Source organism: Oryctolagus cuniculus, chromosome 20 (assembly GCF_964237555.1).
Source record: "Oryctolagus cuniculus chromosome 20, mOryCun1.1, whole genome shotgun sequence".
In the NCBI taxonomy this organism is placed as follows: Eukaryota; Metazoa; Chordata; class Mammalia; order Lagomorpha; family Leporidae; genus Oryctolagus; species Oryctolagus cuniculus.
Genome location: NC_091451.1, coordinates 46,836,570 through 47,088,516, shown reverse-complemented (window position 1 = coordinate 47,088,516; position 251,947 = coordinate 46,836,570). Strand labels below are relative to the sequence as shown.

Here is a 251,947-nt window from a genome sequence, read left to right as displayed (position 1 = left end):
CTCCCTCTCATCTCCCCTCCCTCCCTCTCTCTCCCCTCCCTCTCTCCCTCTCTCTCTCTCTCCCTCCCTCTCTCTCCCTCCCTCCTCTCCCTCTCTCCCTCCCTCCCTCTCTGTCCCTCCCTCTCTCCCTCTCTCTCTCTCTCCCTCCCTCTCTCTCCCTCCCTCCCTCTCCCTCTGTCTCTCTCTCTGCCCTCCTTCTCTCTCCCTCTCTCCCTGTCTCTCCCTCCCTCCCTCTCTCTCTCTCTCTCTCTCTCTCCCTCCTTTCTCCCCCCCTCCTTCTCTCTCTCCGTCTCTCCCTCTCTCTCCCTTTCTCTCTCTCTCTCTTCTCTGTTATTATGCCTTAAGTAATCAGAGCTGTAGCTATGGACGCACAGAAACAGCTGCAGACAGAACACCGTTGGAGGGAGGCCGTCCTCAGGGCAGGCCAGGACACCCCGCACAGCCCCTTCCCTGGCTGCCGGGCTGGGTCAGGGATGGCGCTCCTGCTCCACAGCCAGAGTGGCCCCACCACGGCCCACAGGCTGGCTGGCCTTGTGGAGACCCACATCCACCAATGTTCTTGCGGGACGCTAGGGTTGGCCTTCATGGGTCAAGAGTAGCGGCTGCAGAAGGTTCCAGTAGCCAGCATGGATGTGGTGGTCACTGAGCTTGCTGGGCCACACAGCCCAGGACCGGAAGCCTCTTTCAAGATGAGGTTTAGGCCAGCGCCGCGGCTCACCAGGCTAATCCTCCACCTAGCGGCGCCGGCACACCGGGTTCTAGTCCCGGTCGGGGCGCTGGATTCTGTCCCGGTTGCCCCTCTTCCAGGCCAGCCCTCTGCTGTGGCCAGGGAGTGCAGTGGAGGATGCCCAGGTGCTTGGGCCCTGCACCCCATGGGAGACCAGGATAAGTACCTGGCTCCTGCCATCAGATCAGCGCGATGCGCCGGCCGCAGCACGGCGGCCATTGGAGGGTGAACCAACGGCAAAGGAAGACCTTTCTCTCTGTCTCTCTCTCACTGTCCACTCTGCCTGTCAAAAAAAAAAAAAAAAAAAGAGATGAGGTTTAAGTCCCGCCCCGGGCGCTCAGGATGCTGCATCCCAGGTGGGTGTGCCTGGGCTGAGGGCTCCACTCCCGGTTCCAGCCCTAGCTGTTTCAAGCGTCTCTCTCTCTCTTCTCTCTCTCTCTCTCTCTCTCTCTCTCTCTCTCAGGCCTTTCCAATAAGTAAACTAAACCTTTATTGTAAAAAATGTCTAATAGTGTGCTTGTTTGTAAGGTGGAGCGATCTCCCATCCACTGCTCTCACCAAGTGGCTGCACCGGGCCAGGCGTGGCTCCATCCAGGCCAGCACGTGGGCGCAGGGCCCCGCACTCCGGCTGTCCTCTGCTGCTTTCCCAGGCCACTAGCGGGGAGCCGGATGGGACGTGGAGCAGCCGGGACTCGGCTTGGCCCACAGCCCCTAGAAATGTGCAAGACGGCTTCGTCCCTTCGTTCCAGCGGCTGACGCTCAGTCCCTGTGGCGAGTCCAGCGGCCGACAACGTGTGCGTGGGCATCCCGGAGCCCACGGAAGGAGACGACCTCTGACCCAGCTGCTGTGAGCTGTGGTCAGGAGGCCCCGCCCGACCCCTGCTCCACGGCCGGCTCCTGGTGCTGTTTTGGTTTCCGAACCTCCCGCACAGCTGCCCCGCCCTCTCCTTACTTCTGTATTTGAAGGGCAGAGCTGCGGAGAGAGAGGCAGAGAGAGAGGGACGGGGAGAGACTTCCCTCTGCTGGCTCACTCCCAGGCGGCCAGGCTGGTGCCAGGACTCCACTCCCCTCCCCTGTAACAGTCCTTTACGCTGGTTTGTTGGGTGGAAAATGCGTGGTTTGGGCCCATCTCTCTCCCCAAAATACCAGCTGCTGGACCCGCAGAGTCTCCCTCCCTGACTGCTGTGTCCTTTCCTCTGGCAGCTGTCGTCTGGTGGACAGGATGTCCGGCGGCCAGCAGGGGCTAAGCCTCTGCCTGCAACGCCAGCTTCCCGTGTGGATGCCGGTTCACGTCCCGGCTGCTCCACTTCTGACCCAGCTCTCTGTTAATGAGCCCGGGAAAGCAGTAGAAGATGGCCCAAGTGCTTGGGCCCCTGCACCCACATGGAGACCTGGAGGAAGCTCCTGGCTCCTGGCTTCAGCCTGGCCCAGCTCCAGCCACTGTGGCCATCTGGGGAGTGAACCAGTGGATGGAAGACCTCTCTCTCTCTCTGTAACTCTCACTTTCAAATAAATAAATATTTTAAAATTTTAAAAATATTTATTTATTTACCTGAAAACTGAGTTACAGAGAGGCAGAGGCAGAGAGGGAGAGAGAGAGAGAGAGGTCTTCCATCTGCTGGTTCACTCCCCAAATGGCCGCAATGACCGGAGCTGGGCGGATCAGAAGCCAGGAGTTCCTGTCCAGTGCTGTGAAGCCGCAGATGGACTCATGTGGCCTCCTGTGTTCTTCCGGAGGCACTGGGTGTGGGGGCCTCAGAACCACGGACACTTGTTCTGAGCTCCAGTCCAAAACCAAGGTGTGTGCAGGGCCCTGCCTCCGCCTACGGCTCTGGGGGCTCCTGGCTGGCGACCGTGGCTGAGACAGCCCGGGACTCTGCCAGCAAGAACATCCCCCGTGCAGCCTCCGCCCTCGGACCAGAACCCCCCATGAAGCTCCCTGACCCGGACCAGAACCCACCATACAGCCCCCCGACCTCAGACCAGAACCCACCATACAGCCCCCCGACCTCAGACCAGAGCCCCCCCATGCAGCCCCCTGCTCTGGACCAGAACCCCCCATGCAGCCTCCAACCTCAGACCAGAACACCCCATGCAGCCCCCTGCCCTCGGACCAGACCCCCCAAGCAGCCCCCCGACCTCAGACCCCCCATACAGCCCCCGACCTTAGACCAGACCCCCCATGCAGCCCCAGCCCTCGGACCAGACCCCCCATGCAGCCCCAGCCCTCGGACCAGACCCCCCATGCAGCCCCCAGCCCTCGGACCAGACCCCCCATGCAGCCCCCGCCGCAGACCCCAGCCAGCTTCTGTCCAGTACGAGCCCGCTGCCTGGTCCCTCACCGCAGTGGCACCGGGCAGATACCAGCATCAGCAGCCACCATCTGCCCCCAGCTTGGTGAGGACCCGAACTCACCAGAGTCACTGAGTGGTGCCCCCGGGGATGTGGCAGGAAGGGCCCAGGGGGCACAGCCACCACAGGGGATGCTGACGCGGCACAGCCGGCACCTGCAGGAGCCCTGCCGCTTCCTGCCCCCGCCTGTCCCCACTTCCCCAGGAGGTGCAGCCGCAAAGTGTGGGGGCTCCCCGCCCCCGGAGGGCGCGTCCTGCCCTCTCGGCCTCAGCGGATGGGCAGCAGCTCTCGCTCCCTGGCCGAGGGGCCTGACCAAGTCCCTGGGTGCCACCGGCCTCAGTTCCCCCTTACGCCATTGGCCTCCACGTGAGGCTGCTGGGGGTGGGAGGGACCCGAGGCCCTGGCCAGCCCGGGCCCTGCCCGGTCCACCAGCAGGTGGTCAAGACCGACGGCCCAGCCCCAGGGCACTGAGAAGCCAGGGGACGAGTGCAGAACCGGCCCAGGCCCCGGCCCCCTGAGGCCTTGCAGCTCCCCACTGCCGGCCCCCAAACGTGGGAACTTCCGATGCCCACACCCCGCGCTCCGGCCTCGACTGCTGCCGCGGTGTCAGGGGGTGACCCCGGCCCCTCGTGCAGCCAGGGAGCCACGTGCCACCCTGGCACCAGGGCCACTGCCGACCCCTGAGCTCACGGGCTCCACACCCACCTCCTGAGCCCCGCTGTGCCCCTGCCTGGGCTGTGCAGCACCAGCGCAGGGCCCCCGAGCTGCAGGGGCCACGGCTTCACCCCCGGTGCCCCTGTCTGCAGTGTGGCAGGCCCGGGCAGGCGCCGCACAGCTGAAGCTCGGGGGCGGGAGCGGGGCGGGTGAGTGAGTGCCCCCCACTGTGTCCCGGGGCCCCCTCCCCGCCCACCCTTGGCTCCTGGCGACTTCCTCCCTGCAGGGTCCCGGCTGCCCTCCCTGGGGTTGCCGTCTAGGACCCTGCAGGGAGGGGGCCCTAGGGTGGGGGGTGGCCCCCATGGGAGGCCTGGGTCTAATGCTGCCCCACGAACCCCAGAACTGGCAAAGACCCTGACGTGTCCGTCCATCAGGGTCCGGGTGCTCCCGACACCCAGGACCTTCCCACGAGAACCCTCCCCCAATGCCCTCTCCTGGGTGGCCAGCTGCCTCTGTGGCCGGGGTGGGGCCGGTCCTGTTGGGAGTGGGCACCACGGTTTGCAGCCTCACAGTTCTGGGCCCTGGTCCCCGGCCCCTCACTCGGACACGTCCCCCTGCCCCTGCGTCCTCTCCGTCCAGGCCTTGCCCACCCCAGCCGGACACTCGCTGCAGTACTGCGGTCCAGGACCCAGCGCCAGCAAGGACCAGCTGGAACCGGCGAGAACCAGCTGAAACTGGCGTCCGGCGCCAGCCCAGGACTCAGGAAGGGCCGGGGCGGTGGGGACCCACAGGAGGAGGCCTGTCCACGCAGCTTCTGCTGAGGGCCGGTCCACCTGGGGCCCAGCTCTGCGGCAGACCCCCGAGGCCCTCCACGGCCGCCACCAGCCTTCCTGCTCCTCCCAGGGGCCCCCCGTCTCTCAGCAGCTTCCAGGAACCACCTGTGTTTTCCCCTCATGGGCCACCCCAGACCTCGGGCGGGACCACAGGGCCGTCTGCTCCCGCCCCCTCGCACAGGCCAGGCTGTCACTCAGCGTGGGCGCTGCTCTGGTGCCTGGAGTTCCCAGTGTCTCCCGCCGGCGGCAGGTGGAGGGTTGTTTTTTTTTTTTTTTTTAAAGATTTATTTATTTATTTGATGGCAGAGTTACAGAGGCAGAGAGAGAGAGAGAGAGAGAGAGAGAGAGAGAGGTCTTCCATCCGCTGGTCACTCCCCAAATGGGTGCAAGGGCTGAACCCAGGAGCCAGAAGCCTCCTCCGGGTCTCCCACACGGGTGCAGGGCCCAAGGACTTGGGCATCGTCCACTGCTCTCCCAGGCCACAGCAGAGCTGGACAGGAAGTGGAGCGGCCGGGACCAGAGCCGGCGCCCACGTGGGCTGCTGGCGCCACAGGCAGCAGTTCACCCACTAGGTCGCAGCACTGGCCCCCAGATTGTGGATTAAAATTGGCCCCTCCCTCCTCCAGGGGTCTGCACCTGCCCACCTTGCCCAGTGGGGGGCGATACGCCCACCACCAAGGGGACCCCCTGGGGTCCCTGGGGACATTTCTGGGGTTCACCATCAGAGGCGAGGGGCACTCCTGGCATCAACTGGGTACAGCCTCCAGCGTCCACAGTGCCGGACACAAGGCCCCGGTGGGTTGGGGGTGCCAGGCCTGGCTCCAGGAGGATCGCTGTGGCGGCCCCATGTGTGGGGCAGCTGGACAGGCAAGGGCTGGAAACCACACGGCGGAGGGCGTGGCCACCCACAGGGCTGCCCCAGGCCGCTCGGCTCACTGGCCCGGGGAAGCCTGACTCTGTGGGGTGTAAGCTGGCACGGGGGACCAGTGTGGGGTGCCCCACAACCCGGGGAAAGCCCAGGGCAGGGCCATCCCAGGGGTGGGTCTGGGACGGAGTGACCCTCCCCGTGCCCCCACCCCCAGCAGAACTGACCCCGGCCCCAGAACCACCCCAGGAACCGCCCTGAGCTGACCCCGCCCCCGACTTGACCCCGCCCCCGGCACCGCCCCTGAGCAGTCCCACGTGGAAGTGCCCGGCTTTCGTTTGAGCAGAAAGGGGTTCCAGGCTGCAGCACCCCACCTCATGGGCCTGTCACTGGCCAACTGTGCCCTGGGCAGGCTGCGAGGTGCGGGGTCTCCGCCCTCCAGGGCCCTAGGTGCGCAGACTGCACCCCGAGCAAAAAGGGCAGAGGTCAGGGGGACAGAGAGGGGGCAAAGGACAGAGCTGGAGGGTGGACGGCAGGGAGGCGGCAGAAGGAGGCGGGGCCGGTGGGCCTGGTGGCTTCCCTACAGCGTCCAGCTGTCCCATCCCCCCAGCTCCCTGCTGATGCCTGGGGGCCCAGCCGGGTTCCTGGGCCCCTGCACCCACGTGGAGACCGGAGGAAGCTCCTGGCTCCTGGCTTCAGCCTGAGTCCCCCATCCGTGTGGCCATTTGAGGGGTGACCCAGCGGATAGATCAATCTCTCTCTTTCTGGAACTCTGCCTTTCAAGTAAGTCAGTAAGTCTTTAATAAATAAACATGAGAGGCATGGAGAGGGGGGGTGGCAGAGCAGGCGTAGGGGCCTGGAGCCTGGGCAGGGGCCTGGAACCGTGGCCAGCTCTGCTACGCGGGTCTGACAGCCTCGCCCCCAGCCCTCACGATTGGTCCACACCCCTGGCTGTGCCAGCGGCTGGGTCCAGGCTTCTCTCCTGGCTGGAGGGACCCAGCATGCCCACGCCAGGCCTGCCACGCCTACCACGCCAGGCCTGCCACCCCACTCCTGCCACCCCACTCCTGTCACCCCACTCCTGCCACCCCACTCCTGCCACCCCACCCCTGCCACCCCACTCCTGCCACCCCACCCCTGCCACCCCACTCCTGCCACCCCACTCCTGCCACCCCATGCCTGCTACGCCCTCTCAGCCACCCCACTCCACCTTCCCCACCTGCATGCACACGCATCCGCCCAGGACACGCGCATGTGCCCGGCTGTCTCTCTGGGCACAGGCAGGGTGCTCAGCAGTGGGTGGGGGCCCTCGGCTGCCCTGCCACACCCAGTGCCACAGCGTGGATGAGCCTCTGTCCCGGGACGGCTGAGCGTGCTCACTTCCTCTGCCCGCCCGTGTTGGTTCCTGGTCGTTTGCCCCATTTTGCCTTGAACCCTGCAGGGCACAGAATTCTCATGATCTTCCTGGAATTGCTATTTTGCAGCTTTTTAATTTTTAAATTCATGAGGCTCCCATCCAGGAGTGAGGCAAGAGGAGAAACACGGGGTGCTGCTCCCAGGCACCCAGCTCCTCAGCCCAGAGCAGGACGTGGGCCCCTGCCCCGCCGCGGGCTCCACCGCCAGCTGGCTCAGCCAAACCAGAGGCCTCCTCCCCTGGCCGGGGAGACAGGAGCAGGGTCCGGGGCTCTGGGAAGGGTCTTCCAAGGGGAGGGGCTGCGCTCGTGCTCTTCCTGCCCCACGTCTGGGACGCAGGTGTGAAGGTGGGAGCTGTCTGTGACCACAGGAGCGGACACTGGGGTTTCCTGGGCAGCCCCAGAACGAGAGAACCCTGTGGGCAGGCCTGGTGATGGGGGGCAGCCTGTCCTGGCCCCGACCGGGACAACCACACTTTGTTGAGACCACAACTCCTGCCTCACACTCAGGGCCCCCACAAAGGAGTTTCAGAACCTTCAGTCCCCTGTGACGTTTCTCAAAAACCCCCTCCTCGGGGCCCCCTCCCCCCTCCAGGGCGGGAGAAGCTGGGGAGATACAGGGGGGGCTGGGGGAGAGGCAGGGGAGGCAAGGGAGGTGGGGGAGGCAGGGGAGAGGCGGGGGAGGCGGGGAGAGGCTGGGGAGGCAGGGGAGAGTCAGGGGAGGTGGGGGAGAGGCTGGGGAGGTGGGGGAGAGTCAGGGGAGGTGGGGGAGAGGCAGGGGAAGCAGGGGAGGTGGGGGAGAGTCTGGGGAGGCAGGGGAGAGTCAGGGGAGGTGGGGGAGAGGCAGGGGAGAGGCAGGGGAGGCGGGGGAGAGGCAGGGAAGAGGCAGGGGAGGCGGGGAGAGGCTGGGGAGGCAGGGGAGGTGGGGGAGAGGCAGAGGAGGCAGGGGAGGTGGGGGAGAGGCTGGGGAGGCTGGGGAGGCAGGGGAGAGTCAGGGGAGGTGGGGGAGAGGCAGGGGAGAGGCAAGGGAAGTGGGGGAGAGGCAGGGGAGAGGCAGGGGAGGCGGGGGAGAGGCTGGGGAGGCAGGGGAGGTGGGGGAGAGGCAGAGGAGGCAGGGGAGGTGGGGGAGAGGCTGGGGAGGCTGGGGAGGCAGGGGAGAGTCAGGGGAGGTGGGGGAGAGGCAGGGGAAGCAGGGGAGGTGGGAGAGAGGCAGGGGAGAGGCAGGGGAGGTGGGGGAGAGGCAGGGGAGAGGCAGGGGAGGTGGGGGAGAGGCAGGGGAGAGGCAGGGGAAGCAGGGGAGGTGGGGGAGAGGCTGGGGAGGTGGGGGAGAGGCAGAGGAGGAAGGGGAGGTGGGGAGAGGCTGGGGAGGCAGGGGAGAGGCAGGGGGGCAGGGGAGGTGGGGGAGAGGCTGGGGAGGCAGGGGAGAGGCAGGGGGGCAGGGGAGGTGAGGGAGAGGCTGGGGAGGTGAGGGAGAGGCAGGGGAGGTGGGGGAGAGACAGGGAAGCCAGGAAAGGCAGGGGAGGCAGGGGAGAGGCGGGGGATGCCCAGAGCCCCGTGTGGCTCAGCTCAGCCCCAGCGGCAGAGCGAGTAACTCCAGTTTCCTCCAACCTCACTGAGGACTGGAAAGCCAGAGGATCCGGCCCATTCTGCATTCCAGCCGCCCAGCTGTGCCCGCGCCGGCCTGCAGGTGTGGCGCTGGGGGAACCACTGCTGGCACAGAAGGCAGATCCCACCCAGGACGTGGCGGGGGGGGGGCCTGGAATCAGGGTGATGAGGGGCGGGAATCCCCACGCCTCCGTAGGACACTTGACCCCGAGGCCCAGCCTGCACCAGGGCCTGTGGCGCTTGGCACAGCCGGCCGGGGACCTCCTTACAGAGGAGAGCGTGGAGGGGGGCTCCCAGGACACACGTGGGCCCCTGGTGCCCTGCCTGCCCAGCCTTGTTGCTCTGGGGGCCGCCAGGCATGGTGGATGTGGCCAGTGCTGCAGCCTCCTCCCCCAGCCCTGAGACCGGCTCAGCCCAGGACAAGCTCTCCTGATGGACACCCAGCAGCCGGGTGGGGTGGGGTGGGGGCACAGGAATCTGGCAGAGGAGGGGCCGTGTCCCTCACACCCGTGTCATGGAGCAGGCGCGGGCATGGGGGCTGTTGAATGAAGCCGAGAGCAGGCGGCTGACACGCTGGGTGGCCCCCCACCCCCGTCATGCGCTAAGTGAGGAAGTCCCTCCAGGGGCACCTGCCGGGCGAAGGTCGGGGACCTCGGCACAAGTGGTCCTCTTCTTGGGGCCCTGCACCCAGCCTGGGTCCCCAGCGCACGACGCTCCTGGCCGGGCCCGCCAGCGTCTGCAGGCCTGGAAGTCTCCCTACAAAGCCCCGTCCTGCTCGGACGGTGGCGCACAGGAGGTATCCAGTGCCCTCCCCTGGCCCATGACCCTGAGGTCCGCCCCTGGAGCCTGCTCCGGGCCAGCTCTGCCCAGCGGCTGCTGCCTTCCTGGGTGCCTTGACCCCGGACAGGAGCCCGGTGGGGGAGGGGTGAGAGCCAGCTCTCTAGCGCCCCCAGCCGCCCAGCAAGGCGGTGCACACGGCTGCTCAACTTGGGAGGCCTGGCGCCAGGGTGGACCGGTAGACAGGAAGTGAGAGTGGCTCAGTGTCCTGGGGCTGGACACACCCAGGGTTCAGGTCCCAGACCTGCGCCCCGCCCAGAAACCCAGGAGCAGCCCCTCGGGCAGGGGGTGGTTGGTGGGGGCAGCAAACTGGCTGTGAGCTTAGAGCAGAGATCTTTCCCAGGGGAGGCGCAGGCTGCGGGCTGCGGGCTCGGGCTGTGTCAGGCTCAGGCTGTAGCCGGGTGTGTTCCTCCCTGGCTCCTGCAGGCCTGGTGTTGTCACCGCTCAGAGAAGTGGGTCTGGAGGTTTCCTGCCATCCCTGCCCCCAGGAAGCTGACATCACTGGGAGATAAGAGCCCGCCCTGGGCCAACCCGGCTCAGCTCTGCTGTGGTTAGGGGCGTTCCAGACCCCTGCTACTTCCTCAAACCTGGTGCTGGTGTCGGCGGGATGGGCCTGGGTAAGTCAGGGCGGCCAGGCCGGGCTGGGCAGGACCATCCACATCTGCGGGCACAGCTGGGGCTCTCAACCTCAGTCCTCCAAGAGAGACCTGGGGCGCGGGGGCCCCAGACACAAGGGGCAGAGGCTTGAGGGAGGGGCCCACAGCTCCCGGCCGCTTCGGTTGTCCTGCTGGTCCAGAGGCCCGAGGCTCGGCCAGGACCACACCATGGCCGGAGGCGCCTCCAGCTTCCCAGGCTCTGGGGAACTTCCTGGGTGTGATGCGGGGGAGGGGCACGAGGGGCCTGGCTGCTGCCCAGATGGAAAGGCACGTGGGGACAGGAGGGACCTGCAGGGCAGCGGGGGCTCTGCAGGGTGGGCGGTGGCCAGCCCGCACAGGTGGTGAGACCGCAGGGCCGGGCGGCACCCGGGCGTCTTGCGCTGTGCGTGCCGGTGCCTAGAGGACGGGCATGCTGTGGGTGTTGTCCCGGCTGCAGCCAGGCTGGAGCTGCACACGGGGGCCAGTGGGGACCAGGAGCCGACCTGAAGCTGTGCGCCCACTGGGGCTAGGGGCTGGGAGAGCCCGGTGACCCGGCGGCCGCGTGCTGGGCTGCTCTTTGCACAGGTCCGCTGCGGCTGGTGCCCAGAGCTCGGTGGCCACGCAGCCCTGCTCTGGCTGAGCAGGTGGCCCCCGGCCCTCACCCCTGGGACGTGGTTGTGAAAGGTCCACCCTGCCCACAGCTGGGGCCGGCGTGGGGGAGGGCGGCTGCCACTTCCTCTTGCAGGGCAGAGCGGTGCCTGCTCTCTGCTCCCCAGGGTCACGGTGGGAGGGGGCGCCCTCCCAGGCTGGCTCTCAAGGAATCCCCTGTCCAGTCAGGGGAAGCTGGGGGTGCCCGGGACCCCTCAGCCGGGTCCCCTGCTCTGGTGGCCATCTGGACCCACCCTGGGGGGCCTGGCCCTCAGCCTGGGGACCCTCTCCTCTGCCTCCTTAGCCGGCTGGGGTGCTTCCTGGAGGCCAGAGCCTGCGGGGGCGGCAGGGGAGGGGCGCCGCCCTGCGGGCCGACACTGGGGACTCGCAGGCTTCAAGTCTTTTCAAGGTACTGCTTTGGGGTTCTTGGCACAGCCGTGCGCATCCTGCAAATCCAGGTAAACAACTCACTTCCTGTCTCCACGACAGGGAACGGAGGGCGGAGGCCCAGGAGGCGGAGCGGGCGTGATGGCCGCGAGGCGCCTGCACCCCTGGGGCCGCCTGACCACTTGGGTGCAGGCGTGGGTGGCTGGGGCAGCCGGGGCAGCTGGAGCCTCGTTGGCCCCGCTCTGCCCCTCTGGCTGCTAGACCAAGGAACGCGCCGGGTCCAGAGGCCTGGGCTGCCCCGGCTGGGGGCTCTGGGCGCATTGTCCACAGCTCGGAGCGGTCAGCTCCCTCAGACTCTCCTGGGTCGGTCAGGAAGGGGTCTTGGCTCCGGAGCAGCCCTGTTAGGGAGGGAAGCAGAGAGGCCCTGGGTGCCCCCTGCGCTGCCCCCGCTCCGGCCGAGGCCCCTTCACTGCAGCGCGGCAGCTCCTGGCCGGTCATCTCGCCTGGACACTTCCACGCTCAGGACGTGGGGAGCACTCCGAAGACGGGGCTCAGCGCACAGCCCGGGGCGCCCGGCTCCTCACTCTCCAGCGCCAAGCCCAGGTTCCGACAGTCGGAGCAGAGACCGCCAGTGTCCAAGCGTCAGTCCCTCCTGTGTCAGCTTCACACGCTCCTTTGAAAGGTGGAGACAGACAGACGCAGATCTTCGTCTGCCCAGACGCTCGTGAGAGCCAGGGCTGGCCCAGGCTGCAGCCGCGAGGCCGGCGCTCAACCGGGTCTCCCTCGAGGTTGGCAGGGACTTCCAGGCCGCACATGGGGAGTCGAAGCCAGGACTGGCACCGGGCAGCGGGACGCGGGTGCAGGGGTGGCGGCCGTGCCCGGGCGGCGTCTCTAAGTGGAGCAGGCGACCCCACGGCCTTCGGGGAAGCGCGTGGCCACGGCGCCCTCTCCGCTCCAGCTTGCGCAGCCGTGGTTGACGGTGAGCCCAGGGCCGGGAGCAGGTGACACCAGGCTGGCTGATGGGGACGGTCCCACCAGGTCGTCTTGTTGACGGGAGGGGTTCTGCACCTCACTACCAGGTCTGAGGCGTGCTCTCCAAAGCGGTCACCTGCTGTCCCTTCAGGTCCTTTCAAGCTGTCTGAGTGACGCCAGCAGGACGGGGAAGGAGGCACCATCAAGCTTGCCCTGAGCCCCGAGCCTGGAGCCCGGAGCCTGGAGCCTGGAGCCCAGCCATGCCAGGTGAGACGCTGCCTCTCCGTGGACGCAGACATGTGCACACACAGGCTGCTTGTCACGAACGGGACTCAGACCTTTCCCAGTACTTCTAGAAAGTGCTGGGGCCGGCGCCACGGCTCACTAGGCTAATCCTCAGCCTAGGGGCGCCGGCACACCGGGTTCTAGTCCCGGTCGGGGCACCGGATTCTGTCCCGGTTGCCCCTCTTCCAGGCCAGCTCTCTGCTGTGGCCAGGGAGTACAGTGGAGGATGGCCCAAGTGCTTGGGCCCTGCACCCCATGGGAGACCAGGAGAAGCACCTGGCTCCTGCCTTCGGATCAGCGCGGTGCGCCAGCTGCAGCGCGCTGGCCGTGGCGGCCATTGGAGGGTGAACCAACAGAAGGAAGACCTTTCTCTCTCTCTGTCTCTCTCTCTCACTGTCCACTCTGCCTATCAAAAAAAGAAAGAAAGGAAGAAAGAAAGAGTCGCGGCCGGCGCCGCGGCTCACTAGGCTAATCCTCCGCCTAGCGGCGCTGGCACACCGGGTTCTAGTCCCGGTCGGGGCGCCGGATTCTGTCCCGGTTGCCCCTCTTCCAGGCCAGCCCTCTGCTGTGGCCAGGGAGTGCAGTGGAGGATGGCCCAGGTGCTTGGGCCCTGCACCCCATGGGAGACCAGGAAAAGCACCTGGCTCCTGGCTCCTGCCATCGGATCAGCGCGGTGCGCCGGCCGCAGCGCGCCGGCCGCGGCGGCCATTGGAGGGTGAACCAACGGCAAAGGAAGACCTTTCTCTCTGTCTCTCTCTCTCTCACTGTCCACTCTGCCTGTCAAAAAAATAAAAAAAAAATAATAATAATAAAAAAAAAGAAAGAGTCGGGAAAAGCCAGGAACAGAAAAAAGACAGGCGATGGCTCTCCAGGGTCTGCTGGCTGCAGGGGCTGGGGGTGGGGTGCAGACCAGAGACACCCCTAGGGCAGGCTGTGGCGGGCTGGTGCCTGGATGGTGCACAGGGCAGTGCCCGGGAGCCACGCCCGCGGTTGCACAGGGTGGGCGCGGGCGCATGCCCTCCAGGGCCATGCGATGGTGGCTCCTGCAGCTCGGAGCAGGGCTGCCAGCTGGGGACCAGTCTGTGCTAAGGCACCGCCCCCACCGCCCCCTCCACCCACCCTGAGCCTCTGTCTGCAGAGCAGGGAGCACGGGGCGCCCCTGGGAGAGTGGCCGTCACCAGAGCACAGCCGGTGTCGGTGAGCAGGGGCTGGGAGTGTGCGCTGCCACGGCCACGTGGGGAGCAGCGTGGACGTCCTCAGACCCAGAACCCAGCGGGCGTCCCACAGCAGCACTGCGGCCACGGCCCGGGCAGGCAGGGGCGGTCCATGGAGGGACGCTCTGGCGTGGCCTGGACACGGCGCCACGGGGAGTCCTTGGGCTCAAGAGGGCGAACGCGCCAGCACCCTCGCAGGACAGAGCGGTCAGAGCAGAGGCGGAAGCGGAAGGGGCGGAGGGCTGGGCAGTCGGTGCTCCCTCGGGCAGACGGTGGCGCTGGCTGCACCCCAGCCCCACTGACCGGGACACTGGAGATGGTCACCTTCAACAGCGGGGACTCAGGAGCCGGGGGTCGGGGGGCAGGAGGCCGGGCACGGGGACGGCCGCTCCCCATTCCTCCCTGACCCACCAGTGGTCACTGTCACTTCTGCCCCATGACCCCAGGCCCTGGCAGCGGAGGGCCCCGGAGTGGGCAGGGGTGAGGAGGCCCTCAAGTCCAGGAGGGAGGCCAAGGGTCAGACATCGACCTTGGCAGGTCCCTGGCGCCCTGGGCCCGTGCCAGTACCCTGGCCAGGGAGGCAGGTGGGGGCTGAGGGCCTCACAGGGTCACAGCAGCTGGGTGCCAGAGGCCTAGGCGTCTCTCAGAAACCCCCTCGGGAAGCCAACACCGGGCGTGTCCGGTCTGGAGTTCCTGTGCCCTCCGACCCTTCCTTGGCGCCAGGAACCTTCCACGCGGTTCCCCCGGCCTCCCGGCCTCACTCCGGTCTCATCCCACAGGAAACGCCACCCCGGTGGCCACCTCCGTCCCTCAGATCGCCTCGGGCCACTCGGCCGAGATCTGCAACGTGTCCTTCGAGGAGAGCAGAGTGACCCTGGTGGCGGTGTACAGCGTGGTGTGCGCGCTGGGGCTGCCGGCCAACTGCGTGACCGCGTGGCTCACCCTGCTGCAGGCGCTGCAAGGCAACGTGCTGGCCGTGTACCTGCTGTGCCTGGCGCTCTGCGAGCTGCTCTACGCCAGCACGCTGCCACTCTGGGTGGTCTACATCCAGAACCAGCACCGCTGGACGCTGGGCCTGCCGGCCTGCAGGGTGACCGCCTACATCTTCTTCTGCAACATCTACGTCAGCATCCTCTTCCTGTGCTGCATCTCCTGCGAGCGCTTCGTGGCCGTGGTGTACGCGCTGGAGAGCCGCGGCCGCCGGCACCAGAGGACGGCCGTGCTCGTGTCCCTGTGCGTCTTCCTGCTGGTCGGGCTCCTGCACTACCCCGTGTTCCAGATGGAGGAGGAGGAGGCCGGCACCTGCTTTGAGCAGCTGTGCATGAGCAGCCGCATCGCCGCCTTCCACTACGCGCGCTTCGCCGCGGGCTTCGCCGGGCCCCTCGTGGTCATCGTGTTCACCAACCACCGCATCCTGAGGAGCGTCCGGCTGAGCGCGGGCCTCAGCGCCGCCCAGAAGGCCAAGGTGCGGCACTCGGCCGTGGCCGTGGTGCTCATCTTCCTGGTCTGCTTCGCGCCCTACCACCTGGTGCTGCTGCTCAAGGCCGCCGCCTTCTCCTACTACCGCGGGGACGAGGCGGCCGTGTGCGCCTTCGAGGCCAGCCTGTACACGGCCTCCGTGGTGTTCCTGTGCCTGTGCACGGTGAACAGCGTGGCCGACCCCATCATCTACGTGCTGGCCACGGAGCACTCTCGGCAGGAAGTGTCCAGAATCCGCCGGGGCTGGAAGAAGTGGTCGGCAAAGGTGGACGCCACGAAGCTCAGCAGCTCCCCGGATTCGGAGGAGCTGCGCTTGCCCGCCAAGGACTTCCTGCGGCCCGGGCCCCCGCCAGGGTCAGAGCCGGGCCCCGGGGGCCTCCCACACACCCTGCAGAGGCTGGTGGAGGGGTCCGGCTGAGCCCACGGTGCCGAGCGCAGGACTGCAGTGCCGGAGGTGCCAGAGCCGCCCCTGGAGGACCCCGCTGGTATCTCGCCCCAGGTCCTGGGCCCCCAGACCCCCCGTGAGGAAGGGGGGTGCTTGCTGCTCCACTCGCGGCTGGGCCTGGCTCCCTCCCCGACCGCCAGTGCGCCGCCACAGCGGGCTACAGGCAGGGTGCGGACGGCTGCTGGGTGTGCCAGAGTTCAGGTGTGGGGCACGGCCCGGGGCCCCCAGGAGGGGGGCCTGGCCTTGGTTCTGTGCTGGGCTGACCCAGCTCCAGATGGCACAGCCCACGTGTCTGCCATTGGGAACCCCGGAGACTGGATGTGCTGGGTGCCCAGGCGTGGACAGGCTGCAAGGCGAGGGCCCGTGTGGGACCGCTTTGCAGTGAGATGCCCGCCCCGCGGCCCCCAGTGCCCACCTTGGCTGCGGCAGAGACGGGGCACCGCGCTACCCACCGACGGCAGCTCCCCGGAAACTCAGCCAGATGGGCCTCAGCTAGGCCAGGTCATCCCGCTGCCTCAGTCTCCCCACTTGTACAATGGGGCTGACGACACCTCCCTCCCTCTGCCCGGCGGGGACTCAGCGTCCTGCCTGCAGGCGGCTCCGTGGGGGAAGCACCCCAGAAACACGATCAGAAGCGGCACAACGTGTGCGTGGCCCCCGCTTCCTCTTCTCGCGAGCAGGTTTCCCCGTGGGTAAGCACTTTGCTGTGGGGACCCCGGGAGCAGGCCAGAGACCGGCAGCCAGCGGGAGACAGCAGGAGGGGCAGTGCAGCCGGGTTCCAGGGGTCCGCTGGGTCCACTGTGACCCCAAAGTCTCAGCAAAGCCCTCCGGTCCCGGGCTGGACACGGAGCCCAGGCGCAGCAGAGGGGCAGGGGCGGGGGCAGGGCCTGGCCTGCGTCACCCAGGCTCCTCCCGCGTCACCACAGGTTCCGGGGGCCTGGGTGGGGGGCGCCCCTCTCTCCGCCCGTGACTTCGGGCCTTGAACGCCCAGGGACCCACCCTGCCTCACCCTGCCTTCCGGGTGTGGTCAGGGTCTCTGGCTAGTTGGGGGCGGGGCGGCCGGGTGGGCGTGGCCAGAGCATACCCCTGGGTTCTGAGCTTCTGGGGCAGGGTGCGCTCAGCACCACTGGCGGATTGGCCAGCCGGTCAGGTTGAAGGGGGTGAAGGGGGAGGGGAGGACTGGGATGGGGCCTGCTCTGGAGCGCCACGCCCTCGCCCCTCCTCCGCCAGGCCCCAGGCCAGACCAGCAGGCAGAGACGCCGCAGGGAGCCGCGGGGGGGCCCTCAGGGGCTGCCTGGGAGGGGACATGGAGAAAACGGACACTGCTGGCTCAGGGACGAATCGTGGGCCACAGCACCAGGCAGGCGCACCCCAGCTGCCTTCCCCATGGCGGGGCCCAGGCTGGGGTGGCTGTCCTCCCGCAAACGCCCCCAGGAAGGGAGGCCCCGCCTGTCCCTGGGACTGGGACCCTCAGGGGCAGTGTGGGGAGGCAGCCGGGGTGGTGATGTCCAGGGGCCACAGCGTCCTCTGACCTCAGCCAGTGGCCACCAAGCACCTGTGCCTCTGTCTTTCGGAACCACCCATGTCAGCCCAGGGCCACAGGGCCCACGGCTCCCCCAGGTCAGCCCAGGGCCACGGGGCCAGGCTCCCCCAGGTCAGCCCAGGGCCACGGGGCCCACGGCTCCCCCAGGTCAGCCCAGGGCACGGGGCCAGGCTCCCCCAGGTCAGCCCAGGGCCACGGGGCCCACGGCTCCCCCAGGTCAGCCCAGGGCCACGGGGCCAGGCTCCCCCAGGTCAGCCCAGGGCCACGGGGCCCACGGCTCCCCCAGGTCAGCCCAGGGCCACGGGGCCAGGCTCCCCCAGGTCAGCCCAGGGCCACGGGGCCCACGGCTCCCCCAGGTCAGCCCAGGGCCACGGGGCCCACGGCTCCCCCAGGTCAGCCCAGGGCCACGGGGCCAGGCTCCCCCAGGTCAGCCCAGGGCCACGGGGCCCACGGCTCCCCCAGGTCAGCCCAGGGCCACGGGGCCAGGCTCCCCCAGGTCAGCCCAGGGCCACGGGGCCAGGCTCCCCCAGGTCAGCCCAGGGCCACGGGGCCCACGGCTCCCCCAGGTCAGCCCAGGGCCACGGGGCCAGGCTTCCCCAGGTCAGCCCAGGGCCACAGGGCCAGGCTCGCACAGGCCGCACCCCGCCTCCCCCTCGGTTCACCGCGCTCTGTGCGGTCACCACAGCCCCGGGTGGGCATCCAGGAGCCCCGGGCCCTTCAGGCACTGCACTCCCTGCAGACTCCCTCAGAGTCTGCTCAGCCCAGGGCAGCCCTCAGAGTGGCCACACTGAGTCACCCCCACCTGGGGGCCCTGAACACCAGCCCCGCCCTGCCCCTCTGCACTGCTAGGGCTGGGCACACAGGTGGACTCGGTAGCCTGGAGCTGCCCTCGGGACACAGCCCCAGGAGGCCACGTCCCCTTGGCCACGCGAGGCCAGCCCAGGGCCCGGGAGCCACACTTGGCACAGCCTGCAATGACGGCCTTGTGTGTGGAGTGGGCGCTTCCCAGGCCTGCCCTGCTCCCGGGGTCGTGCTGTCCAGACGCCCCAGGGCCGGCTGGCTTTGCGCAAGTTCCCGCCCCCTTGTCCTGATTTGGGAGCAGGGGCTCTGCGTTAGACCTGGAGAGAGGGACCTCACGTCAGCAGCGCGGGAGCTGGGAAGCCAGCTGGACGCTGACGCGGGCTCCCCGCCGTCCCTCCGCCCTGCCCAGTCCACTAGCACCAGGCCTTTCCCCGGATGGAGCCCACGAGGTGCCCTCCGCTCCGCTGTCACGCAAGCACCACCGCGCGGCCACCAGGGGGCAGCACCGCCAAGCCAGAGTCAGGTCAGCAGGTGGGCCAGGCGCCGTATTTTTTGAAATTTTATTATTTGGGGGCGGGCGCCTGGCGCAGTAGGTTAATCCTCCAAATGCGGCGCCGGCATCCCATATGGGCGCCGGTTCGAGTCCCAGCTGCTCCTCTTCCAATCCGGCTCTCTGCTGTGGCCTGAGAGAGCAGTGGAAGATGACCCAAGTCCTTGGGCCCCTGCACCCGCGTGGGAGGCCCAGGGAAGCTCCTGGCTCCTGGCCTCGGATCGGCCCAGCTCCAGCCGTTGCGGCCATCTGGGGAGTGAACCAGTGGATGGAGGACCTTTCTCTGTCTCTCCCTCTCACCGTCTGTAACTCTACCTCTCAAATACATAAAATCTTATAAGTTTTTATCTATTTGTAATTCGGAGAGGCAGGCCTCCCATCCGCTGGTTCAAGAAGGCCACAGCGGCCGGGCCGAGCCAGGCGCCTCTTGCGGGTCTCCGGCGCGGCGGCGGCCCCGCTCCTGGGGCTTCCTCGGCTGCTTTCCAGGCGCTCTGCCGTGGGTGCCGGGGTCGCGAAGAGAGAATGTGGGGAGATGCGGACGGCGCCCCGGAGAGCGGGATCACGGGAGACGGCGGGGCGGGCCCACGCCCTCGGCGCCCCGGTACCCATGCGGCCCCGACACCGGGGACAGGACCCAGAGGCCCAGAGCCCGGCTGCGCGGCCCGGAGGAGGCCGCCCCCCACGCCCCGACTGTCCCAGCTCCAGCGGAGCGGCCGCCCAGGTGCACGGCGCCGCTTCGCCTCCCGGAGCCGGGGGTGGGCGACCCAGGCCCACACGCACGGGGCGCGGAAGCCGCGGGCCCGAGGCCGCCGCCAGCCGCCGCGCCCCGGCCCCCAGGTCATGCATTTGGCTCCCAGGCCCGAGGGCCCGAGCCCTTGGGCATCGCCGAAGGACCAGCCCGGGCGGGGGCGCCCCGGGAGCTGCACCTGCAGGGCACGGACGCGGAAGCCTCACAGCCCCGCCCGCCCCCTGGAAATCCCCAGCGCAGGCGCACTCAGGGACGCGCGCGAGGAGACTTGGGAGTCAGGGGCGTGGCCAGGCGCGAGGACCCCGCCCTCTGGGAGCCTGGGGGCGGGGCCGGGCCCGAGGAATCCTGGGAGCCGCTCACGGCATCTGGCGGGAGGGGCGGGGCCGCCGAGGGCACGTGAGGCGCCCAACGGCCGCCGCCGCCGCGCGGGAACGGGCGCAGCCTGGCCCCGCCCCAAGCAGGTTTGAACCCGAGGCTCCGCCCCCGTGCTCGGCCAATCGGCGAGGGCGGCGCGCGGCGGCCGCCATGGCGACCCTTTGTGGGCGCTGAGTGGCGCCGCGCCGCGCCCCGCCCCGCCCCGCCCCGCGCCGGCCGGGCCCTCCCTCGTCGGCGGGACGCGGCGGTGGCGGCGCGGGCTCGGTCCCCGCGCAGGTGAGCGTCCGGAGCGGGCTGGGGGGGCGGCCGGGTGCAGCCGGCGCGGGCGCTGCGGGAGGGCGCGGGGCGCGGCCAGGCCGCCCGGCTTCGAGCGGGGAGGCCCGGCCGGCGCGGGCGGGCGGGCGGGCGCCGGGGGCGCAGGCCTTTGTCCCCGGAAGGGCCGGCGGCGTCGGGCCGGGGTCACGTGCTGGGCGGGGCGGCCCGGCCGGCTTGGGGCCGCGGCTTCTCGGCGGCCGGCTTCCGCCCGTGGGTCCTCGGCGCGTGTCGGGCCGGTGAGCCGGGCGTCCTGCGGGGCCCTGGCCGGGTGCGGGAGGGCGCTGTCCCCGCGGGCCGCGGCGCTTCGTCCGCGCTCAGGGAGAGGTGGGCCTCGCTCTGCGGGGCGCGGCGGACCGGTGCGGCCCCGGGCTCGCTCTTTGCAGGTGGGGTTGGGGGTCGGTGTCCGGGGTCGGCCCGCACCTGCGGGGGCGCTGCAGGACGGGGGGCGGGGTGGAGCTGGGGGCAGCCTTTGCCTCGAGTTCCTAAAAATGTCCTTTCTCCGCAGGACAGCCGGGCAGGGAGGAGAGCGGGGCGGCGTGGACGCGGGGCCAGCATGGAGCTGCCGGCGGGGACGGTGAGCTTGGCCGCGGGCGGCCCGGGAGCTGGGGGCGCGGGCGGAGAGGCCCCTCCGTGTGCTGGGCGCCGGGCCTGGGACAAAGGCCCGAAGCTGGGAGTTCGTCCAGTGCCGGCCGCCGGGCCGGGGTTTCCGGAAGTCACTGGGTGGTCGCGGCCAGCAGGTCCGCCTGGGGCAGCCGCGGCCCTGTCCAGAGCTCCGTCCTCTGCGCGTGTGCCTGTGTGTGCGTGTATGTGAGGGACGTGTGCCTGCGTGGGACCTGTGCGTGTGCCGGGGAGCTGCGTGTGTGCGGGGGGCGTGTGTTTGTGTGAGGGACGTGTGCGTGTGTGTGAGTGCAGGGGACCTGTGTGTGCAAGAGATGTGTGTCTGTGCATGTGTGTGAGGGACATGTGTGTGTGTGTGAGGGACGTGTGCCTGCGTGTGTGTGAGAGGGACCTGTGCCTGTGTGTGTGCGTGCGGGGGGACTGTGGGGGGGCATGTGCCTGCGTGTGTGTGTGTGTGTGTGTGTGTGTGAGAGAGAGAGAGAGAGAGGGACGTGTGCCTGTGGGGGGGGGCGTGTGCCTCTGTGTGTGTGTCTGTGTGTGTATGAGGGACGTGTGCCTGCGTGTGTGTGTGTGCGTGCGGGGGGACTGTGTGTGCAAGAGATGTGTGTCCATGTGTGAGGGACATGTGTGTGTGTGTGAGGGACATGTGCCTGCGTGTGTGTGAGAGGGACCTGTGCCTGTGTGTGTGTGCGTGTGCAGGGGTCTGTGTGTGTATGAGGGACCTGTGCCTGTGTGTGTGTGTGTGTGTGTGCGTGTGCGGGGGACGTGTGCCTGCGTGTGTGTGTGCGCCTGTGCCTCCCGGTGCGGTGAGCGGCGCCTGGTTCCCAGGAGGCTGCGTCTGGCCCCAGGCCCGTGGGAAGCAGGCTGTGGCGGGGGTCAGGTGCCCAGCGCGCCCCTGCCGGGCCTCGGTTGTGTTCTCTTTCCTCTGGCGAGCGGCCCCCACCGGACAGACGGCCTGCGGTACAGGGGTTTGGCCGTGCCGAGTCGGCGTTTTAGCTCCGGTGGGGGGTCAGCACAGGGAACCCAGCCCGGGGCCTCCGATGCTCGCCGTACTTGGCGGTTTTAAGCCATTGACTTGTAGGTTTATTTATTTATTTGGAGGCAGAGTGGGAGGGAGGGAGGGAGGTCTAGCATCCAGATGGCTGCGACAGCCAGGGCCGGGCCGTCCTCTGCTGCTGTCCCAGGCCGTTAGCAGGGAGCTGGGTCAGGAGTGGAGCAGCCGGACCCTTCCCCGACGTGCCGGCCCTGCAGGCTGTGGCCCGAGCCAGGACTCTGGACGTGGGGTTGTGTTCGGGGCAGCAGGGGTGACTGGGTCTCCACTTTCTGCTGGCGAGGCAGGGAGGCCGCAGCAGCAGGAAGCTGGACTGCACACAGAGCTGAGACTCGAACCCAGGGCCCCGTTAGGGTGTGGCCTCTTGGCCACTGATCTCCTTGTGTGTTTCGGTGTTGATGGCTTCCGTTTCGAGACAGTGGGGGAGCGGCCGTGAGCAGGTGCCGTGGTGGGGGGAGCGCCTGCCTGCTGTCCCGGGGGAGTAGGCCGTGGTCCCACACTCCCACCGTTGTGCTGTGACGTGTGTGGACACACAGGCAGCTGCGGAGTGCTGGGCCGTCCTGGCTCTTGTACCCAGAGCCCACATCTGGTGAGGTCGCGGTTTGGCCTGCGTCCTGGCGGCTGCACCGGCGTCAGACGGGTGCTGGAACTCCTGGACCAGCGGCAGCTCGAGCCCCTCCCCTAGAGGCCACAGCTTTCCTCCAGGGTGTGGCTCCGCCCCCTGAGCATGGCCCCTCCCACAGGGAATGCTCGGGGCCCTTCACCTGGCCACTTCCTGTGATGAGTGTTGAAGTGTGCAGGGTGCTTGGGAGGACGGGACCTCTGTTGTCGGGTGCACCCTCGGGGGCTCCTGAGAGGGGTGTTGGTGGCGCCGGTTCTGCCCTGCACACCTCTGAGGAGGGACCGCCCTCATGCTCCTGCTCCCCCGGGGCTCCGTGGCCCGGCCTGTGCCCAGAACTGGGCCCGAGGGGTGACACAGAATTGGGCCTGGCAGGGCCTGTGGGTGGGCAGCTGCCTGACCCTGGACCACCCTGAGGATGCCGAGTGGACCCAGCAGCCGGGACCTCCGCAGGCAGTGGGTTTCAGCAAGTTGGCGCTACTGGACGCCGACCCCTGCCCCGTCCCGCGCCCGTGTTCCTGCCGGCTCGTGGCGGGCAGGCGTGCACCTCACTCCACCGCGAGGGCTCCCACGCTTGGACTTGTGGTGTGCGTTTTCAGCCTAGCTGTTGAGGGTGCGCTCGCGGAGGGCTGCTGTGCTGAGCTTTGCCCGCCGTGGCCTCCCCTGCCCGCTGTGCTCACGGCGTCTTGTCGGTTTCCCTGTAGGGCGCCATGTTTGCACGAGGCCTGAAGAGGAAATGCGTGGACCCCGAGGAGGCCGTGGAAGGCGCCCTGGCCGGCTTCAGGGCCGTCCCCTCCTACAGCCTGCAGCGGCAGTCGCTGCTGGACATGTCCCTGGTCAAGCTGCAGCTCTGCCACATGCTGGTGGAGCCCAACCTGTGCCGCTCGGTCCTCATCGCCAACACCGTGCGGCAGATTCAGGAGGAGATGAGCCGGGACGGCGCGTGGCACGGGCCTGCGCCCCCATGCACGGGGCGGGCCCCGCTGGACCACCTGGTCTCCACGGAGATCCTGTGCCGCGCCGGCCCCGAGCCGCCCAGGGACTCGGCGAGCAGCCCCCCGGGGCACAGGGGCTTCCAGAGGTCGCTGGAGCAGGTGCTGGAGACTCTGGAGGGCAGGGGCCCCGGCGGCGTGGAGGAGCTGTTCTCGGACGTGGGCGCCAGGGGCGGCAGGGCCGGCCACCGCGACGGGCTCGAGGGCCTGGCCCCGGGCCCCCCGCCCCCCGGCCCCAGCTGCAAGCCTGACCTGGGCGAGCTGGACCACGTGGTGGAGATCCTGGTGGAGACCTGAGGCGCTGCCGCCCCGCACGCGACAGCGCTGGCTGCCTTGGCCGGCAGGCGGCCCCGCGGGCTCAGGTGGGGGCTGTGGCCGTGTGCCGGGACAGCGCTCGCTGCGCCCCCGGTCGGGAGGGCAGGACGGAGGCCGTGTCCGCGGGGAAGGCTCCTGAGGCCCAGCCACAGGGCGCCGCCGCGGGCTGCGTCCAGCCTCGCTGAAATTGGGATAGGTGACTTTTACATTAAGTTTTATATGTTCGGGCCAATATTTTGTCTTAAAGTATATTTTTTGCAATTTTTATACTTTCATCTTTTAGATCGACCTTTTCAGCTATTTTTTAAAAAGTGTATTTTTCTATGGATATCCTGTGCTGCTACGGTAGACGCTCTGGGGGCCCACACACCCACCGTCGGTGCACTCATCCGCTAGGGCGGGTGAGGGGCTCTGCTGCCCATCGCCGTGGATGGCCCCGGTTGCCGCTGTGAGTCCCCGCGTGGCCGGGCTCCAGCCTGGACCCCAGCCCGCTGGGGAGGCCCGCTGCGGCGCCTGCTTGCTCCGGGTGCTGCGGCGCTCTGAACCGCGTTGTTTGTGCCGCTCCCTCCGTGCGAGTCTGCCTTGGGAGCCTCCCTTGGCCACAGCTGCGTTCTGTGTGTGCATGTGACCATTTGGTGTCAGCGACATAACCTTCATTAAACGTATCGAGCAGACGAAATGGAAATGTCCGTTCATTTGAAATTATCCACCTGCCTGAGACGTACCGGCTCAGCCCCCAGACGGCCGCAGCTCCTGAGCCGGGAACTCGGCCAGGCCTCCTGGGAGCCCGAGCACCCTGCTGCCTCGCTGCCCCCTGCCCGAGGTGGCGGACAGCCTCCGAGGTGATGGATGGCTTGGGTTTCCCCGGCCACGCAGGGCTCAAAGCAGAGGCCCCCCGCCTGCTCAGCTCTGGGTCCCAGCGTTGTCGGCTGCCTTCCTCTCGAAGCGAAGCAGCGCTTGGTGTCTTTGCAGCACTTCCGTCCTTTAAACCATCTGTGGATTCGGCAGTGGCTGTGGCCTCGGTAGCTTTGGACAGGAGAATGCAGACCTGCGAGTCCTGGCCTTCTGAGGCCATGGGGGGCACCCACGGCTCGCTGGGCAGCTGCTGCCCCCAGGGCAGACTTGGGACCGGGCGCAGTCCTGGCTCTGCCGTAGTCCACAGTGGGCCATCAGTGTTCTGTTCTGGTGTTTTGTTTTTTTAAAATTTGAGAGGCAGAGTTACAGAGAGCGAGGTGTTCCATCCGCTGGTTCACTCCCCAAATGGCTGCAACGGCCGGAGCTGAGCCGATCAGGAGCCCCCTCCGGGTCTCCCACGTGGGTGCAGGGCCCAGCACTTGGACCGTCCTGCACTGCTCTGCAGGCCATCAGCGGGGAGCTGGATTGGAAGAGGAGCCGCCGGGATTCAAACCTGTGCCCGTATGGGTGCCGGCGCCTCAGGTGGAGGCGTTGGCCACTGTGTCACAGCGCCAACCTCAGTCTTGTTTTCCTAAAACTTTCCACCAAGTTTGTGTGCATCTGTGTGACCTTGAGGACAGGTGATGGGGATAAGGGCAGGGCCCCCAGGAGGCCCTCAAGGGTGGACTGTGAGAAGCCATCTCCAAGCCCCACGCTCCTGTGGGCCCCAGACCTCTGGCTCCATGTCGGGCACCACAGCTGCTCTGCGCGGCCAAGAGCCAGGCGGCCTTGTACGGTGACTGCCATGTCCTCGTGACAGCAGCCGCAGCCCATGCCCGGGTCCCCACGGCACCAGCCTGGTGGCCAGCGATGCTGTCTGCTGGACGAGTTGCCTGTGGCGTGGCCCTGGCCCTTCCCATGCTCAGCACGGCTTCAGCCAGGGCCTGGGGTCATCCAGGCCCTGCCCTGCGGCTGCCCACCCACCTGCCGCAGGGCCTCCTGGTGCAGCCCGGGATTGGGGACCCTCGGAGTCCCAGCCAGACACAACCTGGTGCAGCTGGCCAGTTCTGCACTCTGGGGGGGCCCTCAGACCCGGCTGGAATCCCCAAAGCCTTAAGTCGCCCCCAGGTGCTGCTCTGCTACACCGGGGACCACGGGCCTGCTGGCACAGATCGGCGCCCGTGGGGCGGGCGTGCTGTCTGTCCCGTCCCGAACACAGCTTCACCCCTCCGCGCAGATCCTCCTCCGGACGGGGGCCTGGGACCCCGCAACCCAGCCCCTGCCAGCCCTGCCTCGTGTGCAGGGTGGGGCTGTGGGGGTGTGAGGACAGACTGCCCTTGACCATGTAGTGCCCAGTGCCTGCCCTGGCACGGCCACTCCGGGCCCCCTGCTGCCACCCAGGCTGCCTGCGGCTGGCGGTGGCATCCTGTTGCCTGCAAACCTCTGTCAGCCGGGGCGGGGGAGTGGCCCTGGCCCAGCCTCCCCCCACCCTGCCACACAGGGACCCACCCTGGAGGTGCATGAGGTGCGGGAGGGGAACGGATCCCCCACGGGAGGGCCTGAAAGGTGGCCTGGGCAGCACACTCCATCTGTGCCAGGGTTTTAGGGTCCCCTGGTCCCTGCACCCGCTCTTGCCGCCACGCTGCCTCCCCAGCCAACTGCGGAGGCCCGATCGCCCAGGAACGCCGCCTCTTGTGTCCGCGTGGTATGTTGTGGCCATGGGCGTGGCCAGCTTGACCTGCCCCCACCGTGCTGAGCATTCCCCACACCCCCACCCCGCCTGGAGGAGGTGACACGACCCCAGCCCCGCCCCACCCAGCTGGGCGGTCCGCTCTGGAGGACAGGGGCCTGAGACCCCGCAGCCCCTGGCAGCCCTGTCTCCTGTGCAGGGAGGAGAGGGTGAGGACAGACTGCCCCTTGGGCCGTGTAGCACCCAGTCCCCTCCCTGGCACGGCCACTTGGGGTTTCCTGCTGCCACCTGCCCGAGGTGAGGGGTCCTGATGGGCCAGCTCCCAGCCCAGGCTGGCTGCCCCACCCCCAGGCTCCTGTGGTCAGCCTTGCAGAGTGAGCTGGCTCCTGCCCCCTGCCCTCCCGTAGTGGGGCCCCTGGGGAGCCCTGGTCCACACAGCCCCAGCTGACCCCGTGCTCTGACCTGCTCGGGCCCTGTCCTGCAGGACACTACTGAACCGTGTTAGAATGACTGCATCCTGGACCATGGACAGCCTGTCCCGGGCTGGAGCTGGCTGGCCTCCCGGCTGTGCAGGCCCTGCCCACGCTGGCGTCAGCCGCTCCCATCCCAGGCGCACCGCTGTCCATCCGCACTGCTTGGCCCCCTCAGCCACTGCCCTGCCAGCCTCAAGGTTCTGGTTGGGGAGGGGGGACCTGGGCCCGAGTGGGAATCAGAACAAGGGCTGGACGTGGAGAGGGAGGGAGCGCTGTGGGGGGGGGGGGGCAGGCCCAAGGCTGGGTTACTGCAGTACCGCCGAGCCCCCCAGGGTGCGCACGCCCTCCTCCCTGGAGACCAGCAAACTTGCGGGTGAACACAACTCTCCCACCGGGAGCAAGCTAAGGCCGGGCCAGTGCTGTGGCACAGCGGGTTAGGATGGCACCTGTGACGCCAGCATCCCATATGGGCACCAGTTCCAGTCCCTGGGGAAGAGGTGGGAGGTGGCCCAGGTACTTGGACCCCTGCCACCCATGGAGCAGATGCAGATGGAGCTCCCGATTGGCCCAGCTCTGGCTGTTGTGGCCCTCTGGGCAGGTGCCACGGGGGCACATGCTGAGCGCCAGGCCTCAGCTGCCCAGGTCTAACTGGTGCCACCCACAGGCCATGAGCAACGCAGGGGGTCAGTGGTCAGGAGGAGCCTTCATGGCCCCCAGGTCTCTCAAGTCGCTGAGCATCACTGACCAGCAAGGACTGGCCGGGGGAGGGGTGCTGGCCCCCGGGGTCCCGGGTGACGGCCTAACCCTAACCCTAACTCTAACCCTAACCCTAACCTAACCCTAACCTAACCCTAACTCTAACCCTAACCCTAACCCTAACCCTAACCCTAACCCTAACCTAACCCTAACCTAACCCTAACCTAACCCTAACCCTAACCCTAACCCTAACCCTAACCTAACCCTAACCCTAACCCTAACTCTAACCTAACCCTAACCTAACCCTAACCTAACCCTAACCCTAACCCTAACCCTAACCCTAACCCCTGGCTGCCGTGTCCCCCCAGGGCAGGGGAGGCACAGGGTGCTGGACAGAGACCTCCTGGAGTGGCATGCCACCAGCCCGCTGACCGCCCGCGCTGCCCTATGTCCTGGAACAGGCTCTCGGCTGCGCAAGGGTGGGGCGCCTGGCTGGGCAAGTGTCCTGCTCTCAGAGGCCCCGCCCTCTCCGTGCCGAGGCCCCGCTGCCCCCACGACCGCGGTGTGAGCCGGGAGGGAGGGACAGGGGAGGAGTTTGCACTGCTGCGGCTGCTGGGGGGCATACGTCATTGATGCCCTGGGCGCCCCAGCCCGCACTCGGCCAGGGCCTCCACCCCTCCTGGGGCCCAGGGAGACGGCTGCTCAGGGCTGCACAGCCCGGGGTGATAGGCAGGAGGGGGGCCCACGCGTGCTGCAGGTGTCCCCGCCAAGCTGCAGCCCAAGCACTGGGGGCAGAGCAGAGCTGGACGGCTGCCCGGGGACGCCCCAGAGTGGGCAGGGGAGGGGCCTGCACGGGATGGAGTCCACTCCCCGGCTGGGGGGACAGGGCTGTCCCCGAGCCCAAGGGCGGGAGCCCCGTGGAAGGCAGTGGGCAGGCCTAGGAGATGGAGCTCCAGGGGGTCCTGGCCACTGCAGGCTGGGGGCTCAGGCTCAGTACCCACCAGGACGGCCCGGAGGGGACAGAGGGCGGGGGGCACTCAGGGAGCCCCCAGTGGCTCTGGGAGGCAGCCCCTCCTCCCCGTCCAGCTCCTGCCACCCCACCCCTGGCCAGAGCCAGGATGCGTCACAGGGCGTGGGGGCACTTCCTCTGGACAGGGCCCAGGGGGCTGCGGCAGGGGGCAGGGCAGGCAGATCTGTGCTGTAAGGCCCCCGAGTCCACAAGACCACCCCACGGGCTCCCACGGCCAGACTCCCCGGCGCACGGCGGCTGAGCTGGGCAGGCTGGAGCAGACGCACGGACACGCCCGGGCCCTGCGCAGGGCAGTGTGCCCACCTGAGAGGCAGGGCTGTGCCCGCGGTGCTGTGGGCGGGGCTGCCGGGGCCTCTTCCCGGCAGTGCTCCCGTCCGCCTGACCTGCAGTTGGCCGGCTGCCTGGTGCCGCAGCGCCGGACGGGAGCTGCCCAGTGGCGGCCATCCATGGCTGGTCCCCCGAGCCCCGTGCCTGCTCCCCGCCCTGTGTGTGCGCCCTGCCGTGCGCATGTGTGCCTGTGGGGCTGCGTGCATGTGCGTGACCTTGCAGGTGTGTCTGTGTGTGTGCATCTCTGTGTACCTCAGTGTCTGTGTGAGTCTGTGAATGCGTGTGTGTGTGCGTCTCTGTGCATCTCAGTGTCTCTGTGAGTCTCTGCGTGTGTGTCTGAGTGTGTGTGAGTCTGTGAATTTGTGTGTGTGTCTGTGTGAATCTGTGAATGCGTGTGTGTGTGCGTCTCTGTGTGTCTCAGTGTGTCTGAGTCTCTGTGAACGTGTGTCTGTGTGTGAGTGCAAGCGTCTCTGTGCGTCTCAGTGTCTCTGTGCGTCTCTGTGTCTCTGTGAGTCTCTGAATGCGTGTGTGTGTGCATCTCTGTGTGTCTCAGTGTCTGTCTCTGTGAATGCGTGTGTGTCTGAGTGTGTGTGTCTCTCTGTGAGGCTTTGTGAATGCGTGTGTGTGTCTGTGAGTGTGTATATCTGTGCACGGGGCTCCACATGCCCCATCCTGCAGGCCTCACCCCATGCCCCCACCAGCTTCTGGAATATTCTGGGACCCTTCAATTCCCTCCACACCTCACTGCCCTGGTCCAGCTGTCCCCCCTGCCCCCACGGCCAGCTTGGAGTCCAGCCTGCAGCCTCTCAGCCCTGCCCCCAGGGCCCCAGCCCCCTGGCCTGCCCTCTGCACCGTGCCCGGGTCACCCCTCACCCCATCTTTGCAGGCTCCGCCTTCACAGCCCCGGGCACGCACAGTGGGGTCCTGGCCACAGCGCCCCAGCCCCCAGGCTCCTGGCGTGAATGGGTGGGAAGGACGGGCTGGACGTCCCGGTGCCAGTCCCCACCTCACAACCTGTCCAGCCACCCTGCCCAGGGCATCCTTGGGCACTAGGAGCTCCGGCCCCACCTATGCCCCCAGTTCTGTCCCGCCCCACCCAGGGAGCCCCACGCCCGCCAGTGGAGGGGGCAGCAAAGCAGCGCAGGGCCGGGAGCCGGTGCGGGGGCTGGGCCCTCCCTGGCGCGGCTCAGGTCCACCCAGGCCTGGTGGGGGAGGCGCCAAGCGAGGTCTGGGCGGGGCTGGCTGCAGGCGGCAGCCAATGGGCTGCCTGGGCCGGGCGGTCCGGCGGGCGCGGCCGGTCCGCAGTGTTCAGCGGCTGCAGCGCGGACAGCAGAGACAGCGCGGGGCGCGCCGGAGCCTGGACAGCTTCTGGACGCGCCGGGTCGCGGCGCCAACGCCGAGATGTGCGACTGCTTCCACGCCGTGCTGCCCTGGCCCGGGGCCCCCGGCAGCGGTGCGCCTCCCTGCCTGCAGCCCGCTCCGGGGCGGGTGGGCCCGCCAGGGCGGCCGCATGGGGACCCGCGGCCCGCGCTGCTCTCCCTGCCTCCCTCCCCGCTGCGGGCTCCCCATCCCCATCCCTGCCTCCCGCTGCTCTCGTCCTGTCCCTGTCCCTGCTGCTTTGCTTGTCTCCTGGTCGCTGCGGGGTGGTCTCTGTCACCCGCTCTGGCTCTCCACCCCCCCCCCCCCGTCGCTGTCCCCTGCTGTGGTCCTGACAGGTGGCTGCCTGCTGGGAGCAGGCTGCGTGGTTGGGTGGGAACAAGGGCCATGGACCACGAGGACCCTGGGGACTGGCTGCCAGGCTTGACCGCTGGGCTGTTTTGGGGACAGCAGCCTGGCCGGACCAGGAGTTAGGGCTGCTGTGTGGTGTGTGGTGGGGTCACTGGTTTGGGGCTGGCTGCGGCAGAGCTAGGCTTGGCAAAGCGCCCGAGTGGGGCCAGAGACCAGGCCATAGGGTTGGCCAGCACTGGGTGAGGTCAGGCAGGGGTTGTCCATGGGGGTGACTCTCAGGGTGGTCAGTGCCCTTTTTTGAGCCCCTGGCTGCAGAGTGGACCCTGGGGCGGGCAGTTGTGCAGCAGCCAGGCCACACCCAGGGCACCTGGCCAGCATGGCGAGGGGCTGGGCTGCACTGCAGTCCTGGGCGCAGGTCACTGCTGCTGCGGCCACCGCCCATGTCTACAGGGGCTCGGTCTGGGCGTGGCCCTGCAGCCCGCAGGACTTCCTCCCCCCCTCGGGTCCATCTTGTCCAACCGAGGCTGGGGTGCAAGATTGGCCTGAAGGGCTGGGCCCCTCCCAGCACTGCTCAGAGTCCCAGGAGACCTCCTGCTTGGGTCTCCCCAGCCCAGAGGGCGCCGAGGCCACGGACACGCCCTGAAGGTGGCAGAATGATGGCCCCGGGCCTGCTTTCCTCGGGGTCCCCAGCATCTCCAGGAAAGGGGTCCCCAGCAGCCAGCTCCGTGCATGGCGTCTCCCTCACTCCCAGGTGCCGGAGACCCCCGGCTTTGGGTGCCTCCATCCTGCCCGTCCTCCTGCCTCCGGAGAGGCTGAGCCTGGTGTCCTGCCCTGGCTTCACGGAGCCCCTCTGGGGCAGCCCCTGTGCTGTGCTCTCAGGGAGTGGGGCCTCCTGGAGGACCCCAGTGGGTTCACAGCCCCGGAGCTCTCCACAGCTGTCTGATTCCCTGACCCTCCCCACTGTCCCCACGGCCTGGGAACAGGCATTCCTGACAAGGAATGGGTCTCCCCCAGCAGACCAGAGATAGGCAGGCCCTCCCGTGCTCCCATCTCCCCGCCTGGTCCCACCAGCCTCACCGGGTCCCCTGACGCCCCCTCTCGAGGCAGAGTCTCGGAAGCCACGGCTGGCGATGGCACCCGCGTGGACCCCGGGGGTGCACGAGCTGGGCTGTTCCCCTGTGCCCGCTGCCCAACTCGGGGATCTGACCCACGTGCTGGTGCTGCCCCCTGGTGGCTGCACTGCGGGCACGCTGCCCTGGGAGCCGCCCACCTCACTGCCTCTCTCCCCTGGTGAGGTCCAGACCAGCGCTGAGTGTGGGAAGGCAGCTGTGCCCGGTGCACCAGCTCCACCCAGGGCTCCCGGCTGTAGCAGCACCAAGTTCACCCCATGGGCTGTGTCCCCAGGTCCCGGGGAGGCAGAGCTGGGTTCTGGGCTCTCTAAGTGGCAGGGACCGCCCCCCTCCAGCCCTGGTCCTTCCCCATCTTGCACTGCAACCCCCTGGCTCGGCCAGAGCGCCGCCCCCAACTACACCCAAAGAAATCCCCCTCTGGGCCAGGGAGACCCCAGGGGACATCGCACGGTCTCTGTAGGGGGAGGGGCCCAGCATGGCTGAGGCAGCCTCCGCGTGGCCCTGGGGCTGCGGAGCTGCATGAGCAGGAGTGACCCCGGCTGCCGAGTCATGGCCATGCAGCCAGGGAGGCCGAAGGCTGGCACCAGCGTGCCCACCCACGCAGGCGGCTCCCCGGGGCCGTGTCCCCATTCTGCAGATGCAGGAGGGAGCAGAGCCCTGGCCACGGTGGAGCTTGTCTGGGCTGTCAGGTGACAGGTGCTGGCTACCTGTGCAGCCAGCTACCTGTGCAGCCAGCAGTGCCGCGGGCCGGGAGGAGCAGCAGAGGCGTCCTGCCTCCCCGGGCCCCAGTGAGGCAGTCTCAGAAGCCACGGCTGGCGATGGCACCTGCGTGGCCCCCGGGGGTGCACGAGCTGGGCTGCTTCTTGGACCCCGGCTTTGCCCACCTGGTGCCGCTCCAGCAGAGGGTGGCGTGGGCCGGGGAGGGCTGAGCCGGCGGGGCCGGGAGGACAGGAGGGGAGGGTCGAGCTGGCGGGGCCGGGAGGTAGGAGGGGAGGGCCGAGTCGGCGGGGCCGGGAGGTAGGAGGGGAGGGCCGGTGTGGGCCGGGAGGACAGGAGGGGAGGGCTGACGGGGCCGGGAGGACAGGAGGGCTGAGCCGGTGGGGCCCAGGCAGCTGTGTGTCCAGTGTCAGGCCCGTGGCACGGAAGCCACCCCGCTTCCTTTCAGGCCAGCCCTTCCCTCCTGTGCCCAGCTGGGCGCTGCCTCCTCCAGGAAGCCCTGGGTTGCTGTGTTTGCCCCCATTGCCCCTCAGGTCTATACCCTGTGTCCCAGGCTCTGCCTGACCTGTCTAGGGGGTGGGAAAGTGTGGGTGCCGGGCAGAGAGCCCCTGACTCTGGTGGGGCTGGACACAGGCTGTGGGGCCCCTTTCCCTCTAGATGTGGGGAGCCAGGGTCTCCCCAGCTTGTTCTTCTGTGCACAAGGGGGGTGTGAGGTGTGAGGACGCCTGCCGGTCCGCCTGCCTGTCCATCTGTCCATCTGGGTCTGGCGCCCCCTAGAGCCCGTGTGTGCCAGGGTTCGCTCAGCCGGTGCCATTCAGGCACTGTGTGATGCGTGCAGCCTCAGGGGCAGAGGCGTAATGGAGGGCTTCCTGGAGGAAGAGGCAGCCTGATGCAGAGCGTGCAGCGTGCCTGCGGAGCTGCATGGGTGGGTGTGTGCCAGCGGGGGCACGCGGGGAGCCCTGCTGGCTCCCCTGGCCTCCTCTGCTCCCCACCCCTCAAGGCAGCCAGGACCCTGGTCAAACCGTGAGCCTCGAGGGTGAGCCCCGGGGTGTCTCGGCTCTGCCTCCAGGTTTCTCTTGGTTTTTCTGTTTTTGGAAGCCACAGAGCAGCCACGGCCAAGGCCTGCCTCGCTAGGATAAATATTTAATCGTCAGAAGCAGTTTCTAAAATGGAAAACAGAGCAGGGCCCAGGAGGCCAGGGAGGGGCAGGGCAGGACAGGAGGCTGTGCACCCCCACACCCCCAGGTGCTGATACCGCCCCGCCTGCTGCAGGGGCCCAGGAAGGGGTCCCCGGCCACCTTCCTGTCTGGGCATGGCGTCCGGTGTGTGTCTGCTGCCAAGGGGACAGTGAGGCAGACAGGAGAGGCAGGGATAGCGCTGGGGCCTGTGTCAGCACAGGAGGCCACTGAGCCCCACCGCGGGAAGGTGGCGCCCGTGCCTGGCCAGCCAGGCAGGCAGGGCTCTGGGCTCCGGGTGCCTGCCCTTCCGGGCCTCCCTTGGGCTCTGGCTGGCCCTTGTTCCCGAGGGCTGGCAGGCTTCAGGGCCCCTCTGCGGGCAGGAAGAGAATGGCCCTGCTGCGGGCTCAGCTCCCAGGGCTCCTCCTTGACACGGCCCCTGGAGCGCTGCTCCGTGCCCCGTCCCAGCGCGGAGCCCCGTGGGGCGGGGGCTGGGCCCGGGTCCAGTCTCAGCCAGGACCGCCTGTGCGGTGTCAGCGGCACGTGGGCTTCCTGGCAGTGGAGACGGGTGGGCAAGGGCTTGTCCAGTGTGCAGCCGCGGGGTCAGGTGTGCGCCACCCCTACTGGCGGGGCAGTGCCCTCCCTGGTGGCGCAGGTCCTGAGCCGCCTGGGGCCCCGGGAGGGCGGGGCAGAGCCTGTGCTGCCCGGGGTGTGCCCCGAGGGAGCTCTGGCCCTCTGGGCTAGGGGGACGACACTGCTAGTGGGCAGAAACCGCGCCCCGCCCCCACAGCTGCCATAGACAGAGGCCACGGGCGCGGGTCCGGCCCCTGGTGCTGGGGCCTGGGAGCCAGGGGGAGGTGGCCGGAACCGGGAGGCCCTCCCCATGGCCTCGGAGGACAGGGGTGCTCGAGTGTTCTGGGGGCAGGGGACCCAGGCCCAGGAGAGAAGGCGGAGGGCAGCGTCTGTTCTCTAGCATCTCTCCTGTGTCACCCGGCGGCTGCTGGGTGCCGGCTGCCTTCCCAGGGGAGAGCCGGGGGTGGGCCCAAGGCAAGGCTGCAGGCACCCCGCCCGCTTCCCCGGTGAGGTTCCCTTCGGGCTGTGGGGGAGACCGCTGGGGTGGGGGCTCGCCTTCCAGGACCAAGGATGGCCCAGGCCTCTCAGCCCCGCGGCTCCTCGCCCTGAGCCCTGCCTCCCCCCACCCAAGCCCTCTGAGCTGCCTGGGGGCAGTCCCTCGCCCACTCCATTTCTTCCTGGTGGAGGCCTTGATGCAGCTGCTGCCTGGGGCCTGGCGTGGCCAGCAGGCTGTGGGTGCAAGCTGTCCCCACGGCTCCTGGGGCTGAGCTGACCCCCGCTGCCCAGGAACCCCAGCTGTGGGGCCTGCCCCGGCCTGCCTGTGGGGTGTGGGCGGCTGGCACCACAGGGGTGCAGGCAGTGGGCTGCGGGGCCCTGCCTGGGCCTGCTGGCCTCCCAGAGCCGAGGGGGCCGGAGGCTGGGAGTCCTGGGGACAGCAGGGGGGCAGCAGGCCAGGCGGCCTGGACACTTGGGGAGCCTGGCAGGGGGTGCATGCCTCAGCCTCCGCTTGGCCCAGTCGACAGCCGGGGTACCTGTTAGTTACCACGGCAGCTCCCAGCTCACCAGGCGCCTTTGTTCCTGGGAGCTTGGAGAGGTGAGGGCTGGGGTGGGGGATGGGGTCAGGCACAGGCAGGGGGCGTCCCCCAAGGGCGTGGGCGATGCCCCCCTTCCCTTCCTTGCCCCCCCACCCTGGGCCGCTCTGGAGGTCAGCTCTGGCATCTTCAGGGAAACTGAGGCGCAACAGCCCGGGGCCAGCTCACCGCTGCCCTCACCGTCTGTCCACACGGCAGGACGGGCCGCGGGCCCTGTGCTGCCTGGCCCAGGGTGGTGACTCAGACGGTTTCTCCCCGCGGACAGCTGCTCCGGCCGGGAAGGGCCTGGGGTGTGGGCCCAGCTCCAGGAGCTGCGCACTGAGGGCCAGCCTGGCTCCTGCTCTGTGGGGGCCCCGGCCCCTCCCTCTGCGGGGCGTGGGGGTCTGGGCAGGGCGCTGAGCTGCGGGAGGAGGAGGCCAGGAGGGAGGGGGTGGTGGCGGGGCGGCAGGAGGCTGGTGCTCTCCCAGCTGGGTCGGAGAGCAGGGAGCGTCTGGCTGTTTCCTGAGCCCACCCAGCACCCCAGCCCCCTGCCCGCCTCGCCACTCAGCAGGTGGGTGGGGCCACAGGGGTTGAGATGGCGGGCATGTCCCTGCCCACCCTGGCCCGGCCCCTGGCTGCAGCTGATACACACGAAGGTTCCAGCTGCGTGTGCCAGGGCCAGCCAGGCGGGGCAGGACGACAGGGAGCCAGGGCGGAGGCTGGGGCCTTTCCCAAGCAACGTGGGCTCCTGGGCCCCGGTGCCGCGGTGTGGTCAGGACAAGGTGGCCTGGCCAGGTGGGGACAGTCTGGAGGGGGCCGTGGGGGTGATGGTGCCGGCGGTACATACAAGTCCCGAGGGCTGGGGCTGGGCAGCCTGGGAGGGGTCTCAGGTGGCAGCTGCTGTCCTGGTTTGGTGCCTGTGGGGGGTGGTCCAGGGAAGCCCAGACTGTTCCTGGAGCTGCCCCCGGGCTGGGGGCTGGGGCTGGAGGACCCGCTCCCTGTGGCTGCTGCATCGCACGGGCTGGGGGCTGGTGGGCTTCACTGTGCCTGTTTCTCCTGCTGTGGAAGGAGAGGGACTAGGCCCCCTGCTGCCCCTCCCAGCTCCGGCCCGGCCTGTACCCGGGAATGGGCGGCGCCCGCGTCCTCCCAGGAGCTCTGGCAGCTCCCTCCCTTCCTCTCCCCACGCACTCCTGCACGAGGATTTGTCACGGCGCAACCGACCCTGTCCTGGGCCCCAAGTGCTTGGTGAGCAGAAGTGTTCTGGGGACGCGGGAGCAGGCAGCCAGGCTCGGCCTGTGTTTGTGCGGTGGAGAGAGCGAAGTCTGGAGCTGGGAGAGAGCCGGCCCGGCAGGAGACCGGGCGGGGCCTTCGCAGGGCACCAGGGGACCAGGGCTGGCTGCCTAGGGAGGGAGCCTGGTGGCCGCCGCTGCTTGCGGTGGGAGTGGCTGAGGGGGCCGGGCCGAGAGGAGCAGGTGGCGTCCGCAGGAGCCCTGCAGCTGGGAGGCAGAGGAGGAGCTGGGCCAGCTTGCAGAGCCGGCTGGGAGCTCGCCCAGAGAACTTCCTGGGGAAGCATCAGCGGCGTGGGCAGGCGTCGCTTTGGGAGGTCTGAAGTCTCAGGATAGGCAGCAAGCCCAGCGCCCCTCAGCGAGTTCTGGGCAGGGGTGAGGCTGAGCCCCAGGACGCCTCCCGGATGCCCGCCCTGCAGCTGCAGAGCCCGTGGCTGTGTGTGCCCTGGCTCCCGTGTGCCCGTGGCTGTGTGTGCCCTTGCTCCTGTATGCCCTTGCTCCTGTGTGCCCTGGCTCCCGTGTGCCCTGGCTCCTGTGGGCCCATGGCTGTGTGTGTCCGTGGTTCCTGTGGACCCGTGGCTGTGTGTGCCCTGGCTCCTGTGGGCCCTGGCTCCTGTGGGCCCGTGGCTCCCATGTGCCGTGGCTCCTGTGGGCCCGTGGCTCTGAGACAGAGGGTGAGGACCCTCCTCCCCAGCGAGAGCCTGGCTCTGACCGCCAGCGCCTCACTCAGGGCTTCTCAGGTTCTCCCAGGGTGGGGAGGGCCAGGGCAGGCGCCTGTGCCCACACAGGTCCCCCACAGAGCCTGCAGGACTGCATCCAGGTGTGCACACACACAAACCTGGAGCGAGGTGCGCTGCCTCCCGGGCTGCCCGCTCAGCACCTGCAGGGCCCAGAGCCCCTGCAGGGCCCCCCGGCCCTGCACTGGTCAGTTTTGATGTGGACCTGGACTTGTTTCCGTGCCTCGCCCTGGCCGTGGCCCTGCTGGGGGCCTCTCGGAGCCGCCCCACACCCTCCCTCCCACAGCTCCACCTGCCCAGTTCCTGGGAGTGACGCCTTCTGGGCCAGGGGCAGGTCTCTGCCAGGAGCTCCAGCATGCTGTCCCCCCACACCCTGGAGCGTGAGGAATGGGGTGCTGATGGGGCGCAGGGAGGACCCAGTGCCAGCAGCCAGACCTGCTGGGCCAGCAGCCGCGCTCGTCCGAGCTCCCCCGGTGACCAGCAGTAACCTGCGTGGTCCCAGTGACTGCAGGGCTGGGCCCGCCGGCAGAGCAGGGCTGAGCGCTCTGGGCAGGCACGGGACAGCCCCTCCCCTGGGCTCCGGGCCGGGGCGGGGGGGCACGCGCTCTGCGGAGGTGGACACTTGGGGCCTGGGCTTCGTCCTCCCTGTCCCCCGGTGCAGGGTGAGGCTGGCAAGGCCGGCAGGGCGGCCCCATCCTGCCGTGGACAGGACGCCCCTGCCTGATGTGTCCCCAGCCCCCGACCCTCTGCCCCTCGTCGGTGTTGGGGAGGCACAGGGCCCAGGGCAGGGCCGCGCCTGCCTCTTCCCCTCCCTGCCCCAGTTCCCTGTGCAGAGGGGGCTCACGCCTCCCGCACGCTGCCAGGGCCTCACCCACAGGATGCCACGAGGCAGGGCCGGGCCGGGCCTGTGCCCCACAGTGCCCACCCTTCTGGGCTCAGGTCCCGTGGGAAAGCCCCGGCGCTCAGCTCCGGCTTTGACTGGGGAGGGTCTCAGGAGGGGGAGGGGCGGGGGCCCTTCTGCTGGGCCCAGCTGTGGGCCAGGTGGCCCGGGGACCTCCTCTGCCCGCAGCCAAGCGCCGGGTCGGGGTGGGGAGGGGGTGTCGCTGTGAACAGCTGGAGGCGCTGGCTCTGTTCGGCTGGCGAGCCCCCCGTTTCTGTGTGACCCCCGAGACACCTACTGTAGGGATCGAGGGGGAGGGTCTTGGCAGAGCGAAAGGGACACTGAGGCCGAGAGAGGAGGCTGGAGTCACGAAGGGAGGGGCTTCATGCTCGGTGGGCTCTGGCCCTCCCCTCCCCTCTGCTGCCCCCGGTGGGCTCTGCCCCCCTCCCCTCCCCTCTGCTGCCCCCGGTGGGCTCTGCCCCCCTCCCCTCCCCTCTGCTGCCCCCTGGTGGGCTCTGCTCCCCTCCTCTCACCCCTGCTGCCCCCCTGTGGGCTCTGGCCCTCCCCTCCCCTCCCCTCTGCTGCCCCCGGTGGGCTCTGCCCCCCTCACTCCTGCTGCCTCCTGGGGGGCTCTGGCCCCCCACCTCTGCTACCCCATGGGGCTGTCTGGGGCCTCAGTGGGTGGTGCACTGTCCAGACACCAAGGCTGGGGGCCAGGCAGGGCCTGGGGCTCTTGGGGACGTGCGGCACAGGGAGCAGCCTCCGCCCATGGCCAGGGTGGGAGAAGGGACCCCAGGGGGCAGTCAGGGGGTCTGACTCTTGGACTGAAACCTCCCCAAGGCTGCTTGTGGGTGGCCTCCTGGAGGCTGACTTTCCTCAGGGGACCAGGGGGCCAGGGGTCTGGGCTCGGGCAGGAAGGAGGGGCAGGAGGTGAAGGCAGAGTGGCCCAGCTCTGCCTCCCCAGGAGACCCCAACCTCGGCCAGGCCAGAGCGGAGCTCTCTGCAGAAGCCGAGCAGTGGCAGGTGCTGGGGCAGGCCCTCTGGGCGGGCAGATATTGCTGCGGCCCCACCCACGCAGACAGGGGCCATCACAGCTCCGACAGGCCACAGGCTGCTCCGGGCGCCACAGCATGGTGGCTGCCCCACCTCCTTCCCAGGATGGTCCCCAAGGCAGGACCCCTGCCCTCGGGACAGCGGGAGCCCCGGAAAGGCCCCGGGAGGAAGTCCTGTCTGTCTGGGCCCGGCTCCGCGCCCGCGCGTTTGTTTCGTCCTCCTGACTCCTTACGCCCCGCGCCCGCCAGGCCGCGCAGCCCGGCCTTGCTCCTTGCCGGACACCAGGCCCGGGTCTACTCAGGCTTCCGTGGGTGCGCGTCCGTGCTGCTCCAAGCAGGACCAGGACGGGCAGCGCCCTGGCTTCGGGAGCCACGGGTCGCGGCCGGCCAGCCCAAGCCCCCGCGGCACCGGCCTTCCGGTTCCCGAGCTTCCGGCAGCTTGGCCCGTCTCCTCGGGGCTGTGTCTTCGGCTTTGCATTCCCTGGCTAAGGGCGTGAACTGTAGAGGAACGGCTCTTATGGTTCCTGGAAGCTTTGCCGAGGCGCCCCCCCGGCCCCGCCGTGGGCAGTGGGCACAGGGTCTCCCCTCCCCTCAGGCCCCGTGGCTCACTGGGTCGCCGCCTCACCCAGGGAGGCTACGTCTCTCCGCACGGCCTCTCGCGGTGCCACTCACTGTCTGCCCCGGGCTGTTGGTCGCCTGAGGTGGAAATGCATCCAGGCCACCGCCAGCCCCCGAGGCTGCCGGCCCTCGGCCGCCCGCCGTGCAGTGGCCGCGTTTGCCTTGCGTTTGCCGACCCCAAGTTCTCTTCTGAAGATCTGTTCATCTGAAAGGCGGGGTGGGGGATCTCCCACCGCCGGTTCACTCCCCAGATGGCCGCAGTGCCGAGGGCTGGGCAGGCCAAAGCCAGGAGGCCCACGCTCTGCCCGCGGCTCCCGTGCCATCACCGCTGCCTCCCAGCGGGCGTGCACGGAGCCAGGGTCCGGGGCCGCGTTCACGTGCGTTTCCCGAGTGACCCAGCACCGCGTTGGTGGCTTTGCAGTGTGCACAGTCCAGCGGCTGGGGCCGGCAGCCCGTCCGGGCACCACTGGGTGCTGTCCGCTCCGCTTCTGATCCAGCTCCCTGCTGATGGCCTGGGAAGAGCTGCAGCAGTTGGCGCAGGGACATGGGAGACCCGGATGGAGCTCCTGGCTCCAGCCTGGCCCAGCCCGGCCGAGGCAGCCATCAGGAGCGCGAGTCCGTGGAGGGAAGGCCTCTCTGTCGTGCTCTGTAGCTCTGAGTTTCTTTCTAAAACCCAATGCCTGTGCACGCTCAGACGCTCTTTCTGGGAGCCGCTCCGCTCTGGTCCGGCTTCTCTGCGTGGCCGTGGCTCTCGGGGACGCTGTGGCGGGCAGGAGTCCGTCCCTGGGGCGGTTACCGTTGGGTATTTGTCACTGACCGTCTGGGACCACACCTGTGAAGTCTGGCACCCAAGCTGTTGGCACAGTCCCCCTGCCCAGCAGCAGGCGGCCTAGCACAGGGCCGGCCGCCTCCCGAGGGCGTGCGCGCTCCCCTGGGCCCCCCCTCCCCCCCACCACAGGGCCGCCGCTGGGCGGCTCCGGCTCCACTGACACCACTCTCTCCGCAGTGTCTGGCCAACAGCTGGAGCCCCAGGAGCCAGAAACGGAAGAGGAGCACTCGGTAAGCAGCACCCGGGGGGTCCCCCTGCCCTGCCCTCCTGCCTCCTGGGCCTTGGAAGAGCCGGAGTGACTGGAGCTAACACGAGCCTCTCCCCCTCCCAGGTGACTGCGGGGCCTGTGGATGAGGTCATCCGGCCCCGGCCACAGGGGTCCTCACCTGTCTACGAATGCAGGACTGAGGGCACCAGCTTCGGGCTCCAAGTAAGCCTGCCTGGCAGCACCCCCAGCTGAGGGAGGGCCCCCCTGGGGGTCCCAGGCACGCGTGTCTGCGAGCCACACCGAGCTGCCTGCCCCCACGGGGCCGCGGCCCTGCCCGGTGAGCCTTCGTGTCCCCCGGCACCCTTCCCACCGCACAAGCAGGGGTGCCCTCCTGAGCACCTGCGGATGATGGGGGGCCTCATGCTTGTGTGTGGGCTGGGACACACCTGTGCACACACACACCTGTGCACACACCCACCTGAGCACACACACACCTGTGTGATGCGCCCTGTGTGCCCCACACCACCTGTGCCAGACGGCGGCCCCTGCAGCCAGGTCTGGAGCTGGGGGGTGGAGAGCGAGGGTAGAGTATCACAGGGTCGGGTCTCTCCAGGCCTTCTCTCTCCCCACGCGAAGCTCTCGCCGTCACTGGACTTCCCACGGGAGCTGAGGGCTGCGGGCAGGGCCCTCCTGGCGGCGGGGACCAGAGCGCGTCAGCCCCGAGACCCACACTGGAGCCTTCTGGCCCGTGTCTGCCGCCCTGGCCCTCCCTGCCCCTGGGCCGGGGCAGCTGGGTCACCCCTTACTCTGGGCTGCAGGAAGACGCCCCGGGCAGGCGAGGCGCCTCCGGGAGACGGAGGTCCTGGTGGAAGCGGGACTCCAGGGACTCGCAGACGCTCTCCAGGATGAGCCGTCCCGAGGTGGGTGCTGCTGCGCTGTGGGCGGGGCTTCCGCTGTGGGGCTGGGGCCAGAGCCTGGCGCGGGCCATGCAGCCCTAGCCCTGGTGACAGCGTAGCCACAAGCCCTGGGTCCGTTCCCCCTGTCAGGCCTGAGGAGGGGCCAGGGCCTGCAGGAGGCAGGGGTCTGGGCCAGACGTTCCCCCCACCCGGCAATGAAGAGACAAACAGCTGGCCAGGGGGGTGCAGACCTCAGGGCCCTTGTGTGCACAGTGGGGGGCGGGGCACGGGCCACCAGGGCTGCGTGCACTGTGGCTGCCTGGCACCGATGGCCCCGTCAGAGTGTCGGGGTCTCAAGTCCGAGGCTGGCCCTGACCAGCAGGGGCAGTACAGGCACTCCCCCACAAGGCGAAGGGGAGGGGTAGGGTCGACGGGTCGGAACCCACCGCAAGCACCGTGGGTTCTGTCGAAGCAGGAACCGCTTTGAGGACGTGTGCAGGCTTGCAAGGCTTACGAAGGACATGCGCAGCAGGGGCCAGTCAGAAGAGGCCACGCAGGCGCGGGTGGACCACGTGCAGGGGCACCTTAAGCGAGGTATAGGGATCACGCACTGTCCACGTGTCCGGAACCAAAGCGGACCTATCCCTGCCGGTGGTCTGATCTTACGTAGCTTAACCGCGGCAGCCGCGGACACGCCCCTCGGACATCCGCCCGGCGCCATGTTGTAGTGGAGGTTTTAGGCGGTGCCCAACATCAGACGGCTCCAGCAGTGATGCGGGCGGTAGGAGCCTTGGCCGTGACGCGCAGGGAGGCCGTCCCCGATGCCGTGGACGGGCTGCTTCTGGTTTTGGCGGGCTGGGGTGGGGACAGCTGGCTCCCTCTGAAGGTGCACTGCCCTTGGCCCACCTGGCTGCCGTGCCCCCTGCCCAGGGCTGCCCAGGGGCCTCCTCTGGAGACAGTCGGCCGCGGCGGCACCGGTGCACGCTCCCCATGGCACTGATGTGCTTTGTGCAGGAGGCGACAGAGGTGACCCTGGAGACGGAGGTGGAGGCAGGAGCCAGTGGCTACAGCGTCACTGGCGGCGGGCACCAGGGCATCTTCGTCAAGCAAGTGCTCAGAGACTCCTCGGCTGCCAAGCTCTTCAACTTACAAGCAGGTGCCGGGACGGAGGGGCCTGGGGGCGGCGGGAGGGCCACACCGGTCACCGGTGGCCCGAGGGAGGACTGAGGCCAGGGCTGCTCTTCGTTGCCCAGGGGATCAGCTGCTCAGCGCCACCGTATTCTTTGACGAAATCAAGTATGAAGATGCTCTCAAAATCCTGCAGTACTCAGAGCCCTACCGCGTTCAGTTCAAGCTCCGGCGGAGACTGCCTGCTGCAGACGCCGGGGGGCGGGGCTCCAGCGGCAGTCAGCGCCTCCCCGCGGGCGAGGAGAAGCAGGTGAGGCCCTGCGCCCCAGGAGAGCAGCGTGGGCGGGCCCAGGCCCTGGGCCTGAGGCTCGAGCCCCGGCTCCTCACCGCCCAGTGCCTTCTCTTTGCATTTCAGGATAAAGACATTGCTGATGTGTGTCCAGAGACCCCGACAAAGACTCTGGAGGGGGACGGAGACCAGGAGCGGCTCATCTCCCAGGCCCGGGAGGGCAGGGGCAGGCGGCCCCAGAAAGAGAGGCGCTCCTGGCCCAAGTTCCAGGCGCTGAAGAGCACGCGGGGAACGGGGCCCCGGAGGTCCCACAGCTCCTCAGAGGCCTCCGAGCGCAGGGACGCCCCTGACGTGTCCCCTGGCAGCACGGACACGGAGGCCCAGGCCCCAGCGGAGCACCTGCGGCAAAAGGCAGGCCCGGGGCCCCAGGAGACGAGGGAGTTTCTGAGCCTGAGGCTGAGGATGGGCTTGGGGCAGGAGCCGCCGGGCAGAGGGGACACGGGGGCTGCTGCAGGCGGCGGAGGGGAGAGGGGGGTGACGCTGGCACCGGGAGCCAGGCCTGTGCTGAGCACGCCGCGGCCCACAGAGCCTGGCCTCCCAAGCCTTGCGGAGGGGGAGGGGTCTCAGAGTGAGGGCCCAGGCGTGGGACCCAAACCACAGAGCGGGGCGGGGGCGGTGGAGACCCAGCAGGAGGCCAGGACGCAGGCTGAGGGGAAGGGAGAGGCGGTGCAGGGCCTGGTAAGCGGGACGGTCAGGGGGCCCCTGCAGGGCACAGCTCAGGGAGGGGGCGCCCAGAGCCACCCGCCAGAAATCCATGTCCGAATACCCCATTTGAAAATGCCCAAATTTGGGTTTCGCCAGGAAAAGGAGCTGGAGAGAGACAGAGGCGCTCCTGCCCTGCAGCTGGCATGGGGACCGAGCCCTGCGGCGTGTGGGGAGGGGGCCGGAGAGGCTGGCGTGTGCCCTCCAGGACAGGACCAGGGGGGACCAGGCCCCGCCCGGGCAGAGCCAGGCGGAGGAGAAGACCTGGGAGGGGGAAAAGGCGCGGTGCGAACGCCCGAGGGAAAAGCCCCTCCGGGCAGAGAGCGAGAGGGAGAGAGTGGGCTCACGGGAGTGACAGGCAGGACAGAAGTAGCCCCGGAGGGGGAGGGGAGGAGACACAGAACAGAGGACGAGCCTCGGTCGGTTTCTGGGACAGAAGGAAGAGCGGCCGCTGAGAGTCTGGCCCTGGCCCTGGGAGACAGGGACGTGGCCCCCCAGGGCGAGCTCCAGGTGCCCCCCTTCAGGCTGTCTGCGCCCGGAAAGACAGGGCAGGCCTTGGTGGGTCCAAGGCTGAGCGCAGACGTGACCCTCCCCGTGTTCCAGGGGCACCTCGAGACCAGGCACCTCAGCATCCAGCTCCCTTCTGCCGACTTGGATGTCCAGCAAGGCCAGGTGGACGTGACGCGCCCAGAGAGACAGAGGCCTGAGGCAGAGCTGCGCGAACCACAGGCCTCTGCAGCTGGCCTGAGGGGGCGCCTGCCCCAGATACAGATGCCCGGCGTCAAGATGCCCAGAGTGGAGCCCCAGGGCCCCCAGGCGGACATTAAGGGACCCAAGGTGGATGTGACAGGTGCAGAGGGGGACATGGAGGTGTCACAGCCAAGCAAGGACGTGGACATTCAGGCTTGTGGTGGCAAACTGGAGACAGACCTGGTCCTGGGAGACAAGGACCTGGCCAGCAAAGGTAGCAAGTTCAAGATGCCCAAGTTCAAGATGCCCTCCTTTGGGACGTCCACACCGAGGAAGACGGTGGAAGTCTCAGTGGACAAGACGATGCCGGTGGTGGGGGCAGACGTGACCCTCCCCTCGTTCCAGGGGGACCTCGAGAGCGGGGATCTCAGCACCCAGCTCCCATCTGCAGATCTGGACATTCAGTCTGTCCAGGGGGACACGAGCCACCCAGAGGACCAGCTGTCTGGGGTGGAGGTGTCAGAAGCCCAGGTTGCTGGAACCAGACTCAAGGGACACCTGCCCAGGGTACAGACGCCCAGCATCAAAATGCCCAAAGTGGGCCTCAGAGGCCCCCAGGTGGACATCAAGGGTCCCGACATGGACGTGAAAAGCACCAAGGGGACAGTGAGCACCACTGCCGTGGAGGTGTCACTGCCCAGCATAGACGCAGACGCCCAGGCTCCTGGTGCCAAGGTGGGGCCTGGCTTGGCCATGGGAGACAAGGAGGTGACCGTGAAAGACTCGAAGTTCAGGATGCCCAAGTTCAAGATGCCCTCCTTTGGGGCCTCCACACCGAGGAAGACTGTGCAGGCCTCGGTAGATGTGCCCACATCCACAGTGGAGGCAGCCGTGACCCTCGTCTCTTTCCAGGGAGACCTGAAGACCACTGGCCTCAGCATCCAGCTTCCCCCTGAGCCGGGAGTCCAGCCAGCCCAGGGGGACGTGAGGCTCCCAGAGGCTCAGCTGCCGCACATGGAGGTGAGTGTACCACAGGCCTCTGCTGCTGGCCCGAGGGGACACCTGCCCAAGGTGCCCATGCCCAGCATCAGGATGCCCAAGGTGGGGTTCCAGGGCCCCCAGGTGGACATTGGGGCTCCCAAAGTGGATGTCAAGGGATCCATGGGAGAAGTGAGCACCCCAGATCTGGGAGAGTCACTGCCGAGCGTGGACGTGGACATGCAGGCTCCCAGTGCCCAGCTGGAGGCTGATCTGGACCTTGGAGAGAAGGCCGTGGCTGCCAAAGACAGCAAGTTCAGACTGCCCAGGTTCAGAATGCCCTCCTTTGGGACATCCACCACCGGCAAGACCACAGAGGCCCCTCTGGACGTGACCACACCTAAGGTGGAGGCCGACCTGACGCTCCCCTCTTTCCAAGGGGATGTCAAGACCCCTGACCTCAGCGTGCAGCTGCCTTCTGCTGATGTGAAAGTGCAGCCTGTCCAGCTGGGCGGGAAAGTCCCAGAGGGCCAGCAGCCTGAGGCAGAGCTGCCCACGCCACAGGCCTCTGCTGCTGGCCCAAGGGGACAGCTGCCCAAGGTGCCCATGCCCAGCATCAGGATGCCCAAGGTGGGGCTCCAGGGCCCCCAGGTGGACATCGGGGCTCCCAAAGTGGACGTCAAGGGATCCATGGGAGAAGTGAGCGCCCCAGATCTGGGAGAGTCGCTGCCGAGTGTGGACGTGGACATGCAGGCTCCTGGTGCCCAGCTGGAGATGGACCTCTCCTTGGGAGACAAGGACGTGGCCATCAAAGACGGAAAATTCAAGTTGCCCAAGCTCAAGATGCCCTCCTTTGGGGCCTCCACACCCGGGAAGACTGTGCAGGCCGCGGTGGGTGTGGCTGCACCAAAGGTGGAGGGAGACGTGACCCTCGGCTCTTTGCACGGGGAACTGGAGACCACTGACCTCAGCATTAGGGTCCCCTCTTCTGAGCTGGGAGTACAGCCTGCCCAGGGGGACGTGAGGCTCCCAGAGGCTCAGCTGCCAGACATGGAGGTGAGTGTACCACAGGCCTCTGCAGCTGACCCGAGGGGACACCTGCCCAAGGTGCCCATGCCCAGCATCAGGATGCCCAAGGTGGGGCTCCAGGGCCCCCAGGTGGACATCAGGGCTCCCAAAGTGGACGTCAAGGGATCCATGGGAGAAGTGAGCGCCCCAGATCTGGGAGTGTCGCTGCCGAGTGTGGACGTGGACATGCAGGCTCCCAGTGCCCAGCTGGAGGCTGATCTGGACGTTGGAGAGAAGGCCGTGGCTGCCAAAGACAGCAAGTTCAGACTGCCCAGGTTCAGAATGCCCTCCTTTGGGACATCCACCACCGGCAAGACCACAGAGGCCCCTCTGGACGTGACCACACCTAAGGTGGAGGCCGACCTGACGCTCCCCTCTTTCCAAGGGGATGTCAAGACCCCTGACCTCAGCGTGCAGCTGCCTTCTGCTGATGTGAAAGTGCAGCCTGTCCAGCTGGGCGGGAAAGTCCCAGAGGGCCAGCAGCCTGAGGCAGAGCTGCCCACGCCACAGGCCTCTGCTGCTGGCCCAAGGGGACAGCTGCCCAAGGTGCCCATGCCCAGCATCAGGATGCCCAAGGTGGGGCTCCAGGGCCCCCAGGTGGACATCGGGGCTCCCAAAGTGGACGTCAAGGGATCCATGGGAGAAGTGAGCGCCCCAGATCTGGGAGAGTCGCTGCCGAGTGTGGACGTGGACATGCAGGCTCCTGGTGCCCAGCTGGAGATGGACCTCTCCTTGGGAGACAAGGACGTGACCATCAAAGACGGAAAATTCAAGTTGCCCAAGCTCAAGATGCCCTCCTTTGGGGCCTCCACACCCGGGAAGACTGTGCAGGCCGCGGTGGGTGTGGCTGCACCAAAGGTGGAGGGAGACGTGACCCTCGGCTCTTTGCACGGGGAACTGGAGACCACTGACCTCAGCATTAGGGTCCCCTCTTCTGAGCTGGGAGTACAGCCTGCCCAGGGGGACGTGAGGCTCCCAGAGGCTCAGCTGCCAGACATGGAGGTGAGTGTACCACAGGCCTCTGCAGCTGACCCGAGGGGACACCTGCCCAAGGTGCCCATGCCCAGCATCAGGATGCCCAAGGTGGGGCTCCAGGGCCCCCAGGTGGACATCAGGGCTCCCAAAGTGGACGTCAAGGGATCCATGGGAGAAGTGAGTGCCCCAGATCTGGGAGAGTCACTGCCGAGTGTGGACGTGGACATGCAGGCTCCTGATGTCAAGATGGAGGCTGATCTGGACGTTGGAGAGAAGGCCGTGACTGCCAAAGACAGCAAGTTCAAGCTGCCCAGGTTCAGAATGCCCTCCTTTGGGGTGCCCGACCCTGGCAAGATCAAAGAGGCCTCGGTGGACATGACCACAGCAAAGGTCGAGACAGACGTGACCCTCGCCTCTTTCCAGGGAGACCTGAAGACCACTGGCCTCAGCATCCAGCTTCCCCCTGAGCCGGGAGTCCAGCCAGCCCAGGGGGACGTGAGGCTCCCAGAGGCTCAGCTGCCGGACATGGAGCTGAGTGTACCACAGGCCTCTGCTGCTGGCCCGAGGGGACACCTGCCCAAGGTGCCCATGCCCAGCATCAGGATGCCCAAGGTGGGGCTCCAGGGCCCCCAGGTGGACATTGGGGCTCCCAAAGTGGACGTCAAGGGATCCATGGGAGAAGTGAGCACCCCAGATTTGGATTTGTCGCTGCCGAGCGTGGACGTGGACATGCAGGCTCCCAGTGCCCAGCTGGAGGCTGATCTGGACCTTGGAGAGAAGGCCGTGGCTGCCAAAGACAGCAAGTTCAGACTGCCCAGGTTCAGAATGCCCTCCTTTGGGACATCCACCACCGGCAAGACCACAGAGGCCCCTCTGGACGTGACCACACCTAAGGTGGAGGCCGACCTGACGCTCCCCTCTTTCCAAGGGGATGTCAAGACCCCTGACCTCAGCGTGCAGCTGCCTTCTGCTGATGTGAAAGTGCAGCCTGTCCAGCTGGGCGGGAAAGTCCCAGAGGGCCAGCAGCCTGAGGCAGAGCTGCCCACGCCACAGGCCTCTGCTGCTGGCCCAAGGGGACAGCTGCCCAAGGTGCCCATGCCCAGCATCAGGATGCCCAAGGTGGGGCTCCAGGGCCCCCAGGTGGACATCGGGGCTCCCAAAGTGGACGTCAAGGGATCCATGGGAGAAGTGAGCACCCCAGATCTGGGAGTGTCGCTGCCGAGTGTGGACGTGGACATGCAGGCTCCTGATGTCAAGCTGGAGGCTGATCTGGACCTTGGAGAGAAGGCCGTGACTGCCAAAGACAGCAAGTTCAGACTGCCCAGGTTCAGAATGCCCTCCTTTGGGGTGCCCGACCCTGGCAAGATCAAAGAGGCCTCGGTGGACATGACCACAGCAAAGGTCGAGACAGACGTGACCCTCGCCTCTTTCCAGGGAGACCTGAAGACCACTGGCCTCAGCATCCAGCTTCCCCCTGAGCCGGGAGTCCAGCCAGCCCAGGGGGACGTGAGGCTCCCAGAGGCTCAGCTGCCGGACATGGAGCTGAGTGTACCACAGGCCTCTGCTGCTGGCCCGAGGGGACACCTGCCCAAGGTGCCCATGCCCAGCATCAGGATGCCCAAGGTGGGGCTCCAGGGCCCCCAGGTGGACATCAGGGCTCCCAAAGTGGACGTCAAGGGATCCATGGGAGAAGTGAGCACCCCAGATCTGGGAGTGTCGCTGCCGAGTGTGGACGTGGACATGCAGGCTCCTGGTGCCCAGCTGGAGATGGACCTCTCCTTGGGAGACAAGGACGTGGCCATCAAAGACGGAAAATTCAAGTTGCCCAAGCTCAAGATGCCCTCCTTTGGGGCCTCCACACCCGGGAAGACTGTGCAGGCCGCGGTGGGTGTGGCTGCACCAAAGGTGGAGGGAGACGTGACCCTCGGCTCTTTGCACGGGGAACTGGAGACCACTGACCTCAGCATTAGGGTCCCCTCTTCTGAGCTGGGAGTCCAGCCTGCCCAGGGGGACGTGAGGCTCCCAGAGGCTCAGCTGCCAGACATGGAGGTGAGCGTACCACAGGCCTCTGCAGCTGACCCGAGGGGACACCTGCCCAAGGTGCCCATGCCCAGCATCAGGATGCCCAAGGTGGGGCTCCAGGGCCCCCAGGTGGACATCAGGGCTCCCAAAGTGGACGTCAAGGGATCCATGGGAGAAGTGAGCGCCCCAGATCTGGGAGAGTCACTGCCGAGTGTGGACGTGGACATGCAGGCTCCTGGTGCCCAGCTGGAGGCTGATCTGGACCTTGGAGAGAAGGCCGTGGCTGCCAAAGACAGCAAGTTCAGACTGCCCAGGTTCAGAATGCCCTCCTTTGGGACATCCACCACCGGCAAGACCACAGAGGCCCCTCTGGACGTGACCACACCTAAGGTGGAGGCCGACCTGACGCTCCCCTCTTTCCAAGGGGATGTCAAGACCCCTGACCTCAGCGTGCAGCTGCCTTCTGCTGATGTGAAAGTGCAGCCTGTCCAGCTGGGCGGGAAAGTCCCAGAGGGCCAGCAGCCTGAGGCAGAGCTGCCCACGCCACAGGCCTCTGCTGCTGGCCCGAGGGGACAGCTGCCCAAGGTGCCCATGCCCAGCATCAGGATGCCCAAGGTGGGGCTCCAGGGCCCCCAGGTGGACATCGGGGCTCCTAAAGTGGATGTGAAGGGATCCATGGGAGAAGTGAGCACCCCAGATCTGGGAGTGTCGCTGCCGAGTGTGGACGTGGACATGCAGGCTCCTGGTGCCCAGCTGGAGATGGACCCTTCCCTGGGACACCAGGACGTGTCCATCAAGGACAACAAGTTCAAAATGCCCTCCTTCGGGACGTCCGCTCCTGGGAAGACTGTAGAAGCATTGCTGGACAAGACTGTGCTAATGGTGGAGGCCGACCTGACGCGCCCCTCTCTCCAGGGGGACCTCGAAACCACTGACCTCAGCATCCAGCGCCCTTCCTCTCACCCGGAGGTCCAGCCTGGCCAAGTGAGTGTGAGGCTCCCAGAGGGCCCACAGCCCGAGACAGGGCTGCCCCCGCCACAGGCCTCGGAGGCTGGCCTGAAAGGGCACCTGCCCAACGCGCCCAGCATCACGGGTGCCCAGGTGGACATCAGGAGCCCCAGTGAGGTAGCCCGGTGTGCCAAGGCTGAGGTGGGTGCTCCCGGAATGCTAGTTTCACTGCCATGCACAGACCTGGGCATCCGCGCTCCTGGTGTCGAGGGCACATCGTTGGGAGACAAGGAGGTGACCGTGAAAGACTCGAAGTTCAGGACGCCCAAGCTCCAGATGCCCTCCTCTGGGGCGTCCACACCCCGGAGGACGGAGGAGGTCTCGGTGGGTGTGCCCACATCCGCGGCGGAGACAGCCGTGGCCCTGCCCCCTCACTGCGGGGACCTCAGGTCCATTGAGCTCGGCAGCCGTCTGCCTTCTGCTGACCAGGAGGTCCAGCCTGGCCAGCTGTGTGTGCAGCCCCCAGAGGGCCAGCCTCCTGGGACAGAGTTGTCTGAACCACAACCACAGGCCTCTGGTCTGAGGGGACACCTGCCTGGGGCACAGATGCCCAGCATCAAGGTGCCCAGAGTGGACCTCAAGGGCCCCCAGGTGGCCATCACGGGCCTGGAGGTGGACATGAAAGGTGCCAAGGAGGAGGTGAGCACCCCTGATCTGGAGGCATCCCTGCCCAGTGCGGACGTGGCCATCCAGGCTCCTGGGGTCAAGGTGGAGACAGACCTGGCCCTGGGCCGCCCGTCCCCTCCTCCGCCGTCCTCCAGCCGTGGACCTGTTTCCTCGTCCACTCTGGAAGGAAGCCTGGAGCACATAGCTGCGGCTCCCTCCGCCGCCAGGAGCCCTGGGGCCGGGGCCGCCCTCCCCGAGGCCCGCGTTCCAGTGCAGGCTGAGACCCAGGCGCTGGGGAGCGCTGCCCAGGACAGCTCCGAGCGCCTCCCGGGCCCTGGCGACAGTCCCTTCCCTCTTGTCCCACCCAGCGCCTTGGCCACCTCCTCCATTGTCCGCACTGCCCAGGCTCCCGGGCAGGTGCCCCAGGTGGCACTGCCCAGTGCTCCTTCAGCCAGTGTCGATGTCACTGGTGGCCACGTCTCCACTTCCCGTGGGCACGTCAGACTCACAGAACACCAGGTGGCCCTCCCCCCAGCCACCCTGGCCCCCCCACCTCCTCAAGATGCCGCTTTTGGGTCACAGGTCAGTGCCCCCCCTTCCAGCGTAGGAAGTTCTGCTGCCCCCCAGTGCCCAGGACGCGTCCCCACGTCCCAGACTGCTGGCCCGCTGCCCGCAGCGCACGGTCGGGTGACTTTTCCTAAATTCCATAAACCGAAGTTTGGGTTTTCAAGCCCCAAAGCCACAGTCCCCGAGGTGGACCTGCGTGCAGAGGTGCGTGCCCCAGCCTTGCCTGCTGGGGACCCCACGGGGGCCGTGGGCGGCGTGGCTGGGGAGGGCGGGCCGTCTTCTCCGCCAGGCTCTGAGCTGCGGTCCTCGGGCGTCTCCGCAAGGGCCCCCAAGGGAGCCCCATCCGAGGCCCCTGACCAGGAAGGCAAAGGGAGCCCCTTCAGAGCTCCCGGGTGGACGCTTCCGTCGCAGAGCCGGGCTCTGGAGCAGGACCGGGGGCCCACGGGGGACCCTGAGGGCAGCTGGGAGGACTCGGACGCAGAACACACGGACGCTCAGCCCAAGGGTCCGGGTTCCCACGCGGACACGCATGGGCATCGGCCTCCAGAGGCGCAAGGCGAGAAGAGCAGGCGTGGGCTTCCCACAGCCAGGGCTTCGGAGGGGCAGGCCGCTGCGGCCCTGCCGAGCCCTGCAGCCAAGGGTGGCGTTGGCGCCACGGAAAGGGCCAGCAGCGCGGGTGGGGGCAGCAGCTCTGGCGCCTCGGGGGGAGGGGCTGTGAGCCGCCGTCTGCCCCAGGCCCGCTTTCCCAGTCTGGGCTTTGTCAAACTGGACCGCAGGTCCTCCAAGGCCACGGCGGAGGTGAGCCGGGCTGAAGCCAAGCCGCGTCTGCCCGCACACACTGCCGCTGCTGGAAGTGGCAGTGGAGGGCCTGGGCCCACTGAGGAGGGGACAGCCCCCCCAGGGGAGGACCTGCCCCAGCCACCCTGTGGGAAACCAGGTGCAGGCCTCCCTGGGGAGGACGCGCCCGCGGAAGCCACGCCGGTCAGTGCGCAGGAGAGCCGGTTCAAAATGCCCAAGCTCCACGTGCCGGGCTTCAGGCGCACCCGGTCCAAGGACAGAGGCGAGGCTGCAGAGCAGGAGGCACCTGGGGGGGCGGGGAGCCCCCTCTCCGGGCCTGAGGCGCAGGCAGGCGCAGCCCCGCAGCCCCCGGACACCAAGGCCGGGGCAGCCGCGGCATCCGAGGGCGTGTCCTCCGTGGGTGTCCCGCAGTGCCCGCCTCAAAGCACAGGTGTGATGCTGTCCGAGATCAGCACCCAGCCTGCCGAAGGCTCCCCGCCCCTCCAGGGGCTGGGCACGAGGCCGTCGGGAAGACAGGCAGAGGCCCCGGTGGAGAGCTGGCCGTCCCCGCCCCAGGGCCCCGTGAGACTGACGGCATCGAGGACGGATGTGCCGGCCCAGGTCTCCGTGGTGAGCACCCATCAGCTCTGGCAAGATTCCGTGCTGACCGTCAAGTTCCCTACATGGAAGGGCCCGAGGTTCGCGTTCCCTGCCCCTGGCTCGGAGGCCGACGTGTTCGTCCCCGCGGTGCGGCAGGTGCGGGGCTCCGTGGCCGGGGCGGGCGAGGCCCTCTCTGAGGGGCGCGCCGGGCTCTGGGCGGCCAGCATCCTGCCGGCAGCCACCGAGGTTTTCGGGGAGCAGCCTGTGTGCCTTGACCCCTCCTCGGGACCGCCCCCGATTTCTCAGGTCAGGGTGCACTTCCAGAGGGCTCCAGCTGAGAGCCAGGGCATGGTCCTCCGCAGTGGGGCGTCCCCAGCGCCTGCTGACCCCGTGGAGACTGAGGCCATTTCCACTGAGATTGTGCGTGAGTCAGAGATCCCCACGTCCCGGGTTCAGACACCTTCCTACGGGTTCTCCTTGTTAAAGGTGAAAATCCCAGAGCGCCGCGCGCGGGCCGTGTGCACGGTGCCCGGAGGCTCCGAGGCCCCCGCTGCGGGAGGCTCTGTCTCCGGGCCCGTCCCGCCCGACTCCGCAGAACCCTTTGAGGCGGTGCCGTCCGGTGGCCACCCGCTGGGGCCGGCCGAGGATGAGGAGCCGGCCGCTGAGGAGGACCGAGAGGCGGCCGAAGCCGGCGCGGCACCGCAGAAGCCTGGAAGTCAGAAATCGGGCCTGTGGTTCTGGCTTCCACACGTCGGCTTTTCCTCTTCTGTCGACGAGACGAGCGCCGCCCCCGGAGACCCCAGCCAGAGCCCGGCTCCCGTCCAGACGCAGCCCGAGGCCCGGCCAGCCGCGCAGCCGCCGGGCAGGCAGGAGAAGGCCAGCTGGTTCCGGTTTCCCAAACTAGGGTTCTCCGCCCCGCCCGCCAAGAGCAGCCCCGGCGTGGGCGCGGAAGGCGGGGCGGGCCCCTCCGAGCCCACGGGCCAGGACGAAACCGTTGCCTTTTTTGACGCCAGAGAAAGTCTCTCCCCTGAAGAGAAGGAAGGGGGTGACCCAGCCGAGGCTGCTGGCGCCGGCCAGAAGGAGCCCACCAAGAACGCTGGCCGGGAGCCCGCACCCCCGGCCCAGCGAGGGCCGGAGAAGGGAGAGGCCTGAGAGAGCTCTGCCCCGCTCCCCGTCCCCCTCCAGGCCGGGCCAGCACGTGCCCAGCTCCTCACAGCCAAGCCCCGCAGGACGTGGCTTCCACCACCAAGGCCGCGCTCAAACCCTGCTGTGCCCCTGAGGAGGGGCCGGGCGGCACGGGGAGGGTGGCTCTGGGCCTCGGCTGACCGTCCTGCGGGGGAGCTCCCTGCCAGCCACGGCGCCGTGGGCGGGATGAGCCAGCAGAGGTGTCCGCCCCTGTGTCCACCATCAGGTGCCCTATGCATGTGTCCATTGCAGCCCAGTGTCTGACAGGCCGCTCGTTCCCCGGAGGCTCCCGACGCTGTGGCAGGTCCCTTGGTGTGCAATAAAGCCCGCGCTGTGTCCCGAGGGGTGCTGCTGGGGGCTTTTGTTCCAGGTCGGAGCTCGTCACTGTCCCCCGAGCTGACCTAAGTCAGGCCAGGGTGATCCTCAGCCTGCGCGTCCCCGACCTCGTCCCCAACCCTCCCTGTGAGGCCCTGGGTCACAGCTGGAGGGGACAGGGGGGCCCTTGGCCGTGGCGAGGGGCCTGTCCTCACACGTCCTTGGCCGCAGTGGTCTCCTCGGGCCACAGCAAGCAAATCCACGTGGGGGAGTGGAGTGCGCCAAGGTGTCTCAGGGCTTCTCAGCTGCCCAGATGCCCCCGACCCCTCCTGACCCCCTCTGACCCTCTCCGACGCCCCCCCAACACCCTCTGATGTCCCGTGACCCTGCTGGTCACAGTCGGGGACTGTGGGCCAGGGAGAAGGACCGGGCATGCCCTTCCCTGTGGCTGCCACCCATGTGAGGGGACACGGGAGCCTATGGACAGTGCGTGCCGGTGGCCATGCCCCAGGGAGCACTTGAGGCTGGGCGGGGAGCAGAGCCGTGCGGGCCTGCCTGGCCCCACAGAACTGTGTCCCCTCTGCTCCTGGGGTCCCGGCAGGGGGCCTCAGTGCTGGAGACCCCGGCCCCCTGCAGTTAGGATCCCACCACTTCACCTCTGTGGGCGCGGCGCGGAGGTGCGGCTCTCACCACCGCAGCGCCTGCTGGGTCTCCAAGCCTTGTCCCCCGGGCCTCTTTGGAGGGCTCCGCTTTAGCGCAGGCCTTTGAGGCCACACTGAGGTCCTGGTCCCCGTCACAGCCCAGAGGATGGGACTTTCTGGAAGGCGTTGTCAGGTGTGAACAGCAGGGGAGTGCCGGGTGCAGGAGCCAGAGAACAGAGCCCCACAGGCGAGAAGCAGAGCTGGGGGGCACTGGGCGTGTCCTGGCTGGTGCGGCCCACACTGGGCTCCAGGCTGGACTCGCTGCCCAGAAACTGCTTCCTGTCCCAGGAAAGCGTCTCCACACCCTTCCCAGGGGGCCCCCACAGCTGGGGAGGGTGCCGAGGAGTTGCTGCCGCTACAGACCAGTGCCCGGGGGCAAGCGTCTGTCCTCCCATAGGACAGCGCCCGCCATGAGCCGCCCCAGCGGCACCTGCCAGGGGCTGTGGGCTGCAAGTCGGTGGACATCCTGGCCGTGTGTCCTGGCCATTGGGACACTGGTGGCCCGGCCTGGGAGATGTGCCTGTGCCGCAGCGTCTGCCGCAGGAGCTGTCCCTGCGAGCCAGGCCAGCCCTCTGTCTGAGCCTCTGCAGGGACCCTGGCCCCCTCAGGAGGCCACCCTGATGGCCTGCAGCCTAGAGCTGGGCTGAGATCCTGGACGACCCCTTTCTGGGAACCAGACCCCACACAGGCACTGCCAGAGGCCCTCCCCCAGCCCCACAGGAAGGGCCTGACCCCTGCTCCCCCTTCCCCAAGGAGCTGGGTGCCCAGCTCTGGGTGGGGCATAGGAGTGGCTGACGCTGTCTGGCCCGGTGAGGAACCGGTAGCATGAGGCTCTTGGGCACTGTCCCGGGCTGGGTTCAGCCTGCAGGCAGCAGGTCTTGGGGGACTGTGTCCGTGAGGACGAGCCTGGGGAGGCCAGGCAGGCCCTAGCGTGGGAGCAGTGGCCCTGCTGGTGGCTGCCACCCCTCCCTGCTGCCCCAGGCTCCACCCTCATTCCCCAGGCACACTTGCCCCTGAAGCTGAGCCCGGCAGCCAAGGTCGGGGCTCCGGGACCCCAACAGCAGGGCTGGGAGATCCTTGCAGGGCTGCCTGGCCGGACTGAAACCACATCCCTGGGACCTGGGGGCACCTGCGTGGGGTGTACCTGGCTCCAAGTGAGAGGAGGGGCACTTGCCACACGAGGCAGGTGAGTTCTGAAGCCACGCCCAGCACCTGAAGGTAGGCAGGTGCTCTCCACGCGGGGCAGCTGGAAGGGGCCGTGGAGAGGCAGAGGCAAGGGGCGGGGTCTGCGTCCTGCAGGGGCTCGGCCCCCTGCCACCTGCAGCATGGTGACCATGCCGCGACGCTGTCCCCAGGCCCCTGCCCAGGGTCGTGGGCCCGCCAGGCCGGGCTTTCCCCACCCTACAGCTGGGGTCCCCGCCCCCAGTCTCTCCCTGGCTGGTTCTGTGCTCTGGAGGCTGGCCCAGGCCCCTGGGAGGCTGCCCCGTCCTCCGGCCCCAGGCCACATGGCAGCTTCTGTCTCCCGGGCTGTGGGGCTGCGAGGAGTAGCTCAGCCCCCTGGAACTGCCTGCCCTCAGTGCCCAGGCAGCTGGGCGTGCAGACCCCTCGGGGGTCCCCACAGGCACCTGCCAGAGCCCCCGGAAGCCGCTCACCCGCCCAGGTCACACCTGTGCTGGGTCGTCCTGCAGGCCCAGGGGGCTGAGCCGGCGTCTCCCTCTGCGTCCCCGCGTCGGGGAGCGACTGCCAGCCAGGCCGTGTGTGGAAGTGGGAGCCGCAGGCCAGAGCAGGCAGCTGGGACACCCGGCAGGGAAGCGGGGGGAAGGGCCCGCACTGCCGTCCTGGGCGGGAACCCTGACCCTGCAGAAGGGACTTTGTATCCAGCTGGGCGCAGAGGCGCCGCCCCGCCCTGGCTGCCAGAGCCCTAGGCATCCCCTGGTGCTGAACTTGGGGTCCAGGCCAGGCCGTGCCCGTGCCTGGGGCGCCGTGGCCACCAGCCCCTGAGCAGGTCTCGCTCGGCCAGCGGTGGGCAGGGGGCTCTGCTGTATGGGGTCTGGGGTCCTGTGTGTGACCGGGTGCTGGGCCACGGGCAGCCAGTTGGCCCTGGCCTCTCGGTCATTCCTGGGCGGTCCTCCCCTGAGCTGAGCCAGGGCCTGTGTGGGACAGTGGCCCGGGACGGCCAGGTCCCTGGTGGTGCCGGCCCTGGAGACCACAGCGAAAGGCTCAGTGTGGAGGTGCGGCACTCACCCACCGGGGAGCCCACCCCAGAGCTGAGCTGAGCTCAGGCAAGCCGAGAATGGCCGTGCCCCTGAAGCCCCCCGTGCCCACGGAGGGACCCCAGGATCCCGCCCCCAGCGGGGCAGCAGTGTGAGGGCTGGGCTGGGCCCAGGGATGCCCTTGAAAGGCGACCTCTGCCCCCCGCAGCAGCGGCCGGCAGGGCAGGGCACAGGGTGGCCACGCCCACCCCACCAGGCACCCCTGCAGCCAAGGACTCCCAGGCCCGGCACCACCTCTTGGCCCCCAGGGTTTGCTGGGGGCTCAGAGCAGGGAGAGACGGGGAGCTTCCACCCACAGGCTCACTCCCCACAGGGCTGCGACCGCCAGGGCTGGGCCAGGCCTAAGCCGGTCTCCCACGTGAGTGCAGGGGCACGAGCACCTGGGCCGTCCTCGGCCAGGCCACAGCAGGGAGCAGCCGGGCGCGGAGCCTGCTCTGACACGGGCGCTGACCCTCTGCAGCTCAATGCATCCCTGCCACGCAGGCCCCAGTCCAGCGCCGGCCCTGCAACACTTGAACGGAAAGCCTGGAAGAGCCCCAGCCGTGGGGCTCGAGCCCTGACCCCTGCAGAGTGTCCAGCATCGCCAGTCTGGGCCTGTGCCGGGACCCCCGCTGCCTGAGCGCCTCTGAGCCCCGCCCTCCTTTGTCCCGCTTGGGCTCTCCATCGCCACCTGCTGTCCGGGTCCGAGAACGGCAGGTTCCGGCCCAGCGCCTGTGCCTGCACCACGCCTGCCTGGCTGCCTGCACCTGGCTCCAGGTCGCCTGGAGCTGCGTGCCGGCCATCTTCACGCTGGGGTTGTGTTGCGGGCAGAATTAAAGTGAACTTTTTCTCTGGCATAATTTGAATTTCAGCCATTTTGGGGGGAATTTTTTTCTGAGAAATTCCCTGGGAAAGCTGTTCATTTTCGTGTGGGCATGGTTCTTCCCGGGGGGCAGCCCCCCAGCGACTCACCCAGGCCTGTGCTGCCCTGCCTCTGGGGCGCTTGGCCAGAGGCCTCGGGGCTCTCCTCTGCCCGCCCCCAGCACCAGGCTGGTCCTGGCTCCTCCTCCTCCCCCGATCTGCTAAGGAGGGGAAAACCCACACCCTCAGGGGTCCTCCTGCACCCAGCTCTGCCACACCTCCACCTGCCACACCTCCACCTGGCCTCACACCACCTGGCCTCACACCACCTCCCGGCCTCACACCACCACCCGGCCTCACACCACCACCCGGCCTCACACCACCTCCCGGCCTCACACCACCTCCCGGCCTCACACCACCACCCGGCCTCACACCACCTCCCGGCCTCACACCACCTCCCGGCCTCACACCACCTGGCCTCACACCACCACCCGGCCTCACACCACCTCCCGGCCTCACACCACCACCCGGCCTCACACCACCTCCCGGCCTCACACCACCTCCCGGCCTCACACCACCACCCGGCCTCACACCACCTCCCGGCCTCACACCACCACCCGGCCTCACACCACCTCCCGGCCTCACACCACCTCCCGGCCTCGCAGGCAGGCTCTGGGGTGTTTGTTCTGAGTGACTTTCAGGGTCCTGGGGAGCACTTCCTGGCCGAGGCTCTGTGGCCCAGATGGGTCTCTCTCTCCAGCCTCACCCACCTCCCTCCATGAAGGAGGCAGGTGAGGGTGTCTGTCCCAGGTGCAGCCCAAGGGCTGGGGCTCAGATGCCAAGTCCAGAGCTGGGAGGGCCCAGGAGGTGCCCACTGCCTTCCCGCACCCCCCTCAGGTGCTCCCCTAGGGGCCGCTGGCATCAGCAGTGTCACAGCAGGTGGCTGCCACGTGCCCGCCTGCCCGTGGATGTGTCCATCCTCCATGGCACAGGAGTAGCCACACCCACCTGGCCCGGCCTCAGTGCTACCAGGCAGACAGTATACATCCTTTTTCTTCTTCAAAAGATTCATTTATTTGAAAGCCAGAGAGAGAGAGCGAGCGACAGAGAGAGAGAGAGAGAGAGAGAGCTCCCGTTCCCAAATGGCCACAATGACAGAGGCTGGGCCAAGCTTCAGCCAAGGGCCTGGAGCTCCATCTGGGGCTCCCATAGGGGTGCAGGGCCCAAGCACCTGGGCCGTCTCCCACTGCCCTCCCAGGCCACGGCAGAGCTGGATCCGAGGCAGAGCAGCCGGGACTGGAACCAGTGCTCGGCCACGGACGCTGGCCCCCACGCCCTGCTTTTCCTGCTGTCTAGCCTTGGGCAAGGGGTGTAGGAGTCCCCAGCCCACGGCCTGAGACTACAGGCCCAGCAGCAGCCAGGACCCTCAGCTGCCCCCAGCCCGCCCGTGGGGCTGCCCGGCCTGTCTCCGGGCTCCTGATTGGCCGGCCAGCCTGGACAAGAGAAGGACAGTTGGGATCAGGCCACTGCAGGCCCTGCAGGCTGAGGCCGATGTCACTCACTCGGTCTGACTCGCCCACGTGTGCCCAGGGTACTCGATGCAGTCTCCAGGGGGGCAGGTGCTGGGGGAGAAAGAACAGGGGCACCCGGGGGGCAGGTACTGGGAGAGAAAGAACAGGGGCACCCAGGGGGGCAGGTGCCGGGGGAGAAAGAACAGGGGCACCCAGGGGGGCAGGTGCCAGGGGAGAAAGAACAGGGGCACCCAGGGGGGCAGGTGCCGGGGGAGAAAGAACAGGGGCACCCAGGGGGGCAGGTGCCGGGGGAGAAAGAACAGGGGCACCCAGGGGGGCAGGTTCCAGGGGAGAAAGAACAGGGGCACCCAGGGGGGCAGGTACTGGGAGAGAAAGAACAGGGGCACCCAGGGCCCCCTCTGCCTGCTGTTGCACAGTATGCGGGCACTTTAAGGACGGCACCTGGGCACCTCTGACTGCGGCCCCGCAGGACACTGCCTGGCCGAGTGCGCCCCCTGGCGGCAATGTTTGAGCTGTTTGGCCTTGGTGGGGGTCAAACTGGGAGGCCCCGGGCGCTCCCCACCCCAGCCACAGGAGAGAAGCAAGGCCACGGCGAGGGAGGTGGGCGTGCTGCCGTGAGACAGAGAATGATTTATTAGAACAAACTCCATGACAAATCATATAAAATAACCGTTTTCTGAAAGACGATCACAAGACCACCTGAGAACAAATGTGCGAGGACAGCTCCCAGAAGCCCGCGGGGCGGCAGCCCGGAGCCGGGGTGGGGGCGGAAACTCAACCTGGGGAGTGCGGATTGGTGAAGAGGAGTGAACAGTGGCTCCTGGGGTGGGACGGAATGAACGGCCACGGTGTCGGTGTCGGCGTGGGACATGCAGGGCGGGCCGTGCCAGCGCCTCCTCCGAACGGACAGCAGGCTCCCGGGGGGCCTGGGGGCCCGGGCCACCCACCCCTACACACACACTCACACACGTAAACACAGGCGGCTGGGGCGCAGGCGCACAGGACCCGCACACTGGACTCGATCAGCTCAATGTAAACAGGAGACACGGCGGCCGGGCCTGGACCGGTCCAGCACGCGCGGGGACGCCGGGGGGTGCGAGATCCCCACCCCCGCCACAGCCAGCGGGCTCTTTGGCTTAGCGGCCCTGCCCGGGCCACGCTCTGCTTACCTGGCCCCTCCCCAGCTGAGTCCTGAGACAGTAGAACTGCCCCACCCCCGCCGCGTGCATGGGGGACAGTCGCAGACGTTCACGTAATGCCCACAGTGTCCGGGAGCAAGGGTGATGCCTGAGGGCGGGGGCAGGAATCCAGGCAGGAGGGGGAGCGGCGGTCACTCACCTGGCCACACCCAGGCCTGCAGCCGTGCGCACCTGCGGCTGTGGCCAGGCCCAGACTCCGGACGGCGCTCCTGGGGTGGCCCCAGTCGCGGGGTTGGCAGCTGTGTTGGCACCAAGGGTTTGGAGCAGGGGGGCGTCTGCCCCCAGGTCTCCCTGGCCACTCGCCTGCCCCACTGGGGTGACGAGGGCAAGTGCCCTGCTGTCCCTGACAGCCGCAGGGACACGGCCCAGCCCTCGCCGGCCGGGCTTTGGCACTGAATCACCCTCCAGCCCCGCCCTCCTCTGCACACAGGGCCCCACAGGTGGAGGGTGGCGTCCCAGTCCCCGGGGCCCTGCAATGGCACAATTCCCCGCCCCCCACAGCCGCGGAGGGGAGGCCTGGGGGCGGGCTCAGGCGGTTGGGGCGGTGGCTGGGGCTCAGGGGGCCTGGGTGTGGGAGGCCCTCCCAGAGGACACCTGCAGCCGGGCAGGTGGGCGGGGCGGGGCGGGTGGACAGGCAGGCACAGGACGCACACAGACAAGGAGGCCCCGCCGGGCCGGGGCCTAGATCAGGAATCTCTCGGCGTCCGGGAGGAAGGCGGGGTCCGGGAGGCCGGGCGGCCCGCAGCTGGCCCGCGGCGGGAAGGCCCTGGAGGACAGGCCCGGCAGCACGGTGGCCGCCGAGGACGGCGAAGACGGGCTCTGTGCAGGCGCGCGGCCCCTCCCGAGCCCCAGCTGGGCTGAGCCGCCCGAGCCCCTGCTCCCCGTCAGCAGGTCCAGGTTCCCACTGGGGTCCACGATGGCGTTGATGACTGGGGGGGGAGGCAGGGAGGCTCAGGCAAGCCCGCAGGCGCCCGCCGCGGCCCTCGCCCGCCTGGTCAGGCCACACCCACCTTCCAGCTGCTTCTGCACACGCCGCAGTTCTTTGAGGATGCAGCTGATTTCCTGGAAAGGCAGGGAGGAGGGCGGTGGTGCCCGGGCCGGGCTTGGCCTGGCTCAGGACAGGGTCCAGGGCCGGCCCCAGGCTGCCCCGGCCTCCCAGCCCTCCCCAGCCCTCCCCAGCCCCGCCTGCCCTTCCCCTGCCCTGCCCGTCCCTCCCCTCCCCTGCCTGAGCGCCCACCTTGTTGGAGGTCTTCAGGATGGGCACCTCGTTCTCGGCGTCGATTCTGGCTTCCAGGTCCTCCCACGCCCTGCCCGTGTTCTGAAAGAGGATCCTGGGAGGGGCGGGGGGGACGGGGCCAGGTGTCACTCGTGCCCACCCAGACGAGCCTCTCCCCGCCACCCCTCCCGGGCCCACGGGGCGAGCCGGCGCTCACAGCACAAGAGGGACCGCGGCCGCCCACTCACTTCATCTTTTCAGCGAGGTGCTCCGTGTTCTCGCGGATGGCGTGTGACAGCTGGGACACCGGGTTCAGCATCAGGTTGTCAAAGATCACCTGGAAGGGCCGGGTGTCACCAGGGCCCCCGTCTCCCCAGCAGAGCCCCCCGCTCCCGGCACCGCGGCGGGGGGCCGTGCCTCCTCACGGTTCCGAGGCCGCGGCCTGTTGGCCAGGGCGTCCTCCCGGCTGTCATTCATGTTCTGGTCCAGGTCCCGGGAGTTCGCGCAGCCAGGGGGCACCTTCTGGAAGGTCAGGCTGGCCTCCGGGATTCGCTGCACCAGCTGCGAGGGCGGCGGGGGGCGGGGGGGGGCGTGAGGAGCCAGCGCCTCCCAGGCGGGCGTGAGCACTCCCCGCCCCCTGGCTCGGGGCTCACCTCCTCGCGGGCGGAGATGGTAGAGGCCGGCGTGTTGGGCACGTTGCTGAGAGAGGGGCTGCGGGCAGGCGCGGAGGAGCCCAGGGAGTCTCCATCCGCGGCCACGTCGTGAATCTCCCGGGCCAGGATGGCCACATCCTTCACCAGCGTCTGGCTCAGCCTGCGGCCGGCGGGAGACAGCAGGTCCGTGGGAGCCCCGGCACCGAGGCAGAGGGGCAGGACCTGGGGTCTGGGACCTCCCCCCGCAGTCCGGTCCCGGCCATGTCCACACAGGGGCAACATGGGGACCGGCTGTGGCCCTGCATCAACCCCCTGGTGCCACGAGGGGAGGGGCAGGGGCTGGTGGGGCCGAGGAAGGCGGGCAGAGCCCCAGGCCCCAGGCGGACCACCCCTCCTCCCCCCACCACGGCCGGCGTGGCGTGGACAGGACTCAGTAACAGCAGGTGCGGGCAGGCATGGTCAGGGCCAAGCCGCGGTCATGACAGCAAAAACCCAGGGCTCCTGACTCCAAGGGTCAGAGATGGGCGGACGGTGGGGCAGGTGCACCCAGAGAGGCCAGGAGAGCCCAGATCCCCGCCAGCTGTGCCACGGAGACCACGCCCCCGGGGGAAGGCCACCGGGCCTTCCCCGCCCGGTGCCTGGGGCTCCCTTCGCCTCTCCCAGGTGGTGCAGCGCCCCCCTGCTTCCCCAGCCCGCTCTCCGCACAGGCGGTACCACCTGACCCCCCTCAGGCATCCTGGTGGCTCCCTCCTGGCCCCTTCTCTTCACACCCCATGTCTGCCACGTGACCCCAGCTGCCCTCTTTCTGCTGACAACGCCTTTGCCTCGATGCCCCTGGGCGCCGTCTCTGCGTTCTGGGGCCTCACGGGCTCCAGCTCGGACCCTCAGCAGCAACACCTGCACGCGCCCAGGCCCAGACACTGCAGCGCCAACCCGCTCTCCCGCTCTTCCCTGCGACCCCCACGCACCCCTGGCCTGGAGGCGGCCCGCTGCACCATCAGGGGGCGCCTCTCTGATGAAGACCTCCTCACGCCCAGGGCCCACCAGCTCTGGGGGTGCTTCCATCTGCCCTTAATTCCCAACCACTGACCCCTCCACCCACCCGTCCGCCCACCCACCCACCCATCCGTCCATCCATCACCCACCCATCCGTCCGTCCATCCACGCACCCACCCATCATCCACCCACCCATCCACCCATCTGTCTGTCCGTCTGTCCGTCCGTCTGTCCACCCAGCCAACCAGCCACCATACAAGCACTCGCGGCGTCTGTCTGGGGCCGGGGGAGGAGGGTCCTTGGTGGCCCCTGCCTCCAGGGCGCTCACCTGGCTATCTCGGCGATTTCTGCCGTCTGCATGACAAAGCCGTAGGGGTCCGGCTCCTGCTCGTCATCATCTGTGTCCCGGGGGCCAGGAGCCTGGGCTCGAGCCCGGCTGGAGCTGACGGCCCGCGGGGTCTGCGTGGCTGCCGAGGCGTGGGAGCGTGTGTGTTTGGGGGAGCTGTGGTGGGAGCCGTACTCCTCCTCGGAGGTGGACGTGTGATCCGAGCCCTGCTGCCGGCGGCGCGCGTCTGGCGTGCGTGAGTTGGTTTCAGAAGCAAGAACAGAACAGAGCAGCGCTCAGCACCACGCAGGGGCCCTCCGGGGAGGCCCATGCCGGGGCCAGCTGTGCCGCCGCCACACCCCTGTGCCGGGAGCCCACTGGCAGCAGCACTGCACCGCCGAGGCCGGGGCCAGCGAGGGGCGCGTGCGGGAGGGGCGGCTGGGCCCCCAGGCGGCAACCGCGTCCCCGGGTGGGGCTGGGCTCAATGAGGGGAGGCCGGGGCTGCTGGCCACGGAGAGCGGGCCAGCTCCCCACGGGCCAGCCGAAGCTCAGGCAGGACACATGGGTGGTGGGGACGGGTCCCAGTCCAGCCTCCTGGCCGCCCCTGCTCAGAGCCCCACGGCAGCCTCAAAGCCGTGCTGGGGGGCCGTCGGCGGTGGCACAGTGGGTCTGCCGAGCAGGGCCCTCCCCAATGTCCCTCCTGCTGGGAGCCCACCCTCAGCACCCTTGCTCAGGCCTTGCCCCTCTGGGGCAGACCTGGCCTTGGCCTGCACAGCGCACCCAGTGGGACAATGCTGGAGGCATGGCAGTGGCCAGCAGGGCAGGAGGTGCTCCCACAGCAGGGAGCCGGCCAAGCCCCGTGGCCTCAACCCAGTCCCCTCGGCAGGCGGCGAGGGTAGGCCAGGCCGGGGGCGCCGTGTCGCCACCATGGGTAGGGACGGCCCTGCAGGCCTCTCATGGTATGCAGGGCCCCCAAGTGTTAACGAGGCTCCCAGCAGACAGGGACAGGTGTCCCAGGGCAGGGCGGGGGCCCTCGGCCCATGGGCCTCCCTCACGAGCTGCAGGGGTCCCGGGAGGAGCCCCATGGGGGACAGTGGGCCACCTGGGCCTGAGACACACGCAGGTGCGTCTGGACACGGCTGCCCAGCCTTGGGAGACCGGGTCTCCCCTCCTCCCCAGGGCCCTTGCCCACCCCCCGCCGCCACTCCGGCACTCACTGGATGCGAATCTGGCACTGCCCGGGCGGGCCCTGCTGAAGGGCTGGCGGGGACTGGAGGTGGTCGCGGCGGCGGTGGCGGCGGCCTTCCGGGCAGCGGCCCGCGCCTCGGCCATGGTGGGCTTGCGGCTGGCACGGCCCAGCTCCACGCTGCGGCCTGAGAAGCCGGAGCGGGCGGGCCCGGCCTCCGAGTCGCTGGGCCCCGTGAAGGAGCCCGCCCGCTTCCGGGGCATGGCCAGGAAGTCCAGGCGCGACAGCTTCTTGGTCTGCTCGCCGGCTGGCCGGGCCGCGGGCTCAGGGTTGCCCGCGGCTCCGCGTTCGCTGTCCGCAGCCTCCGTGTCGGAGGCCTCCCCGAGCCGGGCCCGCCTCAGCCGGGAGGCCCGCGTGGGCCGGGGCGTGGACAGGCTGTTGGAGCGGGTCAGCGGCTGCTGTGCCCTCTGGGCACTGGTGGAGCCACGGCTCTGCTCCTCCCGAGCCGCTGCTTTCCGGGGGGCGCCCGGCCGACCTGCCCCAGTGGCTTCGGGGGCCTCGTGGCTGGAGGTGCCCAGGTCTGAGCCGGGCGGCGGGGAGAGGCCAGGACCACGCTCCTCGTCTGGCCAGTCCAGGGATCCCCGGGGCCCGGGGCCGCGCCGCACGGCCAGATGCCGCGCTGGCTCCCCACGGCCAAGGTCCGCGGGGCCTGGGGGACGAGGCTGCTTCTCCACGGGCCGCCCACGAGCACTGGCCCCCGAGTCAGGTGTGGCCGGCAGGGCCAGCGGCTTCTCCTTCTGCGGCCCCAGGGCCGGGGGGGTGGTGGGGCTGGGCCCGTTCTTGCCACTGAGCAGGCTGAGGGTGCTGGCCGTGTCCACGTCCGAGTCTCCGGACAGGGAGTCCTCCGGGGGCCTGGGCGTGGCGCCCACCTCGCCTCCCGCAGACTTGGAGAGCAGCCGGGCCTCCAGGGCGGCCAGCGCCGTCTCGGTCTCCTTGAGGATCAGCTGTGTGTCGTGGCTGTGGAAGTCCATGCGCGAGGCCCGGGTGGCGGCCAGGTCCTGCAGGAGGGGGTGGCTGGAGACGGGAGGGGGCTGGCCGGGGGCCGGCTCCTTGGTGGCTCTCTCCTGCTGGCCCAGGGCGGGGCTGGGGCCGTCGGGTTCCGGGGAGCGCCCGGTGCGCAGCTGGACAACCATCTTGCCGCTGCTGCTGGCGTAGAGGCTGTCCCTGGCCAGGGCGCCCCCCACCTCCCCCGGAGCCACCGGCGGTTTCCTGGGGAAGGTGGCGTCCACGTCCTGGTCCCCAATGAAGAAACTGGTGGGGGCCGGCTCCCTGGGCGCCCGCGGTGAGCGTCGTCCACGGCTCCACCCCGGCCCCTCCTGGGGGCTTCGGCCTCTCTCCTCCCGCGGCTCCCTGCCCAGCTCGGGGCCCCGGCCGCCGTCAGACCCGCTGGCGTCGCTGAGGCTGTCCGGCTCCAGGTCCTCCCGTGCCACGAGGCGACTGGTCTGCTCACCACTCAGCTCGGGCGGCCCAGGCCCGCTCTTCCTGGCGGCCTCGGGACCCACGGGGCTGTCCACCCTGTCGCCGGGCAGCTGAGGGAGCAGCCTCCGCGTGCGCACAGGCGGGGCCCCCTCAGGATCCCCGGCCCTGCGTCCAGGGCCGTCCTCTGCGGAGCACGAGGGCGGACCGTCAGAGGCCCGGGCACACAGGGTGAGGCCAGCTCACGGTCGGCCGCCCCAGGCCCACCCTGCCCCGCCCCACGGCAGCACTGGCTCCACTTACCGGCCAGGCCTGCGTCCGAGTAGCTGTCAGCCAGGCTGGCCCAGCGGGACACCCACTTCTGAGCCCCAGGGGAGCCTGGCACCAGCAGGCCCTGCGGAGAGAGGGCAGGATGTGTCCAGCTAGGGCCCAGGGAGAGCAGTGGTGCTGCGGGATGGGGGCTGCTGGTGTGACACGGCCGCTCTGGGCGCCCAACACCGCCCCTCCCGGGTCCCCGCCCCACCCCCTGACACCACCCCTCCCGGGTCCCCGCCCCACCCCCTGACACCGCCCCTCCAGGGTCCCCGCCCCACCCCCTGACACCACCCCTCCCGGGTCCCCGCCCCACCCCCTGACACCGCCCCTCCAGGGTCCCCGCCCCACCCCCTGACACCGCCCCTCCAGGGTCCCCGCCCCACCCCCTGACACCACCCCTCCCGGGTCCCCGCCCCACCCCCTGACACCGCCCCTCCAGGGTCCCCGCCCCCGACACCGCCCCTCCCGGGTCCCGCCTGCCCCCCCCCCACACCGCGCCTCCAAGGTCCCCGCCCCACCCCCTGACACCGCCCCTCCAGGGTCCCCGCCCCACCCCCTGACACCGCCCCTCCAGGGTCCCCGCCCCCGACACCGCCCCTCCCGGGTCCCCGCCCCCGACACCGCCCCTCCAGGGTCCCCGCCCCCGACACCGCCCCTCCTGGCCCCTCTAGGCCTGCGTGACTCTGGCTCCACCGCCCAGCGGGGCCAGCGCTGCCCAGGCAGCCCCTCAGCCCAGCCTAGCATGTCCCGGCCTCGGACATGCTCAGGCCCCCGCGGGGCAGCCCGCGCATGGCTCAGCTTGCCCACAGTTCCTGACCCCGAGCCCTCCACGCCAGAGCCAGTGAGCGTGCGCCGAGGGAAGGCCCAGCCCAGCCACAGCCGCCCCCCGCCCTGGCCACTCTGGGGGGCCTCTGGACAGTACCTGGTGCTCTGCTGGGGGCGCCATGCCTTGGGACCGAGAGGCGAACTCCTGCAGCACGGCCATGCGCTGGGCCACAGCCCCGTCACCAGGCTCTTCTCGGTCCCCTCTGATAACCGGGCGGAAGGTGGCTGAGGTCACCCTGGAGAGTTCAGGGGACTCAAACACCCCAAAGACCTGTGGCCAAGAGACCAGGGTCACTGGGCCATGGCTGGGACACACAGCCAGGGGTCTGGGCAGCACAGCGGCCAGGGCAGGAGGCGCGGTGTGTGGGAGCCACCGGGAGCAGGCTGGGCCGCGGCCCGGGGCCACCTGGGCACCTGGTCAATCCTCTCGCGGGCCTCCTGCACCTCCCTGTCCTGTGCCTCCGTCTCGATGGTGTAGGTCCCCGCGTCGCTGAGGCTGTCATCCTCTTCCGCCCTGCACGCCCCAGGGGGTGGCTGCGGGGCCGGGGGGGCCACGGGGCTGGGCCCCCGAGGTGTCAGGGCCGGGGGCAGGACCGGGGGGGCCTTGTCAGGGCCGGGCCGGGTGGCCGGGGCGCCGTCTGCCAGACACTGGGCCAGGAAGTCCTGAGCCAGGCGGGAGCGGCGCCCCACGCTGCCGAAGGGGCGGGCAGGGGTCCGGGGGGCAGGCGTGGGGCTCCCCAGCCGCTCCTCCGTCTTCTCCCGCTTGAGGGAGCTGGCCCTCTGCGGTCCTGCGGCGCCCCCTGCCGCCCGGTCCCGATCAGCTGGCCCCGGGCCACGGCGCCTGTCGGCTCTGGGGTCCCCGGGTGGGGTGTGGGTGAAGGACTGGGAGCGCTTCTTGCGGGGCGTGTCCTCGTCAAAGAACTCGATGACGAACGCCTGCTGGTTGCGCAGCAGCTCCTGGGGGTCCCGCCGGATCTGCCGCTGCAGCCGCACCTGCTCCCCGCCGGCCTCAGCTGGGGCCCCAGCCGCCACCGCCGCCACCGCTGCGGCCGCTTTGGCCAGGGGGTCCTCGGAGTCGCTCTGCGTGCCATCCTCATGTTTGTGGCCTGGGGAGGGGCAGCCACCAGCCTGTGGCGTGTGTAGGGGAGGGAGGGGCCCACCCCAGCCCGGCCCCGGCCCTGCGGCCAAGAGCGCAGCGTGAGGACGCTGGCCCCTGCGCCCGGCCAGGCAGGTGGCTCTGGGGAAGCTCGCCGAGAAAGGAAGACCAAGCTGCCCAGGGCCCCTCGCCGGGGCTGAGCGCTGCTGGCCGCCTCCCTGCGCCAGGACGGGCACTCACCCTTGAGGCTGCGGCTGTGGACGGCCAGGTCACTCTTGGTGCTGTGGCGGTCGTCGCCGGGCCCCGCTCGGCGCAGCAGGCTCGGGTCGCTCTGCACCAGCCAGTCGGCTACCTTGGTCTCGGCCGAGACCACCTCCACGGGCGCGGCCTCCCGGCCCGGCGGCCGGCGCTGGCGCAGGGAGAACTTGGTGACATGGTCCTTGATCTTCACCTTGCCCGGGCTGCAGTCGTCAAACTCGATGGTGAAGGAGGCGTGGCTCTGCACCACGGGGGCCACCCCAGCGTCCGCCTCCGGGGACCGCGGCAGCGGCGGGGCCTCCTTCGTGGGGATCTCGAAGTAGCTGGGCTCGCGCCGGAACGAGCAGCTCTGGGGCTCAGCAGGCGCACGGAGGCCGGCCAACGTCCCGTCCGGCTCGGCTTCTGGCTGCGCGGGCTCCTTGGGACGCTCTGTGGAGACAGCGTCCTCAGAACAGCCTCAGGGCCACCGCCCTCCACCTCCCAGCCCTGCCAGGCCGTGCCCAGGGCCACGCCCACCCCGCGGTCCCACGCCCACCTCGGCAGGGCTCCTCCTGGCGCCGGCCCTCGGGCAGTGCACTGCCGTCATCCTCTCCCCACCACGAGGGCTGCCCGTACAAGGGTGTGCGGTAGGTGGCCGACTCTGTGGAGGGCAGAGACCCCCGGTCGCCATGGCCCCCGGTGCGGAACGGTGCCAGGCCCTGGCATCCCCTCCCCACTCAGACCTGCCGCTGCCCAGGATACCAGGAGCGACAGGTGCCTTGAGTCGTGGGGACACTCACCTGCCCCACCCCTGCCTGGGCTCCCCTGGGGAGGCTGTGCTGGGGGCGCTGTCCTGGGGCCCCACAGCCCTCCCTGCCCGGCCCCCTGCCCTGGAACCTGCCCCGCAGAGGCCGGGAGGGAGCAGGAGCCTGCACCAGGGTCCTGCCCTTCCACAGCTCTGAAAATGCTTCAGGCCACAGAGGGGCGACCATGGCTGCCGTGGCCCAAGCGGCCTTTGAACGGTCCGGCTCTTTGCATCGCTGGCAGAAGTTAAAATCACTTTCACGAGGAGCCAGTGTCCGGGCAGGGTGTCGGCTCCGATACCCAAGGCCCCTTCCGGGCCCAAGCCCTCCACCCCTGCTGGGCCCTGTGGCTCCAGGCCACCTGCCCAGGCGCAGGTTTCTGGGTTCATGGAGATTTCCCGAGGGCCTCCCCAGGGACCATGTTCTTGACCCAGTGCCACACCCCAGGGATGCTGGTGGGGGTGGGGTTGCCACTAGGTTGTCCCCCGGCTGCAGGCCCGAAGGCCTACTCCTGCTCCCTCTGCTGGGCCAAAGACCTGGCCTGCCCAGCTGGCGGCACTGCCGCAGGCTTGAAGACAGACAGCAGTCGCCGCTGGGCAGGCCCTGTGGCCGGGGTGCCCACAGGGGACGACTTTCTGCACACCTTCCGGTTCCCAGCTGTCTCCTGCAGGCACCTGCGGGGGGCAGCCCGTGGCTCCGCTCCATGGACACGGGTTCTGAGCGTGGGAACCAGGCTGTGGGCCGGGGGAGCCCTGGGACCTCCCCTGACACGCGTGGGAGAGCCCCTTCTCTCTGGAGCGTGTCACACCTGTGCTCCCCGGCACCCACTCGGCACTGCACCTCCCCCCAGCCCACCCAGACCAGGACCGCTGCCCCCCGGCCTGGCCTCAGCCCACCAGCACCCAGCCCCTAGGCTCCCACGGGCCTCACTGGACACCCGTCCACGGCCAGGGGGTCCTGCATCTGCATCCGTCTGTGACCCGCGGGGACCACGGGGGCAGCCACTAGCTGGAGTCCAGCGCCTGGGGGCACAGGCATGTGTGCAGGGACCAGGTGTGCATGGGCAGGGTGTGTACAGGGCCATGGGACACGGGTGTGCACGGGCAGGGGTGTGTACAGGGACATGGGTGTGCATGGATGGGGGTGTATACAGGGGCATGGGACATGGGTGTGCATGGGCGGGGTGTGTACAGGGACATGGGTGTGCACGGATGGGGGTGTGTACAGGGACACGGGTGTGCATGGGTGGGGTGTGTACAGGGACACGGGTGTGCATGGGCGGGGTGTGACAGGGACACGGGTGTGCATGGGCGGGGTGTGTACAGGGCCATGGGACACGGTGTGCATGGGCGGGGGTGTGTACAGGGCCATGGGACACGGTGTGCATGGATGGGGGTGTGTACAGGGCCATGGGACATGGTGTGCATGGGCGGGGGTGTGTACAGGGACACGGGTGTGCATGGGTGGGGTGTGTACAGGGACACGGTGTGCATGGATGGGGGTGTATACAGGGACACGGGTGTGCATGGGTGGGGTGTGTACAGGGACATGGGTGTGCATGGGTGGAGTGTGTACAGGGACACAGGTGTGCATGGGTGGGGTGCACACAGGACATGGGACACGGGTGTGCATGGGTGGGGGTGTGTACAGGGCCATGGGACACGGTGTGCATGGGTGGGGGTGTGTACAGGGACACGGGTGTGCATGGGCGGGGGTGTGTACAGGGACACGGGTGTGCATGGGTTGAGTGTGTACAGGGACACGGTGTGCATGGATGGGGGTGTGTACAGGGACACGGGTGTGCATGGATGGGGGTGTATACAGGGGCATGGGACACGGGTGTGCACGGGCGGGGTGTGTACAGGGACATGGGTGTGCATGGATGGGGGTGTGTACAGGGCCATAGGACACGGGTGTGCATGGGTGGGTGTGTACAGGGACATGGGTGTGCATGGATGGGGGTGTGTACAGGGACATGGGTGTGCATGGGCGGGGTGTGTGCAGGGACACGGGTGTGCACGGGCGGGGTGTGTACAGGGACACGGTGTGCACGGGCGGGGTGTGTACAGGGACACGGGTGTGCATGGGCGGGGTGTGTACAGGGACACGGGTGTGCATGGGCGGGTTGTGTGCAGGGACACGGGTGTGCACGGGCGGGGTGTGTACAGGGACATGGGTGTGCACGGATGGGGGTGTGTACAGGGACACGGGTGTGCATGGGTGGGGTGTGTACAGGGACACGGGTGTGCATGGGCGGGTTGTGTGCAGGGACACGGGTGTGCACGGGCGGGGTGTGTACAGGGACATGGGTGTGCACGGATGGGGGTGTGTACAGGGACACGGGTGTGCATGGGTGGGGTGTGTACAGGGACACGGGTGTGCATGGATGGGGGTGTGTACAGGGCCATAGGACACGGGTGTGCATGGGTGGGTGTGTACAGGGACATGGGTGTGCATGGATGGGGGTGTGTGCAGGGACACGGGTGTGCACGGGCGGGGTGTGTACAGGGACACGGTGTGCACGGGCGGGGTGTGTACAGGGACACGGGTGTGCATGGGCGGGGTGTGTACAGGGACACGGGTGTGCATGGGCGGGTTGTGTGCAGGGACACGGGTGTGCACGGGCGGGGTGTGTACAGGGACATGGGTGTGCACGGATGGGGGTGTGTACAGGGACACGGGTGTGCATGGGTGGGGTGTGTACAGGGACATGGGTGTGCATGGGCGGGTTGTGTGCAGGGACACGGGTGTGCATGGGCGGGGTGTGTACAGGGACACGGTGTGCACGGGCGGGGTGTGCAGGGGTGTGGGGTGCAGATGGGTGAGGTTAGGTCTGTGGGTTGCTGTGAGCCCGGGAGGTGTGGCAGCCAAGTGAGGGTCCCACGGAGAGGGCAGGGCCTGGGTTCGTGGGGGCTGGGCACAGAGCGGGGGGGAGGGGCACGCGGTGGGTGGGACCCCTGCTTCCCAGTGCCTACCTGCTCCCGGTCTCCGGTCCCCCTTCTCTGGCCTGGGGTTCGAGGACTCGCAGTAGAGCGGCTGCTCGGGCTGTGCCTCGCCCCGCGTGGGCGCCGAGCCCTGGAGGCTCACCTGCAGCTGGCTGCTGTACTTCTCATGCTGCGGGCAGGCAGCCGGGTGAGGGGCGGGCCCTGCGGTGGCTCCGCCCCCACCCTGTGGCTGGACCTCCCCTCCACCCAGCGGGCCTTGTGCGGGCCCCTCACTTGTCCTCGGGTCTCCCACGCGCCCGGGCGCTGCCCTGCACAGGGTCGCACAGCCCGGGTCCACATCCAGGCCTCCGGGGGCCTGGGAGGAGTTGTTGAGCCCTGTCCAGCAGGCCGGCCGGCCTAGAGTCCCACGGCCTGGACAGGCACCCAGAGCCCGAGCAGTCGGCGGGGGGTCCGCGGGGCGGGGCCGGTGGGCACCAACCTTGAGCGCCTCCTCCGGCACGCGGTGCTGCACCCGCTCCAGCACGTACATGTTGGAATGTGGCCGCGTTAAGGAAAGCAGGGGGGTGGCTGGGGGGACACCGGGCCGAGGCTGGCGCTGGCTGGAGTCCACGCCCGCCGCGAGCGCGCTGGCCCCAGGGCCGTGCAGGTGGCTGCTGGAGGGGCCCTGGCGACCCGGAGTGGAGGCCTCCTCCCCCTCCCAGCCCGTGGAAGCCCAGGTCCCCTGCAATCCCGGGTGTGGGCGGAGCCAAGCCCAGGACCACGCCCTGCGTCACGAAGCCCGCCCCGCGCAGGCCCGCGAGGGTATCGTAGCCGAAGCGGACGACATCGTTGAGCTTCAGAGTCACGTACTTCTGGTCCGGGATGCGCACGTCGTTCACAAACGTCTGCGGGGAGACGCGGGCAGTGGGCAGCCCGGACACCCGCCGCGGGGCGCAGGGGCTTAGCCGCGCCCCCGCCCCGGGCAGCTAAGCGTCTGCAGGCCAGACCCCAGGGATGCGGCTGGCTCAGCCCCCGAGGGTCCTGGCCCTGTGGCCCCCAGAACCCGCTCAAGGCCAGGTAGGAGGGGAGGGGGCTGCTTCACCTGCCCGGTCACCCCCAGCTCAGACAAGGAGGCCTCACCCCCAACCCAGACAGGGTCCCCAGCCCCGGGCACACAGGGGAGCAGGCCCTGCACCCAGCCCCAGCCCCGGGCGCACAGGGCAGCAGGCCCTGCGGTCCCCAGCCCCGGACGCACAGGGGAGCAGGCCCTGCGGTCCCCAGCCCCGGACGCACAGGGGAGCAGGCCCTGCGGTCCCCAGCCCCGGGTGCACAGGGGAGCAGGCCCTGCACCAGCCCCAGCCCCGGGCACACAGGGGAGCAGGCCCTGCGGTCCCCAGCCCCGGACGCACAGGGGAGCAGGCCCTGCGGTCCCCAGCCCCAGCCCCGGGCGCACAGGGGAGCAGGCCCTGCGGTCCCCAGCCCCAGCCCCGGGCGCACAGGGGAGCAGGCCCTGCGGTCCCCAGCCCCAGCCCCGGGCGCACAGGGGAGCAGGCCCTGCGGTCCCCAGCCCCAGCCCCGGGCGCACAGGGGAGCAGGCCCTGCGGTCCCCAGCCCTGGGCGCACAGGGGAGCAGGCCCTGCGCCCGGCCCCAGCCCCGGGCGCACAGGGGAGCAGGCCCTGCGCCCAGCCCCAGCCCTGGACGCACAGGGGAGCAGGCCCTGCACCCAGCCCCAGCCCTGGCACACAGGGGAGCAGGCCCTGCACCCAGCCCCAGCCCCGGACGCACAGGGGAGCAGGCCCTGCACCCAGCCCCAGCCCTGGCGCACAGGGGAGCGGGCCCTGAGGTCCCCAGCCCCGGGCACTCACTCCGTTGAGGCTGCCCAGGTCCTTCACCCAGTGCTCGTCCCTGTCCTGGTCGTAGTTGATGACGGCGTGCTGCTTGTCCACGCTGCGGGACTGGAGTCGGACAGCACTTAGAAGCCCATCCCAGAGGACTGGGGCCCAGCCCAGCGACAGAGGCGCCTGCACGCCATGCAGGGGTGAGGGCGCCCCCAGCACCCGCCACACGCAGCACTGGGGCCCTGGTTCAGAGCGCCCGGCCACCAGAGCCGGCACCAGGTTCAGCCGGTGCCAGGGCCACTCTCCCCAGCGCCCCCTCCAGCCCGAGGCGCTCCTGGGTCAGCTGTGGGAGGGACCAGCACGGGGACACGCCGTTCCCTCCCAAGGGCAGGCGGGGGCAGTCAGCGGCTTGGGCATGGCCTGGGGGAGTGGAGGGCAGAAGCTTCCCCCACTCCCGGCCCAGCCCCCACGCCTGCCCCGGCGACACCTCCCGCACCCCTGCCCACCCTCAAGCACCCTTGACACCCACTTGCAGGCACACACGGACTCCCCCCCACCCCACAGCGCACCTACCCCTGGCCATCAGCCTCCCTGGCCTGCCCAGGACCCAGCCCCTCACACCGTGGCTCCCAGGTCGGCCTCGGCTGTCCAGGTGCCGGGCCCGTGGCCTCGCACGGTCTGACGGAAGGCTAAGCTGTCTCCATCAGAGACAGGTCCACCAGCACCGGCCCCGTCCCACGCCCGTCCCACGCCCGTCCCACGTGCGGCCCACGTGCGGCCCACGCCCATCCCATACCCGTCCCATGCCCCGTCCCACGCCCGTCCCACACCCGTCCCACGCCCATCCCATGCCCCGTCCCATGCCCTGTCCCACGCCCGGCCCACGCCCGGCCCACGCCTGGCCCACGCCCGGCCCACGCGCAGCCCACGCCCGTGCCATGCCCCGTCCCATGCCCGTCCCATGCGCGGCCCATGCCCGGCCCACTCACCTGCAGCATGAGCTCACACTCATCCCGCCCCACGAAGATGAGCTCGCGCGGGAGCCGGTGCCGCGTGCCGCTGCTGCTCACCAGGAACCAGGAGGTGACGCTCATCTTGGCGCTGGCCAGGCCGGCCCGGCTCTGGGGGGAAGGGCGGGCACAGTGGGGCTGCCAGCCTGCCCCCGTGCTTCTGGGAACATCAGGCTGCAGCCGCACCAGGCCCCGGGAGCATCCGAGGGCCAGGCAGTGGCCTGCCTTCCCCCCGGCCACCATGGGCACCCACTGCCAAGGCTGCAGGCTGGCTGGGGACCACACACATCCCCGGAGCAGCCCACCCGGGACACAAACCTGGGCCAGGGGATCCATGTTCCCCAGGCAGACGCTGTGGGGCTGAGCCCATGGCAGGGGCCCTGGGGGTGGGGCAGGGACGGGCCTACAGACAGAGGCCCCGAGCCCCTCCGTGCCTACACGTCCCTGGACGGCCCTGCGTGAGACGAGCCGGGGGGTGGGACTTTGGTGCCCGCGCCCCCGGTGACATCACTCAGGCAGGGGTCTGGGTGACGGCTGTGCCAGGGAGCACCGTGGCAGCGTGAGGCACAGTGGGCACAGCCCGAGTGACAGCCAGGGCCGTGTCACAAGGCCACCCAGCCCATGAGCACAGACTGCACGCCATCGCCCTCACAGCCTCGCCGTGCACACATGCTTGCACACGCAGACACGCGTGCTGGGAAGCACAGCAGAGCCAGGAAGGGGCCGGGTGGGGTTGTGGTGCTGGGATGGACTTGGGGAGGGGGAGGGGAGCCCCTGCAGGGCAGGGAGGCCCTGGAGACAGGGAGGGCCTGGGACCACTCCCAGCTCTGCAGGTCACCAGCGGACAGGTCCAGAGGCGAGGGCAACAGCCCAGGGTGGACATGACAGTGGCCAGGCCCCCAGGGGGCAGAGTTGGCGGCGGGGGAGAGTGATGGCCACGGGGGACAGTTTAGACTTGGAAGTCAGGGGGCTTCGGGAAGGACTCCTGGTTCCAGCCGGGTCAGCTGCACAGGTGGGGCCGGGCCGAGCTGGGGACATTGCACAGGCCTGCACACACCTCCGGAAGTGCAACCCCGCCACCAGGCGCGAGGCCACACCCCGTGCACTGCAGCGCCTTCCAGGCGGGCAGTGGTGACCAGCACTGGGCTCTGTGGATCCCCTGGCTCACCCTCCCCCGGGAAGCAGGCAGGAAGCTGGAGGAAAGCCCCCGCCAGGGGGAGGCAGCACCAGGGCCTGTCCCTCCGTGGGGTCTGGCCGGAGAGGTGGTGCCGGACACAGAGGGGGTGGGGCCTCAAAGCCTCTGCAGCCAAGGACGCTGCCCACGGACCCCAGCGGCCTGCACAGCCCCAGGTTCAGGGATCCAGGCTGCGAGGGCGCCATCGTCCTGAAACCCAGCCCTGCCGGGGTCTGGCACTCCGCAGTCACCTGTGCTAGCTGCTGGCGGCCGCAGGCCTGGGAAGTCCCACCCCGCAAGGGCTGGGCTCCGGGCACAGAAAGGCCAGGCCTCAGAGCCGGTCATGCGGCGGAGCCGGCCGGGCCACCGCCTGCCACCGCCAGCCCATCCCGAAAAGGGCTGGGAGCCCGGCTTCCCGCAGCCTGCGGCGGAGCCGGGAGCGCGCCGGTGGCCAGCAGCGAGGATTAACGCCGCACCGCGTCCCCCAGCCCCCCGCCGCCGGAGGGAGCGGCGGAAGCGGCGGTGCGGGAGACAGGGGCGGCGGCAGGACGCAGAGCGAGGAGGCAGGGACGCGGGCAGACGGCGCTGGCGAAGGGAAGCAGGGAGAGGAGGAGGGCCCGGGAGCAGAGGCCTGGGCGGGCGGGCGGGCGGGCGCGCCGGCCGGAGGGGGAGGGAGTGGCGCCTTCTGAATCAGCGCTCGCCGGGGCGGCCATGGCCGTGCGGGTGCCGGGCGCGGACCGGGCTCCCAGGCCCCGCCGCGTAGACGCGCGCCGGGCGGCCCCTCCCGCCTGGCGCAGCCCCCGGGCCGCCTCCGCGCAGGCGGGGACCGGCCTGGCCAGGTGCTCCGGGCGCTCCCCGCCCCCGCGCCTTTGTCGGGACCGGGCCGGGCCGGTTCCCCGGGGGGCCCTCCCCGATCCCAGGGCGGCTCAGGGCGCGCAGGTGCGGGCGATGGCAGGCCGTGGCGAGAGCGGGCCCGGCGTGTCCTACCTGCCGCGCGGCCCCGGCTCCGTCCTCGGCTCCGTCCTGGCTTCTTCCCGGCTCGGCCCGGCCGAGCGCAGCGCGAAGCCGCCGCCTAGGACATGCCCGGCGCGCCCGCACGCTCACGGCAGCCCCGGCCGAGCCCACGGCGGAGCGGCCTCGCGCGGCGGGGCCCTGACGTCTGCAGCGGCCGCCCCGCCCCGCCGCGCACGCCCCGCCCCGCCCCGGCCCGGACACGCCCCCCGCCCCCCGGAAACCAGGTTAGGGCGCGCGGCGGCCGCCAGGTGAGCGCGTCCTCGGCGGCCCCGGCGCGCTGCGCCCCGCCCCCTGCCGACCCGAGACCCCCCCCCTCCCCACCCACTGCGCCCTGGCCAGGGGCCCGAACGCCGGCGCCAGGGCTCCGGGACCTGCCCCGCGCGGGGACGCTCCACCGGCTCTCGCCGCGCCCCGGGCCCCAAGGGGGACGGAGGGTGCCGGAGGTCGGGCGAGTCCCAACGGCCGCCCAGCCCCGGGAGCTCCGGGCCAGGTTGGGGGCGCCCTTCTACCTGGACGCCCGCCGCGGGCCAGGCCTTGCCCGGGGCGGTGGGAGCTGGACCTCCGAGGGGCGCCCGGTGCCCGGGTCAGTTCTCCCGTCAGGGAGCCCAGGGGGAAAGGCAGGCCGGCTTCGCGGACGCCGATGGGGTCCTGGGGGCGGGGCGGCTGGAGGAGGGCGCCAGGCCGGGGAGACTGGGCTTTGTCCTGTGGGCAGCTGGAGCGCCGAGCGCTGGGGGCTGCTACAGTGCCCGCCTGCCCGCCCTGCACCTGGGCCCGCCGGCCACCATCTGTCACCGCCGTCACCAGTCCCAGCCCAAGCTGGCCGGTGAGGGCGTCGAGGGGCTCGCGTGCCCGCACGTGAGTAGAGGCGGCCCGCACCTGCGCTGGGCGGGGGGGCTGGCCGCGTCTGGGGAGCGGAGGCCTGGTGACCAAGGCGTTTGGTCTCCATCCTAAGGACAGCATGGCGCCGCAGGAGGCGAGGCCGGCTGGGCCCTGCCCGAGTGAGGGTTTCCTGGTGAGGGCCCTGGGAGCGCAGGTGTGTGGACGGCAAGAACGCTGGGTGGGGACAGCAGACGTTGGGAGGCAGAGAGGAGGGACCTCGAGGGAGAGTGGGCCGCGGGCTGCGGGCTGGGCGGGCCATCCTGCCTCCACTCCCCTCTCCCGCGGGTCATCCTGCCTCCACTCCCCTCTCCCGCCGGTCATCCTGCCTCCACGCCCTCCACGCGGGGCGAGCGTCCGGGGCCCCATCCCACCTGGCTCTGTGAGTTTAGGGAATTTCAGTGACTCCTCCCTGCTGGCTGTGCCCACCCCTCGGATAGGAGGCTTCTTGGCTTCTTTAAATTGTCTTCACTGCCCGTGCAAGCTGCTCCCAGGACCCTGATTCCCCTCTGGGCGTGGGGAGGGAAGGTGGTGATGTTGCCCCAGGTCCTGCGTCACTGGGCTCTGGGCGCCCGGAGAGATGGAGGCTCCAGCCCATGGTCTGCTCCCCAAGTGCCCACGGCAGCCAGGGCTGGGCCAAGCCAAGAGCCGGAACCTCGACCTGGGCTCTCCCTGGGGCCGTGGCAGGGGCCCAGGCACGAGGGCCGTCACCTGCTGCCTCCCAGGCTGCGCATCAGCTGGGAGCCGGATCGGAGGTGGAGGAGCCCGAACTTGAACCCAGGCTGTCAGACCCAGGGTGCCCCGTGAGCACCTGCACCCAGTCTGAGGACAGAAGGTGCCCAGGCAGTAGCTGGAGGCATGAGTGGACAGGCCTCCCAGGGAGACAGGCAGGGTCCCCAGGCCCATGGAGGCTCAGCCACAGAGCAAGGCGGCGGCCACTCGGCAGGGGCTGGCCCAGCGCTTCTGCGTCCGCAGCATCGCAGGAGCCCCCGTCCACGGGAGGGGAGCGCGCCTGGGCCCTGGGGGGAAGCCAGCAGGTGCCACAGGGCCTCCGCCTCCCTGGGACAGCAGTGCGACCAGAGGTGCTGGGCGGAGCCTGGGTGTGGGAGGAGCAGGTGTCTTGAGGCCGCTGGTGGTGGGGACACTCGGTGTGGACCCCTCACGTGGCTGGAATGGTGAATCCCGGGCGCTGTCTCCACCCTGGGGCCGACCTCGGTGTGGGGGAGCCCACCGGACACTCGGCGCAGAGCCCGCGGCGTGGCCACCTGTGACGCAAGGAGAGGGGCTGGGGCCTGCCGCCGCTCCGAGCGGACTGAGCGTGGGCTGGAGCCGTGAGCGCGGGAACACCGCGCGAGGGTCGTGCTCCTGCGTGGGACGTCCCCAGAGCCGCGCAGCCACGGAGGGGCGCAGCCAGCGGGGCCCTGGACACGCCCCGTCCCGCGGCCGGGCGCGGGTTGGAGTCCCGCTCAGCGATGCGCCTGGGAGGCAGCAGGGGTCGCTGTAGCCCCGGGTGCCCTGCGCTGTTCTCGCCACCTTTGAAGGAACGGAACAAATCAAGATTTAGAAATTGCAGATGGCGGCAGTGTGCGCAGGCAACAGGCTCAGGATGGAGGGGGCCGCCGACGGGAACAGAACCGAACCCCGTGGCCTGCGGGGAGCTGCGTGGCGCTGGAGCGGGCAGGGCGGGGTGGCTGGGCGGAGGGCCGGCCGCTGGGCACTCCTCACGGGAGGGGGCACGGCGGGGGTCGGGCGGTGGGGGTCTGGGGGGCTGCACTCCTGGGCAAGTTACAGAAGCAGCCGGGGGCGCCCACAGGACGGGGGGCCAGGGACCAAGACGCCCCAGGGCGGGCAGGGGCCCGGCGTGCAGCTTGGGCTGGAGGCTCGGGGTGTGGGCGTCCCTTTGGGGTCAGGCAGAGCCCTGGGGTGAGTGGACAAGAGGAGAGTGGGCAGCCGCGGGGCGCAGAGCCTCCCCTCCCCCACAGAGCTGCCCCCTTGAGATCCCCGGACTGTGCAGCCTTCAAGGGGGCCACCTCTGGGGGCAACAGCTCCTGTCCAGCTCTGCTGTCCTGGCCGCCTGGCACATGCGCAGTGTCCTCTGGGAGCCCCTGTGCCCCTCTGGCCGCCGGCCTCAGCACGGGTGAGACCTGGTGTAGCTGCTGCCGGCGGGAGGGGCGGGGCCGGCGGGGCGGGGGCGGGGCCCCGCGGGGCGGGGGTCGAGGGGAATGTGGCCTTGGGCCCGCAGCTAGGGGTCGCCTGGGGCTGCAGGCAGCAGCTGGGTGCGGGGTGGCCTCCCTCGGGGACTCAGGCGCCCGTGGCCCCCGCGCTGAGGCACCGTGAGGGCACCCGTTGGGGAGCAGGAGCCACCTCGCCTGCCCGGCCGCTGCGCGAGACCCGCACCCATGGCGGGCGAGGAGGAGGAGGAGTGCTCCGTCCCGCCTCCAGGGCTGCCCCTATCCTCCCGGAATGGGCCCGAGGCGGGGTGGGCTCGTGACCAGATCAAGGCTGAGATCTCTGGGCGGGGGTGCTTCTGGGAAGGAGAGAGCGGGCGAGGTATGCAAGACATGCTGTGTCTCCACTCACTGCCTCTGCTGGGTGAGGACATGACGCTCGGTGCTGCAGCAGCTATCCTGTGGCCAAGAGGATAAGCCCAGGGGCAGGGTAGAGAGGCCAGTCCAGATCTTGGCTGTAGCCCAGTGCCCACAAACTCGTTCTTCTTGTTGAGTGACATAAGCCACAAAGGATCCTGCCTGTGCAGCTCCCCCAGCCCTGTTCCTGGAAGCCTGGAAGTCAGTGTGTGTGGAAGGAGCCCACTCCCCAGGCAGGGGTCCATGTGTTTTCGCACAGTGGTCGCCCCGCCCCCAGTGGGGGCGGTGGCCTGGAGGAGGCATCCCTGGCGCCCGGCCGGGGTCTCTACAGTGTTGAGCCGTGGCCTGAGACGCCGGCATCCACATCACAGCGCCAGGCTGATCCCCGGCCGCTCCACTTCCCACCCGGCTCCCTGCCGATGCGCCTGGGAGAGCAGCTGCAGCCCCTGCTCCACGTGGAGACCCCCAGGAGGCCCCTGGCCCAGCTCGGCCCTGGCAGGCGTGGGGGGGTGGGCCAGAGCAAGGACGTTCTCCTTGTGTGCGTCTCGCTGCCTTTCAAATAAGACAAATAAGTAAAAGCCGGCCTCCCGTCCCGTCCACTCTCCCGGGGGAAACTTGCCAGTGCGTCGGTGCCGGGCCCAGAGGCCAAGGGGAATTTGGCGGCGCCGACCTTCCGGCGCCCGCGTGGGCCTGGGCACAGGTGCCGGTGCCCGAGCCACGGCCCAGGCTCGGCACTGCCGTCCCGCCGAGGGTGCAGGGCCGACGGGAGAGCAGCCGGGGCTCGGGCAGGGGGGGGCCTGGGGAGAAGCCGACCCCCCGGCAGAGCCTCTGCCGACTGTGCCGCCGTCACGGGGCCCCGGGCGGAGACCACGGGCGACCCAGCGTCGGCCCGGACCTGGGCGCGATGGGCTGGTTCTCGAACCCGGCCTAAGGGAAGGGAGGGCGGGCGGCGGAGCCGCGGGAGCGGGGCTGGGCTCCAGCCAAGGGGGGTTGCAGGCGTGAGGGGCGCGAACCAGCAGACGCCCCCCCCCCCCACCTCTCAGAGGAAACTGAAATTAAGAACTCCTTCAGCTGCTTGCCCCACACTGGGGGATGCAAAAATTCTCTTAAAAGTCAGCAGGTGGGGGCCGGTGCTGCGGGGTAGCGGGTAAAACCCTGGGCGCCGGTTCGAGTCCCGGCTGCTCCACTCCCCATCCCGCTCCCTGCTGTGGCCCGGGAGGGCAGTGGAGGATGGCCAGGTGCTTGGGCCCTGCACCGCGTGGGAGACCTGGGGGAGGCTCCTGGCTTCAGATTGGCACAGCTCCGGCCGTTGTGGCCTTGAGGGGAGTGAACCAGTGGATGGAAGACCTCTCTCTCTCTCTCTCTTTCTCTCTCTCTCTCTCTCTTTCTCTCTCTCTCTCTCTCTGCCTTTCAAATCGGCAAAATAAATCTTAAGAGCCATCAGCAGGTGGTGTGTGGAGCATCTGGGAGGTCCCAGAGGGAGGGGGTGGGGGAGGGAGGGGGAGGGGGAGCGCGGGCGGCCACGGCTCCAGGGCCGACAGGGAACCCACGCAGAGGAGCGGCTCAGCAGGGTCTGAACACCACAGCCCAGGGTCTACACTGCCTGGGGGGACACCACAACCCAGCATCTACACTGGCAGAGGGGGGATACCACAACCCAGCGTCTACACTAGCCAGGGGGACACCACAGCCCAGCGTCTACACTGGCCGGGGAGACACCACAGACTCTGAGAGCGTCTACACTGGTCGGGTGGATACCACACCCCAGTGTCTACACTGGCCAGGGGGACACCACAGCCCAGTGTCTACACTGGCCAGGGGGACACCACAACCCAGCGTCTACACTGGCCAGGAGGAACACCAGAACCCAGCATCTACACTGGCCAGGGGGACACCACAGCCCAGGGTCTACACTGTCTGGGGGGACACCACGACCCAGCATCTACACTGGCGGGGGGGATACCACAACCCAGCGTCTACACTAGCCAGGGGGACACCACAGCCCAGCGTCTACACTGGCCAGGGGGAACACCACAGACTGTGAGTGTCTACACTGGCGGGAGTGGACACCACAGCCCAGCATCTACACTGGCCGGGGGACACCACAGCTCAGCGTCTACACTGCTGGGGGACGGAGGCACTATTCCCAGTGCCGACAGGAGAGCCCACAGGTGGACTTCCCACAGCCTCGCCCCCGCTGGCCCCGGGGGCAGCGACGGCCCGGCCTCCTCACCTCCCGTTCTGTGCTCCTGTCCCAAGCGGCCCCCAAAACACAAACACGCCTGCAGGTGCGCGGGCCCTGGCCTCCGGCTCCGCTGGGCTCCGCGCTCTGCCCACCTCCCCTCCCCTCCCCTCCCCGGGGACCCCACAGGCTGCCCCGCCCCCTCTTGCGCACAGCCAAGGCAGGGAACAGGGGCTGGGAGCAGACGGCCCCGGAGCAGCGGAGGCCTGGACAGGCCGTCAGCCCGCGGCCCACCCACCGCCGGCGCCCCCGGCGCCCCCAGTGCAGCTCTGCCCCGGGAGCGGGCTGGGCAGGTGCTGTGCAGGCAGCCACGTGGCCTCTCTGTGACCGGCCCGGCCCTGACATGAGGAGCCAGAGGTGGCGTGGCCGGTGCTGGGGGCAGGGGCGGGCAGGCCGCCACAGGCCTCTGTCCACCGGGCCAAGCCCCAGGCAGCGGCCAAACCGGCTCCCGGGGAGGGCGGATGGGAGGACTTTGCAGCATGGGGGGCGGTGGTGGGGGCTGCGGCCGGACTGTGCCACGCGGCCCCCTCCCCCGCGCGAGCCCCTCTCCTGAGGTCCAGGGTCCAGGCCGGCGGCCGCTGTCTCAGATCTGAAGAGGCAGCTTCCGGAATCCCAGCAATGCAGCCGCCCTTATCGGCAGCCCAGCCCTGGTCTGGCTCAGAGCTCCTTGCCTGGCCGGGCAGGTGCAGGAGGCCCCCCCGGGGGGGGGGGCACCGAGGCCAGCGCCCCAGGAGCTGAGCTGTGGTTGGGCTGAACCGGCCGCACAGGCAGCTGCCCCTACACCAGGCCCCACTGCCTCGGCACTCGGAGCCCGTGTGTGCCCGACGGTGCCTGAACTCCCCTGTGAACACCACGCAGGATCCATCCGGGCAACTCAGGGCAGCCAGGGGAGGCCAGGCGGGGCCAGGAAGAAGGACCGTGGGGACGGACGGGGCCTTTGGCCAGGCCCACCTCCAGAGGAGGGGAGGGATGAGGGCCAGGGCTCCAGTTTAGCCTCCCTAGGGCGGGGAAGCCTGCGGACAGGGCTGGGCCCCAGGATCCCGGCCCCGGGACGGCGGCGTCCTGCCCAGGCCAGAGACGGGCACTGCCGTGAGTGAGGGCCGCTGTGTACCTGCCCGTGGGTGCCCAGTGTCGTGGCCTGGCTCCTCCACAGGGCCTCCTGGGAGGACTTGGACTCGGGGGCTCACACCCGCTCCAGCCTCCAGGGACCAGTCCGCAAAACCTCCCCTGGGAGGGAGCAGCCAGAGCGGCCAGCAGGGCCCAGCAATGGCAGCCGAGGGCTGGGGCTCTGCTCGCCAGCGCGGCACGGGCAGCTCTGCCTGTCCTGGCCCCTCCTCGTGGGGACGCGGCACGTGGGAGAAGAGGCAGAAACCTCTGGAGAGGGGCTGCACAGGGCTGGAACAGTCTCTCAAAGACGGGGCGACCACAGAGCGCGTTCTTCCCCGGCTTCAGTCCCCCAGTGCCCACAGCAGCCAGGCCCGGCCAGGAGCGCCGTCGGGTCTCCCAGGACCCAAGCACTTGGGCCACCACCACTGTCTCCCGGGGGTGCGCACAGGCAGCAGAGCCGGGACTTGAACCCGGCACTCAGATGTGGGGGCGTCGAAGCGGCAGACGAGAGGAGTTCCCAGCCTCCAGCTGGGCACACGGGGAGAGTGGGGGCGGCTAAAGCCTCCCCCAGGCCGCCACCTGCCTGGAGCCCGGGGGGCAGGGGCTAGGCGGCTGCTTCTTGTCCTGGCCCGCAGGCGTGGGCCAAGCCCCTCCTGGCGTGGACATGGCGTGTCCACCTGAAGCCCAGGGCGGCCTGACCTGCCCGGGCTGGCCCTGCTCCTGCCGCGGTGGCCCTGGAATGTGCCTGCACCTGAGTCACCATAAAGACTTCTCCAGGGCCCCCAGCATCGGCTGGTGACAAAGCCAGTCACACACCAGGTCCTGCCGAGGTCCCCGTCAGGACGCCCAGAGCGGACCAATCCAGGGACCAAGACCCAGGGAGCGGGGCGGTGACAGCTGCGTGGTTCTGGGCACTCCACACACCACCACGTCCTGCCCTTGGCGCTGGACGCTCCCTGCAGGCTGTCACAGGAGCCTGGTGTCCTGGGCGCCCCGCCCACAGGCTCCTCGCGGGGACAGCTGTGGGTTTTCACGCCCAGGAAACACACGGGAAGAACGGCCCGTACCCGGGTCTTCTTCCGACGGACGGACACACGAGGCCGCCCCAGGGCCAGTCGTGGCCATGCAGCCGCGGTCACACCCGCAGGGCTGGGGTCCCACGGACCGGCCGCGCCCCGCGCAGCGAAGCCGGCACGGACGCGGCGGGCAGAAGCCTTTTCTGCAGGGGCCCTCGGCTCTCCCCCACTGCCCGGGCACGCGCCCGGGGCCGTCGTCCCGCGGAATCCGCCGCCGCGTCACAGCGGGTCGGCGCGGGATTCATCGTGCGCTGCCTGGAGCGCGCGCGACGTGAACCCGAGAGGCTGCTTCTGCCTGGAATTTTCCACGCACCGTTTTGTGTAGTGACCCGCGCGTATAGCCACGGGCACCTCGGCCACCCGCAGCCCCTCCTGCCCCGCGGAAGGAGCCGGGGGCCGGGTCTCCGCCTTCTGCGCCCGCGCCCCTCGGTGCAGGCCCGGGGCGGAGCGGGCCCCGCCGGTGCGGCCGCGAGCGCGGGCACCCAGGCAAGCGCGGTGCCGCGTGGCGCCGCCAGGTGGCGCGCGTTGGCGGGGCCTCCACCCGGTTCGTCGGGTCCCTAAAGCGAGCGCGCCGGGCTGGCCGCGCAGTGGCCCGAGGATCCCTCGGACCCCTGGCCCCCGACTACGCTGTCCCAGTCATCCGCCTGTACCACGCTTGCTTCTGAGTCATCTCCGTCCCTCGGGGTGCACGCCCCTCCAATCCCATCTTGCGGTCTGTAATCACACCTCAGCCAGGGGTCACTGTGTTTGCACTCCCCGAAGCTCCAGTTACTTTAAAAAAAGATTTATTTGAAAGGCAGAGAGAGAACGAGAGTAAATCTTCCATCCGCTGGTTCACTCCTCAAATGGTGACAACGGCCAGGGCTGGGCCAGGCTGGAGCCAGGAGCCAGGAGCTTCCCCTGGGTCTCCCACATGCGTGCAGCGGTCCAAGCACTTGGGCCATCTTCTACTGCCTCCACAGGCCAGAGCAGGGAGCTGGATCAGAAGAGGAGCAGCTGGGGCTTGAACCAGTGCCCATAGGGAATGCCAGCATCACAGGCGGCAGTTTAACCTGTTATACCCCAACACTGGCCCCCACAGCTGCTCTAAAATACCTGCCCAGTGCCCAGTTTGAGCCCCCTACCCCCGCTAATGCCTGGCCGCTGGCCATACCTGTGACTCAGGGGCTCCAAGCAGGGGCGGGGTGTGGTCTCGCCCGCTGCAGGACCTGGGGCCCAGAAGGCGGGCAGCAGGTGTGCCTCTGGGCCAAGCTTGCACCTGCGCCCCCCTGCTGAGTCGTGGTCCTGGGGGGGCAGGTAGAGCCCATCCTAGGGCGACGTCCCCACCCTCGTTCTGGCCCAGGCTCCTTCCCCTGCCACTCGCTGCTCTCCGTCTCAGGACGGTCATCGACTTCAGCTGGAGCCTCCGTTCCACAGACCCCTGGGGGGCAGTCCCTGCCCCCGAGCCACCCGGCTCCTTGCTCGGGCCCTGATGCGGGCAGCAGCTTCTCCCCGGGACCCTGCGCCTGGCGCTGGGCTCCGGGCTCCAGGACGGCCGGGGGCTGCACTCAGCACCAGCCGTGGCAGCAGGGCTCACGCATCCCCGGTGCTTGGGGGAGGGTCCTCACACGTCACAGATTTAATCCTCGCCCCTGAGCCCCGTGCCTGAGCTGCGGCACCCAGGCAGCACCGACAGCCGGGACCATGGCGTCTCAGCTCCATCGCAGCCACGACGTCCACGGGGCCTGAGTCACAAAATGCCACTGCCTGCTGGGCCTCGATGGGCCGCTGCACCGGGTTCAGGGGGTGCCGCAGGGCAGGAGGGGAGCCTTGCACATTCCCGGCAGGGCCGGCCCAGGGCTCAGCCCGCCCGTGGTCAGAGGGACACTGAGCACGGAGCCCGGCTGGAGCCGGTACGGCAGGCACAGGAGCCCCCCGAGCCGAAGAGCTCCACTCCCGCCGCGGGGTCCGTGAGCCACAGCCTGGTGCCCGCAGGAGGGACACGGAACGTGGAACACGGAACACGGGGCTTGGTGGGCAAGCTGGCGCCGCTGTCCCAGAGAGGCGGCCGCACCCGGGGATGGCCAGGGAAGGCGAGGGCAAGGGCCCAAGGTCCAGACAGTGCTGCCCGGTGCTGCGTCGCCTGGGGGGACGGGCCAGGGCGGCCTCACGCCTACGGGAGCGGAGGAGTCCGTGTCCCCCGGCCTGAGCCACTCTGAGGCCCCCTGCAGCTCAGAGCCCGGCCCCGCCCCTCCAGACGGAGCCTGGGGCTGGAGGACGTCCTTCCGGCTCCGCCCCCCCATCGCTGCTGCGCAGGACTGGGCCCAGCGGGGCTGGCTGTGGGGCGGTGGGCAGAGGAGACGTCCAGGCTGGCACTGTCCTCGGACACTCTGTGCGGTGTGTGAGGTGGCACGGAAGAGAGAGCTGCAGAGCGAGGGGTGGCCCTCAGGGGAGCCCCGCGTGGCCTGGTCCTGCTTGGCGTGGCCATGCCGTGTTGTCAGCCGGCGGGGGGCCGGCGGGAGGTGGCAGCCCCGGCCTTGCCCACCCCCCGCCCCTGTGCCCGCAGCCCCCTCCACAGCCTGGGCTCCCGACGGGCCGAGACTCACGCACATGCTCACCGTGAATGTCGACCCGCCGTTGGCTGCGCCGAGCTCAGCTGGGTCCCTCCCACAGCCTTCCCTGCCAGGGGCCGTGGACGTGAGGGTCCCAGAGGCTGGGCTTCAGGGCCTCCCAGTGGCTGTCCGGAAGGGCTCCCGGGCTCCCCATCCTGCTGTGTGCCGGCCCCTGCCTGCGTCCTGCACCTCGGTCCAGCCCCTGGCAGGACAGGATGCTGGGGGCTGTCCCCACCCCAGGACCACAGCCCTGCCCGCTGCGCCATCAGGCCCCGGGGAACGGACCCTAGCGTCTGCCCAGCGGCACGGCCGCCTGCAGGGACAGCAAGTCCAGCGCTGCCCTGATGCAGGGACATCCCCCGTGTCCACAGCACAGTGGGTGGCTGTGGTGGGAGTCGCCATAGCTGGCCACGGACACCGGGTCTCCACGTGGCCGAGGACCCCGCCTTGCCCTGCCCTTGCCTGCACAGGCGCTGGCTGGGGGCCGTCTTCAGCGCTCTCTAGAATGTGGGAATCCAGACGGAATCCTGCAGGGCCACGGGTCTCCGTTGCTCTGCTAATTTCCTGGGTGCTGGATCCTGTCCCGGCTGCTCCACTTCCGATCCAGCTCCCTGCTGATGCGCCTGGGAGAGCATCGGAGGACGGCCCAGGTGCTCGGGCCTTGCACCCACGTGGGAGACCTGGGTGGAGCTCCTGACATTGGCCTGGCCCAGCCTTGGCTGTTGCGGCCATTTGGGGAGTGAACCAGCAGATGGAGGACCTCTCTCTCCCTCTCTCTCTGTAAATCTGCCTTTCAAATATATATATATATATATATATATCACAAGTGTAACTGCTGGTTTACTCCCCAGATGGTTGCAACGGCCGGAGCTGGGCTGATGCAGAGCCAGGAGCCAGGAGCCAGCACTGCAGACGGCGGCTTCCCCCACTGCACCACAGCACCGACCCCAAATAAGTCACAAAACTCCCTGGGCCTGGGCCTGTAGGGCCACCAGAACCCACGCATCCCGCAGCACCGGCCCTACAGTCTGTCGGGCGGAGGAGGGACAGGACCACTGGCTGGGCGGCCTCGGGCCATGTGGCAGGAGGCAGGGGTCTCGTGTGGCCAAGGCTGCCCCGCCTCCTCCCCGCCAGCCCCCATCCTCGGGCGGCGTCCTTCGGCCCTGCCTCCCTGGGGAGGGGGCGGCCTGAGGGGGCCCCGGCAGCTGCGGAGGCCGGGAGGGCACTGTCGGGAGAAGCCGGCACCTGCCTTGGAGGATGAGCAGAGATGGGCACCTGCCAGTGCCGCGTCATCCCGAGGCGCAGGAGGCGGGGAGAGGCCTCCTCCCACCCCCTCTGACCTGGGGGCTCTGCAGGGCCTGGAGCCGATGCCAGCCGTCTCTCTCAGTGCCCACACCGATTCCGCTGGTGGTGGGGGGGCCTTGACAGCGAGGCCAGCCCTGGGGGACCCCGTGCTCCTGACCACATCAGGGAGGACCCCATGTCTGAAGAAGGCTCTCGGGTCCTGGGGGTCAGGACTTCCGCGCCATGGAGAGGGCACACATGGACCCCGCCGGCCAAGGGCTCATGGGGCGGCCAGGAGCGAGGCCCAGACCCCGGCAGGACCACCCCACACCTGCTGGACAATACCAGCGGCTGCAGACCCTGTGGCCTGGCCTGCGCCTCCCCGGCCCGGGTGCACAGGGCCCTGCCCGCCCCTCCCAGGAGCCCCAGGGCCGGCCCCTGCCCCCGACAGTGGCCTGGACGGCGAGGGACTCCTCAGCCTACCTAGCAAGGAAAGGGGTTCGCACCCGCGATCAGGTGGGCCCAGGACTCAGCCAGTGGTGGGCGGGGCAGTGTGGGGCCGGCCCCCCAGGAGCCAGCGCAGGGGGTGGAGCCGCCCAGCCTCTCCCCAGGCCGCCCCCAGGCCCAGCTCCCAGACTCCAGGACTGGACCAGAGCCCCGCCTGCGGACTGTGGCCAGCTCGTGCTGCTCCTCCTGCCGCGGGCGCCCGCTGTGGTGCTGGGGCCGTGGCGGCGTCCTGGGCCGCAGGGTGACCGGGGCGCCGGCCGCTGCCCGAAGTGCACGACCCTGCCGGCTCCCGCGCGGCGCTGGCGGAGGAGGGAGGGGGCCGCTGGACGCAGCGAGGGCTCCTGGGGCACCGTCCGGTGGGGCGCAGGCCTGGTCACAGACCTGTCAACTGTCACAGGCGACGGGTCCCGCACCGCGCCGGCCCAAGCTCCCCCTCGCGGCCGCCCCAGAAGCAGGGGGCCTCTGGGGGTCTCCGGAGGACACGGGGGGCCACGGGGATCAGCAGCGGCCCGCAGGGTGAGGCCGCCTGGACTTCCCGACAAGGGCCCCACCCTGCCAGGCCGGCCCCAGCGCACAGCAGCGGCTCCCACTCTCTCCACGCGCACAGACGTGGGCGCCGGCCCGCGCGTGACGGGACTGCGGGACCGCGGGCGGCCCCAGGCAGGCCCGCCCCAGCACGCGGAACCTCGCTTCCCCGCCGCCCTCGCTTCCGGGGGCGACGCCCGGCGCGACACCGCTCGCGGCGCAACCGGGAGAACAGAGTGCGCGTGCGCGGCGGCGGTGCGCACGCGCGGCGGCGGCCAGCGGCGCACGCGGTTTCCGGTGTCTCGGGGCGGGCTCGGCCGCCTCGGTCTCTGGCCCCTCGGGGCCCGCTCGGGGGTCTCCCCGGTGGCGGGAAGGGACGGGGGTCATGGTGGAGAACGATGAGGGGCCCGGGCCCAGCCCGCAGTCCCGGCCGGCGCAGGGCCGGGAGGAGAAGCAGGGGCCCGGGGGTCGGGCGGGGTCCTCCGGACCCCCGACCCGAGCGCGGGGCCGCAGCGGCGAGAACCAGGCGTGCGGGCGCCGCCGGGGTCCAGGCCGCCGCCCCTGTGGCTGCTGGAGTGTCCCGGGGAGCCGCGGTCCAGCCGGGAGCCCCCGAAAAGAAGCGGCGGCAGACGAGGGTCCGAGGACTGGGCGGGGGAGGGCGCTGGCCGCGCGGCCCCTGCCGCTGGCTGGTGGCCTGCAGAGCCCCGGGCGGTGGCAGCGGCCCCGCGGCGTCTGCTGGGCACCGCATCCCGGGCTCGCGGGCACTGAGGGAGCAGCAGCCGCAGCGCGGGGAGGCGGGCGTCTCACCTGAGCCGGGGCCCGGTTGGTGCGGGGCTCGGCGCAGGTCTGCAGAAACGCTAGAAAAAGCTTGGCCGTGACCCGGCGCAGCGGGCAGCGGGCAGCCGCTGGCGGCCGCCCCGCCCGAGGCTGACGGTGGGCGGGGGGGGGGGGGTGGAGGCCGGTCAGCTGGCCACTGGGGCGTTGTGCAGACCCGGGCGGGCCCTGTGCAGGACCCGCAGGCTCAGCAGTTAACCTGTGGTGGTGCACGCAGGTGGTGCACGCCCGGCGCGGCCGGAACCTTGTGCGCTGCTGCACGCGTGCGCGTGTATCCAAAGTGACAGCGTCGGCTTGGTGGGGTCCGTGCTCCGTGCAGCGCACCGCCAACGCCTGTGATGAGGGCGCTCGAAAGCCTCCCCCGCTCCCTAGGAAAATCGCTGGGCACGGTCACCCTGCAGGTGCCTTGGAGTGAGAGGACCGGGACACTGGTCCTCGCTTCCTCTGTGGGAGCCGGGGGCGGGCACGCGGCTAAAAATAGACAGATGAGCGCGCAGCAGTGGTCCCCTGCAGGCGGTTTCAGTCTTTTAATGAGGATTAACACGACAGGGAGCACGGGGTTGGCCGGGCTGGGGAGCCTCGCTGGCCGGCGCGGACCAGGGGCACGGAAGAGACGGGAGACGTTTGACGGCCCCTGGCCGCTCCGTCCCTCACCCTTCAGCTGGGCCCCCAAGCAACATCCGGAAGTGAACAGGAAAATGCACGTTTGTGGGGGGGGTCTCCCTGTGAGCACGGCCCTGCCGTCAGGCATGCTGCTCTCTGGGGGTGGCCCCACGCGTCTGTCCACGCAGAGCCCCTTTGACTTCTTGGCGCGGGCGCTCGGGCGTCCCTGGGGTCTGGCTGGGGTGAGCGTGCTCTGAGCACAGATTTTGCGCCTGTGCGGGCCTCCATGTACAGGATGTGTTCCCGGGACTGCCGGCTCCAGGTGCCGGCGTGCCAGGGTCCCATGCCTCACCGGGGCAGCGCATCTGAGCTGGCAGCGCCATGTCCCCCCAGGGCGCGGAAACTGCCCCATGTGGTCTCTGGCGTGAGAGTAACGGGTTTATGTGAGGCGGCGGTCTCCCATGGGGTCTGGTGTCCCCACGAGAGGGGACCCGGCTACACGGTGCCCTTGTGGCACTCCGCCCTCAGAGCCGGGGAGCGGCCTTGCCATTCCTGTGGTGCTGAGGCAACGCCCCCCATCCTCCCACGTGGCTTGCAGGTGGTGTGTGACGCACACTCCTCAAAGGCACAAGTTAACTGGAAGCCTTGACAACTGGCCGTGCCTGTGCAACGTGGCCGTCCAGAGGCGCCGGGCCGGCCACCTCCCTCCCTGGTCAGCGCCCTGCGGTTTCCGCCCCCATTCTCTGTCCTTGCTCCCGGGCGCCCGGTCGTGGGCAGGAGCTGCACGGAGACTCGGTCAGCCGGCGGCTGCCCCTCTGCAGTGGGGCCACTGTGCAGTGCCGAAGACGCAGCGTCCACCCGCCGGCCAGCGCGCGAGGCTCCCGGTCCTCTTTCCTGGGGAGACCCCGTCACGGCTCCTGTGTCCGCGTGTTTGTTCATGTGTTCGAGAGGCGGAGATCCCCAAGGTCACTCCCCGCGTGCCTCAACTGCTGGGGCCGGGCGTCTGCCATGTGGGCGGCAGGGGCCCCACACCGGAGCTCCCGCTGCTGCCTCCCAGGATCGGGGCGGGGCCACACGCAGGCCTCACGGGAGCCGGGCCGGTGCTGGGCGCAGGGCTCGTGGCCACCGGGCTGCCGGCTTTCCCTCGCTCCCCGTGCCGTCCCACCTTGCATTTGGTTTTTTGCCCTGAGTCCCCCCGTTCCCCCAAGGGCCCGGCCAGCAGCCTCGTAGTGACCAGGCTCACGGACTCACCTACGCCCCTCCTACCGCGTCCATCGGGCTGTGAGCTGCGTGGAACTTGACGGCAAAAGTGAGCAGAAACTCAAGAGTGGGTGAGCAGCCAAGGCTGTGCCACAGCACCGCCAGCCTGCGTCAGGCCACGCGGCACAAAGCCAGCATCCCGCATAAGCCACTGTTCAAGCCCCGGCTGCTCCACTTCCGGTCCAGCTCCCTGCTTGTGCACCCGGGAAAGCCTTGGGAGACGGACCCCTGCCGCCCGGGCGGGAGCTCCAGGCTCCCCGCCATTGCAGCCCTTTGGGGAGTGGGCCGGCAGATGGAAGGGCAATCTCCATCCCCCCTCCTCCCACGGCCCTGTCACTTGGCACCCCACGCTGGAGCACGTGGGCTCGGGTCCTGGCTCCGGCCCCCTGCCAGTGCAGCCCCTGGAGGCCGTGTCGATGGCCTGGGCCCAGCCCCAGCTGCCGTGGGCATTTGGGGAGTGAACCGGCGGATGCGAGACCTCTGTCTGTGTCATCTCTTGAATAAATTTTCAGAAAAACCTTCAGGGCAGGGGGCCTGGACCTGTTGCATGCCACCCACGGGTGGAGGAGGGAGGGAGGCGGGGCTGCCCGAGAGGGTGGAGAGACCAAACAGTGACCACAGAGGAGGTGCTGGACCAGGCCAGGGGGTAGCAGGAGTCGTGGGCGAGCACGATGAGGAGCGACTGTCCCTGGTGACCACCAGCTGGTACCGGCTGCACACCAGGAGTGGTGCCGGGGAGGGACTGGGGGCACCTGGAGCGAGAGGGGCGCCCCCGGGTGCCAGGAGCCCCATGGCAGGGAGGAGGAGAGCAAGACGGTGGTGTGTCAGGGACGGGGGGCATCGAGGTGATGGCGGCGGGGTGTCCACCGCCGTCCTGCCTGGACACTGCTGGGGGACAGCCAGGCCCAGAGTGCAGAGACGAGCGGAGGGCAGGCACGCACGAGGGGACCTCTGCCCACCATGTGCATAGCCGGGCTGCCCCCAGGACCGCAGGGCATGCTGGGCCATGTGTGTGAACACGCAGATGCCAGCTCCACGCCAGCTGCGGGCAGCGTCCTCGGCCCTTGGGGCGCCCACGGGTGAGCACGCCCAGCACTGTGCGCGGCCCCCCATCCACGCTGGAGCCCAGCCCCCAGGACCTGTGTTCACAGAAGCGGCCCCCAACCCATACGGCCGGGTCCTCATGGGAAGCAGGGCCCAGGGCTCGGGCAGGTGCAGAGGGCAGCCCTGAGCACCGTGTCTCAGGACACAGGCCAGCAAAGGGTGGGGCCCTCCTTCAGGGTCCAGCTTGGGGAGGGGGACCCTGTCTCCCATCCACCCACCGCCCTGAGGGCCACCTGTTCCACAGGCCTGGGGCCGGGCAGGGAGGGGATGCCGGGACCCACCTCACGCCTGCCTGGTGCCACTACTCCCGCCCAGTGCAGGCCAGCCCTGGGGGGACCAAGCTGGGCCAGGCGGCAGCAGTGACCACCACAGCCCCGAGAGCTGCCTTCTGGGCTCTTGTGGCTGGAGGGGTGGGCGCCATGTGCACTGCACGTGGTGGCAGGGCCACTTGTGGCTGGCTGGGCCCCTCCGCCCTCAGTGAGGCCGTGGAGTCGGAGGGGAGCTCCAAGGCTGTGAGGACCAGGCAGGCCGCGGAGGTCACCTGGGCGCCGAGGGACACCCGGCACCTGCCCCTGCCCTCTGTGCCACGTGCCAGGGCCTGCTTCCCTCCTTGCCGGGGCTTGGGGACTGCAGGGGGAGGCTGCGGCTGGGGAGCTGCGGGGTGCCTGGGGAGCAGCACTGGGGCCGGCCGAGCCAGGGCTGGGGGGTGCGTGGAGAGCAGCGCCCAGGCCAGCTGAGCCAGGTCAGCCTCCATGAAGATCAGCCAGGGGGTGGGGGTGGGGGTGGGGGTGGGGGTGGGGTGGGGTGGTGGCCGTGCTTCTGTGGGGATGGGCAGGGTGACGATGACGATGGTGTTGGCAGCACAGGGTCTGGATTGCTTGGTAAAGGAAGGATGGGGGGAGGGGGAGAGACCCCTCGGGGAAAGCCGGGGTCACTGTCACATCTGCCTGCTCTGCTGAGTGCTGGACACGCACACGCACACGCACACACACGCATGCACATGTACACACACGCACGCAGAGAAGCCCCCAGCAGTGCCGCTCGCCCCGCGGGCAGTCGGAGGCAGGGCCCCAGCCCCGCAGGCAGTCGGAGGCAGGGCCCCAGCCCCGTGGGCTGTGGCAGGTGCAGGCCCCTGAGTCCCCTGTGTCACAGCCCCACATTCTGCTCCAGACTGGGCACAGGGATGCATAAGGACATCAGGTGCCACCCAGGTGTGGCCGGACCCCCGCCACTGTGCCACTGCCAGTCTCAGGAGACGGCCCAGGCTGCGGGGGCTCACCCGGGGCTCTGCCGCCTGCACAGCCCGAGCAGCTGTGTCTGGTGAGCAGGCGGTGAGGCAGCTGACCCACAGCCAGGGCGCACTGCGGGGCTGGGCAGCGCGTCCACAGCGCCCCCACGGGGGGAGCGCTGGGCTCACACCGCTTCTGGTAAACAGGGAGCCGCTGACCCGGGACCAGGGCTCTGGAAATGCCCACAGGAGACCCCTGCGGGCCCCCAGACCCAGGACCACCATGACCCAGCCACAGCCTGGGACGCCCGCAGCTCCGCTCTTGAGGCAGGGGCTGCCGTTCCCTGTCCGCGGACGCTCAGAGCCACCCCGGACCTGGCACCGGGCAGAGCGGCAGCGGAATGCTGGGCCCCGGCCGATGCACAGCGCTGGGGGAGGCTGGGTCTGCACCCCCGTTCCCAGATTCCCACTTTTCTGTCACGGGCACTGCCCAGGCCGTGTCCCCCGCCCTGTGACACCCACCCCGGGCTGCTCGGCCTCCGGCCGGCTCTCCTGCTGGGTGGGTCTCTGCCGAAGCCACGCCTCCTGGGATTCCAGCTGTGCCGGATGGCCCCTGCTGGCACTGCCTGCGCCCCGCCCTAGGGGAAGGGGCTCTGCTGACACCCAGGGGAGCGGCCCCCTGGGGGAGGAACAGCAGCAGCCTTCCCCACCGGAAAGCCCATTGCCCAGCACTGGTCAGGCTCACCAGGGGGCCAGCAGGTGGTCAGACAGCCCCGGGACCGTGGCGGGGGCTCCGGCGCCAGGGTGGTCCTCAGAACTCGGCTGGAGGGCCGTGGCGGGGAGCTGCGCAGGGGGGTGGGAGGCGAGCTGGGAGGAAGGCAGGGGCAGCTGGCTTCACGGGGAGCCCCCCCCCGCCCCGGGGCCCTCCCCGCCCCGCCCTGCCCAGGGACGCCTCACGCCAGCAGGGACTTGAGCAGGCCGCTGTGGAACTTGCGCACGTGGCGGTACAGGTCCCCCGACTGCGTGAAACGGCGCTGGCACCAGCGGCAGGCGTGCGGCTTCTCGCGCGTGTGCACCACGGCGTGCCGGCTCAGGTTGTGCGAGTACTGGAAGCTCTTGCCGCACTGCACACACGTGTAGGGCTTCTCGCCCGAGTGCGTCCGCTCGTGCCGCTTCAGCGTGTAGGCACAGGAGAAGGTCTTGCTGCACAGCGGGCACGTGGGCGCCGCGCCGTCGGGCGAGAGCCGGGCGCGGGCGCCGTGCCGCTCCTGGAAGTGGGCGCCGAGGTGCAGCTGCAGCACCTGGGCGCCCGGGAGCAGCTTGCCGCACAGCGGGCAGAGGCACAGGTGCCCGCCCGGCGCCGGCTCCAGCTCCCGACTGTCAGCGCCACCAGCGGTGGGCGGCCCCTGGGCTGCCGGACCAGGTGGCCGCCGGGGGCTGGGGGGCTTCCCGGGGCTGCTGCTGTCCTGTTCAGGCCGCGAGGTGTGCTGGTCCTTCGCCGGTCCTGGCTGGGCCCCCGGCTGCCTCCGGCTGCCTCGGTCCCTCTGCAGGGCCCGCGGCGGGTGGGCTGCCTTCAGCGACAGGTCCAGCGCCCCATCGGCCGGCCAGGGAGGCGGCCCGGATGCTGGCGGGGGGAGGGAGGACTCGAGCCTGAGCCGCGGCGGCAGCGCAGCCTTCTGGGCGACCGGGCAGAGGTTGGCGGTCCAGGTGGGCTGAGGGCGTGGTGGTCGGCAAGACGGCTCCGCGCCTGGGCCGGACTCCCTCTGCCTGTCCCGCAGCCGGCCCCTGCACACCGAGACGACGTCGTGCATGTGCAGGTAGCTGGCGGCGGCCAGCACGTCCTGGACGGGCAGGCAGCGCAGGTCCAGGCGGCCCTCGTACATGAAGTCCAGCAGGCGGCCGAAGGCGGGCGCCGTGACGATGGCGCCGTCCAGCCGCACCGTGTCGCGGCCGCCCGCGGGCCGGTCGCGGTAGAAGAGGTGGAAGTAGACGCTGCACGCGGCCAGCACGGCGCGGTGCGCGGGGAAGCGCGCGTCGCCCACCAGCACGGTGCAGTCGCACAGGAAGCCCCGCTCGCGCTGCTGCCTCAGGCGGCCCAGCAGCCGCGCGCCGTGCCCCGGGAACTCCATCCCGCCCGCATCGCCCGCGCGCGCCCGCCCCGAGCAGGAGCGACTCGGCCGAGCGCAGCCGGCGCCCGCCCCGGCGCCCCGCGCTGCTCTCCCGCAGCCGCGCGCCGCCGCCCCGACGCCAGAGCCGCCGCCGCCGCGGCATTTATGGCAGCGCGACCGGGGAGCGGGGAGCGGAGCGGGCCGGGGGCGGGGCGGGCGGGCGGAGCCGGGAGCCGCCCCGCGCTCACCTCGCCGCCCGAGCGCCTCTCGGGCCGCCCCGCTGCGGCCCCGGTGCGCACCGAGCCGGGCGCGCTCCCACCGGGCCGGCCCCGCCCTGCAGGCAGCCAAACTCGGGGCCGCGGCTGGGGCTGGAGGGGGCGGGCCGGGGCGACTTCCCGGAGCGGGGGTGCTGGTGTGGGAGGGGGCTCCCGCTATACTTCCCACCCCGCCCCCGCGAGTCTGCGGAGGGGCCTGGGTCCAGGGCCGGGGGGCTCGGGTCCAGGGGGTTGGGAGGGACCCGCGGTGAGGGACCCTTCAGTGTCAGTCAGTGTGACTGACGCCTGCTTCCAAACACTCTGGGGTGCGCGCAGGAGACCCCCACTCTCCAGCTGACCTGACAGGGACAGTGATGGGGCTGGCAAAGACCCAGCCAGCCCGGGGAGGCTGGGAGGAGAGGAGGGTGGCTGGAGGGGCCGGGGTCGCCCCCTGAGGACCCGGTGTCCAGGGAGAGGGGACCGGCGCTGGGTGTTCTGGGAACCAGCAGGTGGAGGGCACCTGGACCCCTGCTCCGTGGCTCTCCAGCAACCCTGTGGGCCAGCAGCTGGTCTGGGACACTTTGCGGACAAGTCTAACTGGTGGGACCCCCACCCAGGACGCAGAGTGGGCAGGGCTAGGAGGGATGGCCCTGCCAGGTGTGTCACTGGGGTGTCTGCTGGGGGGAGCCCCCAGCCCCGCCCTCAGACTCCTGAGCAGAGGGGTTGCCAGTGGCCCTGGAGCCCAGGCCAGGGAGGGAGGGAGGTCTGTGGGAGGGAGCCACGTCGTCACACTAAACGTTTGTCCCTCGTGCGTCCGAAGCTCAAAGGCGGCTGAGGCCTGCGTGGTTGCTGCTAGCTGGCGCCTGCAGCTTGGAGCTCAGGTCACCGGCCCTTGCCCGGGGCCTCGGAGGGCAGCCCAGGGCCCCGGCCCAGCAGGCAGACTGAGTTCAGAGGCCTCGGTGCCCTCCAGCCCTGTGCCCCCGACCTTGGACACCGCTCAGGAGCAGGTGAGGGGCACATCTCGTCTCGGGAGCTTCTGTGAGAATGGCTGCATGGCTGGTCACTTTCTGGAAGGTTCTTCCCCCAGGCCCGCCCCGCCCCTCTGCTGTCGCCTCGGCCGCGGCAGTGCCCGAGCCAGGCGCCCGTTGCTGACCACCCTCTGGGGCTGCAGCCGGGCCAGCTCGAGGCGGGGGCTCTGTTGTCTCCCTCGTGTCCCTGGGCGGTCAGTGTGGAGTGAGCACTGCCCACGGCGCCCACTGCCCCCGATCCACCTCCTCCAGGGCAATCGTCACACCACCAGGTCTGCTGGCAGCCAGCACCTGCCCCCGCCCCGCAGGGTGGCTCGAGCCTTGGGGAGCTGACAGAGGTTGGGGGCAGGGAGCCGGGGTTGGACCTGGAAGGCTGGGCCCAGCGAGGGGTGGGCCAGGCGCAGGGGTACAACGGGACAGCGGCTCACCGGGCCTCTCCCGTGGGGTCTGGGTTCGAGTCCTCCCTCCCCTGCTGCCCCTGAGGAGGCCGCTCCAGGCAGCTCAGGGTTAGCCCCGGGAGCTGGCTGGCCCGTGGCCCCAGGATGCCCTCCAGGGCCTGCGTGGGGTGGCCAGAGGCCAGCCCAGAGCACAGCCGATGGCAGCCGTGGTGCATGCAGGGCCCTGCAGAAGCGGGTGGCCATCTGGCTGGAGCTGCCCTGAGGCCCCGCCCTGCAGCTGCTGCTGAGACCGTGGTGCCCGGTGGCCCTCGCCTTGCCCACGGCAGCTGCAGAAGGGGACAGGGCGGGCGGGCGCCCCCCGGGGCCTGGGGAGCAGTTTTTGTTGGAAACATCTGGCCTTGGGGCACCTCAGCAGGCCCAGCAGTGTGGCCAGGGGCTGGGAGAGGAGGCGCCTGGGCAGGCTCACACGGGGGCAGCCGGGGCACCTGTGGGAGCTGGAGCAGAGCCCAGGACAGAGTGGAGGCAGCTGGAGGGGCCAGACCCCACTGGCCGGGGCCCTCGGGCTCCCTGCCTCCTCCCGGGGGTGGGCATGAGGCACCCTTCCTGGCAGAGCAATGGGCAGGCTGGACGGTCCCAGAGGGGCCCCGGGGGACCACGGTGAGGTCGCGCCGCGTGGGTGAGGGACAGACATCACTACCTGACAGGAGCAGCACAGACCAGCTCCGCCTCACCTGGGGCCACACAGTCCAGCAGGACGGCTGTGCTGGGGGGGCTGGAGACACCTGCTGAGGAGCGGGGGGGGGGCTGAAGACACCTACTGAGGAGCGGGGGGGGGCCTGGAGATACCTGCTGAGGAGCCGGGGGGGGGCTGGAGACACCTACTGAGGAGCGGGGGGGGGGCTGAAGACACCTGCTGAGGAGCCGGGGGGGGGCTGAAGACACCTACTGAGGAGCCGGGGGGGGGCTGGAGACACCTGCTGAGGAGCCGGGGGGGGGGGGCTGAAGACACCTGCTGAGGAGCCGGGGGGGGGGGCCTGGAGACACCTGCTGAGGAGTCGGGGGGGGGTGGAGACACCTGCTGAGGAGCCGGGGGGGGGCTGGAGACACCTACTGAGGAGCCGGGGGGGGGGGCTGGAGACACCTACTGAGGAGCCGGGGGGGGGCCTGGAGACACCTGCTGAGGAGCCGGGGGGGGGGGCTGAAGACACCTGCAGAGGAGCTGGGGGGGGGCCTGGAGACACCTGCTGAGGAGTCGGGGGGGGGCCTGGAGACACCTGCTGAGGAGTCGGGGGGGGGCCTGGAGACACCTGCTGAGGAGTCGGGGGGGGTGGCCTGGAGACACCTGCTGAGGAGCCGGGGGGGGGGTGGAGACACCTGCTGAGGAGCCGGGGGGGCCTGGAGACACCTGCTGAGGAGCCGGGGGGGGGGGCTGAAGACACCTGCAGAGGAGCTGGGGGGGGGCCTGGAGACACCTGCTGAGGAGTCGGGGGGGGGCCTGGAGACACCTGCTGAGGAGTCGGGGGGGGGCCTGGAGACACCTGCTGAGGAGTCGGGGGGGGGGTGGCCTGGAGACACCTGCTGAGGAGTCGGGGGGGGGTGGAGACACCTACTGAGGAGCCGGGGGGGGGCCTGGAGACACCTGCAGAGGAGCTGGGGGGGGGCCTGGAGGCACCTGCTGAGGAGCCAGCGGCCCCAGAGGCCGTGCTGGGCCCGCCAGCCCTGCAGCTCTTCCTGGCTGCACCTGCCTCGGTGCACACCTCCCAGCCCAGAGCCGACCTCTGACCCTGAATGAAAAACAAAAAATGACACCCCCCCCCAACTCACCAATCAGCTCTGGGCCTCTGGGGAGGGGCGGGGCGGTGGAGAGAGGCAGGGCTGGGAGTCTGCCGGGGTAGGGGCTGGCTCTGCCCGCGCGCAGGGCTCCGGGAGGCCTCTGGCTCAGTGACCGTGGCCTGCGCCCCCGCAATGCAGCCCCGTGGGGAGGCCCGCTCGGGCGCCGCCAGCACAGCCTTCCCCTCGGTGTCCCCTGGGTGTCCGCGGCCGGCTCAGGGCCGGTCAGCCCCGCGCCCCCTTCCTTTCCCTTCCACACTGCCCGCACCGCCCCCAGCGGCCACGAGTGGGGCCTTTAGGACTGTCGGGGCTGCGCCCTCCTCCCCTGGCCCCCACCAGCGGACGCAGGTGTCCCCGAGACCCGCATCGGTCCTGGGCCTGTTCCAGTGGAGTCCGCCAGAGCGCGGCCGGGAAGCGCCCGGTGCCTTTACAAAGAGGGAAACTGAGGCCGGAGGATGCGGCCCCCGGCCCGGCTGCCGAGCGGAGGCTCCGTTAGCGGGCCCGGCCCTGCCCCAGGCCGCCCCGGCCCGCCGCGCTCCTGGCGCCCCGCCCTCGCCGTCGGCCGCGCGGCGGGGGCGCCCGGGGCGGCGGAGGCGGATGTGGGCGGGCGGCGCGGGCGCGGGGCGGGCGCGGGGCGGGGAGAGGGCGGGCCGGCGGCGGCGGGACCGAGCGCGGCGGGCGGCCGGCCCAGCGCAGCCAGCGCGGCCCGAGCGCGGGAGCAGGCGCCGAGCACCGAGCGCCGCGGGCACCGAGTGCGCAGCGGGCACGGGCACCGGACCGGCACCAGGCGGCGGCGCGAGTCCGGCCCGAGCAGCGCCCGCCGCGGCCTCCCGCCGGCCCCGCCCAGCGCCGGCCCGCGGGGATGCAGAGCGGCGGGCGCCGGAGGCCGCGGCCCGGCTAGGCCCCGCTCGCGCGGACGAGGCGGCCCGGTGAGTCCCGCCGCCGCCGGCCGCGCCCCCGCGGCCGAGCGCTTTGTTCCCGGCGGGCCGGCGCGGGCCGCGGCCTCCGGCGTGGAGGGCGGGGGCAGGAAGTGGCCGAGCGAGGCCTGGGCGTGGAGGGCGCGGAGCGGGCGGTCGCGCGGGAGGCGCCCCAGCCGGCGCCCGGGTGCGGGCCGGCGGCCCCGGCCTCCTCGTGACCTTGGGGAGGCCTGGGCCCGGAGGAGGGGCGCCGCAGGGCCCGGGGCCGTGGGCAGTCGGCCAGCGAGGCAGCGGGCCGAGGCTGTGCTCCGAGGGGAGGGAGAGGGTCGCGGACCACCGGCCTTCAAGTTCTTAAGGGGTGGGGTCGGGAGGCCTGGGACAGAAAGCTGTGGGCGGCGGCTCCGTGCCCAGGCTGCCCCATCAGGGGCCTGCGTGCCTCGCGGCCGGGCTGCTTCCTGTTTGGAGTGGGCTGTGGAGGTGCTGCCAGCGTCCAGAGGCCGGGCCCGGGTGTGGCCAGGGCGCCCGGTCAGCTGGGGGTCCTGGGACAGCTGGCGAGCTTGTCCCCGGCTGGCCTGGCCCCAGACAGCTGCTCTTGCCTGCGCTGAGCCCCCCACCCAAGTGCAGGGCCTGGTGCCCCCTCCCGGGAGAACACCGCAGGGCCGAGGGGCTCGGTCTGCAGCGGCTGGGACTTGAGGAGCCATGGCGGCCTCAGTGGCGCGTGCCGCGGGAAGTGGGGTCCCCGTGCCGGCTTCTGTGTGGGCTACGCCACGCTGCGTGCTCTCGGTGATGGCCAGCAGCAGGCCTTGGGCGGAGGCTGGGGGGCTGTCCAGAGGTCTTTGCGTCCAGCCCTCTGCCTCGGCCACGCCCACGAGGTCCCAGCGCCCTGGCCTCGAGGTGTCTTCCCCCAGGCACGCTCACTTCCCTGCGGCCCTGGGCCTCTTCCTGGTGTGGCCTGGACACGGGCTGTGGGGCCTCGGCACAGCACAGCGTGGCCCTGGAGGGCCAGAGAGGTGGCCTGGCCGGAGAGCCCCCAGTGGGCCGCATCCCCGGCCGTCCTGGGGGGCGGTTCTGCCTGGCCTGAGGCCCCCAGGGCTGCGCTCCCGGCAGGCCTGTGCCAGATGCTTGTGCCTGGGGTGCCCAGAGCCCGGGAGCTGGGCATGGAGGGTTGCGGCGTCACGGCAGCCACCTTGTGAGCGTGGGGACTGTGGCTCTGTAACTGCCTTATGCCGGGTGCTGCTCCCCAGCAGGTGTGAGCCGTTCTGTGTGCCCAGCGCCCGGTGTGCGGCCTGGCACAGCCGAGATGCCTGGTACATGGGCCGGAGAATGCCGTGGAGCCGGGGGGGGGCTCTTCCTGGGGAGGTTTCCCTGTCGCCCGAGCTGCACTGCTGGGGAGGGGCCAGAGCGCTGAGTGAGACCCCCCACCCCGGGGATGGGAGGGCCAGCTTTGTACACGGGCTGGGGCCCAGGGCACGCGGAGGGGACCCGTGGGCCGGGGCCTGGGGGCTCACACCTCACACTCGCTTGCTTCTTCCAGAGCCTCGGGCCGGGCCAGCTGGGGCCAGGAGAGCCGTCTGCGCTGACGGCGCGTGCGGCCGGAGCCGGGCACCATGAACGCCGTGAGCATCGTGAAGGAGGGCTGGCTGCACAAGCGAGGTCCGTGTGCGAGCTCCGCGGGGCGGGGCGGGGCGGGGTGCGGGCGGCCGGCCGGGCAGCACCGGCCCAGCTCCCCCACAGCTGCCAGCCCTCCCGGCTTTCCTGGAAGGCGAGGGCGGTGCAGGGCCCCACACGCTGCCTGCCCGGGGCAGTGCCCAGGGGCTCCTTGGCCTGCTGGGAGGGGGGCTGGGCGCTCAGAGCCCTCCCGCGGGGGAACTCTCCCGCAGGGGAGCCCCAGACCCAGAGAGGGCACCGAGGGCCCACGAGGCGGACGGCAGTCCCCACAGAGCAGGCCCAGGCCCAGGCCCCGGGGGGCAAGGAAAGAACCCAGACGAGAGGCCAGGGCCGAGGCTGCGCCCCGCTGTTTGCGGGGGAGTGGGCGCCGGGCAGCAGGGGTGGGCTGCAGGCCCACCGGAACCCCTTGCCCGTCTTCCTGCCAAGGCCCCCACCCCGCAGTGCCACCCCGGGCGTCCCACCTCCCCAGCCAGCCGCTCTCCAAGCCTGGGCTGCCGTCTGGTCCCTGGGACTTGGGTGTCAGTCCTCGGCCCCGGGGTGGCACTGGCCAGCTGGGCTCGGCCGCAGTGGCCTCCATGGTGTGCCTCTGCCAGGGGCTGGGTGGGGACGGCCCGCGGGGCAGCCAAGAGAGGGCTTGGACCTCACCCTGTCCATCAGTCAACTGCCTGGGCCTCCGTTTCCCTGTTTCCAGGGGTCAGGGTGGGGCTGGTGGAGAGGAGAGAGTGGCTCGTGGGGTCCAGCCAGCCGGCACCCTCCCGGCCCTGCTCGCAGCCTCCTCCTGCTTCCACAGGTGGACATCGCGCCCTGGCCTGCCCTCAGAGGCGCCCCCGCCCCGGCCCCTTGGGGCCCGTCGTGGCACTCGGCACCGGCAGCACTGTCTTGGCTCCAGCCCTTTTGCCTTGCCTGGGCTGAGGCCAGCGGGGCCGTGTTGGGCTGACCCTCCCAGTCTGTACGTGCTTGGGCCTAGCTGGGGGCGGGGAGGGGGTGCCCCAGTGACTCCCCACCCCTCTGTGTGGCCCGGGGGTGGCATGGGCCTGGCCCTCTGCCCAGTGTCTACCCTTCCGCACCCTGGGTCCTGCCCAGGGCCTGGAGCTCCTTGCTTGTTGGCTGAGCCCAAGGCAACCGTCCCACCATGGCTGCCGTGGCCTCTGGGGGCTGGGGTGGGTGCAGGAGGGGCACGGGTCCTAGGTGTGCTTTGGGCTGAGGCGCTGGGGCCCGCTTGGCCCTGCGTGGACCCAGCGTGGCTTCCCGTCTGGGACTGAGTCCCAGAGACACGGGGGCTCCCTGGTTTTGAAGGTTGGCTGCTGCTGTTTTGTTTTATTGCTTTATTTTATTTTAGAAAAAACATTTATTTATTTATTTGAAAGGCAGAGTTAGAAAGAGAGAGAGAGCTTCTATCCGCTGGTTCACTCCTCAAATGGCTGCAACAGCTGGCGCTGTGTGGATCTGAAGCCAGGAGCCAGGTGCTTCTCCTGGTCTCCCATGGGGTGCAGGGCCCAAGCACTTGGGCCATCCTCCACTGCACTCCCTGGCCACAGCAGAGAGTTGGATCGGAAGTGGAGCAGCCGGGACTAGAACTGGTGCTCCTATGGGATGCCGGCACTGCAGGCAGCAGCTTTTCCCGCCACACCACAGCGCCAGCCCTGGTTATTTTAAAACACTTGTTAGGAAGAGGAGGACAGGGCTCGCTCCCCCAGTGCCCATGGTGGTGGACTGGGGTTTCAGTCCAGGACTCCCGCGTGAGTGCGGGGACCCGGTCCCCTGAGCCGCCACTGCTGCCTTCCTGGGGTCGAAGTCAGGGCTCCCGTGTGGGATGTGAGCGTCTTAACCACGAGGCCAACTCGCCCTAGGTCGACAGTTTCTAAATAACCAGCGCTGGGCCGGGCCGTGGGTCTGGCTGGACGTGGCCCGAGCCTGGGTTTCGGACGCCACAGGCTTCTGTGCGGCTGTCTGGGGCTGGGGTCCTCCCCCAGAGCCTGGCCCACCCCTGCCCGCGTGCTCTGGTGCTGCTGGGCCCCAGCCATGCTTACGGCTGTCCCCAGTGTCCCCTGATGCAGGACAGCCTGGGGCATCTCCTGGGGGAAGCTGGCCCGTGGTTGGTGTGGGCTCCACGGTCCCCTGCCTGGCACACGCGTGTATGTCCCAGCCCCAGTTAACGTGACCCACGGGAGCCACACACCTGGGCCCTGGAGCTCACACAGGGTGCAGTCTCGGGCACATTCGAGGTCCTGCCGCGTCCCTGCCCTGCCCGTTCTCCCACCGACTTCGGAGTTGCAGGCCCCGGCATGGGTCCTCCCCACCCCGGGGTGCTCTCTGCTGCAGGCCTGGCCAGGGCCCCTCCCACCTCCCTCAGTTGCTGTGTGCAGGTGCAGGCTGCTGCGCTGGGGAGAGGGTCCCGGACACTGTCCAGGGGCCTGGGGGCGGGGGCTGTGCGGGCGGAGGTGGGGCTGCCCGTGCCTCCGTTTCCCTGGCTGGCAGGTGAGAGTCTGCAGGTGGCCCTGCCGTGGCTGTGGGCAGCAGTGTTGCGCAGTGCCTGGGGACAGGGGAGGGGGGAGGGTGTGTGCAGAGGACGCCCTGAGGGAGGGCCGAGGGGGCGTGGACTGCATGGCAGCCACGGCGCGTGGTGCGAGGCTGTGGCCGGCTTGGCTGGCTGGTGTTGGGCCCAACTTCCTGTTCTGTGAGTGCGTTCAGTTCTCCCTCCAAAAACAAACAACAAAAGAGGAAGCAGGGGCGGGGTGGGGGCGGGGCTTACAGCTGGCCCCTGCCCTGGACTCCCGGGGCTGCTGGCCACTGAAGGGCAGTGCTCCGGCCTGTGTCCTGCTCACTGGTTCCGTATGGACCGTCTGAGGGGGCAGGAGCCCAGGGAGGAGAAGGCAGTGGGGACATAGCCCTGGGACCCCCAAGCTGCTGGGGGCCAGGGCGGTCTCTGCTGCCCCAGGGGGAGAGGGGCGGGGTGTGAGTGGGGCAGTCCCATGCCACGCCCAGCTTCCACCCCCCACCCAGGGGCCTGGCCGGTTGCACGAGGCCAGTTCCTGGAAGTGCCGTGGGAGGGTGCGCAGAGGGAACAGGCGCGGCTGGCCAGGCCTCCCGGGACAGCTCCCAGGGCTGTCCTCCACTCACTCCACGTGGCCGAGAGAGGCTCTAGCTGGGCTGGACCCTCCCTGGGCCCCGGGAAGCTCCTGGGAGCTGTGCGCCCACCCAGCACCCAGCACGGGGGCTCCCTGTTACCCGGCCTTGGGTGTGGGTCCTCAGAACCCAGGTGTGGGACTCGGGACTGGATTCTCAGCCCCCTGCCCGAGCCCCGGGTACCCCCAAGGTCAGGTGCTCAGCACAGGGCCTCCTGGGCCCGGCAGGGGGCTGTGGGTGCATGGTGGGCCCCAGTGGGGGGTAGGGGTGAGGCCTTGGGCTGGGCAGGGCCACCACCTGCCCCAGGTGTGGCCCCACCTTGGGAGGCAGAGATCCCGCCTCGGTGCCCCTGGGGAGGCGGCCCTCGGGGCAGCTGCTGGCCGGTGAGGACCCGTGTCTGAGGGAGGCCACTCCGTGCCGCTGCTCGGACCCCATCTCTCTGCTTGCTTGGGGCTGTCTGTACTCTTGGCCCGGATCCAGGCCAGGAGGTATCCCCTGGGGATGTTCCGGAAGCCCCCAGCACGGCCAGGGCAGCAGCCCCTCCCCAGGAACGGACAGACGGGGTCAGCTGGTCGTCCGGCAGACCTGGGCTCACTCCCCTGGCCGGCCTGACCAGGTCGGGTCCCCCTTGTGGGAAGGCTCGGCTGGGCCGTCCCTCTTGTCACAAGCCAACGAGTGGCCTGGGCTGGGCCGTGCTGGCTTCAGGCTGCAGCGAGGCCAGCGCACGTCAGACACGGAGGGTCGTGGGCAGGTGAGCAGGAAGCCTGCCCCAGGGAGGAGATGGGAGCCACGGAGCGGGCAGCCCAGGGGCCTCACCCGGAGGGTGATGGGACACGCCGGGCCACCAGAGGTTCAGTGACGGATGAGGCTGAGGTGGGGTGGGCGTCCAGGCGAGGGTAGAGGAGCCCACAGCCCCCGGCACCTCCACAAGGTGGTGCCCGGCTGTGTCCTCTCCTGCGTCCGAGTGTCCTCTGGTCAACTCCACCCGCCTTGCCTGCCTGGTAGGGGGGCTTCCTGGGAGGGTGGGACAGGCCCGAGGCTGGCAGAGAGGTGGGCCTGGCGGTGCCAGCCCCTGCCGGGCCGGAGTGGCACTGCTCACCCTCCCCTGAGGACCTGGGCCGGGAACGCAGCGCTGGGCAGCTGGGCAGCTCCCCGAGGGCTGGTGGCCTTGGTCAGACTGGCCCGGTGCCTGCTGCGGTGAGGGGCACAGGGACCCCCGCAGGCAGTGGTGGCCACCAGCAGGCCCTCTGCTCAATGTGCCGGAGAAGGTGAAGGCGCGGCAGCTGTCGGCAGGATGGATGTGCTGGCGGCGGGGGACCGCAGGCCTGCTGGGGCTCACTTCGCTGTGGAGAGACAGCCCGGTGCTGCCTGGCACCCTGCCAGCCTGCACCCGCCGCCGCGCAAAGTGCCAGCCCAGCAGTTTGCTGGGGACCGGGAGCGTCCAGAGGATGTGCGTGGAGGTGGGGACGCGGCTCCAGCCCGTCAGAGCCGGGCAGCGTGGACCCCGAGACTGCCCCCGGCCACGTCGGTACTGGCTGTGAGCTCGCACAGGCTGGGCCTTGCGCAGGCCCATCCTGTCCCCAAGCATTGTGTGGTGTCCCCGAGGCCAGAGCTGACCCAGGCCGGGTCGCAGGAAGCTAGCTAACCCTGTCACCCTGCTAAGGGCAGCCATCCCCTTCTCCCTGTCCCGGGCATGGTGGCCTGGAGCCTGGACAGGACCTGGGGCTCCGTGCAGCACCTCAGGGGCCACCACTGTGCTCCCAGCCCAGGGCTGGGTTCCAGGCTGTCCTGCAGGTGGGCCGGCCAGCAGTGGGGCGGGAGCGGGTCCCACCCGGGCATCTGCACCTCCTGATGGCAGCGCCTGGCTGGACCTGCCTAGAGGGCAGCTGAGCCTGCTGGAGAGGCCCTGGGTGGAGCCTGGCACCGCCACAGGTCTGAAGGGGGGGGGGGGCGCTGAGGAGACCCTGCGCTGGGCGCCAGTCGCTCCCTGCCAGAGGCCCAGGCCCCTCTGGACCTCGGGGTGGGCAGGTGCCAGTCTGCAGGTGTGCAGTGGCCTCTGCCCCCACCCTGGCGGGGCCGGGGGTCTCAGGTCCCACGTTGCTTTGGCTGAACTTAAGACGAGGGCTGTAGCCCAGGCACGGCGAGCACTGTGGGTCCCCATGGGCCTGCCTGGCCGGACGCAGAGGCAGAGGTGTCCCTCGGCCTGCTCCTGGCCCCCGTGGAGGGGTCTGTGTGCTGAGGGCAGCCCCCTCACCGACACTGGGGGTGGGGGCCCTGTGTGTGCCGTGTGGCGCAGGACCGAGATGGATTTCTGGGGCGCGCGCGGGTGCTCATCAGTCTCCCCGCTCGCTCAGCGTCCTGGGGAGCGGCAGCTGGTGGGATGGCAGGCACTCCATCAGGGGCCGACAGCTCCAGACTGGCGTGCAGGCGGGTGGGCACGGCGCCGGGCGGCCCGGGACGGGGGGGCTGTGCAGCCCCCAGAGCCCGCTCCGCTCGCCCCCTGGAGCCCCTGCCTGCCCCCACCTGCCCAGAGGGGGTGCCTGTGGTGGGCTGGAGCCTCTTCCCTGAGGGTCGCCCTTTGCTCCTGCCAGAGGCCCCGGTGGCCCCAGCCTGGCGGGGCGGGGTGGGGGCTGCCTCCAGGCTCTCCCAGGGGGGTCCTGGGTGGGGAGGGCGGCTGGCCCCAGGACCCTGCATACAACCCCTCCCAGCTGTGGGGGGCACCCTCATGAGGGGGCAGAACCTTGTCCTTCCCCCAAAGCAGCCCCCGCCGCACCTGAGCGACCGCCCCCTGCATTGTGGGGTGGGGCCTGTTAGCTGGCCTGCCCCCCTGGGCATCGGGGTGTGGCCTTACTCCACTGCTCTGGTCCTGCTGGTGGGCTGGCTGGAATCAGGCCCACCCCAGTCCAGGCACAGTAAGCACCCAGGGGTGCTTGGGGGGGCCTCTTAGAGCCCTGGGCTGTGAGGGGGGTGGCTGGGGTGCAGGTCCCAGCCCAGCCCGGGGCTTCCGGGTCCCATCTGCAAGTGTGTCCAGGACCAGGGTGCAGAGTGGCAGCTGCCGGGCACCTGGGGAGGGAGGGCCACTGCCCTGAGTGCCTTGCCCAGGGGACGCCTGCCGACCCGTGTCCTCTGAGCTCCTCTGGGGGTGGCCTGTCCCTGTGTCGTCCCCAGCTCTCAGCCCACAGTGAAGCAGCTGCCTAATTAGCAACTTCCCTGTCGTTCAGACTCTGTGCTCGGCAAAATGTAAATGAGGCGTTTTCTCGGGTGTCAGTGTGAAAAATGGCGCAGCGCGGCTCCACGGAGCATCTGCCGTGTCCCCGAGCGCCGCGGTACTGGGGGAGTCGGCCCCCGCGCCTGGACCAGGGGCTGTCCCAGGGTGGGCGGCAGCTCTGCCCTCGGCCCCAGGACTGTGCTGCTGGCCCTTCCTTGCCAGTGCCAGGCTCTGTCCTCTTGGCTGGAGGCCGGCTCAGGCCAGCAGCCACACCCTGGAGCCTGGGTGCCCGGCCAGTGCCTGAGCTGGGCACCAGCTGACCTACTGCCTCCCCCTCCAGGAAGGCCAGGTAGGTGGGCCCAGGCCTCCTCCCCGTGTCCCAGGTGTGCAGGTGGGCCTGGCCCCTTTCCGGCGCAGCGAGCCTGCCTTCCCGTCCCCCACCCTCTGCCTGGCGTAGCTGGCCAGCGACCTGGACAGGGGCCCTCACCGCCTGTGTCCTCACAGGGGAGTACATCAAGACCTGGCGGCCACGCTACTTCCTCCTCAAGACTGATGGCACCTTCATCGGCTACAAGGAGCGGCCACAGGACGTGGAGCAGCGCGAGTCCCCACTCAACAACTTCTCTGTGGCACGTAAGTGTCCCCTCGGCCACTCCGGGTTGGACGTGGGGCGGTGCCTGGAGTGGTCCGTGCCCTGTGGGACTGGGGGCCAGCCCTGGCTGGCGGGGGCCTGGGCCAAGCTGCATGGCTGTCCTGTGGAGCTGTTCCCTGAGCCTCCTGCCCAGAGGGGACAGCTCGGGCTATAGGGAGCCTCCAGGCTCTCCCAGGGGGGTCCTGGGTGGGGAGGGCTGCTGGCCCTAGGACCCTGCATACAACCCCTCCCAGCTGTGGGGGGCACCCTCAAAGCTGGCCAGTGCCACTTTTTCCCCTGCCTGGCTCCCCAGTTGTCCCTCCCACGATGCTGGCTGGGGCCGGGCAGGTCCACTGCCACTTTCTACCACCTGGCAGCCCAGCTCTGCCCTGGGGCTGGCCTGGGGCAGCTGGGGGCGATGGGCCTGCCAGCCGTGGGCCTCTGGGTTCTGCCCCTCCCTCTCCTTGGCCAGCACCCTGGGGTCCTCTGGCCCCTGGCCTTCAAGGGCCACCCAGGTTCTGGTTTGGGGGCTGCAGGGAGGTCTGGCACAGGTGGCTCGACCTGGGCGTCGCCCTGCCTGTGGGCATCTGCGTGGGGATGGGCTGCGGCACTGGCTGCTGGGTCATCCCTCCCGGGGCCCACTCTGTGCTAGAGGAGGGGCCTGGCCGTGGGGATTCCCGTGAGCCCCAAATGCCACCCTCCCCGGCCTCAGGCCCAGCTTCCTGGGCCGGAGGCCACCAAGGAGGCGCAGGCCAGTTCCCTGGAAGCCTTGCTATGCCCGCTGTGGGGGTGAGGCAGGAGGGGCCTCTGCAGAGGAGCCCATGGGGGCAGCGCCAGCCGGGGGCAGGGGGCGCTGCCTGGCCAGGGCGAGAGCCAGCGTGTGTGTGCGGAGGGCCTGTGTCCAGGGGCTCTGCCTTGTGGGAGGACCGAGTGAGCTTCCTGCCCGCACAGACACAGGCCGCCTCCCACCAGGCTGGGCCCCGGGCCCCCACGCAGCCCCTCGCCCGGCAGACCTGGCCCTCGTGGTTGCCAGGGTGCTGGTGCTGGAATGCACACGCTCCCCGGCTGTGGGCGTGCGTGCTACAGGCACACGTGTGGCAGGCGTGCGTGTTCCAGGGGCGTGTACTGTAGGTGTGCGTGTTCCAGGCGCGTGTACTGTAGATGTGCATGTTCTAGGCGTGTGTACTGTAGGTGTGCGTGTTCCAGGGGCGTGTACTGTAGGTGTGCGTGTTCCAGGCGCGTGTACTGTAGGTGTGCATGTTCTAGGCGTGTGTACTGTAGGTGTGCGTGTTCCAGGCGTGTGTACTGGACTTCCGGTCAGGGTCTCCCAGCGACAACTCGGGGGCCGAGGAGATGGAGGTGTCCCTGGCGTGCATGTTCCAGGCGTGTGTACTATAGGTGTGTGTGTGTGTTCCAGGCGTGTGTACTATAGGTGTGTGTGTGTGTTCCAGGCGTGTGTACTGTAGGTGTGTGTGTGTGTTCCAGGCGTGTGTACTGTAGGCGTGTGTGCTCCAGGCGTGCTGCAGCTGTGGCTGTGGCAACAGCAGGGCGTTCTCGCCCCTCCTTGGGCCTGGGCACCCCTTGCCCTCCAAGGCCTTGGAAGGTGACAGTGACCTGCCTCGCCCCAGCCCCAGCCTTGTGGGCAGGGGAAGAAGTGGCACCTGGCCAGCTTGGAGGGGATGTGCGCAGGGGCCTGGGCCGGCAGCCTCCCTGTAGCCTGAGCTGGAGGAGGGCCCTGGGTAGTCTGGGGCTCAGACGCTTAGGGAGGGACCGTGGCGGGGGCTCACTCCCCCCGAGCAGAATGTTCAAACTGGAGTGGGGCGGGAAACAGCCTGGAGGAGGGGAGTGGGGCCTCCTGGGGCCAGCGGGGGCAGGAGCTGATGGGCACCCCCGGCCCTGCCCCCAGAATGCCAGCTGATGAAGACGGAGCGGCCGCGGCCCAACACCTTCATCATCCGCTGCCTGCAGTGGACCACGGTCATCGAGCGCACCTTCCACGTGGAGACCCCCGAGGAGCGGTACGCACACTGCTGGCCCGGGGAAGCTGGGGCACAGCCCCGCTGCGTGCCCCCGGCAGCTGTGACCGCTGGCCCCCCGACCCCTGCAGGGAGGAGTGGACGACTGCCATCCAGACGGTGGCCGACGGGCTCAAGAAGCAGGAGGAGGACACGATGGACTTCCGGTCAGGGTCTCCCAGTGACAACTCGGGGGCCGAGGAGATGGAGGTGTCCCTGGCCAAGCCCAAGCATCGTGTGGTGAGGCTCCGGCTCTTCCCGGTGCCCCGGGCCAGCGGCGGTGGGCAGGCGCCGCTGACCCCGCTGACCCGCCTGCGCACCCCGCAGACCATGAACGAGTTTGAGTACCTGAAGCTGCTGGGCAAGGGCACCTTTGGGAAGGTGATCCTGGTGAAGGAGAAGGCCACGGGCCGCTACTACGCCATGAAGATCCTGAAGAAAGAGGTCATCGTGGCCAAGGTGGGCGGGGCCGGGGCGGGGCCGGCGCGGGGTGGGCGGGGCCGGCGCGCGCTCACCCGCCCGCCTTGCAGGATGAGGTGGCGCACACGCTCACGGAGAACCGCGTGCTGCAGAACTCCAGGCACCCCTTCCTCACGGTGAGTGCGGGCCCTGCGCGGGCGGGGCCCGACCCTCGCCGGGACGTCCGGGGATGTCGGGGTGGGGGAGCCTCCTGGGGGGCTCCGGCGCCGTCCCACCCGCCTTGGCTCTGCCCCGCAGGCCCTCAAGTACTCTTTCCAGACGCATGACCGCCTCTGCTTTGTCATGGAGTACGCCAACGGGGGCGAGGTAGGGCCGGCGGGGGCGGGGCCCGGGGGAGGGGCGGGGCGGGGGCGGGCCCTCGGGGGGCAGGGGGCGGGGCGGGCGGGCCCGGCGCCTCAGCCCCCTCCCCCGCAGCTCTTCTTCCACCTGTCCCGCGAGCGCGTCTTCTCCGAGGAGCGGGCCCGCTTCTACGGCGCCGAGATCGTGTCGGCGCTGGACTACCTGCACTCGGAGAAGAACGTGGTGTACCGCGACCTCAAGGTGCGCCCCGCGGGCCGGCGGGGGGCGGGCCGGGCCGGGCCCCGCTGACCGCCCCTCCCCGCGCAGCTGGAGAACCTCATGCTGGACAAGGACGGGCACATCAGGATCACGGACTTCGGGCTGTGCAAGGAGGGCATCAAGGACGGCGCCACCATGAAGACCTTCTGCGGGACGCCCGAGTACCTGGCCCCTGAGGTGCTGCGCGGCCGCGCACCGCGGCCACCCGACCTGGGCACGCTGGGACCCCACATCCATCCCCCGACCTGGGCACACTGGGACCCCACATCCATCCCCTGACATGGGCACGCTGGGACCCCACGTCTGTCCCTGTGTGCACCTCCTGACCCCCTGGGCACGCTGTGACCCCATGTCCATCCCCCAACCTGGGCACACTGGGACCCCTCGTCTGTCCCCTGACCTGGGCGTGCAGTGGCCCCCTGTCCACCCCTGACCTGGGCACGCTGGGACCCCACGTCTGTCCCCCAACCTGGGCGTGCAGTTACCCCATGACCACCCCTGACCTGGGCACGCTGGGACTGCATGTCCATCCCCCGACCTGGGCACGCTGTGACCCCTCGTCTGTCCCGACCTGGGCGTGCAGTTACCCCCTGTCCACCCCTGACCTGGGCACACTGGGACCCCACATCCATCCCCTGACCTGGGCACGCTGGGACCCCACGTCTGTCCCCCAACCTGGGCGTGCAGTTACCCCATGACCACCCCTGACCTGGGCACGCTGGGACTGCATGTCCATCCCCCGACCTGGGCACGCTGTGACCCCTCGTCTGTCCCGACCTGGGCGTGCAGTTACCCCCTGTCCACCCCTGACCTGGGCACACTGGGACTGCATGTCCACCCCTGACCTGGGCACGCTGGGACCCCACGTCCATCCCCCAATCTGGGCACACTGGGACCCCTCGTCTGTCCCCTGACCTGGGCGTGCAGTGGCCCCCTGTCCACCCCTGACCTGGGCACACTGGGACTGCATGTCCACCCCTGACCTGGGCACGCTGGGACCCCACGTCCATCCCCCGACCTGGGCACGCTGTGACCCCACGCTCCCTCCGCCCTGCGTAGGTGCTGGAGGACAACGACTACGGCCGGGCGGTGGACTGGTGGGGGCTGGGCGTGGTCATGTACGAGATGATGTGCGGCCGCCTGCCCTTCTACAACCAGGACCACGAGAAGCTGTTCGAGCTCATCCTCATGGAGGAGATCCGCTTCCCGCGCACGCTGGGCCCCGAGGCCAAGGCCCTGCTCGCCGGGCTGCTCAAGAAGGACCCCAAGCAGCGGTGAGGCCGCCCTGGGCTTGGCGGCCCTGGGCTCCGCCGTGCGGCGGCGGGGGCACGGTGGGGGGAGCCCTGGCCTGAGCCCTGAGCCCGCTTCCCGCCCCCAGGCTCGGCGGGGGCTCCGAGGACGCCAAGGAGATCATGCGGCACCGCTTCTTCTCCGGCATCGTGTGGCAGGACGTGTACGAGAAGAAGGTGCGGCCTGTGGGCGCCCCCGTGGCACCTGCCGCGTGACAGGCAGCCCAGCTCGCACAGGGACGGGGCAGTGCCCACCTGTGTGCAGGGCGTGTGTCCATCTGCCCCTCACCTCCCGTCTCGGTCACGCAAGGCCAGCGGGGCTGGGTCTGCCCTCGCCTCGGGCCCTGTGCCGACCCCACCACCCCCAGCCCTGCTGTCCAGGGGCGTGGGGGCCCTGAGGGGTTGCGTGGGGGCAGCTCACGTCACGTCACCCCAGGCCTGCGTGCTCTCCGGTCCTCTGCCGGCCAGCTCTGTGGCGTGGTCTGAGGCAGGGTGGGCTCATCTCATCCACTTGCCCCCCAGCCCCCTCCCTCTGTCCCTTCCCAATTCAAAAGGAAGCAGCAGCAGAAGCAAGACGGGGGAGGGGGGCTGACGCGTCCACCTGGGCTGCACCGCCGCCCGCAGGGGCCCTGTGGGCACCGCTCTGCTCCTTGGCAGGGGGTGTCCAGCGCCCTGGGTCGGCCCCAGCAGGTTTGGGGAGCCATGAGGAGCTGGGTTCACCGGGTCCGCGTGTCCTGGGGGCACAGGCCAGGCCAATGACTGCCCTGCCCTGCCCGCAGCTGAGCCCGCCCTTCAAGCCTCAAGTCACCTCCGAGACGGACACCAGGTATTTTGATGAGGAGTTCACGGCCCAGATGATCACCATCACGCCGCCTGACCAAGGTGAGGCTGCGCCGCCCACCGCCTCCGCCCAGACACGCGTGCTCGGGGTGGGGCCGTGTGCCGAGGGCTGGGTCTCCACCTCCAGGTGTGGGCCCTGCCTCGGTGTCCCCGGCAGTGCCCTGTCCCTGCCCCGCAGATGACAGCATGGAGTGCGTGGACAGCGAGCGCAGGCCGCACTTCCCCCAGTTCTCCTACTCGGCCAGCGGCACGGCCTGAGTGGCCGCTGGGGGAGGACGGAGCCTAGCCGCGACCGTGCAGAGGCCCTCCTGTCCAGCTGTGAGCAGCGGGAGCCACGCTGTCCCTCCCAGCGCACGGGGGAGCTGTCCTGCGGTCCTTAATTTATTTCATCCAGTCTGCTGCAAGGGCCAGCGCCCTGCCCCCCCCAGCGGGACAGCAGTGCCTGGAGGACTGCCCTGGGCGGGGCCTGGGGAGGGCGGGGCCTTGCAACAGGAAGGGGTGTGGCCTTTGCCCACATCCCCGCCCCCTCCTGTCGGGGCGCCGGGCGTCCACGGGCGTCCCCTCCTCGCAACTCCAGCAGCACCTGCCCTCAGATGCTTCTGTCCCCGCTGCGCCCGGCCCCCACCCTCGCCCCTCAGGGCCAGATGCTGGCACCGTGCCACGTGTTTTTAACCTTCAACCTTAGTATTTTTACTATGAAATACGAAACAGTCCCTCCAAATTCTTCAATAAAAACTGCTTTTCAAGTTGGTGGTCCATCTGCTGGGTGGGGGGGGAGCCCTGTCCCAGGGCAGACACTCCCCCAGCCCCGGGGGAGGGATCGAGACGCTGACCTGCCCTGTCCCCTCGAGTCCAACTCACCCGGCTTCCCCTCAGCCTGAGGGCGCCGCCTAGGCGGCATGGCCACCTCCACCTGCTGTCCCCTGGGCACAGCGCCTGGCCACAGCCAAGCAGGAGGCCCTAGGGAGTGACCTGCTACAGGTCAGCGCCGGACAGAGCAGGTGGGGGGCCGAGGCTGCCCTCAGTCACAAGCCAGCTCAGCCCACAGGATGCGCTGATGGCGACACCTGGTGGCCACCCAACGCCATCAGCACTGGCACGGTTGTGGGCCCGGCACTGGCGGGTGGGTAAGGACAGGGGCTGGCTCTGCCCTCAGGCACTCCAGGACACGGGGCACTGCCCACGTCCACTGGAGACAGTGGACCCCATGCCCTGTGTCCCGCCCCCGTGGGCAGCATAGCGTCTGGCGGCGGCTGCATGGTGTGGGTTCTGGGTCAGGTGGGGGCGGCCAGACGGGTGCAAGACGCCCCTCCTGAGGGGCCTCTGGATGTATCCAGTCTGGGAGGGGCTGGCCTCAAGGGGATGCACGTGGGACGGAGGCCTGAGGCTGCCACGGCCTCCTGGCTGTCTCAGGTGCCCGGGGCTGGCGCGCAGTGCACATCTGTAGGAGCTCCTGGGGAGGGGGCAGGTGCACGGAGCCCCTGGGTCTGGGGGCCTGGCGGCGGCTCCTGCACCTCTCACTGCCCCTGCACAGTCCCAGCCCACACACTTCACGAGGACGGTTAGCACAAACATAAAGGGGTTCATTCGCTTCCGTCATCAGAGTACAAAACAGCATACAAAAGCCCCCCACCCCCACCCTGCTCTTCGGTGTGAACGCAGGCGCCGGCACAACGACCCCACGGTCCTCAGGCTTCGAGCATGGCGCAGCCGGGGCACAGCGCCTTCTCGTCCACGTCACCGAAGCTGCAGCACCACCGGGAGCAAGAGGCAGGGTTAGGAACAGGCAGCCCCCGGGTGAAGTCCCTAGAGCGAGCCCAGTCCCACGCGGAGGAAGGCTGGGGAGGGCGGCCTCAGGCCCGACTCGGACCTGGACTATGGCCCGGGCTCCACCCGGGCCCTGGCTGCGGCGCAGCTGACTGCCCGCGGGCGGCCTGCCCTGGGGTTCCCACAGAAACCCCGGAAGCCCTGGTGGGGCTCACGGCACCGCGGCTTCCGTCTAGGACGGCCTCTTCTGGGTAAAGGTCAGGAGACCTCCAGTCAGAGAGACACTGGCCCCCAGAGAGCCGGTGGCACACAGCCCAGGCCAGGCCGGGTCACAGGGGCCCCTGCCTGGGAGCTGCCACAACACAGTGGGCCCGGCTTGGTCAAACCAGAGCTGCAGGGGAACGTGCTGTCCACCGCTCACAGGTGCCCTGCCCTGTCCTGGTCTGTCCTGGCCTCCGGCCTGGTTTCTCAGCCTGGCTGTGCCAGGCTGGCTTGGGGCTTGCCGCAAGTTTATCTGTGAAGCGGGCAGCGCCCACCTCCTGGGCAGTACTGCGGTGCGGTCAGTGGTCACCTGGATGTCTCGACCTCAGTTCTAGGGGCGTCTGGGGAAGAGGAAGCAGAAGGAGGCTGGGAGGAAGCTGGTGTGCGGGTCCCTCGAGGGTGCCGGCCACAGGGGCTGCAGGAGGGCTCCCCCGCCCTGCTCAGTGCCTGCCCAGCAAGACGGCCTCCGCGGCTCAGAGCCAGAGATGGGCTGGGCTGGTGGGGACGGAGGAGGAGCCTGCCTGTGCCCAGCCCAGCCCCGGCCTTGAAGGCACAGCTTGCTCCACTCGGTGTCAGGCCCAGGAACCGGCCAGGCACAGGGCGTCACCCCGCCTCTGCCTCGCCACACAGATCCTAACGCTGCTGGGAGAAGTAGCTCGTGGCAGCTCTGCGGCGTGGACGCGGGTGACAGGCAGGCACAGCCGCGAGGGTGCGGCTGTCTCCCCCAGCACACCAGCAGGGAGAACTGGAGCCAGCGCGTGTAGATGCACGCACACGCATGCACGCAGACACACGTGTGCACGAGGCTGAGCAGAAGTCCCTGATGAGGCCGCAGGCTCCTGGCCTTGGCCTGGCCCAGCCCTGGCCACTGTGGCCCACTCTGTAACTCTGCCTTTCAAATAAATACATCTTTTAAAAAAAAAACTGAGACGTGCACTTCCCCCCCAGTCCTCAACAACAAGCAGAACACCACTGAGCAAGCTGTTGTCCAAGGCGCCGCCCACCCCGCCCGGCCCCGCCCCGCCCGGCGCCGCCCACCCCGCCTGGCCCCGCCCACCCTGCCCCGCCCGCCCCGCCCGGCCCCCCCCCCCCCCCCCCCCCGGCGCCGCCCCACCCGCCCCGCCCCACCCCGGCTCCCCGGCATGCATGGCGGACACTTACTCCACAAGGCCGCACAGGGCGCAGGCCACGGCGCCGCAGCCCCAGCAGGTGCGCACACAGCGCTCACACAGAGCCCGCTCGCACTGGCCGCACGCCGCCTTGCCGTCCACGGCGCGCACACACGACGAGCAGGCGACGGGTGCTGCCCTGCACGGGTCTGCAGAGGGAACGGAACGGCAGGGGTCAGTCCCGGAGGGAGGCTGGGAGGGACTGGGGGCTGAGGGGCTCCCACGTCCCGCCCACCTGAGGGCAGAGGGCTCTAACCCCGCCCCGGCCCCTTCTCCTGTTGGATCCTTTGACAACCACTGTGTCCTAGAGGGAGCCCAGCGCGGGAGGACTCCCCTCCGTGCCCCGGCTCAGGGTGGCCGGCCCCTCCAGCGGCTAACAGAGGCTTGGGAGGCCTGGAGGTGCAGGCCTGTGTGAGTGTTCAGTGTGGACCTCGCGTCTACGTACCTCGCAGAGGGACAGTGAGGAGACGGGGAGGGCTCCTCCAGCCGCTGCCTCACTCCCCAGGTGCTCACACACCCAGCTGGGCCAGGCCGGAGTCAGGAGCCGGGGCTCCATCGGGGCCTCCCACGTCCCTGGCAGTGACCCACGTTCTTGAGCCACCACCCGCCGCCTCCCAGGAAGCTGGGTCACAGGGGAGGGCGAAGGGAGGGGCGGGACGCGGTGTCCAGGCCGTGGCTGCCCGAGCCTGCGCTTTGTACAGTGACACAGGTGACCTCTGAGGGCTGGGCCCCACCCGCACGCGGGCCTGAGACTGAGAAGCCGCCTGACCACGTCCAGGCTGGCAGTCAATGGGGTCAGACCTCCCGGGACGGCTTCCCCAGGCTCTGGGCTGGACGCCCGCGGGCAGGGCAGGGGCAGGGGCGGCCCAGACCACGTGGTCCTGTGTCACACTGCTGACCCTCAGTGCCATAGCCAGAAGTGCTGTCGGTACCACTCACCAGCTTCGGGGGCCTGGGCCCGGCTCCTGACCAGACGGCCGTCTGGTCCAATCAGCATCTGTCCCCGTGCAGGCCGAGGGGCCCCCGTGGGGCCGGGCTGTGGGGACTCTGGCAGGTGAACAATGGCACAGCCTTCATCCCACGTGCGGTCCATGTAGGCCTGGGCCCCGCGGAAGAGGAGTTGCCTGGTCCTCTCTGGAAAGACAGGGCATCCCACGTGTCCAGCTGTGCAGAGAGCGCCCCGGCACAGCCACAGCCCACGCGTGTCCACCTGCGCACAGCCACACCTCACGTGTCCACCTGTGCAGTGTGCAGAGAGAGCCCATCACAGCCACACCCCACGTGGTCACCTGCGCAGAGCCACACCCCACATGATCACCTGCCCAGAGCCACACCCCACACGTGTCCACCTGCCCAGAGCCACACCCCACGTGGTCACCTGCCCAGAGCCACACCCCACGTGGTCACCTGCGCAGAGCCACACCCCACGTGGTCACCTGCCCAGAGCCACACCCCACATGGTCACCTGCCCAGAGCCACACCCCACGTGGTCACCTGCCCAGAGCCACACCCCACGTGGTCACCTGCCCAGAGCCACACCCCACGTGTGTCCACCTGCCCAGAGCCACACCCCACGTGTCCACCTGCGCAGAGCCACACCCCACGTGTCCACCTGCCCAGAGCCACACCCCACGTGGTCACCTGCGCAGCCTGCACAGACCCGGCACAGCCAGCTCACCCTCCAGCCTCCCCGGACCCCACCACCACCCAGCAGCCCGGCCCACGCTGCTCCTCCAGGATCGTTCTGGACGCGGGAAGGCCCTGTGCTGGCGCAGGCTCCTTCTCCCGAGCACGATCCCAGAGCTGTGCCCGGCCTCTCCCCAGCTCTCCCGTCTGCGCCCGGGGCCCTCAGAACCGGCAGCAGCTGGGCCCACAGCCCGGCCCGCGCACAGCCCGACGCGTGTATCCCAGAGCCCTGTGCCCTCTGTGGGCCTCGGGCACCCACTGCCCAGGAGCTGAAGAGGCCACCGGGCTCCTTCACAAAGGGGAAGCTGGTGGCCCCCCCAGAGCAGCGACAGGGAATGCAGGCGGCGGCTGAGGGCCCAGCACACCTGCGCCCCTCCCCCATGCATAGGGCGGGGTCTCGCGACGAGGTCAATCCCGCACCGGCAGGGGCAGGTGCCTGCCCACTGCCTCGCTCTTCCCCTGCTGGGTGCTGACCCTGCACGTCCTTGCAGAGGGCACACACGGCCGTAAAGCCAACCTGCCCCGAGTGTCACTCGTCCTGTCATCTGCATGGCCCCGTTTCAGTTTGCCACCCGCGCCACGGAAGCTGGGCGAGGCGCGCAAGAGGGCCAGGGTCTCTCGAGGCGGCTGCTCGCTCCCAGTCCCCGGGCCCCGCTCCATCTGCCCTACAGGTACAAAGTTGTGTGCCCACCCCAGCCAAGGCAGGCCCTGCGGACCGGGGCCCTCACGGTGCCACTCCTCCTGCGCCCCGGCTGACCCCACTCAGCCCGCGCGCCCCCCACCAGGCAGCCCTGCCCACCTCTGGGCCCTCTGGCAGGCAGGGTGCGTCCATGAGCACCTGCGGCTCACCCTGTCCCGCACGTCCCACTCCTCGCCCTCTCCCGGGGCCTTCGGGGCACAGCCCGGGCATCCCCGCAGGGCACAACCCAGCGGACACGCCCGCGGGAGGGGCGGCCGCACGACCGGGCTGCGCGGAGCAGGTGGACGCACACTGACCCCAACCCCGGCCGTGGACGGCTCGCTTCCCGCGGCCTCCCAGCTCCCAGGGCGCCGGGTCAGCACGCAGGCCCGCTCAGCCGCCGCCCAGCGCGGACGCGGCGGCCACTCGGCTCCAGGCCGTCACGCGATTCCCGTCAGCACCCGCCCGAAACTCACCAAAGATTCCCCGCGAGTAGCGCTCGGCGCACACGCCACGGCCCAGCTCCCTCGGGCCCACGCGCACCTTGAGCTGCAGCGGGGCCGCGTCCGCGAACGGACAGCTCCGCTTGGGCATGGCCACGGGGCTGCAGGGCGCAGCTCCGCCGCGCCCGCGCGTTTGGCGCGGCCCGTGATGTCACAACCGCGCGCCCCCACCGGGGCCAGGCCGGGGGCGCGGCAAAGGCGCAGCACGGGATAGGCCAAGGGAGAACAAGGGGGCGGGACTCGTGCGAGACGCGGCGCTCACAGGCCAGAGCCAGGTCGGGGGCGGGCCTCTTGCGGCGAGGAGCGGGACTCCGCGGCGCGGGAAAGGCCTCGGGCGAGGAGGAGTGCAGGAGGGGCCGTGGGGCGGGGGCGGGACTTGTGGCTCTGGGGCGGGACCCGTGAGAATTGCGGCACAGGATAGGCCGGGAGCCATGCTGGGGGCGGGGCTCTGTCCGGGCGAGGGGCGGGATAGGCCCGGGCTAGCTTGGGCGGGAAGAGCCGGAGGGCTCAGGATTTCTGATTTGGTCCCTCCTGCGGCAGAGACGGCTTAGATTTCCTCGTTTACGTCGTTAAAAGTTTTTATTAGCTTATTCGAAAGGCCGACTGGGGACGCAGCGCTCCCAACGCCGGCCGCGTCCTCAGCGGGCGGCGCGGACGCTAGCGCCTGTGCTCCTGGCGGGAGTGGGCTCGGGAGCCGGCGCTGGGCCCTCACCTGGCCTGGCGCTGGGCCGTGCGCGCCGGGCTCCCGAGGGGCGGCCACCCCCGCCCGGCTCGCGCTGGTGCTCCGCTGAGCCCCGGCCCTGCTTCGCCCAGCGCTGGGCAGAACCGCGGACCTCGGGGCCAGGGAGGCTCCGCCGGCCCCGCACGGGACCCCGAGTGCTGACCAGGGCCCTCCCGCACTGAGGGGCGCTGCGGGCCAGGCCCTTCCGCACGCGCGCTTCCGGCACTTGAAGGGGGGGGTGGTGACCGCAGCACGTGAACTGGGGCGGAGGGGACTGCAGCCTGGGGGGGGAGACTGCAGCCTGGGGGGGACTGCAGCAGGTGAGGGGGGACTGCAGCGGGGGGGGGGGAGTGCAGCAGGTGGGGGGGCTGCAGCCTGGGGGGGAGTGCAGCAGGTGGGGGGGCTGCAGCCTGGGAGGGGGAGTGCAGCCTGGGGGGGGGAATGCAGCCTGTGAGGGGGACTGCAGCAGGTGGGGGGCTACAGCAGTGAACGGGGTGGAGGGACCACAGCGGGTGCCCTGGGGGGTGCACAGCTTGGGCACACCCGGTTTCAAGCCCTGTGTTCAGAACTGGTCTCAGTGGGGGACACAGAGGCTGCCCTGCCCCGGGGGAGGGGAGCCCTGGACCAGGTGCTGCTGGGAACCAGCATTTGCTCAATGGCATCACCTGCCCAGGCTGCCGTTGGTGCGGGAGGGGTCGGCGCTGCGGCACGGCACAGCAGGTTAACGCCCTGGCCTGAAGCGCCAGCATCCAATACGGCTGCCGGTTGGAGTCCCGGCTGCTCTTCCGATCCAGCTCTCTGCCGTGGCCTGGGAGGGCAGTGGAAGATGGCCCAAGTGCTTGGGCCCTGCACCCCCATGGGAGACCAGGAGGAAGCTCCTGGCTCCTGAGTTCAGCTCAGCTCAGCTCCGGCCGTTGCGGCCATTTGGGGAGTGAACCAGCGGATGGAAGACCTCTCTCTGTGTGTCTCTATCTCTCTCTGTAACTCTGCCTGTCAAATAAATAAAATAAACCTTAAAAAAAAAAAAAAAAAGAGCCGTGTGGGGCTGGCGCGGGGAGCAGCGGGCTCTGCCACCGCCCGCCCGGGAGTTCTGCACCCCATGTGGGCGCCGGTTCCAGTCCGGCTGCTCCTCCCGCCCAGCCCCTGCTGTGGGCCGGGAAGGCAGGGGTGGTGCCTCAAGGCCGGGGCCCTGCACCCACTCGGGAGACCTGATGGAGCTCCAGGCTCCTGGCCCTGGCCCGGCCCAGCCCTGGCTGCAGCACTTGGAACCAGCGGATGGAAGACATCGCTCGCTTGCTCGCTTCCCCCCACCCCCAGATAAAAAGAACTGGGAAAAACAAAACAAAACTGTTGTTAACAAAAGGAGGCCTGGGTGTTTGGAGTGTCGGTCAGACAAGCGTGGCTGAGCGGCCGCGAGGTGAGGTGAGCCCAGCAGGAGGGCTGGAGCAGCGGGCACCGTGGGCTCGCCGTGACGGGGGTGCTGGGGTCACTCGCTGTCTGACTGTAAGCCGGGGAAACTGGAAGTGAAGCTGTGTCGCTCGTGTCCGGTGCCGCTGGCACACAAACGCCCAGGGGCCCCGGCCGCCACCCCCCACGGGTGACCTCGGGTCTTCCCGTCCCTGTCCCGGAAGCTTCTCTGTGCCATCTCCATTGCGTGTCTGTGTGGGCGTCCCCCTGGGAGGGGTGCTGGGCTGCAGCTGTGCGGGCTTGCGGACACGCGTGTCCCCTGTGTGCCGGCCAGCCCCGGGGTGCGCGTGTAACCTGGAGAAGCCGGCAGCCCCCCTGCTCGGGGAAGCTCCTACTTTCTGGGTGCCCGTTGTGGTTTTTCTCCCGTCTGTCTGGCCTTGAGGTCGGGGCCTGGGGCTGGGTGTCTACAAGGGAACCGAGGGACGTTCCCCTGGGGGTGCCAGCCAGAGCCGCTGCTCAGGGTATGGACGCCGAGACGCGGCGAGGAGGCTCGGGGAGACAGAACAACCAGGGCCACTGCCGGCAAGGGTGGCCAGGGCCCTCGGGCTGTCCCTGGGGTCACGCGTGGGCCGCGGGGCAGGGGTGCAGCCGCACAGGCGGTGCCAGTGGGTGTGGCCATCAGGTGGACCGGCCGCCTGGAGGGCCGAAGTGAGAAAGTTGAACTTGGGCTCACCATGGACCAGAGAACTCACGGCAGTGACCAGGTCAGCAGTGCCGCCCAGTGGCAGGACACAGCCCCGCGGCTGAGCTGCCCTGCTGTCCCCTCCCCTCGGTGTCTCAGGCCCTGACCCGCCCCCCCGCCCCCTCGACGCCCAGAATGGCTTCCTCGGCAGCTTCCTGGGAGCCCGGCAGGTGGCCGGATGCCCGCGTTTCCCCGTCTCCCTTCACATCCTCAAGGCCACTCAGCCCGGTCTGGAAAGGTCGCCAGGAGTGCCTGAGTCCCGTGGCCCTGGACGCCGTCCCAGGAGTCAGCAGCCTCTCAGGGTGCGGCCGGCCACTGGGTCCCTGGGAGGGGGCCGAGTTGGCCTCCACGGGGAGAGCCGCTGGGACAGCGCTGCAGGCCTGGGCCACGCTCTGTGCGACTCTGAGGGGGGCCCCGGCCCCCGGGGCAGCCACGGCCAGGTCAGGTGACACAGGAGGAAGCGACCAGGTGGCCCCAGGAAGGGCCTGAGCCCTGGACCACTGGGACCCCAGGGTGTCTTGGTGCAGGGTTAGTTTGGGGAGCTCTGGGCTTGGCTGATACCCGGGCTCTGGTCGTGGGGAGCCAGCGCTGACCAAGTGGACACACGCAGGAGCGCCGCCCCGCTCGGCGGCCCCGAGCCCTTTATTAGGTAGGACACAGCTCCCCCAGTGTCACGGCGACTCTGGAACGTGGCCACGGCGCCGTCTGCAGGCGGGCCTAGAACAGCTGGATCATGGACTCCCGGGATTTGCCGACACCGACCCACTTGACTGCAAGGGCAGAGGGGACCCCGTGACCCCGTGGCCCGGCGCTGCCTCCCTCCCAGCGTGCCCCTGAGTAAGCGCAGTGGCCCTGCTGCCGCAGGTGGGGGAGGGACCATGCACAGGGTCCCTCTGCCACGGGGCCCTTCCCGCAACTCCCACGCGTGCCACAGTGTGCGGGTGCCCGAGCCCTTTCACCAGCGTCTGCCTGCAGCCCACGCTGTGGGTCACCTGTGGGTGACTCGGCCCCGGTGGCGCTGGGACGCCCTGGGAGCTGTGCTGGCCGCATGGCCCCGGGGAGGGAGGACAGGGAGGCCGGGCCGTCCACGGCCAGCACAGGCATCGTGTCCCAGCGTTCCCGCCTGAGACCGGCTGGCGTCACGGGTGTGGGGCCTGCGCCTCTCCCCACGCCCCTCCTGTGTTGCGAGCGAGCCGCAGGCCTGGACGCCTGTCTGTCACTCTGCGCTCTGAGCTGTGGCCCTTGCTGGCAAGGTCCCTGGGGGCCCCTTAGGGCACTGCCCCGGTGACCTTCCTGGGACGGCACCTGTGCCCGGCCCCGGCTCCGCACTGGTCTCTATGGGGGGCCAGGAGGGGCTGCTGGGCAGGGGTCAGGGCACCCACCGGCCACTCCCACGTGGTTCTCCACGAACCGCACGTAGCTCTGGGCCTGCGGGGGCAGGTCCTCCCACTTCCTGGCGCCCGTGGTGTCCGCCTTCCAGCCGGGCAGCGTTTCGTACTCGACCTCCACTTTCTGCAGGATCTCCTGGTTGGCTGGGGGACACACGGACGCGGCAGACGTCTGTGTCACTGCAGGAAGCTCTCGCCCCCCCGCCCCGGCCCGGGGCCGCCCACCCGGGGGGGCAGCGCCAGGACAGCGGCCCTGGTTCCTCTAGCAGGGGCAGGGAGGCAGGGGACTGTCCCGCTGGAACCCCGGGGGGCGGAGCCAAGGCCCGCCTGGAAATCCGGAGACTCCAGAGCAGCTGGGTGCACGGGGGTGTGTGTGTGTGTGTGTGTGTGTGTGCTCCAGAGCAGCCGGGCTTCAGCTTCAGCGCCCCCTCCCTGCAGGGCGCACTGGGGGGTGTGTGTGCCAGCCGACCTCACGGAGCCGGCCAGGAGGGGGCCCAGCAGGCCTTAGTGGGGCGCCCCCAAGGTCAGGGGTCAACCACTGGGACGCAGGGGTCAGGCCCCGGCACGGGCTCAAGGGGCATGTGCAGACGCACGAGTGACAGGGACAGCAGCAGGGGCCCCGGGAAGGAAGCAGGCGCCCGAGCCCAGGCCCCAGAGCCGGGCGCCGCGTGTGGGGGGAGTCCAGCCCAGCCGGCTGGGAGGCGCCCGAGCCCCCGCTGAACCCCCCCAGGAGAGCCCCAGGCTGCGGGGGGCGGGCATCCAGAACCGAGGCTTGCTCTTTGCCTGGCCGGCCCCGAGTGGTCACCAGCTCGTCCCACCCACCTGGGAAGTAGGGGATCCTCTTCCCGTTGAGCTTGTAGGCCACGCCCACTTTGATCTCCCCCAAGACGTCCAGGATGTCCAGCTTGGTGAGGGCCAGCCTGTGCGAAACCAGAGATGAGACGAACCACAGCGTCAGCCCCGGCGCCGCCCGTGCTCGCCTCTGTGGCTTACGGCGTGCAGACGAGGGTGACAGATGGGCGTGGTGTGGCCACGTCCCCTCCCCGTGCCCTGCCGGCCCTGAGGACACGGGGAGGCCAGGGGTCCTCACTGCCTTTTCCGTTTCTCCCCCCTCCTGTGTTTGCTCCGTGCCGGGCGGCAGAGACCTCAGCGGGGGCTGGGGAGAAGCCGTGTGAGTGCAGCTCACGGCCGCGCCCCGGCTTCCCCGAGCGGAGGATGCAGGGAACCCCCTGCCAGCTGCCTTTCTCTCGAGGCCGCTCTGAGCAGCCCCGACCGGACCAAGTCCACCTGCGGGGCCCCGGGGCCCTGATGCCCCTCCTGCCTCTCAAGGGCTGTTGACCCGGCCCACACCCCTCCCTCACTGCCGTGTCCTGGGGCCACCTTGCCGGAAGGTCTGGGAACATGTGGGGGGGTCCTGTTCTGAGCCGAGGTGGCTCCTGGACTCTGGGGGGAGTCGGGCGTGGCCTCCTGCCCAGGGCACCTCGCCGTGGGCGGGGCCGTGCTGGCCGGCTCCTGTGGTGTCGGCGGACGTGCCGGGGGGCTGCTTACGCGGTGAAGCCGTTCACCATGTGGGCGTATCTCAGGATCATGAGGTCCAGCCAGCCGCAGCGCCTCTTCCTGCCCGTGGTCACTCCCCACTCGCGGCCGCGGGTCTGCAGCAGGTCTCCGGTTTCCTGGCGGAGGACAGCGCGGACGGTCCCTGGGCGAGCCTCAGTGCCAGCAGTCCCCCCACGTCTCTCCCTCCCTCCCAGCCCAGGGGAGTCATCGGAGCTGCTCTCCTGTCGGCCCCACACCCCACTGAGGTCCACGCACGAAGGGCCTTGCTGTCCGGTGGGCTCCGGGCTGGCAAGCGCCCCCACAGCCAGAAACCAAGCCCTGTGAGCACGGGGGTTCAGGCAGCCCCGGCCACTGCCTGCCTGATGCAGGCTCCACCCTGCTGGCTCCCCTCCCCGCTCAGGCACAAGAACCAGGCACCTGCCCAGCCGAGGGTCACCGGGGGCCTCCCCGTGTCCAGGACAGCCCCCCAGGCTGTGGAGGGGGCCTCCCCATATCCAGGATGGCCCCCAGGCTGGGGAGAGGGCGTCCCGCGTCCAGGATGTTCCCCAGGCTGTGGAGGGGGCCTCCCCATATCCAGGATGGCCCCCAGGCTGTGGAGAGGGCCTCCCCATATCCAGGATGGCCCCCAGGCTGGGGAGGGGGCGTCCCACGTCCAGGATGGCCCCCAGGCTGGGGAGGGCCAGGCTGGGCTGTGTGTTTAGCTTCAGTCTTGGCTCAGCTGGACAGGGCCTCCCAGATGGGACAAAGGTGGCCTGACTGCCCAGGGAATGGCTGCGTGGACACACGGGGGTCAGCTTGCAGTACCAGGGCGCTGCCTGGACTCCCTGCCCGCGAGAGGGCCAGGCACTCACGTTGATCTGCTCGGTGGGGAAGGCCCCGATGCCCACGCGGGTGGTGTACGCCTTCACCACGCCGTACACGTCGCCGATGTTCTGGGGAGGGATGCCCAGGCCGGTGCACACGCCACCCACGGTGCAGTTGGAGGAGGTCACGAAGGGGTAGGTCCCTGCAGGACGCACCAGGTCCAGTGACACAGGAGGGCTCCATCCCTGTGCGTCCCCTCGTGGGGGCGTCAGGGGGTGTGGCCCGCGGGGGCTCGCTCAGGAGTCGGGCGAGGAAGGCAGGGGAGGGCTGCCCCTGGCTGGGAGTGGGGTGGCCGGGTGTCGTGGGGCTGGGGAGGGGACAGAGACGGAGGGAGCCTCCCACCCTCAGGCCGGCCCTTCGCCCACTCCTCTCCCTGCCAGGTTTGGAAAGCTGGGGACACAGGTGCAGCCGGCGGGGCCAAGGGACAGGCAGCGCACCGAAGTCGATGTCCAGCAGGGCGGCGTTGGCCCCTTCCACCAGGATCTTCTTGGGAGGGCCGTGGAGAGCCTCGTACATGAAGTAGACCCCGTCCCGGACCATGGGTCGGACGCGCTCGGCCAAGCCCTGGGGCCAGGTGCAGTGTGAGGTCCCGGCAGCCGGCAGGCCGAGGCCCCTTGCCCCCGCCTGCTGCCCCCAGGCCTCACCTTGAGCCGCCTGAGCTGACCGTCGACGTCTATCTCCAGAGCGGGGAACATGGACTGGTGCTGCTGGGCCAGGTTCTTAAATCTGCAGGGGGGAGCGACCTGTGAGCCCCCACGGCCCCCTCCAGCAGCCTCGTCCTGGCCGCACTCCGCACGCCGCCCCGCCCCCGCCGAGATGGCCCAGGTACCTGGCGGAAAACTCGTCAAAGTCAGACAGAAGGTCGCAGACGCGGAGGCCGGTGCGGGCGGCCTTGGAAGAGTAGGTGGGTCCGATTCCCTTCTTGGTGGTGCCGATGCTGGGGGCGGGAGTGGGCGCCCGTCACCGCCATGCCCCCCCTCCTGGCGCAGCCCCTCCAGCCCAGGGCCCGCCCTAGGAAGCCAGGCCTGGGACAGGTGGCGTCCCAGGCACCTCCCCAGCAGCAGAGCCTGGGAGCCTGCGCTTCCGCCCAGCCGTGCGCAGCACTGCCCTCGGCGCCTCCGTCTGCGCCACTGCCTCGGCCGCCCTTAGGCACAGAGCACAGGCGCCGGGCATCCGGGCACCGTGCTGGCCCTGGCTGGGCGCGAGGCTCGCCACGGCCACCCGTGTCTGGCTAGGTGTGTGTGAAGAAGGGCCTGGGCATGAGCACGCGTGTCAGTGTGCGCTTGTGTGAGTGTGTGCACGTGTGCGTGTACATCCGTGTAGTGTGAGTTCACCGGGAGTGTGCACCTGTGGGGGTCCACCTGTGTCCGTGTTTGCACCGGCGGGTGAGCGGCAGGCAGTCGACCCTCCAAGGCAGGACCTGCCTGCTCACTCCTGTGTCCCCGGCTCATCAAACTCTAATAAACATCCTTGGAAGGTAAGTGCAGGACTGTGGGGTGCAGGGGCCAGGACGGCGCCGTGGGGGCCTCGGGAGGCAGGGCTGCTGGAGCCGCCCTGGGGATCTGCCTGTGGCCTGCACATGGCCAGGGCTGGCCTAGGCTCCCAGCAGCCTCGGTGGGCATGGCCGGTGCACAGGGCTCCAGCAGGCCTCGGGGGTGTGTGCGGCAGTGGCAGCGTGAGTGACAGGCAGCCAGGCAGCCCGGGACCCCGGTGTGGGGGGTCGACCGTCCCCCACCCCCCGGCGCCAGGCCGCTGACACTCACTTCTTGCCCTCCTGCGCCTGGCGCTGCACTTCCTGGAGCCCGTCGACCGCCTGGTGGAAGTCGAACACTGGGCACAGGAGAGAGGCGGAGGCCTGGGGGCTGAGCCGGCTCCCGGGGACCAGGGAGGGCCCCCCGCTGCCACGCCCAGGCTGCCACGCCCAGGCTGCCACGCCCAGGCTCCCTGGGTCTCCCAGACCCGAGTAGGGCAGTAACCCCCCCACTCCCACACAGGAGCCCTGGTTAGGGCTGAGGGACAGGACAAGGGCCTGGGGGCTCCGGGGCTAGGGCCGTGCAGTCCACAGTGCGGCGCCCACGCCACGTGCTCACCGAGGTGCGCCCGGTCAGAGATGATCAGCCTCCTCTCCCAGTCCTTCAGGCCTGCGGGACACGGGCAGTGGCTCTGTCTCCCCAGCTGCGCTCACGCTGGCACGGGCTTCCCCTTCCCCTCGCAGCTCCCGGACCCCTCCCCAGGCCCCGTGCCAGGCACTGCCCAGCGGAAGCACGGAGGCAGCAGCTGCCCGGCTCACTGCCCGCCCACGGGAGACGCCCACAGGAAAAGTCCCGGCTGGGGCAGGTCCACGGGGCCCCAGGCCCACCTTTCTTCTCGTTCTTCTCTGCCTCCTCAAACAGGTCTGGTAAGTGCACCACCACCCCGTTGCCTGCAACACGACCCAGGAGACGGGGTCATGCCGTGCACATCTGAACAAGCATGTCTGACACGACACAGGAGACAGGGTCACACCGTGCACATCTGAACACGCCTGTCTCACATGACACAGGAGACGGGGTCACACCGTGCACATCTGAACACGCCTGTCTCACATGACACAGGAGACGGGGTCACGCCATGCACATCTGAACACGCCTGTCTCACATGACACAGGAGACGGGGTCACGCCGTGCACATCTGAACACGCCTGTCTCACATGACACAGGAGACGGGGTCACGCCATGCACATCTGAACATGCGTGTCTGACACGACACAGGAGACGGGGTCATGCTGTGCACATCTGAACACGCCTGTCTGACACGACCCAGGAGACGGGGTCATGCCGTGAACATCTGAACACGCCTGTCTCACATGACACAGGAGACGGGGTCATGCCGTGCACATCTGAACACGCCTGTCTGACACGACCCAGGAGACGGGGTCATGCCGTGCACATCTGAACACGCCTGTCTGACACGACCCAGGAGACGGGGTCATGCCGTGCACATCTGAACACGCCTGTCTCACACGACACAGGAGACGGGGTCATGCCGTGAACATCTGAACACTCCTGTCTCACACGACACAGGAGACGGGGTCATGCCGTGAACATCTGAACATGCCTGTCTGACACAACACAGGAGACGGGGTCACATCGTGCACATCTGAACACGCCTGTCTCACGACACACAACATGGGGTCACACTGCACACAGTGAACACACGTGTCTGGGTGCTCGGAATGGGCCTGCCGTGTACGTGGCAGCAGAACCCACAGGGAGCCAGCGGCCACTGACAGCTGAGAGCGTGGACATGAAAGTGGGGCCCCACACGCCAGCCTTGGGAGGGGCGGGGTCCTCGGCCCCTGCTGTGGCCGGGGAAGCAGCAGAGGAGGCTCAGGGCCTGGGCCCTGCAGTGGAGACCGGGACGGAGCTCCTGGCTCCCGGCTCCCGCCTGGCCCAGCTCTGGCCACTGTGGCCGTTTGGGGAGTGAACCAGTGGACGGAAGACCCCTCCCTCCATCCCTCCCTCCCTCTCTCTGTCTCTCAAAGAAATAAATCAGTCTTTAGAGAAGGAGGAAAACGGAGTGCACGTGCAGGCCCTGAGCACGGGGCACTGACGAGAGCCGGGCGCGGCAGGACAGGCCCTGGGGGCCCAGAGCAGCCCCAGCCGGGCCCCCGCTCCTGACCAAGTGGCCTCCAGGGCGGCCTCCTGGCTGCAGTCCAGCCCTGCCCCAGGCGTTCTGGGCACGGGGGAGCGAGCCAGGGCATGCCCCCCCCCCCCCAGGAACGACTTAGCTCGATGGCTGCCAGGGCTGGGGAACCCGGAGGGGGAGGGGTGGCACCGCAGGTGCGCTCCTGGGCATCACCCAAAGGAGCCGCAAACCTGAGCCTGGATGCCCACAGCAGCCGCCCTCAGACACGGACCCGTGGAGAGGGGCTCCCTGGCCGCTGCTCGAGTGCCCGCCTGTGCGCTGTCCCGGCCAGCCTCCCGCCCTGGCCCCAGCAGCCTGGCGAGCGCCCAGGGAGCTCAGGGCGGTCAGCAGCCCACTTCCCCCAGTGCAGTGGGGAGGTCCCCTCTGCGGACCCCCCCCCCCCCCGCAGCGTTGGCTCCAGGGTCCGCTCGTGGCTCCGCCCCTGCTTTCCTGTGGGCGGTACCAGAACGCGGAGGAGAACCAGAGGTCGTTGTGACCCGAGGGAGGGGGCGGCGGGGTCAGGGAGAGGGGGTGCGGGGCTGGGGGGGTTGGGGTGAGGGGCTGGGGGAGTGCAGGGTGGGTGGTGTCGGGGGTGCGGGACGGAGGAGGGACGGTGCGTGGCGGCCGCGTGGCGTCTGTCCTTTGTAAACCGCGGCACGCAGTGGGCGGGGCGGGGGGTGGTGGTGCGGGCCGCTTGTTCTTCGCACCTAAAATCACCCCAGCAAACCCTACTTAGAAACGCCAAGGCAAACACGGGACTCCTCACGTTTCTACACCATTAAAACTTGGATCAAAACAAAACCCGGACCAGCCAGAAAGCACAGGCTGAGCGCAGGGGTCGGCCCCCGGCAGGCGCCCAGGGTTGCGGGGTGCTGGGAGCCTCACGGCGCATGCGCACCTCATGCACGAGGGCGGCGTCGCCGCGGGGGACCCGGGAGCCGTCGGGAACCCAGGGACACCCAGCCCGCCTTCTCTGCCTCCGAGGCCCAGAGGCCACGCACCAGGGCGGAGCCTGGCCCGGGGACAGGGGACAGCAGTGCAGGTGGACAGAGCCAGAGAGTGCCGGGGTCACCTAAATGCCACATGTCCCGAAATAACCGGGTGGCCGGCGGGGGTGTCGCAAGCCCTGCGGCTGGGAGCCCAGCACCTCCTGCCCCTCGCTGCCTGGGGCCTCTGGGGCCCTGCCCCTGCCGACTGCCCAGCCCGGCCCTGGACGCTGCTCCTGGCCCAAGGCTCCTGCGGCGCAGCTGGGAGCAGCTGGGAACAGGCAGGCGGCCACCTGGCTGGCCAGGCCTCCCCACCACACCCCGAGGACCAGACGGGGTCTGTGCCCAAGGGAGAGGAGCCCAGCCCCTGACCGTGCGGCCTCTGCGTCACTGCTCACGTCCAGCAGTCCGGGCACTGTGCCATAGCCTCCACCTCCTGACAGCAGTGGGGTGGCCTCAGCCATGTCACGGCGTGGCCTCAGCCTGTGAGCGTGGCCTCAGCCATGTCACGGTGTGGGCTTGGCGGTGTCACGGTGTGGGCTTGGCTGTGTCACAGCGTGGCCTTGGCCGTGTCACGGCGTGGCCTCGGCCTGTGAGCGTGGCCTCAGCCATGTCACGGCGTGGGCTTGGCGGTGTCACAGCGTGGCCTTGGCCTGTGAGCGTGGCCTTGGCCGTGTCACGGCGTGGCCTCGGCCTGTGAGCGTGGCCTCAGCCATGTCACGGTGTGGGCTCAGCCGTGTCACGGCGTGGCCTCGGCCTGTGAGCGTGGCCGGCCTCGGCTGTGTCACGGTGTGGCTCCCTGCAGTGGTGGAAGGAGCTGGAAGGTGCAGGGAGCCAGCCTGGGTCTCAGCGAGGGGAGGGGCCCAGCACTGAGCCTGCAGGGTCTGGGGGCAGCGGGGGTGGGCAGGGGCAGGAAAGCATGGCCATTCATCCCAGGGCCTGGGCGCCACAGACACATGGACACTGGGACACACACACCCACACACACGCTCACGCACCCACATGCACACTCACTGGGGGCACACACACATGCACACTCACTGGGGGCACACACATGCACACTCACTGGGGGCACACACATGCACACACATGCACACTCACTGGGGGCACACGCATGCACACTCACTGGGGGCACACACATGCACACACACGCACGCACACGCACACTCACTGGGGGCACACACACGCACACACATGCACACACACATGCACACTCACTGGGGACACACACGTGCACACACATGCACACACATGCACACACACACGCACACTCACTGGGGGCACACACATGCACACACACGCACGCACATGCACACTCACTGGGGACACACACGTGCACACACATACGCACACTCACTGGGGGCACACACATGCACACACGCACGCACACGCACACTCACTGGGGGCACACACACGCACACACATGCAGTTGTACACACATGCTCGTGTTCAGGTGCACACACACGCACACACACATGCACACTCACTGGGGGCACACACATGCACACACACGCACACACACATGCACACTCACTGGGGACACACACGTGCACACACATGCACACTCACTGGGGGCACACACACGCACACACATGCAGTTGTACACACATGCTCGTGTTCAGGCACACGCACGCGCACACACACACACACGGGGTCCGGGTGCTCAGCCTCCTGCACCCCCAGAGCCCGGGGGAGACGCTGGCTGTGGGGGCTGCCCAAGCTCTGCACACTGCTGAGGACAAGCCCACAGGCCTGGGTGTCCACGAGCCCTCACCACACTGACCAAGCCCCTTCCGGTCTGCCCCCAGCGCTGGCCGAGGCCCGTGGCCCTGCAGGCCTTCCTGCACGGGGAGTGTGTGGCCTGGGCCGGGCCGGCACTCACCGATGAAGGACACAGCCTTGGGGTTGATGATGCCACTGGGCAGCAGGTGGAAGTCGTACTCCTTGCCGTCCACCACCACGGTGTGGCCAGCGTTGTTGCCACCCTGGGAACAGAAACCCGGCTGAGCCGAGGGCCCTGGACAGGGCTGGCCCGAGAGGGGCCTGCGCGGCGCCCGGCCTCACTGGGGCCATCTGCGTCCCCACAGCGCTGTGGGGGTCCCCGGGGCTGTCCATGCTCCGGTGTGGGCAGTCTGCTCCTGTGGCTGGCTCTGACACGGGCCTGGGTTACTGCCTGGCTCTGCCAATGGCACGGGCAGGGCCGGGGGACTGGAGCCGAAGTCTCTGGCAGGGCTGGTCCAAGCCCTCTGGGAGGTGGCACGGTGCCAGCTCAGCAGCTGGGTTCCCTCCTCTGAGGCAGGAACGGGGGTCCCGTCCCCTCCAGAAAGCTCACTCTTGGTGCCATGGCTCGACCTGCCATCACCCTGTCCTCAAGGTCCCTGAGGGCTGGTGTAGGCGTGAGAGCAGTGGAGGCTGTGGCCTGGGTGCCACCAAGCCCTCGTGCCCCGGCCTGGAGGTCCAGTCACCCAACGGGCGCCTCCGGCCCTGCCTGCCCTGGGGGTGCGGGGGCCCTACCCTGGGCACTGCCAGCCTGCTGCCCATCTGCCAGCGGTGGGCTTCTGTTGGCCAAGGGGCAGGAGCGCCTCTCTTCCACCCTGTGGCCATCACCCCAGCCAGGCCCCACACGAGCCACAGGTGGCCGTGCCACCCCCAGGAACCCATGTGGGCCGGATGTGCCAAGGCCCCGGGCGCCTGATGGTCCAGGCTGCAGGAGGGCTGCTGACCCTCCTCCCTCCCTGAGGCTGCGTGGCCCTGTGGCCCCGCTGTGGCCCCGGCCCCCAGGCTGCCCTGCTGGGCAGGGGCAGCCGCTGACACCAGCACCATGGCCAGTCTGCGGCCTCGGGCCCCAGGCCCAGCCCAGCTCCCTGCAACACCAGAGACGCAGGCCTGGCCCCAAAGCTTTGCCTCGGCTGTCCGTGGGGCCTCCTGCCCGGTACACCCTGTTTCCTCGGCCTCGCTTGGGGGCAGGGGCTGCGGTGCTGAGGGGCCTCAGCCCCTGGCCGTCCCACAAGGCCCCTCAGGAAGGTCGCCCACGCCCCTCCCCTCAGCGCTGTCCGTGGGAGGAGGACCTGCCACCCACGCTGCATTGGCACAAGGTTCCCAGGCCCCAGCTTCTCCTCCGGATCTGGGGGCACCCCCGACAGGAAGCCCAGGCGCAGAGAGGGGCGGGCACCAGAGACCCCCAGGGACCTCCCTTCACACAGGCAAGCCTCACCCAGGCCCAGCCGTGACCTCTGCCAGAACTGGCTCCATGGCACGGCCCCCAACAGCCACGCCGCCACCCGTGGGAGGGTCTGTCCAGGTGCACCCCGGAGTCAGGGTTCACGGCACTGCCAGAGCCCCAGAGGGGCCTCCCCAGCTCAACACGGACCCAGCAGGGAGCCACAGGATCCGGTGTGGTTCTGGCAACTCCACCCCGCCCGCCTCCTCCCCAGGGACGCCTGTGGGCGGAGCTAGACCTGGGGAGGCAGACAGTGTGGACTGGGGCAGCTGCCCCTGGAGTTAGACTGGGAGGAGGAAGAGGCCCGGAGGATGGCGCGGGGGGGGGGGGGGGGGACGTGGGAGAGCCTCACAGGGTGAGGGGACAGTGACAGGAGAGTGACGGGTTGGGTGAGGGGCAGTCCTTGGCGGGCAGTCAGGATGAGGTCTCCGTGGACACTGCACGGAGCCTGAGCTCCGGGAGGGGGGAGGGGCGTGGGCAGCAGGGCCTGGGGAGCACTGCCTGTCACCCATGGGCTCCCACACTCCAGGCTGGCCAGCGTCCAGGACCCAAGCGCCGCGGCCGGGGCCAGAGGGGTCCCGATGCCCTGTGGCCCCGCTCTCCTCTCCGGGTGCCCAGGCCAGCACCAGCTCAGCGGCCCCAGTACACAGGGACAGCCGGAGCCCTCCCAGCAGACACAGGCGCCTGGGGACAGGCGGGGCGCCTGCCAGCTGCTGTCATGTGACCCAGGCCTGGGCTGCAGGCCACGCCCAGGGGACAGGAACCAGCCTGACACACCGCCTGGTGCCGATCTGCAGGGGCGCCCAGCAGCTCCGTGGAGTCCAGGTGACAGCCCCTGGAGGTGACAGTCCCTGAGAGACCCCAGTTTTTCTTCCCATGGTCCAGTGAGGTCTCAGGGTGTCCAGCCACACAGGGGTGGCTGGTGAGGGTGGGGACAACCCCCCACTTCCTTTAGTCTCAACCTGGGGTTCACAAGGGCAGTTGGGCACCAGGGACCACCCAGGGCGGGCGCAGTGTGGGTTGCTGACCTCAGAGAGCGGGGGCCGCCAGCCCACCCAGGCAGCTGGCTCTGAGCTGTGGCCCGAGTTGGGGGTCACCCTGGCAGGGTGGCTGGGGCTCCAGGGCTCCCCTCTGTGGTGGAGCCTTGCTCAGGCCTGGGCACAGCTCAGGGATGTTCCCTGCCACGCCCAGCCCGCAGTGGCCAAGGCCACACCCACTCGGGCCTCAGACTCAGCCCTGACCCTTGCTCCGTCTCTCCCTCCCTGGGCCGGGGGCCTAGGGCTGGAAGCAGGGAGCCCCTCCTTGGATGGCCCGCCTCGCAGAGCCCGAGTGACGAGGACACACGAGACCCCCACCCACCTCCGCTGGCCAGCCCTGCCCGCTGCCCGGGCAGCGCTTGTGCCCACCTGCTGCCCGGGGGCGGGGCCCTGGAGGATGCCCTTGCTGGGCGCGTGGCGTCCTTTGTGGGGCTTCACTCACCATCTGGCGGGAGACCACACCCCGGGCAGGTGCAGTGCGGGGCATCCTGGACACTGCTGCCCTCCCGCCCAGAGCGCTTCCCACAGACTCCTGGGAGAGCCACGGACGGCCTCTCCAGGCACGGCGCTGCCACCAAAGGCAAGGCAGGACACGGCGATGGCTGGCACCACCACCACCCGGCTGGACACCAGGCCCAGCGGAGCTGTGAGTTCCCTCGGAAACCAGGAGAGCCCCCAGGACAGCGAGTGTCCAACCTCGCAGGATGCGGAGCCACAGCCGGCGGGGGCTGGGAGGAGCGGGCGTGGGCCCACAGCACCGCAGCAGGGCGGCGGCAGAGGGGCTGAGCGGCTGGAACAGGGGAGGAGGCCCGGGCACCTCCAGGAGGCGGGAGGGACAGCTCTCGCCTGTCCATCTCGCCGTCCAGCCTGGAGGGGAACAGGGGGTCCCGAGGAAGCCGAGAAGGGAGGAGGTGTGGAGGGCGGGGTGCAGGCACCCCACACACTCCGCAGACTGAGAGCTGCCCTGGCTGAGGCTGTGGTGAGAAAGGGCTGTCCGGGTGCTGGGCAGGCAGGCAGAGCCCAGACCGGGACAAGCGCTCCAGCCCGCTCTGCCCTGTGCCTCGGCCCTCCCCCCAGCCCTGCATCCAGGCAGCACCCACTTCTGCTGTCTTCACGCAGCACCCTGAGAGGCAGCCTCTCTGGGCGCCTCGCCCACCCCCGCCTGCCAGCCTGAGACAGGTGGGACACAGAGAAGCCTGGAGGCCCCGTGCCAGGGGCGACACATGAGGGGAGCCGGGGTCCCCAGGGCCAACGGGCAGGAAACTCACAGAGGGCAGCCCGGCCTGGAGGGAGGGGCGCGGCGCGATGGCATGGGGTGGACTGGCGGTCCTGGCCCGGAGCTCCTGTGGTGGGCGTGTGGCATCCACCAGGGCCCGGGGCTGCCAGCTGCTCTCCTCCTCCAAGACCCCGGGCCTCAGTTTCCCCTGTAAAGGGCTGGCAGGAGGACCCCCGCCCTGGCCTGTCTGCAGCTGGGAGTGGTGCCCGGCGTGTTGCCCCAGGTGGCAGACCAGGGAGGGCCCAGTGCCGACTGTTTCACAGCTGGACCAGAGCCCCCGGTCACTGCGGGGCAGGGAGTGGGCGGCCGCGAGGCCATGACCAGAGCCGCCGGGTCCAGGGAGGCCTGGGCACTGGGCCCACTGCCTTGGCACTGGGGCGTCTCCAGGGAGAGGCGCTGCACCCGGTGGACACACGCCCCGGCCAAGGGGCAGGAGCAGAGCCCACGGGGGCAGGAGGGGCCCCGGCGAGCCGGGCAGGCTTGTTAGCTGTGCCCAGGGCAGAGAGGGGGTGGGAGACCCCCACCCAGGGCAGGAAGAGCCTCTGGGGGTTGCTCTCAGGATCGCGCGGGATACCCCGCTTCACTGCGGCAGGGGCGGGGGGCCTGTGAGCCCCGGAGTGGCCGGCTCTGTGCGAGCGGCCAGGGCCGGCGCCAGGCACAGCAGCCTGCATCGGGCGGAGGCCAGGCCTCCTCACCCGCACCGCCAGCCGCTGTCACGCTAGCCGCAGGCCCAGGCTCCGCCCTCTCCCAGGCCGGCCTGCACCCTCCAGAAAGGTGGCCGCCGCCCAGTGATGCCTTCCCCCCGCCCCGCCCGGCCTCCCCGCCCCCGGGATCGGGGTCCCCACCTCGGCGCCCGGCATTCACAGCTCTGCCCGGGGTCGGCGCTGGAGCCGGGGCGGCGTGGCCCCGGGGGGAGGGCCCGGCGGCCCGCACCTGGCAGCGGCTGACGATGTCGGCGTCCGTGGCCAGCAGGTCCACCACCTTGCCTTTGCCCTCGTCTCCCCACTGCGCGCCCAGCACCACGGTCACGCGTGTGCCAGGCGCCGCCGCCTCCTGCTGCGAGCGCCCTCGCTTGACGCCGCCCGCGCCCGGGGGTCGCTCGTGGGTCGCTCGCGGCGCCGACATCGCGCTCCGCTCGCCGGCTGCGCGGGGCCGCCCCAGGGTCCGCGCCATTAAAAGGCCCGGCGGGGAGGGGCGGGCCGGGGGCGGGCCCGCCAGGCGCGGTGACGCGCGGTGACCTCGGGCCGACCGCTCCCGACCGCCGCGCCCCGGGGCCGCAGAGTGGCTGCGGGCGCCCCCGGGAGGGCCGGCGCGTCTTGAGGGCCGGAAGTCCCGCCAGACCTTTGGGGGCAGGGGTCGTGCCCCACCGCAGGGTCCACGCGCGCTGGGGGACGCACCTGCTCAGCGGCGAGCCCCGCGTGCCCGGGGAGGACGCGCGCGCCCTCTGGTGGCCGCGCATGGGTGCGCCGCGCCCCGCCTCCGCCCGCCGAGAGAGCAACTGGCCCCAGCGCTGTCCAGAGCCCCCTGCCCTAAGACCCCGATTCTGGGGTCGTGGAACCCGTACTGCTGGGCCAGCAGCCGTCAGCACGTCTCGAAGGGGTGTGCGCTTCTGTCCGGACCCAGGCTCCCTGGGGGCCCACGGGCGACCTTCCTGGCCCAGGAGGTGGGCACAGGTTGGGATGGGGAGGATGGGCCTGTCCCCTGGGGGCTGTTGCTGCAGCATCCAGGCCAGTGACAAGACAGGAGACCAGACACCGCCGGCCACAGGAGGCCTCAGACGTGGCTGCTCACAGCAGGGGTCGCCTGAGAGGGGAGGCTCAAGGGCCCCCTCTTTGACTCTCCTTGGGGGGTGCCCAGCCCTGTCCCCAGCCTGGGCAGAGTGGCTGGGCCCCCACCGGCAGCTGCCCCTCTGCTGGGCCCTAACCGCAGGGGGGTCACACTCTGCCCAGTCCCTGCTGCACCCCGTGGCGAGGATGACCACTGGGTGGGGGCGGGGGGCCTGGTGTGAGGTCCCAGGCCTTGGAGGAGGGGCGGGCTGTCCTGTGGGCCGGGCAGGCGGATGCGGCAGGAGCAGCCAGGAGGCTCCCGGGGGGTTTGTCTGCAGCAGGGGCGTCCATCAGAGCTGCACACTCACTCCGGGCAGGGCTGCAACCCCGGGCCCCTGGGGGTTCCGGGGACCAGAGCATGGAGGTCACTGGCTCTGAGCCCTTCCCAGGGAGACCCGGGGCTCCAGGACACGCTGGGAAGAGGGGGAATCCCTGGACAGTCCACTGTGGGGTGGAGACTGGCCATGAGGGCCAGGCAGGCAGCCCTATGAATAGCTCAGGCCAGGACCGGGGGGGGGGGGGCATGCTTCTAAAAACGGTGCCACGGGCAGCTGGCCCAGCAGTCACATGGCCTGGCCTGAATTAGAACAGCCCTGCCCCCACCCCGGGGCCTGGGCATGGGGGCAGCCCCACAGCCCAGAGCAGCTGACCAGGCTCTGCTGTGGTCTCCACCGGTGGGGGCCGCACCTCGCAGGGGCCTGAGTGGACACGGACAGGCCGACCTACACAGCTGCCTGCGGGGCTGCTCCCACAGGGGGGCGGGGCCCAGGGCACCAGGCCGGGGGGCAGGGCCTCACCTGCCGGGCGTGAGTGGCGCATCAGTAGCCCAGGGCCCTTAGCCCTTCACTTGGGTGGGGGTGGGGGTATGTGAGTGGGAGGAGCTGAGCTATTTTTTAAAGATTTATTTATTTATTTGAAAGAGTTACTCAGAGAATAGAGAGGCAGAGAGAGAGAGAGAGAGAGAGAGAGAGAGAGAGGTCTCCCATCCGCTGGTTCACTCCCTAATTGGCTGCAGCGGCCGGAGCTGTGCTGACAGAGCCTCTTCTGTCTCCCACGTGGGTGCAGGGCCCGAGGACTTGGCCATCTTCTGCTGCTTTCCCAGGCCAGAGCAGAGCTGGATCGGAAGTGGAGCAGCCGGGACTCGAACCGGCGCCCACATGGGAGGCCGGCACTGCGGGCGGTGGCTTTACCCGCTATGCCACAGCACCGGCCCAGCTACTCTTTTATGTATTCACTCACCCGACAGAGACAAGCCAGCGCTGCTCACGGGCTCCATCAATGCTCACAACAGCCGTGGCTGGGCCGAGGCAGGGCACTCAGTCCAGGTCTCCTGCGGGGCGGCAGGGGGCCAGGGTGCGGCCTCCTGGGACTCGAGTCAGCAGGAGGCCGGAGCCGGGAGCCGGAGGTGGGGGCTGGACCCAGCAGTGTGCCGGGGCTGTGGCGTCCCTGCCGGCCAGCCAAGGTCCACCTGCCGCTCAGCTATTTTTATCTTAACGGGGACGGAGATCGGGGCTCTGCCTGGGAAGCCAGCGTGGCAGTCTTGTGAGAAGTCAACAGGAACTTGGCCCTGGACCCTGCCCAGCCTCGCCGGACCCTGCGTCCTCACAGCCGCGGCCCGCCAGGCACCCATGCCGAGGGGGCACCGGGCAGGTGCGGAGCACAGCTCACTAGGGTGGCTTGGGCAGCAGGTGCCGACTCCAGGGGGCCCGGGCCATGGGGCCTGGTGGCCAGGTGCCGGGGGGAGGGGCTGGCCTGCTTTATCCCCACCTCCTCAGGGCTCCAGGGGCAGCCCCTGGCTGGGGTGGGGGGGCAGGGACCTCAATCAAAGCTGGGGAGGAGGAAGCTGAGCCCACAGGGCCTCACGCCCGCCCGCCCGCCCCCGCAGCCTTCAGGGACTGGGGAGAGGCCGGCAGGCTCCCGGCAGGGGGGGGGGCAGGAGAAGGGGCAGTGGGTGGAGGTGCCGGGAGACAGGGGCCGCAGCACTCTCACCCCGCCCCCGCCTGCTCTGCCAGACGCAGGGTGACAGGGGAGATGCGTGGGTGCCTCAGGTCAGGAGGGTCAAGGACCCTGGGCATCCAATCCAGACCAGGAGTGGCCGGCCGGGCAGGGACCACCCCCACCCCCCAACATCCAGCTCCTCCTGCACGCATCGCCCCTCCCCCCGCACCCCCCAACTCCCACAGCCGGCACACAGCAGTCAGGGCAGGGCCAGGCTTGTCTTTATTGGTCTCACTCCTGGCACACACCGGAGGAAGGAGTCAGGGCAGGGGCTGGGTGGGCAGTGGCAGGGAGGGGCCTGCTGGGGCGCCCCGAGGCCCTGGCTGGGTAAGGCACGGACTTGGGGTTCCCTGGGGTCTCGCTCACTTGGCTCTGGGCTTGGGCCTGGGTCCTGTGGGGAGAGGAAGACGCCCTGGTCAGCAGCAGTCTCCATGGGGCCCCGCCCCTTCCTCACTGCTGCCCGGCAGGCCGAGCCTGCGGCCCAGGTCCACTCGGACCCCAGGATCTTCCTCCGGACGTGGCAGGCTGGCTCCATCCCTGCAGGGCTCGGCGCCCTGAGCCTGGGTGCCCCCTGCTGGACGGGGAGCCCCTGTGGCCTCCCCGGGGGTCTCAGCCGCGCCCTGGCCTCAGCCCCCACCTCCTGGGGCTCCCCAGTCTCCAGGCCTTGCCTTGTGGTCCTTTTCCCGCTCCCAGAGCCAGCAGGGGCCCCTGGTCGGCCTCGTCTGCACCCCCGGCCACCCTGCTGCAGTTTAGCCAGCGCTGGGAGGGGACGGGGCGCGGGACGCAGCGCCGCCCCCACCGCCGGCACTGCGGGCTGTCCGCCCCGCCGGGGCTGCAGGAGCCTGCCTGGCAGCTGTCCGTCAACACTCAGGGGAGCACAGCCGCCACGCCAGGCTCACAGCCCAGACAGACGGAGGGGGCGCTGGGTGGGGGGCGAGGGCCCCCTGCAAAACCCAGGGACAAACCCGTCCCAGGCCCCTCCCTGGAGCTCTGGGGAGGGCGTGGGAGGGGCGGCACCAGGGGCCCAGGGGAGTGAGGAGAGGCGGGTGACACAGGCCTGCCTGTGGACACCGGCAGGTTTCCGGGGACCCGCGGCAGGGGCTCCTGTTGGGTTCGAGTTTTTCCAGACAAAAGCTTGCTCGGGCGAGGGGAGGGAACACAGGCAGGCACAGCAGAGCCGCCAGGGGGCTGGCGATGGAGGTCCCGTGGGCCTGGAGATCGCCCGTCCCCGGGGGGAGAGCCCGAGCGTGGCGCCAGCCTGGGAGCACCGCCGCCGAGGAGCCGCGGGGCCTCCCGGCCCTGTGTCCACATGGAGGCTTGGCCGCTGGGCCTGCCCTGCCCAAGGGCTCCCCCGCTCCTCACAGCCTCCTGGGACTCCCCTGGGCCCAGCTGGGGACGGAGTGGGGGAGGCGGCGTCCCCGTTACCAGGCAGGGTCCAGACAGCGTTAGCAGGGACGCAGTTAGGGCTGGGACGCACACAGGCGCAACCTCAGGCTGTCCCGTGGCCGGCCGCCGGGAGGCCTCCAGGGGCCGCCCCGGCCCTGACCTTGGCCGCCCAGCCCCGTCCACCTGCCCTCTGCCCACAGCCAGCGCTGAGGTTGCGTCTGGGGTGGCACGCGCCGGCCGCCCGACCGCCTGCGGGCGAGGGCCCACCACCGACAGGACAGGCGTGGCCACGGCCAGGCGGGCTGCGCAGAAGCCGGGTCAGCGTCCAGCGGGCGGCCGTACCTACCTTACTGCAGCACACACAGCCTTCGTGTCTGGCTGTCACCATCGGGGGCGACCTCTGCTTCCAACAGAAAACCCAGGGTGGCTCGCACGGGGGCCTCGGGGGGGGGGGCGGGGACACAGGAGGGGCCCCCGAGCCACCTCCCGGGGGCGCCATGAGCCCGCCCGGGGCCCAGAGCCCGAGTTACCTTCCTGGCCCCTGCAGGGCCGCTGCTTCCTCCGCCGGCCCGAGCCCTTGGCAGCTCGGCCCCGCGCCCGGGGCAGGGTGCCGGACCCCGAGGAGTCCGAGAAGGACTTGTCCAGGGACGTGTCCAGCGCGGACTCCGGGGCCGTGTCCTCCTCGTCCCCCAGGTGGCTGCAGCCATGGCCGTGAGCAGCTGGGTGCTGGGGCGCCTCGCCCGTGCTGTCGGCCTCCACCTGCTGGACGCCACCCAGGCCTGCAGGGTCCTGCTGCTCCCGCCTGGGACTCTCGGCTCCAGGGGGCTTCTCGCAGGAGAACTCGAGGGGCTTGAGGGCCTGGTCGTCCCCCAGAGTCACTGGCCAGGCCCCCGTGGAGGGCAGGGGGCTCGGGGCGTCCTCGCCGGCCAGGAAATCGCTGGCGTCCTCATACCAGGAGGAGCGCCTCTCTGGGGGCAGGGGGCCGCACTCCTCTGGGGGCAGGGGGCTGCCCTCCTCCGGGGCTGGGGGGCCGCCCTCCTCTGGGGGCTGGGGGCCGGGGTGCAAGGCGTCCACCAGGTCCCAGTCTGGAGGCTCGGAGCAGGCGCGGCTGGGTGCCGGGTCGGGGGCAGCTGCTGGGGGTGGGGGGCTGTGTTAGGGTTGGGACCTGGGGCCTCCTCCCTCAGATTGAGCTGCTACCGGGGAGCCTCCCTGTGCTCCGCCCTCTGACCGGTGGCCTCGGTGTCTCTGGGGGTGGCTGTCCATGGGGACACGCCGCCCAGCCCCACTGCCCCAGGCAGCCGCCAAGGGCCGGGAGCCCCTCCTGAGGGCCTGCTGTCACTCCCACCCCCTCAGCCACCAAGCCCCCATCTCTCCTGGCCACCTGAGGTGCCCCGGGGGAGGAGGGGGCACAGGGCTTCCCTGGAAAGTCGGGAGGGCTTCCCGGAGGAGGCTGCAGGCAGAGCGTGGGGAGGGAAGGAGAGCAGGTGGCACGACTCACCGGGCTCTGCAGTCTTTGGGGGGTCTGGGGGGTCCTGGTCCCCGCGGCCACGGTGCGTCTTCCGCAGCCGGAAGCCCTTCCTGATGTCGGCCAGCAGGGCGTCGATGACGCACACCTCCTCCTGCTGCGCGGGCCCCCTCCTGGCTGAGAGCAGGCGCTCAGGGAGCCGCTCTGGGGGAACCCGCGCCCACCCGGAGGACCTGCGGCCACTGCTGGTCGCCGTGGGGAGGGGCCTGTGGCTGCCCCCCCCACCCTTCACCTGGCTTCCCCCACTCCCTTGGCTGTCCCGCCCCCAGCTCGACAAGGGGAGGAGCCTGTGGCTGCCCCACCCCCAGCAGCCAAGTGAGGGGCCTGTGGCTGCCCCACCCCTTCACCTGGATTTCCCCCCTCCTGTGGCGGCCCCGCCCCCATCTGGCTCCCCGCCCCCCATGATGGCCCCGCCCCACCTGCCCCCCTCGTGGCGGCCCCGCCCCCTCACCTGGCTGCCCGCCCCCTCACCTGGCGGTCCCGCCCCCTCACCTGCCCCCCCCCCGTGGTGGCCCCGCCCCTCACCTGGCTCCCCGCCCCCCGTGGTGGCCCCGCCCCCTCACCTGGCGGCCCCGCCCCGCTCCGCAGCTTCCGCGCCTCCTCCTTGGCCAGCTGCTCCTTGCGCGCCTTGTTCTCCTGCGGGGCACACGGAGCCGGGTGAGGGCCGCGCGGCGGGACTCCCCGGGCGGCCCAGCCCGAGCCCCACCTTCAGGGCGCGCAGGAAGAGGTCCCGGAAGGCTCTCATGGTGCTGAAGGTGTCCTCCAGGGACAGCTGCTGGGGGTCTTCGCACAGGTACTCGGCCAGCTCCTGCCGCCGCCGCTCCACGGCCTCAAACAGCTCCTCCAGCGCGCGGGAGGCCGCGATGCTGGCCTGGGGCGGGGGGCGCGGTCACACACCCACGGCCGGCTCAGCGCCACAGCCCCGGGGACCCTCCCACGGGAACCACCTTCAAGAGAGGGGAGCCGGCCAAGTCCCTGCCGCCCCGCCCCGCCCGCGGCCCCGCCCCCGCGGCCCGGCCCCGCCCCGAGGCCCCGCCCCGCCCGCGGCCCCGCCCCGCGGCCCCGCCCCGCGGCCCCGCCCCGCCCCTTGCCTGCAGGCGCTCGGCGTACTGCTCCTGCACCTCGGGCAGCGAGGCCGACACCTTCCGCTCGGCCTCCAGGAGCTTCTTCAGGTTGGCGCTGGCCTCGGAGCGGAGGATCTCCAGGTTGATCCTGAGGGCGGGAGGGCCAGGACGGGTCAGGGGCTGGCTGACGTCAGGACGGGGCGGGACGAGGCCGATCCCTGCCGGCTGCCAGGAGCCTCAGGGCGGCCGGAGTGACCGCCCCTGCCCCCAGCTACCCTGCCCAGCCCCCAACCCCACGGCCAGCAGCTCCAGGAGCCCGGGAGGGGCCTGTGCCGGCAGGGGCGGGGCCTGGCTGCCCTCCCACAGCTCCCCCGCCCCTTGTGTGACCCGGGAGGGCGGCCCCGGGGCCTCTCGCCCAAGCCACAGTGGACACCGTGGTACGCGTGAGCCCCTGCGTCAGCAAAGGTCAGGCTCCCTCCTGGACTGGGCTGCTGGGCGCCAGGGACCTGGAGAGGACCAGAGGTGGGGGCCCCAGGGGCTGGCAGGAGCTACTACCCCGCGGCCCGGGAGGGCAGCTCCAGGTCCTGTGGCAGCTGCAGGAGGTCCGGCTGGGTCTTTTCCACTTCCTGCAATGGGAGGCGGGCAGTGAGGCCCTGCCCGGCCACCCCGCCCCCAGCCCGCCCCCAGCCCGGCACCATCCCGCCCCTGCCCCAGCCCCTGCCCAGCCCCGCCCCTGCCCCTACCGGGCCCCAGCCCCCTGGCCGGCCCCGCCCCATCCCAGCCCCGCCCCGGCCCCGCCCCCTGGCCGGCCCCGCCCCAGCCCCCTGGCCGGCCCTGCTCCATCTCAGCCCCCCCCGCCCCGCCCCGGCCCCGCCCCCTGGCCGGCCCCGCCCCATCCCAGCCCTGCCCCGCCCCCTGGCCGGCCCCGCCCCGTGCGTACTCACCTCCAGCACGTGGTGCAGCAGCGTGACGCGGCCCTGCAGGGACTTGGTCTCCGTGAGCTTCAGCAGCGTGCTGATCTTGAAGCCGTCCGCGTCCCCCGTGTGGCTGCCCTGCGAGGGACGCGCGCGTGTGTGGCCCCGCCCGCCGCCCGCCAGGCCCCGCCCCCGGGCCGCCCACTCACGTAGTTGAGGAAGTTCCCGATCTTGAGGATCAGCCGGCAGAAGACGGGCAGATGGGGGCTGGTGAGCAGGCCTGCGGCGGGGGAGGCTGCCTGACCCGGCGCCCCCAGGCACAGCCGGCCCGGCCCGCACCCACACCGACCCCGCCCGCCCTGCCAGCAGCACCAAGGGGCCTTCGAGAGCACACAGCCGCAGTTCTCGGCTCACCCTCCCGACCCCCGCCCCGAGGCGGGTGGACATCCCTGCCGTGTCCCCAGCAGAAGCGGCGTGGCAAGTCCCTGCTGTCAAGATGGTGTGAACACGTGTGCACGTGTGACTGCACACGTCCATGTGTGTGCAGATATGTGCACACGTGACCGCGTGCCTCACACAGCGAGGGGCGGGGTCAGCTGTCAGATCCCCCCCCCCCCGGGCCCCACTCACTCTCGCAGGCGTCCAGCACCAGCTGGGCCTTGGGCCGCACCATGTCCAGCACGATGGCTGTGCCCTCGCCCAGCAGCATGCACTCCACCCGCAGCTGGTAGCTGGGACAGCAGGGCGGGGGTCAGGCGGGGGCCCCTGTCGGGGGCTGTGGCTTCGCTGGGCTGGGCTGGGCAGGGGCCATCGTGGCCACCCCCAGGACGGAGCTGGGACGCAGGCAGGAGCCTGGAGGACCCAACTCAGCTGCAGCCAGGGGGGCCTGGGGGCCTGGCAGCTTGGGGAGCCTGGGGACTCAGCCTGGGGGCTCAGCCAGGGGTCCTGGCAGCTTGGGGGGGCTGGGGGCTCAGCCAGGGGGCCTGGCAGCTTGGGGGGGCTGGGGGCTCAGCCAGGGGGCCTGGGGGCTCAGCCTGGGGGCCTGGGGGCTCAGTCAGGGGGCCTGGGGGCTCAGCCTGGGGGCTCAGCCAGGGGGCCTGGGGACTCAGCCTGGGGGCTCAGCCAGGGGTCCTGGCAGCTTGGGGGGGCTGGGGGCTCAGCCAGGGGGCCTGGGGGCTCAGCCTGGGGGCTCAGCCAGGGGGCTCAGCCAGGGGGCCTGGGGGCTCAGCCAGGGGGCCTGGGGGCTCAGCCTGGGGGGCCTAGGGGCTCAGCCAGGGGTCCTGGGGTCCCAGCCAGGGGGCCTGGGGGCTCAGCCTGGGGGGCCTGGGGGCTCAGCCTGGGGGCCTGGGGGCTCAGCCTGGGGGCGGGGCCTGGGAGCCCAGCCAGGGGGCCTGGGGGCTCAGCCAGGGGCCTGGGGGCTCAGCCTGGGGGCTCAGCAGAGGGCCTGGGGGCTCAGCCAGGGGGGCCTGGGGACTCAGCCTGGGGAGCCTGGGGGTACCACCTGGGGGCTCAGCCGGGGGCCTGGCAGCTTGGGGGGCCTGGGGACTCAGCCTGGGGGGCCTGGGGGCTCAGCCGGGGGGGCCTGGGGGCTCAGCCGGGGGCCTGGCAGCTTGGGGGGCCTGGGGACTCAGCCTTGGGGGCCTGGGGGCTCAGCCAGGGGGCCTGGGGGCTCCGCCGGGGGCCTGGCAGCTTGGGGAGCCTGGGGGCCTGGCTCTTCGTAAGGAAGGGCTGGGGCGGGCGGGTGACTCTGGAGCGATCATCTCCTGGCTCCTGGCAGCCCCCGGCTGCTCCCTGCCTGGGTCCAGCCACTGGCCTGGGCTCTCCTCTGGCCAGGCCAGGTACTCACCAGGGGACATCCAGCAGCAGCAGGTAGAACTGGTCCGCGCTGGCCAGCCTGGCTCGGTCCTCAGCGAACGCCCGCAGATTCTCAATCTGCAGGGGCGCGGCCGAGTGTGGCGATCCCGCTGCCCGCAGCTGCCCACCCTCCTCCTGCCCCGCTCCAGCCCAGGCACAGCCCCGTGGGGCTGGCAGCGCAGGGCAGGGCTGCAGGGAGCGGGGGCTCCCTGGCCTCCGTCCCCCGGCCCCCTGCTGGCCACGGGGACCCAGAGGGGCCGCACCCACCTCGTGCTTCTCCGGGAGCAGCTTCAGGAGCTGTCTGAGCACCTCCGTGTCAAACCTGCTGGTGTCTCCGGCACGGATCATGGCCACCACCTCCTCGTTGGAGCTGCAGGGGCGCGAGGGTGCGGGAGCGTGAGTGTGCCCCTGGCTCCCAGGCACCTGGCCGTCTTCACACACCCACGAGGCACGCAGGCGGGGCTGGTCAGCACAGAACGAGCCACGGTCCCAGGCCACACGGTGGCCGTGGCTCAGGGCCGAGCTGCACTCTCTCTGCCCTGGTGCCCGTGAGCCCCCTGGAGGGACCAGTGCCCCACAGCTGCAGTGGGGAGGCCCTGGGGCGGGACCTGGCCGCTGCTTCTCGGTGGCCTGGGAGGAGGTCCCAGTCCATCCTGGCCTTGGCCTCGGGGAGGCTGGACTGGCCGTCTCCAGGCTGCTGGGACCCAGCGCTGTGCCCTCCCCAGAGCGGCCAGCAGGGGGCACTGTGGCACCACACTCACCACTTAAACTGCTTCAGGAAGATGTTGAGGTTCAGGCTCTTCCTGGAGTCCAGAAAAGTGACCTGCAGAGGCCGGGAGAGGCTGGCACGGCGTGGCGAGGCGGCAGCCCGTCCCGCTCGCCCGCCCCGGCCCCGGCCCCCCACCTCCTTGGGCTCCTTCCTGGCCGGGGCGGCCGCCGGCTCCTTGGGCTTGTCCGCGGGGAAGGAGAAGAGCCGCTCGAGGCTGCCGAAGTCGGGCTCCAGGGCCGCGCTGCCCGGGCCGCTCAGGGCCGCCCACATGGAGTTGCGCTCTGCGGGCGGGGGGCAGCTGCCCAGGCGTGTCCTCCCGGGGCCTGGGGCCCAGCGCCCAGCAGGCCCCGAGGCCCAGTGCCTGTGTCTGCCTGGCAGCTGCCCCCCACGCTGTGGCCTCCCTGTGGCCTCAGCAGAGCAGTTCCAGCCCCCCCACCTCAAAGGGAGGCCACTGGGGGCGGGGCCTCACCTCGGGCCACGCTGGACGGCAGCTTCTGCCAATTCAGCTTCTTCATGCGCAGAGTCGGGGGGTTCACGCGCCGGTGGCTGGGGACCCGGGCGGAGCCCAGGCCGTGGTCCACCTGGGACACGATGACCTCCTCCACCCCATCTGCTCCAGGGGGACCAGGCAGTGGGGGTGGGGGTGGGGGGCCCCCGCCTGTACCAGGCAGCGGGGGTGGGGGTGGGCATCCCATGACTGGGAGAGGGGGTGGGGGAGGCGGCACTGGGGGATACTTGGCCCCCTGGCCTGGGAGAGGGGGTGGGGGAGGCGGCACTGGGGGGCACGTGGCCCCCTGGCCTGGGAGAGGGGGTGGGGGAGGGGGCACTGGGGGGCACGTGGCCCCCTGGCCTGGGAGAGGGGGTGGGGGAGGGGGCACTGGGGGGCACGTGGCCCCCTGGCCTGGGAGAGGGGGTGGGGGAGGCGGCACTGGGGGGCACGTGGCCCCCTGGCCTGGGAGAGGGGGTGGGGGAGGGGGCACTGGGGGGCACGTGGCCCCCTGGCCTGGGAGAGGGGGTGGGGGAGGGGGCACTGGGGGGCACGTGGCCCCCTGGCCTGGGAGAGGGGGTGGGGGCACAGTGGCGAGGCTGGGGAGGGGGAGGGGGGTTGCGGCTGTCGGCTGTGGAGCCATCAGGTCCCTGGCACTCGGGGTGCTGACCACATGTGGGCAGCTGGCGGCCGCTGCTGGCTGCCGAGTCCCCAGGTCGGCCGTGGACGCAGCCGCGGCCTGGGGGGAGCTGCCCGGCGGGCTCAGGTTCGCCTGGACGCTCTTGTGGGCCTGGCTCAGGGGACCCGGCCGAGGCCTCCCCTTGGTGGACAGCAGCCTCTCCACCAGCTCCTCCAAGGTGCTTTCCTGGGCTGCAGGGGAGGCGGGTCCGAGGTCACGGTCAAGGTCGAGGGTGAGCCTCAGCACAGGGAGACCAGGAGGGAGCCCCCACCTGCTCACCGTCGCTGGCCAGGAGCACCGCCCGGTTCACCAGGCCCTCCAGGGCCTCCCAGAGCAGCTGGCTGGCGCGGTGCGAGGGCTCCAGGTGCAGGAGGCCCTGCAGCATGGACAGCAGCTGGGTGGACGCCGGGGAGCAGCTCACCTGGGGGGGGCGGATGAGGGGGCGGGTCAGCGGTGCGCCTCGCGGGAGCCCCGGGGGATTTGGGGCAGCCCTGCGCGTTGTGGGAGGCCACGCCAGCCGGCGGGGGCCCAGGCCGGCCCAGCCAGCTCCGCGGCTCCGCGGTGGCTCTGTCTGGGGCAGCGCAGCCCAGCACCGCTCCCTCTCTGTGCTGCCCCCGCGCCTGGGGGTCTCGGCCCAGGCCCACCTTGTGGAACAGGCGTGCGAACACCTCCTGGTGGCTGTTCATGTCCACGCCACCCGAGACGCGCAGCAGCTCCTCCTCATCCTCGGCCTTGGCCTCCTCGAAGGCCTCCAGCTGGATCAGCAGGTCCTCGTCCTCCAGGTCCCTGGGGGCGGGGCGCGCACCAGCTGCTCCCACCAGCCCCACCCGCGCGGCGGCTGGGTGGCAGGGACCCAGGTCGGAGCCCACTGGCCCCTGGACAGCGCCACACAGGCCCGGGGGTGGCACAGGATGGATGGCCAGGCCCTCCCAGCACCAGCCTTGGGCGCGGGGGCCCAGTGGGTTTGACAGATGGACGGCAGGGCAGCGGGGACTCAACGAGGGTCAGCATCGACGCCACACACCCTGCCCTGCACCCGGCACCCGGCCTCTGCGGGCAGCCAGCGGGGCCCAGCCTGAGTCCCGGCCGCAGGCGGAAGCCACCTCTCCACCCACCGTGCGGTGCCGCTGGGGCGCAGGGGAAGGGCCCCGGCGGGCACTCACCGCAGCCGGGTCAGGACGTCCAGCAGCTGCAGCCCTGGGAAGGGACAGACGGGGTCCGGGGGTCACTGGCACCCTGTGCTCCGTCCCAGCACCCACAGCGCCCGGCCCGCGGGGCAGGAGGGGGCAGCCTGGACACACGCGTGCTCATTAGATGGCCACGTAGGGGGCCAGGGCTTCCGAGGCGCGTGTCCGCTGTGCAGGCGGGGGCGGTCCCCTGGGGCGCGGTACGGGCGGGGGCAGGGTGCGGCCGCGGTGGGGGTACCTATGAACTCGCTGCGCAGCTGGGCGCGGGTGCGGAGGTCCTCGGGGCCCAGGATGACGGCGTTGACCACGCTGAGCAGCGTCACCACGTACGGGACGTTGTCACTGTCCGACAGCTCGCTCATGATGACGCTGAAGCGGTACTGGTGGCTGCACACGGCCTGCGGCGTGGGCGGGGTCAGCGTGTGCCCTCCCGCACGGAGGCCCCGCGCCGGCCGGGCCCCGGGCCGGGCTGCCCACCTTGTAGTGGTCCAGGGCGTCCAGGGCCAGCGCGTGGCCCGCGGGCGAGTAGATGCAGAGCGCGGCCAGCAGCTCGAACACCTGCTTCTTGACCATCACGTTGGAGGTGTCCAGGGCTGCGGGGGCGGGGCACGCGTCTCAGGGTGCAGGTGCACAGCTGCCCCCCTGGCCCTTGGTTCTGGGGGACCCCGCTGGCCTGGGCCCAGAGATGCTCTGAATTCAGCACTAACTGTGGCAGACAGCCCGGGCCGCCTCCCGGTCCCCAGGACCCCTGCGCCTTTCACAAAGGCACAGCCAGGCCCAGGCTGAGGTCTGCCTGGCCCCGGGCCCTTACTGGGACAGGTGAGGCCACCCCTGGCCCCATGACCCATGCGGGCACCTGCCCACTCCCATGAGCTTGGCACCCTGGACCCCCAACCCCCCCAACTTGGCCCTCTGCCTGAGAGCTCAGGCATCAGCTGGCTGGCAAGGGTGTGTCCCAAGGGGTAGGGACTAAGCCTGGGAGACTTCCTGGAGGAGGTGGCCATGAGCAGGAACACAAGGAATGCACAGGACTTTGGCATCAGCAGAGGCCAGAGCGGCCAGAGCGGGGGAGGGGAGGCGGGGGCGGGGCTTGGCTAAGGCCAGCCAGGTGGGGCAAGGTGGAACGCAGGTCCTTAGCAGGTGCAGGCCTGACCCGAAGGGTGTGGAGCTGGGCAGACAGTGGGTGGGAGCCGCTCAGGTGAGCGCAGAACCTGGAGGGTGGGGGCCAGCACCAGGCTAGGGGAGGCCCGGGTAGGTCACAGATGGGGGGCAGAGGGTGCCACTGAGGCGCTGCTGCCAAGCTGGGGGCACCGACCCTGCTCCCCAGGGACCAACCCTGCCCCCCCCCCAGGCACCGACCCTGCCCCCCAGGGACCAACTCTGTCCCCCAGGCACCGACCCTGCCCCCCAGGGACCAACCCTGCTCTCCAGGCACTGACCCTGTCCCCCAGGGACCAACCCTGCCCCCCCAGGCACCAACCCTGGCCCCCTGGGGATCAACCCTATTTCCCTGGGCACCGACCCTGGCCCCCTGGGGACCAACCCTATTTCCCTGGGCACCAACCCTGCCCCCCAGGCACTGACCCTGGCCCCCTGGGGACCAACCCTATTTCCCTGGGCACCGACCCTGGCCCCCTAGGACCAACCCTGCCCCCCGGGCGCCGGCCCTGCCCCGGAGCCCCGCTGGCGGCCTCACCCTGGCACAGCTGGCGCACGTAGGCCTGGTTGCCGAGGATGTACTGCAGGCCGGGCGGGGAGTTCATGACGGCGCGCACGCAGCTGACGCAGGTGAGCTGCAGCAGCGCGTCCGCGATGCGCGCCACGCCGCGGCCCGACAGCCGCGCCAGCGCCTCCAGCAGCAGGTCCAGGCCGCTCTGCTCCAGGAACTGCACCATCCAGACGCCATCGCTGCTCTCCAGGCGCTTGCGCAGGCCCGAGTAGTTGGCCACCGAGGGCACCTGCAGCAGCCGGATGCACAGCTCGGGGCCGGCGTTCTCCAGGTTGGCCTCCGTCGGGTCGGAGTCCTGCGGCCCCAGGCGCTCCTTGAGCGCTGCCCACTTGCGCTGGGCGCCGTCCTTCACCGACATCCTGCCGAGCTGCGGGGCCGGGGTGGGTGCAACGGTCAGTCCACCCCAGGGCCAGGCGGCCAGGGCCCCGGCGGCGAGCAGAGGCGGCAGCTGCCCCCGGGTCCCTCCACTGTGCTCGAGGAGCCCCGCGCTCAGAGCCGTGACCGGAGGGGCTGGGCCAGAAACCCGAGTCGGACTCAGACACGGAGACACGCGTGCACCTGCACACGCCCTGACGTGGAGACACACGCATGCACCTGCACACACCCTGACATGGAGACACGAGTGCACCTGCACACACCCTGACAGGGAGACACACGTGTGCACCTGCACACACCCTGACATGGAGACACGCGTGCACCTGCACACACCCTGACAGGGAGACACACATGTGCACCTGCACACACCATAACATGGAGACACACACGTGTGCACCTGCACACACCCTGACAGGGAGACACGTGTGCACCTGCACACACCCTGGACACGGACACAGAGACACACACACATCTGCACACACCCTGGACACGGACGGGCGGGGAGAGGCCCAGCAGGGGCTGCCGGGGACGTGCAGAGGACCCTATCTCGCCCACGAACACTTCCCGGGCTGCCCACAGCATCAGGAGTGTGGCTGGCAGGGCCGGAAGCGAGGGTGGCCGTGTGACGTGGGGGACGGCCTCTCCAGGCCTGGGTCTTCTGGCATGGGGGTGCTGAGACAACCGGGGGTAACTGGGGCTTGGGGTCTGATGCAGCCCAGGGCGCGGGGCGGAATGCCCTTCACCTGCCCTTCCCTAGAGCAGGAACCAGGCCAGGCCGACCGAGCCCTGGGGCCCCCAGTTCCGTCCCTGCCCAGCTAAGGCTGCAGACCCTGGGGACTGCCCAGGCACCTCCCACCAAGTGCGACTGGGGCCTTAAATTCAGCTCTGAGAACCCGGCAGGAAAGAGCAGGAAGAAGGCCCTGGGGGCAGGGCTGGGCAGGGACGAGGCTCCCCACACCCACAGGGAGGCGGCAGCCCCCAGTCACCCCCAGAACCAGGGAGCCGTGGGCGCTCAGTGTGGGCCGATCAGCTGAGACTCCCTGGGCGGCATGGCCACAAGGGGCCGGGAGCCTGAGGCTGGGTCCTCACCCAGGGGCCGCGGGGTGTCCTGCAGCACCCATGCCACGGCCTGCCCAGCCCCTCACCCCCTGCCCTGCGTGTGGGCCCAGCCTGGGCCTGGCAGCAGACTCCGGCCACACCGTGCGTCCTGAGCCTCCTCCCGCCTGCAGGCTGGGATGGGGTGTGTGGGGGGGTGGACAGCCCGGAGCCCCCCTCGAGCCCCACGCACGCCCCAGCTGCCCACTCACCCAGACATGCAGGACCCTCTGGCCGCCTCTGCCCACCCACGTCGGGCCCTGTGGCCGGCTGCTCATCGGGCTGCCCGCGCACTGCCTGGCTGCGGCCCAGGCCCCGGCCCGTCTAGGGCAGCCCGAGGTCCCCAAAGCCCCTCTCAGCGGTGGCCGAGGCTCTGAGCACCACGAAGAGCTGGGCTGAGCCCTCTGCCCACCCCACCTGCTCGGGGAGGCGCGGCCCTCCTTCAGCCTCCCAGTGCTGGCCCTCCTTCCCACCCCTGCCCGCCTCTCTTGGCCAGAGTCCCTGTGCCCTTGGCACGGCTGAGTGGACGCAGCACGAACTCTCCCAGGCCAGGCCTCTGGCGCCCGTGGTGTCGGTCTGGCCGCGAGCCCCGGGGTCCCTCTGTGCAGACCCTGACGCGCTCAGGCCTCAGCGGCGCCTCTCCTGGCTCTGCCCTGGGCACGCCCAGACCCCGGAGCTATGGGCCTGAAACCCCACAGCTAAAGGGGCAGGGGGCAGAGCAGGAGCCGCTCTCCATCCCCCGTGATGTCCAGCACCAGGGTCATCTCCCAGGCCGCACCGGGCGAGCCAGCAATGGCCACCGCCGGATGGGACTTGCACCTGCCACCCGGGTGCAGAGCAGTCCACCCCGACATGGCCGGCACATCTGTCCCCTCACCGGGTACCCGGAGCCCTCCCTGAGGTCATGACCTGCCCCCTGGCCCGTACCCCTTGCCACAGGGGCGGCTGGCACCTGGGGGAGCACAGGGGCGCCAGGTGTTGGGGGGCACACGAGCTGTGGCCCGGGAAGCCTGCCCAGTGGGCTCCCACTCCAGGGCCGGGCCAGTGCGCATGGCCAGGGCGCAGGCTCCCTCCAACGCCCTGCCCTGGCCTGCGGTTATGGTAGACGCCGGGGTGGGGCTGCAGGGATAATCCCAGGCTCCAAGGCCAGCACTGGGGCGTGGCCCACGTTCTCTGTGCCCTGCGGCGAGAGGCGTGGCCATCCGAGGGGCGTGGCCACGGTGCAGGAATTTGCCTTCCCAAGTGTTTGCAGGGAGCGCCCTGGGGCAGCAGGAAGCCCCCCGTCAGGCTCTGAGGGCCAAGGATCTGCGGCTCAGGCCCACCCCCACCATGAGCACCCCCTTCCAGCACCCAGGGAACTACGGGAGACCCAGGCTGGGGGCTCCCCCTGACCGTGGCTCCCCCAACAATGTGGGGTCTCCACTAAGAGGGCCTTGCCTTCCCCCAAGACTGGGGCCTGCCTGCCCCGAGCACTCCCCAGCCCCTGCCCCCTGCATCGGTGTCGGCCAGCCTGGCGCCCACACGCCGGGGCTGCTGGGCTGACTCACCGGGCAGGGAGGCCGCCGCCCACCCGCTGGTCACATGTGCAGCTGAGCGTGGAGGGGGAGCAGGGACAAAGCTGGCCCTCAGCAGGCCGCAGGCCGCCCAGCAGCCGGGCAAGCGGCTGCACCCACTCGCAGCGGCGCGGGGGGGTCGCGGGGTCCAGACTCCAGCGCGAGCGCCCAGCTCTGCAACCAGCGTGGGGAGTGGCCGTGCAGCCCCTGGACCTAGCATCCCCGTCCACAAGCGAGGATAACGGGCTCCCAGGGGTCGGCCGCCGAGGGCCTCTGCATGGCCTGCACAGCTCTGGGCCCCCGGCCCCATGACCTGTCCCGGGCCCATTCAGGGCTGCCCCAGGCTCGGGCCCCCACGCCTGACCCCCAGCCCCGCAGTGTCGGCAGGCGCAGGTGCAGGTGGCCCGGGAGAGCCGTGGCCTGCAGGAGGAAGCCGGCTTCACGGCCCCGCTGCATCCGGGCAGGGGCTCGGAGCCAGGGCGGGGGCGGGGGCAGGAAGGGGGGGAGTCTTCCACGGGGAAGGCAGGGAGCGGGATTCCGGAACCCAGGCAGGGGCTCCGCTGGCTATTTTTAGTTCCTCCAAGCCCAAATTTTCCACTGCCTGGCAACGCGTGGGTCTGCACAAGCACACGTGTCCTGGCACACGCCGGGGTCTGCACAAGCACACGTGTGTCCTGGCACACGCCGGGGTCTGCACAAGCACACGTGTCCTGGCACACGCCGGGGTCTGCACAAGCACACGTGTGTCCTGGCACACGCCGGGGTCTGCACAAGCACACGTGTCCTGGCACACGCCGGGGTCTGCACAAGCACACGTGTGTCCTGGCACACGCCGGGGTCTGCACAAGCACACGTGTCCTGGCACACGCCGGGGTCTGCACAAGCACACGTGTCCTGGCACACGCCGGGGTCTGCACAAGCACACGTGTCCTGGCACACTCCGGGGTCTGCACAACCACACGTGTCCTGGCGCACGCCGGGGTCTGCACAAGCACACGTGTGTCCTGGCACACGCCGGGGTCTGCACAAGCACACGTGTCCTGGCACACTCCGGGGTCTGCACAAGCACACGTGTGTCCTGGCACACGCCGGGGTCTGCACAAGCACACGTGTGTCCTGGCACACGCCGGGGTCAGGGGCGACTCAGCTCCCGTGGCCCCCACACCCTTCCCTCCCACCCAGAATCTCTGCTCCCTCGAATCCTCAGCTCGTCACCTCCCCCCCACAGGTTCACCCAGGCAGGGGTCCTGTGCACGAGGGCCCTTGGGAGAGGTGGGGTCTCCACTCCTGCCCACAGGCCTGGAACCCCAGGGCCAGCGTCCTCACTCTCCCCTGCCACCTGCGGTCCCCAGGGATCGGGGGCCTCACTTGAACTCCCCTGGTGACCAGACGGGCACAGGACCACTGCGTGTCCAGCACAGGACGGAGGGGCCTCGTGTGCCGTGCTCTCTGTATCGTCCAGTTAAAAACACAAACAGGTGGGGCAGCAGGAGTGGGGTGAGGGGTGCCAGCATCCCCCGTGGGCGCCGGTTCCAGTCCCGGCTGCTCCACTTCCATCCAGCTCCCTGCTGTGGCCTGGGAAGGCAGGGGAGCATGACCCGAGTGCCTGGGCCCTGCACCCACGTGGGAGACCTGGAGGAAGCTCCTGGCTTCAGCCCGGCCCAGCCCTGGCCGCTGAGGTCATTTGGGGAGTGACCCAGCGGATGGAGACCTCTCTCTCTCTCTGCCTCTCAATTAGACAAAAACAAAACTGCAAAGCTGGGGGCTGAGAGCTCGCACGGCCCAGCGCCCGCCCGCCCGCCCTAGACCCGGGACCAGGAAGTGCCTGCTCCCGGAGAAGGGTCTGCGGCTGTGTCTGCTCTGTGAAGGGAGGCGGCTCCCTCTCCAGGGAGGACAGGAAGGGCGGAGGCACCGGCAGGAAGGCAGCTGTGGGCCGGCTCCCTCCTCCCTCCGCGGGCCGCACCTCCCGGCAGTCTGGGGTCCCGGGGCACCGCCGGGGAACACTGCCGCCCATCGGGTGTCTGACGTGCGGCCGGCAGGGCAGGGCACGAACCTGGGCTGCTCAGCCCGGGCCACCGTTTCGCCTGCAGGGGCCCTGCTGGACGAGGACGGCAGGTGGCCAGTGAGGGGCTCTCCTCCGCAGCAGGTGGGTCCCCCTGGGGCCTCCATCGGGGCCAGGCGGGGAAGGAGACGCACTGGGGGCTCAGCTCACCCGGGACACCTGTGCCCGGGACACCCCCGGGGGCCCCGCCATCCTCAGCAGAGGCCTCCCCCCAAGCTGACTGCTGCGCTGAGCGGGGCCTCGGGGTGTCCGGCCCCTCCCTGTCCACGGGCCAGGCCCTCGGTCCCTGCCGCCAGCCCACATCCCAGCCCCAGAGGAGAACAAAGACAGACTGACAGTGGGGGAGGGCCCGAGGCCGCACGCCCAGCACGGCCAGGCACGGCTGCCAGGGCCGGCCGGAAGCTGCCCCAACTCTGGGGGAGACCAGCTCTGCAGGCTGAGCCCCAGGCCCGCCCTTCTCCCTGGCCGCCACTGCACCTGCGTGAGGCTGGGATGGCGCCGGGCCGGACACCCGTCTCCTGGCCCCCTCGGCACCCCTTGGCCGCCCGCCCCCAGGCGGCCGGCACCAGGAGCCCATCAGGTCCGACCGGGTGAACAGGATCCTCAGGTGGCCACAGCTAAGTGGGGGTGCAGGGCACCCCAAAGCCACACCCACTCTGGACCCCTCACCTGGGAAGTGGCTGGGATGCCCCCTGCCCCTGAGCTGCCCACCCCCTCACCTCCGAGGTGACCTCGTGTAGGCAACCCCCAACCTCTGCGGCCCCCAGCCAGGGGCTCTGAGGGTGGCTGTCCTCAGGCTGCCGACATCTGCCTGGGGAACAAGCAGCAGCCGGTGAGGAGCAGCCGAGGGCCTCCCGGCTCCTGGGCGCGGGCGGCAGTGCCGAGCTGTGCTTGGAGCAGGGACGGGCACACAGATGGGGGGCAGGCTGCACTCAGGCCACACCGCAGGGCCCCAGCACGCACCGGGAGGCTGAGGCCACCGAGACGCAGCCCCCTCGCACGGCGGGCCAGGGCCAGGCCACCCCCTCCCCCATCCAGCAAGGGCCAGCGTCCGGCTGGACACGGTGTGGGCCTGGGTCCAGCCTCAGCCCACAGTGGCCACAGGGGCTTAGAAGAGCTGCAGAAGCCACCATGCGGGGTGCGGGCTCGGCTGGGATGCCCGGCACCCCTGCCCGGCCCCCTGCTGCGCCAGCCCGGGGGTGGGCCCTGCTGCCAGACCTCAGAGGCACTGTCTGCAGGATGGGGAGCGGAGCGCCTGCCTCCCCTCCCTGGGAGCCCTGGCCAGCCTGGAGGGGGCGGGCAGGCCTGCGGAGGCCGCCCCACGCCCTGGGTGCTGAGGCTGGGCCCCCTCCCTCAGTGAGGCTGCCGGGGGCCCCGCGCTCAGACCCTGCCTGCCCCTTCCTTCCCGCCTGGCTCCCCTGCTGTCCCCAGCGGTGACTCCCAGGCCTGGTCCTGCTGGCCCCTGCGGGCAGCCCACAGAGCTACCTGGCTTCCACCTCCCCCGCTGGCCGTGGCTCCCCTGGACACGCCACCGCCCACTGTCCCGAGGCAGCGGTGGACACGGCTGCCCGCCAGGCACCCACTGGACACGCTGTTGAGTGAAACCCAAGTTGGGGAGGGGGCCGGGGCGGAGCAGTCAGACCAGAGGCGGGGCCACCGCAGAGAGCACCCCTCACCCAGAGAGCCGGGCCGCTGGCTGGGGCTCGGCGCCCACGGGCACCCCCCGCCCTGCAGGGAGCCAGCGGGTGACAGCTGCACTCAGCACACGGAGCCCCAGGCTGGCGGAGGGAGGGCAGCGCCTTCTCCCCAGGGACAGCCCCTGGCCGAGGTCAGCTCCAGCCTGACCTGGGGGTGGGGCGGTGGGAGGTCTCGGGCCTGCTACGTCCACTCCGGGGAGGCCCCCTGCCCTGGGTGGTCCCCGGGGGCCGTGGGATGTTCCCCCCGCGGGTGGCTCAGGGAGCCCCAGGTCTCAGCCGCTGCCCAGGGAGCCAGGTCTCACCCTGGTCCCACTGCCAGCCGAGGCTGGAACAGGCAAGGGGACTTCCCAGCGGCAGCCCGCTGCTGTCCTGACCTCTGGCCTCAGTCCTGGCGGGTCCAGCGGGGCTGGTCCAGCGGGGTGGGGCAGCGCAGTGGTCACACTCAAAGCCTGACACACGGTAGCCTCAGGGCCCGCGCAGCTAGGACGGCGTGCGCCACGCTCCCCAGGGTGCCAGGAAGGTGACAGTCGGCTGGGGGGGCCCCACCCCACCCAAGCGGAACTGAGACAAGCCGCGCCTCGACCGCCGGCGTGGGCAGGGAAAAAGCGCAGCTGGGGCGGTGCAGGCGCCGCGGACCGAAGTTAAAGTTGATTTTCCCAACCGAGGCTGACTCACGGTCAGGACGCCCGCGGGGCGGGGAAGCCCGCAGGCGGGGTGGGGCGGCCACGCCACGATCGCGGGCCAGGAGCGCTGGGCGCGCCCGCGCCGACCACCCGGGCCAGGAGCGGCGGCGGTGCTGTGCTTCCAGTGGAGCGCGCCCGGGGGTCCCCGCCGCCGCCCCGAGCTGCGCCCCTGGACCTCAGCGCGCCGCGCCACTCCTGGTCTCGGCTTCCCCGGAACTTACCGAGTGCGGGCGGCCCGAGGCGGGGCCCGGCAGGGCAGCGGGCTGCGGGCGCCCGCGCGGGCGGTGCGCGGCGGGGACGGGGGCTCCGGGCCGGCTGGTGCGCGGCGCGGGGCGGGCTCCGGCGGGAGGAAGAGGTGGCGCCGCCCCGCCCGCCGCGGCCACGTGAGGAGCGGGCGCGGTCTGGGCCGGGGGTGGTCGCCAGGGAGGCCCCGCCCCGCCGCCACCTCGCGGGTTCGCCCCCGCGCCTGGGAACACCGCGGCCGGCTCCCCGGGGCTCGTGGGGCGGGATCTGCAGCCAGCGCCCGATGGGCGGTGGGCGGTGAGGACGCGCGGCCCCGCGCCAGGAGGAGGGCCAAGGCGCGCCAGGCTGCCGGGGAGGGACAGCCCCGGCCGCCCTCTGCCTCCAGCCGCCCGCGGGCCAATCCAGGGGACCCCAGCTGGCCGTGCTGGGCGGGCAGGGCTTGGGATGCTGCCTGGGAGAGGTCCCACCTGCTCCAGGGGACTCGGACAGGGAGGTGGCTCCTGCCCTGTAACCGGGGTCAGGGAGCTGGCTGCTGGCCTGTAACCCGGGTCACAGTGCCCCGGGCCTGGGGCTTGGATGCTGGGGCAGCTCAGGCAGAGGAACACGGCCGCTGGCCTGAGGGTGCGGGAGCCGGTTTCCGCAAGGGCTGTGTGGATGGTGCAGAGCCGGGGGCCTTGAGCCCCTCCCAGAGCCGGGGGGGAGGGGGCTCCCGTGCGGATGCTCCAGGTGCCCACCTACCCTGCCCCCGCTGCTGTGTGGGGACGAGGCCCACCCTTCCTGTCTGAGTGTCCACTCCCTGGGCCAGGTCCCCTGCCCAGCCCCAGTGGCCACAGCCCCGGAAGTCTCCTTGGCAGGGCCCCAGCCCAGGAGCAGCCCCTGGCGGTCAGCCAGCGGCCAAGGAGGGCCTGGTGCCGCGTCTGTGCCCGGGGAGCCACCACGCTGCCTCTCGCCTGCCTGGGACCGACGGCCGCTCCTGGTACACAGGCACCTCTGCCTGGACGGCTGGCTGGGGACCAGGCGCTTGGCTGTGGCCCTGTGGCCCGTGGGGTGCTGTTGGTGACCCTGGGGGGAGCGAAGTGTGGGCCTCAGCTCCAGTGGGCAGGGCTGGACCACCCTGGAGCAGGGCTCGGTACTGGGCACCTTCCCTGCAGCGGGGAGGTGGGAGGACCCCAGCCCTCAGGGCCGGCCCGGGGTTCTGTCCCCTGTGCTCCTGTCTGGCCCCACACACCTGCAGCCGCCCCTCTCAGCTGTCCCCATTCAGGCGGAAACGGTGAATTTGGGCCAGTGGAGTCTCAGGGAGTGTTGGGGGGCTACAGGCAGAGTGGGGGTGACAGGGGCCTGTGGTGCCTGTGTGTGTGCATGCGTGTGAGCGTGTGTGCATGTGTCTGCGGAGAATGACGGCAGGGTCAGAGGTCAGGCAGGGTGTGGGGGGGTGAATGCTGGACTCAGGCCTGGGGCTTGGATCCACGCTGCCCGGTCAGCCGGGCACTGGAGTCTTGGCAGGTCTCAGCGTCAAGGGGCCCCGCCGGCCTCCCCAGACCCACCCCCCCAGCCCCCGGAGCCCTCTGCCCCTTCCCGCTGTGCGCCCGGCAGACCAGATCCCTGCCCCCAGGGCACACAGCAGGCCCGTCCTGCACAGAAATTTCTGGAAGCCACGGCCTGCAGGCAGCTCCTGTCCTGGGGCCCGGGTCTGTACACGCTCATCTGCCCGCACCTGGACAGAGGCGCCCGGGACAGGGACACGTGAGCACACGTGGGCAGCAGCACACCTGGGCTAGGCTCACGGGTGCCCACCTGTGGATGTGAGGGGTGGGCAGAGAGCTGGCCACAGCCTCTTGTTGGGACGTGGAGCACAGACAGGGTGAAGGGGTGCGGGCTGTGGGGGCTGCCGGCAGCCGTGGGTGTTCCCCAGAGAGAAGTCTCCCAGTCCAGGCGCCACCGTGCAAAACCAGGACAGCCCAGGCAGCTCCCAGAATGCTTTGCATCTCTCTCCTCCTGAAACCTTTTTCCTTTTAGCATCCTGTGGGGTGCCCCGAGGCAGCCTCTGACGCATGTCAGGAATGAAGTCAGCAGGAACACACACGCCTCCACTCTCACCGCTCACCCGCGTGCACCCAACCCCCGAGCACACACCCATCAACCCATGCAGGCACCGACCACCACACACCCACCAACCCATGCAGGCACCGACCCACGTACACCACCACTGCCTTGCACCTGTCCACTGTGCACCCAGACACCCAGCCAACCATGCACCAACCCATGCATGCACCCACCGCCATGCACCCATCCACCCATGCAGGCACCCACCCACCCACCATGCACCCTCCCACCATGCACCCACCACCCCCCCTCCCACCATGCACCCTCCCACCATGCACCCACCACACTCCCACCATGTACCCTCCCACCATGCACCCACCACACTCCCTCCCACCATGCACACACCACACTCCCACCATGCACCCACCCACCATGTACCCACCACACTCCCACCATGCACCCACCACACTCCCACCATCCACCCTCCCACCATGCACCCACCACACTCCCTCCCACCATGCACACACCACACTCCCACCATCCACCCTCCCACCATGCACACACCACACTCCCACCATGCACCCACCCACCATGTACCCACCACACTCCCACCATCCACCCTCCCACCATGCACACACCACACTCCCACCATGCACCCACCCACCATGTACCCACCACACTCCCGCCATGCACCCACCCATGCAGCCCTCAGGCACCTCCTGCTGGGACGGCGCGTGGGGAGGCGCTGCAGTGGTGACCTGCGCCCGGTGTGTTCTCAGGGAGACTCAGGTGACGCCCGCGGTTCCTTGCCAGCGGCTTTCAGTGACACCGAAGCTGTGCAGGTCACAGAGGGCCACAGAGGTGTTCACGAAAGGGGCAGGCACTGACTGGCCCCAGCCTGGTTCTGGACTCCACCCCATGCCACTGTGGTGTCCCTGACAGCCCCCTGCCGGTAGCCACGCTGGCCACTGAGGACAGCCCTCCCCGCCCCCACACCCAGGAGGAGGGCCCAGGCCCTGAGACACAGGTGGGCAGCTGGGAGTGTGGCCCGGCTGGAGGAGGCGGGGGTCTGTGGTGTGTGCTTGGGCTGAGAGTAGCTGCCAGGCAGCCCGGAGGGGCCCCTGGGGGCCACCCAGCCCCAGCCCCAGCCCCTGCTGTCAGGCCCCCGGGGGCCCGTCCTCCAGTGTCGGCTGTCTTCTGCTCCTTAATAGCAGATGGGTCTACGGCTCTCCGTGTCTGAGGGCCCTGCAGGTGGAGGTGTTTGGGGGTGCCAGGCCGGCCCGGCACAGAGCAGGTGTGTCTGCCCGCCTTCCCAAGCCCGGGGGCCCGGGATCTGCTGGGGAGGGGGAGTGGACCGTTCCTGTCCCTTGCTCTAAGTCCCTCAGCTACCCGGGGGCTGGCTGAGGCCGCCAGGGAATGTCGGGGTGGGGGCCTGCTTCCAGGGGCGGGGCCTCCACTCGGGCCGAGACCCCTCCCTGGGGGAGGACCTTTCCCTCCAGGCTGGGCCCCCAGGGCCCGGTGAGTCCGGACAGTGGAGGTGCGTGCCTGTGTGCGCCAGCCGGCGGCAGTTTAACCAGACAAGCCAGGCCTGGGGTGGCCTCTCCATACTGACCCTAGACTCGCCGGGGGGCATGTGGTGGCCAGGGCCACTGTCTCCAGTGACAGGGACGTCCCGGGGCATGGGTGAGGGCTGGGTGTACAACACCAACTTCTGGATTGAGTCCAGATTTCCCGCCTGTCATGGTGTGTGGGGGCTATGGACGCCTGTCATGGTGGGGGAGGGGCTATGGACGCCTGTCATGGTGGGGGAGGGGCTATGGCCGCCCGTCACAGTCCCCCCCACCCCCCCGCCTCTCCTGGCAGGTGCCCTGCGCCCCAGCTTCCGCTGCCATGCTGGCCCCTCAGGTCTGCTCAGGGAGGGAGACGGGTGCTGAGTGACTCAGCTGCTCACGGTTTGCCTGGCCTGCCTGGATTTCCGGGGGAGAGGCTGGGCGGTCTGCAGCCTGGAGCCCCTCCCCATCCCTGTCTCTGGGGGTTCTCAGGCTGGCCTTGGTCCAGCCCCACCAACCCCAGTGGCTTTGTGAGCTGAATTCCCCCTGGGGGGCGGCTCTGTCCAGCTCAGTCCCTGCCAGGGGTCCCCCCTGACCCCAGCAAACAGCCTGGGCCTTTCCCGGCTCCCCTGAGGCTGCGGCACAGCGCCCCAGGCACCGGCCCCTCCCAGGAGTGGCCAGCGTTTGGGGGTGGAGTGGGCGGGGCCCCGGGACTCGGTGGGGTGTGGTCACCACCCAGTACCACCCGGTGCTGCACAGCAGACAGCCCTGGCCTGGGGGCTGCGGCAGCCCCGTGGTCAGCACGTGGACACTGTGGCTGCCGGTCCCTTGTGGGTCCTGGCTCTGCTGCCCAAGAGCTGTGTGGCCTTGGGGGCGGCGAGGACAGTCCCGCCTGGGGCCGCCACAGTCACCCAGAGCCGTGTGGGAAGCCTCTGGACAGAGCCGGCTGCACCGGCCAGGGGAGGAGGCCATGTGTGTCCGGGCCAGTGACTGGGCTGCTGCCCAGGGTTGGGGCAGCGGGGCCTCCTTTGGGGGGGGCTCACTGAGGGGAGGGAGGGTGGAATCCCGGGAAGGGGTGGGGTCGGGTGGGAGCCCCCCGGTTACTGAACTTCCTGCCTGGGCAAGGGTGTTGGGGGTCCTGGATGGAGGTGAGGCCTGTGGGGACCGCGGCTCCTCCCCTGTCCCGGTCTCAGCCTCTGGGAGCAGCCTGAAGACCTTGGAGCCGGGCCGGCCGGGCCGCCTGCTCCAGAGCGAGGGCCCTGGGGTCCAGGCCTGAAGGGACCAGAGCCGCTGAGCTGGGCGGGCACAGGACACTGGGGCTTTGTTTGCCTCTGTCCTTGCAGGCCTGGCCTTGCCCACTGGGCCACGCCCGAGAGACGGCAGTGGGCGGGCCCTGCCCCAAGGCAGTCCTCAGCCTGGCAGGCACACAGCACGGCACACACACATACAGCTGGCGCTCAGCACGGCACACACACACAGCTGGCGCTCAGCATGGCACACACACACACACACAGTCGGTGCTCAGCACAGCACACGCACACACACACAGTCGGTGCTCAGCACAGCACACGCACACACACACACACAGCCGGCACTCAGCACAGCACACACACACAGAGTTGGTGCTCAGCACGATACACACACACACAGGTGTTGGGTATGGAGTGTACACAGTCGGCGCTCAGCATGGCACACACACACAGGTGTTGCGTATGGAGTGTACACAGTCGGCGTTCAGCATGGCACACACACACAGGTGTTGCATATGGAGTGTACACAGTCGGCACTCAGCCTGCGAGGCAGCTGCGAGGGGGCTGCCTGGCGTGCTCCGCCCCCGCAGCTCTGCCAGCAGTGGCCTGGTCTCTTGCTGGCCCACAGGTGACCTCGGCTGGCGGGGGCCGCGCCCCGGAGCACCCCCACCCCGCCCCCAGGTGCAGACACGGAGGCTGGCAGGGCTGTGGGTGGACAGGGCTCTGGGGACCTCCTGGGGCCGAGGGGCAAGACCTGGACCACGAGCACTGGCGCCCAGAGGCTCGGTCACTCCCTGGGCTCCGAGTCTGCAGCTGCCACCCAGGGCCTGGGGCAGAGGCTGGGGGAGGAGGGGCGGGGGCAGCTCCTGCCTTTCTGGGGGACAGAGGGTCTCTGTGACAGTGAGGCACCCAGGCCTGGGGGGGCTCCACGGGGGAGGCAGGCAGGGGACAGGAGCTGCGGAGGCCACACTCACACTTGCACAGAGGGTGGGTGCCGGGCCCAGCTGGCCAGGGCCAAGGGACAGGGAGGGGAGGGGGACCCTCGGGCTCCTGGCAGTGACCAAGGGGGGGTTTCTGGGGTCCCAGCCTGAGCTGACAGGGTCTCTGGGCTTTCAGCTGAAGGGTTTGAGAAGAGAAGGAGGTCTGTCCCTAGGAGGGGCGGGGTTAGTGTGCAGGGGGACCCTGGGAGGGGCGGGATTAGGGTGCAGGGGGACCCTGGGAGGGGCGGGGTTAGGGTGCAGGGGGACCCTGGGAGGGGTGGGGTTAGGGTGCAGGGGGACCCTGGGAGGGACGGAGTTAGGGTGCAGGGGGACCCTGGGAAGGGCGGGGTTAGGGCGCAGGGGGACCCTGGGAGGGGCGGGGTTAGGGTGCAGGGGGACCCTGGGAGGGACGGGGTTAGGGCGCAGGGGGACCCTGGGAAGGGCGGGGTTAGGGCGCAGGGGGACCCTGGGAAGAGCGGGGTTAGGGCGCAGGGGGACCCTGGGAAGGGTGAGGTAAGGGTGCAGGGGGATTCCTGGGTTGGGTGAGGTTAGGGTGCAGGGGGATTCCTGGGTTGGGTGAGGTTAGGGTGCAGGGGGACCCTGGGGGGGTGGGGTTAGGGTGCAGGGGGACCCTGGGAAGGGTGGGGTTAGGGAGCAGATGGACCCTGGGAGGGGCGGGGTTAGGGTGCAGGGGGACCCTGGGAGGGGTGGGGTTAGGGTGCTGGGGGACCCTGGGAGGGGCGGGGTTAGGGTGCAGGGGGACCCTGGGAGGGGTGGGGTTAGGGTGCAGGGGGACCCTGGGAAGGGTGGGGTTAGGGAGCAGATGGACCCTGGGAAGGGCGGGGTTAGGGTGCAAGGGGGACCCTGGGAAGGGCGGAGTTAGGGTGCAGGGGGATTCCTGGGTTGGGTGAGGTTAGGGTGCAGGGGGACCCTGGGAGGGGTGGGGTTAGGGTACAGGGGGACCCTGGGAGGGGTGGGGTTAGGGTACAGGGGGACCCTTGTAGGGGTGGGGTTAGGGTGCAGGGGGACCCTGGGAGGGGTGGGGTTAGGGTGCAGGGGAACCCTGGGAGGGGTGGGGTTTGGGTGCAGGGGGACCCTGGGAGGGGCGGGGTTAGGGCGCAGGGGGACCCTGGGAAGGGTGAGGTAAGGGTGCAGGGGGATTCCTGGGTTGGGTGAGGTTAGGGTGCAGGGGGATTCCTGGGTTGGGTGAGGTTAGGGTGCAGGGGGACCCTGGGGGGGTGGGGTTAGGGTGCAGGGGGACCCTGGGAAGGGTGGGGTTAGGGAGCAGATGGACCCTGGGAGGGGCGGGGTTAGGGTGCAGGGGGACCCTGGGAGGTGCTGGTAACCGTCAATCAGCCTCCTGCAGCATCACCACGGCCCCGCCTCCCTCCTGAAGCTTCTGCCTCCCAGGTCTGTGCACCTTGACCTCAGGGCCAGGGTGGCCCCCCAAGGCCGCAGGCCCCACGCTGGTGTCCAGAGAAGCAGAGCTCTGCCCCCCCCCCACTTGCTCCCCTCCCTCTGAGTTGATCAGCGGGGCGGGAGGGGCCGTGGGGCCTCCGTCTTCCCCGGGTGTTGTGCCGGGACCCACCGATGGAGGAGAGGAGGGGCCGTGGGCCGTGGGCCTCGCTGCTTCCCAAGGCTCAGAAATCCCATGAAATCCAGCTCCAGACGGACGCAGGCACTGCAGGTGCCATGGTGTAGACGCCATGAAGTCCTTGGTGGCGCCACAGAGCTTCGTCACGTGCCACGCACAGCGGTGGCCACAGGGTGCCGCTGGGGCCTGCACAATCCACACCGTGGGCGCCGGGTGCAGGTCCCGGCCCCTCTCCCAGCTTATGCACGGGGGGGCAGCAGGTGCCGGCCCAGGAGCTGGGTCCCTGAGCCCCGGGGGGAGACCCTGGGTGGTCCCAGCTCCCCGCTTTGTCCCGGCCAGTGCAAGCGTCCAGGGGCTGGGCGTTCTCCCCGTCTCAAATAACCCGAGGGAAAACGTGGCCTGGCTCCCGGACGCAGCGGACGCGCAGGCAGCGGAGCCACCCCGGCTCCATCTGATTCCTGTGCGGTGCCACCAGGGACCTGGTGGGTGGGTTCCAGACCCCGTCACCCAGGCCCACGGGACACTGACCACTTCCCACCTCCGAGCCCGGCCCCACAGGTGCCTCTGGCTGGGCCTAGCAGCCCTTGCAGATGCAGTGTCACCTCGGGTCACCTGGCGAGGAGGACAGAGGGCCTTTGTACCGGGGATGCCATCGGCCCTGCAGCGAGGGGTGTGGGGGGGGGAGCCACACTCCAGGGAGCCCCGGGACACAGCCCTGCCCTTCCGAGCGAGGGGGGGGGCGGCCACACTCCAGGGAGCCCCAGGACACAGCCCTGCCCTTCCGAGACCTGCGCCGCTGGCCTAGCACCTGACGGGCCTCAACACCCAGCTCAGCCCTCAGGCGAGGCAGAGCCTGGGACTCAGCCACTGTGGGCCCCCAGGGCTGGCCAGGGCCTGCAGGGTGGTCCGTGGGGCCTGGCCCTGCCCTGCACGGGCGCCCCTGCGTCCAGCCCGCCCTGCGGCTCTGCGGGGCTCCCAGCCTTGGGCGTTCCAAGGCCCCACGTCTCCTCCACCATGAGCAGGAGGCCAGGGGCCGGCTGGGGCGGCTGCAGGGGGCCTCCACGGCCCTGAGAGACCACTCACGGCCCAGGCCCCCAGCACTGGGTCAGAGCTGTGGTCCACTTGTTGCTGGGACCTCACTCCTTAGGGCCAGCGGCCCCTCAGCTGGGACAGCGACAGCCCCACCTGGCCTGGCCATGCGTGTGCACACGCGTGTGCAGGTGCGTGTCAGCATGAGCCACCCCCCCCCCCCGCCGTCTCCACACCTCCTCCCGCCGCCGGCGTCGACTCTGCCCAGGCCACACGTGGTCACCACAGGCAGCTGAGCCGTGTGCTCCAGGGGCACCGCTGCCCTCCCACGTGTGGCCGCTGTGTGGGAAGGCAGGGAGGACGGCCCAGTCCTTGGGCCCCTGCACCCACGTGGGCGATCCAGACGGAGGAGGCTCCGGGCTCCTGGCTTCAGCCTGGCCCAGCTCTGGCCATTTTGGTGATTTGGGGAGCGACCCAGCAGATGGAAGACATGTCTGTCTGTCTGTCTGTCCGTCCGTCTGTCTCTGTTACTCTGCCTTTTAAGTACATGTGTACAAGCCACGGTTACAGCCGAGAACACTCGTGAAAATAAACACGCTGACCATCACCTTCCCGCCCAGCTGACCCGGCGGACCCGGCGACAGGATTCTCGCTGTTGGTGGACGTCACGGGACACCTGTGGCCAGTCAGGTGCCTGCACCGGGGAAAAGCCGAGGTCCCGGTACGGGGTCGCCAGGGGCCAGGAGCAGGGGCGGGGGTCTCCCAGGCTCTCAGCAAACTCCCGCAGCACAGGGAAGGGGGCGCCGCCGGGTCCTGGCCGCCCTAGTCTCAGCCGCTGACCACACGAGGAGCCCCTGCCGCACCCCCACCTCTACAAAGGGGGGCCTTCGGAAGGGGTGCCGCGGGGACCCGCCTAGGCCAGGCCCAGGGCGAGGCCTGCAGACCCCCCAGAGCAGGCTCCGGGTGGTGTGCCCGCAGGCTCCACCCACGCGTATGTCCTGGCGAGCGCCTGGGCGGGGGTCCGCGGGCCGGCTAGCGCCCACCACCCCCAGCCGCCACTCGGGCTTGCTCCGCGTCCAGGTGTGGGCTGGAGCACCTGCTCCCTACCTCCCTCCCACTCCGCGCGCCCGACAGTGCGGGAGGGGTCCCACGGCTCCGACGCTGGAGGAGGGGGCGGGTGCTGGGGCCCGCAGATGCTGGGGGCCGGTGCGGGAGCCCCGCGCTCGGCGTCGGGGCCGTGGGTGGGCATGGCGCGCCCTCTGGCGGTGAGAGGCGGCATCACCCTCCTTTGTCGGGAGGGTGGGCGGGGGTTGGGATGGGTGGGGTCCTCAAGGCGGGACCGCCCACCGACGCCTTCCAGGGAGGGGGTCCCCGAGAGAATGGAGCCTAAGAAAGGCGGGAGCGGTGCTGGCGGGAGAGACAGGAGCTGTAGGGGATCGGTGCGCGCCTCCGGGAGTCTGCCGGGTCCGCGCCTGGGGGTCCTTGGGGTTAGGATGGGGTTAGGATGGGGTCTCCCAGGCCACGGGAACCAAGGCCCCAGGGCAGCAGCGGCGCCGGCGCGGCTCTGGCCGGGTGAGCAGGTGCGGTCTTAGGTGAGCAGTGCCGGGCAGGGTCTGGACCCTTCTCACCGTGACTGCACCTGCACCGTGACGGTGACGGAGTCGCTGATGGCCCATGTGGCCCCTCCAGCGTGGGAGCTGAAACACCACAGGCGACATCACAGGCAATCACATACGTGTGCGCCGTCACAGGCACCCACCCACACGTATGCAGCGCCACAGGCACCCACACATGTGTGCTGTCACAGGCACCCACCCACACGTATGCAGCGTCATAGGCACCCACACACACATGCGTCATCACAGGTACCCACATGTGTGCACCGTCACCATCACAGGCACCCACACACGCGTGCACCATCAGATATCCACACGTATGCACCATCACAGGCATCCACACCTGTGCACCGTCACAGGTACCCACACGCATGTGCCATCACAGGTACCCACACGAGGGCACCGTCACAGGTACCCACATGTATGCACCATCACAGGCATTCACATGTGTGCACCGTCACAGGCACCCACACGAGGGCACCGTCACAGGTACCCACACGCATGTGCCATCACAGGCACCCACACATGTGTGCTGTCACAGGCACCACACGAGGGCACCGTCACTGGTACCCACACATATGCACCATCACAGGTATCCACACGCGTGTGCCATTGCCATGCCTCAGTGCACATGAGAGGAGCCCAGTGCAGAGAGAGCGAGCGTGAGTGGACATTAAACACACAGCGCCTCCAGCCGCGGGCCAGCTGCCCGCTGGAGGGCGGGGGTGCAGCTTCCGGCGGCGCCCACGGCGCAGCCCGGGCCCTCACCGCTGACCAGCGCTCCCGGCCGCTGTGCGAGTCGGGGGATTCTCCCAAGTGGCCGCAGAGGTGAAGACCCCGTGGCAGCAGCAGGGGTGGACCCGCGGGCTGGGCGCAGGGGTCCCGGCCGGCTGCCCCTGCCCCTGGCCAGGAGGGCCCGCGAGAGGGGCCGAGGCCTGGGCTGGCACCGGCTTGTAACACCACACCTGCTCTGTTCCCCGGGAGCCAGCGCCGAAGGTGTCCTGGGAGGGGGCGGAGTGTGGACCACGCCCCTCCATCGCAGTAAGGCCTGTCCCCTGTCTTCCTCCGCTTTTGAGAGACGCACCCCCTCCCCCGCCCCCCAGGCTGCGCGGTCCGCTCCGCCCCCCCCCCCCACCGGGGTTTGTGACTGCCGCCCTCGCCTCCCGAAGTGGAGCGGGGTCTGGGCGGGCCTCGGCGTGCACCTGCACGGGGTGTGTGTGTGTGTGTGTGTGTGTGTGTGGCTGCCGGCCCGGCCCTCGGGAAGGCGGAGAAGGCAGCCGGGGGCAGACGTGGCGTCCACCCCGCGTGCTGGACCGTCTGCCGCGCCAGGAGGGCGGGGGGCGCGGCCCCGGCTCGGCGTTCCCGCGCCGTTCTCTCACCCGCCCCCGTGCGTGCCAGCTCCTGCCAATTTACGGCCGCTCCTCGCTCCGTCAGCATCCCCGGGAGCTGCGGCGGGTGCGCTGGGCCTCCCGAGGGCCGGGGCAGGGACGCCTCCCGCGTTTCCAGCAGCTTCCCCGCGTGTTAGGGAGCGCGAGGCGGCCTCCGGGCGCGGCCCGGCCTGGGAGCCCGCATCTCACTTCTGAACGCAGGCTCCTCCTGGGCTGCACAGTCGCTCCCGCGGTTTAGGGAGCAAACGCCCCGGGCCGGCCCGCGCGGCACTCAGCCCAGTGGGACCCGGGGCCGAGGAGGTGCCGGCGCCGGCCACACGGGGGCGCCGGGGCTCCGTGGGGACGCCGGGCCGTGGGGGTCAGCACGCAGGATGGCGCCCCGGGGTGTTTCCTGGGGACGGTGGTCGCCTGCTGGAGCCCGGGAGGACCGGGATGGTGCCCCGTGCGGTGGGCGGCTCGCGGTCAGGACCAGGTCCGGCGTGGAATCCGTGGCTGCAGACTGCCGGGCCTGCGGGGGCATCGGTGAAGGGTGGGGGCTGGAGCGGGCAGGGCCACCGCGTGTTTATTAAGCCCACAGCCCCGGCAGGGGCCTCAGCAATATTAATCCCAATTAAATATTATTAGCAGGGAGCTGGCTTCTCCCGGCCGGAACCTGTTAGAAGCTGGGGTTGGTGGTGCCGGGGAGGGGTCTCTGGGGAGGGGCTGCTGCTGGCATCCTGGCCACTGCATCGCTCAGGGCAGGGTCACCGTGGAAGCCCAGTCCTGGGCCCTCAGGCAGATTCAGTCAGGGACAGGTGAGTCTTGGCCACGCGGTGGCCCCCGGGCAGCTGTGCCCTCCAGGGGCCGTGGTGTGGACTTAGGGGGCCGACAGCTGCTGCCTCTGTCTGAGCTCCTGGCTGGGACCCTGGGGTGTCCGTGCACAGTGGCCACCAGTGGGCCTCGCAGCCCTGTCTGGACGCTGTTGCTGGCACGGCCCCTGCCCTTGACCTTTGGCTGAAGTGTAACCCATCAGCAGCAGACTGCAGGGTGCTCGTGGTCCCCGCTGACCCCGTGCTGCCCTGAGTGTCCCTGCGGCCACCGTATGTGCTGTCCTGCCGGTGTGTCCCCTCCGGCGGCCACTGTCTACTGTCCTGCCTGTGTGTCCCCTCCGGCGGCCACCGTATGTGCTGTCCTGCCTGTGTGTCCCCTCCGGCGGCCACCGTATGTGCTGTCCTGCCCATGTGGCCCCTCCGGCGGCCACTGTCTACTGTCCTGCCCGTGTGTCCCCTCCGGCGGCTACCGTCTGTGCCGCCCGCTGGAGCTGCCGTGCCCAGCTCTGTTTTCCTGGGCTGGCGGAGGGGCCGCGGGGGCTTTTATGTGTGCTTGGCTTCCGAAAACAAACAGGGGCCAAGGCCGGTGTTGGCTTTTTTTTTTCTTTAACATTTATTTGAAAGGCAGAGTTACAGAGAGAGGGAGAGACACAGAGGGAGGTCTTCCATCCACTGGCTCACTCCCCAGATGGCCACAATGGCCTCAATGGCCAGGGCTGGGCCAGGATGGAGCCTGGAGCTTCTTCCCAGTCTCCCACGCGGGTGCAGGGGCCGAAACACTTGAACCATCTTCTGGGAGCTGCATCGAAGGTGGAGCAGCCGGGACTCGAACCAGCGCCCAAGTGGGATGCGGCCCTGCCGGCCAGGGCTTTCACCCGCTGCGCCCCAGCGCCGGCCCTCAATCCCCTCATTTCAGCCAGCGTTTCACTTCTTGCTGCTTTTGTCCGTGGTGTTCTTGGGCCTCCGTCTCTCACACAGCGCGGCTTTCATCCCCAGATGCATCTGGTGTTCAGCTAACTCACTTGGGAGGTGAAGGTTTTCACTGTTCAGTTAAAATTCCAACTGCTTATATTTGAAAGACACACACACACACACACACACACACACACACACGGAGACGGAGGGAGATCTTTGCTCCCCAGAGCCAAGTCAGCTCAGTGCAGGTCTCCCGTGGGTGGCAGGGGCGGGAGGACCTGAGCCCTCACTGCGGCCCCCGGGGCGCAGGAGCAGGAAGCTGGGGTGGGGAGTGGAGCTGGGAGCCCCCAGGGCACGTGGGCGTCCCAAGCTGCAGGCCGCTGCCCCCTCGCGTCTGACTTCTGAGTTAACCCCACAGACTGGCTTCCTCCTGCTGCTGCTGAGACCCCTGCCCCAGGGCTCCCCCTTCTCCCAGAGTCGCGAAGCCCGGTGCCCTGCTGGAGTTGTTGCGGGGGAGGGGGCTGTGTGCACCCCAGGGCCCCTTATTCCTCCCTGCCTTGGGCTCCCGGCGGCACGCCCCCTGAGCACCTGCAGGGCCCAGGGGGCGAGGCCAGGGCCGGGGTGGGGTGCAGTGTGTCCCCGGCGGCTCCCACCGTCCACTGCTCAGCGTCGCTCAAGCTTTCCCCGGGTCTTCGCTGTCTGTGGGCTCCGGATGGAGCCAGACGGGGTCAGCTCTGACCACAGGGCCGGCGCTCCCCCTCCACCCGCGCTGGGCAGAGGACCCGGCTCGCCTCTTACCAAAGGGGGCTGAGGGAGGCATGTGGGGGGCGGGGCGCAGGCTTGGTGGGAGGAAGGTCTGTGGGGTGGGGTCTGCGGGCTGCAGGAGGGCTGGCCACAAATGTGAAAGCGATGCCTGATCAGCAGCTTTGAGTGTGGCCATTTGCATAAATATTGTCTGCAAAAAGCAATTAGCGGCTCATCTGAATGCGGCCCAATCTCAATTTGCACTTTTCCAGGACCGGCAATTCCATGCCTGCCGCCATCCTGGGTCCCAGCCAGGAAGCCCCCGCGCCACCTGGGCACCCCCGGTGCAGGCCCCGCTCCCGGCTCCTGGCGATGCTGCCTCCCGGCCTGTGGCACTGTCAGCCCTGCTGCCCGCGGGCGTGCCCGTGTCTGGCGCCGGCTGTCACACTGGGCTGATGGCACCTTAGCCCACGGAGCTCACCAGTGCTTGGCCGCGTCTGTGTGGTCTCTGAGAGGGGCGGGGTCAGGACTTCACACAGGTTCTGGTGGGGGGCGGGGCACAGGGAGCCCTCAGCCCCTCACCCAGAGGGGTTTGCAGGAGGAGGGGCCACTCCCTGTGCCTGGGGTGGCAGAGGGGGAGGAACACACCCCAAGGCACCCCAGGACCTGAAGGCCACGCCCTGGCAGTGGGGGGTGCTGTGGGGGAGGGGGAGGGTCCAGCCCCAGAAAGGACCTCCCTGGTGAGGGAAGCAGGCGCCCTGGGCCCTGCCCTGCACCCTGTGTCCCTGGGTGGCCCAGGTGGGCCCAGGGTTCCCCCGCAGGGAACCGGAAGCGAAGCTGAGGCCGACCCTGACTGGCTGTGCAGGTGCAGCAAGGGGCTGGGGCCGAGGACTGTGGAAGCTTCTAGAAGCTGCAGAAGGGCAGGAGGCAGATTCTGGCAGAAGCCTCTGGGGCCCAGCCCTGTGCTGGAGCCTCTAAGCCTGCCTTACCCACAGCCGGGGCTCGGGTGGGCACCGCGGCGGCAGCCCGGCTGGACGTGCAGGGCGGGGCTGAGGGGCAGCGTGCCGAGGCTCGGGTCCTGGGTCTACACGGGGTCCTAGACCCCCGGCCGGCCGGAGCCGCGCAGGGCTCTCACAATCCTCCCACACCGCGGCGAGCCTGCTTTGAGCCCCGCTTTGCCGGGCCTGTGGACTCCCAGGTGTCGCCGTCACGGCCGCCGCTGCCACCCCTCAGCCTGGGTCGTGCGGGTGGTGCCGTGGGGCCTAGTGGGGGCCCTGAGCCGCCCCTGGTGCGTGCCCCTCGCTCCCTTGCGTCCAGTTTCCCGGGAACTCTCTTACCCGCCTCCCCACACAGCCCTGAGCAGGTGTTTCTGTCGGTGCCCGTCGCCCGCAGAAGTGAGTTCTGGAATTTTCCGTGGCCTGGAGTCCCTGCCGTGAGGGACTAACTGGGCCAGGCCCGGCGCGGGCGCGGCGGCTTCTCTGGCCCGGGTCTGGGCTGAGCTCAGTGCCCTCGGAGCCCTGCCCCCTGCACGGCGTGGGGGGTCCTCAACCCACGGTGAAGACCCTCGGAGAACAGAGGCCGCCACGGTGATGGGGGTCTCCTGCCCCACAGCCCCCCTGTGGGAGCCAAGTCCTTAAAATCTCTCCTCACATCTGTGTGCACACCACGCACACCACACACAAACGCACTACATACAACACACACTACAGCAATACCACATACCACACACCACACCACACACAGCACACACCACATGCAACATACCAGCGCAACATGCAACACACAACACACTACATACAACACACACTACAGCAATACCACATACCACACACCACACCACACACAGCACACACCACATGCAACATACCAGTGCAACATGCAACACACAACACACTACATACAACACACCAGTACAACACACAACATACAACACATACTACATGCAACACACAACATGCAACACAGCACATAGAACACACCAGACACAACACACACACCACATAGAACATGCCAGACACAATACACACAACACACAACACACACAACACACCACACACTACATACAACACACCAGTACAACACACAACACATGACACATACTACATGCAACACACAACATGCAACACAGCACACGGAACACACCAGACACAATACACACAACACACATCACATACAACACACACCACCTACATCACATGCCACGTACAACACACACTACGTACAACACACACGCCAGCTACACAGATACACGCACACACGCACACACACGCACTTGGTGGACTCCTGTGGGTTTCGACAGGACCTGGAAGGCGCCAGGGTCTGTGCTCAGAGCCGACATTTCCTGACTTCCCGGTGGAACCCGTGGTTTCCGACTGACATCCCCCCCCCCCCCGTCACAGCCAAGCCTGCGGTGAACGCCTGGATGTGTCACTCGGTCACCTGTCCTGGGAGAGAGAGGCGGCGTCCACGCGGGTCACTCTGTCCTGGGCAGAGAGAGGCGGCGTCCACGCGGGTCACCTGTCCTGGGCAGTGAGAGGCGGCGTCCACGCGGGTCACCTGTCCTGGGAGAGAGAGGCGGCGTCCACGCGGGTCACTCTGTCCTGGGCAGAGAGAGGCGGCGTCCACGCGGGTCACCTGTCCTGGGCAGAGAGAGGTGGCGTCCACGCGGGTCACCTGTCCTGGGCAGTGAGAGGCGGCGTCCACGCGGGTCGCTCTGTCCTGGGCAGAGAGAGGCGGCGTCCACGCGGGTCACCTGTCCTGGGCAGTGAGAGGCGGCGTCCACGTGGGTCACTCTGTCCTGGGCAGAGAGAGGCGGCGTCCACGCGGGTCACTCTGTCCTGGGCAGAGAGAGGTGGCGTCCACGCGGGTCACCTGTCCTGGGCAGTGAGAGGCGGCGTCCACGCGGGTCACCTGTCCTGGGAGAGAGAGGCGGCGTCCACGCGGGTCACTCTGTCCTGGGCAGAGAGAGGCGGCGTCCACGCGGGTCACCTGTCCTGGGCAGAGAGAGGCGGCGTCCACGCGGGTCGCTCTGTCCTGGGCAGAGAGAGGCGGCGTCCACGCGGGTCACCTGTCCTGGGCAGAGAGAGGCGGCGTCCTGGGCGGTGCCCAGGTTAGGAGCTGCATTTCTGAGTGAGCCCTGGGGCAGAAGGGCTGCTCGTGCACAGGTGTGGACAGGTGTGGACAGGTGTGGACAGGTGTGCACAGGTGTGGACAGGTGTGCACAGGTGTTCCTACAGATGGGAATCTAGAGGGTGGCCCCGCCCTGAGGTGCGGAAGGCGTGGGGGGCTGACACTGCCGTGTCTCACGCAGCCCTGGGGGAATTCCGCACCACGCTGGGCTTTGCTGAGGGTCAATCTGAGCAGTGGGCTGGAGGCGGGCAGGTGGTCACACCCACACGTGGACGTGGGCACACACTGCGTCTGCACGTGTGTTTCAGGGGGCGGCCCTATCCACTGGTTCACACCCACATGTGGACGTGGGCACACACCGCGTCTGCACGCATGTTATGGGGGCGGCCCCATCTGCTGGTTCACACCCACACGTGGACATGGGCACACACTGCGTCTGCACGTGTGTTATGGGAGTGGCCCCATCCGCTGGTTCACACCCACACGTGGATGTGGGCACACACTGTGCACGCGTGTTACAGGGGGCGGCCCCATCTGCTGGTTCACACCCACATGTGGACGTGTGCACACACTGCGTCTGCACACATGTTATGGGGGCGGCCCCATCTGCTGGTTCACACCCACACGTGGACGTGGGCACACACTGCGTCTGCATGCATGTTACAGGGGGCGGCCCCATCCGCTGGTTCACACCCACACGTGGACGTGGGCACACACCGCGTCTGCACGCGTGTTATGGGGGCGGCCCCATCTGCTGGTTCACTCCCCGCATTCCCACAGCCAGGGCTTGGCCAGGCCCACATCAGGAGCCCAGGACTCAGTCCAGGTATCCACGTGGGTGGCAGGGACCCAGGCCCCCGCGAGTGACCCACTGCCCCCCAGGAGCTGGGACTTGAGCCCGGAGCTCCACGCTGGCATACGCGTGCCCCAACCATGGGGCCAAAAGCGTGTGGTCACTGTCCCGAGTGTGCGGTCAGTGCCCCAAGCTTGCGGTCAGTGTGCGGTCAGTGCCCCAAGCATGCGGTCAGTGCCTTGATTGTGTGGTCAGTGCCCCAAGCATATGGTCAGTGTGTGGTCAGTGTGTGGTCAGTGCTCCGAGTGTGCGGTCAGTGCCCCGAGCATGTGGTCAGTGTGTGGTCAGTGTGCAGTCAGTGCCCTGAGTGTGCGGCCAGTGTGCGGTCAGTGCCCTGAGTGTGCGGTCAGTGTGCAGTCAGTGCCCTGAGTGTGCGGCCAGTGTGCGGTCAGTGCCCTGAGTGTGCGGTCAGTGTGTGGTCAGTGCCCTGAGTGTGCGGCCAGTGTGCGGTCAGTGCCCTGAGTGTGCAGTCAGTGCGTGGTCAGTGCCTTGATTGTGCAGTCAGTGCCCCAAGCATATGGTCAGTGTGTGGTCAGTGTGCGGTCAGTGTGTGGTCAGTGCCCTGAGCGTGTGGTCAGTGTGTGGTCTGTGCCCCAAGTGTGTGGTCAGTGCCCCGAGTGTGCGGTCAGTGTGTGGTCAGTGCCCCGAGTGTGTGGTCAGTGCCCCGAGCATGCGGTCAGTGTGTGGTCAGTGCCCCAAGTGTGTGGTCAGTGCCCCGAGCATGTGGTCAGTGTGCGGCCAGTGCCTGAGTGTGTGGTCAGTGTGTGGTCAGTGTGCGGTTAGTGTGCGGTCAGTGCCTGAGTGTGTGGTCAGTGTGTGGTCAGTGTGTGGTCAGTGCCCTGAGCGTGTGGTCAGTGTGTGGTCAGTGCCCTGAGCGTGTGGGCAGCGTGTGGTCAGTGTGCGGCCAGTGCCTGAGTGTGCGGCCAGTGCCTGAGCGTGTGGTCAGCGTGTGGTCAGTGTGTGGTCAGTGCCCCGAGCATGCGTGCTCCAGCCCAGGATCTCCTCTGAGGATCAGGCACCGGGCTGAGACAGCCACGGACGGGGGCCTGCGCTGCGGCGTAGCAGGTTAATCCTCTGCCTGTGGCATCAGCGTCCCATGTGGGCGCTGGTTCGAGTCCCAGCTGCTCCACTTCTGATCCAGCTCCCTGCCGATGGCCTGGGAAAGCACTAGTGGTTGGTCCAAGTCCTCCGGCCCCTGCACCCACGTGGGAGACCTGGCAGAAGCTCCTGGTTTTGGATCAGCCCAGCTCCGGCCGTAGCAGCCACGTGGTGAGTGAACCAGCGGATGGAAGACCTCTCTGTCTCACTCTCTTACCGTCTGTGACTCCACCTCCCAAATAAATAAAATCTTAAAAAAGAAACAAACAGCCATCGGAGCTGCTAACGTGCAGTCACGCAGGCGTGCAGTCCTCACCCAGCGGAGGCTGGCAGGACCACACAGAAGACACGCGTGTGCAGGGAGACGGCCCTGCTCGCCAGAGTCAGCCCAAAGCCGCCCAGGGAGCGTGTTTCTGTGAATCACGTCTGTTTAGGCGCAAAACGTCTGTACCCAGGATTCAGCTGCTAAGCTCGCCCTCCCTGAGCGGGGGGCATGCGGTGGACCAAGCTCCCTCCCTGGGCTGGGGGGTGCGGTGGACCAAGCTCCCTCCCTGGGTGGGGGGATGTGGTGGACCAAGCTCCCTCCCTGGGTGGGGGGATGTGGTGGACCAAGCTCCCTCCCTGAGCGGGGTGGGGGGGGCGGTGGACCAAGCTCCCTCCCTGGGCGGGAGTGCGGTGGAGCCGGCATCGCGTCCGAGTGGCTTGAATTTGACCGAGGAGCGCATACAAGAGTTCGTGCTTGCACCGAAATGCGGTTTAAGCAGGGGCAGCAGCTGGCCTTCCCCCTGCGGGAGCGGACGCGGGAGAGCGCGGCGGCTGCAGCTCCCCGAGAACTTGCGGCTCAGCGCCCGGCCCTCCCGGGCGACACACCCGCTGACGGCGACCCCACCACCCACTGCCGCCCTCCCTGGGGGCGCCCTGGGGGCGTCCCTCCTGACCTCCCAAAGCTAGCTGGGGACCCCGCGCCGTGGCTCCTGGTGGGTGATGGCACAGTCGGGTCCCCGTCCCGCACCCCCAGCCGCCCCTTTCCCTGAGGAGGCCCGCGCCCCCCAGCCCCTGCCGGGGCCTCGCGCCCTCTCCGCGCGCGCCCGGGGCTGTCCGCGGTGCTGACCGCCGGCGCGGCCGCTGCGCACGCGTCCCGGGCGGGTGCGCGGGGCTCGCAGGCGCCGCCACTGCGCAGCCTCCCGCGCGCCCTCCGCCCGGCGGGGCCCGGCCGCCGGCTCCCCCGGCGCGGCCATGGCGCCCAGCAGCGTCCTCCTGGCGCAGTGCGTGTGCTACTTCCTGGCCTTCCTGTTCAGCTTCGTGGTGGTCGTGCCGCTGTCCGAGAACGGGCGCGACTTCGGCGGCCGCTGCCTGCTCTTCACCGAGGGCATGTGGCTGAGCGCCAACCTGACGGTGCAGGAGCGCGAGCGCTTCACCGTGCAGGAGTGGGGCCCGCCGGCCGCCTGCCGCTTCAGCCTGCTCGCGGGGCTCCTGTCGCTGCTGCTGGCCGCGGCGCACGCCTGGCGCGCGCTCTTCTTCCTCTGCGAGGGACACGAGGGGTGAGTGGGGCCTCCTTCCCGGGGGCGGGCGTGAGTCCCTCGGTGTCGCGCGCTGCGCCGCCCCGCCAGCCGCCCTTTGTCTGCAGGCAGGCCCGGGGACCCTGAGGCCCACCGTGCTGGGCGCGCGGCCATCCTTACCCACCCCAGGTGCGCAGACCCCGGAGACTGCGCTGTCCTGGCCGGGCGGGGCGGGGGCGGGGCGGCTCCTTTGCGGGACCCCGGACAGCCCCCAGCCCAGGACGCGGTCGGAGAGACCTTATCCCCTACCCCCCAGTCCCGTGAGGACAGAGACCCCCTGCGTCCTGCCCTGGCTCTGGGACCTGGCCTGGGGGAGGGGAGGCACCCCGCCTGGTCACTCCGGGGCCTCCTTCCTCTGCCTCCATTTCCCTCTGCCTGCTCAGGTCCATCCTGGAACCAATGGGTGGGGTGCGGCCCTCACCCTGGGCTCCCCTGGGGTCTCCAGTCTCCTGGCTGCTGCCTGCTGTGCCCAGGAGAGACCAGAGGGGCCCGGTGAGGCACAGGTCCTCCCCTGAGCTCCGCCTGCCAGCTGTTGGCAGCTGTGCAGGAGGTCCAGCCCGAGGCCTGAGCCTGTGCACAGGGCGAGGACGAGGGTACTCCCAGGAGACAGGACCGAGGGGTTGTGCCAGGGCCAGGGCTCTGGGTCCTGGAGCAGGGGACGGTGGGGGCCATTCCGAGGCTGCCCGAGCGAACCAGGGCTGGGCGTGGCTCTGGGGCTGGCATTCAGGCACCCGGGCCTGCCGGGCCGGCTCCCTTGGGAGCCAAGAGCCCTTCCTGGGGCTCCTGCAGGTTCTGGCCGCCCTCAGTGGCCCTCGGCTGTGAAGTGTATCAGCCTCCGCCTTCTCTTTACAGGGCCCCCTCCCCATAAGGACCCCCGTCACCTGTCACTCCCAGACCCTAGGGCTGAGTTACCCCTGCGAAGACCCTGTTTCACATAAGGTCACAGTCCAGGGCCAGGGCCAGGGCTGGGACGCAGGAAGCAGGACTCAACCTGGGAGCTTCCCAGTGCCCTGGAACGGAGGTGGAGCTCTGCCCAGCGGCCCCAGGCCCAGGGTCCGGCCCACCTGCAGGCCTCCCCTCCTCCCGCGGCCCGCGCGAGGCCTGGTGTCCCAGGATATGTGGGAGACATCGTCCCCACTGCGTTCAGGTCCAGGAGTCACCGGCCAGTGCCCCGAGAGAGCAGAAGCCTCTGTCCGAACCTGGCTGCAGGGGGATGGGCCTGGCCAGTGGGGCGGGACAGGGCAGAGGCCGAGTGGCCGTGGCCTGGTCACAGCCTTCTGGGCGTCCCTCCGAGGGTCCAGCGGGGTCAGCTCCACGGCACTCTCAGTGGGCTTCTAGTGGGACGTGGCTCCAGTGGTCAGAGGGACGGCCACAGGCTTCAGCGGGCAGGTGGAGGGCCCAGGTCCCACAGGTCCCAGCGGCGGCGACAGTGCTTGTCCTTCATCCACGCAGCAAGTGGGGTGGCCGGCACAGCCCTTTCCGAAGAGGGAGAAACGAGCTGGGGAGTTAGGGCCTCCCAGAGCCCTTGCTTGTCCCCCCAAGCAGCGGCCAGGCTGACATGGCTGCCGGCCAGGCTGGGTCCGACAGCTCCTGCTCCCACCGGCCGGGCCTCTGGGGTCGCCGGCCCCTGCCTCCGTCCATAAAGCTCACCTGTCCTACGTCTTGGGCAGCCAGGGCTGGCTCCCACCTCCCCTCCCCAGGGACGCACGGTGCTAACACCTGCTCTGCCATCAGGGGGCTCTGCCGGGACGCTGTGGCCGTGTGCAGCACAGTCCGGCTGTGGTCTGGCAGGTGGTCCTTGGCCGTGACGTCTGTGGACAGCGGCAGCGCCCCGCCCGAGCTCTGCTTGCAGGACTGGGTGAGCGCTCTCGCGGGGTGTCCACTGAGTGGTCCCCGGGCAGGGGCGCCTTTCCCACCTCCGTACCCCTAGAGCTGAGCTCAGGCGCAGGGGCCGCCAGGAGTGTTTGCTGAGCGAGGGACGGCGGGCGCCCGCTGGGTCCTGCTCCTGCATCAGCAGCTGGGCAGAGGCTGTGGTGGGAGGTCCCGGCCCCCCGGGGCGGGCCGCACGGCGTCTGGCATGGGACAGCATCAGCTCGGGTCACAGTTCCAGCCCCGCACTCCACTGGTCCAGCCACGAAGAGCAGGCCAGCAGGTGCGGGCCAGTGAAGGGCCTCAGGGTGGCCGGGGGGCTGGGCCCTTCCAGCGAGCCCAGGGGGTGACGGAGGAGCCCACAGCCTGGTTAGGGTTAGCGCACACTTGCTCCAGAGACCCCCGGAGCTGCCTGCGCTCTGCCTGGGGGGCTGCTGGCCACCTCCCCCCGGGTGCATCTGCCATGCCACAGCCGGTGCCCGGGGGGGGGGCTCGGGGGCGCGGTCCTGAGCTGATGTTAGGTGTTGAGGGAACCCGTGGGTGGGTAGAGTCAGTGACGCTGGCTGTGGCGGGGCAGTGGGGTGGGCTGAGGTGGCTGTGGGTGCAGCTTTGCCCCAGGAGGTGGAGCGTGGAGTGGGGGGGTGGGGTTGGTGGCTGTCTGTGATTGATGGGCTGGGGGCACGGGGTTAAAACAACCCATCTGCCTGCCCACACCTGTCACTCAGCCTTCAAACTGCTCAGCTCCCCAGGATTCCTGTCACCATGGAGACGGCACATCCCAGCAGGGATATGAAGTTAACCCCGTGTGTGCCAGCGCTGCTGTCCTGTCCTGGGTGCCGTGGGGGCGGGCGAGTGGCTTTGTGAGCTCCTAGCTGGCCCCGGGCAAGGCTGTGGACACAGGTGCACAGCCAGATGCCTTGGCCGGGCCCCGTGGACAGGAGGACGTGAGGGGGCCAGGGTCCTGCAGGCGTGGGACTCCGTGTGTCCCAGCCGATTCTTGCTCTGTGCGTGGAGGTGCTGGCCTGGTGGAGCAGGGTGTGGGGAGCACCCCTGGGTACCCCTGCTGTCCTCTGAGCCCCGAGGGGCCAGAGGCTCCACCCCTCCCCTCAGCTTGCTCTCCCGAGGGTGGGCATGGCTGTCCCTGAGCCGTGGGGGACTGGGTGCTCGCGACCCCACTCCTGCACCCCGACCTCCTGGGGGCAGCGCTGGCTTGGGGCGCCCGGGGGGCTGGGAGCTGGCCTGGCAGGGCTCGGAGCACATGGGTCCTTCGCCGTGTCCAGCTCGCCCAGAAAGAGGCTCCGAGAGCAGCAGCCGGCAGGGGTCAAGGCCGGGTCCTGGCGGAGGGCAGAAGGAGGGGCTGTGGTGCCCCCTGCCCACTCAGAGCCCAGGGCCAGGCGGGCCCCAGGTGGTCACCGCTGGGGTCCCCGCAGAAACATGACCACTCGCTGAGGACCAATGTGGGGGTCCTGGCTGAGCTGAGACCCAGGCCTGGAGCTCTTGCGGGGAGGGGAGGGGCCGGGGGGAGGGTCTCGAGGAGAGGAATGGGCCCCCATGGAGGGGGCGGGGCGTGGGGTCACTGGTGTTCCCCAGCGGTGGAGGGCTGAAGGTCGCAGGAGATGCCCACACCGAGGCGTGGGAGCAGCCCAGGGCCAGGGCCGCCACACACCGACCGCCCACACTGAGCCGCGAGCCCGGCCAGGGCTGTCCCAGGTGCTGTGCCGCTGGCATTTTGGTCTTTGGAGACTTCGGGGGGGGGGGGTTGTGGGCCCCTGCCCTGCCCTGCCCTCCTTGGGTGGCCCTTCTGACACCGGCGCGGGGCGGGGGGCTCAGCCCTCCTGCCGCGGCCCCAGCAGTCGCTCTGCCCCGGGCAGCTCCTTCCTGCACGCCTTCCTGAGCCTCCTGGTCAGCGCCTTCGTGGTCTTCCTCGTCTTCATTGCCGGCACCATCGTGAGCGTGGGCTTCTCCATGTGGTGTGACGTCATCACCGAGAAGGGCACCCTGCCCCACAGGTGCGCCCCCCATGTCTGCCGGCTTCCTGCCTGGTGCTAGGAGCCAGTGAGGCCCCCTGGGGGGGGCGTCCACTTCCTGTCAGTCGCGGGGCGCTGCCTGTGCCCGCTGCGGGCAGGGAGGGTCGGGGCAGGATGTCCAGGGAGGCAGAGGCCAGCTGGGGGTGGGTCTGCAGGTTCCCGTTCCCCTGATGAGGCCCCTCTTGTGGGGACAGCCCCCAGCCCGAGGAGGTGACCCGGCCTCCCTGGGTCACCTCTGGGGGTGCTTTTCAGCTGTGAGGCGCTCCAGGACATCGACCTAGAACTGAGCGTAGACAACTCCGCCTTCTACGACCAGCTGGCCATCGCCCAGGTGGGCAGGGTCTGGGGCAGGGCCTGCAGTGTGGGGGCGTGTCACTGCCTAGGTGGGCGGGATCTGGAGGAGGGATGTGGGCCGGAGAGCTGGGTCTTGACTATGGTGGGTGGGTGTGTGGAGGTGCAGGCTGGGGGGGCGGGGGGCAAGAGGGAAGGCAGCAGGAAGGGGATGGGGGTGGGGGTGGGGGTCGAGGCACCCTAAACAGAACTGGGTACCGGATCCTGGGTTCCCAAGTGTGGGGGCCAAGTTTGGCTTCTGGCCTTGGTAGCAGGCCAGCCCTGCTCAGGGTCACATGCTGGCTGGGGGATGCAGGGTCGGGCACCGGGTAAGGGAATTGGCCCGCACTGTGGCCGCCCCCACAGCACCCACCACCCTTCAGATGCCACTGTGGCCGGGGCAGGGCCAGAGCCGTCAGCAAGGACCTGGGTGTCCTCTAAGCCCGCACCTGCGTGCTAGGTGGAGGTGACACAGGCCTGGCACCACCCCCTTCCACACACCGCAGGCCCCGCCCCCAGAGGGCTCGGGGAGCCTGAGGACCCTTCCATGGCCAAGGGCTCCAGGCCCCGCCCCTGGGGGAGAATGCACTGCCCCTGCCCTGCCCCCCCCCAGAGACCGGGCCCTGGCCCTGGGCTGAGGGTGGCTCACAGGAGGCTGGGGCCTGGGATGGCTGTGGGGAGGGAGCGACGGGGCTGGCCTGGGTCCTCGTGACCCCTGGCCATGCTTTCCTGCAGGGGGAGGGCGGGGGCCCGGGACGGGTACCCGCGGTGGGCGCTGGCCCGCGGCCCCTGACACCGCCCTGCTCTCTGCAGTTCGGGCTCTGGGCCTCATGGCTGGCCTGGCTGGCCGTCACGGTGCTGGCCTTCCTGAAGGTGTACCACAACTACCGCCAGGAGGACCTGCTGGACAGCCTGGTGCATGAGAAGGAGCTGCTGCTGGCCAGGCCGGCCGCCCGCGCCGCCTTCCCGGGGGACAGGAGCGCCGTCATCTAGGCCCCAGCGCCCGCGCCGCCCTGCATGCGCCCCCCACCCGCGTGCAGTCAGGCGGGCCCCCACCCCACCCCCAGGACCCCTCCCGCCCTCCTGCACCCCTCCCAGTCCCGACCCCACGCTGTCTCCACGCCACTTGTCCAGGAGGCCGCTGGACATTGCTCTTGCCCCTGACCGCCAGACGGCTGGGGGCCTGGGTCTGTGGGGAGCCCCGGAGCTGCAGCAGGGGCCTGAGGCCAGGGGCTGAGTCGCCTTACTGCGGGTGCTGGCTGGAGGGAGCAGGCCTGGTGCTGCGTGGTGGCTGCGGGGACAGTGCCTCTTCAGTGGTTCCCTCTCTGCCACAGGACTGGCCTGTGTGTCCATCTCACTGTGCGGCCCTGTGGGGGGAGGCAGCACAGCAGGTGCAGCCGCGGGTGTCTGCGTGTGGGTGTGCACGTGTGTGCACGTGTGACTGCATGAGTCCATGAGAGTGTGGGTGTGCACGCATGTGAGCCTGTGTACGTGGCGGGGCTCCCTGTGCTGGGCTGCCCCTTGCACCCCTGTGGGCTCTGTACACGCAGAGCCTGGCCCCCAGTGGGAGGGGGCTGCCCTCAGAATCGGTCTGGCCAAGGAACACAGGGCAGCGGCGGAGCTGGGATGTGAACCCATGACTGTGCTGGAGGCTTTTCCTCCACTCAGCACGGAGCACCTGGGGCCGCTTGGCTTGGGCCCCTTCCTCCACGGCGCCCCCCCTGGCAGGTCCTTCCTGCCTTCCAGGCCGGGGGGCAGGGGCTTTCCGGAGGGCTGGAGGCGGCCGGGCACCTGCCAGGGTCAGGGCCAGGATGGCCAGGCCCTGGCATCACAGGGGCTCTGGCCCAGGGCCCGGCTCAGTTTCCAGTTGAGTGCTGGGCCCTTGGGGGGAGTGTCTCGACAGAATCTGAGCCCCAGAGCTGACCTGGCTCCCCTGGGCCCCTCCTCCCAGCCCCTCCTCTGTGGAAGGGGGTGTGGCTCCTGCCTACCCTCGCTTTGCCCCCCACTCTGGCAGCAGCCATCGGTCCTCGACCCTGCAAGGAGGAGCTGGGCAGGGCCCCCTCGCGGTCTGGCCGCCCTTGGCTGCCTCTCCCTGGAGCTGCGCTGGCAGCCTAGGTCCACTTAGGGACGCACAGGCCTGCCTTTGGGTGGGCTGCCCCGGACACCAGCTGAGGGGCCCAGGGAAGGGCTGCTGGAAGGGAGGGTCCCTCCGCAGACTGGGCGGCGGGCGGCGGCCGAGGGCCGAGCTCTGACGGGCACCCTTCTTCGCTTCCCTGCACTGAACTCAGAGTAAAGACCCTCCAGCTCGTGCCTGTGTCTGCGTCTGTCAGGGCCCAGCACCGGGCCGCTGCCCACGCATGCCGCGGCCGCTCGGCTTCTGTGCCGTTGGCCCTGCCGCTCTGTCTGGCTTCCAGGGAGCTGGGGTCTTCCTGCCTCCCACGAGATGCCCCTGGCATGCCGGCCCCTCGGGGCCTCGGTCACCCTCCCACGCAGAGCCCGGGGTCCTCCTGCTGCCTTGGCCGCCTCAGCCCCCACAGAGGAGCAAGGGAGGCCGGGGTGGGGCGGGCAGACGGCTGAGCCCCAGGCCTGTGGCCTCCCTCTCTCAGTCCCTTTCCCACCTGGTCTGGGGGGCCGGGGCTGTGCGGTAACGTGGGAGACGCTTAGGCTTGGAGGCCCCCCAAGAACAGAGCCCTCCTGGGCTGGGCTCCCTGAATCCGGAAGCTGGGAGAGGCCTGGAGGGGGCCCCCAACAGCCAGGCAGGGTTCACTGGGGGGTCCCAGGGTCTGGGTGTTGCACCTGCTCCAGGGGCTCCTGGAGAGGAAATAGGGACCCCAGGGGCTGCCGTGTCTCTGCTGTAGCGGTGCCCAGGCAGAAAGAGGTTATGGGCCAGCGCCGAGGCTCACTTGGCTAATCCTCCAACTGTGGCGCCGGCACCGCGGGTTCTAGTCCCGGTCGGGGCGCCGGATTCTGTCCCAGTTGCCCCTCTTCCAGTCCAGCTCTCTGCTGTGGCCCGGGAGTGCAGTGGAGGATGGCCCAAGTGCTTGGGCCCTGCACCCACATGGGAGACCGGGAGGAGACACCTGGCCTCTGGCTTCCGATCGGTGCAGTGCGCCGGCCATGGCGGCCATTTGGGGGTGAACCAATGGAAAAGACCTTTCTCTCTCTTTCTCTCTCACTGTCTAACTCTGCCTGTCAAAAAAAAAGAAAAAAAGAAAGAGGTTATGGGCGTTTTAATGGACAGTTTGCACGTGCTGAGGGACACAGGCCGCGTGACACCTGCCGCTGATGTCCGGGGCGGGCGCAGCATCTCCCCCTGGTGTCTCCAGGGTCTCCCTGCATTTTTCTGGCCTCCCCAGGCCCTGCAGGGTCTGGAGGGGCCCCTGGATTTGTCACCAGTGGAGTCCCCTCATCCTTGCCCTCAGCTGACGGGGCCATGGGCCCGGCAGTCGGTGGCCGGTACTGGCTGCGTTCCCCATACCTGGGCTGGCACAGGTGCTGCAGGTCCAGGCTGCTGGCCCCTGCCGTCCTCCTCCCGGGGCTTCCCCAGGCTCTTGGTGGGGGGAGTCAGACCAGGTTCAGAGGACGGGATCTGCAGGAGGGAGGCCCTTGCTCCCCCAGAGCCACAGAAAGCGGGGCTTGGCTTCACGGAGGCCCACGGTGGCGGGGGGTCCCGTCAGAGGGACGGCACACGGGGACACCAGGCCAGGCCGAGCAGCAGCCGGAGCGCCTGGGGGAGTGGTCCTCCGGATTCCTCCTCTGGAACCTCTCCGAGCAGCCCATGCGTGAGGCAGGCGGGGCCGTGCCTGCAGCAGCCACGCACCAGCTGGTCCTGGGGTCTCCGTCACGACGGCTTTGCCTGCCCGGGGCCGTCCGTCCGTCCGTCCATCCGTCCGGCTGCTGTCACAGCTGCAGGAGGCAGCGCCAGCAGGCGAGGGCCGCGTGCCGCAGGTGCAGGACCAGGACCAGCAGCCGGGCCCGGAGTTCTTCCAGGGCTGTCTCCACGGGCTTGGCCCGGCCACAGTACAGGCCCAGCGCCACCAAGAGCAGGACGCACAGGGCCAGTGGCAGCAGCAGGGAGCCGCCGCGGGGCGTGGGCCGGCAGGGCACTGAGGGTGGGAGGGCAGGGTCAGCCCGGTGTGGACGGCTGGACACCTCCCTGCAGGGCCGGTGGAGAAGCAGCAGGGGAGACCCAGGCTGCCAGGCCTGTCACCTGGCCGCCGGCCCCTCGGTCCTGCCCGTCAGGGGCCCCAGGTGGGGTCCCAGCCATCCCTGCTGCAGGCCGCTGCCGCCTCCTCCACGGGCAGCTCCTTCCCAGGACGGCCCCTGCAGAGAGGGCCCCGGCCCGGGGAGAGGGTCCAGGGGCCCTGTGTGGGGCTGAGAGCGACTTGGGGCGTGGAGACCCCGGGGGACTCACCCTTGGCTGTGGCTGTGGTGTCCCTGCTGGCGATGTCTGTAGGGGAATGGAGTCGGCTGGGCCCACAGTGGCCAGCCCCAGGCCCACAGTGGCCAGCCCCAGGCCCCCTCTGCCCGCCCCGAGTCGGGGCCCGGCCTGGCACAGCCACCACCGTGCAGACCCCTTTCCCGATGGCCAGGGTTTCCTTGGAGTTCAGCCTAGGGAGCGGGGACGCTCTGGGCCCAGCCTCGTCCCTCCTGGGCCCTCCCTGCCCGCCCGGCTACCCCTGCGCCCCTCTTACAGTGGACGGCCGCTTCCAGGGGTTCCCGGAACCGGACCCGCCTGGCCGCTCTCTGTGGCTCAGCCCCTCGGGGCCTGTGCTCCGGGTTCCGCCTCAGGATGGAGTGGGGCCGGGGCTGGGGGGCAGATGGGTGGGGGACCGTGCCCTCGGGAAGCGGGCCTCCCCCGTCCCAGTCCCGGCCGCTGCTCTGGGCTCTGTGTGGAGGCACCTGTGGGGGAACCAGAGCGAGGCTGAGGCAGCACCGGGCAGGCCGACACCCCCTTGCCCGCTGGGGCTGCTCCCACCCGGCTGCCACGGAAGCCAAAGCTGTGCCTCTTGTGGGGACCAGGGCCAGGCTCCGTCCCCTCAGCGGTGCCCGTGGCTCTGGTCATCTTCACACAACAGCAGCTGCGGGTGATGGTGGCCATGGTGGGGACCATCCTGGGGCTGAGCCAAGTCTCTTCCACCTCCCGGGGTCTCAGGAGAGGCCCCAGGGGCCCCCGGCTCGAGGCAGGGCAGTGGGGAGCTCAGACCCAGCCTGGGGGCCACCAGCAAACTGAGAAGCCCTTCCCACCCCACCGCGCTCCCTCCCCGCCCCCACAAGCCCCTGCCTCCTCAGCCTGTCTTGCGGGGAGCCCTGTGAGGGGCCCTGGGACGCGGGGAGGCGGGGGCTGGGCCAGGGCGTGGCCGAGGCGGGGTGAAGAGGAGCTGCTCCCGGTCCCCCGCCGAGCCTGCCGGGGCCACCTCCCCGCCCAGCCGGGCCCCGGGTCTGGAGGCTGCGGCTGGCACTCCTGGGCCTGAGCGTGAGCGTCCTCGTCGGTGACGTGCGGCTACGGGCTGCCGGGGGCCACCCCGGTCACGGCTGGCAGGGCCACCCTCTGTCCCCTGCCCCCCGCTGAGACCTCCTGGCCTGGCAGTGAAGTCGGGGCTGGATCGGCCTTCAGGGTCGGGTCTGGAGCCCCCACCTGCTGCCTGGAGCAAAGCCCACCTCCTGCTGGCCCCAGTCTGTCCCCTGCCCAACTCACCCTGGTCTCAGCCCCCTGCTCCCCGGGCTGCTGGCTGCACAGCCCTGCGGGGCTCCCATGACCCCATCTCAGCCCAGCCCTGCCCACCCCTCAGAGCAGAGCCCCCGTGCTCGGCCCCTCTGCCTTCGGCTGTGCATGGCCTCACGGTGGCGAGGGGTCCGGCTCACCTCCACCAGACCCACACCCTTCAGGGAGCAACCCCCCCATGCCCCCAGTGCCAGGGGCTGCCACTGCTATGGCTCCTGGGTGCCCGTGGGCGCCTGCCTCACCCTCTCTGCCCTGGACATCAGGGAGCCACAGGCAGCCTCCGGGTCCCCTCTGGCCTGCTGGAACGTGGTTCCGCGGTGAGCAGAGACGGACGGGGCGAGACGGAGGGGGCCGCTGTCCCTGACGCCAGGCTGGCCGACCCCGCTGCTCCCTGGCCGCTGGGAAACGTGGTCCTGCGTGCTCTCCTCCGCTGCCTGGGTCTTGGTCTTCCTCGTCACTGCTGATGGCCACGTGGAGGTGCGGGGCAGTCGCTGTCACTCACAGCCACCCAGCAGGTGGGGGTTCCTGGCTCCTGGGTGGGGTTGCCAGCAGCATCATGGTGGGGCTGGGGCTGGGGGGGAGGGTCTCGCCTGCCTTGGGGGGCTGCTGCTGCTGGGTGCCCCCACTTCCGGGAGCCCCGCCCCGGCCCTGCCCCCTCCTCATCCCCCTGCGTCCCAGCAGCCAGGGACCTGGAGTTCACACCCCCGTCGGCAGCCCCTGGGGTGCACCTCCTCTCACGTCCCAGCAGGGTCCTCCCGTCCTGCTGGGGGTTGGGGCCCTGCCGTGCGTCCCGGGGGAAGCTTGGGATGGGCCAGTCCATCAAGGGCACGGGGAGATCAGCAAGGCCAAGGCGGGCTGACAGCAGGGGCCGCTGCCCAGGGTGGGGGTTCCCTCTGCCCTTCTGGGCTGGGTGGGGGCGGCCCCTGGTCCGCATCCGTCATGAGGAGCCACACGAGGCACAATGCACCCAGGGTGCCTCCTGGAGGAGTGGGCAGGGGTCACACGCACACCAGGCGTGACCACAGGCGTGGCCGCGGCTGGAGGCGGGTCAGGCACAGGTGCTGCAGGCAAGTGGGGCCCTGGTGGTGACGGCCCAGGGGGAGCAGTGCTCTCTTGTCACGCAGGTGGGGTCGTGGGGGAGCTGGCCGGGGCGGACCCACATGGGGAGGGGCCAGGGTGAGTCCGACAGGGAGGCCCTGGAGGTCACTTGTGGGCTGTGCAGCCACGGAGCAACCGGCCTCTCCTGGTGCCCCAGGGACACTGGCCAGCAGGGTGGCCTGGGCAGCGAGTCCAGTGCGGGACTGGCTGTAGCCCGGACTCAGTGTCCAGCAGAAGTCTGGGCTGGGGACAGGAACCCAGGAGCAGCCTGCCCCGGACAGGGGCCGGCCCGAGCCCCGCCCCTCCCAGGAAGCCGGACACAGACGGCCAGGCCTCTGCCGGCAGCCCTGGGGTCTGACCAAGGCATTGTGGGAGACGGTGTGTTTGTGAGCGGGAGCGAGGGGGCGTGAGTGTAGGTGTGAATGCTGTGTGTGCCTGGCTGTGCGGGAGCCTCCCCCTCCTGGACTTGGGGTCCTGGGTGCAGGCTCCGGAGCCCTGTGTGCCTGCGTGTGACCGTGGGGAGTCTGCCTCCCTGGCCCTGGTCTACTCAGCTGAGAACTGTGAGCGAGGACAGGGCCAGTGAGGCCCAGGCCAGCAGGGCAGGCACCTGTGCTCAGCCACAGCCCCACAGGCGCTCGGCTTCCCCACCCCTGCAGCTCTGCAGGTTCTGGATGCCAGGCCTTCTCCCACTGCTCCCAGGTGGCTGTCCCAGCCCCGCCTGGACAGAATCCTGTGGGGGGAGGGGCCTTGCTGTCCCCAGAGCGCCCCCAGCCCAAGGGGAGCCTCTGGCAGGGACTCCAAGTAACCGGAGCACAGGCGATAAGGGGTGGAAAATAGCTCTGGGCACCGGGCCCTGTGCGGTGTCACTGCCACCCTGGGGCTCTGGGCCGTGGATCTGTGCTGCTGCTGGGGGACGGGCGTGGGAGGACCCCTGCCCAGGACCCCACTCCGGGGCACACTGCCTCTGTCCTCTGGGAGTCCGCTTGGAGCCTGGTCCCCGCTCAGCCCTGGGAGCTCCCGCCCCCACTTCCTGGGCCCGGATCTGGCCAAACTGTGCATCCGGGAGACCCCAGATGGCCTCGGGCTTCCTCGAGGGCCCTGGAGGCCAGGCTGGCTCCTGCCTGCTCAGTGCCGAGGACAAGCCGAAGCCTGGCCTGCCCCTCCGCCCCCACTCCGGGGCTGCTGCCGGCTTCCTCCCCTCCCTGGGCCAGGCCGTCCCCACCTCTGTGCCTGCCCTTGCTGCCCGCCGTGAGGCCTGGGACCCCAGTGACCCCACCCGGCCCCGTGTGGGAGGGCCTCCCTCCGTGTGGACACACGGCCACATCCCCTCTCACCCTGAGCTGTGCCCGCGGACACGCAGGCCCCCGGCTCGCCGCCCCCGGCCTCAGGGGTCCTGGGCCTGCTGCAGGCGCCCAGGTGGGAGGGGGCCGCAGGCTCCTGGGAAGCCAAGGACCTCCCGGAGGGCAGAGCAGGAGGCTCGCAGCCCCATGCACGCGCACACGCTCGCACACGCACACGCTCCCGACACCCTTGGCTGTGCCCACCTGGGCTCCTGCTGGCGTGGCGCCTCCCTGCGCGTCTGGCAGTCAGCGCAGCCCAGGGCGGGAACTGGAGCTGCTGCAGATCACAGACCAGCCCAGAAGCTTTCGTTACCGGGCGACAGGGCAGCAACAGGGCAGCGGCGGCGGCGGCCCTGAGGGCCCGGTCACCCCTTGCCCTCTGGGGACAATGCCACCCTGGGACGTGAGGTCCCCGGCGGAGGCCGCTGACTTCTCCCAGCGGGAAAAGGAAGCGGGCGCGGTGGACCCCCTCGTGGGCTGCGCTCTGCAGGGCTCCCGGGAGGGGCCGTGCTCACAGCTCCCCAGACAACACGCTTTTCCCACGGGAGCAGGGAGGGCTGCGGGCTGCCCCTGCTGGCCCTGGCCGGGAGCGCGGGCAGCAGGAGCTGGCCCCTTGGTGCCCGCACATCATGCAGGATTCGGGGGACGACAGTGTCTGGTGGTGGCTGTGCCGGCCGGTGCAGGGGTGCCCTGGCCGGGGCCTCGGGGGCCCCTCAGACAGGACAGGAGGAGCCCTGGCAGTGGAGACCTGGGCGTGACTCCTCGGATGGAGCAGGTCCTCGCTCGCGCTCTCCGAGGCAGGGGCCCAGCGGGGGTCTCCCGAGCCAAGGGGCCGGGCCACGGCCGGGCAGAGGTCAGGGTTCACGCCCACTAGCTCAGCAGAGGGCTGCTTCTCTGGGAATTCCGCGCGGAGGCCCCTGCACCTGTGGTTGTGTCCGCGCCCACCCTGGCTCTCACCTGAGTCCACGAAGGTCGGAGGCCACAGCGCTCTGGGGAGCCCTCCCGGGACGCGGCACCGCCCCGGCCTCCCGGGCCTGCTGCTGGCCGGCGTCCCCGAGCCCGGCCCCTGTGGGGTGGCACAGCCCGTCCAGCTGAGCTATAATTACCTCTCCCCCTCGGCAAAGATAGCAGCGACCCCGTGGACAGGCCACCGGCCCCGGACGCTGTTTCCCAGGCCCCGGGGACAGTGGGGGCAAGGGGTGGGGGGCGCCCTGGCCTCCCCGCCCCATCCCTGTGCATCGTCCCCGGCCAGCTTCAAATCAAGGCTGAGCAGAGCGGCTCAGAGGCCCCAGCTGGAACCGTAGCAGAATGGGTGGCGACGCTGGGGCCGCCAGAGTCTGAGCTGGGATCGGACCTGCCCCAGGCTGGAAGCCCCTGCCCCACACCGTCCAGAGCAGCAGGCCGGTGCTGGGCTCCAGGCTGCCGATGTGCGCCAGCCGAGCTCGGCCATCGTCCCCGCAGGAAGGGGCAGCTGCAGCAGGGCGGAGGGGCCCGGCTCTCCAGGCCCAGCGTGGCCCCCACCGTGCGTCTGCCTCGAGGAAGGTGCAGCCAAGGAGGTGAGCAGGTGGCCGTGGTCTCACAGCTGTGGGGGGGCAAGAGCACCCCGCCCTCTGCTCCCCTCTGCGGGCCTGGCCTGCCCCAGTCCAGGCCTGAGAGAGCCCGGCCGGGTCCTCCTGGGGGCTTCAACCAATGTGAGGGGTGGCCAAGGTGGTCTGGAGAGACTGAGCCCCCAGGGCTGGGTGTGCCAGGCTGGCACGGGCGCGAGAGCAGCGGTTCTAAGCCCAGGTACCGTGCCAGGCCGGCAGGACTGGCACCCTGGCTGCTGTCCCTGCTGGGGCCAGGCTGACTTCTGGGAGGAACCAGGTAGCAAACAGTTCCGCCCCCACACTCAGCTCCGCCCCCATGCTCGGCTCCGCCCCCACACCCGGCTCCGCCCTCACACCAGGCCCTGTGGTCTGGTGGTTCAGGCCTGGGGCAGTCAAGGTCCCCGTGGCCTGGGCTGTGGCCACCTGGGGAGCTGTTCTCTGAGATCGCGCAGCCTCGTGCACCTGCATGAGCAGGTGACCCTCCTGAGGGGGCACCACTGCAGGGCCAGGAAGCAAAGACAGCCCTTGGGGTCGGGCCCCGAGGGCTGGGAAGGGGACGGGGCCCGGGTCCGGTGCTGGGCCTGGGCCACTGCACCGACCACACAGCGGAGCTCCTCCCCTCCCCCCGCCGGGAGCCTCAATGCAGCCTCAGTCCTCGGGGAGTGTCCCCACCCCCGCCGCCACCGCCTCGGCCCCGGCTGGACGAGGTCTGCCCAGCTCACCAACTTCTGTCCCAGCCCAGGCCTGTCCCGCTGGAGCCCTCGGGGCACAGGTGAGCTTGGAGACCAGGAGGGCGCGTGGCCACAGAGGCTGCTTGGCAGGTGGGTCACTGCCCCGCCGTGGCTGCCCTGAGGGCAGGGCCCTGCACCCCGTCACTGTGGGTCCCACGTGTGGTGAGCAGGGCCCCGTGTCCAGGAGGCAGGGCGGGTGTCCAGGCCCTGTGGTCTGAGACTGGCTGGCCTGAAGCTATTCGTGTCCTACAGGTGGGACGATGGCTCTTTGGAGATGTGACCAGGCAGGGTCAGGAGTGAGCCCAATACACAGCCCCAGGCCCAGCCGCCCTGGCCGCTGTGGGGTCAGGTGGTCACGACCCTCTACTACCCTCTCAACCCCAGGCCAGGCCCTTCCCACCGGGGCTGGGCACTGGAGACCCCTGGGCAATGACCTCTGATAGGGCCGGGCTGGCTCAGGCCAGGACGGCCCCCTCCTCTTTCTGGAGCGGGAAGGGGGAGGCCGGGCTGGTGGCGGTGGCAGGTTGGGGCGAGGGCCAGCAGGTGGCAGTGTAGGCCCAGCCTGCAGGCCAGGGCTGCGTCTCCAGGGGCTGGGCTGGCCAGGCACCTGAGGTCAGGACTTGGGATGGCCAGGCTGATTCCTGGGTCCTCCCGTCGCCAGCCAGGGGCCTCCATGGCCGAGGCGAGCCCAGGGGAGCAGCGCCGGCTGGATCTGGGCTCGGGGGTCCTCTACAGGGGATGTGTGGAGGGCCGGGCTGCTCTGGGGAGCCTGGGAGGGGTGCATCCTCTCATTCCTGCCTGGCTCTGCCTCTCCCACCCGCAGCGGAGGCTGGGCCCAGAAGGGGGTGTGGCCTGGGGTTCCATGGTAGCTGGGGGGTCCCAGGCTACAGAGGCCTCTCCCCTGCCCCCCTGCAGGCCCAGTGCCCCCAGGTGCTGTGGCCTGAGTGGGCGGGGACAGCCTCAGCCCTGGCCTGGAGGTGGGCCGGCTGCACCCCAGCGGCACCCCAGGCCCGTGGTCCATGGACATGCAGTGGGGTGGGAGCCTGGGCACCCCCTCCCCCTCTGCTCGGTTCACTTTCCCTGCCAGGGAGCCCCAGGGGCCCAGGGCTGCAAGGAGGAGGGTCCTACAGTGGCCGTGCCTGGGGAAGGGGCCATGCGGGACCCCAGCTCCTATGGGAGCCCGTGGGCGGCGCTGTCACGGGGAGCCTCCTACTTCCTCCCGTGGGAGGCCTGGGAGTGGGGCCTGCCAGGCCGAGTGTAGGTCTCCACTCCGGACCACAGCCTTGGGCAGTCCGGCCAGCACCCTCCACGTGGGCAGACGCCAGGGCTGGCCGTCCCTTTCATCTGCCAGAGACTGTGTCCACGGCCCAGACAGGCCCTGGGGCTTCTGTCTAGAAACAGCAGAAAGAGGGCGTGAGACCCCAGCGCGGGAGGAGCATCAGGGTCTGGGGGCTCCAGGGGCGCCTCTGTCATCAGCTGTGCGACCACCAGTGAGTCAGGCCTCCTGCCCGAGCCTCGGGAAACTGCCGCACCCTGAGCCCCGGAACCGGCCACCCTGAGCCCTGGTCCCGCCCAGCCTGAGCCCCGGAACCGGCCCAGCCTGAGCCCTGGTCCCGCCCAGCCTGAGCCCTGGTCCCGCACACCCTGAGCCCCGGTCCCGCCCAGCCTGAGCCCTGATCCCGCCCAGCCTGAGCCCTGGTCCCGCCCAGCCTGAGCCCTGGAACCGGCCCAGCCTGAGCCCTGGTCCCGCACACCCTGAGCCCCGGAACCGGCCACCCTGAGCCCTGGTCCCGCCCAGCCTGAGCCCCGGAACCCGCGCAGCCTGAGCCCTGGTCCCGCACACCCTGAGCCCTGGTCCCGCACACCCTGAGCCCTGGAACTGGCCCACCCTGAGCCCTGGTCCCGCCCAGCCTGAGCCCCGGAACCCGCGCAGCCTGAGCCCTGGTCCCGCACACCCTGAGCCCTGGAACTGGCCCACCCTGAGCCCCAGTCCCGCACACCCTGAGCCCTGGTCCCGCCCAGCCTGAGCCCTGGTCCTGCACACCCTGAGCCCCAGAACCGCACCCTGAGCCCTGGTCCCGCACACCCTGAGCGCAACCCCAAGCAGGACAGTCCCTGCTGCCTGTGCCCCCTTAAGCCCCCGTCACCGGTGAGTGGCGGGTCAGGTAGCAGTCGACTGCTGGAACTCCCACAGCTCACCAGGGCACGTGCTCAGTCCTCGTGGCCTCTGTGCCCCTTGTGGTCCCTGGTGCCGGCCCCGCCCCCAAGGCACTCACGGTTGCCGGTGTCAGCGCCAGGGCTCTGCTGTGGGTCTGGGGGCCGGGAGCCTGCGTGTGCTCCTGCTGGGGGCTCTCGGGCGGCCGGCAGAGGTGGGCTTTGCAGACCATGAGTCTGGCCAGGCTTGTGGTGGGATGGGGGGGCTCCTCTCTGCCAGCTGACGGTGAGGGTGGCTCGGGGACCCAGACACGCTTCTTGACCTGTCTTGGGTGCTGTGCTGGGCCGGGTCAGGGATCGCCCAGTGGACAGGCCCCAGCCCCCGGGGCGGTCATTCTGTGCCTCCAGGCTCCTAGGGCCCAGGCAGGAAGCTGGGGTGGGGGCAGGTAGGAGGTGGGCTGGAGGCCCAGCCCCGTATGGAGGCTGGGGGCGTGGCCCAGGTCCAGCTGTGACTCCTGGTTTCCAGGGAGCTCCTGGTGTCCCACTGAGATACAGACCCCAATATGGCCTCGTGTACCTGGCCACGGGAGCCTGGCTGGACCCAGCTGGGGACGTGTGCACCCCTGCACACGCAGGAACCTGCCCAGCCCACGCCTCCCTGGCCCCAGCCATGAGGGAACTTCCAGGCCAGCCTGGCGCTGGCTTCCTGGGGGACTCTGAGAGAGACGCCGTCCCTCTGCTGGCCTCCAGGGAGGTGGCCCCATCCTGGGCTCCACGAACAGACACGAGGGTGCCACCGTGGGTTCCTCCGGGCTTCCCCCGGCAGTGTGCATGTGTGTGCCCTGTTTGTGCAGTGCAAGTGTGTGGATGTGCACGCGTGTGTATGTTCCCCCCTCTGCAGGTGAGCAGACGTGTGTACTCGCACAGACGCACACACACATGTGCATGGACATACGTGCACACGTGTGCAAGGTGTGTGCACGCATGCATGCATTTGCATGGGCGAGCAGGGCCGACTTCCTTGCGGGCTGTGTGTGAGGCTCGCTGGTGCCGGGCGCGCGTCTCCCACACCGTTGGTGGGGACGAGGGCGGGCAGCAGCTGCCTGTCCTTTGTGTGTCTCTCCATGGAGATGGAATTGGGCGGAACCTTTGAGGAAGACGTCGGGAGTTGATCCCTGCCCCGCTTGAATCTGTGGGGCAGGGCGCGAGGGAAACCCCGTGGCCGTGCAGAGCAGGCGCACGAGGCACTGGCGGCTCTGGTGCCCCGGCGGGGACCTTCTTGCAGCCTGGCTTTCTGTCAGGGGTGGGACTGGGCATGCTGGTGGCCCAGGAGGGGAGGGGCGGCTGGGGCCGTGGGTGTGGGCCCCAGGGACGGTGGGGGGCTCTCACTCTAACAGGAGGGGCTTCCTGCAAGGTCGCAGAGCCCTCCAGGGCCCAAGTGCAGCTGAGGCTCGGCAGAGGCTCTGCTCCTGCTGGAGGGGGAGGGGCACCCAGTGACAGGCAGGGGACACGCAGGGGACACGCAGGGGCCGCCACAACCCCCAGGGAGGCCCGGACCAGCCCCTGGAGGGCAGCCCTGGATGCCCGGCCTCCTGCTGTGGCCATGCCTGTCTGAGGGGACAGGCGTGTGTGCAGGGGCTGAGCAGGAAGGGGAGGCGGGGGGCAGGGGCCAGGAAGACCCGAGCTCGTCCTGGGTGTGAGGACAGGGAGAGGGGCGGGCAGGGCCAGGGGTGGACGCCTGGGGCGGGGGCGCAGCCTGGACATGCTGTGGGCTGGGGCAGGCCCCCGAGGGCGGGGAGGGTCTCAGGGCCGTCACCCCCAGGGGCCCGGACGGCGCGGGGGGCAGCGGTGGGGCTGTGAGCTCCCTGTGCAGACTGCAGCTCGTGAATATTTAACGAGCCCCAACAAAAGCGCATGCATAATTAACCAGCCTCGTGGCGGAGCCGGAATAATTTGTCTTCTTAAAGGGGATTCGGTAATTTGTTAAGCTGCTGTAAAATCTGCAGTGTATCTGCGGGAGCCGCTCTGGGTTCTAAATTAATTTGTGTGATTTAGAAAGTGGGAGCCCGCCGGGCTGCGCTGCTCCTCCCGCTGACCGATCGCCCGGCGTGCACGCTTGCCGGGGCCGCGGCGCGGGGCGGGGTCCCCGCCACCCACTCGGGCGCCTGGGGCCGTGGGCTGGGGGTCCCCGCCACCCACTCGGGGCACCTGGGGCTGTGGGCTGGGGGTCCCCGCCACCCACTCGGGCGCCTGGGGCCGTGGGCTGGGGGTCCCCGCCACCCACTCGGGGCACCTGGGGCTGTGGGCTGGGGGTCCCTGCCACCCACTCGGGGCGCCCGGGGCTGTGGGCTGGGGTCCCCGCCACCCACTCGGGGCGCCAGGGGCCGTGGGCTGGGGGTCCCTGCCACCCACTCGGGGCGCCCGGGGCTGTGGGCTGGGGTCCCCGCCACCCACTCGGGGCGCCAGGGGCCGTGGGCTGGGGTGGGGGTCCCCGCCACCCACTCGGGTGCCTGGGGCTGTGGGCTGGGGGTCCCCGCCACCCACTCAGGGTGCCAGGGGCCGTGGGCTGGGGGTCTCCACCACCCACTCGGGGCGCCTGGGGCTGTGGGCTGGGGGTCCCCGCCACCCACTCGGGGCGCCTAGGGCGGCGGCTCAGGGTGGGGGTCCCCACCACCCACTCGGGGTGCCAGGGGCCGTGGGCTGGGGGGTCCCCGCCACCCACTCGGGGCGCCTGGGGCTGTGGGCTGGGGGTCTCCACCACCCACTCGGGGCGCCAGGGGCCGTGGGCTGGGGGTCCCCGCCACCCACTCGGGGCGCCCGGGGCTGTGGGCTGGGGTCCCCGCCACCCACTCGGGGCGCCAGGGGCCGTGGGCTGGGGTGGGGGTCCCCGCCACCCACTCGGGTGCCTGGGGCTGTGGGTTGGGGGTCCCCACCACCCACTCGGGCGCCTGGGGCGGCGGCTCAGGGTGGGGGTCCCCACCACCCACTCGGGGTGCCAGGGGCCGTGGGCTGGGGGGTCCCCGCCACCCACTCGGGGCGCCTGGGGCTGTGGGCTGGGGGTCTCCACCACCCACTCGGGGCACTTGGGGCTGTGGGCTGGGGGTCCCCACCACCCACTCGGGGCGCCAGGGACCGTGGGCTGGGGGTCCCCGCCACCCACTCGGGGCGCTTGGGGCCGTGGGCTGGGGGTCCCCGCCACCCACTCAGGGCGCCAGGGGCCATGGGCTGGGGTCCCCGCCACCCACTCGGGGCACGTGGGGCTGTGGGCTGGGGGTCCCCGCCACCCACTCAGGGTGCCTGGGGCGTGGGCTGGGGGTCCCCGCCACCCACTCGGGGCGCCTGGGGCTGTGGGCTGGGGGTCCCCGCCACCCACTCGGGGTGCCTGGGGCTGTGGGTTGGGGGTCCCCACCACCCACTCGGGCGCCTGGGGCCGTGGGCTGGGGGTCCCCGCCACCCACTCGGGTGCCTGGGGCCGTGGGCTGGGGGTCCCCGCCACCCACTTGGGGCACCGGGGCTGTGGGCTGGGGGTCCCCACCACCCACTCGGGGCACCAGGGACCGTGGGCTGGGGGTCCCCGCCACCCACTCGGGGCGCCTGGGGCTGTGGCATGGGGTGGGGGTCCCCACCACCCACTCGGGGCGCCCCGTCCATCTGAGCAGACCCAGAAAACCGAACCTAGGAACAGTCCTCGTGGGACAAGACAGATTTGAAAGCATTCCTAGCTTTCCCTGCCAGGAACCATCTGGAAGCCCCTGTGTCGGCTGGACCCCTGTGGGGAGGGTGGGTGCCTGCCGGGGGCTTGTGGGTACTGGGCCGTGGAGGGCACAGTCCCCACCCCACCTCTCTCTGTGGCTGAAGGACCAGGCAGAGGGGGTCGGCTGGAGTCCCCTGGAGGTCCCTGTCCCGCCCAGGGCTGGGCACCTGGGTGTGTCCGAGAGGAGCCTTCGAATCGGTTCCGTGGTCCTGCCGGGTGAAGACCGAGGTTGTGCAGGAGCCTGTGGCCGGGTGGACGAGTCCACAGCCAGGGGCAGCGCCCCTTCCAGCTGCCCTTCCGCGGGGGCTGCCCTGTGGTCATTTGCTGGTGGCCAGCGGGCCAGCATGTGCCCGGGGCAAGTCTACACCCATGCGGGACCTGGAGGGAGTGCGTATGACCTCACAGCACCCAGGAGCCGGAGCTGGGATCTGGGAATTTGGTGGCCCTTGGTGGCTTCTGACATGGAGCACAAGGTGCAACAAGGCGGTCTGGAGAGCAGCTGCAGCCCGCGGGGACCCCCAGGCACCCCGGCTGCAGCTCCACTGCCCCCTTGCTCCCCGTCTCTGGGGCAGGGGCGGGCGTGTGGCCTCGGAGCTGCTGCCACAGGGACCCTCGCCCTCGCCCCGGCCTTGGACTGCGCCCGCCGGCTCCTTCCCCACCCAATGCCTTTCCAGGAGCCAGGCCAAGGGGCCCGGGGAGCCTCAGCGTCAGCCAGGCCCGCAGGAAGGGGTGCCCCTGGCCTGGCCCTCCGGGGTGCGCAGGGCTGGGGCGCATAGTAGGTGCTTGCTCCCTGGGACGAGCAGGGGACAGTGGACGGCCAGGGCTTGCATCTGTGACCTGGGCAGCCCCTGCAGTGGGCACCGGCAGGTGGGGTGGCCGTGGCTCAGAGCACTGCCCGGCGGGGGGCGGCCCCTCTCTGGGATCCTCACCTGGCCCAGGTGTTCCTGGCAGAGCCTTGGCCGCCCCCAGGCACCGGCCGCCTCCCAGGGCTCTTCCTGGAGGTGGCCAAGCCCAGGCTCCTCTTTGTCCCCCGCCCAGGCGCTGCGGCCTCGCCACGGCTGGGCGGGCGCCGTGATTCTCTTTCCATTAGAAATAAATGCCCGTTGTTATCTGCCAGGAGCGCTGGGCGCTCTGGCGGCCGTGCCGAGCCGCTGTGCGTGGAGAGCCATAAAATCACAGCACGACGATTAATCCCCTGTATCTGCTTCTTCCTAATTTTTATTAAAAACACCCTGGGCTCAGCTGCCGTGGAAACACTGTGGGGCTGTGAAGACCCCAGCCCCGTCAGCCAGGAGGGGGGCACGCTGGGAGGGGGCGGCTCGCTCCAGAGTCCTGGCCTGGGACGGGGGCCCCGTGTTTCCGGGTCTGCAGACACCTGGGGGCCCCGGGAAGCAGCCCAGCCCGAGGGCACACGCGGGGCCCCTTCCCCTGCTGCCCACGCTCTGGCGGTGAGGGTGGGGCCTCGAGCCGATGGGGGCAGGGAGGTCGGCTGGGACATCCTGAGGTCAGCAGGGCTCGGGGGAGCACACAAGCCCGATCCTGTGTCCGCTGGCCGGCCTCTGGTGCCCCTCACTGCACCTGCGATCTTGCTGCCACTGCTACGGCTGGATTCCCGGGAGCGGCGGCTGCTGCTCTGGGTAGCGTCTCTCCAGTCTCCTCTGACCTACGAGGCCCGCCTCCACCATCTGACCCACAGGGCCCGCCTCCACCATCTGACCCACAGGGCCCACCTCCACCCTCTGACTTAGGGGAGACGCCTCCACCATCTGACCCACAGGGCCTGCCTCCACCATCTGACTTAGGGGAGATGCCTCCACCATCTGATCTACAGGATCCACCTCCACCTTCTGACCCACAGAGCCCACCTCCACCATCTGACACACAGGGCCCGCCTCCACCATTTGACCCACAGGGCCTGCCTCCATCTGACCCACAGGGTCTGCCTCCACCATCTGACCCACAGGGCCTGCCTCTACCATCTGATCTACAGGATCCACCTCCACCTTCTGACCCACAGGGCCTGCCTCCACCATCTGACTTAGGAGAGCCGCCTCCACCATCTGATCTACAGGAAAGATCTACCTCCACCTTCTGACCCACAGGGCCTACCTCCACCATCTGACTTAGGGTAGATGCCTCCACCATCTGATCTACAGGATCTACCTCCACCTTCTGACCCACAGAGCCCACCTCCACCATCTGACACACAGGGCCCGCCTCCACCATTTGACCCACAGGGCCTGCCTCCATCTGACCCACAGGGCCTGCCTCCACCATCTGACCCACAGGGCCTGCCTCCACCATCTGATCTACAGGATCCACCTCCACCTTCTGACCCACAGGGCCCGCCTCCACCATCTGACACACAGGGCCCGCCTCCACCATTTGACCCACAGGGCCTGCCTCCATCTGACACATAGGGCCCGCCTCCACCATCTGACCCACAGGGCCTGCCTCCATCTGACCCACAGGGCCTGCCTCCACCATCTGACCCACAGGGCCGCCGGCTCTGCCTCTCCCTGGTGCTGCTGGTCCTGTGCCCCCCCAGGCCAGTGGTCAGAGCCGTAACCTGGGCAGGACCCAGCACCCTCGGGTGGTGCCACTCGTACCCACCCCGAGGCTGAGCCCTGCTGCCCTCCCCTGCCTTCCTCTGGGCTCCTCTCGCTCCGCCTCAGAACCTGTCTTCCCACGCGCGGCTCCCGCGGGCTCAGATGCGGGCCAGGGCTGAGTTGGGCTGGGCCCCCCCCTCCCCCCCGTTCTCACGGTCCCGAGGGAGCCGGCGCCGGAAGCGGGCGCGCATGTGCAGTGCAGAGCTCGGTGGTCTCACCTCCACGCTTCCTCCCCGTCCCCTCCACGCTGCCCGCCGTCGGCTGGGACCTCCCCACTTCTCCGCCCTCGCCCGTGTTGGGGGGACTGTTTCCGGGCCTGGCTGGAGCCCCCACTGTGGGAGCCGGGGCTGGGCTCCGTTTCTGGCCCCGCGGTGCACGAGTGAAGGCAGGGTGCGTTCCCCAAGCCGGGCGCTCAGCCTGCACCCAGCACGCGCAGGGCCCCAGGCTCCCCTTGGTCCCTGCACAGGCCCCCGCTCGGCCGCCCTGCCCCCACGCTGAGTGCGGGTTCTGAGATGGCACCACCATGGATCCACACCACACCACACAGGCACCCGTGTGGAGGCAACGCACACAGGCACACATGTACACTCGCACGCAGGAGCACATGGGCACACACACGCACACAGGAGCACACGTGCACACAGGAGCACACGTGCACACAGGAGCACACAGGAGCACACAGGCACACATGTACAGTCGCACACAGGAGCACACGGGCACACACACGCACACAGGAGCACACGTGCACACAGGAGCACACGTGCACACAGGAGCACACAGGAGCACACAGGCACACATGTACAGTCGCACACAGGAGCACACGGGCACACACACGCACACAGGAGCACACGTGCACACAGGAGCACACGTGCACACAGGAGCACACAGGAGCACACAGGCACACATGTACAGTCGCACACAGGAGCACACGGGCACACAGGAGCACACGTGCACACACAGGAGCACACGTGCACACACAGGAGCACATGCTCACACACGTGTACACATGTGCACACACACGTGCGCACACAGCCACATGCTCATGTGCACACGGCGCTGGCTCCCGGCTCCAGCAGGCAGGACTGAGGTGTGTGCAGCTCCTCCCCTCCTCAGGGCTCAGCCACTGTCACGGCCGCTCCCCCAGCCCCACGAGGCCACGCATTGCCTTTGCCGTGGATTCTGGGGGAGAATCGGGCCCTGCCCAGCTGCGGCCCAGGGCCTGTGCCTGTGGCCTGGCCTCTGCCGGTCACGCTGAGCCGAGGCCACGTGTCAGACTGCAGGCTGAGCCAAGGTCACGTGGCTGGTCCAAGGCCATGTGTCAGACCCAGGGCTGGTCCGAGGCCACGTGTCAGGCCCGGGGCTAGTCAGACCCGGGGGCTGAGCCAAGGCCACATGTCAGACTGCAGGCTGAGCCGAGGCCACGTGTCAGACCCAGGGCTGGTCTGAGGCCACGTGTCAGGCCCGGGGCTGGTCCAAGGCCACGTGTCAGGCCCAGGGGCTGAGCTGAGGCCACGTGTCAGATCCGGGGCTGGTCCGGGGCCACGTGTCATGTCCGGGCCTTGTCCGGGGCTACGTGTCAGGCCTGGGCCTGGTGGGTGTGTGGCAGCTGTGCCCTGACTTTCAGATGCGTGTTTCCTTTGTGGTGCGTGTCTCCCAACAGCGGAACTCAGCAGTGCGGGGCGTGCTCCAGGCTGCCTCGCCTGGGCGGGCACCGAGGCCCTGGACACGCTGGCCCCTGGACACGCTGGCCTCACCGGCTCGGGGACGCCTGTCCCCGCCACTCGGCTTTCCTTCGTGGGACGCGGTTCTGGGTACTGCCCTGCCCACCCCATCTGCTCCAGGAGACATGGTGAGGGCCACGCCACAGCCCAGCTGGGGTCCGGGAGGCTGACCCATGAGCTGGGCAAGGAGGCAGAGGGAGAGAGGTCGCTGGGCGGGGCCCGGGGTCAAGGACCTCCGCTGGGCCCCAGGGGCCAGGCCTCTGCCAGCGCCCAGGGCCATGACCCACACGTGGGCTCTGGGACTCCCGTGGAGGCCTCCTGGGTCCCCCCACCACGCAGAAGCAAGGCACGGCTGAAGGGGAGAGGTTCCTCAGAGGCCCCTCGCCCCCGCCCCGTCCACCCAGAATCCCACAGACGGCCCCTCCCCCCCACTCACATCCAGGGACTCTGCCCTCCTCCCCCACCAGCCACGTGTGGGCACTGGGCTCGGGTGTCCTTGACGACCCCAGGAGGCCCACCCAGGCAGGGCCCCTCCCCAGGCAGAGCTGGCAGACCCCGCCCGAATTCTTCAGGCACTGGAGGTCAGCCTCCCCGTGACCACTCCGACCAAGGCCCGGCTGAGAGCCCCAGACCAGGCGGCAGCCGCGGCGCCGGCCAGGCCCCCGTCCCTCTGAGTTCCGCCCCTGCTATGCAGCGTCCATCCTGGTCTCTCGCAGGTGTGGTGGCGTCGGGCAGGGCCGAGGCTGGACACCTGGACACCTGGACACCTGGCCTGGGCTTCTCGCTGGCCGCCGGGCCCTGTGTCCCACGTGCAGGCGTCACTGAGCCCAGCAGGCGTGAGGCCGCGTCCATGGCTCTGTGGTCAGCCGAGAAGAGGCAGAGGCCGACACGAGGGTCCCGGCGCGAATGCTGGCAGAACGCCCCTGTCCTGTCGGGAGGGGGAGGTCGCGGCTGACACGGGCTTTCTGGAATGTTCTTGCTCTTGTGGGATTCCCGTCGGGGCCAGGGGTCCCTCGGCGTGCACGGGGTGAGGTGGGGGTCGGGTCCCGGCGTGCGTGGACACTCAGGTCCCCGCGGGCTTTGGCATGTGAGCGGTGTCGTGCGTGTGGCCGAGGGGACCACGCAGCTGTTTTCCCGCAGTCTCTGACGCGCGCTGGGTGCGGCGTGGGCGCGGGGCCCACGGGGAAACCCGCTGTTCTTCAGAAGCAGACTCACGCAGGCGGCCGGCCAGGCCTCAGGGCCTCGGCTCTGGTGCCCAGCTGTGCGGGGGCAGGGACAGGGCGGCCTGGTGGGGAGGCGGCCGTCAGCCGGGTGCCCATGGGACACAGCGCGTCCCCTCTGTGCTCAGACATCCTTCGTGGAGCCATCGTCCGTCGTGGCCTCATTGTCTCAGGTCGGCTGCTCCACGGCTACCATCGCCTACGTCCCAGGCGGGAAGAAGAGGCTGGACGGAGGACGGCGGAGGGCGGAGCCCAGCCTGGGTCTCCCGGCTCTGGCAGCGCTGAGGGACTCTGGCATGAAGGGGGACGCGTCTGGCTGGGGAGCCGCTGAGGACAGCCCAGGGCACCGAGCAGGTGGCCGGGGGACCTCCCTAGGCTGGGACACTGGGTGACCATACCTTTGCTCTCCAGGGGCGAAGGCCTTTCTCACTGAAGAGCGGGGGACCAGCCCCAAGCGACGAGTGCACGTGAGGTGTCCCTCGTGGGAAGTGTCCCCACGTCCCCAGGTCCCCACGGTGTCCCCGGGCGTCTTGGGCCTTTTATGTCCTCGTGCCCTTACCTGAGGGGACCCCGGCAGACACGTGGGCTGGGCTGGAGACAGCGCTGGCCCTGGCCCGGGTCTCCAGTGAGTTCTTGGTGCGTGGCAGGTGGCACAGGACTCGCCAGCACGGGGGAAGGGACAGGGCTGGGTCTCCTGCAATGGGCTTGGCACCCGCGGCCTGCCCGACCCGAGGACCGGGGCCTCCCTGTGATGGACAGGACGCCGGGCCAGCCAGCTGATTCGTTTAAATGAGAATAATGACTCCCGCCAGGCAGTCGGCGGCGCCCTGAGCCCAGCGATTCTCACGGCTTACTTATAGGAACGCTGGGCGCATGCTGGGGGGACCTGACTCCTGGGAGCCACAGACCCCCGAAAGCCGTTACCGCAGAGGTGGGAGCTGGGCCAGGGCTGCGGGCAGAGGGGCCCCTGCCGTGTCCACCGCTCCCGGCCAGGACCAGCCCTGGGTGAGACCACGTGGACAGCCTGGTGGGGAGCAGACTCTTGGAAAGCGGGACAGTCCTGGCTGCTGGCTCTTCCCTGAAGAGGACACGCAGCGTCCACGCACCGTGAGCAGCCTGCCTCGGCGGCTGGCCGTGTCCCCCGGGGTGGCTGCTGGATGGTACCGTCACTGCGATCTCCAGGCGGCACTGCCACTTGGGAGCCACGGATGGAGCCACAGGGCAGCAGCTGATACCTGGGGGCCGCGTGTGCTCGTCGGGGTGACCGGACCCATCTGGCCCACCCACACCTGCTGGGGGATGGACGGAGGGGCTGGGCTCAGCCTTGCTCATGGCCACACCCGCCCCTCACTGCCCTGGGCCTGTGACAGCTGGGGGAGGGTCCCATGGCAGCTGGGGCCTGTGCCGGCCCCGCCGCCAGAATAAAGCGGTGGGCGCTGCGTGGAGCGCAGGTCCCAGGACGGTGGTCACGGTGGTCACCGTGTCTTTGAGGGTTGGAGCCAAGGCTGGTTTGTCCTCAGCACAGAGCCTGCCCAGGGCCTGGCATGAGGCCTGGTCAGCGGCTGCAGAGGGACAGTCAGCCAGCGGCCTGTGGGCGTCCTGTGTCCTCGGCTTCTGGCTCAAGGCCTGGCACAGCCCCACTCCCTCTGCCCTGGCCGCAAGGGCTGAGTGGGCACTGCTGAAGCCAGCTGAGGGCCCTGCGCAGCCACAGCCGGGGGACACAGCAGAGGTGACGAGCCGTCCCTTGAGAAGGGCCCGCAGAGGCTGGGAGGCCCGAGGGCAGGCATGAGGCCAAGACTTGGGTGGTCCTGACCGGCCAGGTCAACTGGGACCAGACACCAGAGCCACGGCGGCGGAGACCACGGGGCTCCAGGAAGCTTCTGCTCCAGGCAGGTGCCAGCACAGGCGTCTAATACTGTCTGTGACGGCCCCAGAGCCTGGCTGGCAGTGCAGGCGGCTGCCCCAGCCCCAGAGGCGCCGTGAGGGGTGTCGGCGTCATGGACCCCCCACTGGGATGCAGGTTTTTGGGGAGAAATCCAGAGACCGGCGTCAGCTCCAGAGCTTTGCTGGCCGTGAGTGGGCAGGGCGCGAGGACGGGGCCGGAAGGGGTGACCACCGGGGACAGGCAGCGCCAGGGACGGGGACTGGGCACGCACAGAGGAAGGCCAGGGTCCTCCCCGGGCAGTGAAACACATCCAGGAGACTTGCCCCCGGGAAACCCCGGGCCGTGATGGTCGGCTGCACCCCAACCCCCGCAGGCCAAACGGGCAGCGCGGGACTGGGCAGGAGGTGGTGGAGTAGTTGGTTTCATGAGCCCCTCGGGAGTCCCACCCTGGTTGGAAACCAGCCAGCCAGTGAACCAGAGCATGGCCCTCTCCATGTGACCTGGGCCAGGGGCCAGGTCCCTGTCCTGCGGACGCCCTGTCCTGCCGCCCGTGCCCCTGGGCACTTGGAGCTCTCGGGCAGTCAGAGGCCCACTCACAGCCCCGCCCACACAGCCACCCCCCATTTCTCCTGGTGACTGCTGGGGAGGACCCCCGGCTCCAGCTCCCACGATGGCCGGGATCTCCTGTGGCTCCAGGCCTGCCCTGGGCTTCCAGGCCACGGATTCCACTCACGTGGCCAGCACCGCCCCCCAGACCAACCCCACCCCCGCCGTGGCCCACTCCCATGACACCCGGCTCAAGTGTGCTGCCCACCGAGCCTCACCACCCCCTCTCCCGGCCTCTGGGGCAGGCCCGGGGCTGGGGGCCAGGGAGCCCAGCTGAGGCGAGACCCTCACTTTAAAGCGCTGAGCTGTTTGGAGGGGCTCATGGCTGAAAACCCTGCCCCCACGTAAGGAGGCTTCTACCCAGCCGGTGCCCCGGGAAGTCCTCCCTGGGCTGGTGCTGTGCGAGTACCACAGCCACCATGCACGGCGTCACGGCGTGGGCACCCCCACCCTAGGGACGTGCCAGGCAGGGCTGGCGGCCTCGCCGGGTGGGCCCGAGCGCCAGCTGCCTCCCTGGCCTGCCAGCTCCCTACCACGCAGCCGAGAAAGTGGCACAGGCGCACGCTTCGGCTTGGCTGGCGCAGGCTGAGCTATGCCAGGCGCCTGCTGGGAGCCAGGAGCCCCCCGAGCCCCCAGGACAGACGGTGCCTCCCGTCCCCGAGGGGCCTCTGCCGGGCTCGCACGGTGGAGGAATGTGGCTCCTCTGGGGCGGGCCGCGGAGGGCTGGGAGCCCCGCCCGAGGGGCCTCCCCAGGGTGGGCGGCTGCACCCGGGGGTCCTGCCTCCCCCCACCCCCCAGCCCGCCATGTCGCAGTGGCCGTGAAGATGTCGGCTGTGTTCGAGCCCCCGCGAAGCTGCTCCCGCGATTTGTCCAACGGTGCGGGGCGGCAGCGGGAGGGAGGGGAGTGGTTTGATTCCATTACGTGGAGATCAGCCCGGAACAGAGGGGCTCCTGCGCCAGCAATTGCTCTCCATTTGTTCAGGAGAAAATCGGCCTGGGCTGGCCTGGCTGGGAGGGGCGGGCGGGAGCTTAAACCTGGGCCTGGGAGGCCAGCGGGGGAGGCACGGGAACCCCAGGGGCGCGGTCCGGCTGCGGGCTCGGCTGCCGGTGGGGAGAAGCCAAAGGCTGGGCCAAGGGCGCAGGCGGGGCTCTCTGCAGCTCTGTGTTTAAAGATTTGTTAGAAATTAGAAATGCGGGGGCGTGGGGGGGACTCTTCAAATGGCCGCAACGTCCGAGGCTGGGCCAGGCCGAAGCCAGGAGCCAGGAGCTCCGTCAGGGTCTCACGTGGGTGCAGGGGCCCAAGCACAGGGCCGTCCGCTGCTTCCCAGGCGTGTGAGCAGGGAGCCGGATCAGATCGGGGCAGCGGGGACTCGAACCCTCGCCCATGTGGGATGTGGGACTCGCAGTGGAGGCTGAACTCGGGCCGTGCTCTCTACTCTGGGTCCTCCCAGGTGGCGCAGCCGGCCCGGCACTGCCATGGCGTGCACGGGCTGAGGGGCGGCTGGCTGTGAGGTGCCGTCCTGACCCCACCCTGCTCGTGTTGGGACAGGGTCCCCCAGGGAGGCCACACAGCCACGGAGGCCCTGGGGTAGGGACAGAGCCGGGGTGAGAGCAGCCGCCGGGCTGGGGGCTTCGAGGAGAAGGGTCGCCTTGGGAACAGAGGGGCGTGGGCTGGGGGAGGGTGTCTGGGCTGGGCCGGGATCGGAGACCTGGCAGCGCCCATGGAGCCCACACAGACTCTGGGCTCCGGCCCCGGGGCGGGGGCGGGGGGGAGGCTGCAGGAGGCGGGCTGAGTGCATGCTGGGGGAGGGGCAGTCCCCAGAGTGGGGAGGGGCTGGGCATGGGTGGGCCCTGTCCTGTCTGTTCAGAAACGTTTCCTGGCCTGTTCTGTGCTCGGCCAACGGTGCCCACGAGGAGGGGCCCTGACCCCGCAGGCAGGGCGGCAGAGAGCGGGCCTCCCGATGTCCTGGGCTCGGGGTCACCACGGCTGCAGCGGGCTGGGGGCGCAGCTGTCAATCTTTGTTCTGGGTGCGGCCTTCTGGGAGGCCTTTCCAGACTGGGCCGGTTCTCGCCAGCTCCCCTGCCCGCCCCGGCCGGGCTGGGTGCTGCCCCGGTCACTCAGGGCCCGCCAGTCAGGGCCACCAGGGCTGTGGTAGGCTGTGGGGCTGGGGGCCCTGGGCTTTACCTGCAGAGCGGGGGGTGGCTGTCATCACGGCCCCTCCCTGGCCCCCTGGAGAGAGGGAGGCGGGGCCATGGCCGCTGCCCCTCCCCTCCTCTGACCTTGCTGGTGTGCAGATGGGGTGGGGGACCCTGTGGTGCCGGTGCCGAGAGCCCCGGGGCCACTGCTCGGAGGCCGTGGCCGGCTGGGGACAGAGGAGAAAGCGCGCCGGGGTGTGGCCAGGGCTCTGGGGTGGTCAGTGGCCCTCCAGGTGGCCTGGTGGCCCTGTGACCGTGTGGCCTGAGTCCCCGGACTTGCACGCTCCCGCCTCTCCACCCTGTGACGTGCAGTCGTCACAGCGGCCCCATGCTCTGGCCACGCTGAGGGTTCTGGGTGGGGAGAGGGACTTGGAGAGGCCACTTCAGCCAGGCTGCGCGTGGTGGGGTCTCCTGGACGGCACCTGCCCCCCGCCCCCGCCCCGGGCCATCCCCTCTTCTCCAGATCCTTGGTCCAAGGGCGGCTGCCAGTCCCGTCTGCAGTGGGGGCCGTGGCCAGCTCCAGGGGCCGTGACCCACGTGATGCTGATGTAGGGTCACCGGCGATGGTCAGCCCGGGGTGGGGACTCGGGGAATCAGAGCCCAGAGCTGCCATCTGGCTCCCGGCCTTGGGGAGGGCGCTGAGCAGAGTCTGTCCTCTCGGCCAAGGCTTGCTGCACCTGCCTGAGCTCGTCTGTCTTGGGTGTTGGAGGGACTGGGCCGGGCCGGCTCTGCACGCAATTCAGCCAAACTCCCCGGAGACGAGCACTGGTGGTCCGACAGCAGCCTCCTGCCCCTCCTGTCCCAAACACCAGGGAGCCAGGCAGGAAGCAGATCGGGCGGCCAGCCGCGGGACCAAGCTGATGGGGGGTCCAGGGCGACAGCCTCCAGCAAGGGCTGAGCGGTCACCTCGGGGCTGTGGCCACCTCGGGCTCCGTCCTGGCTGCGAGCCGTCCCCCTGCTCCCTGCGCATGGACTGGGGGTCCCTTTGGGAAGTGAGACAGCTCGCCAGTCTCCCTCTGCCTTAGGGTGACGAGTCTGCGTCCTTCCCCACAGGGCCTGGGAGAGACACCAGCACTTGGAGAGGCCGAGGTGGCCAGAGCGGCACAGCAGAGGGACCCAGGGCATCCGGCAGAGGGGTCCCCGTGGGTCTTTGGGGAAAGCAGCTGTCCCACGCGCGGCCGAGACTCCAAGGGTGACCCGGGATGTGGAGTGCCTGGCTCAGGAGCACGGCTTCCAGGCACAGAGGGGGGTCCGGTGGAGCACCCTGTTCTCCATGGAGCCCCTGCCAGCCCTCGGGGCAGGCACTGCAGCCCCAGCTCCAGGGTCTGCTCTGACCTGCAGCTGCCACTGCAGTGGTGTAGTGGGCGCTGGTTCGAGTCCCAGCAGCTCCACTTCCAGTCCGGCTCTCTGCTGTGGCCTGGGAAAGCAGCAGAAGACGCCCAAGTGCTTGGGTCCCTGCGCCTGTGTGGGAGACCAGGAAGAAGCCCCTGAGATCTGGCTTCGGATCGGCGCAGCTCCGGCCATTACAGCCATCTGGGGAGGGAACCAGTGGGTCGAAGACCTCTCTCTCTGCCTCTAGCTCTCTGTGACTGTCTTTCAAATAAATAAACCTTTAAAAAAATAGAAGAAGACGCGCGCAGCAGCCCCACAGTGGCCAGCACCAGGTCCCCGGCCAGCAGAGATGCAGCCTCAGGCAGAAAAAAATCAGAGGATGGAGGCAGACCCCAGTGGACGGACGCACAGGCCGGGATTTAAATCCACCCCCGCGCTCCAGGGCCCACAGACACCCGAGCAGGGCAGGCGGGGAGGGAATCGGAGCCTGGACACAACAGAGTCCACTCCCAACCTGCAGTCGTCCCTGGAGGCCCCGGGTCCACGCTGGGGCCTGAGCCAGAGCGGGCAGCTGTGGCTCCCAGGCCATCCATCGCAGAAAGGCGGAGTTTGAGGGCCGCTCGGCCTCGTGTGCGCCGCCTGTGCTCGCCATCCCGTCTCTCGGGGCCCCGCTGACTCCCGGGAGCTGCGGAGTGAGCCAGCTCCCACGTCCAGCCTCAGCCTCGGCTTCCGGCGCGACCTCTGCAGTGGACAGCAGGCCCTGACCTCCCCCGCCCCCAGGCCCCTCTCCAGGGCTGTCCCCCAGGGCTCTGTCTGCCCTGGTCAGCCCGGGTGGGGGCACCCGGCCCAAGGGCTCCCCGCCCTGGAGGTGGACACTGGCTGGCGTTCTCCCACCTTTCCTCCTGTCCTCCTGTCCTCCCACCTTACCCCACCCGCCCTGGAGGTGGACACTGGCCGGCGTTCTCCCACCTTTCCTCCTGTCCTCCCCGCCCACAGCTTTTCTGCTGACATCTGCTATTCTGAAAGCCGTGACGATGCACACGGATAAAACACCGGCGCCGACAGGCCCTCACTGCCTTACGCAGGTCTTAAAACCTTGGTCCCGGCCCTCGCCTGGCCCAGGGACAGTGAGTCATGGGCCAGACAGGCGTCCAGGTGAGGGGCCCACGGGACCGGGGCCCTGGCTTCCTTTTAAGGACGATCTATGGTGAGGCAACCACCCTTCTTCCTGGCGCCTTCACGCCGCGGCCAGGCCCCTCCAGCCCCCGGGCCCTGCCTGCAGGACGGGCCTCCACTCCAGGTCCTTGTCCCTGGCCTGAGGCTTCCAGCCTCAGAGCGCCGAGGATGGGGGCAGGGGCCTGGGACCCGCTCTGTGGGCAGCAGGAGGCAGGCCCAGGGCACCCGGCCTCCACTAGTGCTCGGGGCGCAGGGGCAGGGCGGGGTCCTGCTGGGGGCACCCGGAGTGGCAAGCCCCGAGGGAGGCACGTTGCAGGGAACATCCCTGGAGTCACCCCCAGCACGGCCACCACGGTCAGCCTGAACGCCAGGCAGGATCTGGTCACTGAGGCCAGTGTCCAGCGTGGTCAGCCTGAGCGCCAGGCAGGATCTGGTCACTGAGGCCAGTGTCCAGCGTGGTCAGCCTGAGCGCCAGGCAGGATCTGGTCACTGAGGCCAGTGTCCAGCGTGGCCTGGGGACCCAGAGTCAGTCCCCCCCGTGTCCAAGAAGCACCCTCGTCCCTGGGGCCTTGGAGCAGGTGCAGGCTCTGCTGGGAAGGGGGCTTCCTAGAAGTGGGGGGCGAGGCTCAGAGGTGTGCACCCAAGGCAGGGTCAGCACGGCCACGGCTCTCAGCAGTCCCTGGGTGAGGCCAGCTCTGGGGTGCTCCTTTCAGGCGCTTCAGCCAGGGGTCCCAGGGCCCCTGGCAAAGAAACGGGGTGCAGGCAGTGGGAAGCCATAGCAGCGCAGCCCAGCCCTGCCTGCCGGACCCCTGACCTGGCCGTCACTGCTGGGAGGCTGGACGGCCTGTCCCGGCGCCAAACCCCACGCCCCCAGCCTCAAGCCTCTATTTTAATGGCTTTATCTTATTTTTTAACTTTAATTACATAATAAGTGACATACTAAAAAACCATCGTTAAAATTTAAGCCTTTGTAATAACACCATTTTATTACATTTTGATGACTTTCTAACTATGATACTTTATTATTCGTTCTGTATTATTTTATGAAGGCACAGAGATTTTTAATATCTAATTACGGCACCCGGTGATCATTACAGCCGTCTTATGTGAAGTGCGGTGCAACCTGGCCCCAGGAGGAGGGAGAGGAGGAGGAGAGGGGGAGGGGAGGAGTAGGGGAGGAGAGGGAAGGAGAGGAACAGGAGGAAGGGAAAGGGAGAAGGGAGAGGAGGGGGAGAGGGGAGGGGGAGGGGGAGGAACAGGAGGAAGGGGAAGGGAGGAGGGAGAGGAGGGGGAGGGGGAGGAACAGGAGGAAGGGGAAGGGAGGAGGGAGAGGAGGGGGAGGGGGAGGGGGAGGAACAGGAGGAAGGGGAAGGGAGGAGGGAGAGGAGGGGGAGGGGGAGGGGGAGGAACAGGAGGAAGGGGAAGGGAGGAGGGAGAGGAGGGGGAGAGGGGAGGGGGAGGAACAGGAGGAAGGGGAGGGGAGGAGGGAGAGGAGGGGGAGAGGGGAGGGGGAGGGGGAGGAACAGGAGGAAGGGGAAGGGAGGAGGGAGAGGAGGGGGAGGGGGAGGGGGAGGAACAGGAGGAAGGGAAGGGGAGGAGGGAGAGGAGGGGGAGAGGGGAGGGGGAGGAACAGGAGGAAGGGGAGGGGAGGAGGGAGAGGAGGGGGAGGGGGAGGAACAGGAGGAAGGGGAGGGGAGGAGGGAGAGGAGGGGGAGGGGGAGGAACAGGAGGAAGGGGAGGGGAGGAGGCCCCTGCGCCCAGGCCCCAGGTCTGGCGTGCTCTGCCAGAGGGCTCCCACTGAAGACGGCCACACTGAATCTCCACTCTCTAGGGAGTGGCCAGGCCGGGGGGAGGGGGGAGCAAGGATCCAGAGAGGAGTGAGTAGCTGCCCCTCCTTGCTCCAGGGGACCACCAGGAGGGGGGCCATGGGGCAGGCGGACTCGGCCAGGCTGTGGCCAAGCCTCCTCCGGGCTCTCGAGGAGACGGACGCGACGGCCAGGCCCCTCCCCCGCGACGGGCCGCGGGGCTTCAGATCGGCCCCACCGCCTCCCCGGGCGCAGTCTCAGCCCCGACTGATGGCGTGGGCGGACCGACGCGTTTGATTGACGGGTGTCCCGAGGTGGACCTCGGTCACAGCGGGCTGCGGAGCCCCTCTCTGGGGCCGTCTGCTGGCCGCGCGTCCGGTCCCGCGCACATCCTCCGCAGGCCAGCTCGGGGTTACTCCTCGGCTCTCCAGCGCCTCACGGCGGACGGGGACGGTTCCACCTCCTCCGGCGCCCCAGAACTGGAACAGCACGGGGATCCCTTGCAGGGGCGTGCCGTGCAGTCAGCCCCGAGCTTCCTGGTCCCGGATTAACGGGGACACAATTCACACGGCAGGTGAGCCGGCTGCTCTGGGCGGACCCACGCGTGTTCAGCCCGGTGTGGAGCTCCCCCACCCCTGAGCAGTCACTTCCACTGCCCCCCCCCCCCGCCCTGGCCACCCTCTCAGTCGGGGACGCCCTGCAAAGCGGCTGATGTCCGCTGCGCAACTCCCTCAGCAAGTGACGCGATGGCTCCCCTCTCCCAGGCAGGGGCCAGCAGGCGGGAGGCCTCGGTCCCTCGCTGGACGCCTCCTCCAACCGCCCTCGCGGCACCACCCTCCCGCCGTCCTCCTCAGCTCCCTGGGCGTGGCCCCGATGGCCCCCTGGGCCCGGGTGATTCCCATACCCGGCTTGCAGTGCACCCGGCACCCAGAGCCTGCGTCATCCTTTGAGGCAAGCGAGGGGACAAAAGGAGGGGTAGTGGGCTGCGCTGGCCGAGCTGTGGACGCTGCAGCCCAGAGACGCGGCGATGGCGTGGCTCGGGGCTGGGGAGGGCGGCAGCTGGAAGCCCCACAAGGCCCCAGAGGCTTGGGAGCGGCAGGGACAGGGCTGTTGGGCTGCTCCGGCAGAGGGTTTGTGTCCATTTTGTGCCCTGGACAGAAATAAGTCCACCTGTTCTCTGGGTCAGCGACCAGTTTCAGTAGAGCTGAACAAAAGGGTGGACAATGGCCCGGGTCTCCCCCAGGGCTGTGTCCACTGAGCCGTGTGGAGGGGTTGGGGTGGGGACCTCACAGCCAGAGTGAGGGTGCGTGACCCCCCGGGCTGGGGGGCGCCAGGGCTGGGAAGGGGCCAGGGAGGGTGGGTTCCAGGAGCCTGAGTACAGGGAAGCCACTCAGCAGGCCCGCAGGGAGCTGGGCTCAGAGCCTGCAGACGCCCGTGCCGGACGCTTCCGGACCCTGGGAGGGCGGCTTTGCCCGGATGGGTCCTGCCCCAGGCTCGTCACAGCCGGCAGCCAGGGAGGCCCGCGCTGTCATGGCTGTGGCTCACACAGGCTGGCGCTGGCCAGCGTCACCGGGAAGAGAGGGGTGGGCGCTGGAGGGGAGGAGACTGGGTTGTCGTGACGACGAGGCCACCACCAGGACTGAGGACGGTTGATGGGAGAAGCTGTCAGGGCTCGGCACCGCTGTGCCCATCCGCACCGACCACGGGACGTCTCGGAAATGAACGTGTGGTGGAGGCACGGGGCGTCCTAGCCGGGAGTCCTGCAGGGGCACCGGGCCCAGGAAAACTCGGTGGCAGCGGCCGTGTCCCCTGCAAAGCAGTGGGAAAGTGAGTCACAGCCGGAGCGAGGGCGGCGCGAGGCCGCAGAGGCCGGGAGGAGAGAGCCTCATGGCGGCGGGCAGCGGACAGCCATGTCCTCAGCCAGGACCGCGCTCGGGCGAGGTTCACGGGCTGGAAGCACCAGACCTCACAGCGCTTAGAACAGCAGGGCGCCGGCTTCGCGACACCGAGTGAAGATGGCTCCCCAGCTCGGCGCCAGAGGCGTCGCCGACGCGAGCCGGCCACCAGAGCCGCATGCGCTTGGTTGCATCCTGGTTAATCGCTTCTGTAAACAGAGACTTCGGACCCAAAATCAGGGGCGGCCACAGAGGGGGCGACGCTTGCTGCACGCCTGCCGTCCACACGTTTGTCCAGGAGACAAATGTGAGAAAAGGAACTGGAAAACCCCGGGAGGTCGCGGCAAACCCACTCCCCCGAGCAGGCAACGCAGACACGGGCGCCTGTCCCTACGCAGACCACGCCCGCGGGAAGCAACGCAGGTGCCACTCTTTGGAGCAAAACCTGGTTTCGCCGAGTGTGGTTGGAGCCAGGCCCTCCCTCACCTCCGAGCCCACCATGCCTGCAGGCTGGAGGCGTGACTTCTGGCGCACAGCCGGGAGAGAACAGAGCAGGCTCCGGGGCCACATTGGGGTGTAGCGGGTGAATCCGCCACTGAGATGCCAGTGTCCCGTATGCGTGCCGGTTCACGTCCCAGCTGCTCCACTTCCCATCCAGGTCCCTGCTAATGGCCTGGGAAAGCAGCGGAAGATGGCCCAAGTGCTTGGGCCCCCGCACCCACGTGGGAGACCTGGATGAAGCTCCTGGCTCCTGGCTTCAGCCTGGCCCAGCTGCAGCCACTGTGACCATTTGGGGAGTGAACCAGTGGACAGACGATTCTCTCACTTGCTCGCTTGCTCGCTCTCGCTTGCTCTCTCTCTCTCTGTAACACTGACAAAAAAATAAAGCACAGGGAAGGCCCCCAGGTGACACGGCAGAGGGCTGTGCCGTGGCCGGTGAGCAGTTGCCACCAGCATACATAAAGAGCACACACGAGTCAATAAGACAGAGGCGTCGGCAAGGGTCAGTCCTGGACAGACAGCATCGCGCGAGAAGGAAACAGGTGTCGCTAACGTGCGCGCAGCGAGCGGCCGTGTCTGAAGCACTGACACGCACGCTGACGGCCCAGGAACGCTCACCCAGCCCACCCGGCCGGGCAGTAAGGACGCACCCCTACACCACCAACCACCCAGGAGACGCCCAGGAGACCCAAGGTGCCCGGGCGGGAGAAGGGGACGGGGCCGGGGCCCGCAGAGCTCAGGCAGCCGTGCCCGCCGGGAAGAGACCCTCTCAGGGACGCAAGCGGAGCACCTGCGCGCGAGTCAGGCCCGGGCACCGGGCGGGGACAGCTGGCAGAGCCGGCAAGACACGGAGTCCAGCAGAGGAGGTTCCGGGCCGGCAGCTAAGGGCTGTGGGGAAAGGGCCCGGGTCCCACGGGGCCCCCTGGGCCGGGCTTGTTTTCTCAGGAGGAGGCTTCGGCTCTTCCGGACCTGGCTGACTGCGGGGCCATGCTCAGCGCTGGCAGAGGAGGCGGCGAGGCGGCGCTGTGGGGGGGGCTCGGAGCACACGGGAAGCGCAGTGGGGGCCACGTGGCCAGGGCAGGGGAGCAGCTGCCAGGGCTGAGGCTCCCGGGGTGTGGAGGTGCGGCTGGGGCCCAGGCCTGGAGTGGCGGACCCCCGAGGGGCCACGAGCTGAGGTGGGCGGGGAAGGGTTAAAGGTGTGGGGAGGGTAGAGGAATCTGTCTTTGCACACCCCCCCCCCCCCAGAAAACCAGAAACTGGAAGGGAAGAAGAGCAGAGCGGCCACAGGCCGGGACGGGGCCGGACAGCAGAGCCGCTCCTGCCAGGGAGGCGGGAAGAGCCGGGGAGAGGGGCTGGGGAGGCCGAGTCTGGACGGCTGTCGGCCAGGAAGCTGCCACACACCTGCCGGGATGGGGTCCCCCACACCCCGAGTCCCCCGGCTCCCCCACTGGCTGACGGACTGGACGTGTCCAGGGCAGGGTCTTAAGGTTCAATCCACGCCAGCCCACGCCCTGTCCAGCCTGACTCGATGCTGTCTCGGTCCAGCCCACGCCCTGTCCAGCCCACCCTGTCCAGCTCACCCTGTCCAGCTGCCTCGACGCCGTCTCGGTCCAGCCCACGCCCTGTCCAGCTCACCCTGTCCAGCTGCCTCGACGCCGTCTCGGTCCAGTTCAGCTCCAAGGTCAGTGCTGCTCTGCTCCATCTGTGCTCGTAGAGCTCGGGGCGCGGGGGGCACCGTCGCACACGTGGGGAGCAGGTCTCCCCAGAGCTGCCCGGCGGAAGCTGGAAGGCCTGGCCGATGACCGGCAGGGTGTCCAGCCCCACCCAGTCCCGTGCCTTGTCCGAGTGACTCCACTGAGACTGGTGGCCAGGCCTGAGCGGTCCCCCAGGTGTCCAGGGCCCGCTGTGTCCTGGGCCCAGGGGGATGTGGACGAATCACGAGAAACGCTGCCCCTGCGTGGCCCTGGGCAGTCTCCACACCCGGCTGGGCCTCTGGACTTCCCAGAAGGGACAGGTGTGTAGGGGGGCTCCAGAAACTCGCTCCAGCCCCAGGATCGCTGTCCCCGTGGTGACCCCTGCTGCAGAGGGCAGCCCTGGGCGGGGCGTCAGGACCCCAGAGGCCTCACCCACGTGGGGTGCTAGGAGCAGTCGCCCGGCGTGGACGCAACGCAGGACGTGTGCCGAGCCAGCTCTGGGCGCTGCCCGAGACGGGTTCTCAGCGATCAGCAGTTCCAAATGCGCCCCACACGCCTCCCACACACGCCCCACACATGTCCCACACACGTCCCACACGCCTCCCACACACGCCCCACACGCCTCCCACACATGCCCCACACACACCCCACACGCCTCCCACACGGGCCCCACACACGCCTCCCACACGCACCCCACACTAGTCCCACATGCCTCCCACACAGGCCCCACACGCACCCCACACATGTCCCACATGCCTCCCACACGGGCCCCACAGCAGTCCCACACACGCCCCACACGCACCCCACACGCCTCCCACACGGGCCCCACACACATCCCACACACGCCCCACACTAGTCCCACACGCCTCCCACACTAGTCCCACACACCTCACACACGGGCCCCACAGCAGTCCCACACACGCCCCACACGCACCCCACACAGTCCCACACACACCCCACACACGCCCCACACACGCCCCACACACGCCCCACACGCACCCCACACAGTCCCACACACACCCTACACAAGTCCCACACGGGCCCCACACTAGTCTCACACGTGCCCTACACGCCTCCCACACGTGCCCCACACACTCCCCCCACGCACCCCTGGTGTGAAGCCCCGGCGGCCCTCACTCAGCCTCTCGGGACAGCACTGGGAGTCCGCCTGCCCATGCACGCGTGAGTGACCAGGTCTCCCAGGACGCAGAGCCCAGGCCCCCCGGGGGCCGGGCAGCCCCGCGGCGGTGCTCTGACCCCCGCGGGAGACCCGAGGCCCGCTGTTCACGTCCCTCTGGGCGCGCACTCATCCCTCCGTGAAGGCCGCCGACGGAACCCCGCGGAGTCGAGGCGCGGTGAGCGGTGAGCGCGCCATCTAAATCAGGGCACCTGGCGTCGCCCAGCAAAGCTCCGGTAATTTACAAAGGCTGTTGAATTTTATAGTAAGTGTTTTTCAAACCAAGCCGGATTCTAAACAATAATGACTTTTGAATGCGGCTCTGTGATTACATTGTCATCGTGAAATACGGGCCTCCGCTTGCGAGCGAAGTGGCGCGGCGTGAGCGCGGCCGCGGAGCAGGGCCCAGGTGGGGCAGTCTCCATAAATCTCCCCCAATCCGCTGGCGGGCGGCCCGGAGGCCAGTGTGTGCCGCTCGGGCTTCCACGCTGGATCTGTGAACAAGCCACAGGCCCACGTGGCAGTGAAGGAGAGGCCACGGGCAGCCGCTAGCCTCCTCAGCGCCCGGGGCTCCCGGGGCTCGCTCAGCGGCCAGCAGGCAGCTCCCTCCCTCCCTGCCCTGAGGCCGCCCCTGCCCTCCATGTGTCTGAACTGCTGGGGGGCTCGGGCGGGCAGGCGGCAGAGGCAAGGTGAGAATGGCTGGACACCTCTGCAGGACCCCCGGGCCCCCCGGGGCCTAGGCAGGGCCTTCAGCACTCCGTGGCCGCATCGTGGCCACCCTGTGGGGCCATGGACACCCCTGACCGCTCCAAAGCCAACAGCAGGTGGGTGAGCTCGGCTCAGCTCCCTGAGCCCCAGGGAGGCAGTGGGGTCTGCAGGGCCAGGGTGCAGGCCCGGAGAGGGCTGGGTTCTGCAGCCTCAGGGCAGCTCTGGGGGTGGGCGGCAGGGGCACGTGCCCGCCTCAGCCCTCGGGCTGCTCTGGCCTCTGGCAGGCTCATCCTGTGTCTCTGGGGCTCCCTGGCTGGGGACGCTCCCCTCCCCCTCCCCACTGCGCCCGCCGGGAGGGCACCGGGCACCGGCACCGGCACCAGCCTGCTGTGTGGGTGAGGACAAGTGATGGGGACGTCCTCGGGGCCCCGCACCTGTGAGCCCAGGTGTGAGGTTGGGCCTTTGCTTCGGGGTCCGACCGTGTGCCCCATTGCTGGGCAGTGTGGAGTGGGACAGGACTGTGTCCACGGAAGGGCCCGACAGCAACCCCGCCCTAGGCAGGAGTGACGCCCACCGGAACCCAGCACTCGTGTGCTTCTTGCTTTCGGCAAGGTTGCCTCCTGGTCCTCACTGCACCCCGGAGGTACCGGCGGCCTTACCCCCTCTTCACCTGAGTCACTGGCAGGTGAGCGCCGACTGGGGACCAGGCAGCCAGGCTCCGCACCGCCCCTGCCCCCTTGCAGGCCCGCCTGGCCCCAGCGCCCTGGTGTGAGCCTCGGCGCGCCTTCCCGGGAGCCGGGTTAGTGAGAGCAGCTGGCTTGGCAGGACTGCGACTCGGCGAGTGGCTGAGCCGCTCTCGGGTGCTAACACGGCACCGTCGGCAGCACCGTCGGCAGCGGGAAGCCGGGAGTCGGTGTCTCTTTAACGTCCCCTCTCAGACAAAAAAAAGTCAGGAGCCAAATTGCCTCCCATCAAGACTTCAACCTGCAGCACGTGGGGAACCTCGCGGGAGAGTAAACCCAGCCGCTCACGGGGACTCCGGAGATCGCGTCACAAATGAACATACGAGCCGCAGACCCGCGCCGATTCGAGATCCGATTGCACAAACGGCTCTTATTAAAGTCAACCGGCGAGCATTCCATTATAAAAACAAATGAGATCCTCCCCATCTACGAGATAAATAATTTTCTCCCCACACCTAAGCGGGAGGCATTAACTTAGAGGGTAATGATCTAAATTATGTATTAAACTCAATTACTTTTTATTACTGCTTTCCAATTAGGGTTCCCTGATGGACTGCTCGGCGTGGGGACTTCTCCCGGCCCGAGCTGGCCAGGCAGACTGACGGCCCCCGCTTAATCGACTGTGTCCGTGAGGTGCAGCTCCAACCGGTGAATGAGCAGCGGCGGGGGCTCGGTTCTGGAGAAATCGCCTGGCTCCCCGCGGCGCTCCAGCCGACACCCCCGACCTGAACAGAGCTCCCGCCTCCGGAGCACCGAGCCCCCGGCCATTGGAGCAGCCCCCAGGCTGGCCCTAGGCAGGCACGAGGCTGGCGAGGTTGAGGCAGAAGCACCGAGTTCCTGCAGCCCTGGTGTCCCCACCAGCGCCGCGCCGGGGGACCCGCCCCACCCCCACCTAGCTGGGTCCCAGAGCCACGGGTAGGGTGGGTCTTAGCTTGTGTCCCAGGCTCAGGAGGGGGGTCCTTCTTTAGCCTTGGTGTTGCTTGCCGAGTTTAGTGACCCAGGGCCAGCTGTGGCCCAAAAATATTTCGTGGAAAATTCCAGGATCGGCAATCTGTGAGTCCCTTTTGCCCAGCTGTGGGCAGCGTGATGCAGTCTTGGCCATCACTCCACCCTCGCTGGGCCTGAACTCCGTGCTGCGTGTGTCAGGGACACGTCCGTTATCACTTGAGAGCCGCATGCGCGGAGGCAGGGCACTGTGTTCAAGTGACGCTCGGTGCACTTGGTGACAGCCCCGGAGCACAGCAGCAGTGGGCACGCCCAGAGCGGGAGGCACTGCCTTCCGGCGAGCATCGGCCACCGGCCACCGCGGCGACAAGTGACCCCGTGGTTCTCACCGAGAGGGCGGCTCAGCTCGTCGCGCTGTCGCGTCACTGTCCTGTCTCGTCGTCACCCGGAGGAGGGTGGGTTCAGGACGAGAAGATAACGGGGGGGGGGGGGGCAGAGGGAGAGGAAGGAGAGGGGAGGTGGGAGAGGGACAGTCCCATCGCTCGCGCCGTGTGAGTGGTGGCTCCTGTCTCATCACTGCGCGCTGTTTACCTGGTACTGTGTCTGGTTTATGTCTGACTGCACAGCTACCGTGTGGCGCGGTACCCACGGAGCTCGGCACTGTTGGTGGCTTCAGGCATGCACTGGGGGGTTGGAATGTGCCCAAGGACAAGGGCTGGTGGCTGGAAGGAAAGGTTTATCTATTTATTTATTTATTTACAGGCAGAGTGGACAGTGAGAGAGAGAGACAGAGAGAAAGGTCTTCCTTTGCCGTTGGTTCACCCTCCAATGGCCACTGCAGCCGGTGCACCGCGCTGATCCGAAGGCAGGAGCCAGGTGCTTCTCCTGGTCTCCCATGGGGTGCAGAGCCCAAGCACTTGGGCCATCCTCCACTGCACTCCCTGGCCACAGCAGAGAGCTGGCCTGGAAGAGGGGCAACCGGGACAGAATCCGGCGCCCCAACCGGGACTAGAACCTGGCGTGCCGGCGCCGCTAGGCGGAGGATTAGCCTAGTGAGCCGCAGTGCCGGCCAGGAAAGGTTTATTTTTAATCTGAGAGGGAGAGAGAGAGGGAGAGAGAGAGAGGGAGAGGGAGCTCTGCTGGTTCACTCCCCAGATGGCCACAGTGGCCAGGACTGGGCCGGGCTGCAGCCAGGAGCCCCATCCCGGTCTCCCGCGTGGTGTCGGGAACCCAGTATCTGAGCTGTCACCTGCTGCCGCAGGAAGCTGGACTCGGGAGCAGAGTCGAGGCTTGAGCCCGGCGCTCGAGTACGGGCTGCAGGGACCTACGCGGTGCCCACTTCTGCACCAAACACCTGCCCCAGCAGTGCTTTTAAGTTAAAGATGGCACTCATTAGGGTGGGGGTGCTGCCTGCCACGTGACCTGCACCAGCCTGTGCCTCCCACACCCGCCTGACTCCTCCAGACCAGGCCGGACATGGTCCACGTGTGGAGCGTCCTCTTGAGCCCGCCCACAAGCCTGTCCCACGCCCAGTGACAGTGTGAGACCTCTGTCCCCACAGCCGCCCCCGCCCCGTGTCACCCCAGTGACAGTGTGAGACCTCTGTCCCCACAGCCGCCCCCGCCCCGTGTCACCCCAGTGACAGTGTGAGAACTCTGTCCCCACAGCCAACCCTACTCACCTCACACATTCCTGGAGTTTGCTTTTCGTTGTTTGACAAATTCTGTTGATGTTCAAGAAAGAAATTAATTTTACTTATTCCTCCAAGCGGTCGTTAGAAAAGCTTTTAATGAACACAGTAAAAACCAACTAATTATCGCAACGGCGTTTTACTCTAAATAAAATTGACAAGAGCCTTGAATATGATGCATATAATTTTCCCCAGTTTATTAAAACCCATTTGTCACACTTTGTCCTAAAGGAAACTGATCATATTAGTCTGATAATTTCACTAATATTTCCTCAGTACATCTAATATTTAAGGGGCGTTTACTGATATTAAAGTCGTAACACACAGATGGAGATGACCGCGCATTCTAATTACCTTCGTGGTGAGGAATGGGCACTCGGCTCCGGCTGATGCCCATGCACGTAGAGCGGCAGCTTCCCACGAGAGAGAAATCCCGCTCAGTCCGGTGGGGTCAGTGTGTCAGTCAACCGACGATTCAGCATGACACCGGCCATGTCAGAGCAGCACGGCAGGGGACAGTGTTGTGACACGGGTTGAGCCGCTACGTGTGCGGCGTCCCATATCGGAAGCCAGTCCAGCTCCCAGCTACTCCGATTCCAACCCAGCTCCCTGCAAGTGAACCGGGGGAAGCAGTGGGGGGTGGGCCATGTGCTTGCTCCCTGTTACCCAGGTCGGAGATCCGGGATAAAGTTCCTGGCCACAGGTGTCGGAGCCGTTGCAGCCATCAGGGGAGTGAACCAGCAGATGGAGGACCTCCCTTCTCTCTCTCTGTCTCTTCTCTCCCTGTCACTCTACCATTCACATAAATAAATAGATAGATAAATAAACAAATAAACCTTCTAAAAGTACCCCATGGTGGCCGGCACCGTGGCTCACTTGGCTAATCCTCCAACTACAGCGCCAGCATCCCAGGTTCCAATCCCGGTGGGGGCGCCGGATTCTGTCCCGGTTGCCCCTCTTCCAGTCCAGCTCTCTGCTGTGGCCTGGGAAGGCAGTGGAGTGTCGCTCCCCCTCTTCGTGGAGGAACGACACAGGACCCTGCGCTGTTCTTTCGTCTGCTCGGCCCTCCCCGGGTTTGCTGCTGGTTCTTCCCGGGTTGGCTACTATCCCTTCCACCTCCGTGGAAGGGCAGTTCCCCCTGGCCACATTCCCCACTTCCGCAGGGGAGCGGCACACTGCCGGCCGGCTCTCTCGGGGGCTGCACGGGTGTTCCCCTAAGATGTTCCCCTTAGATGTTCCCTGGTGCATGCCGTCTCTCTCCTCCTTTATAGTCCTCCTCCGCCAATCCTAACTCGGCTGCCCACACGCCGAGTAAGCTGCTCTCCTCCAATCAGGAGCAAGTCCTACAGTTTATTAGCTGAACTGGAGGCAGCTGTGCGGAAGCTGTTTACTTCTCTCCCAGCGCCATATTGTGGGAGAGCAGATGCACAGAATAAGTCTTAATTCCAGTAACTCAGTCCAGTCCGGGCTGCTCCCCACAGTGGAGGATGGCCCAAGTGCTTGGGCCCTGCACCCACATGGGAGACCAGGAGGAAGTGCCTGGCTCCTGGCTTTGGATCAGCACAGTGCGCCAGCCATAGTGCCATTTGGGGAGTGAACCAACGGAAAGAAGACCTTTCTTTCTGTCTCTCTCTCTCTCTCACTGTCCAACTCTGCCTGTCAAAAAAAAAAAGTACCCCATGGCATAAATAACTATCAAAACAGCATGGAGCCTGGCGCTCTGGCATAACAGGTAAAGCCGCCACCTGCAGTGCTGGCATCCCATATGGGCTCCGGTTCTAGTCCCGGCTACTCCTCTTCTGGTCTGGCTCTCTGCTATGGCCTGGGAAAGCAGTAGAAGATGCCCCAAACTCCTTGGACCCCTGCACCCACAGGGGAGACCCAGAAAAAGCTCCTGGCTCCTGGCTTCAGATCAGCACAGCTCCAGGAGTTGCGGCCAATTGGGGAGTGAAACAGTGGATGGAAGACCTCTCTCTGCCTCTCCTTCTCTCTCTCTGCAAATATTTCAAATAAATAAATAAAATCTTTTTAAAAAAACAGCATGGATCAAGTTACCTATCAATACAGCTTGAAGCTGGTTAACTCTCACTATAGACTAGCCGCGGTTAACAGTCACCACAGCTTGGCGTGAGCTAATGTCAACACAGCACTGGCAGCTTCCTTGTGGAACATGGACTGGACACTGGTGCTGGAAAACCCTTGTCCGACATCCACAGTGTCCATACTGAGCGATCACTTTGGTTTTCTTAGATTTATTTATTCGTTTGAAAGGCAGAGGCGGAGGGAGAGAGGAGGGAGCTCTTCCACTTCCTGGAAGTGGAACAGCCAGGACTGGAACCGGCGCCCATACGGATGCCGCACTGTAGACGGCGGCTTTACCTGCTACAACACAGCACCAGCCCCGAGTGACCACTTTGAACCCAAATTCACAGCCCTGGTGCCCCGAAGCCTGGCAGACCCCTCTGAGCGCGCGCGGAGGACAGTGGTCATTCCTGCTTGTTTTTAACTCACAGTCTGCCACGGAGCAGCCTGACGAGGCAGCTGCCACTGCATGCCTCGCTCCAAGGAGCTCACGTCGCACGTCCTGAACGCCGCCAGGCTCCGAGATGGGCACCTGCTTTCCTTCCCAACCGGCAGAGGCCTGAGTGTGGCACCAGTGACTCCCGTGCACTGACACCGGTGTGCGCGCAGTGATCAGCCCGCTCTCGCTCACGTGCACGTCCCCCTCCCCCCTCCCCCCTCCCCCGTCCTTGCCTGTAGAAGGGAAGGGAAGGGGTGTGCAGTTAGCAGATGAAGATGTGTGCCTGGGTGTGCCCTGGAGAGTGCATCTGGACCAGATCGGTGTGGAGTCCACAGACAGAAGAGAAGACAGGCGTGCACGTCCCGGGACAGAGCAGGGAAGCCGGGGGAGGCGCCGGCCCGGCCCTCCAGGTTCTCCCCTTCGCAGTCGGCGGGCTGGAACGCACACGTGTCGCGGGGATCCATCCATGTGCTATGTATACCCTGGACTAACACAGACTTCGCTGCGGGGCTGGGGGCGGGCGGCTACAGGAGCCGAATTTTAAGGATGTGTTTCCCGAATTGGGGCTCCTGGCAGGGCTCTGGTGCGCTTCGCAGACACCAGGGCTGTTTCCAGCAGGGCGGTGTGTGTACGGCCTGCACTGTCGTAGAGGGGCGCCAAGTGTCTGCGTGGAGGCGGGCAGCTGCACGGCACTTCCGACGGTGCTCCGGGGCCCAGGGTGTGACGGCCCGACGGTGGCTGCTGAAGGCCCTGCCCAAGGTGCAGGAAGGGGGCTTTGCCTTCCCAGCTCAGCTGCAGCCACAGGAGGGACCCGAGAGCGGCCAGTGTGCCCTCAGGAGCCCTCCGCCGGGCAGCTGTGCTGGCGCCTCCTTCTGGGGGGCAGCAGGGGGGTGCGCTGCACCTGGGAGAGCTCAGCCGCCTCGCCTTTCCTTCCTTCTTTTTATTTATTTGAAAGTCGAGTTACACAGAGAGAGAAGGAGACAGAGAGAGAGAGAGAGAGAGAGAGAGAGAGAGAGAGAGAGAGAGAGAGGTCTTCCATCCGCTGGTTCACTCCCCACATGGCCACAAAGGCTGGAGCTGTGCTGATCCGGAGCCAGGAGCCTCCTCCAGGTCTCCCACGGGGGTGCAGGGCCCAAGGACATCCTCCACTGCCCTCCCAGCCACAGCAGGGAGCCGGATGGGAAGAGGAGCAGCCAGGACTCGACCCGGCGCCCACGTGGGATGCCGGCTTCTCAGGCCAGGGCGTTAACCCGCTGCGCCCGCAGCGCTGGCCCCTTTCCTTCCTCTTAATGCTGCGTTTTCCTGTTACTAAAATGGCTGCAGCAGGTGCCTGGTGGGGCGGGGCTGAGGGGGCCCCACACTGGCTCAGGCGTCGCGGTGACACCTGCTTCCCCGTCAGAAAGTCGCGGCCCTCGACCCGGCCGTGGATGTGAGCGACGCGTTTCGCTCACCGGGAGGCGCAGGTCTCTCCCGGCCCGGTTCCCCCGGCGGGGACTGGGCCGGGTCTGGGCCCACGTGCTCGGCCCCTCGCCCGCGGCCCCCCAGGGCGCTGGGGTGGAGGTGGGGCCGGGACCCCCCGCGCGCGCACCCGGGATGGGGCGTGAACGCGCCGAGGGCGGGAGAGGCGGAGACCGCCAGCGCGCGGCCCCCGACCGCGTTCCCGTCCCAGCAAATCCGAGGACCGCGTCCCGCCCCGCGCCGCTCCCGCAGACGCCGGGACGGCGGGAAAGGGGGCGACGGCGCTCGACGCCGGCGAGAGGGGCTTCCCCGTCACCGGCGTCCCGAGGCCTCGCCGCTCTGGGACGCGCGCGGGGGCCCACGATGCGGGAGGGGCCCGCGGCGCGTGAGGGCCCGCACGCCGCTGCAGAGCCCGGGCCGGGCCGGCGCGGACATGAGGGGCCGTGGGTGGGCCGCGGGCGGATCCGGGCGGCAGAGCGGGGCGCCCGCGGGGGCCGGGACACCAAGACCGCCCGCGGCCGGCGCGCACTCGGTGCTGACCGGGCAGGCGCGGGCTGCGGCCCAGGGCGTGAGGCTCCCCCGGAAGCGGTGCCGCCTGTCAAGCCCGCGATGTCCCCGCAGGCCCGCGCGCCCTCCGCAATGCGGGGTCGGAATTCTTGCGAATGGCAGGACGGTGGAAAACGTCTTGCAACGTGCGTGTCCCGCTCTGCGCGAAGCCCGGCGCCCTGACCGGGAGCCGGAAGGCAGGTGTCTGGCTCCTTCCCCACCGCCGCGAGCAGGTGCGCCCGGCGGGCGGGGCTGCGCCTGGACAGGACGTGGAGATCGGCCGGTGAGAGGGCGGCGAAGGAGGCTCTGAGCACTGGAGCAGCCGGCAGCTCCACAGGGGCTCGGCCCTCCGCGGGACGGCGCCCTGGGGAGTCCTCCCAGTGACAGTGACACCGGGCCTGACCCAGGACGGCGCCCTGGGGAGTCCTCCCAGTGACACCGGGCCTGACCCAGGACGGCGCCCTGGGGGAGTCCTCCCGGGAACACCGGGCCTGACCCAGGACGGCGCCCTGGGGGAGTCCTCCTGGTGACACCAGGCCTGACCCAGGACGGTGCCCTGGGGTAGTCCTCCCGGTGACACCGGGCCTGACCCAGGACGGGTGGGCTGCCCAGGCCCAGGCACGGCGGAGCGAAGCCTTGGGAGGAGCTCCACCCGATTCTCACTCGCAAGCCTTTGTCCTGGAGAAGAGTGAGGAGGGGAAGGAGACGGGCCGGGAGACCTGGGGAGAACTGGGCCCGCTCCCTGGGAGCCGCAGTCCGGGCACCCACTGGGCACTCAGCGCTCCCCGAGCCTGGCCTGCTGGCCACGTCCTCACCTTAACCCGCAGAACCCTGCTGTCCCCGGTCCGAGCGGCCGGGCCCTGGCTCTCAGGTTCTGCCCGGAGCGGTGCCCACCCGGCCTGAATTCCTTCATGTGCGGAGACCAGAGCTGCTGTCCCCTGTCCACTGGCGCCGGATGAGCGGCGCAAGGTGCGCACGCTCCGGAGGAATGCGCCCCTGGGCTCCTGGCGGCGTTCCTGTTAACAGCTCCCAAGTGGTTCCGCCAATTTATCCTCCGCCAGCAGGGCCAGGCGCTCCCATTTCCACAAATTCATTGCCACACTTGGTGGGATCAGACGTATTAATTTTTTACACGCTAACGGGGAACGCGGCGCCGGCTGCTGTACTGTGTTTCTCGCGGGCAGTGCCGGAGCGCCTCTGCTGTATTTATTGCGAGCGGTTCTGCTGCGCGCTCCTTGTCTGCTCTCACGAGCTCATTTGTCTGCTGGGTTGCTGGCCTTTTTCTTATTGATTTTCAGGAATTATTTATGTGACTGGTTATAGGTTGTGTGGGTTGCAAATATGTCCTCTCAGGCTGAGCTGCGTGTGTGTGGTTTTTGTTGCTTTACTGATGATGTCTTTTGCCACACAGAATTTAAAGTTGTGTGTCCGAGATGTCACTGTTCGCTGTGTTTCTCGGTGTGGGGAGAAGTGACAGATTGTCTTTCTGCTGTGCCAACACCGGGTGCTGAGGGATCCTCTGCTTCCCTGGGGAGGGGCCCTGTCGCGTAGCAGGTTCTCACACAGGAAAAAGAAAAGATTTGTTTTATTTATTTGAAAGACAGAGTTAAAGAGAGAGGCAGAGAGAGAGAGGTCTTCCATCTGCTGGTTCACTCCCCAAATGGCCGCAACAGCCAGAGCTGGGCTGATCCAAAGCCAGGAGTCAGGAGCCTCCTCTGGGTCTCCCACGCAGGTGCAGGGTCCAAGCACTTGGGCCATCTTCTACTGCCTTCCCAGGCCACAGCAGAGAACCGACTGGAAATAGAGAAGCCAGGACTTGAACCGGCGCCCGTAGGGGATGCTGCCATGGCAGGCGGCCGCTTAGCCCGCTGCGCCACAGCGCCGGCCCCTCCAGCACACTTTATCACTTTATCTCCTCCCCGATGCTTTCTTTAGAACTGTTGTTTTGTGAGCCTTTTGCCTGGTAGGCCCCCGGCCACCTCTGAGTCCAGGTAGGCTCGGGCCCTGCTGGACTCCTTTTGTAAAGCAGCTTGAAGACACACTTGCTGTGGCTTGGAAAGTTGTGCAATCTTCAGATCCACTTCAAGGGAGATCCCTCCTCGTTGGCTCTTCCCGTCCGTGGGCGCGTGCATTCTCCAGTGTGCGGTCACGTCTCCAGTGTGCGGTCAGGTCTCACGGCTTCCCCCGCAGTCTAACCATTTGTTCCTGTGAGAAAGACCTAGTGTGCTTCTCATCAGCATTGCACACACCCCTTAAAACCTTGCTCTCCGCAGTGTTAGTGCCATCTATTCCATTAATTTTTGCAAGCATTTTCATACTCAGTAGATGTAGTCTGTCCCTGAAAGCAACAAACAATTTTTTAAAAGATTATTTGAGGCCGGTGCCACGGCTCACTAGGCTAATCCTCCGCCTAGCGGCGCCGGCACACCGGGTTCTAGTCCCGGTCGGGGCGCCGGATTCTGTCCCGGTTGCCCCTCTTCCAGGCCAGCCCTCTGCTGTGGCCCGGGAGTGCAGTGGAGGATGGCCCAGGTGCTTGGGCCCTGCACCCCATGGGAGACCAGGAAAAGCACCTGGCTCCTGGCTCCTGCCATCGGATCAGCGCGCAGCGCGCCGGCCGCGGCGGCCATTGGAGGGTGAACCAACGGCAAAGGAAGACCTTTCTCTCTGTCTCTCTCTCTCACTGTCCACTCTGCCTGTCAAAATAAAAAAAAAAAAGATTATTTGAAAGATTTACAGAGAGCGCGAGTGAGGGGTCTCGCGTGCGCTGGTTCCCTCCCCTGGTGGCCGTGAAGGCTCCCTGGAAGTCAGCATCAAGGAGCTTCATCCAGGTCTCCCACACGGGTGGCGGGGCCCCAGCACTTGGGCCGTCCTCTGCTGCTTTTCCAGGCACGTTAGCAGGGAGCTGGATCGGAAGTGGAGCAGCTGGGTTTCCAACAGGTGCCGACATGTGATGCCTGCACTGGCAATGGTGGCTTAACCCACTGCAGCACAGCGCTGACTCCTGCAAGCAGTAGTTAGATTCTCTTGAAGGTTCTCCTTGGGAAAGCTTTGAAAACACTAACAGTTTAGTTATTTTCCTTTCTAGATTCTTTCTCTTGCTGCACTGCTTCTGGGCTCTCTGGGACGATGAGGCGCAGAGCGGAAGCCGATTTTAAAGCTGAATTCTACCTGAGCAAGTTCTCCACAGGGTTTGAGCAGCTTCGTGAGATCAGGGAAATCGCTGTGGTGTTAGGTGGTTGTTCGCCTCACGTTCCCTGAAGCCCAGCTTCAGCGGTGCCCTGGCGCCCGCGAGCTCAGTGATCTGCCGGCACCGCCGTCTATGTGATCGCTTGTTCCCTTTCCCACACTCAGCGCCCCTCTAGCTCACCTGTGGCTTACCCGGGCGGGGTCAGGTGTCCCCTCCCTCTCCTGGGCTCGGCTTGCATCTGGGCAAAGTTCCCCTCTCAGGGACGTGCCATGTAAGGTTCCTCCGCCGGGACATGTCAGGATTTCTGCTCACTGGGGTATGTATACTAGGACTTCAAAAAGTTCATGGAAAGATAAGTTGATTTTGGCAAACAAATTTTTGTAAGTCCATGAACAGGTTCTTCATCATAAGTGATTTGCATGAACTCTCTGAGGACCCTTCATGTACAGGGTTTCAGAAAATTTTGTACCAAAGTAAGTTCACTGGGGCTGGCGCTGTGACGTGGTAGTTTAGGCTTCCTCCTGTGGCACTGGCATCCCATATAGCTGCTGGTTTGTTTCAGGGCACCGGTTCTGACCCAGCTCCCTGCTAATGCACCTGGGAAGGCAGTGGGTGACGGCCAAAGTCCTTGGGCCCCTGCACCCAGGTGGGAGCCCAGAGGAAGCTCCCGGCTTTGGATCGGCACAGCTCCGGCTATTGTGGCCATTTGGGGGAATGAACCATTGGATGAAAGACCTCCTCTCTCTGCCTGTCTGTAACTCTGCCTCGCAAATAAATACATATTTTTTTAAAAGATGCGTTTATCTGGTTTCTGATTTTGAAGTGCCGTCGTGGGTTTCCAGGTTGGCAGTCGTTTGCTGCGCGCTTGGAAGACAGCACTTGATGGCTGTAGCTGCCGTGGGCTTGGCGCTCATCACAGATCTTTCCTTCGTGCTGTGATGTCTGCTTTTACTCAATCATTTATAACTGCATTATTATTTCCTTTCTAAACGACGTTGTTGAGGAATGATTGATGTACGGTGAGCTGAACTTGTTGGAAGGGATTTGAGAGGCTGCTTTGCGTCGTGTTTGTGGAGCCATCACACAGTCAGGGTGATGGCACACCCGTCACCCTCCTGCACCCCACCCCCGTCACATCCCGGGCACCACATGTGCTGTCGGTCACAGCACACTTTAACTTTCCCAGAATTTTACTGAAATGGAAGCAGAGTGCTTGTGTGTCCTCTGTTTTGGGGTGCCTGGCTCTGTCCTTCAGTGGAATTCTGGTCAGATTCGTCCAGAGTATAGTCCATTCCCTCTCGTGGCTGAGCAGTGCCCACTGCATGACTGTGCACACTGGTGGAGAGTGGACCCTGCGGATAAAGCTCTGTGAACATTTGCGTCCGAGTCTTTGCAGACACATGCTTCCACTTCTGTAGGAGTGGGACGCTGGGTCCTATGAAAGGTTTATGCTTTCCTACTTAGTGAGCTGCCAAGCTGGCTTCAAAGTTTGTACAGTTTTGCATTCCACCAGCTGTGGACGAAGTCCCCACGGCTCTGCGGCTCGGCCGCCATCTGGTCTCTAGCTTTAGAGTTTGCAGGGAGTGTGCGGTGGACTCCACGTGCAGCTGTCTGCTGACCAGTGATGCCCAGCTTCTCCTCACACTCGCGCTTCCCTCCAGGTGTCTTCTGGGAGGGGCCGTGCTTGTCTTTTGCTCCTCTTGTTTGTCATGTGTCTGTTTTTTTCTTGATTATTGCAGTGTCAGAGCTTCTGTACACTCTGCATAGAAGTCTCTTACAGGGCCAGCGCCGCAGCTCACTAGGCTAATCCTCCATCTTGCGGCACCGGCACACCGGGTTCTAGTCCCGGTCGGGGCGCCAGATTCTGTCCCGGTTGCCCCTCTTCCAGGCCAGCTCTCTGCTGTGGCCAGGGAGTGCAGTGGAGGATGGCCCAAGAGCTTGTGCCCTGCACCCCATGGGAGACCAGGAGAAGCACCTGGCTCCTGCCATCAGATCAGCGCGGTGCGCCGGCCGCGGTGGCCATTTGAGGGTGAACCAACGGCAAAGGAAGACCTTTCTCTCTGTCTCTCTCTCACTGTCCACTCTGCCTGTCAAAAAAAAAAAAAAAAAAAAAAAAAAAGAAGTCTCTTACAGGTATCCGGCGTGAAACTGTGTTCTCTCAACCTGTTGCATTTCATCCTCTAACAGTTCATTCTGAAGAGCAGAATTTCTTACTTTTGATTAGGGCAGCCTATCAGTTTGTGCTGAAAATTCTGTCTAATGCGAGATCACAAACATTTTCTCTTCTGTTTTCTTCTAGAGGCTTTATAGTTGAAGGTATATGATTCATTTTGAATTAAGTTTTGTGTATGCTGTAGGTGTGAATTAAAGTTCACTCTTTTGGAGACCCAACATTATTTATTAAAAAATTTTTTGAATATGTGTGCGTGTATCTTTCTGGAATCTATGTCTCATTGTTCTATTGCATTTACGCCATTACTATCTGGTTTTGAGGAATGAACCTTCAAATTAACCTTGATATTATAGATAAGTTATCCAACTTTATTCTTATTTTTAAAGTTGTTTTGGTTATACTCGTTCCTTTATATTCCACGTGAATGTTAGAATCAAGTTGTCAACATCTACCAAAAAAAAAAAAAAAAACCACTTTGATTTTGACCGAAATTCTACTCATCTATAAATCAACTTGGGAAAAATTGGCATCTTTACAATGTCAAGACTCCCTGTTCATGAACATGGTATACATCCTGTTTAGTTGGGTCTCTTAATTTCTCTCTACAATGTTTTGTAGTTTTCAACATACAGATCGTCTACATATTTAATTAGATTTATGCCTAATGGTCTTATAGTTGTTAATAGTATGAAAAATGGTTTTTTTTTAAAGATTTTATTTATTTGACAGTCAGAGTTACACACACACACACACACACACACACACAGGTCTTCCATCCGCTGGTTCACTCCCCAGTCAGCCGCCATGGCCGGAGCTGCACTGATCCAAAGCCAGGAGCCAGGAGCCTCCTCTAGGTCTCCCATGTGGGTGCAGGGCCCAAGGACTTGGGCATCTTCCACTGCTTTCCCAGGCCATAGCAGAGAGCTGGATCGGAAGAGGAGCAGCTGGCACCCATATGGGATGCTGGCACTTCAGGCCAGGGCACCCACTGCACCACAGCGCCGGCCCCAAATGGTGGGTTTTTAAAAAGATTTATTTACTTATTTGAAAGGCAGAGTTACAGAGAGAGAGAGAGAGAGAGAGAGAATCGTCCATTTGCTGGTTCACCCCCCCGAAAGGCCGCAACGGCAAGAGCAGGGCTAGGCTGAAGCGAGGAGCTAGGAGCTTCTCGGGCCAACCTCTGCTGCCTTCCCAGGTGCACTAACAGGGACCTGGATCAGAAGTGGAGCAGCTGAGAGTCAAACTGTCACTCATGTTGGATATTGGCATCACAGGCATCGGCTTCACCCTCTACACCATGATGCCAGTACCAATGGTGTTGTTTTTTTTTTAAGATTTATTTTATTTATTTGAAAAACAGAGTTACAGAGAGAGGTAGAGACAGAGAGAGAGGTCTTCCATCTGCTGGTTCACTCCCCAGATGGCCGGAGCTGAGCCGATCTGAGCCAGGAGCCAGGAGCCAGGAGCTTCTTCTGGGTCTCCCTCATGGGTGCAGGGACCCAAGGACTTGGGCCATCTTCCACTGCTTTCCCAGGCCACAGCAGAGAGCTGGATCAAAGTGGAGCAGCCGGGAGTAGAACTGGCACCCATATGGGATGCCAGCGCTTCAGGCCAGGGCTTTAGCCTCTGTGTCACCGCACCAGCCCCACTGGTGTTGTTTTTTCAAACTTGATATCTGATAGTTTGTTGTGGAAGTACAATTCCTTTGTATATTGACCTTGAAGCTTGCTACTTTACTAACTCATTTATTTTAGTGGCTTTTACTTTGTTAACTTCATAACCTGTTCTACATAGCAATAAGGGGAGTGTTACTCTTTTCAGAATAACACTAGAGGAGGAGTTATTTTTCTGTTACTGTTTCTTGCGATGTCTTTGACTTACTAGAGTAATTCTAGCTTTGTCACATAAAAGAAGTGCCCCCCCCCCTTTTTCACAGGCAGAGTTAGTGAGAGAGAGAGGCAGAGAGAAAGGTCTTCCTTCTGTTGGTTCACCCCCCAAATGGCCGCTACGATTGGCACAGCCAGGAGCCAGGTGCTTCCTCCTGGTCTCCCACGCGGGTGCAGGGCCCAAGGACCTGGGCCATCCTCCACTGCCTTCCCGGAGCACAGCAGAGAGCTGGACTGGAAGAGGAGCAACCGGGACTAGAACCCAGGGTCAGGCGCCGCAGGCGGAGGATTAGCCTAGTGAGCCGCGGCGCCAGCCCCCATTTTCTATTATCTGAAGCTTTCCTAGGCTTTTAGTACAAACTCGATTTTGCTGACAGACGTTCGGTTTGTCTATTTCTGCTTGAGTGAGCCTGGTAGTTTATGTCTTTCGAGGAGTTTGTCCGCGTCTCTGAGTCGCCCAGAAACTGCTTCCCCAACCCACTTTTCCCTGTAAGGACCGCGGGGCATGTGCAGACGCCCCCCCCCCCCCCGCCACTGAGATCTGTGCCTTCTTTCGTTCTCTTCGTCACCTGAAGTTTAACAGCTCCGTTGCTAAATGGCCGCCCTCACTTTCCTCGGTTTACGTTTTCTCTTGCTGACTCATGCTGTGGTGCTGTTTTCCTTCTCTGCTTACTTTGCATCGATTTGCCTTCTTTTCTGTTCTTGTGGACAGCTCTGCTCGCTGTCTGAGACTTTAGCTGTTGTTGGGATGCAGGAGCTCGGCTCTGAAATTCTTTTTTATTTATTTTTTATTTTTATTTTTTTTGACAGGCAGAGTGGACAGTGAGAGAGAGACAGAGAGAAAGGTCTTCCTTTGCCGTTGGTTCACCCTCCAATGGCCACCGCGGCTGGCACGCTGCGGCCAGCACACTGTGCTGATCCGATGGCAGGAGCCAGGTACTTATCCTGGTCTCCCATGGGGTGCAGGGCCCAATCACCTGGGCCATCCTCCACTGCACTCCCGGGCCACAGCAGAGAGCTGGCCTGGAAGAGGGGCAACCGGGACAGAATCCGGCGCCCCAACCGGGACTAGAACCCGGTGTGCCGGCGCCGCTAGGCGGAGGATTAGCCTAGTGAGCCGCGGCGCAGGCCTCGGCGCTGAAATTTCCCACCAGGCGCACGTTAGCTGCACCCCTTCAGTTTTGATTTTCACTTCCACGCAGCTCAAAGAGCCTTCCAGCTTTCATTTTAAAAGATTGATTGATTGATTGATTGATTTGAGAGGCAGAGTTAGAGAGAGAGAGAGAGAGCGAGAGAGCTTCCATCCCTGGTTCACTCCCCAGAGGGCCACAATGGTCAGGGCTGGAGCAGGCCAGAGCCGGAACTAGGAGCTCCGCCGGGACTCCCACGCGGGGGGCAGGAGCCCAGGGACAGGAGCCCAGGGACAGGAGCCCAGGGGCAGGAGCCCAGGGACAGGAGCCCAGGGGCAGGAGCCCAGGGACAGGAGCCCAGGGACCACGCTCTGCTGCTTTCTCGCCCTCAGCAGGCAGCTGGATCAGAAGCAAAGCAGCCGGGACGCAAACTGGTGCCCACCGCACGGGATGCCAGCACTGTAGCTGGGGGCTTTAGCCACTGTGCCACAATGCCGGCCCCTCCAGTTTCTATTTTGATTTCTTAGAAGTGAATGCTACCCAGTTTTTAAATCTCTTGGATTTCCAGATATTGTACTGTATGGATTTATAATTTAGCTCTATTTTGGTTGGGAATGGGATTTGTGTAGTTCGAGTCTTGCACATTTGTGGAGGTTTGATTTACAGCCCCGACGGTGGCCAGTCTTGGTATATGTTCTGCGTGCATTTAAAAATGCAGTGTGTCCTGCTCTCACTGGGCGACATGGCCAGCGGACACCCATCAGGTCAAGCTGACTGGTGGCGTTGCGCAGGTCTCCTGCACTTTTACCAGCTCCTGCTCGCTGCTTTTCTAACAATCCCTGAGACAAGTGGCCTGAGCTCTGTCTAATTTATTTCTGCTTGCTGGCTGTCGCGTCTCGTTACGTGAGTCTGGACCATCTTCCTGTGTGCACGCACACCTGGGTTATTGTGTGGACTGCCCTCTGTCATTAGGAGATAATGATGTCACCTGTATTCCTTGTCATGAGACCTGCGTCTGTTGCTCCTGAAGTGGTCCCTCCAGCTTTCTCTTGATGCGTGTTAGCGTGGTGTAGCTTTCCCCAGCTTGTATCCATAAGTTTATAGTTTACATTTAAAGTAGGTTTTTATGGGACATCCGCATGCATATAGCCAGCTCTCACTTCCCTCCAATAAGACAGCCTCAGGGGGCCGGCGCTGTGGCATAGCAGATAAAGCCGCCACCTGCAGTGCCGGCATCCCACATGGGTGCTGGTTCGAGTCCCAGCTGCTCCACTTCCAATTCAGCTCTCTGCTATGGCCTGGAAAAGCAGTAGAAGATGCCCCAAGCGCTTGGGCCCCTGCGCCCATATGGGAGACCCGAAGAAGCTCCAGGATCCTGGATTTGGATCAACCCAGCTCTGGCCATTGCAGCCATTTGAGGAGTGAAACAATGGAAGGAAGACCTCTCCCTCTCTCTCTCTCTCTCTGTCTGTCTGTCTCTGCCTCTCTCTCTGCCTCTCTGTAACTCTGCCTTTCAAATAAATGAATTTTTTTAAAAGATTTATTTATTTTTTACTTGAGAGTCAGAGTTACACACAGAGAGAGAGAGAGAGCGAGAGAGAGAGGTCTTCCATCCGCTGGTTCACTCCCCAATTGGCCACAATGGCTGGAGCTGTGCCGATCTGAAGCCAGGAGCCAGGAGCTTCTTCCGTGTCTCCCACACGGGTGCAGGGGCCCAAGGACTTGGCCATCTTCTACTGCTTTCCCAGGCCACAGCAGGGAGCTGGATTGGAAGTGGAGCAGCTGGGACTAGAACTGGCGCCCACAGTTAACCTGTTGCGCCACAGCGCTGGCCCCAGTTTTTTTTTTTTTTTTTAAAGACTGTCTTTTACTTGATTTAGTTCCAACGTGATTAGTGATTGATGGGTTTACATCTTTGGTCTTTTGTTTGTTTTCTATTTCTGCTCCCTGCTCTTTTTTCCCCTTGCTTCTTTTTCTAATTTCTTTTGGTTACGTGAATCTTTGTCATCATTCACTTTACCTCTTTGATGCTTATCTGGCATCATACTTGTGTTTGGGCGTTTGGATGTCAGAGGACACAGTTTTCCTTCCTCTCTCTACAAGTGACGGTACTCTGCCTCAGCCACAGGCAAAGCTGGGTTCTCCGCTCGCCCCCAGGGATGGTGTGCTGTTGGCCCGCATTCTTTCCCACACGGTACGAGGGCCACAGCACTGCTCCTCTGGCCCGGAGTCGGGCGTTTCTGTCACTCTCTGCTGAGCACACTTGTGTAGGCTCGCGGGTCTGCATTCCTGGGCTCCGTGCCCCTCCTGTAGCTCCCTGTCTCCATTTGCTGCGGCCTCCATCAGGCTCCCATGAGGCAGGTCCATCGGTGCTATGACTAAAAGGCTGTATTTTGCTTTAGCATTTGAAAAAGTTTTTTTTTAAGATTTATTTTTGGGCCAGTGCTGTGGCTCACTGGGTTAATCTTCCGCCTGTGGCGCCGGCATCCCATATGGGTGCCAGGTTCTAGTGCCGGTTTCCCCTCTTCCAGGCCAGCTCTCTGCTGTGGCCCGGGAGTGCAGTGGAGGATGGCCCAAGTGCTTGGGTCCTGCACCCCATGGGAGACCAGGAGAAGCACCTGGCTCCTGGCTTCGGATCAGTGCAGCGCCGGCTGTAGCGGCCATCTGGGGAGTGAACCAACGGAAGGAAGAAGGAAGACCTTTCTCTCTCTCTCTCTCTCTCTCTCTCTCTCTCTCTCTCTCACTGTCTAACCCTATCTGTCAAATAAATAAATAAAAATATTTATTTTTATTTATTTGAAAGGCAGAGTTACAGAGAGAGTGGGAGAAAAAGATCTCCCTTCCACTGGTTCACTCTCCAGGTGGCTGTAACATCCCATCCGAAGCCGGGAGCCAGGAGTTTCATTCAGGTCTCCCGTGTGGGTGGCAGGAGCCCCAGCACCGGGCCGTCTCTGCGGCCTTCCCAGGCACACCAGCAGGGAGCTGCACGGCAAGTGGAGCCGCTTGGACTCGAACTAGCACACGTGTGGGATGCTGAAATGGAGACAGGAGCCCAACTTACTAAGCCCCAATGCCAGCCCCGAGAGAGCTTTTTTCTGGGAATGGAATTCTAGACTGACAGGAACATTTTTGTCCCCACCTGCCTCATGTTTTTAAAGGTATTTTGCACCATCTCCTGGCTTGTGTTGTTTCTGACAAGAAATTCACTGTCATTCTGCCACATATTTCTCTTTTTTTCTCCATCTGCTCTTAAGGTTTCCCCTTCATCCTCAGTTTGCACTCATCTGATGGCGACGGCCTGAATGGTTTCTTCATGTTTCTCTTCTACACGTGCTTGTTAACTCCTTGCATCAGTGTCAGATATTTTCCATCCTTTCTCTCCTCAGGACTTCCATTTGTAAACTAAATCCCCTGAGAGCTCTGCTCATGAGTACACTAACCCCTCAGGGCTCTGGTTGTGGTACACTAACCCCTCAGGGCTCTGGCTGTGTGTACACTAACCCCTCAGGGCTCTGGCTGTGGTACACTAACCCCTCAGGGCTCTGGCTGTGGTACACTAACCCCTCAGGGCTCTGGTTGTGGTACACTAACCCCTCAGGGCTCTGGTCGTGGTACACTAACCCCTCAGGGCTCTGGCTGTGGTACACTAACCCCTCAGGACTCTGGTTGTGGTACACTAACCCCTCAAGGCTCTGGCTGTGGTACACTAACCCCTCAGGGCTCTGGCTGTGGTACACTAACCCCTCAGGGCTCTGGCTGTGAGTACACTAATCCCCTCAGGGCTCTGGCTGTGGTACACTAACCCCTCAGGGCTCTGGCTGTGGTACACTAACCCCTCAGGGCTCTGGTTGTGGTACACTAACCCCTCAGGGCTCTGGCTGTGAGTACACTAACCCCTCAGGGCTCTGCTGTGGTACACTAACCCCTCAGGGTTCACTCACCCTGGGCATGCATGTGCGTGTGTGTGTGTGAGCCCGTGGACATGTATTTACATAAATGAATGTGTGTGCATATGTCTGTGAGCCCATGTGTATGTACATAAGTGAATGTGCAAACATGCGAGCCCATGCATGTATATAAATGAGGTGTGTACATGTGAGCCATGTGCGTGCATGCACATAAATGAATGTGAGTGTGCACATGTCTGTGAGCCGTGTGTGTACATACATAGGTGAATATGGGTGTACATGTGAGGCCTTGCATGTGTGCACATAAGTGAATTGAGTAAATGTGAGCCCGTGTGCACATAAGTGAATGTGTGCACGCACGTGAGTGCATGTCTGTGTTCGAGTTCATTCTGCACAGAGCCATCTCCCAGCCTTGGAGGGCCTCAGAAGGAGTGCAAGTGTCTGGTGTAGACAAGGGCAGGATGTGGTGGAGACGAGACGAAGGGCAGTGACAGGCGTGCTCAGAACAGGGGCACGGAGAGCAAAGCTGAGGGAAGCACACCCATGTCCACCCCTCTGGTGACCGGATGAGCCGCCGCCACGTCCCGCCAGCCCGCACCTGCCCTGAGCTGCAGGATTAATTCGGACTTGGTGGTCTGAGCTCGCTTTCCCTGGGAAGTGGCAGTGCCCTGCCTCACTGCCCCTGTGCCCCCTCGCGCAGCCGTCCCGGGCTGAGTTCCAGCGGCCGCACTTCTTGGGGGGGTTGGGCTCGCGCTGGTCTCAGGCCCTCTCACTTTTTACAGCGGGGTTGGTCCTGGGCTCCAAGGCCTGAGAAGCTGCTCCCGGGCCCAGGGTGCTGCGGAGCAGGGCAGGGGCCGGGCACGCGACACCCCTGAGGGCCCAGGCAGAGCTGGAGGCCAGGCCAGGCCTTTCCAGGGGAGAGAGGTGCATCCTGGGATGAGGGGGCCACTTGGCCCGGACACAGGACACCCGCCCCTACTCGACGAGACCCCAGCACACATCACACTGTTGAGGACTCGACCAGTGCCTGCTGGAACTGGGACAGCATTCATTCATTTGCTCATCCATTCATTCATCCATTCGTTCACACAGCGGGTCGCCCCGGCACCCAGGGCTCACTGGCTGGTGCTGGCTGCTGGAGACCCAAGCTGGGGGCAGGCCGCCCGTCCTGGTCAGCTCACTCTGGGAGGGAGGAGGCAGAACTGGCTGACGCTGGAGGAGCCCGGCCCCTGCAGGGGGGGGTGGGGCATCAGCCCAGAGGTGCCCGGGGCCTTGCAGACCCCACTCCCACCTGCCCCTGTGCAGGGGGAAGGGAGGCTGCGCGCCCCGGCCCCTCCACAGCAGGAAATGTCTTCATAAAATATTGATTGGCTTGCACAAGCTGGGTTGTCAGGACTCCTGCATGTAAATCAGGTTTGTTCGGCGCCTCCTTAACCCTTCCCTGCCTGGGAACCTCCAACCCCTCTGGGTTCCCCTTGAAGCTGCACGGTGGGTTCAGGGTCGCCTTGGGCGTGGGGGCCGGGGAGGGCCTGGCATCTGTCCTCAGTAATACCAGGACCTCTGCAGGCCTTCCTCCAGGCTGTCCGCACTGGGCACTGCCTGGTCACCCTTCTGTGAGAGCCAGAGGCTCGTGGTGCAGCTGAGCTGGACCTGGCCGCCGACGCCGACACCGACGCTGACGCCGACTCCTGGGGCTCCAGCCAGGCCTTGGCCGAGGCCCCTGGAGAGGAGCCGGCTCTGAGGCTGGCGAGAGACTCGCGACGCTGTCATCCTGCCTCGCTCACCAAGCCGGCAGAGCTCCTTCACACTTGGTTTGGCGCCGGGCAGTGGGGGAGGCAGAGTGGAGCAGGCACCATCTGGCCCTGGGGGCTGTGTCTTCCACAACAGGCAGTCGTGTTACCCTGAAATTCCAGCCGGGGTGAAGCAGAGCCGTGCAGAGCCTGGCGGGGCCTGGGGTGGAGCAGCAGTGCCGCTCCTTCCGGTGCGCGCAGGAGGGGCCCAGATGCATGAGGGGGTACGTGAAGTCAGCCAGTGAACAAAGTGAGGGTGAGTGAGGCGGGGAGGGGGTGGGGGGTGAGCGAGGGGGCAGTGGGTGAGGGGTGAGGAGGCAGTGGGTGAGGGGTGAGGGGCAGTGGGTGAGGAGGTGAGGGGGCAGTGGATGAGGGAGCAGGGGGTGAGGGGGCAGGGGGTGAGGGGGTGAGGGGACAGTGGGTGAGGGGTGAGGGCGTGAGGGGCAGTGGGTGAGGGGGTGAGGGGGTGAGGGGCAGTGGGTGAGGGGGTGAGGAGGTGAGGGGGTGAGGGGGTGAGGGGACAATGGGAGAGGGGGTGAGGGGGTGAGGGGCAGTGGGTGAGGGGGTGAGGGGGTGAGGGGCAGTGGGTGAGGGGGTGAAGAGGTGAGGGGGCAGTGGGTGAGGGGGTGAGGGGAAGTGGGTGAGGGGGTGAGGGGCAGTGGGTGAGGGGGTGAGGGGCAGTGGGTGAGCGAGCGAGGAGGGGGCACAGGGGCAGTGAGGCAGGGCACTGCCACTTCCCAGGGAAAGCGAGCTCAGACCACCAAGTCCGAATTAATCCTGCAGCTCAGGCTGGCGGGACGTGGCGGCTGCTCATCCGGTCACCAGAGGGGTGGACATGGGTGTGCTCCCCTCAGCTTTGCTCTCCGTGCCCCTGTTCTGAGCACACCCCTCACTGCCCTCTCCACTTGAGAGCAGGCTCAGAAGGACGGTGCACAACCACACACCACAGCCACAGCCACAGCACATCCTCCGCCACATACCACACACCACCCAGCTACACACACACAGCCACACACCACAGCCACACGCCACATACCACAGCCACATACCATATACCACACACCGCCCAGCTACACGCACACACACACAGCCACACGCCACACAGCCACCTGCCGAGGGCCGCAGGCACAGGGACTGCAGAGCCGGGGAGGAGGTGGGCCTCCTGGAGCAGAAGCTTGGGCGGCAGGTGCGCTCAGCGGCTGCACTGGGGTCGGGGCACAGAGAGGAAGGATGGCAGGACCGGGGTGTTAGGGTTTGATCAGAGGAGCTAAATGGTAGGAAGTGAGCACTGTGGGGGTGTCTGTGAGGAGGGGGTACCTGTGAGGGGGGTTACCTGTGAGGGGGGGTTACCTGTGTGGATGGGGTACCTGTGAGGGGGGTTACTTGTGAGGGGGGTTACCTGTGAGGAGGGGGTTACCTGTGAGCGGGGGTTACCTGTGAGGAGGGGTTATCTGTGAGGGGGGTTTACCTGTGAGGGGGTTACCTGTGAGGGGGGGTTCCCTGTGAGGAGGGGGTTACCTGTGAGGAGGGGTTACCTATGAGGGTGGGGTACCTGTGAGGGGGGTTACCTGTGAGGGGGAGGGGTTACCTGTGAGGGGGGTTACCTGTGAGGGGGAGGGGTTACCTGTGAGGAGGGGTTACCTGTGAGGGGGGGTTACCTGTGAGGAGGGGTTACCTGTGAGGGGGGTTACCTGTGAGGGGGAGGGGTTCCCTGTGAGGAGGGGTTACCTGTGAGGGGGGTTACCTGTGAGGGTGGGGTACCTGTGAGGGGGGGTTCCCTGTGAGGGGGGTTCCCTGTGAGGGGGGGTACCTGTGAGGGGGAGGGGTTACCTGTGAGGGGGAGGGGTTCCCTGTGAGGAGGGGGTTACCTGTGAGGGGGGTTACCTATGAGGGGGGTTACCTGTGAGGGGGGTTACCTGTGAAGGGGAGGGGTTCCCTGTGAGGAGGGGGTTACCTGTGAGGGGGGTTACCTGTGAGGGTGGGGTACCTGTGAGGGGGGGTTCCCTGTGAGGGGGGTTACCTGTGAGGGGGGGGTACCTGTGAGGGGGAGGGGTTACCTGTGAGGGGGGTTACCTGTGAGGAGGGGTTACCTGTGGGGGGGTTACCTGTGAGGGGGGTTACCTGTGAGGAGGGGGTTACCTGTGAGGGGGGGTTACCTGTGAGGAGGGGGTTACCTGTGGGGGGGTTACCTGTGAGGAAGCGTTACCTGTGAGGGGGGGTACCTGTGAGGGGGTTACCAGGGCTCTGGTCCTGAGCTCCAGCCCCCCAGCTCCAGGGAGGGTGTGGGGCAGGTCAGCTGGGGCCTCCTGCAGGGCCACTCACGGGGGCTGGACCTCTCGCAAGGCTGCTCATGGCGGGGGGCTGGGCCTCCCGCAGGGCCGCTCAAGGGGGGGTGGCTGGGCCTCCCGCAGGGCCGCTCATGGCGGGGGGGCTGGGCCTCCCGCAGGGCCGCTCATGGGGGGGGGGCTGGGCCTCCCACAGGGCCGCTCATGGCGGGGGTGCTGGCCCAGAACCAGCGGAGCTCCCGGAGCTCCCCTCCTGTGCGGCCGTGGTTAGGGGCCAGGCCCGTCTCCCAGTGTACAGGGTTCCAGCGCCGTCTCACAGGCGCACCTGCCCCGGGAGCTCACGTCGGCCGGCTGCTCCGTGAGGGTGCGTCTCTCGGTAACTGCCCCATGGGCAATGGGAAGCGCAGAGCCGACCACCCGGGGTCACGCCATTGCTGCGTGCCAGTCACTACACAAATGGCTGTCATCCTGCACCTGGGTCCTCCCAGGCCCTCACCCACCCCTCGCCCACTGCACAGCCCTTCTGGACACAGAGCCGGACACATGTGGGCGGCACCTGCAGGCCCCGAGTGCTCATCCCTGCCCTGGCCCGGCCGCTCGGCCTCCCCAGAGTCCCGTGGGCGCGCTCAGATCACCCCCAGGGAGCTTGGCCGGCCGCACTCCAGGCTCCGTGGACTACGTGGTTGGAGAAGCTGGCGGCGGTGGTGAGGGAGGCCTGGGCTCCCTGGGCGGTGTCCAGCACAGGTGCACACAGCGGTTCTTGGGCAGGGCCGGACGTCTGTTCCTCCCCCAGGTGGGGAGCCCGGCCACGCCCCAGTCCGGGAGGCCACTGCCGCCCGGAGTCTGAGGCCGCGGGCTGGGCTTGCAGGAGAGGAGCCGGGGCTGCGGCTCTGCCCCGGGGAAGGCGTGAGTGCCCCCAGATCTCCGCGTCTCACAGCCGGAGGTGGAGGCAGGCAGGAAGTGACCCTGGAGGGGGCTGCGTTTCCTGGGTCTCAGCCGAGCAGCTCGGCGTTCCCATGCGAAGCCCACCATCCGCAATGTGCCTGTGTGCGGCCACTGAAACCCCGGGCAAAGGGCCTCGGGCGTCCGTCCTGCAGGGGCTGCTGTGCTCTGGGGGAGGGGAGAGGTGAGGCGTCCGGCCGACCGCCAGCCCCAGGCCGGCACCTGCCTGCCCCACCGCCAGCTCTTCCACCTCTGGCCCTGAAATGTCCACCCACACGTCCATCCTCTAGGACAGCTGCCAGCCCTGTGCCCGCAGCCGGGGGCCCTGGCCAGGGGTGTGGCTGCCTCTCCAACCACAGGCTGGGGTTTTTCTGCCCCCGGGTGCTGAGGAAACAGTGGGCTGGTGCAGCACCCCAGAAACCATGGCCCGCCCTGCCCGTCTCCCGGGGTGGCCGCGAACCAGCAGAGCGGGGCTCAGGCACACGGACTCCCCTTTCTCTCGGGCTGGGGGCCGGAGCCCAAGATCCAGGCTGGCACGGGCACGCCCACACCTATGTGTGCTCACACATTCACACGCACACACACACGCACACACACATGCATGCTCACACCTATGTGTGCTCCCACGTCCACACACATGTTCACATACTCATGTATGCTCCCACACACGTGTTCACACACATACGTGCTCACACTCATACACACATGTTCACATACTCATACACGCTCTCACACATGTTCACACGCATGCATGCTCACACGTGTGTGCTCACACTCGTACACACATGTATACACATGTTCACGTACTCATGTATGCTCCCACACATGTGTTCACACGCATACGTGCTCACACTCATACATGCATGTTCACATACTCCTACGTGCTCACATGCGTGTTCACACACATGCATGCTCACACGTTCACACACATGCTCACACATTATGCAACACTCGTCCTCATGCACGCACACATATTTCATATCATGCACATACTCACACATATGCTCACACACAGGCTCACCCTCACATGGCTCACATACACACACGCACACACACTCATTCGTTCTCGCTGCCCTCCCCAGCTCCATCCAAGGATCCCAGCTCCGACATCTCCCTGGTAACCCTGAAGCAGCCCTCCAGCCTCGCCCACATGTCCCAGTGAACCCGCCTTCCAGGCCCACAGCCCCTGGCGCCTGTCCCAGCGCCTCTGCCCAGGGCCCACTGTCCCTGGGCGCTCCCGCTCGCCCCAGCCAAGCCGCCCCTCTACACAGGACGACGGGCACAGGAGACTCAGGGGAGACTTCCTGGGCAAGGAAGAGCTGTAAGGTCTGGAGGCAGCACTGGGCTCCCCACAGGGACCTGGCTGTGCGCCTGGAGCATTTGGGCCACACCCCCAGGTCAGGGCTTCCCGGCATGTGTGTGACGCTGGCCCTGGGCCTCTGTGTGCCCGCCCTCCAGGGACATCAGTGACCATGGCCATGGTCTCCCCGATCTCTCCCTGGCCCAGTGACCCCACTGCCAGGGCCTCTGGGCTCAGGGCTCCCAGTACGTGGGGGACGGTGCCTGCCCCACAGTGGCAACCATGTGGCTCGGTAGGCCTGGGGAGGGGCCACACTGGGAATGGCCACATGTGGTGGGCAGCTGCAGGAGCTCACTACAAACAGTGCGGCAAGCCACGGGGGCCCAGAGCTCAGTGGGGGCCTGGGCCGCACCTCCCAGCTGGGCACTGGTGAGAGAGGACTGGGTGCTCTGGGTGCCCCGGGAGCCCGGCCACTGCTGGGACCAGCCGGGCAGGCGTGGCCCGCCCAGGAGGGCGGCCGGGAGTCTGTGCCCAGTCCCTCCGCAGGGCGGGGCCGCTGGGGTCTCCATTCGTGACTTCTCTGGTCCAGCTCCCCCCAGGGCCCGAGTCAGGCAGATCAGAGCAGGGCACCAGCGGCCTGGGAGACAGGCCATGGAGCCCAAGAGACGCCGAGTCCTCACTGTCGTCCTGAGGAACAGCCCGTCTGGGGCCTGCCTGTGCAGGGCCACCCTGGAGCCAGCCGCTGCTGCAAGCGGTTCCGGGCACGGCTGCCAGGGCCGCTGGGGCGGGGAGGGGACGGCACCACCAGGTGGGGCTGCCAGGTGCACCTCAGCTTGCAGCCTGCAGGTGGAGACAGAGGTGGGGAGGGCGGCCGGGAGAGCCAGGCGGGCAGGGAGGGCGCGTGGCTGTGGGTGGGCAGCCCGAGCACCACCCGGGCCCTCTCCACTGCTGAGCGCTCCGAGGACGCCCCAGGCTGACCCTCTGTGAGCCGCAGGTCCTGGGCACGTGGCCCTGACTCGGCTCTGGGCCGTGCTGGCCCCAGCCAGTCCTGCTAGGGCAGGGCCTCACCAGCCCCCGGACCCGGCTCTCAGCCGGGTGGGGGCGGGACTCACCTTTCTTGGCTGCCGCCACCCCCGAAGTCTGGGCCTGCCAGGGTTGGGTCCCGGGGGCCTCAGTGACACTGCGGTGACCCGGAAGAGACTTGACCATCCCCGAGCCCCGCCCAAGGCCGTGCCCTCTGCCGGTCCCTCCAACAGACAGGAAGGCCCAGGCAGCTCGGAGCCTGGTGTCCCGGCTGGGGGTCTGACGCCTGGGATCCGGGCTCACGGGGCCCTGCCCTGCGGGGCAAGAAGCGGCTGTCGTGCAGCGTGACTGTCCCCTCCCTAGTCCGGGGCGGGGGGCAGGCAGAGCTGCCGGCACAGCCTCTCCTGGGGCCTGGGGCTTCACTGCACAGAGGTCACTGCCAGCCTTCCCAGGGGAGGCCCTGGGTGCTGGACCGCGCCTGTCCGGGGCCCCTCCCCTGCCCTGGGCCGCAGTTGCTGGGGACCACGGAGGTCCTGGGGACTCCTCTGCCCCCGGGGTTGCTGGCCATCCTCAGACCAGACTCCAGGTGGGCCCTGCGGAGCCGGCC

At 68.6% G+C, this 251,947-nt stretch overlaps 12 protein-coding genes across 34 annotated transcripts; 6 read left to right on the top strand and 6 right to left on the bottom strand.

Annotated features, from left to right (window-relative positions):
• The first annotated feature begins 9,496 nt into the window (after nucleotides 1–9,496).
• On the top strand, nucleotides 9,497–15,997 carry GPR132 (G protein-coupled receptor 132). Of its 3 annotated transcripts, none has more exons than XM_070065366.1 (3): nucleotides 9,497–9,902; nucleotides 12,079–12,194; nucleotides 14,206–15,997. In XM_070065366.1, the coding sequence occupies exons 2-3, from the start codon at nucleotides 12,188–12,190 to the stop codon at nucleotides 15,321–15,323; spliced, it is 1,125 nt and encodes a 374-aa protein (XP_069921467.1). In that variant the 5' UTR covers nucleotides 9,497–9,902; nucleotides 12,079–12,187; the 3' UTR covers nucleotides 15,324–15,997. The 3 variants fall into 3 exon arrangements, with proteins under 3 accessions (XP_069921467.1, XP_069921469.1, XP_069921468.1); XM_070065368.1 differs by lacking the exon at nucleotides 9,497–9,902 and adding an exon at nucleotides 9,909–11,026; XM_070065367.1 differs by lacking the exon at nucleotides 9,497–9,902 and adding an exon at nucleotides 11,040–11,934.
• Nucleotides 15,998–19,486: 3,489 nt separating this feature from the next.
• Nucleotides 19,487–23,956, top strand: CDCA4 (cell division cycle associated 4). Of its 4 annotated transcripts, none has more exons than XM_051829818.2 (3): nucleotides 19,487–19,643; nucleotides 20,188–20,256; nucleotides 22,675–23,956. In XM_051829818.2, the coding sequence occupies exons 2-3, from the start codon at nucleotides 20,236–20,238 to the stop codon at nucleotides 23,257–23,259; spliced, it is 606 nt and encodes a 201-aa protein (XP_051685778.2). In that variant the 5' UTR covers nucleotides 19,487–19,643; nucleotides 20,188–20,235; the 3' UTR covers nucleotides 23,260–23,956. The 4 variants fall into 4 exon arrangements, with proteins under 4 accessions (XP_051685778.2, XP_051685780.2, XP_051685779.2 ...); XM_051829820.2 differs by lacking the exon at nucleotides 19,487–19,643 and adding an exon at nucleotides 19,805–19,918; XM_051829819.2 differs by lacking the exon at nucleotides 19,487–19,643 and adding an exon at nucleotides 19,931–20,065.
• Nucleotides 23,957–28,516: 4,560 nt separating this feature from the next.
• On the top strand, nucleotides 28,517–58,063 carry AHNAK2 (AHNAK nucleoprotein 2). Of its 2 annotated transcripts, XM_070065370.1 has the most exons (8): nucleotides 28,520–29,840; nucleotides 40,360–40,412; nucleotides 40,514–40,612; nucleotides 41,209–41,310; nucleotides 42,301–42,442; nucleotides 42,540–42,724; nucleotides 42,830–43,114; nucleotides 44,069–56,558. In XM_070065370.1, exons 1-8 carry the CDS (start codon nucleotides 29,789–29,791, stop codon nucleotides 53,906–53,908), a joined length of 10,758 nt encoding a protein of 3,585 aa, XP_069921471.1. In that variant the 5' UTR covers nucleotides 28,520–29,788; the 3' UTR covers nucleotides 53,909–56,558. The 2 variants fall into 2 exon arrangements, with proteins under 2 accessions (XP_069921470.1, XP_069921471.1); XM_070065369.1 differs by having other exon boundaries at nucleotides 28,517–29,840; nucleotides 42,830–58,063.
• Nucleotides 58,064–60,203: 2,140 nt separating this feature from the next.
• Nucleotides 60,204–78,049, bottom strand: CEP170B (centrosomal protein 170B). The gene is made up of 19 exons (XM_070065454.1): nucleotides 77,864–78,049; nucleotides 75,682–75,813; nucleotides 74,720–74,809; nucleotides 73,680–73,758; nucleotides 73,353–73,411; nucleotides 72,905–73,043; nucleotides 69,683–69,787; nucleotides 69,130–69,576; nucleotides 68,208–68,899; nucleotides 67,891–68,064; nucleotides 66,957–67,047; nucleotides 65,209–66,840; nucleotides 63,995–64,238; nucleotides 62,671–62,830; nucleotides 62,435–62,578; nucleotides 62,266–62,354; nucleotides 62,039–62,132; nucleotides 61,812–61,863; nucleotides 60,204–61,730 (listed from the first exon to the last, which is right to left on the bottom strand). Exons 2-19 carry the CDS (start codon nucleotides 75,784–75,786, stop codon nucleotides 61,483–61,485), a joined length of 4,644 nt encoding a protein of 1,547 aa, XP_069921555.1. The 5' UTR covers nucleotides 75,787–75,813; nucleotides 77,864–78,049; the 3' UTR covers nucleotides 60,204–61,482.
• LOC138847234 (putative uncharacterized protein FLJ46214) lies at nucleotides 77,588–87,248 on the top strand. Its single transcript, XM_070065353.1, has 2 exons — nucleotides 77,588–78,138; nucleotides 87,155–87,248. The coding sequence occupies exons 1-2, from the start codon at nucleotides 77,588–77,590 to the stop codon at nucleotides 87,246–87,248; spliced, it is 645 nt and encodes a 214-aa protein (XP_069921454.1).
• A 9,417-nt stretch (nucleotides 87,249–96,665) lies between these two features.
• On the bottom strand, nucleotides 96,666–97,909 carry ZBTB42 (zinc finger and BTB domain containing 42). The gene has a single exon (XM_051829830.2). The coding sequence runs from the start codon at nucleotides 97,839–97,841 to the stop codon at nucleotides 96,666–96,668; it is 1,176 nt and encodes a 391-aa protein (XP_051685790.2). The 5' UTR covers nucleotides 97,842–97,909.
• Nucleotides 97,910–102,119: 4,210 nt separating this feature from the next.
• On the top strand, nucleotides 102,120–116,808 carry AKT1 (AKT serine/threonine kinase 1). Of its 2 annotated transcripts, none has more exons than XM_051829832.2 (14): nucleotides 102,120–102,259; nucleotides 103,782–103,900; nucleotides 110,754–110,882; nucleotides 112,787–112,898; nucleotides 112,988–113,135; nucleotides 113,223–113,354; nucleotides 113,426–113,491; nucleotides 113,613–113,681; nucleotides 113,790–113,915; nucleotides 113,982–114,110; nucleotides 114,993–115,207; nucleotides 115,312–115,399; nucleotides 116,002–116,104; nucleotides 116,241–116,808. In XM_051829832.2, exons 2-14 carry the CDS (start codon nucleotides 103,855–103,857, stop codon nucleotides 116,318–116,320), a joined length of 1,443 nt encoding a protein of 480 aa, XP_051685792.1. In that variant the 5' UTR covers nucleotides 102,120–102,259; nucleotides 103,782–103,854; the 3' UTR covers nucleotides 116,321–116,808. The 2 variants fall into 2 exon arrangements, with proteins under 2 accessions (XP_051685792.1, XP_051685791.1); XM_051829831.2 differs by having other exon boundaries at nucleotides 116,220–116,808.
• Nucleotides 116,809–117,624: 816 nt separating this feature from the next.
• On the bottom strand, nucleotides 117,625–122,305 carry SIVA1 (SIVA1 apoptosis inducing factor). 2 transcript variants are annotated; one of them, XM_051829833.2, is made up of 4 exons: nucleotides 122,101–122,305; nucleotides 120,199–120,393; nucleotides 119,252–119,408; nucleotides 117,625–117,808 (listed from the first exon to the last, which is right to left on the bottom strand). In XM_051829833.2, the coding sequence occupies exons 1-4, from the start codon at nucleotides 122,216–122,218 to the stop codon at nucleotides 117,751–117,753; spliced, it is 528 nt and encodes a 175-aa protein (XP_051685793.1). In that variant the 5' UTR covers nucleotides 122,219–122,305; the 3' UTR covers nucleotides 117,625–117,750. The 2 variants fall into 2 exon arrangements, with proteins under 2 accessions (XP_051685793.1, XP_069921554.1); XM_070065453.1 differs by having other exon boundaries at nucleotides 120,199–120,498; nucleotides 122,101–122,293.
• A 3,318-nt stretch (nucleotides 122,306–125,623) lies between these two features.
• ADSS1 (adenylosuccinate synthase 1) lies at nucleotides 125,624–140,440 on the bottom strand. Of its 5 annotated transcripts, none has more exons than XM_070065449.1 (13): nucleotides 140,389–140,438; nucleotides 135,341–135,443; nucleotides 131,166–131,228; nucleotides 130,897–130,947; nucleotides 130,570–130,636; nucleotides 129,636–129,743; nucleotides 129,451–129,532; nucleotides 129,244–129,370; nucleotides 128,794–128,948; nucleotides 127,934–128,058; nucleotides 127,208–127,305; nucleotides 126,380–126,529; nucleotides 125,624–125,767 (listed from the first exon to the last, which is right to left on the bottom strand). In XM_070065449.1, exons 7-13 carry the CDS (start codon nucleotides 129,499–129,501, stop codon nucleotides 125,715–125,717), a joined length of 759 nt encoding a protein of 252 aa, XP_069921550.1. In that variant the 5' UTR covers nucleotides 129,502–129,532; nucleotides 129,636–129,743; nucleotides 130,570–130,636; nucleotides 130,897–130,947; nucleotides 131,166–131,228; nucleotides 135,341–135,443; nucleotides 140,389–140,438; the 3' UTR covers nucleotides 125,624–125,714. The 5 variants fall into 5 exon arrangements, with proteins under 5 accessions (XP_069921550.1, XP_051685799.2, XP_051685800.1 ...); XM_051829839.2 differs by lacking the exon at nucleotides 140,389–140,438 and adding an exon at nucleotides 139,925–140,164; XM_051829840.2 differs by lacking the exon at nucleotides 140,389–140,438 and adding an exon at nucleotides 139,837–140,139.
• Nucleotides 140,441–141,706: 1,266 nt separating this feature from the next.
• Nucleotides 141,707–162,230, bottom strand: INF2 (inverted formin 2). Of its 9 annotated transcripts, none has more exons than XM_051829834.2 (24): nucleotides 162,096–162,230; nucleotides 154,377–154,776; nucleotides 153,158–153,273; nucleotides 152,919–153,078; nucleotides 152,657–152,690; nucleotides 152,138–152,279; nucleotides 151,773–151,914; nucleotides 150,797–151,684; nucleotides 150,463–150,608; nucleotides 150,320–150,381; nucleotides 149,826–149,928; nucleotides 149,551–149,636; nucleotides 148,335–148,435; nucleotides 147,914–147,984; nucleotides 147,735–147,842; nucleotides 147,346–147,416; nucleotides 146,818–146,938; nucleotides 146,433–146,597; nucleotides 146,290–146,362; nucleotides 145,700–145,843; nucleotides 144,732–145,334; nucleotides 144,548–144,604; nucleotides 142,057–143,206; nucleotides 141,707–141,931 (listed from the first exon to the last, which is right to left on the bottom strand). In XM_051829834.2, the coding sequence occupies exons 2-22, from the start codon at nucleotides 154,765–154,767 to the stop codon at nucleotides 144,549–144,551; spliced, it is 3,783 nt and encodes a 1,260-aa protein (XP_051685794.2). In that variant the 5' UTR covers nucleotides 154,768–154,776; nucleotides 162,096–162,230; the 3' UTR covers nucleotides 141,707–141,931; nucleotides 142,057–143,206; nucleotide 144,548. The 9 variants fall into 9 exon arrangements, with proteins under 9 accessions (XP_051685794.2, XP_051685795.2, XP_069921459.1 ...); XM_051829835.2 differs by lacking the exon at nucleotides 162,096–162,230 and adding an exon at nucleotides 161,566–161,730; XM_070065358.1 differs by lacking the exon at nucleotides 162,096–162,230 and having other exon boundaries at nucleotides 144,548–144,601.
• A 20,052-nt stretch (nucleotides 162,231–182,282) lies between these two features.
• On the top strand, nucleotides 182,283–189,209 carry TMEM179 (transmembrane protein 179). Its single transcript, XM_051829823.2, has 4 exons — nucleotides 182,283–182,656; nucleotides 186,415–186,552; nucleotides 186,823–186,901; nucleotides 187,714–189,209. The coding sequence occupies exons 1-4, from the start codon at nucleotides 182,352–182,354 to the stop codon at nucleotides 187,891–187,893; spliced, it is 702 nt and encodes a 233-aa protein (XP_051685783.1). The 5' UTR covers nucleotides 182,283–182,351; the 3' UTR covers nucleotides 187,894–189,209.
• Nucleotides 189,210–190,121: 912 nt separating this feature from the next.
• C20H14orf180 (chromosome 20 C14orf180 homolog) lies at nucleotides 190,122–196,252 on the bottom strand. 3 transcript variants are annotated; one of them, XM_051829825.2, is made up of 6 exons: nucleotides 196,021–196,252; nucleotides 195,268–195,340; nucleotides 192,868–193,157; nucleotides 191,595–191,802; nucleotides 191,315–191,350; nucleotides 190,122–191,006 (listed from the first exon to the last, which is right to left on the bottom strand). In XM_051829825.2, exons 3-6 carry the CDS (start codon nucleotides 192,883–192,885, stop codon nucleotides 190,801–190,803), a joined length of 468 nt encoding a protein of 155 aa, XP_051685785.2. In that variant the 5' UTR covers nucleotides 192,886–193,157; nucleotides 195,268–195,340; nucleotides 196,021–196,252; the 3' UTR covers nucleotides 190,122–190,800. The 3 variants fall into 3 exon arrangements, with proteins under 3 accessions (XP_051685785.2, XP_051685784.2, XP_051685786.2); XM_051829824.2 differs by lacking the exon at nucleotides 195,268–195,340; XM_051829826.2 differs by lacking the exons at nucleotides 195,268–195,340; nucleotides 196,021–196,252 and adding an exon at nucleotides 195,058–195,247.
• Between the last annotated feature and the right edge of the window lie 55,695 nt (nucleotides 196,253–251,947).

What these genes read in the sequence shown, in the direction of transcription:
- CDCA4 (XM_051829818.2), top strand. Translation starts at nt 20,236, where the DNA reads ATGGAGCTGCCGGCGGGGACG. An exon ending in TGGAGCTGCCGGCGGGGACG is followed by an intron (nt 20,257 to 22,674) that starts GTGAGCTTGGCC and finishes GTTTCCCTGTAG; the next exon opens with GGCGCCATGTTTGCACGAGG.
- AHNAK2 (XM_070065369.1), top strand. Translation starts at nt 29,789, where the DNA reads ATGTGCGACTGCTTCCACGCCGTGCTGCCCTGGCCCGGGGCCCCCGGC. An exon ending in AAACGGAAGAGGAGCACTCG is followed by an intron (nt 40,413 to 40,513) that starts GTAAGCAGCACC and finishes TCCCCCTCCCAG; the next exon opens with GTGACTGCGGGGCCTGTGGA. An exon ending in CCAGGATGAGCCGTCCCGAG is followed by an intron (nt 41,311 to 42,300) that starts GTGGGTGCTGCT and finishes TGCTTTGTGCAG; the next exon opens with GAGGCGACAGAGGTGACCCT.
- CEP170B (XM_070065454.1), bottom strand. Translation starts at nt 75,786, where the DNA reads ATGAGCGTCACCTCCTGGTTCCTGGTGAGCAGCAGCGGCACGCGGCAC. An exon ending in CCAGGAGGAGCCCTGCCGAG is followed by an intron (nt 69,577 to 69,682) that starts GTGGGCGTGGGA and finishes CTGTCTCCACAG; the next exon opens with AGCGTCCCAAGGAGCCCGCG. An exon ending in TGTGCAGAAGCAGCTGGAAG is followed by an intron (nt 61,731 to 61,811) that starts GTGGGTGTGGCC and finishes CTCCCCCCCCAG; the next exon opens with TCATCAACGCCATCGTGGAC.
- LOC138847234 (XM_070065353.1), top strand. Translation starts at nt 77,588, where the DNA reads ATGGCCGTGCGGGTGCCGGGCGCGGACCGGGCTCCCAGGCCCCGCCGC. An exon ending in GGGCGCGCGGCGGCCGCCAG is followed by an intron (nt 78,139 to 87,154) that starts GTGAGCGCGTCC and finishes TCTCCGTCTCAG; the next exon opens with GACGGTCATCGACTTCAGCT.
- ZBTB42 (XM_051829830.2), bottom strand. Translation starts at nt 97,841, where the DNA reads ATGGAGTTCCCGGGGCACGGCGCGCGGCTGCTGGGCCGCCTGAGGCAG.
- AKT1 (XM_051829831.2), top strand. Translation starts at nt 103,855, where the DNA reads ATGAACGCCGTGAGCATCGTGAAGGAGGGCTGGCTGCACAAGCGAG. An exon ending in CAACAACTTCTCTGTGGCAC is followed by an intron (nt 110,883 to 112,786) that starts GTAAGTGTCCCC and finishes CCCTGCCCCCAG; the next exon opens with AATGCCAGCTGATGAAGACG. An exon ending in TGGTGTACCGCGACCTCAAG is followed by an intron (nt 113,916 to 113,981) that starts GTGCGCCCCGCG and finishes CTCCCCGCGCAG; the next exon opens with CTGGAGAACCTCATGCTGGA.
- SIVA1 (XM_070065453.1), bottom strand. Translation starts at nt 122,218, where the DNA reads ATGCCCAAGCGGAGCTGTCCGTTCGCGGACGCGGCCCCGCTGCAGCTC. An exon ending in CTACTCGCGGGGAATCTTTG is followed by an intron (nt 120,499 to 122,100) that starts GTGAGTTTCGGG and finishes CACACTGCACAG; the next exon opens with GTGGACACGTGAGGTGTGGC. An exon ending in GCCCTGTGCGGCCTTGTGGA is followed by an intron (nt 117,809 to 119,251) that starts GTAAGTGTCCGC and finishes GTGGTGCTGCAG; the next exon opens with CTTCGGTGACGTGGACGAGA.
- ADSS1 (XM_051829839.2), bottom strand. Translation starts at nt 140,164, where the DNA reads ATGGCGCGGACCCTGGGGCGGCCCCGCGCAGCCGGCGAGCGGAGCGCG. An exon ending in CCTGCTGGACATCGACTTCG is followed by an intron (nt 128,949 to 129,243) that starts GTGCGCTGCCTG and finishes TGCGTCCTGCAG; the next exon opens with GGACCTACCCCTTCGTGACC. An exon ending in GAGGATCCCCTACTTCCCAG is followed by an intron (nt 126,530 to 127,207) that starts GTGGGTGGGACG and finishes TGTGTCCCCCAG; the next exon opens with CCAACCAGGAGATCCTGCAG.
- INF2 (XM_051829834.2), bottom strand. Translation starts at nt 154,767, where the DNA reads ATGTCGGTGAAGGACGGCGCCCAGCGCAAGTGGGCAGCGCTCAAGGAG. An exon ending in GCTGCGCAGCGAGTTCATAG is followed by an intron (nt 152,691 to 152,918) that starts GTACCCCCACCG and finishes GTCCCTTCCCAG; the next exon opens with GGCTGCAGCTGCTGGACGTC. An exon ending in TGCTGCACCACGTGCTGGAG is followed by an intron (nt 147,417 to 147,734) that starts GTGAGTACGCAC and finishes CTCCCATTGCAG; the next exon opens with GAAGTGGAAAAGACCCAGCC.
- TMEM179 (XM_051829823.2), top strand. Translation starts at nt 182,352, where the DNA reads ATGGCGCCCAGCAGCGTCCTCCTGGCGCAGTGCGTGTGCTACTTCCTG. An exon ending in CTCTGCGAGGGACACGAGGG is followed by an intron (nt 182,657 to 186,414) that starts GTGAGTGGGGCC and finishes TGCCCCGGGCAG; the next exon opens with CTCCTTCCTGCACGCCTTCC. An exon ending in ACCAGCTGGCCATCGCCCAG is followed by an intron (nt 186,902 to 187,713) that starts GTGGGCAGGGTC and finishes TGCTCTCTGCAG; the next exon opens with TTCGGGCTCTGGGCCTCATG.
- C20H14orf180 (XM_051829825.2), bottom strand. An exon ending in CCTGGAAGCGGCCGTCCACT is followed by an intron (nt 191,351 to 191,594) that starts GTAAGAGGGGCG and finishes ATTCCCCTACAG; the next exon opens with ACATCGCCAGCAGGGACACC. An exon ending in CACCACAGCCACAGCCAAGG is followed by an intron (nt 191,007 to 191,314) that starts GTGAGTCCCCCG and finishes TCCCACCCTCAG; the next exon opens with TGCCCTGCCGGCCCACGCCC.